The 288,358-nt window shown below is 39.0% G+C and overlaps 1 protein-coding gene across 1 annotated transcript; it reads right to left on the bottom strand.

Annotated features, from left to right (window-relative positions):
* Positions 1–129,868: 129,868 nt before the first annotated feature.
* ANOS1 (anosmin 1) lies at positions 129,869–277,730 on the bottom strand (the record flags this gene model as incomplete). Its single annotated transcript, XM_082490953.1, has 14 exons — positions 129,869–129,927; positions 130,629–130,770; positions 133,504–133,724; positions 134,988–135,159; positions 137,759–137,853; positions 155,915–156,067; positions 162,185–162,332; positions 165,140–165,342; positions 174,923–175,052; positions 182,648–182,832; positions 188,120–188,342; positions 191,514–191,576; positions 245,417–245,464; positions 277,536–277,730. 14 exons carry the CDS (start codon positions 277,728–277,730, stop codon positions 129,869–129,871), a joined length of 2,037 nt encoding a protein of 678 aa, XP_082347079.1.
* Positions 277,731–288,358: the final 10,628 nt, after the last annotated feature.

Here is a 288,358-nt window from a genome sequence, read left to right as displayed (position 1 = left end):
TCTCATGTTGGAATTGGAGAATGGAATTGGAAGCCAAAATTTCTTGAATTTTATGTATTGCTCAGATAAAGTTTACTCCATCTTCACCCCTGGAAAGATGCTTAATTGTTGAGCATTTTCATAATGTGCTCCCCCTAAAGTGTGGACAAGGGTAATTACTTTCCTCACAGAGCACTATGATAAAGAGTTGCTGTGTGCTCGTTAGTTTGTTTGCTTACCTTCTTGTTTTTACAACAGACCTGTCTATGTATCTACAATGTTTTGTAAGTGCGTGCTCTGTCAGTGAGCTAGAATTAGTGTAATTATGCCTTGCTGATGGAACTGATAGCATGAATGGTTTGGTCTAGCTAAAGAGATGCTGTGGGTAAAAATCCCACAGGTAATTAACACAACAAACCTGAATAAGGACCCTAAATTCATATTTTATTAAAGATGGGGCCAGCGGCGAACTTTAGGTTTCCTATCTCAATTTGCAAATGGCACTTTTTTCTTGTTTCTGTATACTCTTTCCATCTTCTGCATCTTGGCTATTTGAAGAAGAGACTGTCTTTTTTACACACTCCCTACAAGCTTGAAGTATTTGTGCAGCAACTCTGCATAAGGAGGACAATTTAAATATCAGAATCAATACTTGTATTGTGTACAGGGTGGATCATGGCACCACAAAGATTTGTTCATGCCCCTTCCTCAACTCTTAATTTGTCTATATCTTCAATTCGCGCATCAAGATGTTTTTATAACAAAAGTAGAACAAGATGCCTCATTTTTTTCTCTACTGGTCTACAAACAGTCAGTACAACTCCTGTGAGTTTTATTGTTCTTATCTGCTTAATTTCACCATTGCTCCCTTCATTTTTATTAAACTTTTTTTTTCAAATCTCTTTACTCTTATCTTTTTTTCTTTCCTTTTTATTTTTATGTGCTTTCTTCCTCAACACTCCAAGCTGTGACTACAGAAGTGATGAACCAAAACAGTGGATTTTACATTCATTTTGAGGCTGGGAAGTCTGCAAATATCCTGTTATTTTTCCTCTTGAAATGCTTCAGAGCCTAGGATATGTTCATCAGATACCCCTGTCCCACACAGTTACAATTTCACCTTTAAATTTTTTCATATTCTGCAGTTCACCTGGCTCCTGTGGCACACAATTTTCAGAAGAGCTGGTTGCATTGTGAAACTTAGCGAATCTCCAGCATCAGCATGAGCAGAGCCGCTGTGTAGAAGGTCCAAAGACTAATGGAAGGGTCTGAGCATGGGTACAACACTACATGGAAAACAACACTACTGCAGGTTTCTGTACTTAGTGCAACATTTGCAAGGATTGTGTGCCCAGGCACAAGCTATAAGGAATTACAGAAGTCCAGACAGGAATTTGAATGACTGGATCACCACAATCAAAAAATCATGTGTCTTATGGGGTTTGGCTCTTTAATTAATCTCATTCTCTAGACCAGAAATTCTGGGGGAGTAAAAAGTTCAAAGGACCACTCAGACTGTGCACAGACCTGACTATAAAGGTACATATTTCCTTGATGAGGTGATGTGATGGTATTTGCCAAGCCCTTTATGTAACCTCTACCCATTCTCTAAGAATCCACTAAAAGGGCTAGAGTTTTTAAAAATCAATTTCTCACTAATACCTGTGTTTTAAAGGGGAACGCTGGAATGAATAATATTCATGATAAAATATTGTCCTTTTTTTGACCAGGAGAAAGTTATTCTTCTGCATCTCCTTTGCTGTCCATAGTGTGGACTATGAACAATCTGGACATTTGGACATCCAGTGGACCTGAAGATTGTTAGCATTAGGAGATAATTTGAAAGTAGTTTCTTGTAAACTAGCCAGATTGCTATGTGTTTTGAGACAACCAAAAGATTTTCTGCATCAGTTGAGTATGAATACTTTTTGTTCTAAACCATGTCCACATCAACTTAGCAAATTATATTGAATAGTCTATAAAAAACATAACTAATCATGTAAGAACACACTTTAACTAAGGATACATATCACCAACCTTTTGACTGACAGTTTGCAAGATCCTCTCCATTCCTGTCAGGACATATTTGTTGCTTCAGAAATTGATACAGAGCAAGAAAATAAACAGTTTTATACACCTCATTGATATTCTGCAGGCTTAAAACATATAGCTCTGTAGAAATCATGTAGTTACAGATATAACAATCAGTTCATCTATTATGTCTGAGATTCTTCAAAAGTGAATTATAAAGTGAGTATCCTGTCCCACCACAAATCCTAAATGTCTGTTATATGAATAAAAACCAGTTATTAAACAAAATAAATAAACCACAGTGCAAAACTGGAGCCATATGAAGTTCATCACTCAACATAAGAGCTCAACATGAGCACTATGAATGGCAGGTTCACAGTCCATCATAATGTAAAAAAGGCCACCCTCATTAACATACAGGTCTGTATAGATAAGTAAGCCTCTAGGACTGGTTAATACAAAACTACCTAAAATTTATAACATCAGCACAAAGTTTATAGGCATCTGTCAGAGGATGTAATGGACAGAGAATGTTGAGTCCTGAATAGCAGGATGCTCAAATAACTTGTCTGAACCTACATTTTCATTCAACTCTTAAACAGACAATGTATGTTCATCGATATTTAATGGGTCAGGGAAAATGCATTCAGAAGCCCCTCCACATGGGCCATCTGCTGCAGGAACATCTCTTCCTGAAGTGTGTTCCCTCCCAAAGCACTTGTGTGCATGGCAGAGGCATTAGCTGATGTTCACTAATGGTCTTGTTTCTAAGATTTCCAGCTGAACTCATGTAGATGGCCAAAATTCTGTCTTTTGCACTACAAGCCACTACAAGCAAATGAAAATCAATGTCTTGGGAGGTGTAACTGAAGTGGGACTTGAAGTGGGACTTGAAGTGTAGGTGGGACTACAGTCAAATGCCACATAAAGAAAAAAGCCATGGTCTGTAAATTCAAAGAACGTCCATGCAAAGCTATTATAAATACTAGATCACAGAGTCAGTACTCAGTGACATCAGTGAGATAAAGTCAGTAATAGCAAATAAACACAATGTGATTTGTAACCAAATCATTATGACCTAGTTGTCATTAGTGAAACTTGGTGGGACAATTCCCATGACTGAAGTGCGACTACCAATGGCTACAGGCTGTTCAGAAGGGACAGGCGAGGAAGGAAGGGCGTACGCATTGGCCTCTATATATCAAGAAAGGGATAAAGTGTGAAGAACTGTCTCTGAAGAATAGCCACAAGCAGGTTGAAAGACTATAGGTAAGAATTAGAGACCGAGGCAGCAAAGGGAACTTTGTAGTTGGTGTCTACTAGAGGCCACCTGATCAAGGCGAGCCTACAGACGAAGCTTTCTAACTCCAGCTACAGGAGGCATCTCACTCGCAGGTTCTCATCCTGCTGCAGGAATTCAGCCATCCTGACATCTGGTGCAAAAGTAGCACGGCAAGCTGCAGGCAATCCAGGAGACTCCTGGAGTGCATCGAAGATAAATCCTTAAGACAGGTAATAGACAGCTCTACCAGAGGAAATGTGATACTGGGAGTGATGGTTACCAATGCAAGTGAGCTAATCGGTGACATCAAGATTGGAGGCAGCCTGGGCTCCAACAATCATGCACCAGTGGATTTCACAGTAATGAGGGATATGGGTCAGGGGAAGTGTAAAGTCAGAATGCTGAATTTTAGGAAAGCAAGCTTCCAGCTCTTCACGGAGTTAGTTAATAAGACCCTCTGGGAAGCTGCCCTCAGGGACAAGGGAGCAGAACAGAGCTGGCAGATCTTTAAGGACGCTTTCCACACAGTGTGAGAGCTCTCGACCCCCAGGTGTTACAAATCAGGAAAGGAAGGCAAGAGACCAGCATGGCTGAGTCAAGACCTCCAGGTCAACCTAAAGGGCAAGAAGGAAATGCACAGGCAGTGGAAGCAGGGACAGGTATCCTGGGAAGAGTATAGGGACGCTGCCTGGTTGTGTAGGGATGGGATCAGGAAGGCCAAGGTGCAGCTGGAGATGAACTTGGCAAGGGACACAAAGAATACCAAGAAGGGTTTCTACAGGTATGCCAGCCAGAAAAGGAAGGTCAAAGAGTGTTTACCCTGCTGATGAGCAAGGTTGGCAAATAGGTAACAACAGAGATGGAGAAGGCTGAGGTAACTTCTTTGCCTCAGTCTTCACTAGCAATCTCTCTGCACACACCTCTTGAGTGGCTGGAGTGCAAGGCAGGGGCTGGGGGAGAAAAGTCCCTCCCACTGTAAGAGAAGATCAGGTTCATGACCACCTGAGGAACATGAATATCCAGAAGTCTATGGGAGTTGAAGAGATGCATCCCAGAGTCCTGAGGGAATTGGCTGATGTAGCTGCCAAGCCACTCTCCATGATATTTGAGAAGTCACAGCAGTCAGGTGAAGTCCCCGGTGACAGATAAAAAGGCAAACATTGCACCCATCTTTAAAAAGGCTGGAAAGGAGGACCTTGGGAACTACTGCCCTGTCAGCCTCCCCTCTGTGCCTGGGAAGATCATGGAACAGTTCCTCCTAGAAGCTGTGCTAATACACATGGAGGACAGGGGTATAATTCAAGACAACCAGCATGGCTTCACCAAGGGCAGCTCTTGCCTGACCAACCTAGAGACCTTCTATGACAGAGTGATGACATCAGTGGACAAGAGAAGAGCTACTGATGTCATCTATATGGACTTCTGTAAGGCCTTTGACACGGTCCCCCACAACATCCTTCTCTCTAAATTGGAGAGAGATGGTTTAGATGCGTGGATGAGGAACTGATTGGATGGTTGCTTGCAGAGGGCAGTGGTGAATGGCTCAATGTCCAGATGGAGACTGGGGACAAGTGGTGTCCCTCTGGGGTCCATATTGGGGTCAGTACTGTTTCATATCTTCATCAATGACTTAGTGGGATTGAGTGTACCTTCAGCTAGTTTGGAGATGACATCAAGGTGCGTGGTGTGGTTGACATACCTGAGGGACAGGATGCCATCTAGAGGGACCTGGACAGGTTAGAGAAGTGGTCCAGAAAAATGATCAGAGGGCTGGAACACTTATCCCGTGAGGACAGGGTGAGACAGTTGGGGTTGTTCAGCCTGGAGAAGAAAAGATTCCGGGAATATGTTATTGAGGCCTTCCAGTACTTCAATTGGACTTATAAGAAAGATGGGGCAAACATTTTATCAGGGCCTGTTTCAATAGGACAAGGGGTAATGGTTTTAGGCTAAAAGAACGTAGATTTAGACTAGATATAAGGAAGAAATTTTTTACAATGAGGGTGGTGAAACACCGGAACAGGCTGCCCAGAGAGGTGGTGGATGTCCCATCCCTTGAAACATTCAAGGTCAAGTTGACGGGGCTTTGAGCAACCTGATCTAGTTGAAGATGTCCCTGCTTATTGCAGGAGGGTTGGACTAGATGACCTTTAAAGGTCCCTTCCAACCCAAACTATTCTATGATTCTAGGATGGTAAGTTTAAAATTTTCAGTAAAACTTTTACTATATAACCATGGAAATATTTCTGCGAATTTTCAGGATATTGCACAAGGGCTACAGATTAGCAGAGCAGGTAGGTAGCTGCTAAAATGGAACAGATGCCTTAAGGGTAAATGCAGGTACTTCAGTCTCCCTCCTTGGTGAGGACTCTGCATGTTCCCTCTCTATGTACCACAGTGATTGCCCTTCACTTAGGTGGTGGACGTGCTTCTTTTGTGCCTGTTCAGTGGTTTGATGAGTGGGGGTGAAAAGAAACATTTACATAAAGACATAGCAAATGAGCTGCTATCATTACTGTTCCTGAAAAATGAGGGTTCAGAATTATGCTGGTTAAAACTCCAGTTTTACAACTTGGAGGGCTGCTCATTGATGCAGGCCAGGCACTTCCGCTGTAAGGAGAATTGCTGGTCTTGAGAACTCATAATCAATTCATTTTGCCTACTGCTGAGCTCCTCCTCACTGTCCAACAAGTTACCACACAGTCTTGAGCACCATAAACACCTAATTTTCCTTGTTGTGAGTAAGATTTTCACAGGCCAGTGGCAGGGCTCAACCAAACATCCTAGCAAATTTCTAGTGTGAACAAAAGAAAAAATACTTGGCATTTTTTTCAACTAATTGGCATTTTTGATCTTTTTTATCTTCTTAAAATGAATGATGCTGTAATCATATTATTGTTACTTTGAATAAATAGAACTTTTCTAATGTATATAAAGTAACATGTGATATTATGACACCAGTTGATCTAAATTGTATTAACAATTGTTGTGATTTTAAGTAACTTGTTGCTAAAACATCTCTGAAACTAATTAAAAATACAGAAACATTCCCTTTTTGTGCTTTCATGAGTACTGTGAAAGACTAGAAGTCATTTCTAGATGAGTGCTTCTATTAACCATGTGACTTCCAAGAATATATAAAGTACAATAATATTTATCTAACATTGTATTAATTAATAGTGAACAAAATTATAAAATTCTGGAAATAGAATACTACAGTGAATGGCAATGAGGGATATGCAAGGAGTTATGAGCAGAGACAACTGAAAATGGTGAGGGGTTTTTTTTCTCTCTCAAATCCACTGTGTGGGAGGAAAGCTGAGAGGGACTTTCCAAACTTTGGAATTCGTATGGGGGAGTTTGTTTTGATTTTACATTCTATTTAACTCAAATTTTTACAGAAGATACTTCTGAAAGCCATTCAGAAACATATTTGTAATGAGATACAGTCAGTATTAATGAACATGGTTTAACGGGGAAAAAAAATACAAAAATTCAAAATCTCACAAGTTGCTTGATGAGCATCCAGTATTTTACAGCTCAGAACGAGGCAAAAGGCATTTTTATTCTAATTTACAATATAACCATAAATATATGGAATGTCTCAAGGCTTGAAAAGTACTGTGGAGAATTTCTTTATCTGCATGCAAATGATCAGCAGAATTATTTCCTTAATTACAGTTCAAGCATCTGGTTACAATATGCATGTTGAAAAGTAGAAAGGTAAACTGTGATCAATGTGATTTTTAAATATACTGATAAAGAAAGGATTAAGATTCATCTTTAAAGGGAGTTAACTGAAAAGACCAACCAACTTACATCTGTGAAGTGGATCATATCACAAGGAGTAAATGTCTGTGGGATCAGAACAGTACAAAACTTAATGTCAGCAGTAGTATAACAGTAAAAGAAGTCAGGACTTCCATATCATAACAGAATAGTCAGAGATAAGAGATAAAATCTCCAGTTCTGAAACAGCCTGGCCCGCATCTTTGTGCATGCATTTTTACACATACTGTAATTTTCTGACAGTGTTTGTTTTTATACTCTCTATGGGCAGGAAGCATACGAGTAACCAACCAAATTTAATCTGTTTTCCCTCAGCTACTGACCCACAGATGATGTTTTAATTTTAAATAATTTTTACATGTGGTATTTCTGTTCCTTTTTTTTCATCTTCGTTAATTTATTTTGCATTACGCTGAAACATATCCTCTGCTCAGAATATAGGGATACCCTACAGTTAACAAGCCAATGGGCTGAGGCAATGCTTGATGTTCAAGTTGTGTTCTTTGATGTACTGGTGGTCTACTGTAAATGGAAATAAACATTTAATACTTTGTATTGTTATCACTTTGCTATGTGCTGCTTCAAGTACTAATAAGCCAAGACATAACAGAAGAAAGATAATCTACACAACAGTGTGAACGGATGCTACAGAAGGAAAGCTTCTGATACATTTCTCTGGTGTAGTAGGATTCATCCAACCTCATTTTAGGCATCTGCAATATAGTTGCCTAGGTGTAAGCTTTAAATTTATCTGACTTGAAAGCCAACTGAGAGAAACCCTTCTTTGTAAGGCATGATTTACCTGACTTATTTTAGCTCTGTGTGTTAGGTTGATTTGAATTATATATTCCAAGAGGTTTTCCTCCAGTGATATAATGGGCCTAGAGAACCATTTCGTATTTGATTAGGAGAAATGAATCCTACTCACTGTTTTATTTAACAAACTGTCTCATTGAGTATGTACACACAGCTAAGCAAAAGAGAGCCAAGGAGCAATGTTTTAACTTTATTTAACATATTGTCTCTTTTTGGAACTGCTCCTACCAGGCTTTCTTTTTTCAACAGCTGTGCTTTAGATTTAGTTCTCCTGCCCTCCAAAGTCCCTACAACACTATTGCAGAAAGGTTTTGTCTTTCACGGAGCGTTATACTGCACCCTGGTTTTGTGACACATGCCATGCTTCACACTACAAACAAATGCCACCCTTATAAACAACTATGTAACCCTCTCATTATTTCAGACATTACGAATGCAAAAAGCACACAGAAAATAAAAGCACTTTAGGGTCACACAACATCATACGGGGTCCAGAAAAAAACAAAAGCCTAATCTGCTTTGGAGGGGAAGAAATAAACAGCATGAGGTAGAAGAATCGGTGCTATATTCCCTATATTCAGGGAGGTGGTTGAGTCACCATCCCTGGATGTGTTTAAGAGACGTTTAGATGTGGTGTTGGGGGATATGGTGTAGGGGAGAACTTTGTAGAGTAGGGTAGATGGTTGGACTCGATGATCCCAAGGGTCTCTTCCAACCTAGACAATTCTATGATTCTATGATTCTATGATTTGACTTTAGGGCCAAGGATCAGTCCCTGGCAGTTTTTATTTAACACCAAAGAGACTGTCATAGTCACTGTCCTTAGTTAGGTTACCCATTAAATGACATCAATTTAATGTACAATCAAAATAGTTATCACTACTCCAGTGTTGATTCTTTTCCCTATTGTTTTTCTGCCAAAGAAAATAGGAATTGCCAAAAAGGGTTCTGAATTCAATTCTTCTTGTATGTTTCTAAATTTTTGTTGCTGTTGGTGTTACTATGATTATGATTATTATGATTATTTTCAATTTTTAATATTCATAATATGATTATTTTCAATAATCATAACTCACCAAACAAGTTGCCTTAAAAGTGTGGAATGCAAGACAGCCTTCAGCATTGCTTTAGTAAAGGATTTTGATAAAGAACATTTTGCATCTGTCTTCAGTGCATGTGAAATCTTCACTGTAAAATAGTTTAAATAGTGCTGTATTCCAAAATAAAGCTAAAAATTGTTCCTCCCCACCCGTCTCAGGATGTAATTCTCTTTCATCTTTTCTTACCATAATATAGCTATCTTTCCATCACACCTCCTGAGCCAGTGCCTCTTCATCCATCATACCGCACATGGCCTTCCCGCAGCTCACGCAGCCTGTGTCACGCACGAGGCAGATGCCCCTGCCTTGCTCCCAGCAGCCCAGCCTGGGTTCCCAGGCACTTCTCTGGCAAAGGCAGGACACGTGCAAGACCTTGGTGCACATTCTTCCTCACCCTAGACAAAAGCCGAAGCATGTGGACAGTAAGGGGATAACGCAGCACGGTAGAGGCTCGACAGCACACTAGGCAACACCAGTGACCCTGCCAACATGCAAAGAATGCCATCAGGTCATCATGACGTGGTCAACATGGATTTACCAAGGGTAAATCGTGCTTGACCAATCTGATAGCTTTCTATGATGTTATAACTGGTTGGCTGGATGAGGGGAAAGTCGTGGATGTCATCTACCTTGACTTTAGCAAGGCTTTTGACACTGTCTCCCATGACATCCTCATTAAGAAGCTGAGGAAGTATGGGCTAGATGAGGTGACAGTGAGGTGGATTGAGAGTTGGCTGCGGGACAGGACTCAGAGGGTTGTGATCAGCGGCACAGAGTCTAGTTGGAGGCCTGTAACCAGTGGTGTCCCCCAGGGGTCAATACTTGGTCCTATTTTGTTTAATATATTCATTAATGACCTGGATGAGGGGACAGAGTGTATCCTCAGCAAGTTTGCTGATGATACCAAACTGGGTGGGGTGGCTGACACCCCAGAGGGCTGTGCTGCCATCCAGCGTGACCTGGACAGGCTGGAGAGCTGGGCAGAGAAGAACCTAATGAGGTTCAACAAAAGCAAGTGCAAGGTCCTGCACCTGGGGAGGAAGAATGCTAGGCACCAGTACAGGTTAGGGGCTGACCTGCTGGGAAGTAGCTTGGAGGAGAAGGATCTGGGGGTTGTGGTAGACAGTAAATTATCCATGGCCCAGCAATGTGCCCTTGTCGCCAAAAAGGCCAATGGAATCCTGGGCTGCATAGGGAAGAGTGTGGCCAGTAGGTCGAGGGAGGTCATTCTCCCCCTCTACTCGGCACTGGTGAGGCCACAACTGGAATACTGTGTCCAGTTTTGGGCTCCCCAGTTCAAGAGGGACAGGGAACTGCTGGAGCGAGTCCAGCGAAGGGCAACTAAGATGATTAAGGGCTTGGAGCACCTCCCTTATGAGGAAAGGCTGAGAGAGCTGGGACTCTTTAGCCTGGAGAAGAGAAGGCTGAGGGGAGACCTTATTATGGCATACAAGTATCTAAAGGGTGGGTTGAAGAAGGATGGAGCCAGGCTCTTTTCATTGGTTCCAAGTGACAGGACGAGGGGCAATGGGCACAAGTTAGAACACAGGAAGTTCCGTTCAAATACACGGAAACAGTTCTTTACGGTGAGGGTGACAGAGCACTGGAACAGGCTGCCCAGGGAGGTTGTGGAGTCCCCTTCCCTGGAGATTTTCAAGACCCGCCTGGATGCAGTCCTGAGTAATGTGCTCTAGGCAATCCTGCTTTAGCAGGGGAGTTGGACTAGATGATCTCTAGAGGTCCCTTCCAACTCTGATAATTCTGTGATTCTGTGATATGACCCTGCCATCAGGTCAAAACCTAGGCAGACCTACACAAAATCCAGCAGGACTGAAGAAACTCTAGAATAGAGTACCTAAATCAGCTGCACGGTTAACACTGAAGCTTATGACACAGGCAGTTCATTACAAAATATCTTTGTGCCATGAGATAGAGTGGGGCCCCTTCTCTGGGCCTGTTATGTTCTGAAGGGCTGCTATGAGTAACATAACACCCAAGGCTTGAAAAATCTCCATGTAGTGACTTGAGTATCTTGCAACAGAAAATAGACTTTTCCAGTATAATAATGTCTCTTTCATAAAAACTACTCTTCTAAATAATTTGGTGTACCTTCTACTTCCCTGTGAATATATTGGAAACTATGGTGATAGAGAATAAAATCCTAAAGTAGATGATAGGTAAAATTTTAATGCCATTTTTTAATGCCGTGGTTTTTGTAACAAGTTTGTTGCAGGGCAACAAATGTCATATTTCCCATTTATATTGTGATAGCAAATCAACACATTACTATATTATTGTTCTTTGCTGCTTCAGATTACATATATATGATCTAACAAATTAGGTTTTCATTGCTAAGAAAACCAGCCCTTATTTAATCACATGTTGAAGACCCCAGTTTAATTTTCTGTCTGGGTCCCCAGGAATACTGTGGCTTGGTGTCAGGAAAGATAAGTACGGAAAGAAAACCTTACAGACTGCTTTTAGTGAAATAACAATATTTAACCTACTTGCCATAAAATTAGGCTGTACTTTATTCAAAGATGGAATATGTTTGCATACTCGATCAGCTTCATCTCACTTGGTCTAGTTTTCCATACACTAGAAACAACTCACATATTTACATTTCAAATTTTGTCTATTTTAAGAAAATGAGAAACAACAAAGCAATAGAAAATAAAATTAAGGTCCTTTGTCAGGAAATACAGACATTATCAGCTAAAACTAAATTATTAATGGAAAAGAAGACACAGAAGACAGGAATGTACCGTGTAGGAATCTGAATAACTAACAAATTGCTTTAACCTCTTTAGTATAACTTTCTCAGGCTTTATGGTATGCATGTATGTTCCTCAAATCTGTTCCCTCCAAACTCTTAAATAAATGCATGTGAAATGAATAACCTTAAACAACTGCAGATGCCAGCTGGCTTTGTATTTCAGATCTAGTTGTGACAGAAACGACTATTTTCTCAATGATTTTGGTCTTCATGTACTAAATTTAACAATTGTTGTGGTACAGATCTTCAGCTGTAAATTATCATATTTTCATTTAAGCCAGTAGAGCTAGGACAATTTAATTTATCTGAGGATTCCCAAAAGTCCATAAGGAGCTATTACAGCAAATCTGGAGACTGAATTAAGTCCCTAAAGTGTGTAATGAATAGATTTAATCAACTCAAAATATAAATCTCAAGGCAAATTAGTTATAAACAATTTCATATTGATAAAGAAGAAATGAATAGTCGAACACTGCAGGAGCAAAATGAACACAATGTACTCCAATGCACGGTAAAATGTAGAATTAGTCACTGTTTTGCTGTCAAATATCCATTCGGCTTTGTCAAATGTCCAATTGGCAATGGCTCTGGAGGGGACAGAATTTTTCCTTTGGTTTTCAGTACCAAAAGTCAGCTCCTTCACTCTAAATTTTCCCATTTTTCTTTTCAAATGTGTAAAATTTCTACTATCAGAATTAGCATATAGGTCACAGCAATGAAGCAGTTAAATCACTCTGCTGGGAATGCATCAATCAAATGGAGCACTTAGAAAAACATTAAACTTTTATTTTTTATATTCTCTCTAGGATATATTTTACAAGAAATTCTGTGTGCTGATAAAACCACTCCATCCAAGGAAAAAATTGAAGCCATATTTCTCTCAGAGTGTAGTTTTGATCTCTGGAAATGGAGTTTTGTAAATAAAGCATAATTGAGACCATGTCATCTTTCAACAATACAAGGAAAGAAAACAGTCAAGTTTTCCCTCACAGTGAAACCAAATGCTAAAGTTGCATAAGCCTAGGACAGCATCTTTCATTACTTACTTAAAAAATGTATTTCCTATTTTCTAATAATGTCACCTGAAAAATGTGTCACCAGTTTGGCACTAAGACCGGAAGTATCACTGCGCTCTTCTAAGTGAGGTTGCAGGAGCCTAGAGATTTTATTTATCCATCAATGAAAACTGATTAGGTTCTGGATTAAAAAATGGGAAACGTGCATCTGGTTACCCTGCAACGTAAATCACCTACCATATCACCTCGTCAGCAATGGCAATTACTTGACATTGTATTGAGAAATCTTCCCCTTCTACAGGAAGGCAGGTAAATGACACCAAAGTAGGGGGCGATGCTGACAGAAACAAAGCTCCGGAAGTCATGATAGCATACTTACATGCTTAGACAGAAAGTTCGCTTTTCAAGTGATTTGAACATTCAGGTAGCTTTCTTATTTTGGTGTTTGTTTGTTTGTTTGTTTGTTTTTTAAGTAGAATGCAGGTAGTTTGAAATTCTATTGACAGATGGTAGATGTTTGGACACCTTTAGGAATTAATGTTGTCTTATGAAGCTGGGTGCTTCACCCCATAATCAATGAATTACAAATCAAAAAACATGCTTCAATTTAAGCAGAAGTTTAATTGCCAGCCTTAAGTTTTCAGAATTCATACTTGCATGCTTAAACTAAAGCAAATACTTAAAATCAGGAGTAAGATCCAGAATTAAGAATTTTGGTCATGAGTTCTTCATTTTCACCAAAGAAAATATTCATTTCAGGTATACATCAATACTTGTACCACTGAAAAGAACACAAGACAATCCAATTAAAAAAAAAAAAACAAACCACTCTGTTTTCACAAAGCCCTCGTCTCGTGATGTTTGAATATCTGTGTCCCTCAGAAAAATTTAGGCAATGCTAGAAATATTCATCCAAATCTAAGAGGCAATTATTTTCCATTTATTCTTTCAAAGTGCCAGGAAAATGAAATGTCTTTTGTTAATTACATATTTAACTGGTGAATTTAACACAAGTTCTGCTTTTTAATGCAAGACTAATCCACTGGGAAGGCATTGTGAAAGCGACACTCTGAAGTGGCAGACTGTGTTGTGGGGAACTCTAATGTTGACAAATCACCACTGCAGTCCCATTGATGGTAGTTTCTTCAGAAAATGGCCCTTTGTCTCAAAAAGTGCCATGTTACTAGATGAGAGAGAGGTCCAAAAAAACCCCAAAACCAAACCCTTGGAAACCTTGCAACAAATTGCTGAAGTCTTATAGTAGAGACGTATGTTCCTGCTGCTGCTGCCACACATCCCACAGAACATATGTAATATATTTCTCCTCTTCTTTGCATGTCCCACTTAATTTAGATGGAATACAAATAAACTGGGAGGAATCCCATAGTTTCTGTTTGGTTTTTGGCTTGTTTTGTTCTTGAAGTACACCAAGGGTCCTAACAAACCCATTCTGGAGAGGAGCTACATTGCCCTCATCTGAGCGTGCTGTTTTCAGTTCATGAGGTTGGACTAACAGTAATTCAGCTGCGTCTATCTCAGTCACCCTTCAAACTGACTCACTGGTCAACCATCTAAAATTATTTTGGCAAACAAACTGTCACTACAAAACGCACATCATGAAATTTAGTTGTTTCGAAAGACAAGCTCTGACCCTTGTTTCTAGAGTTCTGAGCACTCGCTGAAGTTTTAAGCCATCCCTCTAGAGACGAGCCCATCTGCATTTCACTTCTGAAGAAGATTTTATCTTTCTGTGCTTTGTGGCTTCCATTTTAGTCTGAGGACAGAAGGAATTTAAAAGTTAAGTTATGAATTTCTTCCTGAATAGGAAGAACCATGCAGCTGTATCAGACATGAGAGGTGTTTGTTCTTTTTTGTTCCATTGTTTATTGCAACCATGGAAAAAGACGTATGTTGCCTTTAGTTATATAGCCACTTTTTTGTTCACGGAATAGTTCTGATTATTTTGTTACAGTTTTCCAGAGCAGCCAGTATGGTTGCAGTCTCAGTGTGTGTTAGGCCTGACTTAGAAGCGATTGCAATCAGGAGCACTCAAGTAATAGTGCTATCATTACCAGATTAAACTCTATATTTGAATCTCTATGCGTTCCAAATAACACCGTGAGATGTGACTTGAGATATCTGGAAATTAATTCAGGAGGATATCTTTTTATTCTGAACAGAAATGACTTCCAAACTCTAGTTAGAAAAAAACCCAACCAAACAACAACAACAACAACAACAACAAAAAAAAAAACGAGGAACTTGCCTTTCCCAACTTAGATTGCAGTACATCACTGATTAAGACAAATGGAGTAAAGGCAAATTAACTAGTTGGGTTAATTAAATCTCAGTAAACAAGAAAGTCAGAGAAAATATGTTCTTTTGGCAACATAAAAGATCATGTATGTGCATTAACATTTTGGTACAGAAGGATGTTAACCTTTTCTGTGACTCGAAAATTAAGAAAAGCACAGACAAGTGGAATTGGTGTGGTGACATACAATGGACTTCTCAACCATAAAACCCGAGTCTGATGACATTACAAAGTAAGCTATTAATCCACAGCAGTCAGCTGTCGGTCACAAACCCACTGTAATTGTTCAGACAATAAAAAAAGGATTTATATGTCAGTAGCCTGAGGGTCTAGATTGTACTAAGTCGCAAAAGTTTATTTAAAAAGCCTTTCATATTCCTATCAATCTGTCATTTGTTTCAGGTTATTGAAATAAAAAGAGGTTAACCCAAATGAACAAAAGCTCATGTGAGAGGATTTTTCTTATTTGTAGAGTTCATCAACCTGATGAGTTTGTGCTTCAGAAATCTCAGTCTTTAAGATGGGGCATTAAGAGAGGGAATGTAAAACCATTTTGTGGATTTATCTTACAATGAGACCTAATTTGACCCCACCTTTACAGCCGTAGAGACACTGCTGGTTTTGATAAAAATTTCAAGCAAATTTAAGATGATGATCATTCTGTAGGAGTTTGGTGCCTGTTGCAGTATTTTGCTGAGGCTCAGTCCTCAAACTGCCTGAAGAAGCTATTACTTTCTTTTTAATACTATATTCCCAGCAATGTCATTGATTCCTCATGGCTCTTACATCAAAACAAAAATTAAAAGTTTTTATTTTCTTTATGAAAAGTAAGATCTGCTATTTCATGAAAATTTAATAAAAGTTACTGAAGAGGAATTCTTTGCCCAACAACACATTTTAGCCTTTTTGAAATAGTGTCTCTTTATACAAAACAATGTTCTTTTTTTCTTATTACAGGAAACCAAAAGCTGTAACTACTAAGCTGTGGTCCAATAACAACATCTCATCTGTTATTTTCAAAAATGTATGTTAAGGGACAAGTAATAAATAGAAAGAATTGAGAAACATTGAATGTTCTGAGCTTTGAAAGGATTCAGTGATTTTTTCTCTGGCAACAGTACAGGATATGTGGGGTTTTTTTTTTGGAGTCTTTGAAACTTTGAGGTTCTAAACAGGTTAACGTTAAGTCAGAAGACAACCTGAATCCTGTCTAAAACACTTTAATCTTTCACCCACATTCGACCAGCCAGAATAACATCATCAGCTTGAAAAGTTTTTTAGTCACAGTTAGTAAAGAAAAGCAAAAGTCTATTTCACTTACCAAAGACAGTATGATTTTTCTTAGATTTATTTTTGCATCTTCCTAATGTTTTAATATATGTTGAAATTAATAAGTGTTTTATATTCCTGCAAATGCATACACAAATATCACTTGTATACCTCCTCCTGTGCCAAGTAGAGTCAAGTATTTGGGGGGAAATTTTAAATCTGCTTTGAGATTTAGAGGTTTCCAGGTTTCACTGGAAATCTGTGGTGTGCATGATCTTCAGAACATGCTAAAACTAACTCATCAGCAGTTCACTGTCATAGAAATTTTTCAGGTGAGAAGAAGAAAATAACAGGCATATGACAGTCACTGTAAGTCAGATATGACTTAGGAGTCTGGGGCAAGGAACGCAAAGCAGGAAAACATGATGTGTTTCACTGGTGGAATCAATTTATATGACTGAAGCAGAGAGAAAAAGGACCAAACAAGGAAGAGAGTCAGAAAGCCAGCTGAAAATAAATCATTATAGCCCGTGCTCAAACAGATAAGGAGTTAAGAAACAGCTTTTCACAGAAAGATAGCAACAACTGCCGGGTGAAGAAGCCCAAGGACACCTTCTAGCCTTCCTTCTTACCTTCCTCCCATGACCGCTTATTGTGTGGGCTGCAGTGGGAAAATAACGATTTCGTTGAGTACAAGTGTTATCACATGTTCTTCCTGGCAATAGGAGCAAGCATAGTGTTTGACTTTAATTATCACTGTCACCTGAAACTGTTTTTTGGTTAAATGATGTAATGCACTGCACTTTGTTTAGTAGTATTGCAGAAGGCAAAAACAAACTGGAAGAAAGAAGCAGGGAGAGCAAAAGGAGGAAAAAGATAAAGAAAATGGGTGTAGAAAGGATAAAACTGTAGTTCATCTGCCTAGAGAGATGAAACTGGAAAAAGGTATTAGAAGAGAAGAAAATACTTCCCTAAAATGTACAGTGCACATGCCCATATCTTAAGCATACTCGCTTGTTTAAGACACCATGGCCTTCTAGTGCAAAGCGTTTCAAAAAGCGTAAATTCTGATACATTTTGTTACCTCACAAAAGGTTCCAGTGATCAATAATCATAAAGCTCATGTAAAAACTGCAATAATACCTTTCTCAAAAAGAGGGAACATAGGTGTAAGAGAAAAAGAAGCCTAAGAGACATATCACTAGAGATAACATCTGGAGAGATGAAGTAATCTGCTAGAAAGGAATCGCAAGAAAGAAATAAAAATTATTTTCATGGTGAGAAAGAAAGAGGTAAGCACAAATCCATGCCCGTCAATCTGGACTATGAATCACAGAAATAAAAAAGTCCCCATATATTTAGCTGCTATATATTCCATGCCACCTTGGAATGTCCTTATCATACTTCTAAAATACTTCCATTCTTTTCCTTTAATTTTTAAATTATTTTTTTAAGCCCAAGGGACTTCATAGATATGTCACCTCCCCTTGATCCTTCAGTTGCTTTTATCAAATGACTCCTAGCAAATTCATATTTTCTCATGGTATGTTATGTACAAGTAAGTTCAATGTGATGTGATCAGCTGAGAAAAAGAGATGGTTTCTACCTGTTCTGAAATGCACGGATTCTGAGTATGCCAGGGTAAATGTAACACACTATCATTAGATAAACAGAGAAGTGAAATATCAAATTTACATTGTAATGTTTTTAAGACAGTCCAACATAATTCAAATTAATGTAAATTCACATATAATATCAACAGTCTTATTCTTCTACCATTGCTATTCTTAGGTTAAATCCTCTTTTTAGTTAAAGGACAACAAAACATCTCCTGTGAGATGTATCGATACATCCTTACTCTTCAGTAAGATGATAGGACAGGTTGCACTGTAACAACTTTTGGAATGTACTAATAGGATGGGAATAGAGGAAACGTTAATGAGAAATAGTGGGTTTAGGCAAGATATTTTTTTCCTTTTTTTTTTTTAAGAGATGAAATATCAAACCAGTTGTCTCTTTTTAAACTGTCATCTTGGGGTTATTTTTCATTTGTAGCTTTGGGTTTTAAGTTAATGGTCTGAGTCAGTGCAAAGAAAGTTATCACTACATGTCCGGTATGAACTATTGCTATCTTATCTTAGACTTTCTGAGCAGGTCTGGGCCAGACAGTGCTACACCTAGAAAGCAGCAGCTCAGATTTCATTATGTTATGGGATGTAGAAATAGATAACCAGTTGTCCAGGTCTTGGGAAGCAGAGCTGTCACAGGAAAAATTTTGGGGACTCAATTTTGTTCTAGGGCTTTCTTGCAGAGTAGTGGATTTCCTCTGGTTATGCCTCAGAATCTGTGGCTCCGGCACTTACAGTTTCCCAGCCTTGGGTAAGAAGAAGGACATCCAGTTGTGGAGTATCCATTTTCAGGTATGCATCCTATAGATACAGGGCCCAAATAAAAATAAAGCTGTCATGCTACCTGTGATGTCTCTCTGTTGCTCCCCCGTTTTCAGCCTGAGGCAGCTGAGAAGCTGTCGTTACCTATCACATGCCCGCCCTAACTTTAAAATAGGAGTGATGGATGCTGCCAGTAATATAGCTATGAGAGCACAGATCTTGCTGTGCTGCCAACCCTGCCTGAAAAACTAGGTAAGGGCTCTGACAGCAAGTCTGCACTGAACCTCAAGCCATCCCAGCAAGTTTTGGGGACTGTGACATGGCTCTACTTTATTTATCACAGCCTCGGGGCTGTGTGATAATTCCCAACCCTGCTCAAAATCTTGGCTACCCTACATGCTGTAAGCTGCTGCTGCCCCACTGAATTCCTGCCTCACCTGAGTATTTCTCTTGCTCCAGCCAAATACATGACAGTTACAGATTGCGGGAAACTCATGGCTCAGAAGTGGAAAATTTAAGTGGCTCTCAAGCACACTCAGATATCAAGAGCAGCCACTGGAATACATGATCAGAGCAACAAGTAAATTTGCACTGGGTCATGGAAACTTATAATCACATTTAATATTTGTCTTTTATGTTGTGACAGAGCATGAACTATGCTGGCATCTCTTTTTTCTTTTCCTAAGCCAGATGTTAGAAAGAGACAAAGCACAAAGAAACAGAAACTAGTGCAGAAACACAAAAAAGCTGTCTGTAAGTCTAAAACACAACCAGTTCTGAGTGAAAACTCTGTTTTCGTGTACTTTGCATTCATCAACTTTCCTCACCTTTATAGTATTCTTCTGAAAGCATAATTTCCTAAAGTATTTGTTCCCCTTTAAAGGTCAGACAGGTGGGTGGCCGTCAGGCAAAGAACATTTGCAGAATAAGCTCCCATAGGAATACACACACTCAAATGACATGTCCATTTGTAGTCCATTCTTTCTCACAAACAAGGCCAAAGTAAAGCGAGATTTCATGAAAAGGGAGAAAGATTTTATGTATTTTTTATATAAATACTATAATTAAAAACAGAAATTAAGAACAGAATAAAGTTTTTTGAAAGACCACTACCAAATCTGACAGTAAATTTAGAAACTGTAAGAAAGAGGGCCAGGAGACTACATGTCCCACGATTGATTTAACACAAGAGAAGGAGTGATGAGCATTAGAGGGGACAGAGCTGACAGCAAACTGACCTACAGAAGGAGGAGAAGTGACAGTTACCAAGTGGATTTAATAAGTTATAAAGCAGGAACGAGCTAGCCAGCTAGAAGTACATGGCTGGAAGACTCAAGAGAATATTTTGGACGAAAGCGAACTAAGGAGAGAGAAGGATGATGAACGTCAGTGGTGTGTAAAGGTTTATATCCGAACATATGAGCTGTTCATGCCCACTTTCCTTTAGTAATTTTCTCTCTTCATCAAGACAGTCTCCAAAAGACTGAACCAAGAGATGATTTGGCTTTCATTTTAGAAATATATCCGTCCATTTAAAAACAGCAGTAACAACAAGAATAATATAACTTCCACTCTCTTGAAAACACATGCATAGGGATTTCTCTTGTACATCTCCAATAAGCTAGTCTAGAAAAACAAAGCAGTAAGCTCCTTACACAAATATTAGTATTAGTTTTGAAAACAACCAGAAATAAAGCTGATAGCAAACTATTATGCATTCATAGGAGGATGCATAATAAAAAGGAGAAAAACATGAAAAAAGCATGAAAAAAATGTGGGTATTTTTTCCTGCTTCAGGGAAAATTTTTCCTATATCACAATAACAACCTCTTTCATGGAGACAATATTGCATTCAATACGCTTTATTTCAGCATATTCTCATTTCATGCTAAATGAATAATGCAAAATAAAAATAGAGTATTCCCATTGGTTGTTGAAGCCAATTATTTTTTTTTTTACCTTATCTAAATGTCGAGCCCATTAGTCTGCACAACTGCATCTCCTCTCAAAACTTGGGGGGGGGGGGTGTCTTATACCCATAGTGCTGAGTTCTGTGTAAATTAAACCCTTTCTGGCATCATCAAAAACATTTTATGCTTTGTACATTTTCAGTCCTGCTGAAAAACAGTAGGTCCTGACTTAAAGCCAAGTCTGAGTTTTGTTTTTTTTTTTTTTTTTACAACTGGATACCCTTGTGACTAACCACTCAGGAGTGATACTATTGTGTTCAGTGCCAAACTCCTACAACATGCAGATAGACGTGTTTTTTATTTCCTTCGGTTTCTGCTAAACTGACATGCATTCCACTCTCCTGACAGAGGCCTTTTCAAGTGGTAATTTCTTTAAAGGCAAAGAAAAATCAATTCAAATTAAGGTAGGAGTGTGAGATCAAACTTTCTCATAATTTTTTGCAAGCAATAAGTATAAAAAAGTTAATAACCCTAAATGGCGTGGTATTTTGATGATCACCGCAGTGGCATTAAATTTAAAAAATACGATTATATAATTTGTGCTCATAGGTTAAGCATTCATGTTGCAATGTTTTTTAATATGCTCTGTCTCCGCCTGCTTAGCCTGACCCTGAAACCAGCTGAGATGAACCCGGCACCAGCTGCCTGCCTGCCTGTCTTCCTGGACAGTCCTCACTGGTGGGACAGGCTAAATCTGCTGTTCCCAAAAATCCTCAAATCTCCTTATGCCCAGATCACAGGTAGTATAGATACAGGACATGAAGTCTGTCACATAAGCCAAATGTCTTTTTTTTTCCTACTATTTCATGAGTGCTTCAACATAGACTTTTCCATATCGTGAAAAAAAAAAAAATCTTTAGGTTTGGAAGTGAAAGAAAGGATGCTGGAGAAAGGATTAGTGTACAGTGGTGTACAGTAAAGAAAGTAAAGAAAGACTTCTCCACTTATCAAAAGTATAAATATGACTATAAAGAGCTCTATACATAAGGGACGAACTATTATGTACTCTGTTCACTTGATTTCATTTATATAAACATCAATAAGAAACAAGTCATACTTCCAAAAATTGGCTTGTGTAATCAATAACTAAAATAAAAGATAATGTTGTTATTAAGAATGATGTATATTGTGTTATTAATAGCTAGATGGGGCACAGGAAAATGATTCATCCGTTAGAAGTTTTCAGCTCATGCCTTCGTGGGCTTTGCTCCAGTGTTCAAAGTATAGAACCTCTCTAACCATTCAACACTGTTTTAAATTGTAGACCAAGTATGATGTCATTTGTACGTATTGCTAGTACTAAAAAATGACTAAAGCCTGCAAATGACCACCAAAGAAAGCACATGTCTGTGGAAACCCTCTTTTGTTACATGTCTGCTTGAACACGAGGCTTCCAATTGTATCACCTCCGAGATAGCTTTCTGTGACCTACTCTGTCTACTCATCACTACACCAGTGAAGACATTAGGTGGGGTTTTGGGGGTCTCTTCTTATGGACAACCGTTGCTACTTTTAGGAACAACAAGTGGCACCCTATACTTCTTTGGATGTGATTGACATTTCGGGGAGAAAAACAGAGGCACATGTCCCTCTTTTCCATAAATACCCATACAAGGTATGCAGAAAATTTAACCTCATGTCATCTGGGTGAGGCAAATCTTTTTCCTTTCCTTTCCTTCCCTCTGTCCTTACAAAGCCGCAACAGTGGAGTACTCAGCACCGCACAGGATCTGTATTGCATGTTGGCTGTCATTCCTCTGGCAGAGTCTACTTCAAGTTTTCATCAATAACTGAGCAAAGAGCAGCCGCCAAAGATCCCTAATCTTTGGCAATGTCCAGGCTGACTAAATACATGAGTTCTTGATAAACCATTTTACTTCTTCCACATGCTGCAGCTTTTCTCTAAAGAAGCGTTAACACTCTGGAAATCAATCTTCCTATTTCATGCTGCGGTCAACCTCAGAAAGAGTGGTTATTTTAAGTGTTTGATTCACAAACATTCTCCGTAACCAACAAAAACAATATCTGGCTGAGGTTTGGAGTCTGCACATAATTGTGTGTGCTCACACACGTATATAGCCGTATACTCCTCACCTCCAGAGGTGACAGCCACATGACATAGTTCAAAGCCAAATATTTCTGATAATCCCCTGTCTATAGTATAACTCCTTGCTACAAGCTTTCACCTAAGTTTATAATGATAGAAGCCATCAGTATTTTAAAAATCATGTTTTTAATTGGGTTTTTAATTTATCCTAAAATCACTACAGATGAATAGAATGAGGTAAGTACATTTTCAGTAAAATGCTTAAAGGTTTCATTTTCAGAAATGCAGAATTGCTGTTAATCTGTATTGTTACCAAGAATGATTTGTACATGATCAAACCTACTGACATGCTGTTTCATATTTTTGAAGGGGAAAAAAAGAAGGATTTTTGTAGAAATTGGATGGGGACATGGATCCATTAAGCATCTCATAATAGGCGACCCTCAAGCATGTCGGTTTGGTAGGACATAGGCAGAGTTCATTGGCAGGTCTGGAGGAAAATTATTCATGAAAGTATAACTTTCTAGGTAATTCAGAAGCTTTCGAGGCCATATTTGTCACTGTCCATGAACTTGAAATCTCTGGAGCTTTAAGATCAGATTTATTCTTTTGAGAAATTAATAGACTCCTAATGTGAAGAAAGATAATATATTTCATAGTCTTTTCAAAATGACTATAGCTACTTGGAGTCACTTCAAATTTTGAACATTAGAATGATCTCTTTGGAGAAAATTAGTAAATGACATGCAAGAGAAATACTCAAGGCATGCATGGATTCCACATTCTACTGATTGTCACCTGAATGTAAGAACTGTGCATAAATAATGGGATATCACAGTCATGCAACTATGTATTAATTGCAGGATATTCAAGGACTGGAAAGGTTAGGTTAGTTTCCTATAGAAATATTTCACCAGAGTCATATATTTCAAACACTGCACCTTTGATTTCCTTTCACCTGTATGAGTTTGCACTAGCTGAAGATTCGATTCATCAGATTTGATTTCCTGTGGATTCTGGGTCTTAGTTTTAATTTAATTGTTCAACCATAACATTACAATAAAATAGCTGATTTATAGTAATCTCGTTACTTCTAGACTGTGTAGCTTAAATTTTATTTCCTCTAAATAGAGGAAGCCTTCTCATATAATGAATTCTCTCTTACCTCCGATAACAACTAAAATCTATTCACTTCATTGAAATTAGTCATGTGCAGAACATTAAGCATGTGTATATGATTTTTGCAGAATGGGTCTAATTTTATTCTCACTAAATTATAAGAGGGTTTTTTGAGTAAGGAAGGGGAAATTGGAATAAGTTTTTAAAACATATTTTTTGTTGTATTTTTCCTAGTAAGCCAGAACAACCATGACAAAGGAATTATATGAGTTTTCCTTTCAAGATTATTCAACTGTCTGTTTGGAAATAGAAAATAAAACCAGCATAAATGACAGAATGTGTTCTATTATTTAATATATTATATTAAAGATAGGCTTTTAAAAATATCCCAGGAATTAGATTGATCAAAGATATTACACCATACAGATATACTTTGCAGTACAGAAACTTCAACCTTGTTTGGGGTGTGTATTTTCTTGCTTTTTTATGGTGAAATAGCAAGATGTATTTTTCAGTTTTCTGACAGCTTTAAAATGTGAAAATAATTAAAAGGAAAGAAATGGTTTTCTTTAGCGTTTTTATGTTGTTTTTTTCATACCACTGAGTTCAGACCTAACTCTAGATCACAAACCCTGAAGTGCAACAGGCATGCTCATAAACAGAGTTTTTGGCTGGGCAGATACAGTGTGAAACCAAATATTTTGCTATTGAATATATTGGAGCTGGCTTCCATTATCTGTGCTCGGGAGATTTTCTTTTCCATATTATTTCACTTATTTCCTTTCCCTATCTCCAAAAACCTAGCAGGGTGTACATAGGCCAGTTCATTTAACAGCATTCATTAAATATTGTTGAGATTTTGAGCAATATTGCACATGAATGTGCTGGGGCACATGAAACTATTCAAAATGTGGCAGCCAAGAAGTGCTCTCTGTGGAGTCATAAGCTAGGTGATGAAGGGAAGATATGAGATTCAGCTAGCCTGGAAAGACCCTCAACTGGGAAGCACTGAAAAGTTTTTAACATGAGAGGTTCTGGGTTAAAAAAAACAACATTGCAATTTTCAAGATAGTACAAGAATTGACAAGTAATTATTGAAGCCTTCAAGTATATCAATGCTGAGCATGGAAACTGTTAATGCTGCTCAGATTACTCGGAGTGAAAGAGGCCAGGCTGAGAACTTGCTGTTCAGTGTGGTGGACGCTGGTCCCTGAGGAAGGACCAGGCTCCCTCCCACTCTGCTGCAGAGCATCTAGGAAGTTCCTTCATTGCCTTGGCATGCACAACATGGTAACCACTTCAGCAAGATAGCTCTACACTGTTTAATTTAAACCGATCAAGGCTCGCACTTCAGAAATACACCTACTGTAAGAGTTGATGTTGCAAAGGTCTTTCCTACCACTCATAGGAAACTGCAGAGATGCACTAAATTCCCTGCTTAGTTGATTCAAACTCTTACGTCTTCTGATGCTGGAAGAAAGGCACCTCAGGAAAATTCTCTGTAATACTGCACAGAAACAAATGAAAGATGCATTGGGTGGATGGAAAAGAAAGTAGAAGCACGTGTAGCCTAACACACTTATCTATGCAACTAATAGAGAAGTTGTACTTTTTAATTTCAATATATTTGAGCTGTCCTGGGAGACAGGGTTAGGACGCAGGGGTATCCTGAATGAGTTGCGTTAACCACTGCACTGTGAAGTCTGTTATGCTGTGCAAGACCAAAGAACCTGCACTATTTTAACATTTCGTATGTTGACAAGGTGCTGTCTTGCACTCAGTAACCAGAATAGCTTGCATTCCAGAGGTGCCCATGAGTGTCTCAGCCAGAAGTCCTCCTGAAATAACAAAAAGGAAACCGTAGAATCCATCTAAATAAGACGTGAATGTTCAGATGCACTGCTGAGCTTTAGCAGAAATCTTGGTGTGGGCAAAAAGGGAAAAAAAGGATAAAAGAATATTCTGTGACTTGGTCCAGATTTGTTCCCAATGTTCTTGGGTGGGAATATTGCATAGCAAAGTCTTTTAATCTCCTTGGGAAATTACAAAATTGTTAAGTATTTTTCTGACTCTTCACCCATTAAAATGTGTTTTATCAGTGGATCAAAAATCCAAAGCTCCTCTCTAGCTTCAAAGATTCAGACAAAAGTTGGAAGAGGCATTTCTACTGCACAATGATAATGAAACAAAATGTATTCCATAACACAGCTTTACATTACAGAAATACCACATTTGCTGCAATAAAAATATATAGTGACCCAGGAAGGAGGATTGGGAGGAATTTTTTCAGTTACTGATTTGTGCATCACACAGAGGTGTGAATGTATTAAAATTCTGTTAAAATACCCGTAAAACACATTGTGTTTTACAGTTCAAATTTGCTATTAAATAGAGGGATTTAAAATGTCCTTTTATCTGAAGTGGTATCAGACTGTGTATGAAAATCCAGCCTAAAGGTCAGATAATGCTAAATGATGATCAGTCTTCCCCCACAACCTCAGTACAGAAAGGTAGCTAGCTTTGATCCTCCGTTATTTACTCAAACTGACAAGACTTTTTTAGCTCCTTCAAGACAGAGCAGATTTCAGTTAAATTCATGTCAGGGGCCAAGGCTGAGCCTTAACCCCAGTTGGGGATTGAACTCCCAACCTTCCAGTGCAAGGATACGTTTGACGCCGGGTCATTTGCTCAAGCACTGTGTCATGTACAAAGTTGTATGCTGTTATTCCAGCAGACCAGATTTATCTACTCACCTAGTTTAACTGTGCTCCTGAGTCAAGCCCATGGAAGCTATAACATCCAACCCACTTGGAGCTGTCTTCGCTTTTACAAGACACTTTCTTCCTCGACAGCTATATTGACCGATAGATTTTTAAGAAGCCATTTTTTGTAAAAGTTGTCTGCTTTATTTGACAGCACGCATCCTCAGCTGCTCTTCATAAGAGTATCATACTCCATTTGGTTTTAATTATTTCAAAAACACAGCCCTCCATTTAATTCCCTGTTCATCACTCTGAACTTGGATAGTCCGCCTTCAAACTCAGTTATACCAATTCCCACCTCTCTCACTTCTTAATCCTCCTTGTACAATCCACGGTCCCATTACCATTTCTAATGCCAAGTCTTTCTGCATCCCAAGTGTCTCATACTATTCTGGTTTTACCTGTCCTTCCCCTAAGAGCACAGCTGCTGGAATATACAGACTTCCAGTTGTGCCTAGGCACAGAGAGCTAAACACTGAATACTGAGAGGGCAGAACACAAGTTTGAGCACTTATAACTGCTTAGACCCAGGTTAGTCCCTCTCAAATTCACAGACAACATTCGGCATGCTCTGATCCTGCTCTGAGCATTTTTTGACTTAGTGCCAGTTCTTCATTTTGTTTTACCCTTTTTTTTTTTTTTTTTTTTCTTACTGTTTGCATCTAGAGTAGGGCAGGTGGAATAGTTTTCTCAGGACATCCTCTTCTGAAAGACCAGAGAGTACTCCATTTCCTTATGCTGCAGCATCTGTTAAGATACACAAATTTACACTTTCAGCTTCTGCATTATGCCCCTAAAACCCGTAACATGGAATCATAGAATATCTCAAGTTGGAAGAGAAACACATAGTTCATTGAGTCTAACTCCCTGCTTAAATATTAAGAAAATTTCAATGCAAATCCAACCATGATTTGAAGAGCTAATAAAAATTATCATCATGATTCTCAGTTTAAGTCAGATTCAGAAGAAAAAGTTCCAGAAAGGCACTGTTTCTTGTTATATCCCTTGCTCCACTTAAGTATTATCTCCATTTCTATCCTCCTTCTTTACTAAAATTAGGGCCCTTTTAGTCTCCTTCCTCAAAATTCATGCTTCATAGAAACTTCTCCATGAAATCCTGCTGTGTTGTTAAACAATGCCAGTGTCAGTGAGTGAAATCTCACATTTACCTCTGGAATCCAGAAGAGGAAAGTTTGGCCCACCAGGACATTGCAACAAGATCAGTGGGAGTTCACCCTGTCTCAGGAAGGGGTATGGCACTGAGTCCGTCAGCCATTAGCATAACTGAAGTGTGTAATGAACTGCCACAGTCAGCAACGAAGTGAACTTTGCTCAATTCTGTTCATGAACAGAGGGAATTACATTTGGAGTGGGGGGAATAGAGAGTAGGGATACTTTAAAATCGTTGTCATTTGAGTTGATAAATTATATACATAAGTTTGGATTTCATGGGGCTACTTAGACAAAATGGTTGTCACTCAGTCATTAATTTTTTTCTGTAAAAAATGCTGAAGAGCATTAATTTGGATGTTTATAACCTACAGGCTACATTCTGCTATCTAGCCACTTGTTTAATTCCTGCAATGTAAATTAAGGTTTTGCATGATGACGGGACACAATATAGCCTTAACTTTCCCATCAAGAAGTTGTGTTTGTAGGGAGGAATAAATAGGGTAAATCCTTTCATCAGTGAGAGGAGTTCTTATGCTAGGAAACAGCATTAAGTTACAGTGTGAGCTCTTGCTTTCATGTGGGAGATATGAATATGAAGAAAAAATTGCACTGATCTTTTTTATTAAAGGGAACTATTCATCCAAGCACTGTGTTGCACAGTGTCTGAGGGCTGCAAAGAGTAACATTCTTCCCTGTTCAACTGTAAGTCATAAGCAATGAGAAAAACCTCCAAGGATACACAAAAGATGTTGGTCAGACTGAGTAGGATCATTATACCAACTCTTACTTGGTTTGACTGGCAAAATAGAATACCGGCCAAGTCCCACAGATGCCAAGAACTGAGAAAGAAGGCTTTTGATGCACATTCTACTCTTATGATTTTAATTTGTATTTATTTAGGAAATGTATTACAGACAGCTATGGAGAACACTTTCACAATACTGTATTTCATTAGAGCTGTGTTCTGAAGCTGATGCAATCTGGGCATGAGCTAAAAAGACCATGAAAAAAATAATTCAATCAGTAGAGCAAAAGGCAAAATGTGCTTATTCAGTGGTTTCTTAAAAGGACAAACAAACCATATTTGGGTTGGAAGTAGTGTGCAAATTTAACTTCTCATTAGAAAAATTTTTTTGGTCTTTTTAATCTTTTAAAAAAGTGGAAATGTTTATAATTCCATCCACATGGAAAAATACAAATTCATGTTTACAGCAGGTGATTCTCAGCATGTTGCAGGAAATGCTCTGCACTTTTTCACACACTTAAAATAGATATTTGAAAGTTTTAATATCAAAATATGTTTTCAAGCTATTTAAATGTAACTGGCAGCTACCAAAAGGAAGACAGAAAGATTCTGTTTGTACATACACTGGGAATGACATAAAGTACTTATCAGCACATGATGCAAAACCTACTCTGTGTTTGAAATCAGACTCTAAATGACAGCTGTATGTAACTGTAGCATCAGTACCATTCTGCGTCATTCTACAGTACTCTGCGACATCCTACAGTGCTTTGACACATTAAGAAACCCATCAAAAAAAGGCAGGGCTCAACACTTCAGTTTCAGACAAAAATAAATGGTATCTGATAAATATCACTATGGAAAGTTCTGTGAATATGTTGTTTTTCCTTGTAATGACAGTGCAGATAATACTAATCTGCTCAGCTGAGCTCGTCACCTTCAGGACTTCTTCACAACTGATGGAGTGAAAAACAAAGTTTCAGGACATGATTCATCTAAACCGTGCCCCTCTAAAATAACAAAAAGAAAAAAAGCCAGCTTTCAAAAAAAAGCTGAGGTCAAATAAATTGTCTCCTGAGAGCTTCCCTCTGTTGAAGGTTTGTTTGATGACTGATTCAAATTTAGAGTCAGGTTTAGGTGAGATAAATGCCATCTCATATGATCAGAAATGTCAGGTGCAAGCTCATTGATGAAGAATTATGGTTGTCAAATATCCCTATTCCTCTGCAGAAGTTTTCTGAGACGGATCAAACAAACTTTCACCAAATCAGAACTGATCACAAAGGTGGAAATCATCTAGGTCTTTAGTTGATACAAAACTGACCTTTACAATACCATTCCACCCTCTGTGTTTCTGATAAGTCTAAAGCAAATTTTTCTTTGAAGCCAACCTTTATTCCAATGGTTCTCCATGTGGGAAATTTTCAGATAGATGAAAATTCTAGACTTCCTCAGTCATCCAAATCTCTCACTGGACAGTGCTAAAAGCAGCGCTGGAAACAGAGACCCTGTAGCTGATGTTGTAGGAGAGAACTGATTTTAATTTATTGCACCAGTTGCAAGTAAGAAAAGCACATACAGAGGCATTTGTATTACACTTACACAATTCACTAATTATGCCTTCCTGCTGGTCATGTTAGCAGAATGACAAACAGCGGTGGCAGAAATATTTCTTGGTGATCTCTCCTAAAGTGAGCAATTTAGCTATTTGTATTGCCCATGAAAGTTTCACCCCTCTTCCTAAAAAGATAAATTAAGCAATGATTACTTTGTAATGCTGGCTATGAAAAATCTTAAGGGAGCTTTCTTCCTTTTTCAGAGGCTGGAAAGATGCAGGCATTAGTGGTTATGACTACCTCGTTAAATTTCACAGGCAGGAGCATATTAAAATGTCTACATATCAATAGGCCTAGTTCTACAGAAGAACCTGAAGACCATAATCCTCATCAGAGTTCAAGTTTACTTAAAATGCTGTCCCTAAACAAGGATATAAGTCATAGGCCAGTCAGGAGAGATTTCTTAAGGGAAGTGGTTTACCACAATAACTTGATAGCAGTGTCACATCAGAAATATTTGGAAAATGTAATATTAAACTATAATGTCATTGTGAGATGTCACAAATTGTTTTGTCTAAGCATGATTTAAAGAACAACAAGAAAAGGGAAAGAAAAAGTTAGCAAGACTGCTGTCCCATATGAGAATGTCTTTTTCCCACATTGGTTTTAGTATAAGATGAGATAAGGAATAAATCTCCAATTTATCCTAAGATTTATACACAGTCCATTGAAATCAGAGGCAATATTGCTGTTATTTTCATGGGTGTGTCCCTGAGGATTAGGGATCAGGACCTGTGGACCTGTCCTTGTGTTTGGGAAAAGTTCCCCCTCCTCCGTACATGCGTACCAGCCCTTGAAGAATAAAGGGAAGACAAAAAATGTTAAGAGCTGGCTGTCATGGCGTGCTACAAGGACTGACAGTGATTTGGTATTTTTCCTATTGGCAGCTAGCATATCTCAAATCCTGGAAGAATTAAACTACTTTGCGCTTTGTTTGCTTTTCCCGATAACTACTGTAACAGTGACTAGAAGGACCACTCAAATAATGAGTGCAGCTCTGCTTGGGCTGCGAAGCCAAGTCACCTAGCAGTAACTGGGACCCTGCATGCATTACATTACTTACAGTATTTATACTCAGCGTTTTTCCCTGACTGCAAAACTTACAAGACATTATTAATATTAAACAGATAACCAGGAAAAAGTAATGCAACTTGGGAGAAAAAAAAAATTTCCCCATGATGTTCTGACTCTCACTTCGGTGGTCTGTAGCTGGGGCAGATTCTTGTATCATGCAATTCAAAAGCTACTAAAATGTTTAAAATTGTATCTAAGAAGTAGATGAAAAACAAATGTTAGATATTTCACTATGGCTACGTAATTCACATAAATCCTGAAACACACTTAAAGGATTACATACATTTATCTATATACACACATTACAGGCACATCCCCCCACACCTAAATGTTTAGGTCCTTACAATCTAGTATTAAGGTGAAAAACCTCTGGACCTTTTGAAATTGCTCCTTACTAAATCTACAAATAAGGTTATATTTCATCTTTAACCAATCCTTCCATTATAGCACAACACGGTGTGGCTGCTCCCTCTCCACTCACCAGCTCTAGGTGAAATACTGGTAATCAAGTTAGTCAAGGGTGTGCTAGGAACTCCCAAGTTTTTGAAAATTTGATCTGTTCCTCAGGGCAGAAACATGAATGTCACAAGCAAGAATCATACATCACTCTCAGAGGATAGGGGACTGAGAAAAGAAACAAATATATGACAGGACCACCACAACCACTGCATTTAATCCCTCAGACCGAGTGATACATACCCACACAATAAGTGGGGCTTGCACTGGCCTGACTTGGTTCAACTTCTGTTTGGCCATTCACTTCAACAGTCAAGGCTTCATTTTAGAAGCATTGAGTTATTCACGTGCATTCACATTTACTTCAGTAATCCTTTGTTTCAGTCACAGAACCCTTCAGTCTAAATGGTTCTGGTCCTAAGACAGACTTCATAGAAATGACAGTCAAATAAAGATGCTGCACTGTCTGAATGAATGCCTAGATATGCTATCAGAAATGTAAGTTAAGAAAAAAAGATCTGGGAAAAATCTAGAAAAAGTTATCAGGGGCAGTATTTTGTGCCATTTTTATCAGACAATGTTTGGATATATTTGAGTCTTAAAAAAATCACGGCACGGAATTTTTTATGCCTTTTTGTATGCTACCTTACAATTGGTGCTGAACTAGTCACAGCTAAGAGCCCTAGATAAATCTCAGCTAATCTTCTGCCTGCATAAATTGATATAGTTCTATGAATTTGAATAGCACTATAGCTATTTACTTCATTTAAAAGTCTTGTCTATTATTACTAGAAGATAAAATATTAAGTTATTATTGTGAAAAGGGCATGTTACAAATTAATATATATTTTTTTTCTGACACTAAGATTGTCTTTTTAAGTTTTCGTTTCATGTTCTTTATGTCACGTCAAGCTTGCCTGTACAGTCTGCGGAAACATGCATAGTGCCCTGGTTTGAGGTAAAACAGAACCAATTTTGTTCAGTAACTTCGTGTCTTAGCTGGGCCTCTTCTAACTACTGAAATTAACAGTATATTGTGCAGACAGTGTTCGCTTGATCAGAGTGGTAAGACCAATAGTTTATAGCTGATGCCCAGGCATGGGGATGCAGAGAGGCTCCTGCTTATACTTATTGCTATAACCCCCAAGGCCATCCAACTTTGTTATTTTCCTTGTTGGAGGGTCGGAAGCGGAAAAGCATAGTGGGGTCCCACCTGCAGGGAGGAGCGGACAGGACAGGTGACCCAAAACTGACCAACAGGGGATTCCATCCCATCTGCCTCATGCTCAGTATAAAAGCTGAGGGATCAAAGGGTCAGTTCTCTTCCTTCAATGGCCGACGTCTGAGGAGGACTCTGTTCATCTCCCTGTGATCCCGATCCTGAATCCACATGCGGAATCCAGTTCCTGTCCGTCACTGAGTCCAGCCTGGAACTGTCCCAGTGCCAGCTGTTGATGTGATTGTCATCTCGGGAGCTTGATACGGTTTTGTATATATTTCATTATTTCTTTTTATTTTATTATTAATATTTCATTAGTTTAGTTCCTTCTAAACTCATAAGTCTCTTTTTCCTCTTCTGCCTCTCTCTTTGAAGAAGGGTAGAGGGGAGCATCTGTCGGTCCCATCTGGGGTCCCCCAGGTCCCCAGTAGCTGATTTGGCCTAAACCATGGCACACAGAGAAACCATTACATTTTCTCTTGATTACATCTGTTCTTTAAAAAAAATAGTCTGAAGAAAACAAGAAGCTTTGATTTTCAGCAGTTACCAAATAACTGTTCACAGACAAATGGTTTATCTTGAAACATCACAAAGGATCACAGAACCATTCAGGCTGGAAGGGAACTCACGAGATCTTTAGTCTTACCCCCTGGCCAAAGTAGGGCCAGCTCTGGGGTCAGACCGGGCTGCTCAGGGCTTGGACAAGTCAGGGCCTGGAACCCTCCAAGGATGGAGATGGCACATCCTCTCAAGCTGACCTGCTCCACTGCCTCACTGTCCTCATAGGGAAACAGTTTCTCCTTGTACTCAGCCTGAACCTGTTGCAACTTGTACCTGTTGTCTCTCACCCTCCCGCCTTGCACTGCTGAGGAGCCTGGCTCCTTCTCCTCCATGACCCCTCGTAGATGCTGGAAGGCTGTTAGGTCCCTCCAAAGCCAACCCTTCTCCAGGATGACCCAGCCCAGCTCCCCCAGCCTCTCTTCACAGGGGAAGTGCTTCAGCCCCACTGCCTTGGGGGCCTTCCTCTGGACTGCATAATTTCTATTGGTCAAAAATGTTCTCTTGAGGAAGTTGATCCTTTCCTTTCCCTAGGATTTAGAAAAGAATTTAGAAAAACCCTTTCAGGAGTTGTATAAATTTCTGTAACTCCAGCTTCATTCACTTAGGTCACTCAAAGTCAAGACTGTAGGTGTGCACAGAATGTTTATATACCCAACTGAAATATACAAAATACTTAAACTACAGTATTACCTATAAACAACCATAAACTTCAAAACTGCATACTTCCCATTCCAAGCACAAAACTACATCAGAAAATGGCTGCAACTGCAAATTACGCTCATATACACACACTGTGCATTCCCTCAGAACAGTTAAAGATGCTATGTTATTTCATTGGCACTTCTCACAGTTAACTCTACCCTGAAGCTCTTCCCTTCAGTTCTGAATCTTCTGAGAATTTTTGCCACTCAGTTATAAACAGCCGGTAATTGAGCTAACTGTGAAAGTGCTGACACAACATCAGCGCTAGTGGGATACAGTTAAAATGCGAAAGACCCCGGACAGTGCAATCAGTGCCACTTGTGTATATGAATTCAGTCCCTGGGGAGCTATACGGTAGGACGTAACTGTGGGATATATTTGAAGACCCAGAATAGGAATGTCACTTGAGAAAAATGGAAAATTCTTGTGACAACAAAAAGAGTCAAATAGAGTGAAGAGTGACTATTATCTGTACAGGGAAATCCCTTTTTATCATTGAAAGAAATTTTTCAGTCATTAGTGCTAACAGGAAAGAATAGTAAAAATGTGTTGCTTGTGTCAAAATTCAAAAGAATTCCTATGTTTGGATATATACCGATTCATCTAGCAGTCTATTTTGCAGGGGCATACATATGCAAGCAATAATGATTTTGCAGGGCAAAGACTAACACTGATTTATTACCAGAGGTCAGAGAGCAGTGGCATTAATGGAAATGTTTACAAGAATGAAGGTCACAGGATTTGGTTCTGTGCCAAGAGCAGGAGTCTCTTCTCTTCCCCGATGGACCTGTGGCTCTTTACTGCAACGTTGCACTGAACTGAGCAGGCCAGGGTGTTGCTTGTTGTGTGTCTTTGATCCTCCTTCCAGGTCACTTAGCAGACATATGATGGAAAGGAGCTAAAGCACCTTTCTTTATCCCTAGTGTAAACAGTGAACATGGAAATATTAGGGGATCTGTGGACAGCCTCTGCTCTCTTGGCTGTGCTGCTGCTGTCCTTGTTAACTGTGTGGAGGGTGAGCTTCAGTCTTCAGCATCACCTACATTTACCCTATGAAGTCCATACTACCTGACCTTGAGTGTGAGCCAGTACCATTGTTTTAGAGAGTTCTGTTGCCTGGAAAATTAATGATCCAGTAGGAAAACCAAGAAGGTTAAGCTTAAGGAAGGAGCTATAAAGCTCTCAGGCAACATGGCCGTGAATCGCTTTTGCAGTTCAAAGAGGAAAGAGCAGATGGGAGAATCTATGCTAATCTTCTCTCCAGTCCTTGTAACCGGTTGTTCAGTTACAAGAGACTTAACTGAAAAGTAAAATTACTGAAAAGAAATTTGGTTCTGTTCTACTTCAAACTAGGACACTGGTGACAAATGGGGAAGACTCTTCAGGCAGCAACAAAGGTCTCAAGTGGTCTTTCAAATTGCTCTCTCAGAGACAGTAAATTCTGCAGCTTAACCAAGCTTCTTCCCCCTCCCAGAAGTGGCTAGTGAGATCAAACAGCTCAGTTCCTGATTATCAACTTCAGAAATTTCAGCTAGACCCGGAAATTTGGTGCAATAAGCATTCAAATACAAGAACAATATCTTGAATCATATAAGACAACCTATGAAAAAGAGAATCAGGAAGAGGAATAGGAATCCCTCCCAGTACAACTATGATAACAATATTTTCAGAAACTCTTACTATCAGCAGTAAATCCAATTCTGTGATTGAAAGTATCAAAATAAGGCTGCAATTTAGATGGGCAAATTAAAAGGTGCAATAAAAATTAGAAAAACATGATAATGTGGTCACTATAATACAATGGTATATTGGTTTGATACACTCTTTTTTTAAATGGCATCTCACTTGCTGTCTTTATTTACAATACAGTGCCTTATTATTTTCTGCTCCTACCTCAAGTCCTTGAGATAAAGTACTTGGTATATGCAATTCAGTTTCACCTTATTTGAAGGCAGTTTTTCTCTCTGAAAAATATGGAGCAGTTCAACCTCACATTTTAAAGCAACATCTTCTATATAAAGTGAATTAAATTTCTCAGCATTGATTTATTGTCAGGAAAAGAATGTAGTCTTTTCTTATTCTTTGAAATACCCACAGGATTTTTCCAGATTTGCAATAGGTTAATTCGTGAAATACCTATAACAGCTATCTTTGATGTTGTTTTTATTCAAAGTGATGGTGCCTGTGGAACTACCTTAGATTAGGGCCCTTTTTTGAAAAGAAAAAAAAAAATATATTCTTAGGACTTATTCCATATAAATAGACACCTGAAAAAAAGCACATATGGCAAATTATCATACTGCTCTATCAATTATATGACCCACTCTGTCAGAGTCAGGGGATGATTTCTTTCTGGCATAAAGTAGCCCAGAATTTTAACCATAATTCTTCTATTTCTTCACAACAATATGAATTTTTAATGCCTTATTTATTGCACACTCAAACACGACATTTTAGTAGGTGAAAGAAACAAGGGGTGTGCTTTCATTAAAACACATCTTTTTGGAATTGCATGTAATGAACAAGTTATGCTGCTGGTTGTGATGTATTTTCCAAAAACATTTATTGTGTTTTTCAAAGCAGTACACCAACACAAACACATTCTTGTCAGTAAATTTTAATTAAATTAAAGTTAATGTTTAATAATGCTCAGATGAAATGTTATATGACACATCCTTTTCAGACCTTGATGCTCTGAAAAGTTGTTTTGGATAATTCTAAAGAGAAACTCTATAATATCACATTTGTCAACAAAGAATGCCATAAAACAGTTAGTCACAGCTCAAAAGATGGCAAGCAAAGAGAGTGTCAAAGTCTCAAAAAAAAATATTTCAGGAGTGAACAAACAGAGCTAAAATAGTATCTCTTATTTTTAAAAAATGAATTTATTTTACTGCAGTATGAATGAATCTGAAATATGCACAAAATATTATTCACATTTTCTGAGGCTAAAAAATAATGTTTGTTTAACATTTTCTCTACTTATTTTTGTTTCTTCCTCAAGAATGTAGAAAAAAAAAGAAAATAATCAGTAATATTTGTGTGAATGTGCATTCAGGTACACTGTTTGCACAGATAGCTCCTTAAAATCACAAAAAGAAAGCCAAAAAATTTTTGAGAGATAATCTGCCATGTTCTTCTTTTCCAAGTTAAGATATTCTGAATGCACACCATTCCACCTGTGGCGATCACACTGCTGGCAATCTAGGAGTCACTTTATGATTTCAGAATTCACATAGTCAGAGACTGACCTGTGTGTCACTGACACTCTGTCACAAAAGGTTTCAAGGCCTTCCTCACTGAAGACACCTCGCTTCACCAAGCTTCAATAAGTTTCAGGACAGATTGAGAATATGACATATTGACACTAATTATTGTAGGGAGGAGTTTTCAAACAACCTATGGGCTGAAAGGTATTTGCAAAGAAATATTTTGAATAATGTACTTGTAAATATTAAAGTCTGTTCTCAGCTGTGAGGAGATACACTTTGGTAAATATATTGCTGTTGCATTCATAATGCACTATAGGGCTGGCAAGATTTATTCTTTCACATTTTCCAAAAAATTTATCAAAATCTCAGATCTCCTTTTCATGAAAAGGAAGCCATCCATTGGTGGGCTCAGCATCAATAATGGAATTGTATGATATAAAAATTTGGTGCTCGTAAAGAATCTGATAGTTTTATGTCTTCAGGATGCCTTGATGAAAAAAAGTTAAGGTACAGAAATCACATCCATAAGTCATTCTTTTTGAAGATGAATGATAGAGAGAGGAAAAAATATCTTCCTCTTATATGTTAAAGAAACATTATACTAAAATACACAAATATAACAGTATTCACATTAGTAATAACATTATCAAGTATTGGAAAATATGGAACATCCCTACGCCACTGACATTAAAAATCAATAGCAGCTTCCAAATGTGCCATGAAAATGTCATCATATGTCATAGCAAAATCCAGTTGTAAAAAAAACCCACAATTTTCTGAAAAACAACATTAACTAAAGTGTTCAAGAAAAAAAGAACCAGTGACAATTAACGGGTCATTGCACATCACACGTTCCATGGCTATTAATAGCAAACCTTAGGTGGTTATTATTATTATTATGGCACATACTCCTTTTGCGAGCTTTAGACTTTAGCTGTAGCTTGTTAAATTGGTGTGATTTTAAAAGGAGATTCATCAACAGAAATAATGATGATAAGTCTGTCAACTGGTGTTACTTAAATGCTGTAAACTACGATTTGTTTAGGTTCAAAACTAATTTCCTGTTGTTGCAAAAATAGAATAGAACTGAAAGATGCACTACTCACACTGTTCTTTACTAAACATAGTGGGATGAGGCAATTGTCATGGAAATTAAATACATGGAAATAAAACCATGAAAATTCATCCTAACATATATCATCCTACATTGCAATTGAAATCTGGAAGCAAATTTTTACTGGATGATTACTAAACAGAAATAGCATTAAATAATAATAATAATAAAGGATTATGAAGAAGTTTAGCAAGTTCCAATTTAAATAAACCTCTGACAGATATGAAATAAAATTAGAAATCATGGACACAGAAAAATATAATTTCCGTTGCAATCATGAGCACAGTCTTCCTCATAAGTTTCTGACAGTTCTATCTCAAAATATATTATCATTCTTCAAAGCGGTCAGCATTAGTGCTTACAAAGAAAACTCAGTTGATATAGCATACTTGAGTGTCCAAAAGTAATTTACCAGACCTTTATTAAAGGTTGTTATGGAAGCTGAACAGTTAATAGAAGAGAATCAAATTTATCCACTGGTTTATTGGTGGTTACAGTGGAGGGAAGTTACCAGCAGAGTTGTGTATGCATCTGTTCCGGGATGTCTGCTAATCTGTTCTGAGTAAATTTGAAGTCTAAGAGTAGCAGAAAGTTGTATTTCTGAGAAAAAGCCTGGCCATAACCATAATAAGGAACGAGATCATAAGCACAGATCAGTAACAATACGTACCTTCTCTGAATGGGTTAGTATACACCAAAGCTCGACATACCACATCTTTTTTATCTTCTGACCAGATGGGCTTTTAAACTGCCATTGTTATTCACAGTGTTTGTCTTGGCAGTCATGGAAAATAAACCACTAAGATTACACAGCACAGAGCTGAAGGAATGAATTCATAGAGATCTCCTATAAGCTTCACAGTTACTGAGCTGCTGAGGGACTGGGCGTTGATGCTAACAAACTCCCCCTGTTAACACATTGCAATTGTATGCAGAATTCTTCCAAGTCCTTTCTTGTTTGTTTTGTTTTGTTTTGTTTTGTTTTGTTTTGTTTTGTTTTGTTTTGTTTTGTTTTGTTTTGTTTTTATCGTATCCCACTTTAGTTTTTTTGACTTTTGACTAATTCTCACTCCTTTTACTGAATATTCCTGTCTGTTCTACAGAGCTATAATTATTATTTTTTTCTTTTCAGTATTTCTTTGCCTCAAAAATAGCCTAAATTCCAGTTTAAGAAGTACATGTAGTGTAGAAACATGTGCCAAAAAGCTCTAATTGACTCCGATGTGCATTGCTTGGTTTCCTGAAAACATAGAAGGCCTGGCAGCACTGTAGGTGCAAAATGAGAATAGCAGAGCTAATAAAAAGAGTAATTATGATTGTTGTAGCTGGCCACTATTAAGGTCATAGTTCCAAGAACATCAGCAGTGGACAACAATTTATAGATCTCTCTGCAGTCTTCATTTCTCAGTTGTACTTAGGCTTTATGAGAAAATACAATACAAATAAGGCTTAACAAAGCATACCAGTAATCCACCCGGGTCTGGAAAAGTAATAAGTGCTAGCAACATATTAATCTTACAGAAGGGAAAAAGTAGTTAGAAAAAAAAGGAGTCTCTGTGAAGTAGAACCACTTACCCTGACATTTTTGTTTTATAATAAATATTCTTTAGCAATATTATTTGATTGGACTTCATCATGCATTTGTTTTTGCTGCCTCAACTTAGACTCTTAAATAAAGACTTAACATTACATCCCCGGTAGAGATGTCATTGTTGCCTTCAAATTCTGTCATGATTTATAATCTAGCACCAACTGACTTCCCATTTATTATATTTCTGTGTTGAATTTCTTCTTGCTATTCAGCTTCTTAGTATATGTAGAAAAAACTGACTCTTCAAGACCAAAAATGTGATACTTCAGAGGGAATGATTTGGAAATTTGGAAAGTATTTTCTTGTTTACTCTTCTTCTATTATTATTTTAGGTCCTTTAACTATTGCACTTAAGGTGGTGTTGTGGTTTAACTCCAGCCAGGAACTAGAACCATGCAGCTGCTCACTCACCTTCCCAGTTGGGATGGGGAAGAAAACCGGAGGATTAAAAATGAGAAGAAAACTCATGGGCTGAGATAAAGACAGTTTAATAGGTAGAACAAAAGCCACACATGTAAGCAAAGCAAAATAAGGCATTTGTTCAGAGCTCCGCATCAGCAGGCAGGTGCTCAGCCATCTCCAGGAAAGCAGGGCTCCATCATGCGTAACGCTGATTTGGGAAGACAAATTCCATGACTCTGAACATCCCCCCTTCCTTCTTCTTCCCCCAGCTTTATATATTGAGCATGATGTCATATTGTATGGAATATCCCTTTGGTCAGTGGGGATCAGCTGTCCTGGCTGTGTGCCCTCCTAACTTCTTGTGCAACCCCATCCTACTCACTAGCAAGGCAGTGTGAGGAGTAGAAAATGCCTTGACAGCTTAGCAGCAACGAAAAACACCAGTGCGCTGTCAACACTGTCTCTCATCCTAAATCCAAAACATAGCACTACACCATCCAATAGTAAGAAAGTTAACTCTATCCCAACTGAAACCATGACAGATGTTTAAGCTTCTAAAGCAGCTTTTTGTTTATTTTGAGCAAATATTACACATAGGTTCTTAGACAGAGCCCAATACAATCAGTAACCATTTCACCATTGACTTCTGGGTCCAGAAATTCCACGAGATTGCCTTCCCTTCAGGATACCTTGGACAGAAATAATTTCTTACAAACCTGCTGGACTACAGTTTCCTGTGAATTCCTTGTCTCCAAACCTGCTTTACTCTTTATTTCTTCTGCCAAGTTGGATACCATGTTATTACTCTGGGAAGTGGCTTGTATTACTACTTTTCAATGTGACAAGATCAAAGTGTTCTGTCTCCATTTGATGATCCCTGGTATTTGTATCCAGAGGACTCCTAGGTTGTATTTCCGCTGCTCACCTTGAATCAATGCCACGTTGGTCACCTGTGGTATTGATCTTGCCTCCTGCCTTCAACAGAAGCAGAGCACTGGTCTGGCAACACTGCTGCCAGCCCGAGTTATGCTGCAGCATCTGAAGGATTTAGGCACCAGACTCCTCAGTCAAGTCATTTAGATACCTATCCAGCAAGCCAACCATATTCAGCAAAATTTAATTTAAGACTAATCATATGTTTAAATTTTGATCTTTAAATGAAGTGAAAGTCTTATCTGTAATTGGGCCTTAAAATCTATTTTTATGTGCCTGCCGCTCAGAATTTTTAAATACTTATGACATTCAGAATTAGATCAACATTTACCTAAAATTAATAAAAATGAGACAGAATTACACAATTGTGATACACTGTTATCTTCTCAAATTACCCTCTCAGGTGGTTCTAATAGCAAAGTGCAGATATACTCAGATTAGTTCTGTTAAAACTTCAAATTAGAGGGCAGTCAGCTGCTGCTTAGACTAAACTGAAAAATCCACTTCAGCAGGATACATTCTTCTCTGATCTCTGTTCTGCCGTGAAAGCTGCAGTTCAGAATCAAGGAGACACAGCGGCCCAAATATGCCTCTTTAACCCTAGTCATTCATACAAGCCTCCAAGATTCAAGAGATGCCAAGGTGATGGGAGAAACACAGAGATGCAAGATCATCATATTCTACCCAATTATGTGTCTTGCAGGTTTCCTGCCCTCTTCCTGATCCTGCAGGTTGTAATATTTTAACACTGGAGACAGACGAAAAAAAAGGACTGCAGCACAGACACTGCAGAGGAATACAGAGAAATGTTAGCAAGGGTTTTGCATTTTTAATCTTGCTGCAAACCTTGCTGTGCCTTGTCCTTGCTCTTTACATAAACAGGCTATAAACTTCTTTGAGTGCTAGCTCGACAGCACAATGTTTCCCCATCCCACAGCTTAGCAAAACCTGATGGGAATGTGAATTGCTCATACATCTGCTTCTCTTCCCAGTTTACCAGCAGCTTAAATTCATAGAATCATAGAATAGTTTGGGTTGGTAGGGACCTTAAAAGGTCACCTAGTCCAACCCTCCGGCAATAAGCAGGGACACCTTCCACTAGATCAGGTTGCTCAGAGCCCCATCCAACCTGACCTTGAATGTTTCAAGGGATGGGACATCTACCACCTCTCTGGGCAGCCTGTTCCAGTGTTTCACCACCCTCATTGTAAAAAAATTTTTCCTTATATCTAGTATAAATCTTTCTTTTTAGTTTAAATCCCTTACCCCTTGTCCTATTGCAACAGGCCCTGACAAAAAGTTTGTGCTCATCTTTCCTGTAGGTCCCCTTAAAGTACTGAAAGGCCACAATAAGGTCTCCCTGGAGCCTTCTCCAGTAACACCAACTTTTGGCCTGTCCTCATAGGACAGGTGCTCCAGCCCTCCAATCATCTTCGTGGCCATCCTCTGCACTCAATCCAACAGGTCCATGTCTTTCCTGTGCTGAGGGCTCCAGAGCTGGATGGAGTGCTCCAGGTGAGGCCTCATGAAAGCAAAAGAGAGGAGCAGAATCACCCCCCTCAACCTGCTGGCCATGTTTCTGCAGGTGCAGCTCAGGATACGGTTGGCTTTCTGGGCTGTGACCACACGTTGTCAGCTCACATCCAGCTTTTCATCCACCAGTACCCCTAAATCCTTCTTGGCAGGGCTGCTCTCAATCCTTTCATCTCCCAGCTTGTATTGATACTGGGGGTTGCCCTGACCCAAGTGCAGGACCCTGTACTTGCCCTTGTTGAACCTCATGAGGTTCACATGGGCCCACTTCTCTAGCCTGTCCAGGTCCCTCTGGATGGCATCCTGTCCCTCAGGTATGTCAACCACACCACGCACCTTGATGTCATCTCCAAACTAGCTGAAGGTACGCTCAATCCCACTAAGTCATTGATGAAGATATGAAACAGTACTGACCCCAATATGGACCCCAGAGGGACACCACTTGTCCCCAGTCTCCATCTGGACATTGTGCCATTCACCACTGCCCTCTGCATGCAACCATCCAATCAGTTCCTCATCCACAGATCGAATCTATCTCTCTCCAATTTAGAGAGAAGGATGTTGTGGGGGACTGTGTCAAAGGCCTTACAGAAGTCCATATAGATGACATCAGTAGCTCTTCTCTTGTCCACTGATGTCATCACTCTGTCATAGAAGGTCTCTAGGTTGGTCAGGCAAGAGCTGCCCTTGGTGAAACCATGCTGGTTGTCTTGAATTATACCCCTGTCCTCCATGTGCCTTAGCACAGCTTCTAGGAGGAACTGTTCCATGATCTTCCCAGGCACAGAGGTGAGGCTGACAGGGCAGTAGTTCCCAGGGTCCTCCTTTCCACCCTTTTTAAAGATGGGTGCAATGTTTGCCTTTTTACCTGTCACCGGGGACTTCACCTGACTGCTGTGACTTCTCAAATATCATGGAGAGTGGCTTGGCAACTACATCAGCCAATTCCCTCAGGACTCTGGGATGCATCTCTTCAACTCCCATAGACTTCTGGATATTCATGTTCCTCAGGTGGTCATGAACCTGATCTTCTCTTACAGTGGGAGGGACTTTTCTCCCCCAGCCCCTGCCTTGCACTCCAGCCACTCAAGAGGTGTGTGCAGAGAGATTGCTAGTGAAGACTGAGGCAAAGAAGTTACCTCAGCCTTCTCCATCTCTGTTGTTACCTATTTGCCAACCTTGCTCATCAGCAGGGTAAACACTCTTTGACCTTCCTTTTCTGGCTGGCAAACCTGTAGAAACCCTTCTTGGTATTCTTTGTGTCCCTTGCCAAGTTCATCTTCAGCTCCACCTTGGCCTTCCTGATCCCATCCCTACACAACCAGGCAGCATCCCTATACTCTTCCCAGGATACCTGTCCCTGCTTCCACTGCCTGTGCATTTCCTTCTTGCCCTTTAGGTTGACCTGGAGGTCTTGACTCAGCCATGCTGGTCTCTTGCCTTCCTTTCCTGATTTGTAACACCTGGGGGTCGAGAGCTCTCACACTGTGTGGAAAGCGTCCTTAAAGATCTGCCAGCTCTGTTCTGCTCCCTTGTCCCCGAGGGCAGCTTCCCAGAGGGTCTTATTAACTAACTCCTTGAAGAGCTGGAAGCTTGCTTTCCTAAAATTCAGCATTCTGACTTTACACTTCCCCTGACCCATATCCCTCATTACTGTGAAATCCACCGGTGCACGATCGTTGGAGCCCAGGCTGCCTCCAATCTTGATGTCACCGATTAGCTCAACTGAATTGGTAACCATCACTCCCGGTATCGCATCTCCTCTGGTAGAGCTGTCTATTACCTGTCTTAAGGATTTATCTTCGATGCACTCCAGGAGTCTCCTGGATTGCCTGCAGCTTGCCGTGCTACTTTTGCACCAGATGTCAGGATGGCTGAATTCCTGCAGCAGGATGAGAACCTGCGAGTGCGATGCCTCCTGTAGCTGGAGTTAGAAAGCTTCGTCTGTAGGCTCGCCTTGATCAGGTGGCCTCTAGTAGACACCAACTACAAGGTTCCCTTTGCTGCCTCAGTCTCTAATTCTTACCCATAGTCATCAACCTGCTCGTGGCTATGCTTCAGAGACAGTTCTTCACACTCTATCCATTTCTTGATGTAGAGGGCAATGCCTCTGCCCCTCCTTCCTCACCTGACCACTGTACCCAAAGCACTTTTTCAGTACACTGTCTGGAAGACAATTTTAGGCTCCAAAAGGAGATCTGAGTTACATACTTCATAGACACAGCTGCAAATGAACACATTTTTACCTTGCGTGTATGTGCCAGAGAATATTAACATTAAACTTTGCACATAACTCATAAATATCATGGAGTGGAACTTACTTTAATTATGCCCCCCCTAAGGTTTGGCATAGCACAGAATAGTTTTAAACATTCTAAAATACTCTTTTCTGTCTTTTTTTGAATCTTAAGGATGTCCTTGAGAAGTTTGTGTAAGACATAATAATATATAGCAAGAATGCTGATACATAGTGCCTTTTATCATTTCTTTTGAGGTCAGGTCCTTCTCTTATTATTTGCTTGCATATTGCTTCATACAAACAAGACCTGATTTCAATTATGGTTGCTAGGCACTACTCTAATTACTCATAATGGAATCAGGTAAAACATATGCTTTTTGGAGTTTCTATAGGTTTAGTTAATGGTATACATTAAATATTTATGTGAGCTCCTTTCCATATCCACAAAGGTAAAAACAGCATAAATGAGTACCGTATGACTCACTAAGTCTTTTCAGTAATTGCTGTAATATGATACTGAAAATGTTGTCTGTGTTACCAGGTGAATCCTTCTGCCCAAATTCACTTGTCACTTGGAAGGAATGGGCACGTGGAAGGCTTAGGTGCCTCTGATGGGGAACAGCAATCCATTCTACTGAATTGATGCATATTTAGGAAGCTACATTGCACTGACTTTTAATAGGACCTGGGATCTTCAGTCTTTAGCCCTCAAAAGTTTTTCAGGACCTAGTGGAAATTCATCAATAGTAGTTGGGCTCCTAACCACGTGTGAGAAGGTGTTCAAGTTACTCCTGAGGATAAGCATTTCAGGGAGTGTAAAAAAAAAAAAGTAAAAGAAATGCATACTTACTATTGGCTCCCTCATTTAAAATGCAGCTTTGCAGAAACCTTTCTTATATAGTAGTTTGGCTTTTAGACCTTTTGTCCAGAAAGTAAAAAATCAGGGTTTAGTTCTTGATTCAGACTAAAGATACTCAGATTTCCCACCTCCCTGTTCACTGTTTTTTTTTTCTGATTTAAATATTGCATTAATTAGAAAAAAAAAAAAAAAGAAAAGAAAAACTAAACACAGAAAAAAAAACACCACCATGAAAACCCCCACAACCTTGGCAGCAGGAACCAGACTCGAACACTCTTGTACCTGAGCTGAACGCTATTACAAGGGCGTTGATGCTAGGTGCCCCAGCTCCGGTGCTCTAACTGGATGGGGCATGATATCGCTTCTTGCTCACTGATCCTCTAGCAGCAACTCACTAGTATTAGCTATGCAATGACATATACTGCCCTCTCTTTTGTAATTTGCCAAGAAGAATCATTTTTTTTCTATGAGCTTTCTATTGCAGGGCATAATGTCATGGATATTGACAATGTTTTTTCAAATGATCAGATGGAGTTTGATTTAGAGATTTTTGGGTCAGATCTAGCCAGATTTAGGTCAAACCAGCTTCAGAGGCCAGGCAGCCCTGGTAATATGTACAGAGTTGAGCTGCAGGTGCAGGGGGAACTCAGATGACATCAGAGAGTTACTGAGGAAATTTTTTCTAGTTCATACTTTTTAATGCAAAAGCCTAACACTGTTTTGGATTTGATCATCAGTCACAAAGATATTATTACCAGAGTTATTGTATCAGACTCAGAGGTGCATTCTGAGTGAAAAGATGGCGCTTTTATTTCACCTCTGGAATGCAGTTATGATTGCCTTTATTCAGTCTGCTGTCTTCATGCTAGCACAGCATCTTGTATCTTTCCAATTTACTCCCATATGGTTTGTTAATTAACTTTTCTTCGGAACTTGTGAAAAGCATTCTCCATATTTGCTGAGTCTTTTACTAGCAGTGTTCTCTCTTCCTTTGCCAAAGTATACATATCTGAACAGGTTTGAAATAAGCGATTTGTAGTGTTAGCATGTGGTGGAATATCTGATAGGCTTGGTACACAATGCAAAAAGCAATAAAAAATATAGTTTGCAAGCTGACAGCAGATAAATAGCTTGTTTTGCTAGAAATCCTCAGCCTTGGTAAAAAACATAACCTTCTTAAGACACCAAGAAAACAAAAGTTAACTTTTTATCTCATCTACAGGAATATTTGTATCTCATATTTTGGTGGGGTTTTTCTGTATGGCGGTGCTAGAAAATATCTTTAAAGTCAGATGTAATACAAATACAGCTAAAAGTCTTGTTAAATATATTAAACTACTTGAGGTTATACTGTGAACAGCTCTGCTTTTCTGGATTTTGAAGCCAGTCTGAATTTTTGGATGCATAATTTGAATGGAGGTATATGCTAATTTACATGGAATTAACATTGACGTTTTACATGCGAGGCTGATACAGTTTTATTCCTGTTTAGGCTATTTCTTGTAAACAATCTTATACAGAGAGCCTTCTGACATAGTGTGGGACGTTCTCTGCACACTATCCAAAAAGTACATATCTATATTTTGCAATTAATCTACTGCCATCAAAAATCACAACCGGAAACACCCTCTGCTTCCCTTTAGTTTTACTAGGGCTTTGTACTTCTATCATGTTGCCCTCTGTCCTTTTTGTCATTTATACTTGGGTGAAATGAATACTAAATGCCACTAAATACGAATGGAAATCTTTCACATTTATTCTGAAGTGGTTACAAAGGGTACAGGGCAGCAAAGAATCAGACCAAGATTAAGCTTCTGTTTAGCTTGCTTTATAAATTCAAATGAAATATAACTTTTTGAATAGAGAGAGAAAAGGACATTACATTAAACTTCAAAAGAGGGAAAAAGTGAAGAAAATTTAACTCTTAATTGGAATTTCTGTTATCGCAACCAGTCTTTCTCACTAAGAATCACACCGTTAGCATATGTCGCTCAGAATAGCCCTGCTGATAGCAATGGAGCTATGAGATTTACATCATCTTAGGATGTAACCCAGTATTTAAGTGCAGGATCTGCTTACAATTAGCCATGAATTACTTTACACAAACAAAGCCAAAGATATATTATTTTAGTTTCCTCCATAAAGCTCTTTTTGCTTGCCTATTAACAGATGCCATGTATTTCCTCTGCCAAAATTGATGTTATATTGGCAACAGAGCAGCGAATCACACGTTTAAATTTTCTGTAAAAACACTACTTTAATTAACTTCTGGCCACTCCCAGAGACAAAATACTAGACAGTATGCATCTCAAGCCAAACACGGTATGGCAAGCCCTATGTTTCTAAATACTTCTCTTCATTTTTTGTGGTTCATAAGTATATGGAGGACTGTTGGCAATTAATTTTTGTGGAGCACAAAACTACAGCTTGTCCAGGATAGCTAGGATTCAAAGTCATTTTGCTCCCTTCTACTTTCAATGGACACCAGAAAAAAACTTAAAGAACACAGTTCAGTGGAGAGAGATCAAACACTCAATCTATGTTAGAAGGGGAAAAAAGAGGATACACAATTCTATCCACAACAGAGATCAAGTAACAAACACCTGGTTATGACAAGGAAAAAGAACGTCTCTTGTGATTTCTTCCTTTTCACAAAAAAAAAAAAAAAATGCTGAGGCCTGTCTCAGGCACATTCTGACACCAGCCAATCTGGCTATTAGCACAACCATTAAAGTGAAATCATAAGTCTCTTGTGTTTCCTTCTTTTCCAGCCATAAAAAGGTGAGGCTTGGCTCACACTTGTATCAAACGTTACATTTAAATATTGTAGTTTACTTTCTCTTCAGGGAAATCATCCACCAGGGTCACCAGGCTAATCACAGCTCACTTAAAATCATTGGAAATGGGGAGAAAGTAGGAGCGAGAGAGGGAAAACAGACCAATATATTGTTAGTGACATTTCCCAACTTCGTAACTTTTTTTTCTCTGAGAGCTGTGTGCTTAGAAAGGATGATTCCTTGTCCCCTGAGCTCCCATTTCCAAATAATTCTGAGCCAGAGACTTTCTGAAGAAGTTTCACAAATTGTCTTTTCCTTTTTCCCTGTAGTTCATTTATTCCGCCTTTCTTTTCTTTCTTTTCTTCCTACGTGGTGTCTCACTGTCTGATTCGTGAATGCTTTCCCTCCCACCTTTTAGAAGTGGGAGAATAGCAACTGAGTGACACTCGATCAATAACTGCTCTGGCTGCTACGGTGAAGACCTTGCTTGTTTCTCCCCATCTGAGTAGGAATGTACCCAGAGAGATTACATCTAACTTGCACTTCTAATGAGATACTGCAAGAAACTAAGCTAAACTAAGCTAAGTAAAATAAAAGCATCAGTCAACTGAGACAACATTTCCTTCCAGCATCTGCTGTTTATACTGATCACAGGTATGAAAATAGCCTTGCTCCAAACTGTTCTGAATTGCTAAATGGCCTGGATGAAAATCAGCTTTCTACCACCACTTTCTACCACTTGATATTTCCATCATAACAATTGCAATTGCAGTTTTGACTATTTCTTGTGGACAATTACTAACTATTGTCTTGGTCTCGAGACACAAATGTCTCTTGAGTTCAATCTTTTCCAATCCTCCACAAAATTATCTACCTTATGCTGTATCATCGTCGTTGTCTCAGGTCCCACCTATTCTGCTGCTGGGAGAACTAACCAACGACTACCCCTCCTTAGTAGGGTACAACACCACAGTCTGTCTTGAGGCTGTGAATCAACACCTCATTGTTGAAACAGCCAAGAGACCAGTCCACAAACCAAAGCAGAAGATTATGCTGTTATTTTGAATCATGAGCTTCCCAATGACTGCAGTTGGATCTAAATGTATGATCCATTAAACCCACATTCTTTAGCCTAAAATAGCCTTTGATGTTTATCTGGAAGGGATTTTTATGAATGAATTATGACATAATGCATAAGGGTGAGCTACAAAAATGACAAATGGCATAAACTTAAAAGAATGTAGGAAATCTGAACCCATTGTGAGTCTGGATTCACTTCTTTTGTCACTATGCTCTGTTTGCAGCATTAGGCTAAGATCAAAACAAAGTAGAATGTTTTTCAGACTTAAAATATTTGTTCCCCATTTAGAGAAGGAATACATGATGTAACATGAGAGTTTTTTCCCAAGAGTGATCTCTACAGAGGCTTTAATTCTTTGAAGCCAGACAGCAACAAACTTCAATACAACCAGCTTACTCTAGAAGAATTCTAACACACTACCTCTTACCATGCCTTTGAATTAGCTTTCTGGTACATTTCTGTCAACTAACCATGCCCCAGACAATGTCTGTGCATTTAGGGTTTGTTCTGGATAGGCAATTCAAATGTTTCTACCATGTTTTGGGAAAGATTTTAAGTGTGTGGGTGTAAATCATGGTTTGCCACTTAGCCTCATAGTCTGAGAATGGTTCATGGCCTCTTTCATTTTGCGGAAAAGATATGGCCTTTCTGTGTTCCAGACCTAAGAAAAATCCAATTATTTTAAGTTTTTTCTTATTCTCAGTCACCTGACTTTTATATTTTGGGAAATTCCTACCCCACGTATTTTTCCTCAAAGCAACTGGATCTAGAAAGTTCATTCCAGATATCTACCATAATCACTGTTTACAGGTAAGTCAAAGAAGAGCTGTCTCGTTCCTGCTTCTTTTCATCTCCAAGTGTCAGACGGCATCTCACTGTCATATACAACCCAAGGGTAACTGTTTGCAGAGTGTTTTGCCCATCCAGATCATGTTGTGATGACTCAGCAGAGAGCACCGTTCTCCTCAAAGGAGGGGTAGTCAGCTCCCACCACAGAAGTCACCTGAAGCTGTGTGGCCACATTTACCTGAATGTAAATTAGAAATTAATACAACAAATGGCAAAACATTAGATAAAATGGCACCTTACAGGATAAAAAAATCCTTCCATTGGTATATTTCAAACTTGTATATCGTAAGTCTTTTTACTTTCAACAACCATATACTTCAGTTATCCCAACATTCAACTTCTTATTGAAAATGATACTGAAGTTAATATAATTCAATAGACTTTATCATTAATTCATATAAACCATTACATGTACAATTGCTTCAAACAACTTTTCTGAATTATGAGTGCCATAAAGAAAAGGCAATTATTTTTTTCACTGCAGCACATTTTGTTAACTGCAAGTAAATAAGCAGAACTATAGCAACAGAAAGAAAAAAATCACAATTAAATTGTTTTTAATTTGAAGCTTAGCCTTAATAGAACTATATCTGCAATCTGCCCAAGTCTGTTTATACAATATTCTTTCCAATCCTGTGTTTGAAGTAATAATAATAAATTCTGTATGTAATAAATTCTGTAAATTCAACAATATTCAGAGAAGTTGGATTAACAGATAGACCTATGCTCTGTTTCCTGTGCAAGATTTCTGTACCACAAAAACATGTGAGTGCATGTACAGGCATGTGCACACACACATGAAATCTCAGTATATAATATTCTTCATATAAATAATTCATACCCAGACTTTTGTCAAGACCCAACCCTTCAATAGTGCTTATGATCTCTTGTAAAGTTAGCATTTTGTTCAGAGATACAGCTAAATCTAGTTAGAGTAATTATGCCTGCTGATATCAAAATACCAAGACAGGAATATGAGAACCAATATATGGCATATCTTTCCATGTTGCTTCTACTAACCGTTTATTTTTCTTGTTGCAGTTTACCCTTATGCATTCTGTTATAAACTTTGACATATGAGATCAAATAATTCTGATTTTTAGACTATATCATGAAAAAAACCCAACCTTTGCTTGAACACTGTTCTAAGAGAAATGTAAGCAGTACTCAGTCACTGAAGAATAGCTTCCCAATCATGAAGATTTTTGGCATCATACATCAGTTTTATCCTGAAGTTAATCTCAGGAAACACTTGATATTCTCTCGTGTGAACAGTTATCTATATAAACAGAAAAAGGGGTAAAGTTTGTTTTTTTTTTCTTTTTGTGAAAGTTAAGCTAGACTTGCACTCATGATTTTTGCCATTTACATTCTATTTTGCATCTTGCAGTCTTCTGCATATGGCTGTCCTTACACTAATTCTTGCTACCTAGCTGACCGGTGCAAATCATGACCATATGCATTCTAGAATACTTTTTAAGATGTTTTAGTCAGTTATTGTGACTTGATGCTGAAGTGTTACCATTGCATTCACTGTCATGAAGTTCCTGATCCATGCAGGGATCCACTTCACTCACATAAAACCATAACTCTACTTTGTGTCATGACCATCTTGTCAGCTCTGTACCTGGAATATGTTAAGCTAATGAAAACCAAATAAAGTCCTTGTAGATACACTGTTAAGACTGCAGTAAGATATGGGATAAAATCACTATTAGACTTGGAACAAACTGAGTATGTAGGTAATATTTGCAGCATTTCTTTTAGATAAACTACATTAATCAGAAAGCACATTCCAATTTATTTTATTTTTTGTGTGTTATTGAGGGCTTTTCTTCATAGAGTTTCTTCAGAAACATTGTCTTTTCACTTTACAAGTACTCTATAAAAGCAAACTTTTTGTGAAGAACTGAGCAAAGACAACTTTGTTGAAATGAATGAAAAGACATTTCAGTGGCTCAGTATTCATTCCAGATCTTTGTTCAATTCTGGCCAGGTTTTTAGGACGGAAGCAGTAGTACAATATCTAAGGAAATCTCTATCTCTATTTATCCACAAGAGTATACCACATAGCTTCAGATGAGAAAGTACTAGTGAACTTTAGTAAGGGTGCATATCTCTTTCCAATCATTCAGCGCTGTCTCTGAAACCATCTTTCTAGATCTTTCTCAGTGGCTTGGGATTCACAAGCAATGCAAGACCTAAGAGCCTCCTCAGAGCTGGACTTGTGCCCTAAATGTAGGCTAATGATCCTCCACCAAAAATCCATCAAAAGCTCCCATAGATAACTATGTGATACATAAATTGAGCTTGTTTCAGAGCTCTTTAGCCAAGAACCAGTAAATTGACTGCATCTTTCAAAATGGGAAGAAGAATCACAACATAAATTTGTTTGGGTTGGGAGGGACCTTAAAAGGTCATCTAGTCCAACCTCACTGCAATGAGCAGGGACACCTTCCACTAGATCAGGTTGCTCAGAGTGCTGTCCAACCTGACCTTGAATGTTTCCTGGGACAGTGCATCTACCACCTCTGTGGGCAACCTGTTCAATATTTCACCACCCTCATTGTGAAAATTTTTTTCCTTATAGCTAATCTGAATGGAATCTTGGAACCTGATAATACTGATAAATATAGAGCAATGGTAATTTTCTTAAGCCTTTGAGCTCTGCTGAGAAATAGGTAGGTAAAGAAAAGGTACATGGATCCCAGCAGTAACCCAAAACAATGACATCTTAGAGTATTCCTGAGACAATGTGTCATGTCAGCTCCACAGAACTCCGGGACTGTTGTCTTCTCCATTTGAATTTCCCCATACTCTTCCCCAGTTCTGTCATACTGAGTCCAGACAATTGCCTCCAACTGGTTGACCCGAGAAAGTGTGACCATTTCAGAAGAATGTCATGCACAATTTACTGCTCTGTTTCATCTTTGCACTCATTTTTCCACACATCTGTGGTTGTTTCCCAAGGTGTCCAGAGCCAGCTGGATATACACATGTTAAAATATGTTCATCATTCTCTAAGTATTAACAATCATCAAGGTCTGAGACAAAGCAGTATTTCTTCCGCTTTGGCTAATGTCAGTTAAAAATGGCAAAGGCCCAAACTGTAAGGAAGGAGATAAGCTGATAGGAATCACAGAAATCTTTTCATTTGAGTCCAGATTTCAAAATTTTAGAGGGTACTAATAGGTGCACGTCAGCGCAATAGAAAGCAAGGTGCAATCAACCAAAGACACATACACTTAACCCATGCCTAAATCATTTCCTACACATTACTGGATACCAGTGAGAACCTCAGTAGGTCCCCAAGTCCCAGAGTAACTGTGCACTTGTTTAGAAAGCCAGTCCTTCGTGGAAAGAAATATTTATATCACCTACCTTTAGGAAACTGATTAATAGGTCTAAATCAGGAGGTCAGGCTTACAACACTGGAAAGAGGTGGACTCTTCCAAATGTATTCCTGCCCTGAATCGCTATATCTGGAGGAAAGCAAGGGAAAGACAAAGATAGGTGTCTAAAAGGAGGCTGTGGGGACTCCTCACAGCAATCAAAAGGAATGTAGCCTGAATATGAAAAACAAACATGGTGAAATTTCTGATTTTAGAAAAATTAGATTGTGTGAAACTGAAAAAAAAAAAGATCTTCTGGAATAATTTTATGGTTGAATATGAGCCTCCACTCTTCTTAAAATTGGTCGCTGCAACAAACTTCTTGTGAGGAACATAACAGCAAACCTTCTGGCCTGATTCTGTAGTGCCTGCATTTTCTGTAAACTTTGCCATTTGAAAGTAGACTGACAGGTGATAATATAAAACATGGAAAGAGGCAGAGGGGGGTTCAATGGCTACAGAAGAACAGAATTTCTAATAACTATTGCTTAAAGATTCCCCTGGCTCCTCTTTGAGTCTCTTTAATGAAATAATAAATGTATTTTCACAGGTGTGCAACAGCACAAAATGTAGAGATTAAAATATTGACTAAAATGCCACATCTTATTCACAAAGAGACCCTTGGTGCAGAAAATCTGTGAATTATGGGAAAGGAAGGGTGGAGAGTCAATAGGGATTACAAATCCCCAGTGTAGGGGATAGGGATGATCCAGCATGGGTAATGAGTGAAATCTCTACCTCTTTAAATGAAAAAGCTTCAACGTGTGGTCTTTTATAGTGGCTAATGAAGGAAGAACTAGCCTTATTGGACATATATTTTCTTTGCAGATCCCTCTGTAGAGGCTTCCTACCCTCAAGCAGGTCAACACTCCTGCCCAACTTGGTGTCATTTGTAAATTTACTAAAGGTGTACTTGATGCCCTCATCCAGATCATCGATAAAGTTATTAAAGAGAACTGGCCCCAGTACCAAGCCCTGGGGAACACCACTTGTGACTGGCCACCAACTGGATTTAACTTCATTCACCACAACTCTTTGGGTCCGACCATCCAATCAGTTTTTAGCCAGCGAAGAGTATGTCTGTCTAGGCCATGAGCAGACAGTTTCTCCAGGAGAATGCTGTGCAAAACAGTGTCAAAGCTTTACTAAAGTAAAGGTAGACAACATCCACAGCCTTTCCTTTGTCCACTAAGTGGGTCACCTGGTCATAGAAGGAGATCAGGTTTGTCAAGCAGGACCTGCTTTCATGAACCCATGCTGACCGGGCTTGATCACCTGGTTGTACTGCACATGCCACGTAATGCCACTCAGGATGATCTGCTCCATAACCTTCCCCGGCACCGAGGTCAGTCTGACAGGACTGTAGTTTCCCGAATCCTCCTTACAGCCCTTCTTGTAGGTGGGCAACACACTTCATCTTCCTACCTTTCATGCTGTAAGATAGGCAAGTAGCATATTTTTCATTTAACAGAGTCACTGAGCTGGGGACTGATATCTGGCTAAACAAGTCTGCTCTTACCCTGAAAAATGCGTAATGCTTGTGTCAAATCAGGAATGTGCAGTGCAGAAGTAGTTTGTGGCTGGCAATGACTACCCATATCTATGTAGTGCTATTGGCCGACTCACATTTCTGGACTGTCTTCGCTCTCTCCTGTTGGCAAGCTGTGAACACTTGTACTTTGCACAGCCACCAGAAGCCTACGGATTTGTCTGTAGTCATTTACATTTATTTAAAGCAATTTAGATTTCCTCATTTTTTTTTGAAAAAACTCACCTTATTTCCATATATATTGCAAAATATCTCTTCTGCTGCTGATTTAAGTTGCTGCATCCTCCTCTTTATCTCCTGTTATATCTTCACTGATTTCTTGTAAGGTTTTACGCTCTACTCTGTCACACATTTGTAAGTAAGCATATGTTGTTCTCAGTAGGACATAAAATGATTCTGCAGTATGACCTCTCCTGTCAAACAACAGCTATAGTAAGAACAATCTCTTATTTTACAATCTAAAATCAAGGGTCATTTTCTTTGTCCACAGTATAGCAAGACAGAAAAAAAAAAAAAAAAGGAATATATTTCAAGTGTTTCACTGAATAAACCATTACCTTGAATAAGGCTTTTGTAATGCCAATGCACTGTGACTCATGTAATTCAGATCTGTAGCTAATATGCTGTTTGAAAATGTACCTGCTGCTGAGATGATTCCTAAACAGGGAGGCAGAGAAGTGATTATTAGATAGGACAAGACATGAGTTGAATTACTGAAATGTGCAATAAAGAGATCTCAGCCTCTACAATTTGCCTGTCAAAAATGAAGCTTTTAATCAATTTAATCAGTGTAACAATATATTAGCTCAGCAGCCTGCCATCTCAGCATGTAATTTTAACTATAAAGAATGTTCTACAAACACTATAAAGCCCCAAAGTGCTCTTTTAAAAAGTCTCTAAAACATAAACAAGGGTTTTAATAGCCTGTGTCAGCAGGACGAGAACAAATCACAGGAATGTAATGAAGAAGCTTTTTCCTTTTTTTCCCCAAAAAGGATTCTACAGCCCTTGCTAGATAATCTGACTACCCTCCTCTTTCTTTTGTGGAGGCAAAATTTAACCTTGACTTGTCGTCTTCTCTCCAAAATCTCACTATTTTTTATGCCTCATGGAACTACTTATACTAATCTTCATTAGTTCTCGCAGGGTGCTGAAATCATCCATTCCTAACTCCAACAATGTCCTGGCATACACACTAAAACACAAAGGAACGTTATAAAACAGTATTAAGGGCAGTAAAAAATTGCATTCTCAAACGGCACTGTTAGAATAAATTTTCATGGAAAATATTACTGTGTCTTATCAATAAGTTGAAAGAAGGTGAAATCATCATTTATATTATTTTGTTGCTTTAAAACATTTCAATGAAGGAATTACTGTAATTAACTTTCCCTCATGTTTTCAGTTTTCCATTGACTCACTGTGAAAATTGCCTCCCCAAGCCTCCCACATGCACAGAAGTAGCCACATACTTGAAAGTGAAGAAAGCTAAAGGATCAGACACATATACAAGAGGGCTTCACACAAAAAATGGCATATGTAAACACATTTTTCTGTGCGGCCACGAATGTTTGCAGTAGTATTTTAATGCAGTACGTTCTGCAAAATGAACTTCAGATTCACATCATAAATACACAGTTCTCTATGTGCAGGCGACTATGTAAACTATTTTCTGCTCTTCCACCCTCAAATGCACCTGGCCTAGCCCACAATTATGGGAAAGGATGGTTGTGGCTTTAATCTTCTGTGGGGCTTTCCCTCTTTCGGAAGTTACGTTAGGGAGCAGTGACTGAACCTTGCACAGGGATGGAAAACTGTTCTGTGAATTGCCTTTCCACAGAGCTGAGTGTGCTGAAGAGCCTAATGCAAACTGGCCCCTGAAGAAAACTATTTGTATCTTTGTTTTGTAAAAGGAGAAAATTAATTCTTGGCCCTCAAAGGAGGAGACAACATGTGCAAAAGGCCAACAGCTGAACCATCACATTTGAATCTTAGAAATCTATCCAACTGGAGAAACAGATGTGAATTTGGAATAAATTTAAGGACATATCTCCCTCAATGCACTAGTAACAGGGACACAGAAGGCAGCAGATTGAATCCCAGGACAGCCATTTATGCCTGGGCAAAGCATATATGTAAACTACCACATTAAAGAAGAGACACTTTACAGCTCTGTGAATCAGCCTGATCAGCAAACGTTTTTTCCCAAAATCAGTACTTTTCAACTTTAATAGAAATACTCACAAAGGAAAAATAAGTTCATGGAGGTAAAGCACATAGAGACACATACCAAACTCAATGCACAGGTCACACTGAAAAAGTGCTGTGCATATTACTGCGTAGCAACTGCTCTACCTGTAAAGCCCAGTGGGATCCTGGCATGTTTACCACATTTGTTGGGTAAATTGAGAAGTTGCTTGGGGAAATCTCTGATCTTGTGATCAGTTTTATAAAATGGGATTTTCTGGGGTTCAGTGAATCCCTGCAGATCATTGCTCATTTGCAATCAGCTATGAAGGAATAATCTGGGTTTCATTTTCTTAGTTTTTTCTTATGTAGCTCTTATCATACGAGTACGTATGAGAACGTTTGTTGACATCAGTGAAAACAGCCAGACTGAATTTACTTCCATGATATCCATAACCCCTTTTTTCATTTTCTGTGACTAACAATATGAATACAGACATGTATGCATATCTAGCATGTGTATGAGTGTGTGTTTGTGTGCGTGTTTTGCCGACATTATTTGTGAGAATTCTAATGGAATAACTGTATCAATAACACAATAGCCTCATCAAGTATTGCAGCTTCACTGGCATCAGCCATCTTGAACTCACTTTGATTTCCCTTTCCATTCCAAAGGTTTTAGCTATCCAGTGGAGGAGTAATAATTATTGCAATGTCTTTTTCTTTTATTTCTGCTGAAAATTGTTCCTTGTTTCTGTCAGAAATTGTTGATGTGAGTTTTAAACTACATTCATAGCAAAAAAGATCCAATCTATCATGAACAAATTTATAGGGCTCACATGTGGATATTTCATAAGTTTTAACAAGGTTAAGCATACTGAATAAATCATTCACTTCAAGGAGTTTGCATGGTCTACTCCTGTTTTAGAGCTCTGCACTGTAAAGTAATAAATACACAAATAAAGTTCTGCTAATAGCCACTATTATACAACTGAAATGGGTAATCAAACCCCACAAGATATTTCCTATTTACATGTTGTATTAATTTGACTGAACATAAACGATGTGTTAGTCCAGTCAAAATAGATCTCAGCATCAAAAACACATCTGGTAGGGAATTCTAACATTCTAAGCACTGTACTTCTTGTAAAATAATCCTTCTATATCTATCAACAGCTAATTATTTTAGACAGCAAATCAATTCAATTATTAGCCAAATATTTCAAAACCCTGGCTTGGTAAATCTTCATTTACTGCAGCAAACAGTGCAGTTACACAATATGTTCTCTCTGGTGGACAAGTTAGCTAAAGAAGTCCCACTCCCCCCTTCTTATTGTAGCATTAATTCTCACGCTAATGCTTTATTCACCATCCTTAATACAATTGCTTATGAGGCCACAATGTAAACCAGGTCACTTTTAGATTATTTTGATTTTGAAAAGAAACACTGAAAACCATTTCTGCATTCCTGCTTACAGCGCAGAACAAGTGAGAATACAGAAGATTCTAATGGAGGGCAAAAAACTGTTCAGAAAAAAGCACATCTAGATCCTGGACTGCAGTCTAAGAATATTGAAATATATGTGTCTCATTTCCCAAGAGAATGCTTTAATTACCTGCATACAAAATATCTGGAAGGAGCTTGATGTCAACCTGGGCTGTCAATCAGTCAAGGACACAAGGCCAACAGGCCTCGGCAAAAATGGCTGGCAGTGACAGGTCAGTTGTCTGGTCTCCATGTCTTAAATTCACACCGAATTTTCCACTTTTTCATTCCAGTAATAAAATACAAACAAAGCTAAACTTGGCAATAAAGAACTGAAAACACAAGTCTCCTTATTTAACTCAGTGCCTAATCATGAAAGGGAGAGAGTTGCGTTTGTGTTTATTTGCTCGTTTACAGATCTTTTCTTTCTTCTGGTGTCTTAGAGGTGGCCAAAACAGCAGACACATTTTTGGGTTTAATGTTCCCTATCAACTATAATAGCTCCCTACTCATGATCTGGCTTTTTAGATGCTACCTATCTGAGGACCGAATTCTCTCTTCTTTATCTGTGATGATTAGGTGTTTGACTAAATTTCCTTGAGTCACTTCGCTAGGGCCAGGTGCGTAATTTTTAGATATTTTTTGTTCAGACATCAAAGTTTCCTCGTTGGATCTTGCTCAAAGCTCATGGTGTTATTTGAAAAGCTAAAATAAAATGAGTTCTAGAAATGAAAAGTCTGTCAGATTGACAGGCCTGTAGTTCCCCAGATCCTCCTTCCATCCCTTCTTGTAGATGGGCGTCACATTTGCCAACCTCCATTCAACTGGGACCTCCTCGGTTAGATAGGATTGCTCACAAATGATGGCAAGTGGATTGGTGAGCATTTTCACCAGCTCCCTCAGCACCTTTCATGGATCCCATCTGCCCTGACAGACTTGTATGTGTTTAAATACATATCTTTACTCCTCTTTACTAACTGTGGAGAGGTTATAGTCAGCAAGCTCAAATGGAGGGGTAAACTAGACTTTTACCTGGTCAGATGAAACCTACTGTAATACACACAGCTCCTATGCCTTTGTACATTCCTTGTTTTCTTAGTGTATCCCACTACCTTTAAACAAGTTTTGAGTAGCTACATGACTATTAATCTTGTAAAATTTCTTTGATATGAGCAAATAAAACGAAGACAACAAATCTGTTTTCACTTTCCACTTGACTGGATTCTTCATTTTGATCTCTCAAGGAGTTCCAAATACACGTTATTAGGCCAATTCTTAAATCATTAACATATATGTCTTTAAAGAACTATGTGTCTTTATAGAGAGAGAATTAGACAGGTTAGATATGTATTTATATTATATATCCTTGAAATACTGCATTTTTAAATGCAAAACATCCTATGTATAAGAAATTGAGGTTTTAAGCACACTCAAATTACACTACAGTATAGCCAAAAATAAATCTGTATTAGGCCAGTTTATTAGCTTATTTTTAAAGAAAGGCCCAAGTTGTCATACAGTTGCAGGAAAGATTGTTAAGCAATATTCTTTAGTGGTTCAGTATATCAACCTTTATATATTCTAAGCATCTTTCTAGCTTTTTTTCTGCAGATATTAATTTGGAAACTAGTACAAAAGGTGTTATAAACTAAATAGTACTTTGGTAATTAATGTGCAAATGCTAGAATTATTGGACATTAACTCTCTAGAAATGACAGCAACAGACAAATATGATGTGACTTACATGTCAGGGCATCATGATACAGACAAAGACAAATCTTCAAATTAAGCCTCCCAACTAATATCCTAAAAGCCTGAGACCATTAGTTTTTGCTAGGTACTTATTAATCTCTTTAAAATAGAACTGGTGGCTTTGGTTTCAATCCCCCACATGCACAAAAATGGTCAGATTCTTACCATTATACACAGAAAGGCAAAATTAAGAAAGAAAAGAAGTGTTATTTTTGTCTTAAAACATGGTAATTAACACATCTTCTGTGGCCCTGCCATTAAATGTTATCCGTCCAACTTCTTATCATTTTACAGCAAGATCCGTTTATCCCACCTACCATTCTGTTGTGGCATTTGAGCAGAGATCACTCCTCATAGGAATATGGAGGCATCTGTCTCCTTAGGTCCTGCAAAACATTATACAGACCTCTCTGTGGATCTCTGACTCTAGCAGAGTGGTCTCACATTCGCTCTTTGACCGTAAGTCTTCAGCTCATTTAATTTATAACTGTTCTCTCAGTTGAAAACTTTTTTTCTCATGTTAAATCTTTCCACAGTATAATCTGTCAAAGACAATTTTTGGTTAACAGCTTTGATGAATGTGCCAACTCTCTATGTTTTAATATAATAACAAAAATTGAAAGATTTCTGTTATGGGAAAAGAAAAGCCTAAATGAACAAAAAATATCCAGACTTCCCTGTATATTTTTGTTGTCAAAGCTGCAAATATGCTGACTGAACAGCACCTCAGCGAGAATTCTGCTTCAAAATCAGCCATGCAAAGAAAATGCTATTCTCATTTTATAGTAGATACATTAAATCTAACTTCATACACATTCATAGTTACCCATACAAAGCATGTCCATACTTGCTCCGATTATTAGGGACATCCTGCTCCTATTGACCAAATCACTAAATTTTTAGTGAGAATTAGGAGAAAGGAAAAGCAAGCTTCAGTTGGCAAGGGGCAAAATGTTACCACAAATGTGGAATGTTCCAGATCTTTTCTAAAAAAAAAAAATATATGTTACTGCAACATCATCTAAATCAATATGACAGCAGCAAAACTCAGGGTGAATATAATAGTATAAATAATTAAACAGATATGATTAAAAAACTGTTGAAAAATGACATTGATTTATTATTATTTCTTAACTTGTCAAGCTACGTGCTTGGTCTGGGCACCACCAGCCCTGCCTGTCCCTGCCCAGCCCCCTGGGGCTCCCCCCACCCTGCCCAGCCCCCTGGGGCTCCCCCCACCCTGCCCAGGCCCCAGGCCCCCATGTCAGACCCCCGGAGATGTCAGCCCCTGCCCCAGTGATGTCGTATCAGGGCCAGTAGCCAGCTCCCCACAGCCCTGCCCTACCTGGCCATGGGCCCTCTGAGCAGGGCCTGCCCATGGGCCCACATCTCGGCCTTGGCCCATCCCCATCCCCATGGAGGTGCCCGATGCCCAGGGCTGGGTCTGCCTCAGTGCCCCCAGCTGCCCTGCGCCTGGAGGGGGGTGGGACAGGCCCTGGCTGCCAGGCACTGCCATCACCCACCGTGGGGACCCCCCACCAGCCTTGAGGTGCCCTGACAAATTGAATTAACATGCAAAGAAATTTACCATACTTCATGAATTTTAAAGTTTTCTAGTAAATCTCTTCAATATAAGTGATTAAATTATTGTTCTCGCTTTTATTTGATATAGCAATAAATAGAGGAGGGTTGTCTGGCGTTTTTTTGCAGTCAGTACACCCTGAAGGATCTGAGTCTTTACTTAACAAACTCTTTTGAAATGTTGCTTTGTGTACTCATGGACATAATGCTCTAGGTAATACATTCATAAATTGAAAGTCATGTATTTAAAAAACCTCAGGTAGCAATTGTTACAAATTTCCATGAAATTATGAACTCCAGAAAAAATAATTGTTTTAAGGTTTCTAGCAGAATAAAACCATGCAGGTTGCAGAACTGATCATGTTTTCTTGCCAGAATTATAACACGAAAAAGTAAAAGAGGAAGTTTACCATTACATATAAATTGAGCTAAACATAATGAAAAAGCTAAATTGAGCTAAACATAATGAAAACTGTTACAAAAGCAGTCAAAATGATAAATAAAATTATGCTAAAATGAATTTGTAATAGACCGAAGGAGAAAGAATGAAGATATATAATACTGTCTGCAACTTGGTGCTTCAGCAGAGAGAAAAATATCCTCTTCAAGTGGCTGTCCATATGGTGATGACAAATGTAGTTAGCTTAAATACAGGTATAAGTATATTCAAGGATAATACAAGTCTTCATGGGACACATTATTTTAGACTTTGTCTTAATGTTTACTAAGTGGTATATCACATGGTATATCACATTACATTTAAGAAACAATAACCTCATTCAAAAAATCATAAACTCAAACTCCACACTGTGCTTTTTCCTTTTGGGTATTTATTTCCTTCCTAGTAGGACTGCAACCTAACCATATATTATGTCAAGTAGAAGCACATATGAATCATATTTAATCAACACAGAAAATTACTCCAAATCATTCATTCATTATACATAGACATATGTTCTAACCTTGGTTGTACATTTACTCCAAAAGTTTTGAGAGGACTCAGAATGAGGACTCTTGCAGCTCTAGGAGAAACTGACTTGACTGTCCAAAACTGAACCTCTTCTAAACCAACGATGGGCACAGCTATTACTCAGAACATCTTTACAGAGCAGTAACAGGTCTAAACATGTTACATATGGAAAGTAATGAGTAAATAGGTGTCCTTTTTTTTTTCCCCAACACACCAGTATATATGATAAAGGAGCAAGAAACCATCTTCAACTTCTACATCTTCTGTCCTTTCTGACTTCAGTTATGCACATATTTCCTTCTTTTGCCCAGACAGACCCATCTTTTCCTTGAAGTTATCTGCACAGTTCTAGCACAAAGCCTGGGTTAATGTTCATATTCATATTCAGCCCAGTTTACAGACTTTACATCCCAGGGGAAAATAACCGTTCGCCTGCTTTTTCATTATAATGTATACAAATTTATGTTCCAGATTGGATTATCCAAATCAATATGAAGTAGGAGTTAATATGTTTCATAATATGCTAACTGGAGTCTAGTCAATACATCATGTAATAACTGAGGTATTTGTTTTCCTCATCTCAGTTGATGTAACCTGATTCTGCAGGCAAAATAATAGATTTAAGAAGCTTCAGTCTCCTTCTGTTTATTCCAGAATAAATCAAAAGTAACCTGATAAAATGAAATTAGTTTTGCTGATGTGAGGTATGTGTGAGTAGACACACAAAACCAAAACCTAAAGGTCTAACTTAGATAACAAAAGCTTTTCTTAAGTGCATGCAGAGAGAAAGAGAATCCACTGCAACAGTGCTGAGCAGGGAACAGCTAGAATACTCAGGAGAACATATTGACAGAAAACAGGATGCCTTTAGTTTTCACTCTTCTCTTTTACAGCTCCCCAGTTACACAACGATGTACCTGTAGCTGCAATACACAGGCCTGATCAATAGCCCCCAGTCAGTCCTGTTTCACAAAATGCAAAAAGAAATATATATATATATAAATATAAATACAAATACATATGGGCAGTATGATCATACACACATCAATTGTGTATTACTTGGATCTCAAGTGCGCTTATAGTGTACACGTAAGAAGGAGGTACAGCTGACTTATTAGCTAGTAGCTTAGAGAATCACTAGTAACTCAGCAAGCCAGTCTGAAGGGATCTGAAATAGATGGGCTCACCAAACTATTCAAGCTGAATAGTTCAAGCTGTTCCATTTTGAGGGAAAAGAAATAAATTTTCATTAGGCCAGAGAGATGAACACATGTGAAAGTGTGAAAGTGGCCTATTGGTAACCCACTCACGTGGGTTCAGATTCTCTTTGTTGGGTGCTGTGAGACATGCTTGAACACCTCACAATTTTTTGAGGTGAAACTCACACATCTAAAAAAAACAAGATTAGGCAGCAGCTGATCATGGAATTTCGGGCTGTACGCTAGGAATGGTAATAGTCATAGTAAAACGTTACCACCTAACTCTTACTTTAATCCTCCTATTACTGATCTGAGTCTGTGCCAACATGTTAAACGTTTGCCCAAAATTTCCAAAGTTTCCTACAGCTCAGCACTTTGAAAATAACTTTAAGGATCAAATTAATGGTCTTGACACAATGACTAAACAAGCAGGTCGGACAGAGAAGGCGGCAGGTGTTCAAAATAATCTTTTAACCATGGTAAACACAAAATGCAATGCCTAAAAGACCATAGCAACTCCTTTATATATTTGTTTAGCATGTCTATTCCAGTTCAGTTTCATCTGTGATATCTCTCTATTGTGGTATGATTCCTTAGTACCCACCTGTGCAAGAAATGATACAGTATTGCATCAATAGTGATAGTTTTGCTACACATAGTAAATCTTAAAAATATAGAATATCTCTTCTTCCTAACATATATTGGCAAAAATATTTGGCTTTAAATGAAGTAAGATAGAGATTCCTGAACTTTTGAAATAACACAAGTTGTGCAATATTCTTTAGAGTCAGGTGGCATTTTATATGAGAAAAATATTAAAACACTCTACACTTTTATCTAGTGTCTGTATCTCTCACACATGACTAAAGTCTTTTAAATCTTGAAGCACTGATTAGGTGTATAATTGACCACATGGTGGAATTTTTAAGTTCCTCTCTCTAACATCCCTATTATTATGGTTTCTTGTGTCAGTTATTTCAGCCTAAGGCATCGATCTTGTATGTACAAATACAACTTTTTATAGGCACACACACACACATATACACACACACTGATGGCTGGAATATATATTTAAATCTCTCTATATATACAGACACATACACATCTATACACACACACCCCTATACACACTTCTATACACACACACACACACTGGTAGATGGAATTTTTGTTCCAGGGTTCTTGATAGCCAACAGCTTGGGATTCCATTTGAGGAAGTTAAACAGCTGAGGATCAAAGGTGCTTTTAAGAAAATAAAACCTACAGGTCAAATGGGCACGCTTGGAGCACAAAGAATGTGAAGGAAAAGAGCATGGATGAAGAGCTGCTTGTTTTCAGTCTCATGTCTTATGTATGTTAAAACCCAAACGCTTAACAAACACTGCTGAGAGTGGATATTGGGAGTTATATTTACAGATGTAGATATTGTTTTATCTACATATATATTATGAACAAAGAGCATATACAGATATAAACTTCATTATTTGTTAAAGTTATTACTTATTGGCACACTAAATTATATTTGCCAGACTGCAAGAAAGACAGAATACTCTAGAAGAGGAACTAACATTGTAAGCATACTTTCAGAGCATATTGCAGCAATTATTATTATTAATGCATCAATTACAAAATTAAAACACATTCCATTATGCTGGAAGAAAGAAATCCCATTTTAACAAAATGGTCATCAAGTTCCAATGCTCTGAGTATACAGCCCTCAGACTTAAGACCACTTGAGATGCCGATTGTAGGGCAGAAAGGCAATAGAGAGTCTCTGCAACAGACAGATCTGGCGAAAGTTTGCTGGTTGTTCAAATGGTATAGAGTTTGGCTTGGCGAGATGCATAGATAACACACGGAACAATGTAATCAGAAATTAAAACAGTGGTATGGATAATGAAGTCACACAGAGAGAAGGACGTAAACACAGACATAAAGTTAACAGTATTAAACAGGGTAATAACAGAAAAAAAAATAATTAGGTTAAGACAGCTATTCAAACCTTTCTGCTTTTATACAGGTTCCTTTAATATAGGCTCCAGATCCGTTCTAGATCCAGAACACATATACATGTTATGGACAAAACTGGAACATGGTACCAAATGTAATTCCATGGAAAAGCTAAAATAAACAGCCCTTGAGCTCTACTCTTTGGAATGATCCAGAGGTATACAGATTTTAAACTTTGAAGACATAATTTAATAATTGAATATGAGTTCTTTCATAGGATAGACCACAGAAGCTTGCTGGTAATTCCTTCATTATGCCAATAGCTTCAAGTTTAGCTATGTTATCCTTTCTAGAAAGTGAAAAATTAACATCCTTGCTGTGGTATTTGTCTTTCTTAAAACTCTTTGAATCATTATAACAGATACAAGTTTGTTATGAAAATGGAAGAGGCACATATTAAACTTTTGAGAAGTTTAAAATGTTGAAAATGCTAGATGAACTCAAGACATATTACTATTGATAGCATATTTATAATGTATGCTTTGCTGAAAAAAAAAAAAAAGAAAGAAAAAATGCTTCCAGTAATAACTAGAGATAGTTTAAGCACAGAGTATTTCTGGATAGTTTGGGAGTTTGGGTACCTTTCCAAATTCATCATGTTACAAACTCTACATGAACTTGACCTAAATAAAAATATGTGAAATAAATCTTGAATAGCAGGCATTTTGCTTGTGTGCAACAGCAGAGTAATTTGGAGCACGCATGCTCAAAAGAGTGTTAGACTGATGTTACATTTCATCAAATGGAAAGCAACATTAAGTACATTACCAAAAGTTAGTTGCTCATATTAAAACATAAATATTAAACTATTTATTACAATCACTTTATCTCTATGCTGAGCTCTGACTTTAAGAATCAGAGAAAAAAATCTTTCTAGGTCTTGTGTGTATAATTTCACTTGAAAAAAGAGATCATTATAAAGAATGACAAGCTACAGTTACATTAATTCTGGTTTTCCCGTGATGAAAACCAAGCCCCGGTTAACTTCAGAGCTGTATTAAGGCAAATTTACTGATTGCCACTGTGGAAATTGGCTTGACATGCTGGAGAGCCAGGAAACATCTTCAGAATTTTTTCTCCACAAAATCTGGTTTAGGTGACTTATCCATAGGAACTGAGCACAGAATTTCTTCTGCCTAACTTAAACTATTTAAGAAGTAATTCTGCAGCATAACCTGTTTTGGACTACTCAGATAGGTTTTTACTCTCGGTCATTGGAATCACCTACCAATGGGGCCTAAAGGGGAAATTATAGATACGGGAAACCTGAAAATCTGTTTCAGGTAGACAGAATTGAGATGAGTTCAGTTCTGAGATAGGAGCTCCACTTTGTGAGAGACACAAGTCTGTCTCTCATAGAACTACTAATGAAAGCATTAACTGGTATTGGCCTCATGCCCATAAACTTACTAGGAAACAGAAAATTTCCATCAGTTCATTTCAGTAACAGTCACTGAAAAGCTACAGACTGTAATGACTTTTAACCACCTATTCATTTAGCTGAGATCGGAACAACAAACTAGTCCCTAAGAAATGAAAATGGCAAGATATATCTTAATCGCTCTTTCCTCAGGATGACCCCTCGGACTTTAAAACCAAGCTTCAGCTAAAATTGGTGTATTTCCACTAAGCAAAAATATGTTGCATCAATTTGGCTGATTTCTTGTTCTTTTTCAGAACAATTCATGTCAGGTGGATTGGCCAGCTCTCAGATACTAATGTTTGCCAATACCCAAAGAACTGCATTTACAATAAATATTTTGATAAGTGTTAAGAGGCAGTCCATGAAATTTCTCCCAAGTTCCTTTTCTGGTGCACACATCTGGTCATGAAGAGAGCATTGTATGGAGATAGTTTTGTAAACATTATACATCTACATGGTGACAGTGTCTGCCAGGATATAGGTTAAGTTTGCAAACACTAAAAACACAGCCCAACTGCAGCAACTGTCTCTGTGAAACCTGAAAAAATCTGATCAAAATGCAGGGGCAAGTCAGCAGCAGGCGAGAAGCAGCAGCCTGAAAGAGGGCAGAGATGCTGAAAATGCAGAATCTTACTCCATACATCTGTGAAGACCCAGTCTTCAAGTCAGAGAAACTATAGTATGTTCTACCTAATGGTACTAATGATGTGACACAACAAATGAAGCTAATAAGAAAGCAGCAATATTGTGTGCTAGCAATGTTTCACGTATTCTCAGAAGCAGAAAGTTTGGTGTGTGCCGATATCTGGAAGACTGCCCTGTCACTGTGAGGAGTGTCCATAGCCAGATTTGTGTTATCGTAGAAGAAAACAAACACACCCATCAGTAGATGTGACACATCATATCGGTTACACACTACAATCTCAGAATTACAGGTCATGTCTATATTGTTAAATTAAATGGATCTAGGGAACAGCTACTTAAGTTAAGCAGTGCTAGTTCCAAGGACTGAAACTTGATCTGTACTGTTAAACAAGTAGAATCCCCGGTATGTCCTTTGTATGTTTTTTGCCTTTGCGTTTCGCTCCTAAACCATTCCTAGGACTAGACAAAAGTTGACATGGGCTAGGAGCCATTCACAACAAAGTCTGGATGCAGCCTCCCACTTTTGCAGGACAAGATTATTTAATGTTACGAATATGGTCTGTTCCGCATCAGCTGTCCTCAGCACTAAAGAACAGTCCCTAATACAGTTGATGTCCAAGATAGAAACAAACTGCAACAGACATATCTTGCAGCAGGGTGATTCTGTTTCGATAAAAGGAAAACTTCTTTTTACCATAACAATGGTCAAACATTAGCACAGGTTGCTCAGAGAGGCTGTGGGGTCTACCTCCTTGGAGGTCTCCAAGATTTGACACAGCCCTGAAAAGCCTGATCTGTTTCGAGAGGTGAATAGGATTAAATGACCTCCAGAGGTCCCTTCCAACATAAATTATTCTGTAATTTTGTGATTCATGTTCTGAATCAAAATCCAAACTAGACTGTGCACACAGGTAAGGATGATTTCATCCAACAAAAGCTATTATTTCTTAAATTGGGTCTGTGGATCAGACGGATGAATTTTGCATTTATTTTATGACAGTAATTCACATAATTTGAATCCATAATTTGAAGACCATTACAGAAAGATGACATGAGCATCATGTTACATAAGGTAAGCAATAAAATTTTGTGTATTCACTTAACAGACACATCCAATCAACACATCTGGCAAAAATGTGAGAAGACACATCTACCAAAACTATTGAACTCCATAAGAAACACTCCTGAATGCAGCTGAAGAGGGTCTGAACAGGTGTCCACAAGGGCCGTTTAAAAACATCTCTACCACTAGAAAAGAGGCTTACACAGACAGGATCTGGGTCACTCATGAGATTTGATATGTACACTTTTTTAGTCTTTTGAAACTGTGACTTAATTTAGATTGATAAATTGGGGTCATCATCTTACTGAGTATAGTTTTCAAAAGTCCTGAAATTCCTTAATAAAACATGACTCATTTTCAAAATTAACTAACTCACCTAAGTATTTCCCAATGGAGGTCAAAATGGCCACTGGTTTATACACTGTACATAACACATATGAACGTGTGTGTCTCTGCATATTTTCCCCCTACTACATTCATCAAAATGTATTTGTACAAAATGATTTCACATGAATTCCCTTTGATGGCAGTGATAATAATTTAGATTATAAAGATATAAAACCAAATGGCCATTTCCAAATTCTTGCAAAAGTCGAACAAATATCATGAAAAGAAGGACAAATACTGAATATTTGCTCTGAAGTTATAAATTGCATGTCTTGAAATGAGCTTTCTTTCATGCAGATTATATTATTATTCTTCTATGGCATGATATAATTAGAAGCACAGAAACATTCAAGTGAAATTTATATATTTCTTATATTAAATTTATTACCACCACTTTCTAGACTCTGTGATCAAATCAAAGTACATGACAAATCGTCCTTACCCATGGATCATTTACAAAGTGTACAAAAATTATTAATGATCCCATCACTTCATGCTTAAGCAGACCTTACTCACAGGGATCACTGGCAAAATAAATTACAACAGGAACCCTGTCAATGCATATATGAAGTCCTTAATCTGCAACTCTGCAAATGAACCAAGTCCACAAACTGATGGCAAGCATGATGTTTTTCAATACTGGAACTGTTGATGGCTAAATAGAAAACGTTTAATTAATATTATGGAGTATTGACCTCAGTGATTTCCCTTCTAATACAAAGACGTTTGAAAATAAGACTTCACACACAGGAGACTGAAAAAGTGAATAGTTAAAGAAGTATTTCCTTTCCTTTCCAATCTGAGCTGAGGAGTACGCAAACATCTAAAGCAGAGACTTAAAGGCTGTAGATTTGGTGGCGACTGCTTTGCTCTGTGCTAGGGCACGTCAGCCCTGTTCCCCCGACCTCTCTCCTCAGAGTACCTTTGGTTTGGCTTCACTCCAGCAGTCCCTTTCTGACCTGTTTCTTTCCCCTACCACTTTCCTCATTAATTTGCATACCCTTCTCCTCCTTTTACTTTGTCTAAACACTTAGCTAATCACTTCCTACAATTTCCCTTCCTGAAATTATATCCCCAACGTGGTATTGTCTGCCACAATACTAATCTTTCAGTGTGTTTTGCTTTTGTCCTTGTGATCTTTCTTTTCTTGTTTATTTGGACTGCAATAAGGTTAGGGAAGGCATTATAGCATCTAATGCAACATGGCCCCATTTCTGATTGATCACAGGTCACCAGGAATTAATAATAAAAATTGTGATCCATAATAAAAAATTAACAAATGTATTATTTTCAATATTGGGAAATAAAATCTTGCTTTTGAAAGTTCTAGCTTTGCAACATATGCCTACAATCAGCTTGACATAGCTAGTACTATAAAACACAACCTTTCAGGAGAAACACTGGGAAGGTTTTTTTGTCAGGATGAAAATGCTAGTTAAATAAGGTGTTTAGTGGACAAATAAAAAAACACAGAAGAAAGGAAAGGAAGTCTTAAGTAAATAGTGTATTTTCTTGTATATAAGAATATGTATAAGAAAAACGCATCTGCTAAGTTATGTATGAAACACAGATTTCGTACAGAGGTCCAAATTCTAGTCTATATGTTAAACCTGATCATTTTCTTCCCCACCCTTTGATTATATGGCTTTAGAAAAGTATTATGCTGCCAAAGAGGATTAAACTGGATTTGAGACCCATGATGGTCCTATTATTTCAAGCATTTAGGAGCAGCTTTTTGTTTGTGTTCAGCATTAGGCAAACCGAAAACCTTCAACTTATCCTTCCTGCTGCGGTACACTGTGTAATGTCTGTAGTCTACTTAGCTGGGGCTGATTTCTGGGTACCTGTCGTTCTGGTTTTCTCTTAATCTAGTCCATTTTCAACATTACAGAGAAAGACTATGAACCTTCAGTTAAAGCTTATGTAAAATATAGCTTAGTCTATCTTGCAATGTTAATCTTGGCCCCAATCCAGCAAAGCTCTTAATATTTCTTAATATTCTCATTACATTCGGCAGAAGAATTGAAAAGCAACCACATACCTAAACGTGGAGTCAGCTCAAGGCTTTAAACATGATCTGTGTTATAACAGTGAAAACAATAAGAGCACAGAAAAGCTGAACACGCTGAATCAGGAAGGGCATAAGAAAAATTTCTGAGATTAGGTTAAAACCAAAAGAATACATGAATTTCAGTTTTATGCTCGTTAATGTAGCTTGGACACAGAGTCTTAAAGTAGAGCTAGTTATATAATACTGATACTGAACTTTGCTTAAAATGTGTCTCCTTCACCTGGAGAGTCAGATGGCTCACAGTGGATGAGGCCAGGCTGAAGATCTCTCTGGGTACCTCTCTACTGTGTTTGAAAAGGGCCAGAGGCTGAGGTCAGCACTGGACCATGGCATCCTTACTGCCTAATTGTTAACAGCACTTCCTGGCTCTTTTTTATTAGAGTAGTCCAGCTTGCTCTCTCCAAGACAAATTTCTTACAGAGGTGGTTAGCCCTAAACACTGTGGACCACAGCCAGCTGGCAGCACTCAGCCTTTCAGCAAAAGATCAATCCCTGGACTTTTGTTTAGCAATATAGATGGAACTTCAGCTTCCATGGTTGGGAAATAGCTCAGAAAATTAAGCTCCCTTTGCGAGGTGCCTGGCGAGAGATCACATGTCTCTCCTTCCCCTGCTTTTTCTCTTCATGATCTCTCTTCTGTTGCAAAGATTGTGAAATCTTTTTAACTCTATACATGGATTTCTCAGCCTCTCTGTCTTTCTACAGCTAAAATAGGCTACCATTTCTCTGCCTCTGGTTTGACAGAGCTCCTGAAAACCTTTCAGAAAAAAGGACTTCGAAAAGGGCCATTTTATGTTTTTAGTCCTTTCTCAATTAACAGGGGGTTACATAACCAAAACCTAAAATCAGAAGTTTTATATTATCATCAAGTTAAGAAGTTGTTTTTATTCTTCATGTCTTTTTCTTGACTGTCTCCCAAAGGCCTAAATCAGATCATGGCACCACACAAATGTTACAGGTTGTTGAATGTTGTGTTTGTTGCATTCTGTAATCCCAGTTTAGTCTTACCAAATGGATAATGACCAACTGAAGGACAGAATAAATGTTCATATTCTTGCGGTGATCTGAAGCACTTAAAACATGGCTAAACAATGAGAAAGAAAATAATTCCAAAACAAGTAGATCAACTTCCTCTGGATGTCTTAATGAAAGGCAACATAATTTCCTTCAAGATATTTTCAATAATCATATATTAGCTACCTCAGCCAGTTAGAAATTCTCAGATACCTTCATTTATTCTTGTGCCTAACACTGAAAATAAAGCCACTTTCTATGTTCTTTTGTACTCTAAAGTGTGCAGTTCTGAAATTTGTAAATAGATTCTGCTGTAGTTTTGGATACAAATTATTTTTGACTATGCACAGATAGAAAGCATCCTCTGGGTCTGATTATAATTGGAAAGATAGTTTGAAGAGCAGAGAGTATACCAAGGAATAGCTGATACTTTTCTAAGCAAAAAACCCCAAACCTCAACCAAACCAAACCAAACCAAAACAAAACAAACCAAAACAAACCAAAACAAAACAAAACAAAAATTATTGCTCTTAAAAAAGAAAAAATAAAAAAAAAAAACAACCATTTTTAGTGCATGCACTAAATAGCATATATCACCTTGCTAAGCAAGGCCTTGAACTGCAATATGGTGTCTTAAATAAACTGAAAATATCTCAGTAAATGGAGAAGTCAGCTATTACTTCATTTAACTGATTAGTTTGTAGGCAGGATAACATGTTTATGATACTTCAAAGTGAATGAAAGAAGGCTGAGATAAATTCTTGCCACTCAAAATGACATAATGGTAACAGTGGCCATGAAAAAACATGAGAGATTATTCTTGAACGATTGCTGGAAAGTGATACATGTGATTATGAATACAGATTTCTCTAACACAAGGAGAGTGTTTTTATGGCTATGATATGTGGGTGATGACACTAATTTTCCCTAATTTCTTGACTTGTATAAGATAACTTGTGCGTTGGCAGAAGTAAACCCTTCATGAAAGATATAATATTGACTTTAAATATGTCTATCAACAATTGTCAAAGGCACCGTTATATAATGCAGCTAACAATAATGGGCTTGGTAGCCAAGTGTTACCAAAAAATTGCAGCTAAAGGAATGAAGAGCTAAATATTCTCATTGTTATGGGTTTTGCATGCCAGGAAACTAGTAAAAATAGAATTGTGTATACATACTTCAGAAATTTTTCATAAAGTATCCAAATGAAAGTTTATATGTCAGGACATAAAATCAGTCCCATTACTGAATGTGTGTTTTTCTTGCCTAACTGGATGGACAAGCAGGAGCGTGGATTTCAGCTTTTGAGAATATCTGGCATTAGGGAAAACTTGGGAGGCTGCTAAGGATCCTAGCGTATGATATGTAATGTTATGGACAGTAAACTTAACAGAAATGTTTTATTTTTCCAAGGCACTAAGTCAAAAAGACATAAACATGGCTTATCTACCCTACCATCTCAAACTGCAAAGGCATGGCAATTTGCTTCAGTCCAGCTGATCAGATAGAAACTACAATTCCTTCTGGAAGGAAGATCATCACAAAAGTTTAAGGTCATATATAGTGAGAAAGTCAAGCTTTCCAAAGAAAACAAAAGTTCCCAAGAAATGTAAAGAGATACCGATGAATCAAGCTGCCTAAATTCAGCACACAAAAAGTAATCTCACATATGCTAACTCAAAGGAACAGATATTGAAATGTCTGGTATACAGTCAAGATCAAACCAGAGAACATATACAATTATTAATAGTCTTGGAACTCTACCAAAGCAGCAAATGTAAGAGATAAGCAAGTTCAAAATGTTCCTTAGATGAATGTTCCTACTCTCAGTCAAGACAGAACAATGACTCCATTGCACCTCTGCACAGCAAACATCACCTTACGGATAGTGTGTTCAGGAGTGTCTCTGCTTAGCCACATCCAGTATCATTGGGTTTTCAAAGCAATCAAGATGACAAAGAAAGGTCCTGGTGACAGCAGGAAGCGAGGATGTAGCTGAGGTGAGTTTCGGTCCTTCTGTAATATGCTGCAACAGTCAGAGCAACATGTAAGCACACGGGGTGAAGTCAGTCACATGCAGGTTCTCCATGTAAGAAAAGATGTCATGTCCAGAAATCCAGAGCTCAGATTACTGGAACATTTTCAGGTTTGTAAATTGTTCTTTTTACGTGCGGATTTTTAAGAAGTAATTTTAAGCCATAGTGGTACACAACCACTTTAACATAAGTAAACTCAACAAGTTTCTCAATTCCCTTTATAAATTATCATGATTCCTGTTTGCAGGCGAGGGGGGAGGGGGGAGATCAAAGTTCCTCTATCCACCTCCCTCTAGTTGTTTTCTGCATCGCCGATCAAGTGGTCAGGCAACCACAAAACAAGAATAAACAGGGGGTGTGAGGGCAGAATGAGAACGGAGCAGAGGAAAATGTTTTACACTGTGAAGAAAAAGTTGAAAACATAGGAAAATAAGTTATGATTTCCCAAACTCATTTTAGCTTTCAGAGTTACCGCAGTTTTACATTTCAGAGTTACTGAGGTTACATATTTTAATTGTGAAGAGAAATACCAAAATGTCTATATGCAGCTCATACAGACTGGGGCTTCCTGTCTCCTTAAGCGTACAAGCAAAATTTCTTTACCCCGTTTCTAGAAGGGCTTTTTTGCTTTTGTTAGCATTTTGCACATTTGACCTCTAACCTAAAGCTTGCTGCAGAAAGACCCCATCACACCCTTTTTGAGTTATGAAACAAACATGAGAAAGATTTCCTTCTTAAGATTCTGTTATACCTCATTAATCTTATCATTGTTTTCACTCTGCAAAGATATGTTAAGCTTTTTCCAAGCCCCCAAGGCAGCACAACAGTATTACAATAACATTTGCTGAAAGCTCTCAGAAAGACCTCCTACACTGCGATTCCTAGTTGGCTGGTACACCCATGTGTCAGTTCTTTTAAATCATGTGTCTCACAGGTTTTACACACATACTCATTCATAACATATAAGCTTCTTGGGTTTGGGGCTTACTTTCTTTTGTCACAGATTGACATACTGTCGAAATTAATCATAGGTTACTTTCCCTAATGGCTGCTGCTGGGAAGTTGGGTATGCTGGAAATCCTGTTGTGATTTGGGATAAAATATTAATATCAATAGCAGCTGCTTTGTGTTCTAGTGCTATGTAAAGTTACATAGTAAGGTAGGTAGTTACATTAGAAGGTTATCCTGGAAAATTACCATTCTATTTGTTGTATTGTGAACCCCGATCTGAATAGGCCTTAATTGTGATTTTATTTATCTTTTATATGCACATCTTATTTCCATACAGGGACCGCTTTTTTGCAACAAACAACAATCTATGACTCAGAGTTTCTTAAAGTGCCAATGTCCATCCTTATCACCTTTCTAGAACCTTATTCCAGCAAATCAAACCCAGGCTGTTCTGAACTGCATTCAGATCAAGAACATTTACACTTGATGATCAGTGGACTATTGCGTGAACTAAAATAACAGTTTATAATGTATCAAACCTGAATTCAACCCTTCAACTGCAGAATCCCAAGAATTTAGAAGTTCAATCAGATGTCACCTGGTAGTGTTCACATTCATTTCTTTTAGTCCAGGTGACTTGCTCGACTGATGCTGAAAGCTATCCAATTTTAAAAGATTTTAAAAGAGGAGTTTGGAAAAACCCTAAAATTGTTGCATCTTTAGGACATTGCTCTCATCAATAACCTCACCAACCCACCATTGATTTAAATGGAAAATTGATCATGCTCCAAGTGAATCAGGGAATAATTTGTTGCCTGGAAGCTAGGCTACGAATAATGGATAGGCAACTTATATAATAACTGATGAATATTCAAAAACTGACAGGGACTAAGCTAAGGAGAGGAGAGTAGGAGTTAGTACACAGACAAGGAGATGCAAAACGAGCTGCTAAAGCCAGAGATATGATTAATCAATCAGCGAGCACATTTATTGAGTAATGCAATGGCATATGTCCAGTTAGAGAAACTGGAGGGAGTTCAAAAAAGTCCTCCAGAATACCTAATCTACTCGTGATGGAATATCATTTGCCCCAGGAAAGTGGAAAGGCTGTTTTGGGAAAGGACATAGATCAGACATGAGATAGCCGTGAACAGCTGTCCTCTTTTACTTTGTGGCAGGTTGGTTTTTTTACCCTAGAGGTAAAAAAGAAAGCAAGAAACAGTCATTGCAGTGTCATTTCCTGGACAAATGCTCTCCTGAAGGAGGATGTGCTATTGTGATCTTTCTTTTGTAGACTGACGCCCTGTTTCCTGCTAACATTTTTAATCTGTGACTTCTAAATAGACATTCCTTCAGCATGTACATGATAATTAATGCAAAGGTGGGGGCAAAAAATAATATTAATCTTTCTGGGCTGAAACTGATTTTGACCAGTATTTTACTGTGCTGGGAAACACTTTTGTGCTGTTCCTGCTACTGTTATTGTAAGAAAAACAGATATAAAACATGAGAAAAACAGTAAGCCTGTGGTCCTTGTTTCATATTTCCTTTGGGTTTTTGCCCTAAAGAATCAGGTGATTGAATCTGGCAGCCCAGTCATAAACTTCTGCTTAAGAAAGTGAGCAGCTGATCTCAGATAAGGAAACAGCTCTTAATTATCAGGTTGTGCCACATTGCTGATCTTCGAGTTCCTCAGGTGCCTGTGGCATCTTTTTTCTAAGGTCTTTTCAAAGTTTTCTTTTGAACCACAACCTTACTCCCAGCATCTACCAACTGTGCCAGCCGCTATCAAATCTGACCTCTTGTCATGCAAAAGTATTCCCAATCTTTCCTTAAGGACAATCAGAAAGCAAATATGTACTGCTATTAAGCTGTCAGTGTGAACCACTTCCTATCTGAGTCCTTCTCATGACTCTTCCCACCCTTTGCAGCCTGAAAAGTACATTTTGGGGCTAGCTATAGGGGAAGGTGTCTCCACCTAATCTACCCGGTCTTCTGGCTGAGTGTGAATTCTGCACCAATGTATAAGCAACTCCATGTAGGCTGGAAATCTGTTGTCTACAATAGAATGATGGAGACAACTATTTTGTTCGAGCTTACATTGTGCAGCTCTGTGAGAAACAGCATGCCTGAGCCTGGCTTTGATGAGCTTTGCATATACAGTTAGCCAACTCAGACATGACCCAGTAAACCAGACTTACTTGTGATATTTTGGAGCTAGAAAAATGGGGTCCACCGCAGTATGTGAGTATTCCTTGGACATTAGATAAGAATAAGTCCAAACTGTGCCAGTAAAACATATTACAAATGACACATAGACCACAGCATTAGTTCTAGTGGTGGTCTTGGACCTGCTTACCTGGAGAACTTCCAGAGATGTGAGATAGAGGATCTTTCATGATCCACAACCCAGGTTCAAGAGAGACTACCTCCTTCTCTCCCACTGTTAGCAAGAGAAGTAATGTTGCTGAAAGCCTGTGTCTGGTGAATTCTAATGCATGGGAACTGCACTGTCCAGCAGAGAGAGACAGAAATGAGACTGGTCTGTGGCTGCTTTGGCATAAGGAGCTGGCTGTGATAAATGAAGAGCCTTTGACACTGGCCTCCTAGGCTAGCCAGGACCCAGACACTGGTAAAGACTGGAGAGAGATGTACAGCTTCAGGTGGAAAGAATCACATGCAGAAGTTAGGCAAATGTGGCACATTCTGGCACATAAAATCTTGTCTCTGTGGAAATATGTCCATGTGGATACTTTCTGTGTGCATCCATTTTCTTCCTTTACCTTAACTTCCAATATAACGAACACATCAGTGGAAATCTAGGTGACCAGACATATGAGACATAAACCTTTCCTGTGGACTGTGCCATTGAATAACAGAGAGAAGAGAGCATGGGAATTTTGTATGCAGTCTTACAACTGAGGGAAATGCCTGACGAGGGTCTGTTCTCCTCTGGCTCTACCCCATCATAGATAGCTCCATTCACTGGCCAGATACACCTCTCTTGCTGCCAGTGGAGTGTGGTGCTCACAATTTAGCACATCTAGACTCCTGCTAACTTGCAGTAAACTGTGGCAAAGAATGCTCAATCTGTCTCTTCAAATACAAAGTCTGGGAAGGTGACTATAGTTTGTTACATGCCATGGCCTTGATCAGAATATCAAAGACGTGGCTAGATTTTCATCAGCACCTGACAGGTATTACTCTGTGGTACCTTTGTTCAGCAATGCCATTATTTCATGGTGTCAGGGAAAGAGGTAAAAACAGCAGGCATACATCCAAGGTCTCTTTTGCATAAAGAGCTGATGACAAGTACAATGAACAAATGAGGCACAGGGTGAGGGAAAACTGTATTGGCATAACACAAGTTCATCCTGCAGGCCTGAGGCTGCCCAGATATCCAGAGAAGTTAAGACTACTGCCAAAGTTAAAGGGGAGCTTGTTGACTGACTGGCCTGGGCATATTCTGTAATATCTTAGAAGGAGAATTTCATGAAAACGGGGCTCTGCACACGTCAGAATTAATCTGCAGGATGGGATACTCTATACACACCTTGCAGGTGTTAGCAACATTGAGGAAAGACACTCTTTCTTTTTCAAAAAGATCTCCAGAAATTTAGAAAGAAAGAGTTGTGTCTTAATAAAGAAAACTGAAAAGTACAAATCACACTCTCATTCTCAGAATAGTCAAGGACCCGATTCGTCAGACTATGTGATAGAAGTCATCTATGCTGTATTTTCTAACAGAGATTATACTTCAAATTTTTCTGCTCATTGAACATTTCATTTTTTAGTTTAAAAAATCCATTTTCTTTTTTCTTTTGCACTTATTTAGCAGGGAAAAAGCCCTACTATAACATCAAATCGTATCCATAGGGAAATCTGTCATCCTGTTTAGAAGTGCAGATTACTCAAAACCACCTGCAGAAGGTGTGACTAAAGCAATACAATAACACTGGGAATATTTTTATTGTTGCATTGTACAACTGTGTTTTCTTTCAAAATAAGAAGAAACAGCATATTATTAATGTAATGTACTAAATTCCCTGAATGATACTTCTATACATTAGGAAATTAGAAAAACAGAGTTTCTTGATGCTTGAAATGTTGCGTAGCCCAATTCAAATTAAAACAGCTGAGATATTAAAAAAACTTTATAACATTCAGATGCATACTGCAAGTGGTGACAGATTTATTCTGAAGTTTCTATATGTGTGTCCTAAAAGAAGACTCAAATGGTTGAGTAATGTGAGCAAAACACACAAGTTGGACAACATGAAAAGATGTTCCCTAAGACAGACTGTATGGGATCCACAGTAAAACATAAAACGGACATAGGCATCATAATAACAATAGTAAGCAGAGCTTAGCAAGCTAACTAAAGAATTTATGCTTGCAAATGTGTCCCACATGTCGAATTTTGAAATTGTGAGCACAATTTTACTGCTTTACCTATAAACAGGATGAATTAATACCCTAGTACCCTAGTTTTTAATGCAAGCAGTGCAAATGTGCTGAAAGTGTGCAGTAGCTGTCTCAGCTTAGTGGTAGAAGACTCAGTCTTGTCTCTGTCTTATCCTGTTTATCCATTCTCACTGTTTTCAGATTGTAAATCCAAAAAAGTCATTTTACACACTGCTCAGCTTTCATAAAAGGCTTATATGTAACAGAAGATTTGGGGAAATAGGTGGCTGTAATTGCATTGATGAAACAGAGTTTCGACAGAAAATACTAGATTGTCATAACTAAAACTTGGTACTTTCACCACTGTTAACACAGTGGAGAAAGACATTCACCAGAAGAACAGTAGAAGAGTGGCCAAAACCGATACCACTCATGGTCTTTGAAATTATTCAGATCTATAAGGCATTTTGTTTTAAAACCTAACACAACTGCGAATGGTGTTGAAAAATGTGAATGTGAGCCTTTTCAGGCATAAAAAAGTAATAGAATTGGGTTTCCCAAATCCTAGAGGAGTGCTACAAATATATACACAGTAAAAAAAACAAAAACAAAAACAAAAACAAAAACAAAAACAAAAACCCACAAAATCCTCTTCTCTATTCCTGTCAGAAAGTTTTAAAAATTGCTATTTGCAAAACCCCCAATATCAGTTAATTTTTAAAGCCATCTCCGTCTGGAGAAGGTTCATTGCTATAAATTCAAAGCAGAAGTTATGGAAAGAAACACGGTTAAGAAACAAACCCTAATCTTAAGGTTTGCTGTCAGCTTGGTTTAGGCGGCTCCTCACTCAGCAAGTTGACTGTCAGTTCTGAATCCAGTTCTGCACTGCATCACCCTCATACTTTAATTAGAGAAAATATTGGTGCAGGATTTTATCCTTGATCAACGCCTTTGTAGGTAACATAGAGAGGTGTAGGGATCTTGTTGCATCTTCTGAATTTATGTTTCATAATCTAAAAACTATTAGAAGGACCGATTTTTTGTTAGCAAATATGAATATAGAAGTCTTAATAACATTCAACAGTACACTGCATGATATGTGTATTGATGTTTTATCCAAAACTGGATGAAACACTATTCAGTGTTGTTTCTTCGTCAGGGCTTAGAGGTTGGCAGTAAGTCATACCTTGTGTGAGCAGAATGCAGTCGAAGTGAATATTAAGTGTTCTGAAAAACACTGCTCAAATTATATATACTCTTTGTTTTTCATTGTAAAACATTCCAGCCTGCAACACTGGCCCTATTCATCTGCAGTTGAAAATAGTTATCTCGTCACTACTGCTTAAAATGGATTTCTGGATGTGACTATGCAAGTTCTCTATTCAGGAGAAAAAGTAAGAAAAACAGAAAGTAGATGAAAATGCTGCACCTCCTAAATTAACAGGAAAACTGATGTTGTTAGAAGTTTAGAAATATTTCAAATGATGAAATTATATGTTTTATATCATATTCCTACTCGCTTAAGCAGTGAAAAAATTGGATGTTAGGGAACTACATACAGATGTTTGTGATACATATGGATTTTTCAGACCTAAATAATACATTTGGATTTCTCTCATATATTATTTACCTTGTACTGTACATAGATTATGCAATTGCATATAGTGTTTAAGGCATAGGTGATACAATGGCATAATAAACTTCTTGTTGGATCATAATGTACATCAGTATTTCACACAAAATTTTCATGAAGAACACTCTGAATATCATATGACTGAATGTTCACATTTCCTACATGGTAATACTGAAAAATTAATCTGTAAGAGCTCATTCTGATGAACAAGTGGTAATGAATGCCTCAACCTTAGAGATTCCTCTAAGTGATGCTGTCGTTTGTCTTAATTTTTTATAAACTTTCAGCAATTATTAACATTACAGCCCCAACAGTCATTGCTGAAAGCTCTTTCAGCAGTACCACAGCCACACATGTCAGTAGAAGTTAAAAAACACAGAGATATTTCCATCCCCTTCCATAAGTGTATCATTTATACTTGACTAATATAACATGAACTGACAATCACTTGGTGCTTGCTGGAGGTTATTTCTAGCAAAGACAAAGCAGGTTTTTATCCTGTAAACATAGAGTGGTCTTTTTAAGACAGAAGATTCTCTGTTAAGGGTGGTCTCTTTTATAGGATTTCCTGCATCTAGAAGAATCTATCTTTGCTCTTTGTATTTGGGAAGTTAAAAAGCCAACACACAGGTGGCCAGGAAAGACTGGACTAACCTTTTCCAATTATGAACTAGCTGGGTCATTGGGAATGCCTGCTGGCGTACATTATATTACGTGGGGCAACTGCTTGATGACAATACAACACTGCCCGAAGTCAACTTTTAAATACATGCAATTTTGCAGGAATCCCTAAAAGTGTATGAAAAAAACATACACTTTGTACGAAAATCGTATACTATTGGATCATGAATCATTCTGATATCTCTGGTCTGTTACTGGTCATTTGGAGTCCCTGCATCTTCTCAACAGGAACTACAGAGTAGCATTTTATATTTCTTCCAACAGCCACCATGTGTTTTCAATAAGAGCAGCAGTCTGCAGGTGCAGTTATCTTTTGCAGTACATAAATTTTAAGGAGACTGAATTCTTTTTCTCCCCTAACAAAGACCTCTGAGACTTGCCATGCAGTTGAGACCTTGCCATTGAGGTGTAACCTCTGACCTCCAGTGCAACATGCAGCAGAAGAAAGCAAACTCCCTGGTCTGTACAGAACACCTGCCTCAAACATCTGCAAGCTGCAGAGTCGGCAATTTAATGAACCAGCCTGCTCACAGCCCTGTGATTACAATAGCTCTGCAAAGATTCTTAAGGAGGCCAAGACTAAAAGTGCTCAGGATAGTATGATTGATAATACTAAAATGTTGACCTTTTACAGCCTTTGTATGATCGAGCCTCATACTTCAGGTTGATGCAGCCTGTTAAAAACATCAGCCCACTTGCCTGCTGCATGCTAATGCTTTATGTGCTTAGTGGTTTTATGCTTCCTTTTACCAACGGACTTGCACCCATTTGGAATATCCACTGGAGGGAAACCCCACTGTAAATGCCCGGAGAGAAAACCTCTGTTTTCCCATTCCACCATTTGTAACAGTAATATTTATATTTGCTTATGTAGTGATTTGAGATCCCTGAATAAAACCATTTTTTCCTTAGAGTTTGCACAACGAGGCCACTGTAAGGATGTCATATATAGGTCCCCATAGAAACTAGACAAAGTCCCACAGATCTGTCTTGTCTCTCAAGCTCGCTGGGAACTCTGTTGTGAATAACATTTCCACCCTTGGGTTGCTGGGTTTTCTCTGGAGGGGCGGGGGTTGCTTGGAGAGGAGGGTGGCTCCTGAAGGAAGAACAGTATGTAATTCCACCTGGTTTGGTTGTTTCAAAAGCATAGTTTGCTTGGGAAAGTGTTCTGCTGTGGCAGCAGACAAAGCTCCTTTGACACCGTTGTGGGTCACTTCTCCCTACCTACCAGGGCCTATATATGTGCATATGATGAAATAAATGACACTTGTTCTCTCAGCTCTACACCACCTGGCTATCCGTTATGAAAATCTAGTCAGATATGAGCTCTTTTCAATAGTATGATAACTGGGGTTGTTTAGCCTGAAGAAAAAGAGGCTGAGGGGAGACCTTATTGCTCTTTACAACTACTTGAGGAGGTGAGGTGGGTGTTGGGCTCTTTTCCCAAGTAATGAGTGATAGAACAAGAGGAAATGGCCTCATGTTGTAGCAGGGAAGGTTTACATTGATCATCAGGAAAAATTTCTTCACCAAAAGCGTTGTCAACCATCAGACCAGGCTGCCCAGGGAAGTGGTTGAGTCACAGTCCCTGGACATATTTAAAAGACTTGTAGATGTGGTGCTTAGGGATGTGGTTTAATGGTGGACTTGACAATGCTAGCTTAATGGTTGGACTTGATGATCTTAAAGGTCTTTTCCAACTTAAATGATTCTATGATTCTAAGCTTAATAAATATGGCAGTCATGCTGTATTCTGAGCAGTCCATCTCGTACTGAAGTTAATATTTTGGACTTGCTGAGGAACTGGATTCATACTGAAATCAAGGAACAACACTGGTAAGCCAAAAAGACTACCCAGGATCAGGTCCTTTGTGTCCTTGCTATAAACACAGTGTAATTCTTTTTCCACTGCAAAACTTGTAAGACAATTTTCTCCTGAGACTTTGCCAAATATAAATCTTTCTTAGTTATCTAGAGCATCCTAATTGAGTCATTAGCTCTTCCCACTTATCTGATCATTGCTAAGCTTATCTTTCCTATTTGGCCACCATTTTTTCTTTGCTCCTTTCTGTTGCAAAAAGTGCACAACATAGTCCATCCCTTTCACTGTAATAAGGCTGATAAACCTCTAAGGTCCCTGGGATTATAAATGAGGAGAGCTTGCCCTTTGTTAGCCTGAGTGTTTGGAAGTTGGGTTCCCAGACGTATTTATGTACTGCAAATTGCAATGGTTACTTGAGTACCCAGCCTTATTTCCTCAGATAAATTATTTTCCTAAATCTCTTAAAAACTGGGATTTATCCAGTCGTGCTCTATAGTGACACCTGTAACTCTGGTACCCTGACCATCTCAGACCAGAAATCTGTTGAATATACTGAAGTGCCCTCTCTGTTTAACTGCCAAATCTCTTTCTAATTAATCTAAGGCACTGGGGTGGGAGAACACAGGTAGAAGACTCAAGAGAGAGGTTCATTTTAACATGTTACACTGTCATGGTGTGACAAAAGACCACTAGGTCTGAGAAGTGCTTGCAGATGCTCGAGATAACCCACTCAGTTTAATTTGAAAATTAGGTAAGGTTGTTTTGAGTGTTGAACAACCCTTTTTTAATGTCATGGAAGGAGGAAAAGCTTTTCTTTAGCTATATAATCTCCTATTAAAGTTTCTTTCCAGCTCAGTTTTTAATGCTCCAAACAGTCATGGTTTCTTTTAAATGTCCCTAAAGTTTTCTTCCTATTGTTCTGTTGTGAGAATGATTCTAACCTAATTAGGATACTTCTTTACTCTGATGGAAAAGTTGTGAGCATGAAGGAACAGAAATGTCTGAGAAAGGACAGATTTACAGGTTCCCAGCTAACTCCATTCCAGGACAGTTCTTTGCTAATGCCCCTCTTCCCCACTTCTGATTCAGGCACAGTGTAAATTTTATCTGATGAACATCCCTAAGAAAAACAACAGAAAGACTACTTTTTTTCAAATTAATCTCTAGTCTTATAGGCATCTACAAAAGTAGAGAATAGAAATCCTCTGGAAGTGTATTCACTACAAATTATATATGCACCAAGTACCTCAAATTTGCACAACTGACTTTATCTATATCCATGTCAGATCCAAAAAAAAAGGAATTTTAGGGTTTTTTGTACATGGAAGAATCATCCATTGTCTAGAATTGAAAAATTCTGTCATTAGGGGTTTAGCCCAGGGATCACTACTGGCTCCTATACTGTTCTACATCTTCATTAGTGACCTGAATGAGGGGACAGAGTGCACCTTCAGCAACTTTGCAGATGACACAAAACTGGGAGGAGATGGTTGTGCCACCATTCAGAGGAACCTTAAAAGGCTGGAGAAATGGGCAGAGAGGAATGCATGAAGTTCAGCAAAGAGAAAAGCAAAGTCCTCTGCCTCTACCTGTACAGGCTGGGGGTTAACTGCCTGGAAACCAGCTTGACAGAGAAAGATCTCTGGGTCCCAGTGGACATCTGGACACCAGGTTGACCAAAAGCCTGTAACGTGCTCTCGTGGCAATGAAGGCCAATAGCAACCTAGGCGGCATTAGGCAAAACATGGCCAGTAGGTCAAAGAAGGCGGTCCTTCCTCTTTGCTCAGCACTAGTGCGACACATCTGGAGTACTGGGTCCAGTTCTAGGCTCCCCAGTACAAGAGAGACATGGACATACTGGAATGAGTGCAGCAAAGGGCCACAAAGGTGATTAAGGGACTGGAGCACCTTCAATACAATGAGAGGCTCAGAGAGCTGGGACTGTTCAGCTTGGAGAAGAAAAGGCTCAGGAGGGATCTAGAATGAATATATGATGAGGAAAATAAAGTACAGTGAGCCAGACTCTTCCTGGCGGTGCCCAGTGACAGGACAAAGGGCACAAATTGATACACAGGAAACTATGAACATCAGGAAACTCTTTTTTACCGTGAGGGTGACAGCACTGGAACAGGTTGCCCAAGGAGGTTGTGGAGTCTCTATTCTTGGGAATATTAAAAACCTGACTGGACATGGTCTGGGCAACCTGCTGCAGTTGACCCTGCTTTAGCAGGGAAGTGGGACTAGAAATTCCCAAAAGATTAGACAATCCAACCTCATCTATTCTGTGTGATTCTGAGTAATCCAGCCTTTTTATGTTAAAATTGAGTATCAGTTCTGAGATCCATCTTACAGGCTACATGGGACAGGTGGCCAAGATGGTTTTCTGATCTCAGTGCTTAGCACTGACTCAGCAGTGTTAATAAACATGCCATTTCTCTCTCTGCACATAAATTATCTGGCCACATGAACACAGTAGGTCAGATGGAGTCATCCTTTGTGACAGGTTGCCACTTCATCCACCCTGCTTCAGGATGGACTGTAGGGAAATGAGAAAACCAAAATCTACTCTTAGGATAATCAAGGGCTCATATAGGACCCAGGAAAAGTTCTTAAAGTGGCTTTAATCTAATAATTTTAAAAGTTTCACAAAAATTAGTCTAGCGTCTAGGACTTTAACACATGACCAGAGACATAAGAACTTTATAAGTAAAGGCTGACGTGATAAGATAGCAAAACTCTTCTTCCTCTCCAGGCAATCAGGAGGCTAATTGTCTCCTTGAGCATAAAAAAAAGGTGGAATAAATATGTTTAATGCCCAAGATGGGTCTGGCATTACATGCAAGTTTCATACGAGCTATTAGATCCTCAGTCATCAACAAAGTAGCCCTTTCCACAAGACAACTGAAGTTGAACTGCTTCCTTTTGACTTTATTATAAAAAAAATAATTGTTTTAAAAACTTGAACAACTGTTTTAATTTGGTTTTTTCTCCTTTAGAAAATGTACAGGTTAAAAGAGACATTTACTGATGAAAAAGACCGTTTTTCATTAACAGTTACAGGTATGGTAAAACAAAACAAAACAAAACCTTTTCATAGGGTTAATTTGAACAATTTTACCTTTCTCAGCTTGCAAGTTCTTAATTTCTTTTAAAATTATACCACATAAAGCAGAAAGAAATAGTCATTGCAAATTACAATGATAGGATTTTACTGTAAAAAATCAGAAATGAAAGATTATATTGTGAAAATGTGTGGAGTAATTAGCACTGTTCTGAAAGCTGCTGGCACTGTTTAGAGACTAAGTCAGCCTTTGGCATTGTTGACCATTATTATTTCAGTGTTGTATTTTTAAAGGCAGATTTTAATGAAAGGCTGTTGGATTAGTAGTTTGGAAAAAGGTTTACTTTATAAAGCAGATTTATAATGAAAGTCCATATTGGTGGCAAGGGCAACAAAAGGAATCTACCTTTGGTGATGCAAATTGTGCTTTATGCTGAGCTTTTACCTGCAAGTACAACTTTGAACAACACCTAGTTCATCTGTGATCTTGGGATACAGCTGTATCTTTTCCCTTGCAAAAGAAATAGAACAAACTAAATCAAAACAGTCTCAAAATGTAGCTCTGAGAAATTTGACAATTTTCTCTTGAAAGGGAGTTTCAAAAGAGTGTGTAGATTCCTATAGGTGCATCTCAGTCTATTTCCTGATTCACTCATATTTTGATTTCTCTTTGGAGTTTGAATGAACTGTTCACTTCCTCCACTCCTCATCAAAAATGGCATTTTAATTTTTTTCACTTTTTAGCTTAGATATATGAGAAATATTTGGCAAGTCAAAAGGCTCTCAAATCACAAGGTCTGAGTCACCAGGTACAGGTTTTATCAGGGTAGTAGCCATTAATGAAGCAGTGTGTGAGGACAATGTAAGTGAATCACACTCAGAATCAGCAACTTTTTGCTTCTGTTTTCTGTTTTTTTTTTTTTCTGTTAACATTTTATGCAGCTGTCTAAGCACAAATACATAGTCAAAAATCAGACCCTGAAATTGATTTTAGCTTGCATAAAGCAATTTTTTAATTTAGATGGGATATACACTAATTCACAGGAGATACCTTGCTGTATATTCACTGCAGATCTTGGGAACACTAGGAGATCTCTGCATTAAGGATAATATGAAATACTAGTGTCATCAGAAACTAGGGACTAAAAATTAGAAAAGAATGTTTGTCATTGCTTCATTCCGCCTGGTCAAATTAAAGCAAAAAGGCAGTTTTCAGGGTATTCATATTTTCTTCTACAGGAAATCATACAACTTCCTATATGCACAAATGATGACATGACTTAGATTTCCAGAAATCCATTTCTATTTGGGCATAGTTAAATGTTGCTCAACTTTTGCTGTGATCTTAAGTTCCATTGACTTATACAGGATTTAAGCAGATCCTGACCCACATGTAAATGATCTCCAGAGCCTCAGCTAACATATTAGCATGAAATGAACCTCACCAGCAGAGAAGCTCGTAAGCTCAATTTAAGACAAGGTGATTGTCTTGTTCAGAATCCACAAATGAAAGCCTCCAAAGTCTGAGAACGATTCAAAATATTTGCAATAACTTCTCTGCTTTTCTTTTGTGCAGGGCAGAATGATTTGGAAAGTACTTTTAGCAATACTTTCTTTTGAAAACATTTACTGCTATTTAAATATTGCTATCAGCTATGATACTGTGAGGGAATAGGATGGGAAGAAGATAGGGTAGTCCAACAAGGCATAAATAAGATGCTTTTTTTTATTATTTCAAGAGCATTTCATGGAAGTTAAAATCATTGAGAATTGCATGGTTTATGGCTTTTTTTAAAACTGTTCTCCTCAAACACAAAGTAACTCATGCTGCTCAAAGAAATCTCTCTTCAGTTTATTCTTCAGGTTCCAGTAGGGACCATTATAATCATCAGAAATAATGACACATCTCAGAAATTACAAGTGCAATGAAAACCAGTTTCCTTTGGGACAAGAAACATTTATTCTGAAGGTATCGTACAAAGAAATTATTTCCAGGATACACAATGAAAGATGAAAACAAGGGCTAAGTTTTTTCTCTATTTGATATATTGCCCTAGGGCAACATCAGAACCTTGATAATTTTGTAATAGTACTACATAACTTTGTTCTTCTTTCTTTTATAAACTGGTGGAAAGTAAAGTAATTTTGAGTAATCAGATGTCTACCATTAGCTACTTTATACCTTCAGCTCCTAATTACACAAAAAAAAATTAACATCCCTTAGAGAACTTTACTTTTTACTAGGATTAAGTCAAGTCTGAGATTTACCATTTTACCAAAAAAACCCTGTATTCTTTGTTAGAATGAGGCAATGATTTTATCTGCCAACATTTTGTGATATCTTTTTTTAAAATACAAATATATGTAAAGCAACACTCTATACAGATTTAAGCCATAAACAAAATTATTCTATTCGTGATTTTATATTAATTTCTCATTAATATGGTAATGTTCTATTAAGTATAAATGTAGTGCTTAGAATCAAAGTAAAGATTAAATAAAATTAAATGACTCTGTCACAACCTCAATTTTTTATAGATACTTTCCAGGTGACTACTATGCCTGACTGTTAAACAAAGCAAATATGGACCATTTGGAACTACTTCGAAACCCTTTCATCGTTTGCTTAAAAGAAACGTGTCCCAAATAGTTCAGCACATCATTCTCTGGAAACCATTTAACTAATTTATAAAAACAAGACCACTGTTGAGAGTGTGGCCTGCATCTACCAGGCATAATGATGCTGCCTTATGTTTTGTTCTTTCTGGAAACAATCAGTCACACACGTGCCAGGAATAATAGTTACTACGTGTTCAGAAAGTACTCAAACACCAGGGACACGTGTATCTCATTGACTAAGTGGGGAATATAAATCTACACCAACAAGCATCATATTCTGATATTCATAAGATATTTTATTTCCGCTGCTGACAGTTTCTGATCATTTTTATATCTAATGCATCATACTTCAAAAATACCATGAAGATAAAGCATATGACTGAGAAAATGAGGGCTGTGGTGAATTGAGAAGTGAAAGCTGCAGAAAAAAAGACAAACAGAAGACAAATTAATAGTTTTCTGTGACAAATTTTGAGAGCAGCTGGATATATCAAGCAGACATCAGTAACAAAATATCCAATTTCTGAAAATTCAATGTAACATTCAGTTATTACAAAATAAAATTCACACAGCCCAATACTGTCTGTTAGAAATTAAAACCAGGATGTCTCAGAAGTACAATCTACTTTTCTGGGACCTCTCACAGGATTAACTGTTGTACAATTTCATGAAACTTAACAGAATCAATTGCATAACAATTCTTTTCATAAACATTACTGGCAAGAACGTGCTTCCCTAAAACTCCCCAATAATCATCTTGGAAAATTGGCCACCCATTCTACCTTCTTCTAAAGCTTTTCCATCCCAGTTAACAGAGTGAACTGGAGAACATTGTTGTATACAAAGAAAAAAGAGTACTGAAGTGTGTATCAGTTGTAGGTGATTAGAAAGGTTTTGTTAATACCTTGCTAATAGCTTTTATTTTCCTGTGGACTACACGGTGTCTTTTGCTCTTTAGTTCATTCAGCCTGTGAAGAATCTCAGCCTTTGTTGGAACTGGAAAATACTTTTCCTTCGTGGGTGATGGACAGCCACCACACACTAACATTATTGACAGCAGGCTCTTGTTCTCTTGTCTAGTTCACAAAATATGTATGGGGATATATCCTCCAGTGACAGGACTGGCAGCACAATCTTCCCTTTAGCACTTTGATGGGAGAAAGTATGTCCCTTTAGTTACATGATTTAGTTTAATGTACATTCAGAATAACTACACACAGGCCAATAGGTCCAAACAGATGTAAATCAGCATGTCTGAGTCAGATTTAGTAGGTGAACTAACCAGTAAAATGTACTTTCACACTGAGGCAATAGACAGAAAACACAGCTGACCTGCTATGGGCAGGGTACAGAAGTTACTGTCTAGGGGCCCATGGGTTGCTTTAGCATAAAATCAATGAGGGTTCAGATTTGATCTTGCAGGATGAAAGGATTAATGCATCTGAGAAATGTCAAAAAAAAACAAGATTACAGTGCATGTGATGCCTAAAGAACTGAGGGTTAAGTATTCATGGGGTCTCCGCTAGGTCAGTGTGCTGGATCTGCTTCTTTTCTCTGAAGACAGAGTAACCTACAAGCAAATCTTTGCTTAAAATGCATTATTAACTCTGCTTGCATTATGGTTCATCTTAGAAGCATTACGCATTTCATGTTGAGAACTGCATCTTCAAAGTGGGATTAATACAGAATTTGATGTAGGTAAGCTAATGGAGGACTTGATGGCTGTGATGAGACACACAGCCCCACATGGCCTAAGCATGATTTATCAGTTGGAGAGATCCTACTGGCTGCTTGTGGGACCAGAGGGCACCACTAGACCACTGGGGCTCCCCTTGCCCTGCCCAGGGCCCAGGACCCCATGTCAGCCCCCCAGGACTCCCCCAGCCTGACCAGCACCCCATGTCAGCCCCCCAGGTGTCTTGCTCACCACCACGCTGCCAAGGGACCATCATGGCACTAGTTCTCCCTGCATCCTGAGTCATCATTACCACCATGTGGTTTTTGCACTAAACTCTCTGGAATACTAAGAGGATTGTGCTGTACCCCACTAGAGTGGTTTTACTATAAAATGAAACTGGGGGATAAGTGACAGTGCCTGAGCTGCCATGTTGAAGGGGTGTTAGGATGATCAGGCAGGGGGACGTGGTTTAACAGGATACCCTGGTTCCATCTTTTCCACACTGCCTCTGGGAAGCAGTGCCAAGAGAAACTTATCCAGTCTCTGGGCTTTGCCCCAGGCCTTGTTAGTTGTATCAGTCCTACCTAGGGCAGGAAACAAACCAACTGTTTAGCAATGTGGCTGGTCAGACATCTGGTAGTGAAGCTCACTGCCTGGACCTTTTTCACACAGACTCACAGAGGCAGAGCATGTGCCTTAATTACACAAAGCAACTGAGCATATCCCGCCTGAGAATTTATGATGTTTTCCCTAATTCCTCTTTACTTATCACAGGATGGTTGAGGTTGGAAGGGATGCCTGAAGGTCATCTGGTCCAAGCCGCCCGCTCAAGTAGGACCAGCTAGTGTCAGTTACCCAGACCTTGTCCAGACAGCTTTTAAATACCTCCAAGGATGGAGACTCCACAACCTCTCTGGGCCACCTGTGCCAGTGCCCAGCCACCCTCACAGTGAAAAAGTGTTTCTTGATGTTCAGAGGGAACTTCCTGTGTTTCAGTTTGTGCCCATTGCCTCTGGTCCTGGCAGTGGACACCACTGAAAAGAGTCTGGCTCTGTCTTCTCTACACTCTCCCTTCAGGTATTTGAGTACATTTGTACCTACTGTGGCTTTGGGTTTAGGAAGGGAGAAGCAGAGACAGTGATCTCTTCTGTGATAATGAATTAAAGACACAGCATGAGGTTCAGGACAAAACAAGTGACTTCTTGCTGTAGCTCCAGAAGTAACTTAAACTCTGATACTTCCTAATTTTCAAGCAATCAACTTTTTAACTTAAATATGGTTTAATAAGTTCAGAGGATGTAATGGAATATACTTTTTCCTCCAGTTATAACACAGCATAAAATTCAACCAGTATCTCAGTTTTTGTGCTCACCTAACAGAGTTAGGTGCATCAGTCACTAAGAACTATGTTTGGCTAATTATATCTTTGCATTAGAGAAGGCGTATTCTAATATATATTACCATTTGAAAACCTTTTCTCAGCCAAATTCTCCTCTCAAAAGCATTTATGATAACATAAGCAACAATAAAATTAGTCTAGTCTTACCTGGAGAATCAGCTTTGGTGTCATGTTTAGGCTATCAACTGAAAAGTAATACAGTCTTCACTTTGCAATTTACATAATTCCTATTTTACTTGAAATGAAAAATAAAAGACAAAAATCAATGGCACAAATATTTATTATTTAGTTATTATTGTGCATATATATGCACGCCCTTATGATATGTATGCATACACATGTATATACACACATGCTGTTTCTAGATACAGAGAGGTCTTATTGATAAGCAAAAGTTATCAGGGAGAATCTCTGACCTGGGTCAAGCTGACGACGCAAAACTGATAGGTCATGAAGGTCAAGACCTCTTTCAATTAACCCCACACCATGTGAATGGCATTAGGTAATTACTGTGTTAGATGTGCCAGGGTGGATTAATTGTGTGTCTATTATAATTTAGATGTTGAAGTACTTATAAGTGAAACTTACAGTATACTCCTACAGTCTATTACCAGCAAGGTGGTAAATACTGATACTTAAAAATACTTTTAACTACATAAATTTCAGTTTCTAAGCAATAAATTAGTATGATGGCCAAAATACTGTCATTATTCTGAAGCCTTGAAGGGAGGTTAGTCTTACTGAGGGGTAAGTGCGTTACCATTTCATTAAAGGAGTAGCTATAGGCCCTTATCTAAAAACATTGAAGTCAATGAATGACAAGAATTGTAACCAATGAGAAAAATATGCATAGTGTTTAAAATCATTAACAGACAATAAACTTTAAAGAAGTGCATATTATTGATGTATGCACTATAAGTTTATTAAATCTGGCACCATAACTATTTCTTTTCATAGCTAATCTGTCTACCTTTCCCACATTCATCAGCATCTCAATTTTACTTAAGAGAGGATACGTATATTCATAATTCCAACATTTATAAATATTTCTGAGCAAGCAGGCCACAAAGCGTTTTTCACTGAACTGGGGCTTAGAAGATTTGTTTTGCTCCTTTCCCTACTAGTACCCACTGGTTAAAAAAATTTCATTTCACTCCTATGTAAAAAGGGGGGGGGGGGGGGAAGACACATGAGAACTGGAAGAGTGGGAACGTTCTGAAAGATTTGCCTCGTCTACATTATCATGTTCCACTTGGGGTGACAAAAGGCCTTAGACTGTTAAATTGGCTCTTAATACTGTAGAGCACATTTGGATTCTGGGCGCACTGTAGCTGGGCACACACAGAGGTGCAGCTGTCAAGCAATGACTTTTAATTCTGACCTGGCTTGATCAGAAAATCGCACCCCTGTTATCAACTACCATTTAGGCCACAAAGATATTTGTGTTATCCTGGCTTCGATATTAAGTTACGAAATCTCAAAGCTACATAATCACTGCTACAAAATTCTTCAGTCTGTATGTTTAGATGCACAGATCTCTACCAGCAGATCACCTTCGTACAGTGGCTTTCTCCCTGTGTCAAGACGTTATGACCAGTGAACAGTAGTCTCCAGCCTCTGCAGCTGTCCCTGCCTCTGCTCATGATCAAGGCAATCTGGAGATCATCTTTCCCAGTGAGTGGGTTCCTTGTCCCAGACCCGTCTGCTGGAAGCAAGGCCAGCTGTGGTGGAAATATCCTGTGGTTAGAAATATCCTTCCTTCTTTCACAGGGGAAAATATACAAAGAGCCCTGGTTACAAACAAAAGTACTCTACTGATGGTTGTGTGCTTCAGTAACAGTGAATGACCTATGGCCTACGGCCTGGAAAATGAAAAGTGATAAGAGAAAATTCAGGGCAGGTGAATAGATGGTGCCTCTTGTGCAAGAGAAGAGTGGCTGTGTGTAAGTACCTGGAGGAAATCTGAAATCCAAAGATCTCTAAAGCTTTGGAGCCTGTCTGTCCCTCTAAATAGCACAAGGCATGGGCCACAGTAAGGGGTCACAAGATAAGCTACTGCTTCTTTGAAAACAAGAATCTAGTTCTTCATCATTTTACTAAAGTGACTGATGTTATGACATGAACATCCCTTAACAGCTGTGCCCACAAGAAAGTGTATAGTGATGTTCATAAGAGGGAGAGACTACACTGCAAATAGAACAGGAATTAGGCTTTGGATTTTTATAATACAACAAATTAGATTGAAAGACTCTCTTTTTCAGAGCACAACAAAAAACTGGTGCTCGGCTTATCTCTCATTCAGTTTCTCGTCTATATGCAAACATCTAGCACACAAACAAAACTAAAGCAGAACCACAAAAAAGCCTCATAAAACACCTCCATATCCATCCCATTCTGATTTTTCTTTTTCTTTCTCCTATACCTCAGCAAGCCACTCTCAATGGAAATTTAGGGAACATATTTTGCCCAAAAAGGACACATTTCCCAACATTTCTGCACCTGAAAACACCAGTTAATCTAAACCAAAATCCTTACATTAAAAGCTTTGAATTTCTATGTATTCAGGATGGAAAAGTTTATCAAAACCGGAATACGATTGCCAATAAGAGGAGGAGCAACACACAGGACTATCTCACAGAGCAGACTTGCAGCTGGGTCTCCACCGTTACAAGGAGATATTTGAACAATAAAATTTTTCTTTTTATGGGCTGGATGTCTGCTTTTCCATGGCCAGGTTTATCCCCATGTAGAATAAAGTATTGAGGTTTTCTGAGCAATCCCTGCTTTTTTTAGGCAGAGCATTAGATAAAGAGAGAAGGAGAGAGACGTTGTGTTCCCTGTGGGATCTTCAGTTTGGGCTACACTTTACTAGCTACACTGAAGTAAAAAATAATCTCCTTCCCAAAACATGGGAAAAGAGACAAAGTGGCTTATAACAGTCCTTGCCAATGTTTTATTGCAAAGAGTAATGCAGCAGGATTATTGACCTCTTTTGACCTTTTGACCTTGGTTAACTACATCTTTAAAAAAAATACCATTTGCTCCACGCATTTTTCCCCAGGAATGGGAGTAATTTTTTAACCTTGTGGTATTTGTTAGGCATAGTTCAGTCAGGAGTATGGAAAAAATAAATGTTCTAAACATAGCATTATGAATGCTGAGCTTTATCATTGTAAAAGATGTTTACAGATGATCTTTTTTTTAAACTTTGCATTATGAAAAAAAATATTATTCTTCCTATCACCTTGAGAATAGAATAAAAAGACTTATTTCTCTCTTGAAATCCTCTTGAGTTACATACAAATTGCAATGTGGAGTATCATTAAAGTATGTGAGCAGTCCTCCTATATTTTTTGTTAATCATTTAAAATTAAAACAGTACCTATGTCATTATAACTTGTGGATCTTTAGAAACAATCTCTTCTTTCATTTGATGTGCCAGATTCTTGTTTTAGGTGTTGGCGTTAGTGACAAAAAGCACAAACTTTATGACAGAATGAAAGGCTGAAAACACCTAATTAATTATCATCATTAAAAAGATTCATATTTCTCTTTGCACATAGTATGTGTACTTACATTTTAACTGAGGCAGAATCAGCACTTCCATGTACTTTTAAACATCAGAATTATTTTGGGAAGATATAGCAGTTTCTGTTTCAAAGCTTTTCCTTTTTCTTTTTCTGCTAGGAGCGTGTCACAAGGAAATATTTCTTCCTGTTCAGTTCTTTACACAAACACTGACTTTATCAACACAGTTATTTTTGCCCCTTTTTCAAACAGCACTGTACTGCCTCACTTGTGCTGGTCCTCTAAAAATTTCTTTTAATAATATCACAGTATAGTATTCCATTCATCTTGATGTTAATTTTTGCATGTAAATACATTGCTCTTACAGTCTCAGAGGCAGGATTTTACAAAACCCAGAAGTGATAGAATAAGGGCTGTGCTAGCAGGAACATCTCCACTCCAGTCCCATTGATTCACTGAGCCCTGACTCGCTGAATTGTAAGTCTTTCAGCTACTAGGTTAATTACAAAAGATATTAAGGACATAGTCCCAATGATGTTTTCTTCTAAGAGTAGTACCAGCACAAGCCTCAGCTGCACTTGTGAATTTCAAAGATGTCAGAAACCACATATTTTCTGCTTTCATTACAGTGCTGATAACATCAGAGCTTTCAGGGTTTGTGACGAGTAATATAGTTGGTAGTTAAAGCTTTCTCATCTGTAGCAAATGATGTGCATGACACTAATAAAGTTTACTGTTTCACAAACATGTAATAAAAATCCATCACGTATTTTAGTGTGAAACAGACAAAGTCTCAGGTGTTCCTGAGATTTTATGTCTATCTACCCACTTCTGGATGAAAAGCAAATCATAATTATTCCCAAATGGCACTTGTGACCTAAATAACTATTTAACTGGGGGAAAGAGGTGAATAAAGGGTAATAGTCCCACCTCTGCAGGTTTTCCAGGTCAAAAAAAGGAAAAAATGTATTTCAGATGGAAAGTAAGATAGAAGATACTGTATACTGTAGCACTGTAACAACGGATGGACCAAAACATTCTTCAAATCAAATATTTACCTACCTGATAAGAAGGAGCCAATTTTGGGAAAATATTCAGCTCTTTTCTAGACCAAGATGTTTGCTGTGTCTTGAACTAATATTAATTAAATCACTCAGTATCTCCTTAATCTTGGTTGCCTTTCCAAAAAGGAAATAAATCATAGTTTTCCATTAACTATAATCTAATATGATTTGGCTAATGTTAATGGATAGTTCTATAATGTGATCAATTCATTTCTTCCAGAAGCATTCCAAAGCACTATGTGTCCAGTCCTTGGACTAATAAATAAATACGTAGGAAAAAAAAAGGGGGGGGGGGGGGGGGGGAGGGGGGGGAAGAAGGCAGGCATTTGAGAAACTAAATTAATGAAAGGGGTTTGTTTTAAAGTTAACTTGATTTTTCTATGCTAGACCTAGAAAGCTTAACAGCCACCTTCCAGCTGTGTACATTTAATGATGTTTAGCTTTTGTACTGAAACACCAATAATCAAATGATGCAACCTTAGTAATTAGAAAGTACAGTACAGCAATTGCTCTGTGCTGATTAATGCTAATATATTAGCATGCTGCTGTTTGAATCCAGATGTCATGACTTGCAGAGAAGTCCTGGTGGATCTCTTCACTACCAATGCCTTTCTTTTGATAGAAATATATAGAAATAGAAATTTACAGGATTTTTTTAAAGTTGTATTCGTATCATGCAAGCACTGATGCTGAGTATCACATAGATCTTATAATAAGAAATGAGTGACTTGTCTGGGTTTATTATTATTAACTGGGGTTTTTTATGTGCTTTGGTGCACAATTCCATTGCATTATTTTAGTAGTCTAAAGTTGGATATTTCCTTTTCCTGCGATAAAACACGAGACACAATCCTCAGAAGAACATGGAAACACCAGCAGTATCCTTGTTAGTTTGTTTCTAGATTAAGTGGCCCTGGAGTTAAAAGACCCTTGGTGGCCTTTTCAAAGCTCCTTAATATTTTGTATCTGATGGAACCGTATTTGACAACGTGGTTCCTGTAGTACAAGGAGTACTTCATGAATATCACAAAGGTTTAGCTTTTCACTTTAAGTATGAACTCAAATCTCCATAAAAATCTTCTACTAGACCACATGCTCTTCGTATTTGTCCATCCACCTTTAGTGTGATACAATTTTCATTTGTCTCATTCAGAAACTTAGTATATTTTCCTAGGTATTTAAGCCAAAAAGCTAGAAGAATAAAGGTAAGGATTTATCTTTAGAATAAAATAAATTATCTTGTGTCTTCTTCTGTTATTCTTTTTTTGAATACATTAGCTAGTGCAGAAATACCAATATTTTATTAAGCTCCTTCAGTGCCATTCAGAATGCGAAATCCTAACCCTTATATGGCTCTATTTCACCAGTTTGTAAAATGGAACTAGAAAACTTCATTAGCCTCTCAGCTGAGTATAAAAACCTGAGTGTTAGCCAGTCATCCCAGTGTACAGGACTCTTTATGAATAACCCGGGAAATATTCAGGGAGAAAATGTGGCTTGCTCCCAAATCACTCCAAAATTCTTTCCTTGCATGATAAAATCCCTGGATTCTACTGCAGGCTGATGCAATTTAGAGGCTACTTCAAGGATTCAGGGGAGAACAACGATTGATTAGTGCTTTCCTGTTTTGTTTTCCTTTTGTCCCTCTCTTGGGTTATGCAAAGCAACAAATTATAACAAACTGGATTAAACTGCTCTGGAAATTATCCAGATCATGAAGCATAATAGATCTGAAGAACCATCATATTGTTAATGCCCAGAAATAGTTATGTTTCATTATATGATTAACAGATTAATCCATTATGGAATGAATGTCACTGCTCATCCTTTGGTAGTATCCTGTAAAAGAGCTTATAAAGTATAGTAATAGCATTTAGATATGCTTAACTAACTATGCTATAGGAACGTACTGAAATGCTACTACACTCAATATTATGTTTGTCATTCTAGAATGATTTTTTACTGTTTTGTGAGCAGCAGTAGTGATACTGCTCAAACATAGCATCTGCAATTTTGCAAACGTCTGTATCAATTTTCGTAACCATCTGAACACCATTTTTATATGAGCAAGGCTGACTTCCAGCCTCATTAGTTTGACCTAATCAATAAACACACCTTTAGCATTTAACATACAACTTTTGCTTAGCTTTTGCTGAACATACATTGAACAATGCAACTTTAACTAGACAGGACTGTTTCTCGCTTCTACAAGTGATTTGCCTACCGAAGGCAAGTTTCCTATTAGTTGAGAGGAACACAGCATTTACAGTGTGACGTGTATTTTTAAACAAATTCAATCAGTGTTTAGTCCACCAAAATCATTCAGTATGCATGCTTAGAAACCTTTAAGTGGGGTAGTCGCATGTGCCTGGAAGCTTACTTTAGATAGGAGTAGTTCAAAGCATTTACATCAAAGCCCTAATTTTTTTGCCGTTAAAGACTGTGGAGGTGAGTTTGGCAGACGCCAAGTCTTGCATTCAAAGCCAGAGGCAAATGTATATATCTCTAGGCTTGTTCTGTTCATGTTTTCATTAATTGCAAAGAATGTATTGCTTTAGGCTTACTTTACACTAGATAACAGAATCACTTCAGCAGAAGTAAGAATTCTTTAAATCACCCACAGAATTATCTCAGATACAGACATTGAAGAATTTTGTGGTCCCTATTTTGCTGTGAAAAAATGCTTCAGATTTCTCTTTATCTTTTACAAGAAGAGCCATGCCCTCACCAGTAGAAGATAGTTTACTTATATGCTCAGCAACGCTAATGGTACTAATTCTCCAAATTGTTCTGAGATAGGTGAAAGAGTTATGGGAAATGGCAGGAGAAAACTGACTGGGGACCAGGTGATTAAACGAAAAAGATATTTTAGTGGTTCCATGGCTCTAAACTACAGTGACTCTGTGGATAACGCTTATACTCTTGAACCTGACATACCTGCAGTGACCCATGTTGTCCCCATTAATATTAGCCAACTGTCAGTGTCTCTGTTGGGTCCTCAGCTATATGTGAGACAGGACAACAGAAGGAAGGGCATCTTTGTTGATGGAATTTTTTATCTATGAGAGTTGCAGTGACAAACACAAAGGAACTAAGGAAGTAAGGCAGAAGAGCAGTGAAAAATAAACTATACATAAGCTGCTAGTAGAACCCTCAGGGTAAAAAATAATCTTCATTCCTTCTGGAAGAAAGGAAAACCATGGATTTAGACAGACTTCTTTTTATACCCTTGCTATTCACCATTCCCAGCTGGAAAACATCCTAACTGGGCCAAACTGTGGTGCTGGTATGGAGGTAATGGTTAAAGACCAAGAGTTAAGGAAAAAGGTCATCTTGAGTAGAAAGACCTTTGTGTTTGGGGTTCCAGATGGTTTTGGTTTTAGCTATAGAGGGTTATGCAGTGTGAAACCAACTTTTCAGAAGAAGCTCTTCAAAAGCCCTGGCAGAGATGGGGAAGCTCCTTATCTAACTTGTCAACAGAGTTGGTGTGCAATACTTGTGGGGGTAGCAGCCCCTCCAGCTGGAATGACATCAATATGCAATCACCTTGAAATGCCTGGAATACTATTGTGGTAATTAACACTAATACTAATATTGTAATTTGCAAGTGAAATCTAAGGTATCAGGAGTCATCTGTGGTGGCAGAAGTTTTGGTCACTGAGTTTTCACAAAGATTGGGTGGTGAGCGTGTAACAAATCAATCAATTTAAAAGTCTTAATTAATTATGTCCCTACGAAGTGTAGACACTCAGCTAGACACTTTCCCTCCAACTGGAATGGAAAGATCAGAGGGGAGCCAAATTCTTCGCTCTTTCCATAAGCATTAAATTATCACTGAGGTTTCTGAAATTCCAAGGCCCTGTTTACCCTTACTAAAGATTGCTCTATTTCACACATACAAGTAAAGAACTCTCCAAGGATAAAAGCTCTGCCTGTGCTTGGGGCAAAAAGGGAAGACTTTTTTATTCTTTCTTTTTTTTTTTTTTTTTATTTTGTGATGAGTAAAAGCTCAGGCCAGAGTTTTTAAGCACATAGGACTGAGTTCTCAGTATCATTGTCAACCGCAGAAGGTTATAACAAGAAAGAAAGAGCAACTCAGCGGGATAATGCAAACACATGCTGGGGAAGTAAGGGTTGCATTTAAAAAATGAAAGAAGTTAATGCTTTGGGTTAATGATAATTTTTCTGGAAAGTCTCAGGAGGCCTAACTGTATTCTGGGAGATCTTTGGTTTCTGAGGATTATAAAGCTTCTGCATTCTCCCTCACACACAGAAAAAGCACCAGGGCTATGTGGTATATAGTTGTGCTAAGAAGTGAAGCTCTCTGGAGTAATAGCCCACCATTTTCCCTGCATTCCAGTAAAGCCACTGTTGGAACGCCACTAAGGTCCCTGCAGCTGCTTTTTTAGTAGGTGGTTGGATAGAAAAAAGCCTTTTGGGAGGGTCTGCCCAAAAGACAGCAGTAGCAACACAGGGATTACAATTGTCAAAGTTGTGCATTTGCTTCATCCGTGCATGTGTGCATACTAGTGGAGTAATTTGATTATTTTTTTAAAAGACGTGCTCGTTGCTTTGTTGGTTTAGTAATCAAGGATTTGAAAAGCAGCATTTTTCTACAGTAGGGATTAAATTATCTGCCTTTATGGTTTGTGTTTCTTTTTGTTCCCTTCTCCCTTTCTTCGTATTACCTGGCTCTTTACTCCTTCCCTTCTCAATATCCTATTTACCCACTGTTGCTTAAATCCCCCACCTCTGCAGCCCTGCTTTTGGTGCTGTTCTGCTCCCATCTTTCACCACCCTTTGTTTGTTACAAATAAGATGTGATCGTAGTTACACACCTGCTGTTCTCATTTCATGATAGCATCAGAATACTACTTTCCCAGCAATGTGAGACCGACAGCTTTTTGTTGGATTTTTTTTTTTTTTTGCACATCTTTTTGAATATTTGGCATTAAGTGAAAAGTAGTCATTTCCTTTCACATTACTGCTGTTTTGAACAAGCGAGGTTTCAGTTTCTTTGAAGATAAGAGAACAAAAAATTCTATTCTTTGGACACGTCTTTGCTATTTTGCCATATAATGACAATATTGACTCTTCTCCTCATGCCATTAGATCATCTGCTTCGAGGCCAGGACAATAAAGAGGCCTCATTTCTCTCACCTAACCTTGACATTTACTTATAATAAGTATATAGGAGACAAAAGGAAAACTAGGGAAAATGTGGGCCCGCTGCTGAATGAGACAGGTGCCGTGGTGACAGATGATGCAGAGAAGGCAGAGTTGCTGAATGCCGCCTTTGCTTCTATCTTCACTGCTCGGGCCAGCCCTTGGGAGACCGAGAGTTTGCAGGTAACAAAGAAAGTCTGGAGGAAGCAAGACTTTCCCTTCATTGATGAGGAACAAGTTAGAGATCAGTTAGATAAACTGCATATCCACAAGTCCATGGGGCCCGATGGGATGCACCCTTGAGTGCTGAGGGAGCTGGGGGAAGTCATTGCTGGGTTGCTCTCCATCATCTTTGAAAGGTCCTGGAGAACAAGTGAGGTGCCCGAGGACTGGAGGAAAGCCAATGTCACTCCAGTCTTCAAAAAGGGCAAGAAGGATGACCCGGGAAACTACAGGCCCGTCAGCCTCACCTCCATCTCTAGAAAGATGATGGAACAGCTTGTTCTGGGTGTCATCTCAAAGCACCTGGAAGAAAAGATGGTTATCAGAAGTAGTCAACACGGATTCACCAAGAAGTCATGTCTGACTAATCTGATAGCCTTCTATGATGGGGTGACTGGATGGGTGGATGAGGGGAGGGCAGTGGATGTTGTCTACCTTGACTTCAGCAAGGCTTTCGACACTGTCTCCCACATCATCCTCACACACAAGCTTAGGAAGTGTGGGTTAGATGAATGGACAGCGGGGTGGATTGAGAACAGGCTGACAGATAGAGCTCAGAGGGTTGTGGTTAGTGGTGCAGAGTCTAGTTGGAGGTCAGTAACGAGTGGTGTCCCTCAGGGGTCAGTACTGGGTCCAGTCCTGTTCAATATATTCATCAATGACCTGGATGACGGGATAGAGTGTACCATCAGCAAGTTTGCTGATGACACAAAACTGGGGAGGAGTGGCTGACACGCTGGAAAGCTGTGCTGCCATTCAGTGTGACCTGGGCAGGCTGGAGAGTTGGGCAGAGAGAAACTTTATGAAATTCAACAAGGGCAAGTGTAGGGTACTGCACCTGGGGAGGAATAACCCCATGCATCAGTACAGATTGGGGGCTGAGCTCCTGGAGAGCAGCTCTGTGGAAAGGGACCTGGGAGTCCTGGTGGACAACAGGATGACCATGAGCCAGCAATGTGCCCTGGTGGCCAAGGAGGCAAATGGCACCCTGGGGTGCATCAAGAAGAGTGTGGCCAGCAGGTCGAGGGAGGTCATCCTCCCCCTCTACTCTGCCCTGGTGAGGCTGCAGCTGGAATGTTGTGTCCACTTCTGGGCTCCCCAGTTCAAGAAGGACAGGGATCTACTGGAGAGGGTCCAGCAAAGGGCTACGAAGATGATTAGGGGATTAGAACATCTTTCATATGAGGAAAGGCTGAGGGACTTGGGTCTTTTTAGTCTAGAGAAAAGATGATTGAGGGGGGATCTTATTAATGCTTATAAATACTTAAAGGGAGAGTGTCAGGGGGATGGGAACAGTCTTTTTTCAGTGGTGCCCAGTGATAGGACAAGAGGTAATGGGCATAAACTTGAACACAGGAAGTTCCATCTTAACATGAGGAGGAACTTCTTTACTTTGACCGTGGCAGAGCACTGGCACAGGCTGCCCAGAGAGGTTGTGAAGTCTCCCACACTGGAGACATTCAAAACCCGCCTGGACACCGTCCTGTGCAACTCGCTGTAGGTGACCCTGCTCTGTCAGGGGAGTTGGACTAGATGATCTCCAGAGGTCCCTTCCAACCCTGGCCTTTCTGTGATTCTGTGACATTTAATATGTTATATGTTGTGAAGACTCTCTCACAGACAAAGCATATACATCATAACCATCTCCCTTTGTTTCAGGTTATATAAAACATATGTCCCTGCTCATGCTACCTTTACCTCTGTTTTCAGGACGTTATTTCAGAGTTGCTTCCTCTAGTTAATTCCTAACCATTGGAAGCTAATACTTGTTTTGCTTTCAGTTTTGTTTGCTCAGCATTACTCTGATTTGTGCCTTGAACATACCCCATCACCATTGCCTTCAAACTGTTTGCACTGTTAACAGTGCCAGCTCCCTCTTTATTGCCTTTTTTCAGCCCTTTTTTCCAACTGTTGCCATGTGTGTGCTGTTGCCATCTGCTTGCTGAACATTTACATCTCACTTAAAAATCTGTCTATGTTCACATCGGTTGTAGGTGGAGAGCTCTTTTTCTTGGTTTGTTCATAAGTTAATTTACCACCAAAGAAAAAGAAAAAATTACCTGAAGTGATTATTGCCTCTGTCTCCATTTTTGCAGGGTGGGAAATACAGATTAGTCTTTTCTACAAATGTAGAATACTGTTGATGCTAAACAACTTTTGCATATGTATTTATTAACTGACACCGAGAACTATATTTAGGAGCAATAGCTATAAAAGGTTTTCACAGTTCCTTACTTTGCTTTGAATTCAGCTTTTGTGGTATCAGCTGCAGTATCTGAGTTAGAAGTTAATCTGTTGCAGCTTTGGGATAAATGTATAATGCTAAGATTACATGGAATGCTATTACTATTTGCATACCCCTCAAATCAATTAAATAAATGAAGCCAATAAAACTACAAGCCAAATAAAGCATCATCAGCACAGCAGCTTTTAGTCATGATTATGTACACAAAACTCTCAAATAGTACTGCTTAGAATCTTTAATTTTATCCAATTGCCTTTGAATTTACATTAGTATAACTCAAGCTAGAAATTCATTAATTCTCTTTGCAAAAAGACTTCTATAATATCTTGGCAAATATAAGTGTTGTTTATAATCATTTTATGAACAGAAATGAATTCTACTGTCTATTTGGTAGATGTATCAGAATATTAGAGGCCTTAGAACATGTGGTATCTTCAATACCACATATTAGAAGTATTAGATTACTAGGTATCTTAGAATATGTGGAGTCTTCAATACTGAGGACATTTTCTGTTATTATTGACATCTTGTAATGCTACAACTTTTATCTGAAAAATTTGAATTCTATATGATCACACTTTCACAAAATGTATATTATAAACGAATATACATCTTCAAGTCCAATATTGTGAGTTTTTCAGTTTTTCCTTAATTTGACCCTTACTGAAAAATTGGGGGGGGTGGGGTTTGTTTTGTTTGGTTTGGGTTTTATTTTTTTAAATTAAGATGAAAATTCAGGTGTCACCTACTTGGGTCCCACACAAGCAACAGGCAGTTTATGCCAAGAATCTGTAATGTAGAAATAATTCAGACTTCTTCAAAAACATACACAAAAAAAATAATACTTTTACACCATGTATATACATTGACTATGAAGCCAAATGGGGAAATTCTGAATTATTATCTTTATTCTAACCATCTGTGAGCAACTTTCATCCTTCTTTTCCCTTTGACCTACCTATTTGTCTGTATGCTCTAAGGAAACTGAGCTACTCTGGGACACCGAGAGAACTGAAATGAAAGAAGAACATGAAGTAGTCAAAGGTTCTTGTTTAATGAACCTTTATTAACGTCCTATGCATTCCTTCTCAATTATGTTGATTTCAGTCTTAGAAAAGATTTAAAAAATATATTCAGAGAAACCGCCTGCTGTGGAAAAGTTTGGTTTGTGAGGAATGTGGTGGTATGCCAGTTCTTTCAGCATGGAAAGAGAAAAACTAAGAACGCTTACCAATTAAGGCAATGTAATTCAGCACGCCAGAGCCAACTGCAAAATAACCGTGCTAAGACTGAAATGATACAACTGCAGCATAACAGTGCAATCCTGGTAAGGATTTGTGAGAATCAGTTCCTATAAGACAACCTTACAATAAAACTAATTTGCGGGCAAAGACCTTCACCAAGGAAAGTAACACCTGGGAGGAAAAAAACTGCCTCACTGTTTGTGTTGTGACTAGATAGCATAAACCAGTAGAGACTAAATAAACCATTATTAAAGTCACTATCGAGCCAGGAGATAACGGAGTCTTGAAAAAACACAGTTTAACTGGTAACACCTTAAAGTCAAAATAGCTATGTTGATTTATATAGTTGAGAATGCAGCCTTTTATCTTCAAAGAACTCCAACTCAAGGAGCTTTGAATCCTATAGGACTGAAGCATTATTTCCCTCAAGACAGTTTCTCAGTATGGGGACGTTGCTACAGGGTGAATTTATTGGTTGCGTCATTGATGCTACTGACCATACGGAAACTGCACTGTATTCTCGCAGGTTGCAAGCTCAGCTTTAAGGATTTCAAGTTCAGTGCTCCTGCCTTGTGGAATGGAAGAGAAACTTGTTAATTTGCTCTTGACCTCGAGGGATAACTGTCATGGAAGACATTGTCCCCCTTAAGTAGCTTAATGTTTCTCTTCCTTTTGTTATTCCTAACAAGAGTACAAACTCTTTCCTGACTGGGTCTTGGCAGGAAGGATCTCCCCTTTTCTACCTTTAGCTGTCAGTCTAGCTATAGTTTTAGGTGTTCAGCCCAGGTATACTTGCATTCCTCTTTGATTGTACAGGAACAACCCAGTTTGTTCAAATCTCTGATATAAAATACAATACTACTTTAATAACATTACTGGAGGTGAAAGTGAATACTGAGCGTTATTAAAAGAAGGACTTAGTCTACACAGATTGTGAGATGCTGTAGTAGCTCTGAGGAGATTAATAAAACTATCGGCATCCCAGACATTGGGCTTCCACATGGAACAGGAGAACTGACAGAGTTGAAAATACCTGTGATGTTATGCAACAGTTAAGTCAAGACCCAGATCAAAATTTTGCAGACTAGCCACATGTCTATTAAAGATCTGAATAAGCAATGCTGCCCTCATTTTTACTTTTTGTTTCAAACACAATTATGGTACATAAAAGCCTAGTCAATCCAACATCCTCAAACATGACATGTTCTCTCTGTATTGATTTTTCTAGTGTTTCCTGTTCAGAGAAAACAGCTTAGGATTATGCATTTACCTCATACGCTTAAAATTTTGTCAGCACATCTACTCCTCCTGATGGTATGCAACTGGATAGTAGCGCTTGTGGGAGGACACCAGCAGTACTGTAACCATAATAGTAGTATTGGCAAAGGGAATTTGGAAGGGGAGGCAGCAAGCAGAAGAGAGAGAAAAGAAAACCAGAAGGGAATCATTTATCTTCCAATATAGATGGCTTGTCCTAGCAGCAGGCTTTAATTACCTTATTAAACTAACTAAATTTGGTGTTGTTTTTTTTTTAAATATCCAATCAAGTCAGAAATTCTCTAGAGTGCAGAGTGAGTATTTTTCTTTTGAAATTCCCTGTCTTTACTTACTTTCTACCAAAGAAACACCTAGAAGCTTGAGGATATATTTATCTATGCATTATAGGGTGTTAGGTAAAAAAAAAAAAAAAGAAATCCCCAGCCAGAAGAATTTGTTACCTAAATAGATAACCAAGAAATTGCTGTTATCTATATTTCATTAGGACAAAAATCGGGGAAGAGCACAATCCAGTGATTTGCCAAAGGTCCTATAGCAAATTGTGATGCTTTGCATTCAGCTCCAGTCCTTCTGTCTTCTAGTCCCGAGAAAGGTGTTAGCCTTCCCTGCTGGCAGGATGGGCGTCTAGCAGCATTCCTATTTCGACTTCTGCAATAAAACTGCACTGGACTATGGCGGGACTCAAGCTCCTTTGACTATATCACCTGCCGTGGGTATACCCTAAAAGACAATGCAACGCGCAGCCACTTGCTCATTCCGTTATCCACACACATTAAACAGCATTACGGCAAATGTCACAGGCAGAACTGACAGAAATAAATTGCGCAGAAGTGATGAAGCATGGAGAATTATTTAGTAATAGCGGAAACTTCTAGTCAATACTGACCTTTACCCAAGTGGCAATATTTCCAGGTGATGAATAATTGCAGACATACACACAGCGCATATGTACCTTTCTGAATCTTTGACTTTCTATGTGGTTTTTGTCTATTTAGCCAATATTTATTCTTCCTCTCCTGTATTTGTCTATTAAAAGATATCAAAATGGGAGCAGTCTAACATTCTTTTTCAAGGCTTTACTTATTTCATTAGCAATTTCAATACATTTTTTGTCTAAAGCAAATGTTAATGTATGACCTTCTGCAACAGCAGTTTTACATCCTGAGGTGACAAACAGATTCTAAAATACACTTGGTAACTTTCACCTCTCAGTCATAAGTGGGCTTCAAAACCAGTGAGAATATACCATGACCAGCTTCAATGACATTCTTGGAAGAGTGTAGTATAACTCAGAGTTGACTAAGGGCAGCAGAACAGAACCGTCATTGAACCATTTTCTAATTACACAAAGGTTTACTGGCAATTTTGGCCACAAGTCCAAGTAAATGACATTACACATTTATACCAGCTGCATGTGTTTAATGCTGCAATTTTTATCTTATGAACTAAAAACATTGCCAAAAGTACTCTTGAACTAGTGGAGAACTGCTGCAGTAAGATGTCTATTTCTGTTAAATTAACTGGGTACACACCACATTTGCAATCCACGCTTTCATTTGAATGGAAGATTTTCTATGGAAATAGCTAGTTATTTTTCTTGCATTCTAAGATTGGAAATGGTATAGAAAAGCAGTGTGTACTGTCTTATTATATGAGTGTACCTGTAGGCTGTGCACGGCTGGAGAACTCAGCAGAAGGGTGACATCCTTGTAGTGTTTTCTTGGTCCTGCCCTCCAGAGGGGAGACGGGGAGACAGGTAATGTTTTCATAGCTCTGCGCAGCTCCCCTCTGCTCTGCAGGTCCAGGCTGCCTTCTGTAACCCAAGGCTGTAGAGGCAGGAGGAAGAACCAAATGATACCTTTAGATTCCGGACATAAGAAGCAGTCAAAAAATCCATCAATTTAGGCATAAATGAGATGTAATCGATAATATGATTGAAATAATAGTGAATCGATCTAAGTTGCTGGTTTTTTTGGCAGGTTGTTTGTTGTTTTATTTTTTGTTCCTCCACAGTAGATGTATAACTTGGAGGAAGAAATCCTGTATAGCTAAAACATAAGAAAAAATGTTTCTTTGTCTTCACTTTCAGATGACAACTAACAAGTCTCTTTTCAACAAGATTCTTATAAATGATAAAGGTGTCTATCACTGTTCTTTTATTTCGAGTCTTTGGTTCAGTGGCCATTAAACTATACTAATTTTACTAGTGATTTTTTAAATAGGATGTATTAATTTATTAATAGGATTACTCATGGACGTAAGAAATAAGCCTAGATGTTAGGTTTACATATGTAAAAATGATCTTTGGAACTTATGAGAAATGCCAAACAAGACTTTAGTCTTGTACTATTGCACATGTATAACACCAATGTGTTAATAATGCAGACAAAACTCAATTTAAAAAAGCTACCATATGTATGACAGATTCTTCTTAAGATCTCCATTTCCTACTAGGAACCCTTTTTACATAAGTACTCTATATTCACTGAAGTCAAAGGAACTGCTTTTGTAAGTAATGCGATACTATTAGCCCTTTTTTAATTTCAACAGCAGCCCTCTTTTAGAAAAAAGCAATTAGAAGCATTCCTGTATTAGCAATACAGCATTGTTTGAATTTCATACTGCTGCATATATTTTCCAGAGAAGTATAATAGTGTATCCAGAGCTGGGAGTTCTATATAGAACAAAAATATAAGCAAATCATGTTGGAAGTCAGTAGTTTTCTATTTAACCAGTGACAGCTTTGTTTTACGTGTTATCCTAGTAAAAAGTAATAAATAATTCTGGAAAAATGAAGAGAATAATTGATTTCACTCCTTAAAAAAGGGCTGATTCTCCAGTTATCTTGCTCCAGTTTAGAAATATATTTGAGTTACATTTTTCCCCAGTGCTATTTCCAAAACATTTAGTATTCATCTTAAAAACGGCAATTTACAGAAAGTGTCTTACATTACGGTCCAGTTCTACCCATGTTAATTTCAATATAAAGTTATCACCATTTTCCATTAAATGATTGTTATCATTCCAAATCTGACAAACGGTACTTTCCATCCCACTCTGTCAAGCCATTTGGGAACCAATGAGAATAACATCCTCGTTTCTCGAGGGATGCACTGAAACATGGCAGAAAAGATATACAAGCATTAATGAGAAGAACTGGGAAAGCTCCTTTCAGGCCGGGTGTTAAGCTGTGTTTGCTCCCTTCTAAGTGAAGTTGACACAGAAATTTGCTCGAGTACTGAACTGAGAAATGGTGCTCCACTGCCCTGGAACATCCGTGGCTGGTGTCCCTGGCTAAAACACCTGCCCTGCTCCGTGGCACCTTGCCCTATGCCAGCTTCCTCTAAAACTGTTCCAGAAGCATTTGCTGAGGCTTGACTACACATATAGTGAGCTTACCCTCCTGATTTCCTAAGGACACGGTAGACATTTAAATAGAAAATTCACAGTGAAACTTTCCTTCAACTCCAATAGACTAAACTAACAGTAACAGATAATGGTGACGCAGAAGCTTCGACTGGGAACCAGAGCAGTTCTTGGAACAGTCTTCAGAGACACTAAGTTTTAACAGTGAGAGAGGAAAATAATTTTTCTTAAAGTTTTAAACATGCAGCACAATGATTGAATGAAGGAAAAGGTGTCATGGATAGGACATAGAAAGTGCATGCATTACAATGCCACAAAATGTGTGCAACTGGTAACTTTGCTGTTTCACAGTGAAAACAAAAAGTGAATGTAAAATGAAAGTTATTGCAGTAAGAGATGATTAAAAAAAAATAAAATGCTTTTCTATAATTTTAATCTTGCCAGGAGCTTTTTGGAACGTCAACATACGGTGACCACTGCACGAATGTTAGAGGAACAGTAACAGACTGGCAAATGAAATGAGGCGAAATGATGCCTGCCCAACAGTTCACCTCCAAGCTAGTTATTCTGGCTGTTTACCCAAACCAAGCCTTGCCTCGTTTCAGTATTCTTCCTCCAGTGTTTTCTGGACATCTGTTACCCTTACTAATCAAGCTGACATCATCTGCCAGTATGGCTGCTCATACTTGTTGAGATACCACTCACATGCTTCTTTTTTGTTCTTCCTAATAATTATCCTAGTCCTGTACTATAACATAGACTGCGTGTAGGCCTACTAAGTTAAAATCAAATGATAACTCTACGGTGGTAGCTTTTTACAGAAATTGGTTTAAACTCATGAAATATTGCATCAGCTAATAATTCTGTAATTAATGTACATGTCATGGAATGTCTTATCAAAACTATACTGAGAAAGAATTACTTTTATATTAGAAGAATCCATTATTTTGTAGGCCATGACAACATAGAAAGATGTGAAATTTGAATTGCCTTTTGTTTAAACTTGTGATAACTTATGCTTCTTTCTTATGTAAATTTTCCTCTTTCATTTAATTTTTAAAGGCATTTAATGTTTTAAAGGATTTTATGAAGTGTTAGCAGGACGCACTTTCTTCAAATACAATGATCATAATTCTCCATGAATTTTAAACAATTAAAAGGAAATTAAACCAAGTAACTTCATAGCTTTCAAAGGCTGCTACATATAAGTAAAAACCTCTAAAAATCTAATAAACTTCTGAAAAAATTTAGCAATTATTATTTTTTTTAAGTTTTGTTCATGATGGTCATTATGATAGGTCATTGTATGTAAGATGGAAGACTGTCCACATCCCTGTTCCTTGACATGAATTCTGCCATCACCACTTCAGCAACTAGCTAGGAGGAAAGAGAGTTTTCTTTGGAATCTCAGTCTTCTACCAGTATAACCAGCAGCAATATGCACCCTTAAGGCCAGAGTAGCTGATGGTATTTCTTGGGGATTTTCTCAGTGTCCACTCCTCTTGTGCTGCACCTGCCCAGTTATCCAGCTCTCACGAAGACACGGCTTTCTCCTTCAGCAGTGAAGTAGGAGCCTGGTACACACATATTCAAAGCTGTCTGAGACCTTTAAATACCCACATGCCTGAAAGCAAATTGAATTGTTCTTAGGACAGAAGTTTATTTCGATGGCACTTAAACCCTGGAAACCACATAATATCTCTTCAGGCAAGGTTCTCTAGTACTTTGTTGTCCCCACTAATACAAAATATTTTCTAAATACATAAATTTGAGTCCATTAGACATTCATCATCCTGCTTCTCACTGCAGCACATTTCTACGTAGTTGGAGGTAAATTAACACTTCTTTGCTCTTTCTGTTCTCTAAATTATCGTACTCCGGAAGTCCTTTATAGTTTTACTATAAACTCTGTTTTCTGAACTCTGATCGTTCTCTTTGCTCTGTAATTCTTCCACAGTCTTTCTTAAAGTGGGGTTCATTCTTGGAGGAATACTCCCACAGGAACTGTAGTAATGCCAAGTAGAAGGAAAAATTATTTTAATGTTGAATGTTACATTCCTGTCTCAATAAATCAGTATAGTTTGCCTTACTTTCTTTTGCAACAACACAATATTGTTGGCCTGTGGACAATTTTTCTTTAACCCATGAATTCTTGTCTTTTAAACAACTACTTAGCTAATTGTTTTGCAACCTATAGTGTGCGGCAGATTATTCTGGCTTTAGCAAAGTGGTTTTTGCTTATTCCTACTGTAGTTAGTGTTTTAAAATAGACCATAGTATTAATGTGAGATCACTTTAAATTCTAATCTTTAAGATGTACTTCCAATATCAAGTCTGCAAATTTAATAAGAACTCCCTATTTTATCCTCCAAAATGTCGATGAATACAGTACATAATCCTGGAGCAAGAGTGCCTGTGGCATGTTAGTGGATACATTCTTCAAAATTTATATGTACCATTGGTAATTACTCTTTAAACATTTTTTTGAAACAAATTTTGCATATAATGTAATACTTTCAACGGGATAACATTATTTGTATTTGATTCTAAGAGCAGGAGACAAAGCCAAAAGCTCTGCTAAAATTAAGACATGCAGAAATGCTCTTCTTTTCTATCTTGAAGGCTTGTTGCTATGTTATATGAAGAAATTATGCTACTGTTACAGTTTAGTCTTTACAAATTCTTGTTGTCCATTATTTTATTGCCTATATTATCTTCTGGGCTTTGTTATTTTTTTCCATCCTTTGTTTGATGAATTTAGTTCATAATTTTGCTTATTTATTTTTGTTCCCATGTCCATCTTTACTGACCTGCCCACAGGCAGTATTCTTTCTGGTATATGACATCAATACCTTGAAAGTCAGTCAAGTTGCAAGTGCAGCTTGGTATTGTTTCTCTATCAGGCTCCATCTTCTTTTTAACATACTCCTCTGCAGGATTTTTCCACCACGTTCCAAAAACTTGTTGGACTGCCTGGATACAATTCATATCATCCTACTTTAATTATCTTCCACATAGACATCTGTATCTTAGGTTTTCATTCAAAGTTCTTTTTGATAATGTAACAAAAATAGACATTTTTAATGCACAGTTACTCAGATCTCAGCACCATTTAAGTGCCTCTATTGACTAGAGAGCAGCCAGCACAGATACAGATGTCCTCTCTGTAGAAGTCTCAGACCAGGACACCTTAGTCAGGTGAGATCCTACTTCCAGGCCTTACTGCATTCTTTCCATAGATTGTGCTTGAGTAGGGACCTGTGACTACCAAATTATTACGATATTACGATGAAGTCCTACGCTTAGATTAGTGATTTTCATCTCCAGGACCATCACCATGACAGTGTCCATCTTCTTTCTCCTTTAATTCCAAGCAGTATTAAGAGGGCTCTGAACATCTGCAGGAAATATATGCTTCTCTGTAATCTTGGATCTCGGAGCAGATTTAAACACATTTTAGAATATTTTCTCGTCTTCTTCTTTAGTCTCCTGCTTGCCTTTTCTGAGCAAGCTATACACTTCAATATCAATGCTGCGACACATGTGAATAATCTGACAAGATTTTAATCAACAAAATGTCATGTACAATGTTGGCCATATAATAAAGCCTCCAGTTCCTCCTACTTAATCCTTACGTTATCTAATACTTTTGGTGGACCAACCCACCATTCTTCTTTTGTCTCTCCTCTGACCTTACGGTAAATACTTCTTTCCTTGCCAATATTTAGACTTTTGTTAAGGGCAGAATAGTTCATACTGATCTGGTGGGTTTTGTGAACCCGTCTCAATAAATCAGTCTATTGGTACGAGAGAGGTGCAGTTCCTCCTTGTGACATAGGGTTTATGGAACGTTATTCCATGGTCAAGGCAGCTGATGTTCTGCTGGCAGCACCATCTGCTCATTTATCTCCGTGTCCCATCTGTCCCTAAGCCTTGACCTTTGATCAGCAGAATTGACAAAAAAGCCACCTGAGCTCCTGACCTCTTCACCTCCCCATTCCCAGAGCCTTACAGTAGCTTTTAATCTGTGTAAACTCATTCCCAGTAGTGTTATTAACATCCACATGGAACATAAGCATGGGGTAGTGTTCAGGGGGTTGGAGGAGCCTTGGCAACATTTCAGTAACACCAAGGATTTGGGATGCTCAGAGCCAGCATGCCTCCCAGAATGTCAAGTCTTGTCAACAGATGGGTCCCACTGTCACTCTTGTCACCACTGTCGTTGAAAAATCTTATAATCTTCTCACAAAAGTAGTGTTACTCGGTGTTTTTCATGCAACTTAATCCTTTAAATTCCTAACTTCATAAGAATTTCACATTCTTCTCTTCCAATCTTTCCCCCTCTGTTACTGTCACTCTGGTAAAATTATAACTTTTCTATTTCCAGTGAAAAGCTCAAAAACATAAGTCCTGACTGGCAAGAAACCAGAATATGAAATAAAATGAAACAAAACAAACCCACATATTTTTGTCTTTAGAGAAGTCTATGATTTTTCAAGCATATACAGGTTTGGTAATTCCAAGGATTATTTTGCCAACAACAATCAAAAGTACAGTACAATAAAAGAATACAAACTCATCCATCCTTAGGGATAGGTGGTTGAAGAGAAGGTGAATGTCTTTAGTAATAAGCTTTTGCCTTAGCTAAACCTCTGATTGCATTCTTGAAATACTTCCTGAAAAATACTTTTGTAAAAAGTGCAAGTTTACAGTGGAATGAATCTATACACACAGAGTGCAGTGCCATAGAAAAAATCATGCTTCTGAAACATTTTAAGGAACACCTAATATAATATCAAATCCGTCTTTTTGTGACATACTGATTAGCTGCTGTGAGGATGCATCCTTCCCTTCCTTTAAATTTATAAGCAAGCAGGTGGGGATAAGAAAATTTTAGGGAAAATCTCTGAAACGAAGCCAAAAGTATAAACATTCAATGGTGCAAATAATGAACCATTATGGAAAAAAAATTGCTCGTCATTATAAACATTTACTTTTTTTTTGGTCATTTTTAGATCCTTTGTGGGAGAAATAGAGTCCTTTTGAAGAAGACTAAATAAGACAGACAATCAGCTTCAATCAAGAATTCTAAAAGATTTCTCATAACTCACTTATTGAATCACCTGGCAGGAAAGAACAAGACACTAAATATTGGCAAAAGGAAACTTCACACAAATGTGTGAAGCACAAAGCATCTCATAACATACGCAATGAGGAGTGTGATGATATTGCTAGATCACCTCTATAAAAAGTAATGGTGACGTTATTCTTTAAAAAAATAAACAACCTAAAATACATATATTATGTCCAAACAGACAAGTCTTTTGCCACAAAGTAGCCAGTGATCAGGAGAAGATAAAGATTTTGTAAAGTTGACATATAGGCAAGAAATGCAATTTTGAGACTGGGGAACACATATCAAACTGTTTAGTAACTGGATTTTTAAAAAACATCATGCAGCTAATTGAATTTCCTCTTAATAAGAGATGGAGAAGCATCACTTTCCAGGTCAGGCAAAATTCAAGATATCCAATGAAAAAGCAGGGGGGCAGTGGTCAAGAACAAGCAAAAGCAAAATCCCTAGAGAAACAAGGCAGCCCATAAAAATGCTTTTTAGAAGAGAGGATTTCCCATGGCAAAATTCTGGCTGTTGGAGACAAGGCAGAACACAGCAGAGAGGAGAGAGGCTCAGCCAACAGAAGTACATACAGGACGTGTAAAGTCAGAGGGATTGTCTGTCAAAAAGAAAGAATTAGAGAAATCACCTAATCAAGGGTAAGTGCTTCACATAACCTACGATCAGTTTTCAAAGTCAACAATGATGAGCAGGTTGCGTTTGTTAATCTCATATCCAGGAGTAGTACTATTAAATTTAAAAGGGATTTAAGGGCAGAGGTGACTGGGATTTGTAAAGAGACTTTACAAGAGATGATCCCTGGAACCAGATGGAGAGGTTGCAGATAGTGCTCAATAGCCCTGGGGACGTATAAGTTGCCTTGTTTAGTGCAAAGTCTACCTCAGCAACACAGGGAAGGTGTGTGTGTTCAACAAACTTGGCATTAATGGGCTTCCAAACACTAAAATGCCTAACTAAATCACAGTCATTGAGAAGGAGATTAAAAGGATTTGGAAGAAGCTTGGCCCAAATTGGGCAATAATGGCAACCATTGTAGAATGTAGTGAAACAAGAGACCGTATTTCATGCCTTTTTCTTACGCATTTTTGCCATTCTTGCTGCTCATGTGGTAGGAAGACTAAAGAACACGGCAAAAAAACAAAGTGTCAGTCATTATTAAAATGACAGCATGGTGTGTCCTTACAGTGCTGATGTTACTCATCGCTTAGCTAAGCCATGCATACATTTTTTAATGAAATTAACGTGTTAAGAGTAATACGATGTTAATAACTAAATGCAGTATTCCAAGATGTCCAGCCTAGAAGAAATGCTGCATCTAAAGGCCTCCCAATACTGCACAGGCTTTTTTTGATTCCCATGACACATTAGAAACATATTTCACGTTTTGATGTTATAGAATTTGCAGAAATGTCCTCTCCAATAGTTTCTGACTGATTTAGTCAGTTAATTTGTTTAAATTTTTTTATCATTTCTAAGAACGTCTAGGTGATACTTAAGAGAAAAACAAGGATTTTTTAAATCATATTTATTAATATTTTTTTCACTCTTCACCTCATTAAAATCTTTCTTGTTCCCCAGTAAGGCCTTTTTTTTGATGGCTTTCTTCCCACAGTTGCTTATCAAAATATCTTTTTTTCAAGCTATAATTCCATTCATTTAAGGCAAGGCTAAGTACCCTCCTACCATGGGAAAGTTTACTAGGGTAATGACAACAGCCTGCCAGAGACCAGTTTTCTTTGTTGTTCTTTACAGTGCGCTGGCTCCATGGCAGTGGCACAGCTATTGAATTTGCTGGCAGACTAACTGTACCTGAAGCCGCCGAGCAGCCAAGATGCACAGCAAAGAGATGTGCAGGGAGACCGGTATTCACATCTGGTCTGCTTTTATTTCTGGCACCAAATCTCTGGTGGGCTGTACTTGCTGATCTTTACCCTCTCCTTCACAAGTCCTTAAGAAATTCCTTAATTTTTATTTTCTTATCTGTGGCTGTGGGTTCCTTTAAAGGGCGACCCTTTTTCTTGTTTCTGAGTCATCATGAACTACCTAAGGAGGAAGAGAAACATTTATTTGATCTATAAATATTTCAATATTTCCACATCCAAGATGATTGTAACATATGCTTCACAATGCCTGGAAATGGCTTTCTTCCAATTGTAATGCAGCAAGTCATACATTTAGACTTGTCTTTTGGATACAAAGGAAACCTATGGATTTTAGAAGTCTAAGCTTCAGAATATCTCGAAGTAACTGTTGCTAAAGCCTCACTATAAGTTGCTAAAAACTGGAGCAGCAGCCCTTTCTTTCATCTGAAGCTAACTGGTTCATTAGGCAAAACTGGAAACCGATGTTTTTGCAGAAATGCTTTGCTTGCGTCACAGTTTCCCCATAGTCAGGACAGTTGAGGAGTTGACTTCAACGTAAGGCCTGTAGGTCTCTTCATTGCCTGTCTTCTCTCGTATGCAAATTGCCTCTTATTTTTAATGTTTGACTCTCACTATTCTGTCTATACCAGGACTTCTACAGGGAGCAAAAAACTTTTGCGTGAGACCTAATGCCTTGCCAGAAGGACTGAGCACGTGAGGCTCTGCATTTCAACCGTGGTGTGTGATGAACCTCCTGGGGGGCTCAAACCTTGCCTTTAGGAGGAAAATTCTTTTCTTTCGACTGACACCCAGCGCAGCTTCTGCTTTTGGCAGCTCAGGACCTCATTACTGTTGGTGCTCTCATGGTGCATAAAAGCAGAGCTCAGTCATTTGCAGTTACTGCTGAAACAACACAAGAGGAATCCTGCTTTGTGGTTTCCTCCTTGGAGGCTCCCTTCTGCTACGAAGATCAAGAGCTACAGCCTTTCTGCATGCAGTGGCAGGGTTTACCCTTTCTAGCTGGTAGGGCCTCAGTTTACTCAGCTTCTCTTACATTCCAACACAGTCCTTCTCCTTTCAGCAACACTGTTTGACAGTGATGAAACTGACACAGCTATCCTTCTGACACTAGGTGATATCTGGGTGACCATCTGAGATGGTGTAGACCACAAACCCATGGAATGTGACCATGGGCCACATGCAGGGGAAGACTTGCTTAGGACAGGTTAGTGTGACTTTTCCTGAGCACATGGCAACCCAAGGGAAAAAAAGGAAGATCAGGGACAGCAATACATCACCACAGTGTTGAAACAGTGAAGGCTAGTGGAGCCCACAGGTGTGTTCCCACACAGGTCCAAATTCCACAAATCAAAGTTTTGCCGAATACTCTCCATGTTGGAGGAGCTGAGCTCCCTACACAGTGCCAGCAGCAGTCACAAAACCCTGTCAGGGCAGCAGGCAGCCCCAGTCCCCATTAGTACCCCAGCCATGGCGATATTTCACACTGAAGTCCCAGTGTTGCAGCTCTGCATCTGCAGATGTCTGGGCTAACAGCAATTCAGGGTATTTCTATGAGTCTTCTGCAAAATGAAGTTCAATGGAAGTAGGTTTGTGTGGATTCCAGCACCATGGTCTTTGTGCCGGTCTTCTCTGCATCTTGTCCACCCTCACCACCTTCACCCAGTCCCCTCAGAAAGGAAGGTGCGAGGTGCTCCTACCTCCCCTTGCTGTGGACACAGGAGCTAGGGACCATTCTGCTTCAACAACAGGGGCATCTCCCCCTGACCAGCATGGCTCCCTATGCCATGTTTTCTCCTTCTTTTGTTGAGGCGATTTTCATGCAACCAGTTACACTTCTCTCCCAGCTTGGATTTGTGCTGAATCTTTCCTTGCTACCCAACCTACAGTTCTGCACTGGGACGAGAGGCCTTTCCACAGCATTTTCACTGTAGGCCCTCCTTTTTTTCCACTCCCAGGCAGCTGTCCCCTCTCCCCCTGCCATCCCCAAGCATGGGGGTTTCAACATCTGTGGCACCAGCAGAGCCAGCTGGGTGCCAGGCACGCTTGGCCACAGCCACAGCAACCTGACCTGCTCAGCTCTCCAGAGCTCTTGATGGTGTCCTCAGAAGCTCATACCCCGCTAAGAGTAACGAGCTGCCAGACCAGGAAGGACTGATCATTTTGGTAGCTGTATCTCCCCAGACCAACAACCCACGGCATAGAAAAGAGGCAGCACAAACAGGCCGTTGCCATTGTCAATTTAATATTTAATAATTCGTTGAATGTTAATATGGTAAACTATCACATGAGTCCTAATTCATTCAGTTTTGCGAGCTAAGCAACCTGTATGAATTGTCTAGAAATATGGCTGATCGGCTTCCCATTTCTCAAGGCTTGAGAGGCAAGTAAGGTCTAACCAAATAAAAATATATTGAGAAGTTGCATGTTTCATTTCCTGCTAGCTTTGAATTCCCAGGGCAAGTGCAAGAAGGGTTTAATTACAAACCTACTGAGAATAAAAGAACCTATAAGCATGTGCTTCAAAAGAATATTTTTCAATTTCTTTGTAATTTGACAGGCCCATCATGCAATTGAAATTATTTATGCCATGTGGTTTTTCCCATGCAATCTCCTTGATACTTAAGATGTCACTATTTGCCTTACTGTTGTTTCACAAGCAATTAGTAAGAGAGGATGTGGAATCCCCATCCTTGATTATCTCCAAAACATGAAAGGGCAAAGCCCTGAGCAACTATCATCTATGAATGATAGCATGCAATAAACTATTCAAGAGATTTTGAGGTTAGCTGAGATAAGAGAACATGTTTCCTAGATAAAGTTTGACAACAGCTACCGAAAACACCGACTACATTATTCGACTCACAGTTTCCCAATAACTGTATATCTAATTTTTAAAAATAGGAAGATTTTTTCAGTCAAAGGTTGCATTTCAGGAAAGGAATCCCAAACCAAACTGTTCACTCAACCGAATTACACTGCTCTATGCAAGTTTTCTGCTGAGTGATTCTGACAACGATGTTAGGTAAATATTATTTTTTTAAATTAAATTTAATGAAATAGAGGGATTAATTTCTTGCTATTAGTTCCACATATTTTATAAAGTTACTTACAAAGTTACAAAATTGCCTACAAAATAAATGTGGGATCATCTTAGAATTTTATTAAAGTTTTGAGTATTCTGTCTTAGTGATTGGGAAAAAAACTTATAAAGATAATTTAAGCTGTGTCAGCTTTGTGCTTCTTGATATTATTCAGGCACAGAAGTTTATACTGTTCCTGCTACATCTCTCTCCAGACTTCTGGTATTCATCCACATCTCCTGCTTGGCAGATGAATTGGGATCAGTTTTGCTCGAAGTGATGTACTTCGCTAACCTGAACACAATTTATTGACTTAACAGCATTTATCAAGCTGCAGATATGAGTGATAACTATCAGTGTAATATGCTTCTGTGTGCTTGCTACAATTTCCTGTGGCAATGGCTGTTATTTAAAAAGACAGTAAGGTTTCCTATTCTCCAAAACTATATTACACACATAATAATTTAAATGAGATACAGCTGCACATATACTTTATATCTAAAAACTAATATTACCGTGTTGACAAGGAGCCTTTTATTGAAATCGGCTCTAAATACATGAGTGTGTATATATATTCTTAATGGCTTTATTTTTTATTGGAAAGGTATCATAAACGTAAATCTTTACAGCAATGAGCAGTGAAGAGAAACGTGCTTTGAGTGGGTCATGTATGACTAAGATTAATAAATGAGACGAGTTCTCACACTGAACATACAACAAAAGCAATGGACAGTGATTCATTATAAAACAAAACAAAAAAAAATGAAGTTCAGGCAAAAAGATGAGACAAATTAATACATGCTTCAGAAAAATGTAAAAATACAGGGTTCATTCACTAGTGCATCATTACAGGTTTAAGCTACTGTTTACCCCTGCTAACCCAGACATTCATGAAGCACCTTTAGCCAATTAAATGGGATCCTTTGTGATAAGAAGTATTTCACTCAAAGCAAGAAAAACACATATGGATCTTCTTTGTCTTTGGTATGATTCAATAAACATCAAGCAAAAAGAACAGTTGTCCCTAAGTGCTTGGAGAGAACCATTAGCATCGGCTGGCTTATTTTTTCTTGTATATTCCTGTTTCATGAGTTACGGTCTAATTGATTTTGGCTTGCAGGTATGTTCGCTGAAAGTCTGAAATATTTATATTTCAAGCAAGTATTGCAGCACATCTCAGAAAATAAATTTAAAAGATTATTTTCCATGTTTGCAGATAACTAATACTGGAAATCGGTTGTCTGCAAAGAAACAAATACATGAGATGATTAGCTTCTTTTTGTGGCACCTATGCTCTTCTGTCCCCAATCTGTCTCTTCTACCTTTCACTTAGATAAAAATGGCAGGGCGGAAATTACAGCCTATCACTCTGCAACTACTAATAACTACGCAGTCTGAACCATTTAAATCAGACAACATTTTCTAAAGAAAATTATAAAAATATGAAAAATGTGTTGGCTAATCAGTACTAATCAGCAATCCCAGAGTTACTCTTCAATGTTGATGATTTTGAACCTACTGCACATATATGTTACTGGACAGCTTGAGAAAAAGGCAATCAAGCTCGATTTGGTGTACAAATATATTTGTACACAAATATAAAGGGATATTTGTGTGTAGCATATTTGCCTCTCCTGAAAAATGACAAACTGCTATTTCCAGAGTTGATCTTCCTTTGAGAAGAAACAGACCTCCCGAATGTAGCTTATTATTAACTGAATAAATCACCATCACAGGTGAGGAACTGGGTAGAGCAAGCATTCATAAATTCTTTAGTTTCTGCGCCACACGGCACTCTCAGTAAATGCTTATAGGAAGGCATGTATTAAATATTAATCTGTGCTCCTGAGTAGAAGCAGGAAGGCTATTAAGCACAATCCGAAGGGGGAAAGAGCTATCCGCTTCTGCCGAACCGCATCCCCTTCAAATTGGCAGGAGTGGTGCCCATTGGCTCTATTTCAAAGCTTACCTTCTCAGCGTTCTCCCCGGTGATTTCTTTCCCCTTACAGGTGCTGCATTGCCACCGACGGGCTAACAGTCAGTGTTTTGGCTCCAGGCCTTCTGCAGGGCTGCTGGCATATATCCAGACGATGACAATGCAACACCTGTAATGAGAAAACAGAAGTACAGAGGGTTATTTTTTTTTTGTACTGTAAAGAGCTTTCGTTATATTAATTTTTTTATGAAATTGAACCTTTTAAATGCATTCTAGATTTAGATGCACAAAGGCCAAGTTGCACGGAAGCGCAAGCCGCAAAACCCATACCCAAAATGATCAATACATAGCAAATTTTCTTTATTTCACGTGATCCACATCATCCAGTCATTGTCTCTTTTAATTCAATGTTGCAGAAAACATTTATTTATTATGAAAGGAAAAAATGAATAGCTATTTTGCATTACAGCAACTATTTATTATGTCAACTTACCTATCCACAGTGATACAACATTCTTGTCTGGATTTAGTGAACTATTATGCCAAATATCATTGAAATAGTTGAACTTGCAGAGAAATTTAACTATATGGGTTTTTCTAAACATTATTGAGTTACGTAAAAAGAAAACCAAACCCCAAAATTTAAGCAGTTGTTCTCATGAGAAAGCAATACCAGGAAATTTTGGAGTTTATGGTCAAGTTAACAAAATCTAGATTAGGTAAATCAAGACTGAGTCAAAGGCACATCCACAGATTATAGCTATTGCATCTGAGAATGGTAGTACATCTACGACAACTTGAAACAGTTAAATGTTTGTACTGAGACAGATATTTACATTTATTAAGAATATAGAATTTAAATCATGGGATAGCGCACTTTAAAATAGAAAATACTCCAAATCTGGTGTATTCATAGATTTCACCGCGATTTTCAGTCATGAAAATCTTGACTTGCAGGATCAGGCCACTGAAATAGGTCCAGCAACATTTTAATTATTTTAAGTTAGTATTATAAAGGGTGAACAAATCTTCACTGTGAACTGTTCCATTAAAACAGAGAAAGGGACAGCAAGTTCTTGAGCCTAATTTTTTACTTCAAGGATTGCTGTTCAATGTAAAAGACTGAAATGATATCTAAATTTATTTTTAGATTATTTTGATCACTTTCTAAAAAAACCCAAAATGCTGTAGTAAACAGAGGATAAAATGGTATGACTTGATACACAATGAAACATATATGTAGCAAAGGTACTTGGTGCGACACTGATTTTTCTTAGATGACTCTATGTTTTCAACTTAAAAACAAAAGTATAAATTCTGTATGGAGGAGATAATGTAGCAAGATTTCAATGTAGGATAGTTTATTACCTAAACAGTATGTACAAATTCTAAACATGAAAATAATGCGTAAAAGAAATCAAACTCTATTTACATTTACATTTTTTTACAAATTATTTTTTACAAGAAGTGTATTTTTTTTCCCTAGATAACAGGACAGACACATAAGACCAATCTTTTTGTATTACATACATAAATAAATATTGACTTTAAGTGAGTGTTATAGGAACATAATTTCTACAGCCAATTTGGGTAACAGAGAAGCAGTTCTGTTACCTCTACTACAATATAATTAAGTAAAGAGGAAAAATTTTACATATAGAGCTCTGTTAATTACTTTGTAAATTGTAACTTACTAATATATTCAGTAGAGGTAATACAGTCGTTACATTTCATGCCCACAACTGAACAATGAGTTTTGGCATGCAAAACCATATATAATCATCAACATCTGCAGGTATTCATTTACATTTTTTAAATAAAGGGTTTTCTTAATTATTTAAAACTACATGCAACAGCTTATTAGCATCATATTCCTGGTTACAATGCACAAGTTTGCATAACATTATTTTTAGTAACTGATGTTCACAAGTACTGATCAAAAGGGTTGGAATATACTTGGCACATAGTATAAGAAAATGAATTAATAAATAAGTCAATATCACAACTACATTTACATATACACAAGACAAAAATATTTTTTTTATCGTGTTGTACACAGAATTTAGAACGGTCTGGGTCCAATACTTCATTCTATAAGGCCCTGATTTAAAACAGTATTCAAGCAAATTTTGACATCCATGCTTTATTTGAGACATCACTGAAGCTCATTCTTAGCTGCAAGTTTACTTCCATCCCACTGACTTCTTTTGAACATATGGAAGTTTCCTCTTCTGCATATTTTCCTGAATCAGGGCTTGCTTACCTAAAACTCTCCCTGACTCCTGTTGGGAACATGGAGATGAAAGTACTATGGAACAAATTGACTCAATATTTAGGTTTCTGTACAGTTCTGCTAATGTCAACGGTAAAAATCGCATTCACATTAGCGACGAGTATTTCTTTGATTTTGTGTGTGACCATGCCAAACATTAATGTCAACGCGAGCATTGTCACACCATATCCTCAGCTCCTTTTGAAGCCACTAAGTTGAGGATGTACAGCGTTTCAGAAGTCAGACCTCTTATTTATTGTCTATGCGCTATTTTCTTAATGAATATTCAAGTTGATACACATAGTAGTACATCACAAGCTCCATCTTATTTGAACTTCTGCTTTATAAACAACTCAAAATGGTAAAAAAAGATATAACAAGAACAAACCATTCTCTTCTTAAACAAAATCACTGATGAACAGACAAAAAATCCACTTAACAAAGCAGTTAGCAAAAATGGCATACTCTTACAATTCTCCTTTAAGAAATAAAGATAAACAAAATGCATCCTGAAGTCAACTGACAAAACCATCAGAATCGTACATAGCAAATAATACATTAGTGTAAAGGTGCAGAGTGTCTAAAAACATCCCAATACCTATATTAACTCTGTATTACACAACATCATTAGAGAAAATAAATCTTTAACTAGTGAATCAAGTAATGAATTACAACTCTATTGCTGAATTAAATGCTTAATGTGGCTTAGGCTAGTAAATTAGGACAATACCCTGTACAACTCAGCAAACAAGGCTTTATGAATTAGGCACTAACAACTTCAAATCTGTACTGCTAAATTCAAAGATTAATCAGGAATACTCATAGTAGGGAATTTAACATCCACGCATGAGCTTTGTTGACCATGTATTTTTCATTTTTGATTTGGAGGGTGACTTGAAAGGTGAGTTGATAAACTGATTTGTAGAGGGAAAAAAATAATTTACATCTTAGTGAACTCTATATAATACACTTGTTTAATATAATTCTACTTTATCAACTTTTTAAATTTTTATTTCCAGAATCTACTTTACAAGGGAAAACCCCTCCATGTTCTTCAAAATACATTGTTACTTTTAAAAGGTGAGTGTTTCAAAGAGACTGGCATCAGCAAATGGTATCCATTTTGATTCCTTTCAGAAGAATGAGGCTTCCCCTCAGGAACCAAGACTAAGGGTATGATCACTCAGGGCTGCTAACTTCCAGTTTACCTCCAAGCCAGATTTGGCATCATTGTAATAAAGAATGACATCCATGTTCTATGCTTTACCATGTCACTACGAATGAAACATAATTTCATTAACATTAATCAAGTCACTACAGATTTGCTCCAGCGTAACTACAATAGACTGTGATTGAAGGGTTTGGACAGAAGTTTTCAGAGAAGCCTGAGGTAATTACTTTCCCCGATCCCACTGACTCCTCTCTCAGCAAATACCATCGAGATCACTTCTAGCCTTATTGATGCCCTATGCAATCTAAATATCGCAGCAGTGCTGTACACCGTTCTGATTCAAATTGTGTTTTCTTGGCAAAATTTTGTACACGTGACACACTTCCATCCTGACAAACGTCTCTGAGACTCTGGCCTTCTGCCAAAATTGAAAATAAAACTTTATACTACAGATTTTATGAAGAAGAATTCATCTGTTTATTTGCTAATGTATTTTGGAAAAGGGGAGATGACAGAATGATAGAGGAAGGAATTAAAAGTACCATAGCCTTTAAAATTTTTAAAACTACTGTTAAAGGCCCAAACCATGTAGCAATAGAAATTTTCTGGAAAAGATCTTGGTCACTGAGTACATATCAAAGAAGACAACAAGCAAAGTAGAAAGAGAATGGCAAAAAAGGGCCCTTTAAAACCAAAGGTAGAAATGTAGGAAAACTGGAATGAGCAAGTGATCAGAAATTAATTCTTTTTCCTTCACACCCTGTGGTATCAACCCAGATGAAACACAAAGCTAGAAACTTCAGTATAGACAAACTGTATCTGAATATTTTGTGAATGCTCTACTATGATAAACATAACTCTGATCATCAATTTCAGGTATGCATTTCTTTTCTCCGTAGTTGCTTTCCACAGAACAGTCTGTCATCAAGAGCAGGAAAATATATTTACCAGTAACGTCTGAGCTCCTCACACTGAGTATCTCAGGCAAATATGAAGTATAGGTGAGTCTGTAGCATCTGCTGGTAGAAAAAGTGGCCACCTTGTCAAGTTTGACTACTAAGCATTTGAGCTCCATTAGCCTCATCATACGATGGTTCAGGGAGCAATGGAAACTGTGCCAAAGAATGCAGGAGCACTTTGAACATCTTGAACATGAGAAGCTGATTATGAGTATTTGTACGGACGTTTATTGGCAGATACTTTCCACCCTCTCGGTAATAAATCCAAGCAGTTTCTGTTTACTATCGAAGGATGTCTCTCTGTGTGGCAAATTATTCTAGACAGTTTATATTGCACAATAAGGCAATATGAATTCCCTTATGGTTAAAAAGGGCACCCTTCTGTCTAAATTTGAAAAATGCATTCAAATAAACTATAAGCCAATGTTTTCCAGATGCCAGAATATTGCCACATAATTCTTTCTGTAAGCAGAATAGCACGGAGCCAATACATCCATCCTTCTGTTCAAAAGATCCACGGGGAAAAGAGATACATGCATCAAAAGCCAAAGCCAAAAAGTAGCTCTATGGCTACTTGAATAATAAATGCGCCTCAGAATTTCAATTTCTAAAATGTTCATGTTAACTCTTCAGATTTTTAACTAGAAAATTGTTTTTTCTTTTCAAGATATTACTAGATCTTGAAATATTATACACCAAAAAAGTGAGATTTTAAAACTCATTCTTCCAGCCCCGATCTATTAGTTGTATTAATTGCCATAGATTTTCAACAATTCTATTAATTGACATTTGCTTCTTTGCAATGGTACATCTACCCTGGATATTTTTTAGCTATTAACTACGTTAATAGAAGATCTACATTACCATTTCAGAACAGATGGTTGATACGAACGTATTGTCGTTCTGCTCTGTGGTGATACTGCAATTATCAAATACCGACTATTTTAGGGTTTCTGCTACTGGTATTTATTTTACTTATGTCCTTATTTCAGACATACGGAGATCTTCTTTAACAGCAAAATACACTAGGGCTTGAACCGGTGACAGGCAGAGCTGTAAGTAAAATAGATCATTTAAACACACTGATAAGAACATGGCCTCCAGAAGTATGTATACATCACAGGACAACCTTGCAAATACTAACATTGAAGTCACTAAGAGAAAAAGCTGTATACACTGCACTCTTTCAATCTACTTTAAACATAGAAATACAAAAACATTATAATGAACACACTTTTGATTTTCTCACAGGTGTTGAGCGGGATGAGATCTTCATTTTGTTGAACGGTGGTGGTACTGAAACGATACTTGCCGCATGTTTCATCCTGGCCTTGGTGCAACTACAATTCGGCATAGCTAAACTACAGAGAAGTAGATACAGATCATACGGATGGTAACTTCCACTGGAAAACCAGGCTCATTGCTCCTACAGATGTGCCTTTTCCTAGCCTCCATTTGGGAGCTCAGTTTTTCTCTCAGTTATTTGCATAATCATCTGAAACAGTCTAATATTTCTCTGGGGGTGGCTTGTAGTGATGCGGATGATGTTGCTTCAGATGAGGTCCTAAACAGAAGAATAGGAAAATACGCACACATCAGCCCCTGAATATGTAACACCATCATTTATCTGTACTAAAAAGTCTTCACGGCGCCTTCAGCTGGCAATCCTTCAGCTTGTAAGTGAAACGCCTGTGCCAACAACTATGTGTTCAGTCCAGTCAACTTCAGTGACTGTGAAAGGACAAAAGGATTCAAGCAGACGAATCTTGGACTAATTCATTATGTTTTTTGTTGAGCTTCGCAACATTGAATTGTACTTTTCAGAAACTTACAAAACGTTGGAAATGGCCGTTAAGAGGTCTGCACTATTTTAGAAATAGGATCAGTCTCTAGCCACGTTGGACTGAATGCACCCAGAAAAATCTAATCTTGAAAGCTAAGCAATCCCAGGCCTAGGTAGCACTTGGAGGACAGACCATCTTTGAATCCCCAGTGCTACAGGCATAAGCCAAAGAGCTGTGGTGGGATGAACAGCAAATGTCAGACCACAGAAACTGAATGAGAAGAAGACTGCATTTGCTTTCACAATTGCTGATGGGCAGTTATAGGGGGGAAAACCCCAGTATTTTCCCATGTCTTAAATTCATGGAATGCTACTGGAACAATAAAGTCAATAAAGACTCTAAGGCTTGAGCTAACCGTTTACATGTGGAGGACTGAAGTTCTGTAACACGTAACCACATGTCAAAATGCGGTACTACTTACTGTGGGGTGAAAACGGAGGCAGGTCGGGTGTTCGGAATGATTTTATCGTAGCTGGCCCTTCCCCACCAGTTGTCAGCACTTGAACTTCCAAGCGGTACAGCATCGATGGCCTTAGATTGGGCACAGTAAGTACATAATGATCCTAAAAATAAATAATTCATGTTAATTCTCAGAGTATCTAAAAATAAAATGTAGTTAATTACTCACACAAAACAGTGGTTTAAACAGGTTCTGCCACTCTCAGCATCCACAAATTATTTTCTTAGAATCCTATTAAAAGGACTTAATGTATGCATCACTTTGTGCAGAGGGTTTGTTTTGAATTTTTTGCTTGCCATTGCCTTTGAGCATATTTTTTTACCATAATGTTATGGTTTCATGAGTAAGAGGTCCAAGTTGTTCCTTACTGTTCTTGAAAATGGATGATGTGCTGATCATTAAAAAAACCCCAAGATTTTAACTTCCTAATAATTCTTTTTAAAAAACACGTTCATTATGTAAACTTGTTTCTATTTGGGATCTTTCTGTGAATTCCACTAACCGGTAAATTAATTCATGGCAATTCATAGGTCTGGCTCCCTGCTGCAGCTAGTGAAAATAAGTGTGGCTACACAGATTTCAGCATACTTGTACCAATTACACCAGGAGAATCTGCCCTTCTGTTCTTAATCCCATATTTGGCACGATGGCCCCAATTTTCACTGCTCCATACCTTGCGTGGTCACTTACACCTGTGCAAAATAATTTCAGAGTAGGTTTATAAATGCTCCCAAATGGGAATATGTCTGACTAAAGACTGAAGAGCATTAAGGAATCAAAAGTCCTGATTCACCTTATTCTAAGCTGAAAAGGACCAGTCCTGGGAAGGGGACAGCAGGGCAGTGATGCCGGACAGTGCGGGCACAGTGTGCTCCTGCCACCAGCCAGGCGGGGCCAGCCAGGAATTTGCAGGGCAAGGTCCTCCGGCTGGCACTGCACCCAGTGCCATGCGGGGGAACCTAAGCGGGCTGTGGGAATAACTGATAATTTGCTGTTACTGCCAGAGCAAACAGTAAAGGAGAAAGGAGAGAGAAAAAAGGTAGGGGGAAACATGTAGTTTTACTGCCAAATTAGCACATACTCTGAGCTGGGGCTGCTCTTAACAGACATTGCTGAAGCTGTTCCACCTCGTATAACACACTGAACGGGTCGGAGAGAGAGTGGAGTGCGCACATCGCACTCATACACTCACTCTGCCCATTTGGGCGCTCCTCCAGCAGCTGGGACCTGTGGGTTTCAGCCCCCATTGTGCAAATATTAAATTTTTATCAGTCAGAGGCTACCAACGAGAACGAGTCAATGATCCTCACTGTAAAATACCCTACATTCTCAGGCTTTCTGAGAGGTAGGAGATACTGTTTCATCTCAAACCAGAGTTTTCTTAACCAGTTCCCATAAATAGACAGAGAGATACATATAGTGATAAATAATTAAATCAAAGGAATCTCCAGACTCAAAGATAAACAAAGAAAGCATAACACAATGCAAAGGAGTGTTTTAAATAAAACTTTATATACATTTCAGACTTAACTGAACCAAAATCTTAAAAAAAAGGAATAGAAATTCTGAATAAAACGTACAACTGCTCCTAATACAAAAGATGGAAACTGAAGTGAAAAGTAACATCTCATGGTCTGAAACTTTGCTTATCATTGCGCGGAAGTGGCTGTTTGCAGCCAAAGGTCTGTGACTGAGTAACCACTTCAGGTAATCTTGCAACCTGTCCTGCTGAAGAGACCAAGGCTGTATCTGCACCGTGGTTCTGCTCTGGACTGTGGGTCGAGCTTTGAGTGAATTGGTGCAGATCACACCGCGTCTCTACTAAGCTGTAACAAAACAGCTCCACACATTGCGTGGTAGCTTGCTCAATGGTTTTAGAGCATCCGCGGCCAACTTTGTTGCTCTCCCCCAGAACAGCAGGCTTTGAAACACGGGTACCCTAGCCTGAGGGCAGTCTGCTCGGAATTAAGACAGAATGGTGAGAACCTTGCCTTGGATTTGTGGAAAACGCATTAAATGTAAGATGTGTCCAACAAAACATTTTACGCATTCTTTGATGAAACAAATGTTGTGAAGAGATTTTCAGCCAGCTCTGCTCTAGACACAATTGCCTTGATTCACTTCCCTGAAGTGAATGAAAAGACTCCCAACGTTTTTAGCTGACTTTGGATCAAGGCCAACTGCTTAAGCCCTTTGATGACTTTGGTGGATCTGGCAACACAGTCTGAATGAAGTGCTCTTCACCTGCCTCTGCCAGCGGAGGAACAGAAACAGCAAAGGCCATCTTAAAGCAAATAGGGGGAAGAATCCACATTGTTAATTCTCACACTTCCAATAAACAGTGAAATCTAGTCCTACTTTAAATTATTTGTCTGCTAGACAATGGTGCATACTGGCAGAGGGGGAAGTGATTTTTATTTTTCTTAGAGCAATGAGTGACTCAAAGGAAGAGAAAATTCTCTTAAATCCATCGACTCGGACATCAAATAATTAGTAAAACTATAGTAACCGTCAAGCTGAATAGCCTGATCATCAAAAGAAAATAAAAACTATCTATTGCCACACAGATGATCTTTTCCTCCCTTCAGGCATTTCTCAGACAATGGTTGCTAATTTGACAATTGGGAACATCAAAATGTTTGATGTGTCATCAAGAAGAGTAGCTGTGCTTTGTTTCTCCAGCAAGGAGGAAAAATTAAGCACTTCCTGCTCCGACTTGCCTGCAGAGCCAGAGAACGCTATGTGTGACATCCGCATCACCACCAAAAATTAAAAATAGGCCACATACGCACACACTTACGAAGCCGCTAGCAAAGGAAAGTAACAAACAACTTACTGCTGGCAGTATCTGTGACTGCGAAATGATGCTGTTGGGTAAGCTGTTCTGCCGGCTTTCTGTGGTTACTTCTGCCCAAGTGACTTGAAACCCTGTCATGGGCTGGTGAAGGTCTGCCTTAGATATCTTCCAGGAAAAATGACCAGTGATGTTACCTTCCTGGACAATGAAAGACGCAGATAGATTCTCGGGTTTGGCCAACACTTTGGGTAGAACTGGCACTATAAATTTGGAAAGCAGAAAGATAAGCTAAACTTTGAGAGATAAAGTTCAATAATGTTCATTTAGTTCCACAAATCAAGGTCAGACAGAGCTCTCTTTCTAGTGTTACCCAGGATCTTGCCAGCTTTCTGCCGTCGCATTTTCAGTGTTAATCAAAGCCTATCTTTGATATATTCCATTAGCATTTTGTGCCAAATTTAAACTTCAAATCGAATCCTGTCAGCTGCAGGCAACAGAAAGGAAAGCCTATGGCATGTAAAGGCATAAGTGCCTCATTCACAGGCAATCCTCCTGCTGCTCCTCTGTATTTCAGAGTACTTGAGCTCCGGTTTTCAATTTGGGGACCACAAGGAAACCCACAGGATGGCACGGAACTCCATGATGCAGGAAAAAAGTAAAATTCATGCTCTAAAACTGTAGCACAAGTTAACAGGGGCACTCCGATCAGGGGAAACATATGCCTGAGTTGCAGTTGCCCAGGAATAAGGTTGCAATGCTGGAAACGGGCAGGAGGGGTGGTCAGAAAAGGGCAATGGAGGCCAGCAGGACTCTGAGGTGACCCGTGAAGCACAGGAGTACCCTTGGGGACAGCAGGGATGCAAAGTGGGAGGTCCACCCTCTAGCTGAAGAGAGAGGTTTCCAGACTTGGCTGTGCAAAGCCATGGTTGACCCGACCTAGTGCTGACAACAGCCCTGGTTCAAGCGAGCGGCTGGACCAGCTGACCCCAGAGCTCCATACCAGCCAACATCTTCATGATTCTGTAATTTTCCATAACCCTCTAGCTATACTCACCGTTGTGGCAACACTGTAAAAGGTATAAGACTTCTTTTATTTGTTATTTGAGAAAAGAATTAACTTAAACAAAGTCAAACTGAAAAAGCAGCTTGCATCAATAGCAAAACATTCAAAAGATGGGTTATGCCAGCGTAATTATGCTTACAGTTATCATCTGTCATTATAATGAATATAAATGGGAAACTGTTCCTTCTTACCAAAATAAAAGCTGTTTAATAACAAATGTCATCATATGATTACAAACAGTCCAAATTACCACCTAATTGACAAAACGGTAATGTGGTAGCCAAAATCTATATTTTAGTATAGTCTGTGCATTTTAGTTAAATTTTCACATATGCATTAGTTGTGGTTTTATTTGTTCTGGATCTTTCAGTTCCCACTTTAGAATTGTTTTTAAAGACTTTTTCTGGTGATTATAAATGCATTTGAAACTATTTGGCTACTTCTCCAGATCATGCCTTACCTCCTTCAGCAGGACAATTAATGTGCTTGTGGTTTTTTTCTTTAAATGCAGAGCAAGGTGGGGTAACAAAGAAAATACTCTCAGCCTTAAAACGACCTTTAGATTTTGCAGGCAAAACAGTTACTTTATATTTGCATGAAAATGACAGGTCCTTCAGAATCATGTAGTTTTCCTAGAAGAAAAACAAAAAGATCAGTTGAAAGAAGAAAGTTGAAAAATAAGGTAGGCAGAAGATGAAAAGTTTTCTCCAATAAAATATTTTCCTGATACGTTTAACACATGTCAACATGGCTTTTACTCAGAGAACAAAGCAAACAAGCAAACATTGCCTATGTTATAATTATTTTCAGTAGCAAAATATATTAGCATGGTATTTGGATATGTCCTTCAATTCTACAGAGTTCCTTCACCTCGCTGCATGAAAGCAACTGGCTTCTAACATTTAGAAAAGTCTCTTTGACATGGGGGTAGCAATGTGAGGATGTAAATGTTAATCGAATTAAATAAATGTAAGAAAGCTGAGTTAAGCTGCCGTAAATGACAGGCTTCATCTACATTTAACTTTTTAAAAGCGCATTCAAAGTCCAGTACGGCATTATGGATCCATTTCCTTCCACTTTAGTACATTAACTGCTTCTACCTTCAGGAAGAAAAGCTCCACAGCTGAACTGCAAAGCACAATTTTCTGTTTAAAGGCAATGACTGGAGAAGAAAACTTTACACAAAGTGTCCTGCTAAATTCTTACTGTTGTTTAAAGCACTTTTGAAAATCACAGCCTGAAAGTTTAGCACAAATAATATATAAGAAAAAAATGTGTGTGGTTTTTTTGTTTTGTTTTGGGTTGTTTTTTTGTTGTTTTTTTTTTTTTTTTTATGGGAAAATGTCCAATAATACCTTACTGGCTAAGGTCAGAAGTCTTTCACTGCCTTTTAGGTATTTACTTCCCATCAGAATCACTAATTTCCAGCGTTCCTCTGCATAACTCCGTCTTTTTTTTAATCCCAAACTGGATTAGTCTAACCTTCACTTGGAAGCTCATTTTCGATGGGACATAGAGATTGGGCTGAGAATGGACTTGACTCCTCGTCTTCCACCTGCCGGTGCAGGTGGAAGCCTCTAATAGGCTCCACTCCTGCTTAAAATTGTGACAACTATTTTTATTTATTGTGACAGGGCCTAAATGCTCAACACTGGAAACGTAAGGCCTTTATCCACCCTGACCTATCATATCCAGAACCAAATTTTTTGTAGCAGCAACTTTATTCTTTTTGCTTGCAAATATTTTCTTCCTCAAAAGAAGCACAGAGTTTTCCAAAGTGGATTGGACCAATTACCGTAAAATGATTGAGAGGAAATAAATTAACTAATCCCATAATGCATTTGGGCAGATGTATGAAGAATCTTTCCTGACCTCTAGTGGAAATGAACTTCTTCAGTGTTAACTTTCTCGATGTGCATAACTTGAAATATTGGGACTGATCATAACATTATGTCACAATCATTTTTTTAATCCACCTCTAATATTTGCTTTGCTGACCCCATGAAGCAGTAAATCTTACAAGCTAACAGCCTTCTGTATGAGAAATGATGCCTTTTGATTTACTCTACTTTTACATGCCATTAACTCCATTGAACTGATCCAGTAGTATAGGTCAGGGTAAAAAGGAAAGGTGAATTGTGATTTCCCCCATTCTCCATAACCCGCTAAATCAATTGTTCTGCACCAACCACATTACTGTGTTGTTCAAATAATGTGTTACAGAGGTGGATGACACTAGATTGTTAACAAATTGAGTACAAAAAATTGCCACTGCAATATGTATTTGGGCTGACGTGTACTTACACAGAGCTTTTCTCCTTATCTGATATCTGTCCGACTTCCAGATTTAATGTCTAATATTTTTCACCTACGGTCCTTTTTTCTTATTCTGTTTTTCTCCTCAGGGTTGTGAAACCCACCTGCATGTCTAAAAGAAAACCTAGTTCATTAATTACTATTATTACTGTTCAGTATTTGCACTGTGCTAGAGTCCTATGGTACTAATTATAGATAAAGCTCCATGTTCTATATGCTGTAGAAATATATAGGCACTTAGCTAAGAAGTTTGTTTGCCTCCTCTTGTTTTCTGAATAACACTGACAAAAAAAAAAAAAGACTTTATCCTAGTGTGGATTAAACAAAACCTCAACAACAAAACCCCAAACAGTCCAGAGTGGCTGAGGGAACTGGGGTTGTTTAGCCTGGAGAAAAGGAGGCTGAGGGGAGATCTTATCGCTCTCTACAGCTACCTGAAAGGAGGTTGGAGAGAGGTGGGGGTTGACCTCTTCTCCCAAGTAACAAGCGATATAACAAGAGAAAGTGGCCTCAAGTTGTGCCAGGGGAGGTTTAGATCAGATATTAGGAAAAATTTCTTCACCGAAAGGGTTATAAAACATTGGGACAGGCTGCCCAGGAAAGTGGTGGAATCGCCATCCCTGGAGATATTTAAAAGATGAGTAGACGTGGTGCTTAGGGACATGGTTTAGTGATGGTTTTAGCAGTGTTAGGGTTGATGGTTCATGGTTGGACTCGATGATCTTAAAGTTCCCTTCCAACCTAGACAATTCCAAGATTCTATGATTTCACTAGAGAGGAACATAAACAAAAGAAACATTCTTACTTATCTATGAAACATGGTATAAAGGATACTGCGTTATGCTACAGAACGACCCTTTCTCTTGCTGCTTAGCAGCTTTCCAGAGTCAAGCAGAAGGCTGAGTGGAGACTTACATAAGTCAGCTCAGTTACTTTCCCAACTCCTTTGGTGTCATTGTGCGCACAGGACTCCAGTAACCAGTGCACTTGGAATTGATTCATGCTGATATCTAAATGAGACAAAAAGAGAAGAAAAGACATTTATAATTATGCTTTCACCATTGCAACTTTTCTGGCTTCTCTGGATAAAAATAGAAAGAGTATTAAGTATCGTAGAGCTGGTAGTTCCTCACTTGTTCCTAAGAATACTTCATTAGAATGGAGAAAATATTATACACTTATGTAATTTAAACCTCATATCAGCTAATGGAGATAACAAATAGTAAATTGGCATTTTAACATATGTAAGCATATACTGCTTACATTTTTTTAAAAAATCGAGCATTTAAATTGAGCATTAAAAAAAATCTCAATGCTGCTACTCCTAAACATCCTGCAAATAATAGAAATGACTGTGTCACCTGCCTGTGACTGTTTATACTGTCAAAGCATCGCAATACGGCTGCCTGGCACTGCTTGAGAAATCTGTGCCTGGAGACATCTGAAAATGTCTGTAAATCCCCGAGCTCTTTCAGAATATATCATAAGACCTGTTCAGCATCTGTCCAAATAAAATTCTAGTCTTGACTCGTAGGAGCAATACCAAAGGCTTGATTTTGCTCCCTTTTAAATCAATGACAAAACTTGCTGCATTACCAATAGTACAAGCTTTCAATCTATTTCCAGCTCTTCTAGCTTCTTGTCTAATACTGATTGCATAAGGAAGCAAAACAAAGTGGAATAAAGAATTAGCCAAAAGAAGAAAAACTCATCAGGTAGTGCGCATACATCCTGTCATTTTTCTGAATTTAGTCCTCCTCTATCTTTATACAGGGGATGCAAAATTATGTCTGTTATTATTAATTAGCTTGGTATGACATAGCCATTAATGCCAAGTGCCTGATTGTAGGTTTCAGGGGGAAAAACAAATACCTTTGATGCCTTAAGCGATGATCGTCATTAGTCTGCTATGAGCAATTTGGATGCAGAAGGGAAGGATTGTAAGCTAAAGAGAAAGTAAGTAGTGTCTGAAACAAGCTCAAATGGTATTCTGGTAAAAAGACTGATTAGAAGCTCCTTGAAATAGATTTTTGCAGCAGCTATCTTCATAACAACATGTATGCTAATTACTTGTGTGATTTTTTTGGAAACCCAACATCTTTATTTTTTTTTTCCAAAAGAAATCTATGAAGAATTAACTTGCTGCCTTGTGATTGTTCCCTTTCATTTTAAAAAAAAAAAAGAAAGAAATGGATGTGCTTTCACTTGCCTCTGAGTTGCTGGGCTTTATCACTTGATGTGCCTATTGGATGAAGACACAAACTCACAGTGCATTTGTAAATAGGTTTCATCTGATTTTGTCTCTTCAGTTCACTCAATTATTGCCTGTCACCTGCTTGTGCCCCTCTCCTGGGGCAAACAAACAAAACACCTAGCTTCTTGGGATCTGAAAACTTTGTGCTGCTATATTAATCATGCTATATTAATGTTGTACATTCTGTGTCAATTAACCACAGTAAATCTGTTATTGACTGTATACTATCTGATAATCACAAGTTATTATAATTTACATGTAAGGTGGATTGCTCTTTGTAAAGCTACAAACTGGCTATTTTCACTTATAATAACTTTCACTGGAAATCCATAAATAAATCACTCTCTCTTTGGTAGAGATTAACCAAGCCAATTAAGTCTTGCCATTATCGAGCCACCAAGAACTGGATAAGACAGGAAGGTCACTGCATATCACTCCATGGGGAAAGATAAATCCGAAGTATCAAGAGCTTACAACAGCTCAGCATCCACATATATCAGTATAGAGATTTACTAAACCTCTGTTCAGAAATGTAATTAAACAGGTTATAACCCAAGATATTTGGTAGTTCCAGCTCCTGGCACAGTAGAATTCTGTTTAGATTTTATCGCAGCTCCACTTTCATTCCTTATGTGAGCTTCTGCTCTCAGGCAGTTCTGTTCTTCCTTCCTACTTCTCCTCTCCTGCATTAGCAAACCCTTAGTAACCAATTCGTACACAGCTATGGTTTCTGATAACCACATCTGGTATTCTGATAATACCTATATTGAAAAGACAGGATTTCTTTCTTTTCAGTGAGTATGTATGTATATCATTAAAGTTATTTCAAAAAGGGGGTTGCATACATATATAAAAGTACATCAACAACTATAAACTGGAATGCATCAGGACAGCACTAACTAAGTTTATCCAAAACTTTTTGTTAGAACAGGCCTTCTTGACTTCCCTAAACTTTTATTTTCAAGACTAAAACTTTAGTTCTCATCTCCACCTTTGTGATTGCTGTTGTCTAAAAGATTTCTTCTATGGAGAAAGACCTAGGAGTCCTGGTGGACAACAAGTTGACCATGAGCCAGCAATGTGCCATTGTGGCCGACAAGGCCAATGGTATCCCGGGGTGCACTACAAAGAGTGTGGCCAGCAGGTTGAGGGAGGTCATCCTCCCTCTCTACTCTGCCCTGCTGAGGCCACATCTGGAGTACTGTGTCCAGTTCTGGGCTGCCCAGTTCAAGAAAGACAGGGAACTATTGGAGAGAGTCCAGTGGTGGGCTATGAAGATGATCAAGGGACTGGAGCACCTCTCTTATGAGGAAAGGCTGAGAAACCTGGGTCTGTTTAGCCTGCAGAAGAAAAGACTGAGAGGGGATCTCATCAATGCTTTTAAATATCGAAAGGACAGGTGCCAAGAGGATGGGGCCAGACTCTTTTCCATGGTTCCCAGTGGCAGGACAAGGGCAATGAGCACAAACTGGAACACAGGAAATTCTATCTCAACATAAGGAAAATCTTCTTTACTTTGAGGGTGGCAGAGCACTGGAACAGGCTGCCCAGAGAGGTTGTGGAGTCTCCTTCTCTGGAGATACTCAAAACCCGCCTGGATGCAGCCCTGTCCAACCTGCTCTAGGTGAACCTGCTTTAGCAGGGGGTTGGACTAGATGACTTCGGAAGGTCCCTTTCAACCCCCACCATGCTGTGATTCTGTGATTAGAACATAAGCATGTTCATTGTTTTTTGTTAAAAAGAAGAATGTAAAAGCAATTGACAACAATAAAAATTTTCTCCTTTTAAAAAATCTATCCTGTCAGTGTCTAAAGCCTGAGTAATTTGGGTTGCAAAAAGGAAATATAATAGGGAAGTAGCTCCTACTTAAGACAGAAACTTTTTAAAAATTAGGGAAAGGTGAGACATTTTGTGATTAAATAAAGCAAGAAGCATGAAAAAATCAAAGTGCATGTGCATGAATGAAGTAGGCATATTAAATAAAAATACTCATTTAGAAATTATCTTAAATTTTTTAAAAGCAAAAGAATATGAGATGTATGGTATGATCTAAAAAGCCACATAAGAGACTTCAAAAAAAACCTGGTAAAAATATGCATTTGTTTTATAGAGTTGCTTACAAAGCTCATGGCTCTAGAGGTGGTTTTTTATGCAATATTATACATCCGATTTTGTGTTTTCATCACATGCAAAAAAAGAACTTCTCCCAGCCTTCCTTTCAGCAATATACACTCTTCTAGGGAGATCAGTACCATAATTTTATTTAGATTTTTGGTTTCATCTGTCCATTACAAACTCAGTGGTAGGTACTGGACCAGTGATCCAAGCTGCAGTCTAGCTGAATGTCAGCCACTACCACCGAAGCTAATGGCTCTGAATTAAGCCCAGCTAAAGTTAATGCATTGTAACCCACAGCCACACCTTCTTCTGAAAAGTCATTTGAGTAGTTAATACTAATAGAATATCCAGTATCTAATGGGACTGATTTTGGCCAGTTTTATTAGAATGCCCTGTCATCCCTTCTAGAATAGGTACGTAACACTGAAAAGAAACTGCCAGACTCCTTCAGTCTGGTTCCCCGATATTTCAGATGTCACATTATAAAGCCTTTTTTGTATATAATCAATCTCCTTCTTAATACTTTGGAGTTTTCTTGATTCTGTACTTCGAATTATACGTCTTTATAAAGCTTTATAACTTCATTACTCTCGTGGTTAGAAAGTATACCATTTAACACTAAAAAGACTGACACTTGTACAAACAGCAAGAATTCATCTCTCCCAGAACTCAAAATATTTGTATAGAAACACTGAACTTGAAGGACATACTAAGTGGTAGCACTCATTTGAGCAGCTCTAAGCTTGTGAAATTAGTCAACATAATAACCATTTAAGTAAGAACTTCTTAAAGTACTGTTACAGCACAGAGCGTACTCAAACAATTGCTTTTAGTCTCAAGGTTCTTTACAAAGAAAAAAAAAACCAAGAAAAATTACTTTAAAAATCCCTGTAAAGTTACTGTCATGGACATGACCTTCAGTTGTTTAAGCTAAAGATTTCTTGATGTTTCTGACAGATGCAAAAAACTAATCCTCCTAAATAAACTAATAGCTAATGGCAATTATTTTGGCTATGATTTTTAATATCAATTTTCTGAAGTATAAAACGAGTTCCTAGACTTAAGAAAACATTCCTACACAGACATCACGAGCGTGCTCTTAAAATTCCACATATGCTTAGCTATTTTACAGAACAAGGGTATGCAGCCAACTTTATTGGACAGAAATCTTAAATCTCAAACTAGAAATGTATTGCTCAGGGGATGCTCTAAAGCATGTTGAAAAGATGATTCCCCCCCTCTTGTGTTTCACCCAAAGAAGCCTTTAACTCCACAGGAGTGTCCCCACAAAGCTCTCTCTCCATTGATTGTGTTTATGAAGATGTTCTTCACTGGATTTATCTTCTTCCTCCCCCTCCCCAACCTAGACTCTTGAGTTCCATTTCAATTAAAATAAATAAATATATTTCAGATTTTTTTTTTTTTTGGGGGGGGGGGGGGGGCAAATGCACATTTCTTTTCTACCTTTAATCTGTAAAAGCAGCTCAAAACCCCACTAATGCCAATGCTAAATACATCTGTTTGCCACTCTGAAAACTTCAAATTCATATGCACAATTTAATCATCTTAGATTGAAAAGTTTTGCTTGAAGTACTGCAACATATCCTAAGTCATGGCTGCGTGATAGTTAACAGCAATAGCCTAGGCCTACATCCTACATTTGCTAAATCTCACCATCTCCCCACACAATTTGAAGCTCGAGATTCGATCAGAAAAATCACCCAACACAGTGATAATGATAACGGTCTCTGCTGTAAAAGTACTTCAGCTCTAGAGTTGCATATTATTCTGTTTGATGGGTGGTTGTTGGATGATTGGTCTTTACAATTTGGTATAAAAATGCCAATTAATGCCAGCTGTGACAGCACTATTATGCAGGAAACCAAATTACACAAAAAATGATAAAAAGAAAAATCAAATGGTATGTGCTGAAAAACAAGATTTCAGAGCAGATACGTTCAACAACAGCAGCTCAAATTAAGGTTTAATTACAATCAAAATGTCTGGCATCAATAAACACAGTAACAACAACATGATTTCTGTATTGTGACAGGATTTGAAGCAATTCACAAGCAGTGTCTGATAGATTTTCCCCTTAGAACAAAATATGGTTAAAAAGTAAAGATTATAAAATAAGAGATACTTATATGAAAAACTTTACCTGGCAGCATATAAGTATTAATTTAATATAAATAAAAAGCATATGTCGAACTAGTATTTCAGTAAAAAAGGAAATGGTGTTCTGTATTTTTTGTTCTGTATTTTTTTACCTCAGCAAACTGACTCCCTCCAAATTATATACATATAATTGAAATGCTAACTGTATGTCAAAAGGAGTTGTTATCAAAGTTTGGAAGATAATTAGCCATATGTAAACCTGCTGTCTTCATTCAAACCTAACTTTCTTCAAACAGAATGCCATAAGGAGACCAAAATTTCTCTGAAGTTCTTCAGTAAGAAAATTAGTGAAAGAATTTGTTCTGTGTGCAGCTAAACCTTTGGATTTATTATAAATTGTTAAATCTGATATTTCATAGAGCAAACTGCAATGATTATTTGTGACTGGCCACATGTTTTTTGTTTTTCTTCTCATACTGGGGGGTTAATCTTCCAAGCTTCTGAGCACTCTGGCCCTGATTCAACAAAGCACTTAAGCATATGAGCAGTCGTGTTGACTTCAATAGTTAAGAGGGCTAATGGATCAGGCCAGAAAGTTTAGTAACCACCAAGATCGAGACACTAATGACCATACAAACTATAGGTAAAAGATGGTCTTCAACATGTCTTTGATTGTCTTAGATGAACAGGAAGAAGGAAATACAGCAAAATTAAGTAATTTCCTCTCTGGATCATGTGTCTTGCAGCATTACTGCTCTAAAAATAGGCTATAGCAAGGCATAAAGATTTTGTATTTAATATCACAGCACAGAGCAGAATCTGCTCAGGGCACATGAAGTGGATGTCTCAGTATCTACAAGCTTGATTAATTTTTACTACGGCAAAGTTATGTAGGATTTATGGGGGGCTCTGTATAAATCCTGTGTCAAACAACACATCATCCAGGACAAAAAATATTGATCTCATAGTATTGAATGGTAAAGCTGTGCTATGGTGAATGTAAAAGTAACAATGGTAAATGGTGAAATTTATGATGCCTTGCATAAAAAAAAACATTTTACCATCTCTCAAGTGTCCAAAGACGTCTACAGGTGAAAGGCTTCCTGGAGAAATGTTCCTGCCCTATCTTCTCCCAGTATGCAACCCTTGATACACCTTTACAACTGGGAAACTAATATAACACAGCACTGCTTCCAGCCCACCATTCTGGCCGAAGGATGAGCAGCAGTGTTTACTCTGCAGCATAACCTGCCTCTATTTCCACACCAAGAACTATTATGCAAATAGTGGAGGGCAGAGTATAATGAAGTGTCTTCTGCCCTCTCAGGCTTGCGTTCATCTGTTTATCAGGCCACCATTCCTCTCCACGTCAACAGAGAGTTCTACAATATGCAAGTTTCCATAAACACATTTTCTGCTAAAACTCAGTAGTTGGAGAGGTCTTAAAAAATACGTGGGGAAGGCTTAAATACGGGCAAAATCCAAGTCAATAAATGAAGCACTGTTATTTATTACTAGTTGCTTCAGTTTTGAAGACATGGTTAGTATAAAGTAATCCACGTGCTATTTACTGCATTGTAATAACAGCATGAGCGAAGAACACTTAGAGAAGAAATACTTCAGCGTACTGCAGAGAAGCAAAATATGATCTCAGTCGGTACTTGATCATAATGTTTATTTCTTCACATATCAGTTCACAAGCCATTCCATGCCTCTCTGAATCATGGCGTTTCTTACCAACATTTGAAATCTGCAGCTAATGATAGGACAAGAAATAAAGATGGACTAACAAGTGTTATTTTACTTACGGTGGTTTAGCAAAGGCAAAGTGAGATTTCAGTCTTAGGATACATAGGTAAACACAATTTACCTTCAGCGAATGATAAAATGGTGCATTGATAGGCTAATGCATGGTGAGACTTTCCACGCTCCTCTTTCCCCTGTAAAAACTATGTTGTTGATGTGTTCTGTCTCGGGCATTTTAGGTAAGTTCTCTTAAAAAAATGAAATGAAAACAGCTCCTGCTCTTCAGCTGCCTGTGCATTGATTCACCCAGTGGTATAAAAAAAAGAAAAAAAACACACCAAAGTGTCAAATGTTTGGTTATGAAATTCATGTATTCATGACACCTCTGAGAAAAAGAACTTTTTAATAATCACCTATTCAAGCAGTATAATTAAAATAAACACCAAAACCCTCAGTTGACATTTAAACTTCGTTCTATAAACACTTCCTAACAAAGCAAACTATACTGTTTCCTGCTCTTACATGGAATATAAGCAGTATCGTTTAAATCAAAAGATTTTGTTTCTCACATTATGCCATTTAAAACAAACTTTATTTCTATAGAACTCATTCCTTGTATAATACAATGATAGTCTTTCCAGAAATGATATTAACAATTAGTGTGTAATTTAAAGACAGGCCTGAGCCACAGTATTTGTGTCCATATCTAGACCTAGGAAGCCTCAAGGTTTAAAGATGTTTATATTGAGGGGTTTAAGTTTGGGATCATCTCTAAGCTGGATTACCTCTACCCTCACTCCTTTTCCCACACACAACATCCTACACAACGTGAGTTCAACAGTATCTCATTCTGGTTTTCTATTACAAGGAAATGTGCCTCTTGTAAGCTCCAAGTCTCACAATAGCTGCTTGTAGCCTGAACAGAAGCTTCCTACATTACTGCCTCGTATAGCCAGATTTTCAAAGGTATCTAAGCATCCAAAAACTGCACCTAACGAAAAAGAAAAAACACCAAACAAACAAGTCCAAGGCTTGCTATGGCTATGCATCTATTGAAAATGTTACTAGGTACTTTATCATTAACTTTAACCTTCCATGTAACTTTGACAAATCTGGACATTAATTTAGGTGGGGAGGGTATATAGAGGGTAGGTAATCTGGGAATCCTTCCCAGTTCCAGAGTCAAGGTACAGACCCATCTTACCCCTAACTCCACAGTGGAAGGAGATGCAGAGATGCACCTGCTACTCCCTTCTTTCTCATACCCCATGCAAAAGCCATACAGGTGGGTTTGCATGCATCTACAATGCTCCATGAAGTTCCAAAACCGGACTTTCATGGTGTGCATCATGGCATGCCATACTAGGACGTTGCTTTGCTGAACTGTTTTCATAAAGTCAATGGCATTAAAATGCAGTTTCTAAATCTGCAGTTTAAGACTATTGAGCCTACAAGAAAAAAAAAAAAAAAACACCAAACAGAGAGAAAACAGGTTAAATCTCTAAAAATCATGTGCGTACAGACAGGGTGAACAGAGCTTGACTGTTTTCTGTGTCTCAAATTTAAGAATTGGTATTCAAATGAAGCTACAAGAAGTGGCTTCAAAACAAATAAAAAATATGGTTCTTCATAAAACAAGCACTTAAAACTCTGGAACCCCATAACCCAGGATGTTTCAGATGTCCAAAATTTGTGTGACACTACTGGGACACTGGATATTATCATGGAAGAGACATGCGCCAGAAGTGAATAAATAAAATGAAATCACATTGGGCTCAGGAAGTCCCATGAACTAGAAGTTGTCTGAAGCTGGGACAATAATCTGCAGAAGTATCATTATGTGCTTCCCCTATTCTCATGTTCCTTTGAATTTACTTCTGGCCACTGACAAGAACAGAATATCTGATGGGAGGGACCTTTGGTCTAGACTACTATGGATATTTTTATATTCAGTTTATGGTCACAGGAGTAAAAGCAATTGGGGTTTAAGAACTCATTATTCATCAGCTGCATACATGTGACATCTTTAAGTTTAGATTATAATTTCAGTGTCAGATACCCTTTTTTGGTGTCTTTCCCTCCAACTCCAGCTACTCATTCAAATAGCCCAGTTTCCTTCCCTGTCTGTAGTTTTTATGCAACGGGTTTTATGGCCACCTTATAAACAAGGCTGATTAAACAATACAGATTAAAAAGAGACATATGGAGGAAAATTGACCCAATTTACAAGAGGACACTTGTTTAAACCACCTTCACCATGAGCATGATGACTTGCTGCTGATAGTTTAACTTTCCCTGGATCATAAGCTAAATATTTTACTTCAGAAGTTAGGCAGGCTAAGAGACCACTCGTGAGCAGTTATTACCCCATAGCAGCTGAAAGGTATTTTGCTAAACTGCAGTACCTCAGTATCTTTTTACTGGTAGGATTCTTCCAGGTATGATAGTGCAAGCATATAAGGCAAAGTTTTGACTGAATGTGACCTACATTCAGTGATACAGTTTAGGGAAAGGATGGGGAAGAATTGGATGGTAAAAAGCTTGCCATTTTATCCTCCAGTTATTCAGACTGCCTAACAACAGACATTGCCATTGACAATCTTAGGGACACTATATATATATGCATATATGTGTATTTGTTGTTAAAATAATTAACTTTATAGGTTGTGGTAATACTCAAGAAGTAATAAGTAAGAAATGTAGAAAATTGTACTGGGTTGACAGATACCATTGAAGGAAAATAAAGATGCTGGTTTTGAAAATATATTTTTTCCTGAAGAATTAAAAATCAGGTAAAAGTTTATTTATAAGTTGCCCAGTTAATTTTTTCAATACCTTGAAGTGAGTTAAGTCTTGATAAATGATTTCACAATGCAATATTGAATGTTTATCTGCAGTCTAACTGCAGGTACTCATCCCACATAATGATGGTCTATCTTTGGACTGCACTCATGGACCTGGTAATTTGCAATTACATTTCTATTTGATCTTGTAATGTAACTTCAAAAGAAATCCATCGTAAATTCGTACTTGGCTATTAAGTTTAAGAATAAAAAGACTACTTCTTTTAAATGCATAAATTAAGTCATATGAAGTAGTTTTTCACAATTACTAAAGGTGTTCTGGAGTATAATTCAGGTCATACTGAGGGCTTGCGAACAGCATACACTATGTAAATTTAAAAATGAAGCAATAAGTGGATCAACCATACAAAGTGCCAGAACTAGTTTGATGAATGTTCTGGACTAAACCAGTCCAGTACAGCCACAATCTGCCCTCAACAGACATCAGTGGGTGCCTGCTAAGCAAAATCAATCTGTGCTGTCTGAGCTCTGGGACCATAACGGGTAGTTCTGATTTGGCTCCTGATAATTTGATTTCCTGGTAGACTTTGAATCAGTTCCAACTACATTTCTGGGACTAATCGTTGGACAGACTTGCCCCTACGTCTATCACACCAAGAACTTTAACCGCCTACCCTGAAAGGTTTGGAAGCGAGTGAAAGGCATTCAGTAATGGTTTTCTGTTGTTCCTGTGGAAACATGAAGAAATGCAGTAAACTGTGCCCTTGAAAAGGCTCCCCAGTATTGTCCCATTTGCAGGGGAGATGCCACTGAGGTTGCCCCTATTGTAAATGCCATTTTAAAACTTTTCTATTTGTCCCACTAACCAATTGCATAGTATTTGAGAAGTTGCCCACTATCTGATCTACCAAGCTATACTATTTCTTGACGTTTTTCATGACTCCCACCAGCAATGTTTTAAGTATTGTTAGCACATCACATTTGGACATAAACCAACCAGTCCAAGTCCTGCAGTCAGTTTATAAGGTACAACTGGAGATGGTCAGATGCTCCCCTTTTCAGTCGCTCCAGGCAGCAAAAAGGCAAAGAGATTTTAAAGAACAGCAGTGGAATAAGAAAAATTTTATTCCTGGAACTACATTAGGCCTACGTAAGACAAAGTTAGGGAGGAGTAGGAGGATACTTCTGAGAAGACGTTCTTTTAACTCCGGAATAATTTCCCACAACAGCTAAAGCTGACAGCATTACCTACCTCCCCAGGCAGGATGCTGCGGAAGCCCATAGGATACAGGCATCCGAGTCAGCTGTAGCACATGTGGAAAAGCAAAATTATGTAATGTCTAATGGTGAATTTCTGAAGAGTTGATCTAGCCAAAGATTCCTGTGCTTGGGGCAAGCTTTACTAATTAAATCCCTAAATACAAATGCACATTATGTGTATGCAAACAATCAGCCTCTGCTCAGCCACTGTCTCTGTATTCGCGTAGAAATATGAGGGAAATATATTGGTGTATACTTCACTATAATTAACAGCAAGGTCTTTTTGTTGAAAGAACCATCTGGACCACAGTGATACATTCAAGTACAAATATTTTACTGCTTAAATAATTAGAAAATGGCCAGCTGCTCAAACATTGATCTTCCTAGTGCAACAGTTAGTACCAAACTAAATAATTCCATAGTGTTAAGCAACTACTGCTGAATTCCTTACAATAACAGCTAGAAACTCCAACCGGCAGTGAAGGGTTTCATTAGCTTCAATGGCACTAGTTCTGTGAGAAAGGACCATAGGATAACATGAGGAAAGCCTTCAATTATTTTAAAACCTGCCATATGAAATACCTTATTGCAAACAAAGAGTCAGCACATACAGTCACTTCATTTATCTCCCTGAACTAAGTGAAAGTTAATTTTGTTTTCCTAAGATCTGGTTTTAAAAGCATTCGTGGCAGCTTTCTGCTTGCTCTGCCTTGCCTTGCATTTTATTCTTCCCTGTAATTTAATTCATTATTCTTGTTTGGTTGACTTATCAGACAATGGAGGATTTTTTGCCTCTCCCTGCCTTAAGTGTTCTTTTTTTTTCCTGCTTTAGCATTTACCAGAAACACAAAGAAAGAAGCCTGAAGCCAAGTCTTAATGCATTTTAAATATTTGCCTTTTTAAGCAAAACCAAGGGGCAGATATATTGATTTTAAATATCTAGCAGTACTTTAAATGTTTAATTTAAACAGGGCACGTAAATGCTTATAGACTTCATTCAAAGAAAAGTGAAGGAAACTAAAGCTTTACCTGAGCAAGGAGAGTTACATTATACTCAAATAACAGGCACTAAGAAAACAGTAGTGAAGGCAGAGTAATGGGTTAGAAAATATTATTGTGACATGTTGCTTTGGAAAGAAATCATCATACTAAATCACATTTAAATATTTTCATGTATTATAATTATTGCAGCGAGTGATGAGAATTGATGCAGTGAGCTCAGAAAGAATATTTTTTTTCCTTCTGTCTATGGGAAATATCTGATTTTCATACCCTGAAGATACACAAATTTGCAGCAATTTGAAGGCTTTACAGCTGTAAAGTCCAGAACCTCAGTTCTTTAGTTGCCAAACCACTGAGGAACAGAGGAAACATTAGGATTTTTTTATTTTCACACTTTCGGTCCTGATTACTGCACAAGATATTGAGGATCTTAATTATTCTAAGTAGCTAATCCTTTTAAGTAGGAGGTTCAGAGTGCATCCAGTCTTGGTAACGGATGATACTCTGTGACTCCAGCACCGAGGAGTTAAAAATGATTTATTTAAGTTGATTCCACTATTGGACAGAAATAGCACATAATTCCTGATTTCACACAGTCGAGGTGGCCAAAAAATCTGGCCACAAGCAAGTTCTTCTTTTCATTTACAAAAGTGGGATTCATGCTGCTTAAGGAATGTACCGTGTTTCTCTAATCCCAGGCCTAAGTCAGAGGCAGCAAGTGAAAGACATTTTCTTCTTTCAGAAAGAAGCTATTGTATTCATATAATTACAATATGCTTTTGTGATGACTGTCTAGCAAAATTATGTGCATTTGCTAAGCACCTTGTACTGCTTGAAGTGTGGAGTTATTTTTTGCTAGCATACATCCTGAAGTAAAATTATTATTGCCTTCATACTGAAGCATTCAAAGTGAAAGAGTATTTCAGAGAGAGATTTATTTTAATGTGAAGTCCAGATCCTACATTCCATTCATGCCTCATGCTTACTGAAGCTAATGTGACTTAAGAAATGACACTTGAAGAACAGTCCTAAATAAGTCTTTCCTGCTACCAAACTGTGGCACATTATGATGCATATATATGGAAATAGGATCGTCCATCCACTTACTCAGACTTTAACTCAAATACTGTGTTCAGTTTCTGAATACTGATAAGCAATCACTTCTTTACTGTATAATAAATCCAGTTCAGTAATATTTGCAACACCCCCTCTATTGCAGTTGTTGCACAGGATAGAGATCTGATGCATTCTATCCAGAGGGATGATATAAACCAAGAGCTTCGGTCCTGATGTCATCATTGCGGTCTTTCACCGGCTTCCTAGAGGCACATCTGCAAATGACACTAAGGAATATGTCTTCTTCATAGTAATGAAAGAACTGTCTTTGAATGTCAAGAGACATCACCATACATTCTGGAATTCCTAAGATACACTGCAATAAACTGCTCGGTGCCTTCTGCAGCCCGATATTCCTAAAGGACAAATTACCTGTCATTCAGAAAACAATAACAACATCTGTTATAGGGCCTTACAGATAGGACTGAACAACTTGATTTAACTTCAGAGTTCTACTTTGGGCAGATGGTTGGACCAGCTGACTTCCAGCGGTCTCTTCCAACTCATTTAAAGTGTTAAACTCATAAAATCATTAACTCTGATTCTGTTCTATTTCGTCCTTTTTAGAGAGAGTACAATGGTTCAAATTCAAAAGCAAAACAACTTCTCAGCTAACAAAGGGATCAATGAAAGTAAAGTAATAATCTAAAACAACCTTAGGAACATGTTTGTGTTTCTTAAGTGGTCTGAGTCTGCAGGAAATCCACACAAGTCTGTCTTTCTGTTTGCTTCTGTAATCTGAGGTGTGCTGTGATGCTACAGCGTTGGGAGGCAGTACAAAACTCTTCTACACAGGCACCTTGGGTTTGGACAGAATTTAAAAAAAAATAAATACTCTCAGTTCGAAGTAGAAAGGTAGGGCCACTGAATTCAAGAATACAACAAAAATTTCTGAGCAGCTATTACTATAGAAAATGAGTAACATTCTTACAAAGTGAAAGACTGCTGGCTTAGTAACTGTCAAAGTTTTCATTACAGCTAAAGGACACTCTATATCAACATACCATACTGGTAAAATGTCTTCATCTTAAAAAAATCCAAAATCTCAATAACTTATTTATTTCATCACCACTGAAACCATCTCGTTAGGACCAAGAAGCCCATCACAGAAAGTACAAAAAAACTTGAAAATAAAACCAGACAAAACAAAGATTGCCACGACTAATTGAAATTTTGCTTAATTTACAAATGTCCAACATATTCAAGCTCGAGACTCATATTTCTTGAATTCTTTTTTACGCCATGGGAACTCTTACCACGATCAATATACTTATTTCACATGGTTTCATGGCATTTTCTTAATTTTTATTTGTTTTAAAGTCGCACATCCTAATTTAGGACTATAGAAGTGTCGTTTTTAATGGCAAACTACAAAAGAATGACAGCATTATAGCAATCAACAGTGACTGCTGTTTTCACCCACCATGTAGAAGACAAAGAGGTTAATTCCCTGTCCGGAAGGATTTGAACTCCGATTGCCTATCTGCAATGAAAATGGCCTAGGCGCTAGGCCGTAGGGTAGGCCGAGGTAAATTCTCTCTCAGTATTTCCTATCATAGTTGCTGCACTCTTGTATCTCCTACAACTCCCTAAACGTGACCTGAGACAGTGCAGGTCATAAAGGAGAAAGATGCATCGGTACAGCCCCCAGTGCAGCTGGCTCCAGTAACTGCTGTCTTTCATAAAGACAAGACACAAGACACAGCCAATAAGCTTCTCCTGCTGTGCCCCGTGTATGGTGAAAAAGACTTGCTCTGCAGTAAATTGTCACTAGTAAATTTACAGTCAGTACCTCTTCCATGTACTACACAGCCTCCAAACTCCTGCAAGAGCTTATAGAAGCTGCTAGCTTCTCAGGAGCAGGCAACTGGCTATATTTCAGTTCCACATGAGGCGATGGCTCTTGCCGAGTTACTGCATATGCTGTCACTCATAACATGGGTATTTTCTTTTGAAAAAAGAAAAGAAAAAAGCAAGTGTGACACACTGCCATATTCTGCCCCTCTTCACACATCTTTGCCATCACTGCTTCTCCTGTGAGAAAAATGAAGGCAACTTCCACTGCATGTCTGGGGCATATACCTAAACACCCTCGTGCACGTGACAGAGCTTGCTCCCACCACATCACCAAAACGGACCTCTGGGTGTCCCCCTTCTATAACTGGATGCACACAGATTCACACAAGATGAGTCGGCTGTACAGTCAGCAAGTCAGGAACTCAACTGGTCCATCCCTGGCACAATGTGACAGTATGTAAATTCATGTAATTTCTAATGGATCTGTGACATATTTGTCTTTGAAGATCTCCAATTGTAGAGATTACACCACTTCCAAACATTGCTATTTCCAAGCTCTAAAATATTCCCTGACTTCATTTAATCCTAATTACCTCTTGTCTCAGCCACTATGAGAATGCTGACTACCTTATTTCTTTTTATAAGCATTTATAACTTTTACTACAAATAGTACGTACAGGTATGTAACATAGTGTGGGATTCAGCTCCAGATTAAATGTCAACATTTAAGTAACCACAGTGTAACAGTTACTTATAAGTTTAATCTCTAAGTTACCATTATCATTAGAGGACACCCAGTTCAAGATATCTACTTTGGAAGAAGACAAATATTGCTGTCTGGTCATGATTTTTCCTCCATTAACTGTAAAAGTGAATTTGGAAAACTACTTGTAAGGAGAATTTCACTAGGGGTGCTAGTTCATAGTTCTGTTCATAGGGCACATAATCTTTTTTTCTGGAAACAGGTTGGCAGAAAAAGGGCTGCAACTGAATCAATTATTCCACTGGGCTGAATCTTGCCTGAAGACTGTGAGTTGCACAACCTGGCCACAACCTGTGGAAGACACCATTGTCTCTTCATCTTTGAATCTTGTCCTCATTTCGTTCAGCTCAAACTGCTCAGAATTGAACCTCAGCTCAAAGAGAGACGTTAGGCATCTCTAAGCCTTCTACAAATGAGTTGTCTAGGCTCCCGTCTGTACTCAGTAAGGAAGAGAGGCATCTCCAGAGAATGATTCAGCTGCTGTGTGGGATGAATTGCTTCAGAAGTCACCTGCTTTTCTTTTTCGACTGTAAAAGGAGCTTGGCCAATGAGTTGACACCTCACTTAAGCTAAAGCTTAAGTCTCAAGCTCAGAAAATACAAATCATGTTTCGGATAACCAAAGTCATATTGTTAGGTAAACTTAGTATTCACAATTAAAAATGCCTAAACTTTTATTTAAAGTTTAAATTATCCCAGCTTTCCATTAAGTTAGGCAAAAGTGAAATATAATGGGGAAAGCTAGAAGGAAGAAAACTAGCATAGCCAAAATAGGGACAAACTTTTAAAGTGTGTATGTAGTCAGGTTGAACAAAAGCTTGCAGATTTTACGGAGGAACAAGCATTTGAATTGCAAGTATTTGATATAGCAGGGCTAGAAAAGTAACCATTCAAACAGGCAAGCACTTTTTTAGAAGCAAAAGTTACCTCGCGCAATCCACACCATCCACTGTGACATATTCTTATGTTATGCATAACTGAATGCTTATACAGCCTTTCCTCATTCAGGGTGGTGCTGCATACACCTAAAGCCAAAAGAACTTAAATATTTCTCAAATTATTTGAAAAATCCCAGAAGAAAAGGTGATTATCCATTTTGTAGCCCTTTATTTCAAACACAAAATTGAATGGATTTTATAGACGTGCTACTGCTACACATGTAGATTGCTCCAAGTTAAAACACTAACAGTGTTAGCACATTCTCAAAACAGCATATGAACCTGTTATGGCTAAGCTGGAGCAACATGTAACAATCAATATGCTCCCAGGGGGTAGGAAAGGAAAATCCCTTTTTTGACTTCTGTGTCTGAAAATTTAAAATTTACGGTATTTTCCTTCAGACTGGAAGATTTAAACATAAAACTGCTGTTAGATTTTTCCGAAAATGAGAAGGGTGCACACAGCCTAGCAGAAAACCAACTTAAAGATTTTTCCAGTGGCTGGGGCCAACTTCTCATCCTGTTCTAATTGAAGGTGACTGATAAAGTTTTGCATAAAGCCTACTGTGGCATTAACATGAGCCAGTATAACTCATGTTTGTAGTTCAAACTACAGTTTAGTTTTTGTGACACCACAGCATGATTTCCATATACATTCATTTCCTGACTCATTTCTCAACTGACAAAGTCCAACAAGTGATGCTGTAGTGGCATCAGCAGAAAATTCGCTCAGGAACTATATGAGCTTGAGACCCTCCAACCACACTCCAGGGAGACAACATTCATAGCCATAAAAGCTCTGTAGAACATAAGGCCAAATTCTGCTTGCATATTTAAAACTTTACAGAGCCAATTTCCACTGAACTAAAAATTATCTCAGCTCTGGGAAGTTTCAGCGTCCCAACGTTACTGACTGCAATTTTTGGATAGCTGATTCACATCATCTCCCTCTGCCAGACATTTACATATCCATAACACACAGAAGAGAGGAAATGTCCCACTGTAATGTGAAGGGGAAGGGAAGGAAGGATAGGTGTAGGATTTCATTTTGAACGACTGTAGAAGGTTCATTATATTATATCAATGTCCTGGAACTCTGAGGCAGCTGATGACAGTACCTCCTTAGAAAATACAGTAAAATAAAAATTTGACAAACCTGTCTTCTTCCAGTAGACTTTGACCTGGAGTTGGTTGTCTTGATAGAAAGGAGTTCCAATTTTCAGAAAACGAGTGGGTTTTCTTCTTTGAAATGTTGGGTAAGGATCTACCAGTCCTTTCTGGGGTTTCCCAGCAGATGATGTCTCTTCCTCTGCAATACACAGAACAATCAAGAGTTATTTATTTAAGTACAGTGCCGTATAATGACTATGTTAACGGTGCTGAAATTCAGAAAATACTATCTTCAATCCAAATTACCTTATTTCAGTATCTTAGCTAAATGAAATTAACATAAAGAACAAACTGTCCATAATGGTTGAAAAGCATATCATTTGTTTGAAACGCAGTCAAAAAATATTTTGGACAGAGAGAGAATAAAGTAAACATACTTTAATATGAAAATGCTCTGTAAATTTCCAAAAGAATCATAAGTAAAGGGAGTGTATTTATATTCCCAAGAACAAGAAATGTTAACACAATGACTTTTTAAACAGCCATAGTATCTAGCAGTAGTTCTGTATAATCATACATGGTCTTTATATTTGTGCAGTGGTTGAATATACACAAAACACAAGGATGGCATTGAGTGTAACTCACAGAGTGCCACATGTGGTTATTACATCAAAGTAAATATAGTCCTTTGGAATACTATATAAGAACAATCTGGTCAGATTAAAGATCTTTCTTGCCCGCTTTCCAGTTCTCAACAGTGAACAGGTAACATTTAGGAAAATGTTGTAAAAGCAGAACTAACTTTGAGCAATTCCCTTGGTGTTCTGTGCCTAGCTTCCAACAAGCAATGGTAACGGGATGTCACAGAATCATAGAATGGTTTAGGTTGGAAAGGACCTTGAAGACCATCGAGTTCCAACCCCCCTGCCATAGGCAGGGACACCTCCCACTAGACCAGGTTGCCTAAGGCCACGTCCAGCCTGGACTTGAACACCTCCAGGGATGGGGCCTCAACAACCTCTCTGGGCAACCTGTTCCAGTGCCTTACCACCCTCAAAGTAAAAAACTTCCTAATGTTTGATCTGAACCTGCCCTCTTCTAGTTTAAAGCCATTCCCCCTCGTCCTATCACTACATGCCCTAGTAAAAAGTCTCTCCCCAGCTCTCCTGTAGGCCCCCTTTAGGTACTGGAAGGCTGCAATAAGGTCTACCCAGAAACTTCTCCAGGCTGAACAGCCCCAACTCTTTCAGTCTCTCCTCATAGGAGAGGTGCTCCAGCCCTCTGATCATCTTTGTGACCCTCCTCTGGATGCAATCCAACAAGTCCACGTCCTTCTTATGTTGGGGACTCCAGAGCTGGATGCAGTACTCCAGGTGGGGTCTCACCAGAGTGGAGTAGAGGGGCAGAATCACCTCCTTTGACCTGCTGGTCACACTTCTTTTGATGCAGCCCAGGATACGGTTGGCTTTCTGGGCTGCGATCGCACATTGCTGGCTCATGTTGAGCTTCTTGTCAATCAGCATACGCAGGTCCTTCTCCTCAGGGCTGCTCTCCAGCCATTCCCCGCTGAGCCTGTATTTGTGCTTGGGATTGCCCCGAACCAGATGTAGGACCTTGCACTTGGTCTTGTTGAACTGCATGAGGTTGGCTTGGGCCCACCTCTCCAGCCTGTCCAGGTCCCTCTGGATGGCATGCCTCCTCTCCAGCGTGTCTACCTCGCCAAACAGCTTGGTATCATCGGCAAATTTGCTGAGGGTGCACTTGACCCCACTGTCCATGTCGCCGACAAAGATGTTGAGCAGTACAGGTCCCAGTACCGACCCCTGAGGAACGCCACCCATCACCGGTCTCCACTTGGACTTCAAGCCATTGACCGCAACTCTCTGAGTGCCACCGTCCAGCCAGTTCTTTATCCACCGAGTGGTCCATTTGTCAAATCCCTGTCTCTTCAATTTAGAGACCAGGATATTGTGTGGGACGGTGTCAAATGCTTTGCACAAGTCCAGGTAGATGACATCAGTTGTTCTTCCCTTGTCCACTGATGCTGTAACCCCTTCATAGAAGGCCACAAAATTTGTCAGGCATGACTTGCCCTGAGTGAAGCCATGCTGGCTGTCACCAATCATCTCCTTATTTTCTATGCACCTTAGCATAGTTTCCATGTCCTTCATCAAGTATTTCATTTGGCAAAAGTTCATCAGCATTTAGCAGGGTTGACAGTATTTCTAGATATTTTCAGTTAAAAAGGCAGCAATGCTGATTCAAAGTGCATTTACATTGTGCATTTGCAAATATATCAGTTCTGATTAAGAGGACAGTGTCTGCATCAGATTAACAAAAAAAGCTGCATTTAATTCAGTGATAAACCTAAATGAAAATTCTAATAATCAGAAAGTGGCAAATTATTAACTTCATACTTGAGAGAAAGAGGGAAAGACGCAGATTTCAATAACTCTCACAAGTAACATGTAAACTTGAACATTGTGCCCTACATGTAGCTTCAGCTGAAACCTGCTTGCTTTTTGGCCAAATTTACTTTTTCAATCTTTTGCTTAATCTGAGACAATTTTACATTTTCTTTGCTTGTTTTAAATTAAAGTAAAACCAAACTTAAGCAAATTCTTTCTCAAGATAACCATATGTTTACACTACCTAAAAGGAAATCAAAAAGTGATAAAAAGAAGTACAAACTTAAATCTTTTAGGTATAACTCAACTTAAAGTATTTTAATTTTACTAAACCCCTGCTTTGCTGTTCTCCGTGTGCTCCACTTCCAGAAAAACCAGGACAGCAATTTAGAATATTTCTATATAAAGATCAAGAGAGAGAGTCTTGCTGCATTTCCCAGAAGTGAAGCATACAAATATAGTGAGGCAATGTGTTTCTGAGTGTGGGGAAATATAATGCCAGAGGGCCAGGGTCAAAGCTCACAGAGGTCTGTAGGACTAAATTACTTCAGCGGGTTATGGACTACTCTCTAGTCTGACAGTAGGAACAGACACCTAAAAAACCAGAGCTTAATTCCACAGAGAGCTGAGTAAGTGACAGTAGGACTTCAGCAAAATTGGCATGTTGCTTCTGGAACTACTTCCCAAAGGCCATGGAAGTCCCCAAATAAAGAAGGGGAGTGAATGTCATGTCCTAGATAATATTTCAGGCAATATTTTTTTTTTCTTTTTCGTATTTTTCCATCTGCTTCTGAGTACTCTCAAAAGTACTTCAAGCAGGACTGGCTCTGTACCTAATGAACTTCAGTGAGATTTAGAAGATGAATTTGCATCTCCTCCAGGAGCAGTTTTTATTGTCTTTTCTATGTAAGCTATAATTTAACCATTTTTTAAAAATGTCCAAAAAGGTCCAAATACATATCTCAGGAGAGTGCTCTATCCACAAAAATGTGTGATATCAGTGGTTTATGCTCAAAGAATCTTGAATCCTTTACTTCATGGCTTTAACACAAAGGATTCTCGGATTTGTCTATAAGCTTATTATTGAAGTATTCTACTGGAAAACAAATAAAGCATTTTAGTTCTTGCAGGTGCTGATTTGCAGTTAAAAAGAAAATACTGCTCAGTAACTAAATGGATGTTCATAACTTGAATATAACAGTCAAATATTTGAAGTATATGAGAAAACAAAAATATTGCTCCTAGTATAGTATTACTCTGGTTTAAAAAACAATACAACAATTAATGATCTTTTTAGTCAAAAAAGGTCACCACAGTAAAGTGAAATAAAGCACAAGGCATTAGAAAGTCTATACTAATTAGATATTAGTAGATAAGAGACTTTCACAGAAACCACTGATGGACTGTTTTATGAAATAAAACTATCAACAAGATGGTAGATTATCCAAGCAAAACTGTGGACGGAATTTAAATCTTGCTGTAATGATGATAGGAAAGAGGTGCCACTGGAGTGGACAGAAAATGAAGAGATCACCAAAGTCACACGTGAGGTATAGGGTAAATGAACTTAATTTGGTAGCGGACTTGTAAGTAATAAATCAGATGTGATCTGCATCAGATTCTGAAAAACACAATGTTTTGGAGAGGGAAAAGTGAAACAAAAATCTTCTCCTTACAGAGACCCATTGGTGATATAGACCACGAGAGACAGACCATTAGTGAGACCATGGAGAGTTGATACAGCACTACCAGCAAAAGGGTTTCTCACAGTAAGTATAGAATGGTTCCAAAAATGGCACAGTCTCAAATCTCAATTGGAAGTCTCCAATCTCAATTGCTCAGCTTCAGTTTAGAGGGGTTTTGTTACATAGAAAGTCTTTATTTACTCTCATGTTTAAGAAGATGATGATCTGACCTAATGTCAGGACTAGCAATAAAGCCTGAAAAACATCAGTTGATTAATTATCATTGCTCGCAAGAGGGGAGAGTTTATAAAGCTATTTTCATAGTAAAATAAGAGAAAGAAATTCAACAGCTGGCCCAATGTCACTTTGGCTAGTTGTGTATACTGGCACCTAGAACTACGTCCCAGTTACCAGGACACATCTCAGTGTTGGATTCAGGTGAAATCCAGGCCTCAGTCTTCTCCTGTGACCTGATGTAAACTCAACTCAGTTACATATTCTTTATCAATCTTCTAATCACAAGAGACAAGAAGAACAGGAGTGGGGTGGTTGGGAGATGTAAAAAAAAAAGGAAATTTTTGCTTGTTTATCTAGGAAACCGTGTTTTGCAGAAATAAAAAAAAAAAAAAAAGAAGCAAACCCGAGAAAAAAATCTTAGGAAAATACTCAGCAAAATGAGAACATCTCTCATATACACCAACTATACACTTCTAGTTGAGCTCAGTGGCTGATTATACGGGAATTAAACACTGAGTTCCCACTGTAGTTTTTCTTCTATTACATCTCCTGTGCAAATACAGAAAAGAAAGGAAAACTAAATGAGGTAGCTCAAAGAAACTTTTGATATCATGCACAATCCTGAAAATTAGGTCACTTTTGTAGGGGCTGACAGAAAGCACAGGTACAATCTAGGAGAGCCAGTATGGAAAGGGCAGAACTTATATTCGCTTACATTGGGCTTTACTGAGGGTTTAACCCAAACTTGCCTTATGTTCACATTGTGGAGATTCAAGCTTACATTCTGGTATGGATTTCAAGCAAAGACTCAGTGTATTGAAGATAAGTAAACCTGTCCCTCTGCTGTCTCTTAAAATGGACCAAAAAGGTAGTAAAAATGAGCTTAATATGGGAAAAAGAAGGATCTTTAGGTCTATTTTGTCTTCTTGGTACATTAAAATGGGAAGCAACTGTAGATATGAAAGTCTGTCATAGCTAGCAACTACCTTAAAATATTTTATGTATATCCAAACTGAATATGCTTGCAGGAGGGTCCAGCAACAATAGTAATTTATTAGTTAGGGTGAGAGTAATTACAGCTATTTTATGAAAATAGTGACAAGTAAAGTTTAAACTTTGAGTGTACTTTAGGAAAAAGAATGTGAATGGATGGAAAATGAAATAGAGTCAGGACAGGATACACAAAATTATAGTCTCTAACATCTTATCAGAATTTTGCCGCATTTGTTAATTAGATACATCAGCAGCTGGGGCAGTAACTTGGCATTGCATTGTAATTATACAAATAGCATTTAACTAAGACTAAGAATCAGGGTTTACTTTCAGATTCAGATATGCTTTTCAATTATATTACTTAGCATGCGAGGTTTAAAGAAGATCTTAACAAGAAATGACCTGACATCTAAAGATCTCAAGATTCTAATTTGAACGTGGGTCTTATGTGTGCAATAATATCTTGAAAATTCATTGCTTATCAGGCATGGAACATTTTAGATTCCTTAACAGAGGAGCTGATGTTTTATATTAGGTTATAGTAGATACATATTTGTGTGAACAAAGAATTTGAATTAATGGGCTACTCAGATTGGTCAGGATTTTGAAAAGCATTGCAAGCTAAAACTGTCCAGTTAAGACAAAGACACAGAAACGGTTCTATTCCAGCCACTGAAAAATATAGTAAGTATTTATACCTGTACTGTATTTAAAACATATTAACAATGCAGTCATACAAATGCTGCCATTTTTCTTGCATTTGTTTATTTCAGGTAAGTAAGATAAAGAATTAGGCACAAACTGTCACCAATTTTTAGATAAGAAATTTAACATTAAAAGGTTACTCGTTCACTGAGACAGGATCACTATGATATGAAATAGAAAGCTTTAAGAAAATTATTTTTTCTTAATTTGAGAAATCATTATATAAAAGATTCAAATTCCAGATAAAGAAGAGATAAAGCATTCAGGTGTGTGAATAGAATTACTCACTATGATTCCTGGTGTCCTGAGTCGTGCTAAAATGGAGAGAAACCTTAGCACTTTTTAGGCGTATCTGACCCCAACGTGTTACTGCCTGCAGTTCTACATTGTAGTTGCTGTTGGGTTGGAGTCCCTCCAAGACCACATAATTTTGGGCCTATAATAGAGGAGAATAAATATACAAAGTAGTTATAGTATTACTGAAACACAGACCCTTATTAAAAGCAGGCCTGTTATCTTAGGCACGCTACTCTTTGGAAATCAGAAAAGAAAACTCATGTATAAATTTCAACAGAGCAAAATTCCCTTTTTCTAAAAAGTACCTTTTATTTGACTCTCTTTTGCTGTGTCATCTTAAAAATACTAACCTTCTTGATGTTCACATAATTTTGGGAAATACAGACACCTATTGTTTAGGTCAAAACTAAAGGGTTTTTTTTGCATAAAAAAAGTTTTTTTTCTTATGCCAAAATTATTTTAGCTAAAGAAATTTAAACTCTTTATTCCCAAATTTCTGTGTTAGCAACACAATTGAAAACTTTTTTCTAGAGACAGTCAGTCTGAAGTCAGCTAAAATCCAACATTCAGCACATTTGTCAATATTTTCTATTTGTTTCAACTGTTGAAATCAAAAATGAAAAAAAATCAACTCTAAACCCACAACCAAAACCACCCCCTTATTGGTAAGAACACTTTTCCACTATAGAATGGAAAACAGAAAAGAAAAAATACAGTTTCCATTGTCACGGAAATTTCTTAAATGGGGAAACACCAGAGTAGGGTTATCATTCTCTGGTCAATAACCCATAAATTAAGGCAAGTCCCATGATACTGCAAAGAAGAGCCAAGGGTTCTCAGTATTCTTACACTTCTAAATTTTTTTTAATGTATTTACAAAAATGTCTTTCTAGCCCCTATCTCAAACAGAAGACATTACTCCATGTTTTCATTAGAATACTTTGTGCCTCTGAAGCCTGACAGTCAATCCAGAGTGAAAAACATAACCACGTACTGCCATATTTAACACTTCAGGGATTGTCAAGAGCATTTCATATCAATTACGTTTCCTTGTTTCGTGCTGAGATATTTATAACATTAAGTATAACACTCAATTAACAGTGCTAATATTGCACTCAAATTATTTGAATGTCTACTTGGAATGACTTCATATGGAAATCATTATAAAATTAATTGAACTAGACTACATCTAAAGGTAAAAAACAGGTTAAAAAAATCTGCAATGATCTTCAAAAAATAAGATTTTTTCACCTTTAATTTATGTTTTAAAATTTTTTATGCAGCTCCAATTTTTAGACAGAACAGTTGCTATAATATTCAAAGGACCATTGACTAGCAATAGGCTCAGGAGTGTCTTGTGGGGGAAGTCTGACTCTCACTGGCATTGCCAGTTTGTTTCATGACATTGTTTCATGACGTGCAGCAGAAGAAGTACATTGAGCCAGGAGTAATACAGAAGATAATCTAAGAGCCTGCTTTTTCTCTAAAATATGCCTTGGGTCTTCTGGATTTCCCTACATTCAAGGTCAGAACTTGGTCCAAATTACTGTAATGTATATTAGATCTGTTTTAACATATTTATACATAGGATGTACTCTACCCAAAGTGCCAACACAACATTAAGGACCCAGTCCAATTTTAAAATTCTCTGGGTTTTGTGATGTATCAGCTTGTGGACAGAAAGCTCCCCTGTATCTTTAGGCTGTAGCCTCTGCCATGAAGATCTCTAGCCAATGGCAGCTTTCCTGAGAAACACAAACTTTTCTACCTAGCACAGTCCAACCCTACTCCTACCTTGACAAAGTGATTTTTTAGAAGTACGAGAAAGAACTAACTTTTCTATGCATATTTACTTTAAAAAAAAAAAAAGTTAAAAAAAAAAAAAAGTATTTAACTGAAGTAGCAACAAAGAACCAAGTTATCTCAGCATGTGAAATTACCCCATATCTACAATTGTGGGAAAATTTCCTTTTCCTGCTTGCCCAGCACAGAGCTGGTGGTGGTGACTCTGAGTCTGTAGCCTCCAGAACTTGATCACCCATCAGGTCCCATGAGAAGAGATGGGTCCAGCATGCTCCCATGGTGGTGCCTCTGCTGTGTCCAATCTGCTGTAGATGAACTCAGCACACAGCCTTCATTGGCTTTATTTCTCTCAGGGTTTGGTGACCAAGGGGCAGAGAGAGAACTATAACCCTCTGGCTGTCATTCATCACAGAGCAAGTGGGCAGCCAGAGCCAAAATACAGGTAGCGTAGACATGGGACCAAATTCTTACAATGAATTTATTAAGAGCACTGAGAATTAAGTTCAGCCTGTTATCTGTAACTGATTTTCATTTCTATTAACTACTTTAAAATTATACGCCATATGCTTAAGGATATCACAATAGAGAGTTTTCCAGTAAAGTATATTTGATACATCATTCAAGAAACTCATAGGAACTTATTGCTATGGAAATACATCAGATCTTTGGTACAGCAGCTTATTTAAAGAGTTTTGAGTTTATTTTTTCCTTGGGCTTATATTAACTATTTAATGGTTATTCTTTATGACAGCATCACAAGTTGTATTTGCATAGTGAAAGAACGATATGACAGATGATGTTGGACTTTTCAAATAAAACAAACACCGTATCTTTAAGAAGCAGTAATAAAATAAGCCTGAATTTAGACAACAAACAGCATTTAACTTTCTATTCATCTCTCCTGCAAAATCTTATAGTATTTACCTGCATTTTAAGAAAGAAGTCCACTTGTCTCCCTGAGTTCAGTGAAAGATAGAGACTGAGAGATCAAAATCGCCTATGGGGTTGGTGATATTAAAAATTAAGACCACTACTATACCAGCTGCTGAAATCATTGTGATTGATCACATATTTTCTACTTACACTCTATTTTGTGCCCGAAATAAACCATATTTCTGTCCCATTTACTATTTTCTTTCTTACCCCATCGGTAATCTTTCTTCTCTTTTTTTTAGCTGGGATTACATATTTGCTATATGTCCAGCTCCAGAAGACTTTGTAGTGGTGCACTGGGATATCAGGCTCTTCTGGAAGATCCCAAGTAATCATTACATTTACACTCCCATCATTGTTTGCACTGATATTGGCAATTCTGATGTTAGATGGAGCTGGTGGAGCAGACGGATCTGGAATTTAAAACAAACAAAAAGATTCTAAAGTAAAGATCATCTTCAATAAGGTAAAGATCAACTTCATTTTACCAGGCGTACATGAGCTGGATTAAATATTCTCAGTACACTGAAGAAAATTCAGGCAAAAATTTCCTGTAGGTGATTTGGCTTCTTGTAAGTTTTAAAAATTCAAGCTCTACTGAAATAAAAATTATGGGTTATCGTCTAGTTTTGTCATTGTTCTCTGTTGTTGATAATTCACAAATATTATGAAGCTTTATATAAATGTACTAGACGATCAATTTTACTTCTGTCATTAACTACTTTAAATACATGGTGAGTGTAAAACACTCATGTTCTACAAGCGGCCTAGTATAGTCATCATAGAATTGTATGGTGGAAACACTGAATATTTTTTTGGTGTTGCCAGGTAATTCTCAGACGATAACATTATGTTTCTACACATTGAATCTTTCAGAATTCTAGGATTGATATTTATCACCATAGATATAAACACCTCCTTAGAATAAATCTAATTTAGATGTAATGATATATTACGATGTTCGAGAAGTCTACAGGGCTTTTCAGAACAGCAAAAAACAATTAGCTATGCCTGTGACTTATTTCCATATTCTGGTTTAATGTCTGGTCAACATCAACTGAAATATTATTCCTCTAGTTGTCTCTGGGCTGACCCTAGAGTCAAGAAGGACACGTGACAGTCAGGGGTTCCAATATTGAACCTTTCCCAATATCGAATGGTAGGTCCTCCTTGTGGACCTACTATATAATACCCTGGCCCTGAGTAATGAGAATCAATGGAAATTTTGCAACTGAGCTTCTAAAAGTCCAAATTGCTATTTACTAACTCCTACTTTTTAATCCTAGTTTTTTTTTAAATGCCTGTGACAGCCAAATTTGGTGACAAAATATAAGGAAACTGTAAACCCAAACTTTAAGTAAAAGTAAACAGTGTGACTCAAACAAACAAACAAAAAAGTGTATCAGGCAGAATAAAGGAAATACATAGTAATTAAGGCACATTATGAACCTGTAGCCAAGAAAAAACAATCTCATAAAAAAACCCAAACATTTTCATATAGCCTTTTAGCCAAATAAGTCACCACTTATTTGACAGAAATAAAACTGGAGGTGTGCAGAGGCGACACCAGACATTCATTTACTGCGTGGTTCACCTGCATCTTTTTATAATGGTAAATGAGCTGTTAAACAAACTTTCCAGGCATACTAAGTTCATCAGATAATCCCTATGACAAATGGTCTCACTGAAAAATTCCATCATTTAGTTCATTGAAATTGACACATTCAGAATTAATAAAGACAGCATTTCCTTTTTAAAGATCAGCAGATGTGAAATAACGGCTTATTCCTGTTATTTAACAGGACTCTTGGTTAAATAACAATGGATGCTCCTGTTTCCTCACACATGCCATTTTAGTTAAATAGTAATGGATGCCCCTGTTTCCTCACACATATAATTCAACCCAACTTTTGGCCATAAAAGTTACAAAGTATACTTGAGTTTAAGAATTCTGAAAATTTACCTTAATTTTCAAAATAATAGTAATACCTTATTTCTTCTCACTCCTTTTTTTTTAATCAGCTTGCCAGCCAGTTCCTTTTATTTTTTTCTGGCTCTGGAGAATCGCTGTTCTTACACTTATTTCCTTACCTGTGAAGTAGCCAACAACTCCACCTTAAAGTATACAAAGCTATTCATATTGGAGGGGATATATTTAAGAGATTAATTTAGTTAAATGGTTTGTACTATTCTGTAACACAAGTTTTCATTTACTTCTATCATTTAATAAAATTAAGTAGATATCAAATTAAATTTAGGTACAATAAATATAAACAGAATCATTATTTATAAATCCAAAATCTTTATTAAGTATTCATCTTCACTGAGTTAAAACGTTAGGGTTTTTTTTATGTTATATGGCAATGTATTATGGCAATAAAACATTTATAACCTGAAGTGCAACATGATCATATTACTGTAGGTGAATTATTCAGGTTATCTCCCAGAAGTACTATGCATCATGTATTATGTATACATAACATATGTGATAGAATTAAAGTGTTTGAGAGAATATGTCTTCACAAATGATCAGACATAAGCAAACCCAATTCTAACCATAAAACGCGTTTGTCTTTATTCTGCATCTATAAAAGACTCATTAAAAAGAGAGTCATTAAAAAAATGTAAAAGTTAAGTGAAATAGCTTTTCTGGAAAAAAGTGTCTTACATGATTAAAAATATTTGGAAGTTCTATTCGCCAATTTTTCCTAGATCTAAAAGCAAATGACCAAATTTACATTCTTCCCTTTCAGATGTTTTTGTCCCCATAAGAATGCAAGAGAGCATGTAATTTTCCCTGTATAAATTTAGCAATTGACCAGAGCTTTTATATGTCTCAGAATCACAGGATTATTTCTTTTTTAAGGTACCTTCAAACACCCCTGTTTTTCTCAGCAACATAAGCAGAAAAAGAAAACATTAAGAACTATGTGCATACGGAAACCAAGAGATCATTTCTTCTGACTTCTACAGCACCAGCATTTCACCCTGTACTTTTTATAACTGCACAGTTTATTGAAAACAGTACTTTATCAGTAGCATTTCTTCTGCGTTCACTAGAAACAGTCCAGTCAGCAGACAAAAAGCTGATCCATATTTAAAAGAAAGTCTAGTAGTGTTTCTCCTTTCCTATGGGAGAATGTAAACATTGTACTAAAAATCATTGGGTAATTACAGTTAAAGAGAGAAAGAACATCCTCATAAAAGGAATATAGATGTGAAATAGTACAGCAATAGCAGAAACATTTTCCTGAGTGTCCCCTTTCTTCAAAGTCTCTCTTTTGCAAGTCTCGCAAATATTATCCACAAAAATGCCTTTGAACAGGAGGAAGAATGGTGGCGGTAGCAGTAGAAGACAGAAAGGAAGGAGATCTGCAGTTGACAGACATGAAAAGTCAACACATTTGAAAGGGCCACATTTTCCAGAACAGCTTTTCAAAAACTAGAAGACTAAGCTGGAGAAAATAATAAACTAGAAGGACTTAGGACATCAAAGATGAACAAAACTTTATTACAGTTTTGCATTTAATTATCTGAAAAAAACCTGTCTGATTGTAGAGCCAAAACCGTAAAATATTTCTTGGCTTTGAGGTGTATTACCTGAAATACGAAGCCACTTAGTAAGCATTTTATACCAGCTGAGGATCCATTCCATATTAAGCATTTCAATACCAATATATAATTTATTCATCTATTTCTATCTTTCCATGACACTCATCACTATTAAAACTGGCAGCAATATAATTTTGCAAGCTAAAAAACTCAAGAATATTAATCTTTTCTTTCATCTGAAAGGACCGAGTTTCACCACCAAAACAAACAGGTGACAAGGAATAGCAGCAAGGTAGGATTTGTGACCTCTGATATTAACAGGAAACAAACCCAAATGACCCAAACCCCACCCTCAAAAAACCAACAAGCCAAATAAAACCCCCAAAACCCAGACCTCTCCAAAGCCACCCACCAAAAAATACCTCCCCCCCAAAAAAAACGAAACCCCCAAACCTGTTAAGTGTAAGAGCGCGCTCTTCCATAATACATGCTGGCCAGTTACCAGATAACAGATCAGTTGGGTTTTCTGATTTTTTTTAAGCCTTCACTATTGCATTATTGCATGGAAAAGTCACGCTTCTACAAGATGCTTTGTTCTGCTTATGTCTATACAGACATTAAAAGCAGTATACAACTCATGCTGAAGTACTTCAAGGTCTGATAACTGGTACTGGATTATAAGTCTTATATACATAAGGTGTTTGTTAACCTGACTATGAAGCTAAACTGGCTTTCTGCTGACCATGAAGCTAACAGCCAGTCTACTGTTAGGCTTCATACACCCGTGATCACTTTGACTGACTGGCCACATGTATAATTCAGATACATGAACATTAAATTACTGGAATGGAAACTACTTTCAGTTTTTCAAATTTAAAGTTTTGAAATTTTATATACATGAATTTATCTGAGTGTTAAATCAAAGTCTTTGGTTTGCAGAAAGAGCGATGCTAGCTGCAGCTTTTTCTTTGCAGTTTATACTACAACTCAAATAGAATAAAAGTCATTATATATATACTAGAATTTGGCACAGACAGCTGTCCTCAAATTCGAAAAAATTCTGGTCTCAGCAGCCTGACAAATAAATCACTTCTCGCTGCTAGAAATGATAGCTTCATTAGGTCAAGGCTGAAGCTGCTGTTCCAGCACATGGAGTAAGTACTGCATTTGTCTGGATAGTATCTGGCTTGAATATACCCAAAGGACTTAAATTCTTGTGGCTACTCAGCCATCACAAGCAAAACTGTCTCCGGTCCCCAAATGGGAGGATTCCTTGCTGCAAATAAAAGAAAAAAAGAAAACCCTCACACCATCACCATTTCAAAATGCACATCTTTCCACACTCATATTTGTAAACATAGCGATAGAAAATGTATATTTTACAAAATTCTCTCAATCAATAGGATCTGGAAGCACTTTGCAACCTTAACAAAATAGCATGGGCAAGCTATCCACAAGAATCGCATCACACACTGCTGCAATGCATCCATGTTGGCTCTAAATGTGGCAACTGTAATGAAAACAGTAAATGATTTGGACTATATGTCAGAGAAGAAAATAATGACATTGGAACCGGAATTCTAAATCTGAGCTGTAAAGGTGATAGCAAGTTTGACTCTAATTTAAACCCTTTATTACAGAGCGCTTTTTTCTGACTTAAACTGGATCTCCCATTGCTATCTTTTAAACATTAGGCCTTTCAACTCTAAAAATCTGCTGAAGCTGCTCTACAGACAAGTTTCCAACCATTAAACAGTTCCAAGGCATAAGCGGGAGGACTGGCTTTGCCCAATGGAAATGGCACACATAAACCAGCTGTGCAACAGTATAAAAAAATCATTTGTCCCAGAGGAGCAACAGACAGGATTTTATTGCTGGGAGTGGGTGTCTGTTCTGGTTTTACTAACACTCTGTAATGTATGCATGAAATCACATCCAGCATGCTACTTATGTGCTGTGGAAACAATGTTGTCTGCTTCCTTTTGCTTGACAATTTATCCTGTGTATGCTAGCAACTGCCTTCATGTTGAAGATAAAAACCTTTAGCAGAGGCAGAAGGATCGGCTGGTTTGGGCTCATTGAGTTCATCTTATAGCCTCTTTTTGTCTCAGAAAATCGCTCAGTACCTAACTACAGACCGGCAAGATAATGCGTTATACGGAAATGCCTAACGCTGATCCCTCTAGCTGACTGCAGTCTCTGTTACTAAGAGTTCATTCTCATCATAAATCATAAAATGCTAGAAAAAAATAGCCTAAAAACGCCTACTCAAATGCAACAAATTAGAAGTTGTATTACTAGCGCCGAGCAGCTTCCGAGCAGTCGGGTTAGGCTATCCCATGCCTGCTTAATGGGAGAAAAGCAACTCCTTTTCATCCGAGGAGATTCCTTTATGGATTACAGGAACAGTTCTCTCCTGGTTCCAGAGAAAACGAAGCAGCTTGGAGAGAGCCAGTCAAAATATGAAGTGAAACATATTTGTACCTTTGGGGATCAAAAATGTTCTGCCAGGCATTCTGTTAGCTTTATTTATTGCTGTTATTGCAAATTGTTGCCACTCAGTTGAAGATGAAAAGGAAAGCACACACAATTTAAAAACCCTGAAAAGTGGAAACCACTGTCAAAATATCAGAAAGTTTTCATCATTTTTAGCCGACAGCGTCAATCAGAAAATCCACGTACAGAGCCCTACTTCTAGGAAAGAAGCCTCTCTCCTAGGTGCAGTATTCACTTCATCTTCTAGCCACTCCAAACAGAAAGGCATAGTCTAATAAGCGTTTCTTGTAACTTTGAGATCACATTTTGGCAAAACGAAGCATCGCTTCATTTGCTGTGAAGGGACATGCCGGACAACCACATACAAACCCTTCACTTCCTTTATAAAAAAGAAATTAGAAGCATTAAAAAAAATCTCTGCTGAAGCTCTGAATATTTAATAAATTATCTCAGCTATGTCACTTTGATTATTTATTATTTACAGGTTAATGCCACAAATGAACACATGAGGCAGTGTAAAACAGCTAATAAACCTTCACCTCAAATGTTTATAGTATAAGAGTATCAAAAGCTGCAGTAGATAAAACCTCAAAACACAATTAGATGAAGAATGGTAAGCTGGAATGCCCGATGAAATACTTTTGTTTTCCTGGTTTTGTCTTTTTCATGACTAGGAAATTAAACTCATTTGGATAATAAGGAGTTTTATTTAGTGATAGAAAAGTTAATGGAAACTATATACCTCAGAAGACTTACCATTATTATGAAGAAAACAAAAACTTACTTTGCTGTGTCTCCTTAGAGATCACATTTTTTGCATTTGCAAAAAACAAAAAATAGTATAAAACAGTATTGTGGTAACCAGACAAAATTCTTCTCTCCAAATAATTACTGCAGCAATGTTCTGAATGTTCTTTTTAACAGCTTAAAATATTTAGTGACAGAGACTTTGTGGTGCCATACTCCTCCCTAGATTCAGATTATATATCATGTTTGTCCTCCTTTAAAGAAAAAATAAATCCAAATAATTTGCTATTCATTATAACTTATAAACAATTGGTAAAAGTTCAGCATCTTGTGTGAGAAACTGTCTTAGGAATTGCTGTCCTGTTTCCTGATCAAAGAGTTTCTTTTTGAAGAAAACTTCTGTTAAGTCTGACGAAGATAATAATCTTCTCGTGGTCTCAGCACAACAGGGTGAATTGAAACAGTACGAGAACTAATGTGAATTTCTGTCCACACTTCACATAAACGTAGCACAGACAGTCAGCAACCTTCCAAAGGTGATGTGCCAAAGTCCGCTTTCCTTTTCCAAACTGGAGGTTAAATGTGCCTGTAGGAGCTCAGCAGGGGCCAGTAGATGCTGGCACTCAAAAAACTAGGCTCATCGGAGCGGCAGCTTCTTGCCTCTCTGCCAGGCAGGGGCTGCTGCTTCCTGCTGTGCTCCAAAATAGTAATTAAATGCCTATATGACACTATAACTTACCACTATGAATGCCTACTTGGGGACATGGAGGCTAAGAGATACTGATTGAGGCACCCCAGTACCATTCCCACAGTCACCACCTAGCAGCATCTTCATCTGTGACACCTAGCGCTTCTACACATTTCATCTGGCGAACGTGGTATCTTTATAATAACCACTGACATTACCAAGGCCTCTAAAATAGTCAAATGAGCTGCCAGAATAGGATGACTTTGGCTATGAAGCTGATAGCTAACTGAACTCCTTGCTGTTTGTCTGGCAATTCACAATTCTCTGCCAAGGGCTGGAGTTTAGATTTGAAAAGTGTTATTTTGAGGGTTATAGAAGCCTTTTGAACACCACTGGCTACACACTTTCTGCCATTATCAAAATCTCGTTATTTTGGTTTATTTGGTAAGAGCAATGCAGAGGTACTACTGGCTCCTGTTGTCCTTGTCACAAAGTCCTAAAAGCGCTCCCCACCTCCACCAGCCAGTTGTGGGCAGCACTCAAGGAGAGCAAGTGCTGCAGAGACCACAGAAAAAGAGGACTCTGGTATCTAACATGTAATCATACCAAGACCGCAAGCTCCTGAAACACAAATCACTGCCAGCCGGGAGGCTATTCTGAAGAAATATCCCTACGTGCTTATCCTGCTCTTGTGCTATTCTCCAAAAACCCACTTTTGTCTGGGGTCAGATACTGGGCTGAAGAGACATTCAGTATGACTTACCATGGATTTTCTTATATTCACTACCAATGTAGGTATTTTGAACAATATACTCCTGTGGCTAGCACATTCAGTAGGAGATTAATTCTTTGGAAATTAATAAAAAACCTGCCTGAAAATGTCACGCTCAAGCCAAAACCTCAGTGATGTCATGATACACCTTCATGTAACTGCAATTATAGTGGTTCCAAGTAGAATAGTTGGAAAATCTTTACAAACTCAGTAAAACATCTGACAGTGATCTGAGTTAAAAAAGAACATTGGTGCCTGATGCAGCAACACAGTGCTGTACCTGCTGAAGTGTTGCTGATGAAGAAAAGCAAAGAGAAAGCTACTGCTGCTGCTGAGTCCTTGCAGTAAGCTCAAAACGGCTTGAAGGAACTGTATTTTTCACGTGACTGACATGACATGCTACTTAAGTGTAATAAATTCTTAAAATGCTACTTATTTTATACTTGAAGAGGTTTGTGGCCACAGCAGTAATGGGATAGCTATGCCAGCCACCCTTCCTACCACAAATGTGGTTATAGGCCCAAAAAATTATTGAGTCTAGCGTGTACTTATTCAGTAAGTAATTAAACCATCCACAACAGCAAAAGCGCTTGCATGCCTCTATAACTCTACCTACAATAAGACTTTTTCTAGGACTGACTGAAAAGCTAGGACGGGAACCCCTAGATGGCAACTGCCTGTATTGCAAGATAATTCTATCTGCAGAAAGAGGAGGAAAGGCATTCCTTGAAGTATGCTTTATATCAGCGTAAAGGTTCTGTCACGACTAAAACAACGACAAGTCTTTCTATTAGAAACTACCTCTGTTCGCAGAGTGAAGAGAGATAGATCTCATTCTTTGCCACTAAAGTCAACTAGCATGGTCTGGCTATGCCCACATTACCAACTAACTGCCTTTAAGAAAGGGTGACCACATCCAGACCATCTGTCTGTCCGGAATAGTTTCTGGCCTGTGCTAACTCCTATGCTATGCCTGAGAGTCATCCGGAAAAATTTTGCTTCGCATGTGTCAAAGACACACCAGGGACGATGACGGCAACTTCATAGGATGGGAGATCCTTTTCCATCTTCCCCATCCTCCAAGTACCATTAACTGCTAGAGAAATAATTTTCAAAGTTATTTTATTAACCAAACCCTTGCAAAACCAGAAATGGCAACAAAAGTTCTACAATACTTTGTGGATTGGCTAGCGTGCCTTTCTAATGAACAGAATCGTGATACTTAGCATGTACACCCTTTTTATTCTCAAGCACTTATGATTAGTGCTAGCAAGGGGAAAGTTATATTAAGAGAGCCCACAGTTCCACCAAAGCAATGCTACTAAAATTATTTAGATATAGGTGACAAAGTATTTCAATACTCTGCTAAACATATGGCAGCAACATATTTCTCATAACCAAAAAGAAAAATAAGAGAAACCTCTCAGAATAACACTGAAACCCCAGTTCCTCCATGTTTCACGGTCAGGGTCATGTTGCTTGATACCAACCATGCAGAAAATGTTTAAAAGGAGGTTTATTCATTGAGACCCCTTACTGATAAAAGAATAATGACATCTTTAACCTTTAATTCCTTTGCTGACTTCAAACAAATCTCACATCATTTCTAAAGCCAGTGGCAAAACTACCCAAAAACCCACCTGTTAAAAACCTTCTGCTACACAAGTAGGCAGATCAGGTTGTGCTCCAGTCTGAGTGAATGGAAGGTGAGTACCAGACGTAGCAAATGAAAACTAACCTTTCGAGGATCGGAAGTGCTTGCTGGGTGCCGTGAAGCCTCTCGTCCCGTGCACGTTCACAGCTGCCACACGGAATTGGTACCACCTGCTCGCTCGGATGTCCGGCAGCCGAACACGCTCATCTGTTGTCTGGTGGGGAAAATATCATGTTTACACTTGTCGTTCTGACGTGGGCAGTTATGCTATCACCTCCCGTGCAACACCAGTTAGTCAGACTGAAGGGTAGGGGACGCACTTTAATATGCACCAGTGTTGGCAGGCTGTATGCAACCACCTCACCTGACTCTGAGCATCATTCTGCACTGCAAAGCACTTACAGCTGCAAACAAAATCATATAACCACCCAATTTTGCAGTGCATTGCAGGTCTTTTCTGGGAAAAGTAACCTTTAGAAAACTGTTGAAGTGTTAAATCCACAAAATTAGTTTTCCAGTTGTCACAACCTTCACCGGTGTATAGGGTCTAGCTGTTCAGGTGTTGATGTTTCAGGACACATTGCCCCAGGTCACAGCACTCATTTCTCCAATTCTCAATTCTCAGAGAATTAGGGGTCCAAAATGGCTTCACAAAATCCAGCGCTGTGAGAAGCCGCTTATTCTGGTTCATAGGAAACACGAAACCCTCAGGTAATGAATGTAAGCCTTCTTCAGATCTTTGGCACTTACTTACGTCAAAAAGACACTCACAGCTTTAACTCTTCCCTGCAGACCTTTCTCAGGTCATAGGAGATGACCTTTTCTCCAACAGCACCCACTGAGACTGCTAGTGTCATGAGTTCACTTTCCACCTTCTGTGGGGAGTGCCTTAACTACTGAAATATGGAATAAGCATAGATGCACTCTGAACCCTGTCAGTAGGAGGTGCTTTACATGCTCTTATTCTCAGTCCTGCTTTCCAGTGTCTTTTTTTCCCCTTTAAACTTTTAAAGAGCTATCTTCTGCACTGTTTCTTATTTTTCCTAAGGTACAAAGACCAGAACTGAACGCAGCCTCCTGGCAACCCCTGAATCACTGCCAAGTACAGAAGACATAGCATTTTTATAGAACCCATCAGAAACTCATCCACTTGTTGCAATTTTTAGTTTTGCAATTACCTCTCAATTATCCAGTTTTCAATTTATTTTAGGAAGTCATTTATTGTATTTTAATTTAATTCTTTAATCAAAATAACACATGAACCTGAACCAAATGCCCTGTATATGTCAAAATATACTATAAAATCATTACTGAATATCTGATTATCATTACTGACCAAACATTCAAGCTCACTAAAAATGTAGCGACACCAATTTCTTTTCACAAGCTCTGTTTTGTATAACTTCAAAAATCCACCTTCCTTGTATAGCATTCAATGTTACTTGCAATGATGCCAAGCACTTCCTAAAAAAGGCACAGCATCATTTCTGCTTTTTGCTCTTTCCAGTCTGTGTAAGAAAGCAGCAGCTGCTCACCTAACTCATAGCCAGAACTTAAGGAAGTTGCTTCAGCTCTTCAGCAATGGTATTTTTAGAGCCCTGACCAATACAATTTGGAGGTGTTATCCTACACTTAATCTCTTCATTTGGTGACAAGCAAAACTTAGGGAAACGGATATCTTGTTTGGATGTGCATGTAAAGGAAAGAGAGCTTTTCTAAACTGCGCTATAGACTGCTCTCAGACTGGTAAGTGTCGCAGACTTTAAGCCCCTCACATATTGCTGCTGCTCAGAAACCTCCATTCAGACCACTGCATTCGTGTTTATAGCTTAAGCAGGGGTAAAAGTCCTAACGCTTTCATTGTCTCCCTCATCCTCCTTCCGTTTTTCGTTTTTATGTTACCTGTAGAGTGAATTACCTTGTCCAGTGAAGCGGTTCCCCTAGGCAAGAACGAGCCTACCCGAACCAACTTTTACTATTATTTTCATTTTATGGAGCACTCAGATGTGCTAGTTTTTTCCAGTATGCAGGCCCGCATACTCAAGAACTTACAGATAAGACATGACAGTAAACTAGAGTAAAATAAACTATCACTATATTAACAGAAAAAAAAAAAAACTCCAAGGATATATTCAGATCACTACTGCAACTGAGATCAGGGTCAGGATTAATATCTAATTGTAATTAACTAGTTACAACACTGTTTTTTTAAAAACAGATTTGCTGAATTTAGTTACAAGGGAAGGATAATCTGAATAGACTTGATCCCAAATTCCTCAGCTAAGGAATCTTGTTTGTCATTTGCATCAGCTCAGCTATTCTGATAGGACTGATTAAAAGAAAGGATTTCAGTTGTGTCATTCTTCCATGGCAACCGTGAAATACTGTAAGATCAAATGATCTGTCAATCCGTATCATCAAAATTATTTTAATTTATGAACATGCCTTGGGCCGATTACTTTCATCATTCATTTTGCTGGCAAAGCTCCTGTTACACTCAATGGCATGCAGGAGGTGTAACTCCTGGATTAGAGAGTATAAACTACTTTGGCACCTCTAAGCAACCTTTATGTAGATTTAATAAATTTCAAGAGAGAGCTAAATACTACTGAGATATCTTATACTACCTAAATGGTAAGCTGATTTTTTTTGTTTAATTGCTTCAGTTAATTCTCACTACTTAAGTAGGTTTGGAGCTGAGATCATAATATTCAGAGTCCTTTCAATATCTGTCTTATATTCACGTAAGCCCACTAAACGGTATGTTGAGGAGGGTTACAGTAAGCAATGGGCTGTTTCACTGTGTTCATTCCCTTTCTTTCACACTATCAATCCTGGATTCCCTTCCGTAGCGCAAAGGTTTAAGGGAAATAGGAGAGGACAGCCTTACCCTGCTGAGTTCATAGCTCTACACCTTCTTTTGAAACTATGCACAGCGGTACAAGAATTAGCAGCTCAGAGGCTGCAGTGATACCATCCAGGGTATCAGAAGAGCTGAGTTTATGTTTCCTCTGATAGAGAGGAAACCTGACAGTGCTGCATCTACTACTCTATCAAAGGACAGCAAACCTCATCTGTTACAAGTAAATGCGATCCCACACAAGGTGGGCACTGTCTAAGAATGCTTACCAAAGCAAGCCCTCTCTCCTGGGAGATGGAGAAATAAACCTTTACTGTACAGGACCGGTGTCCTGTACAGGACTGTGACTGCTCCAGCAGCGATTTCTTGCTGTCAAGAGGTCAGAAACTTTCTGTGATCCTCAGAACCAGAACTTCAGGTGTCTCAAAAATTTTAAGTTTTAAAAAAGATTAGTTGTCCACAGGGTTTAGACAATTCCAAGGTGAAGCACTAAGGTTTGTCACAATCAAGCTAGCAGTAAATACAGCTCCTTATTTGTTTAGTAAAGGAATAAATTAATAAATAAACTTCATTATTGTCTGCCCATATGTATAAATATATATGTGTATGTGTACATACTTGACATGCATTCACACAACACAGACGTGTTTTGTCTGAAAATAACTCACCTGGCATATTTGAATTAATTTAATTAATTAACTTAATACGATTAACTATCTAAGTTTCCAATGTAAACAGCAATACTATTATTTTCAGAAAGCATTAGCACCAAACAGAATTATAAGCTTATTCACAAGATATACAGTATTCTGACAGAATAGCGCAGCATGTCCTGCTCAGCTGGTTAAACCTTAAAAAACAGTAGCATAAGAAACTTGGCATAACCACTTAGGACACTGTACATCATAGCTAACCAGGCTAACTAGTATCCTTAGTATCCTATTTTCCATAGGTTTTATATTAACCAATGGAAATCAGTCAAATGGTTTGTTATGTCAAGTTTTCCCAAAAATGTGCAGTAAAAAAATAAAGTTAAAATCCTTTCCCCAACTGAAAAATAACTAAAAATGTTATCAATGTGTTTGCTTTCTCGGAGAGTTAAATAAATAATGTATTAATAGATTGAGCTTTCCTTCTTAAAAAGAAAACATCAGAAAAGACCTGATGACACAATACAATGCAAAGGAAACAAACTTTTTCAAAAATATTTTTTCAGTAACAAGTAAAAATTTATGAGACATGAGAAATTACTTGCAAATTAGCTCATAAAAAGGCAATAGAAAGTAGAAAATATTTTTTTAAAAGTAATCACTTTAAAATAAAGTTCCAGAAGACTGGAAGGCAGCTAATGTCACCCCCATCTACAAGAAGAGCAACGAGGAGAACCCAGGAAATTATAGGCCCATCAGTCTTGCTTCAGGCCCTGCAAAAGTTATGGAACAAATCCTCCTGGGGGCTATCACAAGGCAAATGAAGCATGGGATTGGGAAAAGCCAGCAGGGATTCACCAAGGGAAAGCCGTGCTTAACAAACCTGATCACCTTCTAGGACAAAGTAACCTGCTCGGTTCACGTGGGGCGAGTAGTGGACATTGTCCAAGGCTTTCAACATGGTTTCCCACAGCCTCCTGCTAGAGAAACTGATGCATTATGGTCTAGGCAACTGGTCTGTGCTCTGGGTGGGGATCTGGCTGACAGGACACACCCAGAGGGTGGTGGTAAAGAGCTCCTTTTCAAACTGGCAACCTGTCACAAGTGGGGTCCCCCTGGGATCGATACTGGGTCCAACATTGTTTAATACCTTCATAAGTCATCTGGATGATGGGATCAACTGTACCCTCACAAAGTTTGCTGATGACACCAAACTGAGGGGGGAAGTGGACACTTCAGAAGGGAAAGCCACCCTGCAGGAAGACCTGGATAGGCTGGGAGAGTGGGCTCACAGGAAGTTCAACAGGGACAAGTGTAAGGTCTTGCCCCTGGGAAAATATAATCCAGGAGTGCAGTGCAGGTGGGGATCTACCCAGCTGGCGAGCAGTTCTATGGAAAGGCACCTGGGGGTCCCGGTGCACTTAGTAAGCTCAATAGGAGTGAACAGTGTGCTGCTGCGGCAAAGAAAGCCAACAGGATGCTGCATTGCATCAACAAGAACATCACCAGCAGAGACAAAGAAGTCAAGAAGTTAGTTCTGGGGACATTCCGATTGCACACAAGAGGAAAATTGTTCACATTAAGAACAATCAGCCATTGGAATAATCTCCCCAGGGAAGTGGTGGATTCCCCAACATTGGACACTTCCAAGATTCAGCTGGACAGGGTGCTGGGCCATCGTGTCTAGACCATGCTTTTGCCAAGGAAGGTTGGACCAGATAATCCTTGAGGTCCCTTCCAACCTGGTATTCTATGATTCTATGATTATTGAAAATTATAACCCCATTTCTTCTTGGACATATAATACAAATAGAATATTGGATGAGCAACTCTGATAAAATATTATGAAATTTCTTATAAGAAGATGGAAACAATACACATGGGCATAGGCACAGAGAAATTCAGATCCTCACCTATAGCCTTTTTGATCTTCAACTGCTTTTTACATGCTCGCAGAGTAATGAAAAAGCCATCAGCATCTCCCCTGGACTGAAATGCCCCAGGAGTTCCCAGCTGAATGGCTGAGCTCTTCGCAGCCTTTGCCTATAATTAAGGTCTCATAGCCCAACGTTGTGGAATCGTACAAGAAAAAATCTCAGTTATATGGACAAGAAAAGCCCTGAGGCTGTGCACACAGTCCCTTTAGTCAAACTGGATATCCATCCTTGTTGCTGATACTGCAAAATAAATTCTATTGCATGCAGCCACACATTAAAGAAATTTGACTGCCTGGTGAGAAGCCTAAAATTACAAACACCATGGAGGTACATTACTCTGTAAAGACAGAAGTTCTGGTTACTAGTACCCCTCAAGGGTGCCCCGCCTGTATGTTCCGTAAGGTATACACAGTTCCCAAAGCCAGTTAAGCATCCTGAAACTTGTTCTGAACTGACTTCCCCAATGGGGTCCATCACACAATCAAATACGCATCTCCTGTGATGCAAAAGGGACAGCAATGTTCTCAGAAAGTTGGAGGAGGCTTCTCCTGACACAGAGATTAACTCAGCCCCTTCTGCCCACGTGTAACAGACCCCCAGGAAAGGCAGCTGTCAGGATTCTTATCACTCTTGCACAGGAACGCATTTCTGAAATACTCTCTCCTGTACATCCACTTCAAGAAGGCAGAGGTTTGTATACGCTCCACTACTACGGAGCATATATAGTCTGTGCTTCCAGAAATGTGCATGAGGTCTGTTTCTGGGATGAGAAAAAGCACAGCAGTGTGCTACATCTGCAGTCTGGATCCACCAGCCAGAAAGGTTAGGCTCCTACAGTCTAGCAGATATACATGCTACAGTTACAGTGGGGAATAATCCAGATTTGGCTCATTTTTGCTACATGGTATTTTCCTAGTAGCGAAGGCGGGAGGTTGTTGGCTGAATATGCAGAATGCAGATTGAAGACCTGCACATCAGCTGAGAGATAATAAATAAGTCACTGCAACTTTATCACGTTTGGAGGTCTGCACGTACCCTTGGGCTTGCACAAGCAGGGTTTCATGCCAGGCTCTGCTGCCAGTGACTTTTTCTGAGCACGACTCTAACATAGTGACAGCACCTGTAGCACCACATTGAAGCTAAGAGCTTCACTTCTGAGTGTTCAGTTTCACGAGCTTGACATTATTTTAAGATAGCTTTTTCCTACACAATCTGAATAGAGAATGAACACAGATTGTCACAGAATTTAAACTCCTTCCTTCAGTTTGTGGATGGTTCTATTTATTCTCTCTTTCCTTTTTTTCCTAGCTATAATGACATTTTGCAGGTCTTTTCAAAATCAGCATTTTACTTTTCTTGTCAGCAGGGATGAGGGTGAAGCAGTTAAGATAAACGATTGGAACTCTGCCATCCAGGTGGACTGTCAGCATGTTAAAAAACAGATTGAAACTGGGAAGGAACTAAGTGAAAATTTATGCTCTGTTGGCTGCTTCTCATTAAGAAACATTTGCTCATGAATCTTACATTTTCAGTCTGGATTGCACTGAGTGATAAGAGCATGACATCATAGTCTTTTCTGAATTGGGAGGGTAACATCTGAAAAAACAAACTTTACAAAGAATAAAGGGTTTAGTCTTTTTTCATTCCTTGTTTTATTTTAGAAAATTAAATAGCCTTTACACCAATTCTATTTTCTTATCTCTTTTATAAGACCCAAGCCAAGCCTTGGAGATTGTGCACTAAGTCCCACTGACCTCAAAAGGACTATGTCTCTTACGTGCTTCCTTCAATGGATTTTGATATCTAATTCTATATTTTGCAAGAGATTCGTGGCTTTCAGAGACTTTGGAATTCCCGTCTAAATAGATTGTAAGTATTTGCTTACAAGAAAGTGCCACTCATTGGCCTTATGAAAATCAAGCCTCCAGCTAGTTTTATCTAAAAAGAGCAAACCCACAAAATATACTCATTTTGAAAACAAACCTCTGAGTATTTTCTCTTCTGGGGACAAGGAAACCCCTATTTACTTCTTTACTGATAGATTCACCATTTTTTATGAAGTCATTTTCAATACATACCAAAAGCATCTGATGTTTCTATAACTGAAAAACTGGAAGTGAAAATACTGAAGTTCATTTCTCCTGAGTAATTCTAGAGACCAGTCCACTGAGCAGTGAAGTAAGGCCTTGGAGATCTGGATTCTGTTTGCAGCTCTGCTGTGACCTGGAAAGAGACCCTATAAAGGGATCCCTCTGCATAAGCCTCCCCACCTGTAAGTGATCTAACTCTTCTCCAATCTGAAGAGGACCTTTAGATCATGGTCTGGAAGCTAGGGATCCATATTGCTTTACAAAGAACTGACCTGTGCCACAGTTTGCCAGTTAGTAGCATCGTCTTCACTTGGATGGATTCCTTGATTCCACCTCCTCTGAACAACATAGATCACAGGCTCAATGGAAATATTGAATTTTGAAGACCACTTCACCTCCAGGTCTCCAGACTGAAGTTCTATGAATTTTAATTCTTTCCGGGGTTTCAGTGGAACACCTATAACAGGAACGTGCAGACAAAAATATGTAATTTACAAGATGCAATTAAACCATATGTAGATGAAGCTGTACAAATTAAAAATTAAATAAAAGGAGATTGTTGGTCAGACAGAAAGGAAGAAGGGACTGGATAGGCTGAGCATGGGAGCGTCAGAAGTGCTCATAGCTAACCTACCTCTGCTAACAGTAAAACTTGTTTTTAAAAAATCTTCAAAATTATTTCTTTATTTAATTTTAAAACTAAAGGATCTGAAAGCTGTAAGCTAAAATTGATCTCACAGAAAGCACTTTCCAAATATGCTTTGTTAACCTGAAGATCCCTTTGATCCCAAGCATTCTTGTTGTTGAATCAGCTATTCTTTATTCTTGTAGTTCAGTTTTTCACTTAATTTGTCCTTAAACACATCTAATGACAGAATTTCCACAGCATCGCATAGTAATCCATTCCACTACCTCTCTATCCTTACCGTTAGAAAGCTTTCTTACTACCTTGTTTAGTCTCCTCCACTGCATCTTATACTCGATACTTGTCCATGCTATTCATGGATCGTGGAGAACAGATTCTTTCTTTCATCTATGAAGGAGCCTGTCATGTACTGGAAGACTGTTATAATTCCTCTATTTTCTTCTTCAGTCTAATAACCATAGTGCACTCCACTTTCCTTTTAAATCAGTGTTTCTAGACCTCTGAACATTCTTGCACTTGTCTCTGGAAACTCTCCCATTGGCCCACAGCCCTTCTCCAGAGTCAAGACTAAAACTGGGTACAGACTGTGTCTAAGCTTGTACCAGTGTAGACTAGAGAAGCAGGACTATTTCACACATCTTACATTAGTCTGATACACTTAAGCAAGCTGTTTGCCTTCTCCATGGCAGCCTGATCTTATTGAGTCACATGCAGCTGTGTTGTATGATGTGTCTCTCTCTACTCTTCCCTAAAGATCTAGGAAAGGTAATTCCAAGGCACCTTGGAATAGATATATTACTTCTAATGTATATTGTCCAACTGTTACATTTCAGAGACGAAGATGTCTTTCTAAAATTTTACAGTAATTTCTAATTACACTGTGACACTGAAGGACAGTTATTTCTGTTATTTCTACTGCTGGTAACATCACCTTTTTGAAAACATCTGCAGTAGCTTGGAGGAAAAAAGCAACTCTACAAATTTGGCATGTCTTGATTAAATCAACAAATCAAGTGTTAGATACATTTCTCTAGACAGACTTTAGGAACTCATATATTTGGTTACGCAGCATTTTGTCACTTCAGGATATGTCACAAATAAGATTTCTATGCTGACATATAAACCTTCTTAGCAAGTTATGGTATGCACTTTAGTTATTTTGTCATTTCAGTGGGGGTCCACATAAGTCCAGCTGTATGTGTTGGTTCAATAAATTCTTTCCTACTCAGTCTGCCACAGATGACCGAGTATCAAAATCCCCTTAGGTGAACAAACCACTTTTATAAGAGACCTTCTCCTAAATCTGATTATACAATTAGCTATGAGTAAATAAAAATTGATATTGCAGCCCTCGAAGAAACCTAAAATCAACCTGAGGAAAATCCAGTACTTAAATCTGTTTATCACAGCAGTTTAAATCCTGGATATCCTTCAACAACCAGCAGTCTTGGTCTAATATAACGAACATCACAGAACATGTCAGTTCGGATTTCCACATTTGAAAATCCTTCTTTAATTATGATGTACAATAATCCTACTATTTGCATATTAGGAAAACTTCCATCTGCTTTGCGTTAGGGGCAGTTGGATTCACTTGATTGCCAGTATCCCAGCCTCTCCACTGTTACGTAATTGCGTGCAGATGGAGCGCTGCAGCACAAACAACCAGAGCACAGCACAAGTGCATTTTAAAATACTTTTGTAGAACCAGCACCATCAATTTCATATCCAGATGTGTCGATCCAACCACTCTTCAATGTGCTTTTTATTATGTAAATGGCCAGCCCTTTCATCGTGCTGGAACAAATTAGTCCTCTGAAGTCTGCAGTGCTTAACTGAAGAATTCAAATCACTGATTGCTGTATGTGTGCAATACCAGAGCCCAGGAAAAATGTTTCTAAAGGTGTCTTTCAGATGGCACATGCATCCCCGTGCCATGAAAAATAAATGCACACTGGTCCACCATAAGAATTTGTATCTTAACTGTCGGTTCGCCAGGAATTCAAAAAGTTTCCATGGAAGGGCTTTGGACAGTAAAGGGTACATTCATGGCATCAGTACGATTGTAAACACAGTTGTTCAAAGACTCAGACATTCACACCTTTAAAACTGTACATTATTTTTGAATACAAAACTGTTTTTCTTTAAGCATGTCAAGAGCCTTTAAACTGTGGATGACCATCTGGCTCCAGCTATCTTATTATGATATTGTCATACCATCATACCCTTCAAATGTCATAATCTTCTCTTCACAATTTACCTTGCCCAGATCTGTAGTTTGCTCTGCTGTATGGATTGCTCCCTTACACATTTCAGACAAAATGAGTTAGGCTGGTTTAACAGCCTGAACCCAAGATTTTTGTTAAAAAGGGGTCCTGGAAAGTTCACACAAGTAGCTGCATCATCATATCTGAAAGACCTGTAATGTCTGAACAGGAAAAAAGTGACCGGTGATTTTTTCAGCTGTCACCAGCTCAGAGAGCTCAGCCTTGTCCTTACTTGGGGATGCACACGTGCATGTTAGACAAAGTAAACGTGATCAAGCATTTTCCATCCCTTTCTCTCCCTTTGTTTTTTTCCACATTTTTAAACTGTTTTACTTCTAAGCAGAGATATTGCCCCTATTTCTATCTCCGAAGTACCAAATAACTTACTGTTAATTATAACATCATTATCTCCATATGGAAAAAAACATGAGGTAGGCCATGGACTTTCTGAAGTCCTTCACTAGTTGAGACAATGTAAATGAGGTGAATGAGGCAGAAGACAGAAGAGCAGGAGAGAACATTTGGTATCTCCAGTAAAGGGAAATAAAAATGTGAAGACTATGTAACTGATTAGTAATATTCCCAACAGAGATGAAAAAATGCAATGATAATGGACAGTTTAGAGATTATAGTGAATGCAAGCCAATAAACAACAAGGATAACATGTACCAGGACTTATTATATTAATCCAACATTTGCAATAGATTACTTTGGTGCAAGTGTACTTACATTAATATTCTTTTAGGATTGGGCTTTAGTACCTGGTACGAGAGGGCAAATCCATTTTGTAAATCCAGCAAATTAGATGGGTCTTTTATATCTGCTGTTTTAACTAATCTCTAGAGCTTGATCAACAGTGAAACTATAGGAACTTCTGTAGACTCTTAGATTCGATCTGAGTTCATTTTCTAGCTGTGAGTGCTGTCAAAATGATAAGTACTAAACTTATTCACTAGATCTTAGTCCTGCTTGCAGAGTTTGGTCTTCTTTAGCTACAGGAAGGTCATTTACCCCTGGAGGAAATGAATAGCAAGCCTGTTCTGCTTCTATTTGTCTTTTGTTGAAGAAAGACAGGTTGAAGAAGCTAATTAGCTGAATTCATCAGCTGAGAACGCAGTACAGTATTGGGCTTCCTCTTCCTCTGCAAGACATATATGGTCCTACAAGCAAGCACCTCCTGCAGATGCGTGATAAGAAGTTAAGAGAAGGTTAGTTCTGTTCCTATGTAATTAGGCTGAACTTTCCAGTGTGGAGTTATACAATGTATCATATCCTGTCATGTCCTGTGTCTTTTCCAAAAGCATATATCTTATTTCATTTGCTTGTTTGTTTGCTTGTTTGCTTTGGTTTTACCTTTTCCAGCTCCTACTGGAATGCTTTGTAGTTGTGGTATGGAGCCTGATCATGTAAATCATCACATATACAATACAAACAACGGTTTATCCCTCTGGTCATTTGTCTTAAGAAGATGAAAGAAGTAACTAAGTGATCCATTTTAACAATTTTCATTTTGAAAGGTGCTGTGTATAAGAGTGTATTAATTTCTTGTAGTTTTAAAAGGGCTGCTCTGAAGTATCCTTGGAAGCAAGAGAATTTCCCTTCTGGACTGGAAATCTGGACTGCAGTATTGCCCGATGTTCAAAATACTTTGAGTACTATCTTCACCAGTTTTATGCTTACTTAACCTCTGTGACTTCTAGATCAAATTTTCTCCATTTATGTAAGTAAATAAGACAGTGCTTCCTGATGGCCCAGCCTGTATGCTCAAAGACAGGATTCAAAAGTCAAAGCACATTGTTTCTGACATACATTCTCAACATTTCAGGCAAAGCAATGAACTTCAAAATAAAATCACCATCTCCCTTGCATATTTTACCATCTTTCCACCCACAGGTGGAAATAAGTCTGGATTCAGACCTAAGCCTGGAGCTTAGTTCAGAGTTCTGCTGATTAGGCTCTCCACAGAGAGCCCATGCTATCAGAAGAATGACTGATTAATATTTATTTTTTATCACTGAAGTAAGGACAGTGGATTTCTAACAAAACATTCCAACTCTGTCGAACAAGAAAATGCCTTTCATAAGTGGTCATCGTTCTGTGTTAGCAGTACATTTTCAGAATATTTCCATTTATAAAGCTTTTTTGAATTGCAACAAATTAAAATCTGGAGTTTGTCTAAGCAAATAACTTCTTAGTCTGTATGTTCTTGCTGATGGATGTCAAGGAAAACCTTTTTCACAGAATCTCAGGACTCAATCCAATTAATTTTTTTTAATAAGATTGTATTAGATTTAAATAATGGATTAATATAAATATGTGGATATTATCTTTTACTACTTTGTTCTTAGATCATTAAGAACACCAATGCTAAATATACTGCATTGAGATGTTCTTTTACCACATTATCTCACACTTCCTATTTGGTAGTCCTACCTGCTTGGCTTATTAACATTAATGTTGTTTGTGATTAATAGGACTCAAACTATTTATCGTTAAATATTTTCATGCTGCATTCTCTCTCATCTGCATCAAATTAAATGAGATTTCACCTAAACTGGCAAGTTTGGTCTGCTTAAGATGATTCATAATAGCCACATGTTTACATTCCACAGATTTCCAGACATGGGCTTCACAAGGGGAAAAAAATTCAGAAACTTGAGCAACATTTTTCTCTGGCTTTCCACCCTTTCAGTGTCCAGCCACATCTCCACAAGCGTCTCTCCTTTTTCTTCCCATCTATACAAAATGAAATGAAAGTCCTGTTTTTCTAGGAGACTTTATTATGGCCTGAAGTTATTAGCCCAGTATGAGTACATATTAATAAACTCTACCTTTGTACAGATTTTTTGGAACTTGGCACGTATGACCACATCCATTGGAACAGCATTTCTTCACTCCAGAACATTCACTATCAGCTTCACAGCTTTCAACACAGGCAGCTGCAAAACCACTGGCCTTCTCAGGTGCTGGGCAGTCCCCTTGCTTCACAGACAGGATGTACTTAAGGAATTCACAGCTAGTTAGGCATTCATAATTCTTCTTGGGGAAAAGAGGCTGAAGGAAAAACAAAAGAATTGTTTAAAGTTTTCAACAGGGAAAAAAAAAAAAAAAAGTTGTACATTTTCCAAGACCTCCTGAAGGAAACATTCAGATCTTCAGCTTTTGCAAACTATCCCTGAAGATTTATATATTTAAGCCACTTCTAAAAAAGCATTCCAAGTATGGAATGATGAATTCCCTCAAGTAAGACCACCATCTTTAATGGAATAAAGTTGTTTATATCTGCCAGCTTTCCCTTGTTTTCCTAACATTGGCTGGCTACAAAGTTGCTCAATGACAGATTAAAAACATTCCCAATACAAAGGGGAAGCAATGGTCAGAGTCTTTTTTGTGGACTACCCTACATTCCTCCTTTTGTACTTCATAACACTTTACCCACAATATCTGATGTAATGCCACTCTAGATAAATAAGTGAAATCTTGTTTCATTATACCATTTGAACTGAGTTGGCTAAGAGAAGATTTTGCAGCATCTTTATGTTCTTGCCAACATATTAGTAGTTGTATAATTCCTCATGGAACTGGAACTGAATATCTGATAAAATGACCAGCAGAAAATACAGATTAAAACAAGCCTTAAATTGATTAAAGATAAAAGTAAATGCTACTTCTTAGAGAAGTTCTAGCTATATGAGAGGTTGCTTCAACGCATAGACATTTTATAGCATGTGTGCTACTCAGAGGTTTGCAAGGTTCACTTAAAACTTTATTAAAAATAATAAATAATATTAATAATAAAATCTAGCACCCTGGGGCGAACATTGTGTGTGACATGGGTATTTAATCTCCTCTTGTATACCGTGCTTTCTTCAGTTTGACGCAAAACCAGTTAAAGTGATTCCCTCATAGCGATTGGTGGCACTGTAGATGGGCAACCCATGTAACTGGGGTTATGTATAGCCTGCCTTTCTATCTCAGAGCAACCACAAAGCTTCCACTCTGACAGATCTGACTTACAGATTCTTAAGCCTACACAGGAGTTATAACCCACTCTCCATCCAACTATGCATGTAACTTCTGCAACCTCCTTCCGTATTCAAATGTTATACTTTCTTCTTTTTACTGCTCTCATATTTCTGGCAAAATGAGAAAGACTTCACTATTATGTAGTCCCAAGTGTTTCACAGACTATGTGTCAGTTTTTTGTCCAAAGTCACTGTGGTCCAAGAATGTGCCACTACGCTACCTCTCCCATTTTGTCCTACAGAACAGTCCAGAATTTTTGAATCAGGCTTTTAAGGATGTATTTGAATGTTATGGCTTAACCAGCTTAAAGGCTGCCAAAATGAGCAGTCCTTATACCTCCTACTGACCCTAGAGATCCTTGGACACACACTCCTGCTGTTCCCCCTATTGGAATGCACCTGATCCCACGGTTAGCCAATTAAAAAGCTGAGCCAGCAGGAAAATGGATTTATGGAAAAAAAGGAGTCAGGTAAACTGTCGACTTTTCTTCTTCACACATAAAGTTCCTTTAACATTAGTACACTCATTCAGTAAATTAAAAGTAACATACCAAGCAGGGACCTTGAGAAACACAAAGCCAAATTGTTGCTTCCAGATTTTTTGCAAAATACAAAAAGATTGAAAACACTCTCAAAGGAAAACAGCCTCATTTAATTCAATCAAACAACGCCTATGGCGCGTACATGAGTCTGAGAGAAAGGAAAGTGGCCCCGTGCTTGTGTGTGTGTGTGTGTGAAGCTAATTTCAAATCCTAAAACATCACAAATTTGCAGCTACTTAATTAAAAACTTTATAGCTCCCTCAGGCATAATACGTCCTCAAGGCTTCTCCTCCTCACCCTATTTCACAGCTCATTTTTCAGTTAGCTGCTAAATGTGCTGCTCTTCATTACAGGCCTTTGAAGTTCTAAATTTAGCTTCAACCAGAAAACACTAATCAAAGAGGGATGCTCACTGTTTTTAACCACAATAGAACAGTGTTCTACAAATGTTTCCTTTTTAAACCAATTTTATACGTATTTTCACCCATATCTGGAAACACACAGCCTGAGTGAGAAGTGATATACAAGAACAACATAAATTAGATCCACTAAAACTGCTTTATTACACTATCCTAGAGTTTTATATATGAGGAAGCAGCAATTAATCTGGGTTAAAGAACTCTTACAAGGATTGGTTTTCATAAGAAATTTTTACTTTGTCTTCTACTGTAACTACGTAAATCAGTAATCCAGTAACCCCTATTTACACATAGTTGAATCTAATTTTTTAGTTGAAGTCACAGCTTTCCTAATCATCTTTATGATGATTAAAATCATTTAAACATAAGATAGCTCCTGTACCAGAAAAAGAGTGCCCACACTGATAAGGGAGGAGTTAAATCAGTATACCAGTGAGATCAATATATCAGTTGAGGTCACTTCTACTTTTTTATGGGAAAAGCCTTGAATAAAGTTGTAGCTTTATATTGATTTAGTTATAATAAAGCAACTTTCTATCGATACATTTCCATTTTGTCCTGAAAAACACTTAAGAACTGTAAGAGCTGACTTCCCCCAACTCAGCAGAGCCATGTTTTAAATCCAATAAAACTACCTCCTTTTTTGTACTAGTTTAACTGAGCTACATTTTCTTATTCACAAGATTATTCTGAAACACGATTCAGAAACAAGTTTTCCAAAGACTCGTTCCTGAATAATTATGTATTTTGATAGTAGTTTCCTGAACTGGGGTCCACAATCCAGCTGCTCCCCGAGAGGTATTCTTTTAGAAATCAGATTGACTTTCAAGTACAGGAAAGCCATCTTTTCTAGTTACCCCGCACAAGGATTTTCACATAATGACATTTTATCTTTTAAACAAAGATACTCATTCTTATCCATGGCCAGAAAAGATAGAAGGGCCTGCGGTAGAAATATCATCTTACAGGAGGGATTTAACAGTGCCTTCTGAGAGAAGCTCTGTAAGTGTGGCTGGATCAAGTCTTAAAACTTCAGGTGGAGATAAATCATTTGCTCAGGAAAAAAACAATATTTTAAACTCAAACTTAATATGACTAAATTGTTGTATGTGTATCAACTCAAATGAAGGCAAACGCTGTAAAAATCCCATGTTTGTTAGCTGTCTCCTTGAAGCTAATACTTTAAATGAAAGAGACAGCTAGGACAATGTAAGAAAGAGTGCCCTTGAGCTGACGTACCTCACAGAAGCTTTGGCAATGGTTTTTCTTCAGGTCCCAGGTCTCTTTGCAGGGCTCCAGGCACTAGGAAGAATCAGGAGGCAGAGAAGTGTCAGGAAGAGAAAGAAATAAACAACCACAAATGACCCCATTTCTTCTCCAGTTGTTTGTCTGGCCCATAGGAAGTTAATAATAGGCTTTAAAACCCCCCTTCTCCTGAGGATAAGACTGTGTCATTGAGTCATGGTGTCAGAGCAAGGTCATGCCAAGCCATGGTTAGATTACAAGAAATATTTTCAGTATTTCTTGCTGTACAAGGCAATTGCCTCACTTGTTTATATGCCAACCTATTTTTTGCCTTATTGAATCTAGGTCCTAATACCATTTAACAGCGCGTCACTGGATCACAGAGACAATGTCAAAAGCACTACTCTCAACTCCAGCAAGTTAAATCTTCTCCTTGCTGACCAGCCTAAAGATTAGACGGGCATATTGCCCTCCCAAGCAAGAAACTATTTCATCAAGCTATGGAGTAAACTCAGTAGAGGTTTAACCACTATTCCTGTATAAACAGACAATGTTCAATGGTCTGTTAGCAAAACCACTTTATTTCAAGTATCATATTATCATTTCTTCACCTTCAACCTCTACTGCAATGGTTATACAGAGAGTTGAGATTCAAACTCTGCAAACCGGAGCCAAGCTGCACAGCACAGCATAAAGAAAAAACACACCATTAAGAGCATTTACTGCAGCTGAAACATAAATTTAGACTCACATCCATAAACCTCTTCTCTTCCTTTGTTACCCATATGATCTTGGAAAATACTGGCATTGTTGGGAATTAATAACACCTACTCCATCTGTTAATAGTGGAAAGGTATTTAGTGCACCAAAAAGAAAGGCCTTTGACATAACAATTTAGTATTTATATAATTTGTTTCTCTTATACATAGTATCAGATTGGATCCATATACATTTATGCTATTCAAAAACAAGCATGAATAGATATAGGCTGTATCTCAGCTGTCCACCTGTATCATTAATGTACTAAAAAAACAGTGTTTTAAAAGTTAAGCATTTTTCTTAATAGCACAAAGCCTGAAAAATATAATAAAACCATTAGTCACAGAGGTTACATATTTCAGGAATGAAAAATACCACTCAAACATTTTCTCCATATAAATCTTGGTATTTTAGACTAAATCTCTAGCTCTTCAAAATTCACAATGTGCTGTATACAGAGCAATTAGAAGGATACATTATAAAATGTCACTGAAGTCAGTAAGTTTAATTAATTCCAGATTGGTGTTCCTCCTGTAGTATAGTTACCGCATATTTGAGCCCAGTTCCGCTGCCATGCCAATTTTACGACTCTCCTGTCTGGTGGATTTATCCCCAAATTACAGAGGTATAAATAGCGTAAAGACAAAATGGGCAACATTTTGACCATACTGGGACTTTGTCAGTGATCCCCAAGGCTGTCACGGTTTCCGTATCCTTGCCTTCTCTGAATTCTTGCTTCAGTGCTGCACAGCCACCACACAAAGCATATCTAAACCCCCATATCCACAGCCTTGAGATGACAACTAGGACCAAGTTCATACTGACTCGACCACCTTCCTTGCAGGCTTCAGAGCAAAACAGTTTCCTTCCAGTGTACATAAATTTGTCTTTCTTCAGACATCTCAGCTTTTCAGTAAACTCTCTGTCCTTATAAACTTCAGCCTGGGACCGGTGCTGTTTAAAATCTTTGTCAGAGACATGGACAGTGGGATTGAGTGCGTCCTCAGCGAGTTTGCCAACGACACTAAGCTGTGTGGTGTGGTCGACATGCTGGAGGGGAGGGATGCCATCCAGAGGGATCGGGACAGGCTGGAGAGGTGGGCCCATGCCATTCTCATGAAGTTCAACAAGGCCAAGTGCAAGGTACTGCACCTGTGTCAGGGCAATACCAAGCACAAATACAGGCTCAGTGGGGAATGGATCGAGAGCATCCCTGAGGAGAAGGACTTGGAGGTGCTGGTTGATAAGAAGCTCAACATGATCCAGCAATGTGTGATCACAGCCCAGAAGGCCAACCGTATCCTGGGCTGCATCAAAAGAAGTGTGACAAGCAGGTCGAGGAATGTGGTTCTCTCCCTCTACTCAGCTCTGGTGAGATCCCACCTGGAGGACGGCATCCAGCTCTGGGGCCCCCAACATAAGAAGGACACAGACCTGTAGAGCAAGTCCAGAAGAGGGCCACAAAGATGATCAGAGGGATGGAGCACCTCTCCTATGAAGACGGGCTGAGAGAGTTGGGGTTGTTCAGCCTGAAGAAGAGAAGGCTCCAGAAAGACCTGGTAGCAGCCTTCCAGTAATTAAAGGGGGCCTACAGGAAAGATGGAGAGGGACTCTTTATCAGGGAGTGTAGTGATAGGACAAGGGATTACAGTTTTAAACTGAAAGAGGATGGATTTAGATTAGATATTAGGAAGAAATTCTTTACTCTGAGGGTGGTGAGGCACTGGAACAGACACCCAGGCCCAGGGAAGTTGTTGGTGCCCCATCCTGGATGTGTTCAATGCCGGGTTGGATGCGGTTTTGCGCAACCTGGTCTAGTGGGAGGTGTCCCTGCCTATGGCAGGGGGGTTGGAACACGATGATCTTTAAGGTCTCTTCCAACTCTACCCATTCTATGTTTTTATGAAAAAGAAGAATCAGGCCTTACATGGACAGCAGCTGAACATTTTCTGACAGGTATCAATCCATGCATAATAAAAATTAAGAAAATGTGAGTCAGAACTAGTGGCAATAACATCTGTTTTCTTAAATCCAAGTCTTCAGAGACTACAAAAAAAAACCCCAAACCCATACATCTTAAAATTTAAAATTTGGTGAATAAATTTCTAATATTTTCAATGTAACTCAGCAAAGGCCTGACCCAAAGCTCTGCCAGACCAACAGCAGTTATTTCACTGGTGTTTAGCTTAGCCTTGATGTCTGAAAGGAAAGCATACAGCCTTTCTCCCAAGAAAGAAGAGTTTCAAGGAAATACCTAAAACACCCATGGGAAAACTATTCCTGCCCAGCAGGTAAACACATCCAGGTTTTCTGGATTAGTGTAAATGTGTGCTCCTGTTATAAGGACACTGAAATCTTCTATCCAGGATAAGGAGGAATCTAGGCCAAGTGGCAGCTGGCAGCTGGTTTTGGCTCTACTTTGCATAATGAAAAATACCTTGCAGACCTGCCCTCAGAAGTTAAGCTTAGGTATGTAGATGGCAGAACACCAGCAGGGAAGAAGGCAGCAGTGCGGGAAGCGTCTAGGAAGTCCATTCAGTAGACATCGCTGGTCCCGTGGAGCCACCGCTGACTGCTGTCCTAGCATCACCATAAAGGCTGCTCTACTGCTGGGGCGGGAAGAGATATGAAACAGGGCAGAGAACCAGTCATTACGGGCCGGTGGCACTCTTCAGAAGATGATGGGTGTTAATCACACTGGCCTTGCTAAATTGAACCCTCCTAAAGCATCTGGTTTATCATCTCCTGTGGTTAAATTTGGAAGTTGTAGGCTTGCTTTCTTCATCCAGACTGCTGCAGAGTTGATATTCAGTATTAAACAGTTACATCAAAAGCCAAAAGGAGTGCTAATAGAAAGCACCCTGGCATTTGTCATCCTTCAAAATTTGTGTATGTGGGTACATACGCACATACGCACATACTTATAAATATATCTATCAGATATTACTATAGATCTGCTAATATTCAGACTGTATAAAATTAGGAACAGGGGCAAAGTACTGTTTCATTCAAGGAAGAAGGATTACTATTGCTTTAAAATATTTTGGTTTATATTTTTTTTATTTCATTTTTTGAAAAACCTGTTAGAGAAGTCTTTTTTGTTCTAACTTGTAAACTATAAACAAAATACCTATGAGATTAGCAAACAACACACACCATTTACATTAGTTAGTAAAGGGATTTTCAAAATAGTCCACCGATGCTTTTGCTTAGGAAATGGTGCCTTTGACCTGAATGGGAGAGAGTTACACCAACACAGCAATTTTGAAAGTCTAATGAATTGCAAAACATCATTTAAGCATTGAAATAAATATTTATTCAAATACTGTATATTTATTCAAATATTATTTTAAAACTAAATAGCTGAATGTGACATATTTATAACTATTTAAGCAGCAAACAATTATTTATTTCAGAGTAGAAGAATCTACCCACAGTATTTTTGTCTAATAAGGCTTCTTCCTTCACCAAAATGGAACCAAGTTATACGCAAACTGTTGTAAAAAGAATGGAATCAAAGTGTTATAGCTGGAATATTATTTTCATTATCATTCACCATCCCAGTTGCTCACATCAGCAAGGTCAGAAATTAATGATTTCTGTTTACAGTATATATTTAAGTGTTTTTCTGTCCTAAGGTATTTAATTAAATGGAACTTAGATGGTTAAACAAAAAAAGGAAAAAAAAAGCCTTTCACTGTACAGTCCCCTAAGAACCTGCCATGTCAGGAAGACAAGTACCTGAAAAATGCATGTACTCACTATCAGGCACTAAGCAGAGAACATTCTTGGGGTCAGTAATTTAACTAAAGTCAAAGGAGAATACAGTGTTCATCACTCTTAGAGAGAATCATTTTGTGACAGGTATAAAAAATATACGACTGCGCCTGAAAGGAACTGTGAGAAAAGTGATTTTCAGTCTGTAAATCTTAGCACAGTGGCAGTAAACACAATGCAAAACATAAGCAGGCAGTGAGAGAGAAATAACTGATTTTGAGATTTTTTTTTTTGGTCTACATCTGGTGTTTATCAATAGAAATAGAAATTGTTACTTTCTGTGTCACAAAAATTGGACTGTGCATTGTCTGAAGAACACAATTTTTTGTTTTCAGAACAGTAAATGCACAGTTGAATATTTACCCAGTCCAAACCAATTAATAGCATGCTAGCTTGGTAGAACAATATTAGGTATCAGCAATATCACATCATAGAACTATATTTTGAACAGCTTGAACACCTACTTTTCTTCTTTACTATATGAGTCATGAGATGTAGGATGTGTTTACTGAAACTATTTCTCATGATAAAACTGAGGAGACGCATTAGGAAGATCTATAATTTAAACAATTTTGGCACATCAATTAAAAAAAACAAATCTCACATTAGTTCTGGATCATATTCTCACAAAAGATCCATACATATCAAAAACAATCCTCAAACATTCTCTTCCTAGAAGATATATCTCGTTTACTAATGCCAAAAAGAAATATCAATATTTACACTACTGTTTGAATCAAAGACCAAATTAGATTCTCCATCTTGATGCATGAGTCTGATTTGGTACTTCTGCACTTAGAAGGAGATGGTCTAATTTTAAAAGGTATACCTACAAGGAAATAATTTGGCAGAATAGGAGAATATTAATTACGCATAAAAGTAGGTAAAAATCACAACCCTAACAATTTGAAATGAAGCACAAGAAAAGCATCTTGGGATGAGACCAGTGAATCCATCTGAAGGACGTGAGCTGCCCACTTCAGGAATGAACATAATTTTTGTCAAATCATTTTATAAAAGTCTATTTATACATTTGTCTCTCAACTTCCTCTGGTAATGCACAACGGGTATTTTCCTTCTATAGATTCAAGGCATCTTACTTTAATTTTGCATATTAAAATGAAAGAAGTGTTTGGTAATGAAAATGAAGTTAGACACACTCTTTTAAAGATCCTTGTTCCATTTTTTGGTAATCTCCAGTTGAAATCTTTGCCCAGCACTAAGGTAGGTGCTGTCTACCCACCCAGAAGGCACAGGTGTGACTGTTTCATAATGTAGGTTACAAAATGAAAAGCTCAGGTAAACAGAACTATATGCACTGAGAATTTCAGGCAGTTGGAGTGAGGAATCCTACAGAGGCAGGTAAGTGAATCCAGAATTGTGATGCACAACCCCTTTCCTCACTTCCACACTGGATCATTCTCCGTGCTCTCCAAAACCCCCTGCTCGATAGTTTGATTCAGAGGCTTCATGTAAGTAATTCTCCATGTGAGTGGTTCATTGTATGAGGGTACTGTACTCAAGCTTGTGGGCACCTTTCCTACTGATCCACTGCCTAAGATGAGGCAGCGCAGCACTTCAGGTATGAGCGGTTTCAGGTGCTCGTACACCCTGTCAGGTCAGGCACCCACAGTACACGTCTATCTTGTTTAAAACAAACTATTAGAAGTAGAGATACACTAACGAACCGGTCCGTTCCTCAGGCCAAAAGAACCCGCGAGCCCAGAGAGGAGTGTTCAACGGCAGAATCAGTAGTTGTCATATTAGCATGTAGGTTGATGCATTTTGCTCAAGAAGCCTCTGAGCCTTTTGTGAAATCCATTTTAAACCGAATCAGTCTCTTGCTTCTCTGCCGCTTTTGCCTCTCCTTCCCCAGAACCACTGCAGCACTAATCAGCAACTTTATAGAAACTCGGTGTGACATTTTAGCTCCTAAAATTCAGTTACATTTAATGTAGACTGGGAGAGGTTTAAGTAACTTTAAAACTTTGAAAGTCTAATAGGAACAACTAAGAAATGTGTTCTTTCATGTAGAAGAGCAGTTTCATGCGGCAACCTGGAGTTACTCCTCTGTTCACGTTAAAGAGATTCTCATGAGAATTACACTCGTAATATATTTCCCCTGTAACTGAATAAACAAACGGGTTAAATGACAGAGAGAGGTTCCCTGTCTGTGTTGCCTCTTTTCTCTACTGTAGGTCAGTGAGCATCATGATTTGGTGAAAAGGAGTGATTTTGTATTCGAGGATCAAGTCTTAATTAAATTAGTTACAGTTGGGGTTATTCTGTGACATTATCATGTACACTGGGAACCCAGCTGATACTGTCTGAAAGTATTGCTAATTGTAGAGCTGGTTTTGAATGAAAGCCAGGTCTTAGATTTTAAATGGTCACTGAAGAATGTTCTACTTGGTTAGAGTGTTCTGGGTCTTTAAAGTCCCTTTAAGGAGCAATTCTTAGTCTTTCTTGAAATGCATTTTTTGTTGTTCTATACTGATGACATCCTGGCATGTACTGTGATGGGGCAGCTGACAAGGAACTGGTTACTAATGTGGAATTTGTTATTATCTGCAAGTCCTAATTTATTCTAATTAATGAAAGTATACAAACATACAAAGAAAAAGAAAAATCTTTCATTTGCAATCAACATTCAGACAGTGCTGTTTTCAGACAGATGACCACTTTTGTATTTTCCAGAAGTCAACTGCTCAGAAAAAATTAACAACAAAATACTCGGAGCTGGCACTGAAACTAAGGGAATGGCCTCTGTGTGGCCACACAGCTGTAACTACATCTCCCTTAGCTCTACTGAGTCCTCTTCAGTTGTAAGGTAAAACAGCGCAGCACAAACCTCCAGGGTCTGACAGGAGCAATTAGGGACAGACAGGGATAGAGAACAGCAACTCCATGGCCACCGTCACATATTATATCACATCGCACAAGGGTGTAACTGCAGTGATTGGGATTAATCGGAGGCTAACGCCCTAAAAGACTTTGGTTAATTCACGTGACCTCATCCAGAGCAATTTGGCATTAAAGTATTAAGGGTTAAGTTATGAGAATACAGCATTTTGTGTTGAGTTCTAACATCAGAAACTAAGAGGGAATATACGCCATGCAGCAGCGGTCTTAGTCAACACAAATGACACTCATATTTCCTGACAGAATTTGCTATATCCTTTATGAAAAGACTAGCAAAAGCTGTTTAACAAAAATCCAAAACATATTGGTACATATGTAACTGAGATTTATTTTTAATAATTCTTATCTAAGAAGGATGATGTATACAACCCGCAGGTGAAATACGGAACTTATGACACATCACTTGATTTAGATAATTTTCCAGGAATTGGATTATTTCCTTTTTTCTCACTGGTTTGTTTTTTTTTTTAATAAAAAGATGGTAAATTACATCTTCCAAATATATGCTAAATATAAACCTACAAAGCGAGGCCTTCCCTATCTGGCACCTTGAACTGAAGTCTCAAAAGACATGAACAACCCTTATTAACACCATTAGTTCAAAATGATGTTAATACTGAAATAATTTTTAAAATTACATTTCAAAATCAGCATGAAATGATTTTACTTCTGATTTCTCATCCAAGCAGCGGCTTCTCAATTTTTTCTTGTTTCCACAGATTCTGTCTGCAGATGGGACTGCCACTGTCTCAGAACCAACCACTAAAACCTCCTGTTCACCAAACAATGCACAACATGGCTACAGTATCTTCCAATTACAAATTCTGAAGGACAGAGAAAAAAAAAATTCAAAATAATATCCAAATGAGTAAGAAAAGGACAGCATTCTGTTTCTTTGAAGTATTTTATTACTTGAGCAGAGATGTGGACAAACCCTTGATTTCAGCTCTGTTTACTCAGCCTTTTACGAGTCTTAGACATAGAGCTAATGAAGTTTTAGGTGCAACTGTCTTCTATCTGTTACCTGCACTTTGGAGAGTGGTCTGGTCACTTGAATGGTCATTTCACAGGAGAACGGAACAGTTCTGAGAAACTTTACTGGCTGCAAAGTCGAGCAGCATAGTTTAAAGTGCTATAGCAAATAACTGCATTCAACATGTGTTTGTTTTGCTTAGGTGTGGGGGAACCAAAAGCACACACAGGGACGGGTATTACTGCTCTCCACAGCTACGCAAACTTGCTAACACCAAATCAGGAGGTACCGTAAAACAAATTTTCAGAAGTGGAATTGCTGGATATCTAACAAAAACACGAGTTTGAAAAAAATAATTTCCTTTTCTTAATTGCCAAGTTCACTTCAGTAGACAACATGGAGATGCCAATACCCCAGTCTTAAGTGTAAGCAATTCGCGTTACTGAATGCCTATCAATACTCTAAGCAAATAAAGGAAGCCTTGTGACTTTGGATCAGCCTCAATATTTCCTCGAATGGAGCTAGGCAATGGGCTAGTCATAGTATATCGGTTAAGTCTGTCCAGACCTTTGCACATACAGAGTAGCATTACAGGCTTTGTTCCTAAAATGGAGGCTCTGTTTCAAAAATTTGGAGAAAAATTGTGTTCTAACTGCATTGATCTCTGAAAAGCCACTATTTCAAATCTCCATATGCTCCTACATCCTGCATTAGAGCACCAGAAAGACCAAGACCCTTGCCAAGAACTTCAGGTCAAATTTTCTGGAAGTCCATGTAGCCTTCACTGTAAATTCCCAGAATTAAACAGAAAGTGAAAGCTACCAGAAAAGTTGCGCGTGTACTGAAGGCAAGAATCACTTAATGTGTTGGAAATGAAGGAACTGTTTTGCCATAAAATATTGGGAAAGTAAATTACTATTAAAAAAAAGAGAGAAGTCATATCATCACACTGTAGCAGAAACACAGCAGTTTCAACCCTAATCCTTTAGAGTGAAAATAACTTTTAACACTGACAGCTTGATATCGATCTGTATGGCTTAGTTGTCTGGCGTGTCAAACTTTGCCAGCAGAAGTGTATGTTTGAAAGGACAGAAGAACAATCCTAGGACATTTTTCATATTTCTACTCTTTGTTACCAAATCAAAATCATGGCCATCAATGTCAGCAGAAAGTTGGCTCCCGAACATTTGTTCATTCCTGACCAGTTCTTTTCAAAGTTTGTTTACAGGGTTTTGTACCAGCGGATGAAACTGGGACACGTACTTTCTTCCCTTTTCCTGCCTCATAGCCTAGAGCTTAACACAGTCACCAAAAAACAACTTTGAGTTCTTATTTTGCCTGACTTTGAAACATGGAATTGAACTTAAATCTCCTACGTTCAAGATGAATCCCCCAAACAAAGTATTTGATGGAGCTGTTTCTCTCCTGTTGAAGCTGTTTCGTCTTATATAAACGATGAGTTCTTCTCTAGAGGAGTCACCTTGAGGGGGCATGCCCTAGCAGCACTTTCTGAGCCTCCTGAAGTTATTTTGAAATGCTTATAATAGGTACAAATATTTTGGATATGTCTCAGTGCAGTAGCTATTCCACCACCACTTGCTACGGAGATAACATTTTTCACACTGTCTTCTTTTCACATCTTTGTTTCCTCTACCAACCTACCTGGCCTTAAAATTGTTGTTCCAACTATCCCTATTCAAACGGTTGCCTCAAAGATAATTTTCCTGTCCTTCTGTATTCTTGCTTTTATGTGCTGCATCAAGTGCCAATTAGTTCTCTTTTTTCAAAACTATTCCTAGCCCTTATTCTAAATCTCCACATTCTGAGGTTTCACCCGTCAAGATATAAGGCATAACATTGGCAAAACGCTGAGCAGCAGCAAGTCAAGCCTGGAGCACCAGTGTGCACACAAGATATATACCGTGGCAAAGTGCATACCTTATGTTAAATCAAATGAAGAGTGATGCAGTCTAAAAAGGTTAAGCAGCTCTTCTTTAATAGACTTCTTTCTGCTAGTGATAATAGCTTTAATTGCTTAGGGCCTTCCTGCTTCTTTCTGTGCTACTGCTTACACATGGAATTCTTTGGTAGTGTAGCTACCATATTAGTGAATAATGAAATGAACTACCTGAATTAGAAAACAGTAGCAGTTTTGCTTCTCTGTCTGCACTTTCTTCCTTCAGACTGCAGTCCCACAGTGCAGTTTACCAATAAACTGATTTGTCACGTTTGCATCTGTTCCACCAATCTATCATGGATCACTCATCCCAACTCTTTCTTTCTGCTTTTAAAGCTTCTCCAAGATTGCATCTATAACCTAGAGAGTAGGCAACATGGCAGAAACTTTCCACTTGCACATCCCTACTGTTTCTAAATCACTGTTCCCTGCCACCCTTTCCATGCAGCTATGGTCCAAAGAAGGCAATCTAGTAGAAATAACAGTGATACTTACTGCTAACAATATGGGTCTGCAAAATGTAACGCTTTTCCCTTCCAGATATTAAAACTGCAGATGGGCTTTCACAATGTGTTTCCAGCAGTAGCGATGGTGATCAGCTGATAGATAACTTTACAGTTGGACTTTATGATCTTAAGGGTCTTTTCCAACCTAAATGATTCTATGATTCTGTGAAAAGAAGCCCACCTTATGTATCTCTCAGAAACTGTCTTTTCATTTCCTAATAGTTGACTACTTGCTTTAGTTATTACATAATACTTTTAAAATAAAATTGAGCATAAATATTTTGACATTTTATATATGCACAGAATTTTCATTTAGAAAACATGATTCTTTTAATCTCAAACAGACACAGGAAAGCCTTTTCAAGCTGGCACTTTCCCCTTCCAATCTGTTACAAGGCAGCTTCAGATAACCACACACAGTCTTGTTATAAACACCATCTTGCTATGCAACTTAAAGTGTCTGTCAGAAAGTCAAGTTTTTTGTTGCTTTTTTATAAATGAGTTAAACTAGCACACTCTTCTGATAACAGATGACTCTCCTTCTACATCACCCTGCAAATTCACACATACATTTCTGAATGAAAGAGCCGCAACTAAATGTTCTTTTTGCTTGTATCCGCCACAGTACTGCGGTTTTATGGACCACCTAATAATCAGAGACGACAAAAAAAGGGGGGCCCTCTTTGTCTAAATCGTTACTTTGTTTCTCTTCCCTGGCTTTCTATCTCCCTCCCAGCACTACCATCACCATCAGAAACGACATATTCCGCATTACTAAACAGCAAGAGCCATAGGGCTTTTCACTTCTAATTTCACGCCATAATAAAATGCAGTGGTTGTTTCGCTGGGGGACCTGAAAAGCCGTCCTTTGTGAGGCTTGTTTGACGGTCAGGTTAAGTATCACACTCTGGCAGCGGGCATCTGTGCTTGCCTCTTCGTGCAGTTATGGCAAGGGGGGAGGAAAAAGAACAGAAAAACGAAAAGGAGTTTGTCTTGAAAAAAATACTCATCCCCTACTCTGAGGCAAGCAATTTGCATTCTATTGCTTGGCCTAAATATTTTTAAATATATCTGCTGTCTGCCTCATTGATAAACCGATCAATCTAATAACAGCAAATCTAGAAAGTTTTCAGTGTACTCAGAGTTACACTTGTTGCTTTAATGGAAAATTCTATTGACCTAAAGTAGACTGATGGTACAAATTTGTGTAGGTGAGAGGAAGAGAAAAGAAAAGGATCTAAGGAAAATAAATTTGCATTTTTATTAATTTCAGAGTAAACAAATTCACAAAGAAAACAGTTAAGGTGATGAGCAATAAGAAACAAATATGGTGTTTCCAAAAAGTACCAGCATCATATGTAAAAGAAATATTGTTTCTACGCTATAAAAATAGAAGTTAAAATTCTATTAATCCCAAGTACAACAGGAACAAAATCCCAAAATGTAACAGGAAACTCTGTGAAGCGTTCTAAACTTAGCTTTAAATATATTCCCACTATACAAAGAATGTTTTTCTGTCCCATGTTTAGAAACCCCATTGTATCTATTGAATCTTTTGTAAAAAGAGATAATGTGATTCCTTTCCACAATAATTTCTTCGTGTCTCTTAACATAGTCTACTGAAACCTCAAAATTAGTAAAATCCTATCAGTTTACATGACAATTCATAGAATAAACACTGCTGGATAATAACGTAAAAGTTAGAGAGTTTCACATCTTATTTGCAAAGAAAAAAGAAAGATTGTGATTTAAATAATACAGTGTCTGAATACCCTAGACTAAAATAGCTATCTTGTTTCAAAGGATTTTTTTTTCAAAGGTTATCAAATAAATGCCTTCCCTTCTATTATTTTTCAATGCATGCTACACATAGGCAAGAAAGACTGCACTTACATGCTAAATTTCTTGATAAATCTCTCTAATCCTTGTATTTTTTAGGTTATGGTTACCTGATGGGCATAAGCAAATCTAAATATATAATGCCACCAGAAGAGGAGCAGTCTTGTATTGGGACTAGCGCTCCTTTGGATGTAAATGTGCTGAAACAGGCACCCTAGATAAAAAAGTGACCAGTTTTTAACCTAGTAAACTTCCCCATTTTAGCCTAGTAAACGTCCCCAATTCAGCTACTCAGTAGCTTCATACAAACGAGCTGTCTGATGAGTGGACGTGCTCAAAAGGGAAGGAGAGAGGAGCACGTAAACATCTCTTTAATTGATAGCCTGCTCTTACAGCAGCTTGAGCCAGTCATAAAACCACAGTCTAAAAAAGAACTACTATCTTGTTTTCCCTCCAAGACTGAGTAATAAAGGCTGACATTATGGTGTTGAGAAGTAAGTGGGACAAACTGGCAGCTGAGTTAATAAATAAATAGTTCTGATTAAACTATCATAGAACGTAATAAACTGTTAAATCAATCCTCAGCCTTGTGCTAGAAAAATCGAGCTGGACACATTTTCCCTGGCAAGAGGTCTGGGCCAGTTCACTGGCCGTTTCTACTTCCAGGGCAGAAGGGAAGGAGATTCAGCTGTCCAGGCTGTGCCCCTGGAACACATTCTGCTTTCAGCATTCACGAATGCGTTAGTTCACCTCTGGAGCTCAAACGGGCATCACTGCATTACTTTACACTATAAATTTAGAATGCTAATTGGGCAAACAAAATTTTCCTTAAATATGAAATTTGGCAGGCAGATATTACTCCTAAAAGGATTCTAGGATTGCTGCTGAGTAAGTAGCCTTTTTTTTTTTTTTTTTTTTTAACTTTAGCTTGGAAGTTAATATTTTGATTAATTATCCACTGATTTCTAAAATTATTAAAACATACTGATCCCTCTAGTTCTGGACTACATTACAAGAAGGCAAAGACTGATAATAATAGACTTCTATTCATCCTAAAGTGACCTATTGTAGTGTGCAGATATTAAGCTGATGAAATGGAATATAATTGTGACACAGGTGATGCTATAGCATAGCAAATAACGTAAAGTAGAAACCTGGGATATGTAACGCTTCTAGTTTTCTGCCATTCATCTTAATGGGACTCTTGAACAAGCTCCCAGAGGAATCAAAGACAGTAAAATTACGGAAGCATGTTGGTATTAAGTCCCCGGAGAACAACTGTCTGAAAAGCAGCTCTTTGCACAGCACTGTGTAAGCTGACAGATGAAATTAATAGCTTGCCTTTTTATGTAAATATATGCAAGAAATGCACACTAGTAAATGAAGTATAGCCGTAGGGTCACAACCAGAAGTCATAATTCTAGATTAAATCAGCACAGATTGCAAGTGCTCAGCAATCTCAGGAACCGACCCCCTGTGATTGCTCCGAGGCATCCTAAATCTCAAGGTACCACATATCTAGGTAAAAGTACTAGAATGCTCGGTTTCATATAGAGACCATGTGCCTGTGAGGTGCTCTATAGTTACCGTCATCGTAAACTGCAAAACTTGACAATCCTGAAAAATCTTCACTGAGGGCCCTGGAGTTGCGGCAGCTCTAACTGGCTGTCACTTTTTACCACTCAATACCACCAGGGTTAGGTTGGGCAGTAGTGGTACGATGGCAGGTTGGAGGACTGCGTGCAAAAGGAAGAAAGAAAACAATGGCACTGGATGAGGAGAATAGAAAAGGGAGAGTGGGGAAAAAAATAGTCCTGCAAAGCTTTTCATGTGAAGTCATCTGTAAGGATCGCAGTACATCCTTGAGGGTATATTGATGTGTAATCAAATACTGCAGCCTTTTATTCAGTCAGGATACTTCCAAGTTTTCTGTTTTGTATATAGCTACCTCTTAATTAAACATTTTAGGGATTTTATTTTAAGAGTTAAACTCTCACTTTGAAGCCAAACATCAGTAAAGAAAATACATAATACAGCTCCACCTCTTGCCCCAACAGCTGACTTTCTCCTGAATCATTCATCCTAGACCATCCTCTGTCCAGCGACCTTACAATTCACTATGAAAGCTGAAGCACATAGACAAGTAAAAGGAGAAGGCTTTTGCTGGTCATGTACAGACAGACATAGTGACCATAGGCTAAAGACAGAAATGAAGAACCTCTTCCTACTTATCAAAGGAAAGCCAGGTAGGAACTTGTGCCAGCTTTATACATAGAATCTCATGGGCCTCCAGATATGAAGAGCTCATACTCTCTAAGGATTATGTTACCTCTGTCTCACCCTCATGCCATACTTTCCCTCAGGGCACATGCAGCACTGAAAATGTAGTATACCCCATGATTTTGTTACAGAAAAAGAGCACCACTGTATTTTAAAATCTACAAAAAAGTCATTATTGTCTGCAGTTAACTAGGTGGCTTTCCCTGCCTCAGTATTATCTAGGGCCAATTGCCCAAGTCTCACCTCATGAAATAACTGAAAAATGAAGATAAAACAGGTCTGTTTTCTTTCATGGTCCCATCAAAATTTACTTTTCCTAGAAAATCAGCCAACGGTGGGGAACCAACCTGTCTTTCCTGAAAGATAAAGAAAGTTCTTGAGGTCTAAGTAGCTCCCACAGCAGTATCAGGTATCCTAATCTAAGGAGATAGGAGGCTGTGCAAACATTATCATAGAATCATCTAAGTTGGAAGGGACCTTTAAGATCACCAAGTCCAACCATTAACCTAACACTGCCAAAAACCACCACTAAACCATGTCCCTAAGTACCACATCTACTCGTCTTTTAAAATGCCTCCAGAGATGGTGACTTCACCACTTTATGAGACATCTATTTCAGGAAATATATAACTCTCTGTGGCCACAAAATCCTGTAGGAACTGTGCTTTGAATGTGCCAGAACAAAGCAAGTTCTTTTCCCAGAGAGAAAAGTATCTAGGGCTTAATTCAGTTGCCCATTTGCAGGTAACAATATCCAATATAACACACAGTATGGCAACTGGCCTCCAGCTGTCACTCCTGAAAGGCAAACACCTTTTCTTAGGTATCTGTCACATCTCCCAACCCCACATGGATGGCTCCAGAACTCTAGAGAAGCTCAAACGGGACTGAGTGATCATGTTGAATGTAAAACACAGCCTGCGGTAGGTTGACCTTGGCTGGCCACCAGATGCCCACCAAGCTGCTCTATCACTCCCCCTCCTCAGCTGGACAGGAGGAGAAAATTACAATGAAAGGCTCATGGGTTGAGATAAAGACAGGGAGATCACTCACCAATTACCATCACAGGCAAAACAAACTCGACTTGGGGGGATTAATATAATTTATTGTCAATCAAATCAGAATAAGGTAATGACAAAATAAACCCAAATCTTAAAACACCTGCCTTCCACCCCTCCCTTCTTCCCAACCTCAACTTCACTCCTGATTTCCCCTATCTCCTCTCCACAAGTGGCTCAGGGGGACAGGGAATGGGGGATGTGGTCAGTTCATCACAGGTTGTCTCTGCTGCTCCTTCCTCCTCAGAGGAGGACTCCTCACACTTCCCCTGCTCCAGCATGGGATTCCTCCCACGGGAGACAGTCCTTCATGATCTTCTCCAACGTGGGTCCTTCCCACAGGCTGCACTTATTCACAAACTGCTCCAGCATGGGTCCTTTCCACAGGGTGCAGTCCTTCAGGAACACACTGCTCCAGCATGGGTCCCCCACAGGACCACAAGTCCAGCCAGCAAACCTGCTCCAGCGTGGACTCCTTTCTCCATGGGCTCCCTGGTCCTGCCAGAAGCCTGCTCCAGCATGGGCTTCCCACAGGGTCACAGCCTCCTTTCGGTAAATCCAGCTGCTCCGGTGCAGGGTCCTCCATGGGCTGCAGGTTGGATATCTGCTCCACTATGGACCTCCACAGGCTGCAGGGAGACCGCCTGCCTCACCACGGTCTTCACCACAGGCTGCAGGGGAATGTCTGCTCTGGTGCCTGGAGCACCTCCTCCCCCTCCCTCTTCACTGACGTTGGTGTCTGCAGAGTTGTTTCACATATTCTCACTCCTCTCTGCCAGCTGCTGTGGTGCAGCAGGCTTTTCCCCCTTCTTAAATATGTTATCACAGAGGCACTACCACCATCAGATTGGCTCAGCTTTGGCCAGCAGCAGGTCCATCTTGGAGCCATCCGGCATTGGCTCGATCGGACATGGGGGAAGCTTCTGGCATCTTCTCACAGAAGCCATCCCTGTAGCCCCCGGCCCGGCTAGCAAAACTTTGCCATGGAAACCCAATACACCAGCCTACTATGGGGTTCATCTTCAGACATCTAAGCTGCAGGACTACATGTGAGACAGGGACACATCTTCCCTTCAGCTGATGAAGATCTAGCTAATACAGTCAATAGCATGTAGAGAACCACTCAGTGGACCAAATACAGGTGTCTCCTACAGGGTGAGATGAGTAGCTCTCTGGAGGTTTACTGACTGTGCTAACTGGATTCCTGTCGACGATGGAGGGAGCCTGGTTACCTCCACGACATATGAAATGTGCAGAAACTGAAATTCAGGTATTGGAATGTCAAGTTAAGTGCCATCACCAGTCAAAGTACTGTTAATTTGCTTAGCATGGTGGGATTATCATCTTGAGAAATCATTTCTTACCTAAGAACTGTAATATTCCAGAATATTCCTGGAATTACAATACTTCTGTAACAAGTATTTCAGGCAGACATTTCTAATCTTGTAGCTGTGTTATATTTCTTAAAAGCGAGAACACTCAGTCATAAAAGTAGATAGAAAAGTACTCATGAAGAGACTTCTGAACAAGGCATAAGATATAATCTGGTTTGTTTCACCACCAGTCACATTTGCTACATGATTTTAATCATTTTTACTCCCTCAACCCAATTTGAATTTATGTAACTTTCAATTGTTGTAACACTTCAAATATGCTTAGGCTTATGTATGAAACCACCAAGGCACTATTTTTCACTTATTCAAACAAACTGTCTTAGTCATTTTATATTTTCCACACTATTGCTTTGGGCAAGTGGCTAGAGACTAATATGTAAGCACCTTAGGGTAACCATCCCATATTTGTCTGAACAAATGCATCAATTGATGCTGTATAATAAAAACCCAATTCTCTCTTTTCCCTAACCTCCCCAAGACAGTTAGATAAAATTTGTCTACCACCATGTAAAATTGCCACTGCCTAGCAGCAAAACTGCTAGTAAACTGAAAGTGTTTACAGAATTACTTGTAACATAAAATAGACATATAGTCTTTATTGTAAATGCCAGTTGTTACAAGTCAAATCACAAAAACTACCCTTTTTCCAGAAGAGCGCAAAATTTTTTGACTAGTGTTTTTTATACACAACAAAATGAAGAGTATTCCAGGATTTGACTATTAAAAGATCTTAGTAATGTCTGACTGTGAAGAAATATGATACCTCTCTCCTGCATTTTACAATTGTCTAATAGAATGGCCGTAAAAGTTTGCATGTATCTGACGAATGTGTTTTTCAAGTATCCTAAAATTTGCTTACAGATTCTTCGAGAAACGACCTGTTTTATGGTTTAACCTCAGTGACTCAGTATCGTAGGGCCAATTTTGTGCTTGAATTAACATATGCAATGCTTATTTAAATCAATAGGAGCCACCCAGGCAACCAAAGAGATAGAGTTTGGCCCAAAGTACCAAAGTATCTTAAGAATAATTTATGTATTTGGCAAAAATTCTGGAACAGCATTTAGGCCAAGCCACTTACATAAACAATCTTTCCATTCGTATTCACAAAAAAAGGCAGCAGCAACAACAGCTGTCACAGATCGTTGTCCAAATACATCTTCCTCTTTTTAATTTTAACTTCTTAGACTAATCTATACCTGCATTTTTAAGAAACTAATTTCAAATGATGTCTTTTTCGGTTCTTCTACGAATACAATTTTCCTTCAGACTTTAAAAAGTAGCTTGATAAGGATATTATTCTAAGTTGTGGCCATTACAGTTGATTTACTTACTTCTTCCTCAGTCCTTTCATGTGTCTTTTTCATGTTCAGTGTAACTACCGAAATCCTTTCCAGGCCTGAAGATGACCAACAGAGATGGCTATATCTAGATACTTTAGATATCAGAGCCTTTCCAGAAAAGGTGTATCTCTGTAGGCAAAGAAAGACTTCATCCGTGTTAGAAAATCTACACTTTTTGAGTGTATTTCAGGCTGTACTTTGCTTACTAAGACTCAAGATATGTACAAAATCATTCTAATTTAGATGAAGCTTACAGTACCATATAATGTGCTCTTAAAGATACAGTCTATCACAGTTAACACAAATTATTCTGCCTGTAAAAGCCGTTTTACGCCATTAAAATTGCACCCTTATAAGCATTTGTTAAAGGAGTATCAAAAAGCTCTACCTCTCCGATCTATCCTGCCAAACTAGCTGCTGATATGGTTTTATATTTTTCTCCTCTCCTGGATCTGACAACAGCATAACTGAGGTGAGGGGCTAAGACAATTAAAGGATTTTTAAAAAGCGAAGAAGAATTCTAGCCAAAGATCATTATAACTCAGTTCTTGAAAAATGTCACTGTAACTCTCCAGGCGCAAATCCAATCCAAGAAGTCAAAGAGAACAAACGTGCCAGCCCCATCTGTAACACATTTGAAACTAATTTATTGCCACTAACTGTTCTCAAGTAACTGACTTGCCCTGCAAATACTATAAGCTAAAGCTTTCATTTAAGAGCTTTATTTTATTTGCTTCATGGATCGTTTTGGCACATTTTGCCATTTCCCACTGCAAAAGTAGGGCTAAATTTCATATAGTCTGAAAACCTGCACGTAATAACTCAGAAGACAGAGAGAATACCCTGAAGTTTGTTATTTGCCACATTAATAATTCAAACTGCTCTGGTTACCCCCAAGACGAACAATCAATCACAACATTTGTTATATGATTCTCCAGAAGTTATTTCCTTCATGAAAGCATTTTACTGATTTTTCTAAATGACATACGATCTCATAGTCAAATTTGCTTTTAAAAAAGAAGTAAAAAATGTAGCTTTAAAAGTATCGCTTTGACTACTACAACACAATATACAATACAGAAGATAGGGACATTTGATGTTTGAACCAGTGACTTCAAAACATAAAGAAAACAGAAGCAGACTAAACAGTGGCATCTACTTCCCAAGTTTACACAAGGAACACTTCATCAGTCCAAAATACCCACCATCCTCTCACTACACATAAATATGCCCGAGGGTCTGTATATCCTAAAGCTTTTCAGGATGTTTTTTGTTTTGTGTCGTCATCGTCCCCCCCCGCCCAGTTATGCCAGTTCCTTACAAAAGCTTTATTCAACTTTATGCAGATTATACACAATACAAGACCCGTTGTGGGCTTTACCTTCCAGTGCATTGCTGCTTGTAGAGCCATTCAAACCAAGCACAAATCAAGTGACACAAACCCAGAACAACAGTGTTTTCCAACTCACTGCATCCAGTTTGGAAATTAGAGATGGCGTCTTTACAAAGCCACCGGTGAAGGTTAAGTGAGAGGCATACAAAAGTATTAGTCAAGATGTAGTTGAGAAATAGCATCCTCCTCCATTGCTATTAAGTTAAGTAGTACAAGTGAGAGGAGATTCAAGTCCCATTGTGGTTTATAATGAGCGCGAGCACTTTCGCAGAGATGAGCAGGTGAGGCTCCAAGAACAGGATAAGCCAAATCAGCTACAGGCAGATGACCCGGTTCTGTGCTCCTGCTCTGACTGGGCTGCCCAGTGCGTTTGCTCTTTTGCACTTCAACTGAAAAAGTGAACAAACTTTTAGGCTGGCAATGCTGAAAACGCTCCCTTTGCTCATCTCCTCCACCCTGAGAAGTTTTTGGCCAGATGTGTGAGCTGACCTCGCTCACTGCAAAGTCAACAAAAGGTAGTGCGACAGAACAAATAGCTGGGGGAAGGGAAAACTGCCCCTTGCCACATCCACCGATATATAAAACAGCCTTACAGCCAGCCCAGCCCAAAATATATTCTGTTTTGAAAATTTCCTTTTTTCTCATGCTTTTACTAAACTGAAAAAAAAATTGGATTTTTAAGTGACCACCAAAGAAAAAGAAAAAGATGAAGTGTTAAATGTTTTTTCCTTTTACTTCTGCATTTAGAACATGTGAACCATTCCCATTATCTTCCAATAACAGCATTCTAAATTAATAGAGCCTTATTTGCATGTTCAAGATCTCACCTATAGAGACATAAGTTTCAGCAACCTGAGCATTAGAAAACAAACAAAGAAGATAGTTATGTCACATGCTGCTCTATGACTGGTCCAGTGACCAAATTCTCACACTGAAATTAAAATTTGGTCATTAAATCATCTTTGATACAGTTAATTTGCTGCTAATTCAGGCAGAAAGTTTAGACACTTTTAGGCTGGACTATAATATTTACAATCATATATTCTGACCTTCTTACTTCACTGTCAAACTGGCACAGGTGTTAAGGAGCAGAATAAAGATTTATTTTTTTTTTTTTTTTCCCTCTAATTTCACATGCCCTCTCTCACATGCATACAACAGGTTATGGGAGTTGAAGAATTCACCAGGTTGCAAGTCTGGGCTCCCAGCTGCCTGCAGCAAGCATTCCCAGATCTCAGCAGAGCTGCATACTGCTCTTGCCTTTTCCCACTCTAGAATGTCTCACCTTCTATCCCAACCACATATTCTTTTCTGTGGCTCTTCACAAGAGCCTTGCTGCATGCAACTTTTACGCAGTGCATATTCTGGGGAAGTTGTCCTTAAAAAAGCTCAGGGGATTCTCAAGCGCTGCTCAGCAGCATGAAGAATCCAGGCTGGAGGAGAGAGATACATATTTCTTACTTTTTTCTGAAACGGATATTTTGATAGATAGTAAAAATGTAAATGAACAGATCTTTATCAAACCCTGAAAAGCTTAAAACGGAAAAAATTAAGACATGATACTGGCCAAATTAATAATAATCAGAGGACAGGCAAAGAATTGCATTCTGACAATTCTATCGTAAGAAATAAGATTTATAAAACTGAAAACAATAATCACAAGTAGCCAATAAGGCTTCAAATCAAAGTCAACTGAAATCAATGATACCTTTGCATTTACTTCAGCAGGCTTTCAATAGAACTATAATTGCTTTAATTGAGTCTTGAAAGATAGCCCGTGATTATATCATGTACATTATCATAATAGATAGTTGAAAACTGAGAATGTTAATCACAAAAGGTCTTTTTTCTCCACTTGTTTACCATCTCTGTAGTTTGAATGAATACATTTTTTGTAAATATTTATACAAGTTTGTACTTTTTTCAGCATTAACTCCTAAACTAAAAGTTTTACATTCTTCAAATGACTTTATTTCTTTTTACTCAAGGTGTGAAGCAGCTTGCCTCTCAAATAAAAGTTGCAATTTTGTCCTATCATTTCCTTCCAGTGTAACTCCTTTCTCATTTTATAAATGAAAAATTAGCAGATTTTTGTTTCCAGTTGAACACGTTTTCAGTGCAATCTTAAAACATGAAACATCTACAACTCTGTTCACTGAAATTCATCAATTTTATAGCAATAAACATTGTACTCAAATGTTTGCATTTTATTGTGAAAATGTCTGTAAAGCAGTGATTTTATTAATCTGTCCTAGTAGTTCTTGTCTATCACTTTAAAGAAGCAGCAAAATTATTGTACGGGATTTTACAAAAATCGTGTCTCCTGAAGCTTTTCTACAAACCAGAAAACATTAATTTCTACACAACCTTGCAACTGTACCAGTTTTCTTGAGCTTTTTATCAGTTTCAAAAATATTGTATCTAATTACTAACCTTGTCTGTTAAACTTGGTAGTAACTTCATTAGCATAGCTCATAGGTGTTGCATTTACACATTTATTATAAAGAATTGTTTAAAGAAAATGTGTCCAGCTCAAACTACAGTTCTTAATTGCTAAAGCAGATCCAAATTAGCATTCACAACCTGCATTTCCCTAACAACAGGCTTTCAAGCTGAAAGTAATTTGTAATTCAAAAAGGATTTGGGGCAATAGATTCTGAGCATGCAAAACATGTTTGGCACTTAAAAATTCCAAGACCTGTTGAAAACTTAACTTATGAGTTTACATTTTCTTGTTTCCTGTTATTTTTCAGTGAAACATCATAAAATGGGGTATATGATTCGATAAAAATAGGAATTATTCCCAGACATTCAATTTAGACAAGGTTTATTGCTAATATCTGATGAAATCTTAATGTATATTTACAACAGTTCTTTACTTTGACTCCAAATGATGTAATGTCCTTATGGCTTAATAAAGAGGAAAAGATGTTGAGAAAAATAATCTCTTATGTAATTTGAAACACACCAGCCTCCTCTGCAAAACATTTGTCTGTCCGTATGTATGGATTATAAGTATAGGTGCTGCAATATGTTTGCTCCAATAACCCATGTGGAAAAAATCAGGCTGATTCATTGATTAATCATATAGTTAAGCTGTGTGCAACATCTAGTACTGAATGTGTACAAATTACATCCAATTACATTTTTATGAGGATTTATGGCACATAACAAGTCATGAGATTTAAAAAAAAGGAACATTACTTTCCTATTACAAAAATAGAACAGCACATACAGAACAGTTTATATTTTCCCATATATGGTTGGCTCTGGAAGTCTGAAACATGTAGACATGATATGGTAGAAGTAATACACGGTATTAGCATTTCTGCACTGCACTGCACTTTTATTTATAAAGGTGCTGAAGAAACTTCTGAAATAGTTCTCACAGAATTTAAAATGTGATTTCCCCTATGAGGTCTGTTCGTGATTTGGGCAATATATGCCTTGCTTTTGTTTGCATTGGAGAAGAGGAACAGAGAAGAACAAAATAATAGACCTGTCAAGTCTATTATGACAAAAGAGATGCTCACCATTTTGGCCTTCGCTTTAAGTCTTCTCTCCGCTCCTCCCCCCGCTCTGAGCCTACCCCTCTAGCTTGATGCCCTTACCTGACACACCTGCACACCTACCAACTTCTGCAACTGTATCTGGCCAGTTGGAAGAGCTTGCTAACAAGATTTATGTGGTACAGGGAATCTAACATTTTAAGGCAACGGAACCATGCTGCAACTAGGAAAACGTTTGCCTACATACAGACATGCTTACGCGTGTCTACAAAGAGACTCTGTATTCTTAGAGAAGAGCACCGATTCCACATGGGGAACAAGACTCCAGAAGACTGGAGGAAGACTACCTTCTGCATGGCTCCCAGATAAAGTATTTTGCCCTGAAGAGGAGAAGTGTTCAAAACAAGTTCCTGATCGCATTGAAACGGATACAAGCATTATCTCAGCCACGAGAACAAATGAATGTATCATCCTAGTCGCTGGGGATTTAGGACACAGCAAGAACTTCTCCCTGAAACCTTAAAGCTGTAACTATGCTATTTTTGTGCATCAGGGGGCACGCAGGTTTCATCTGTATTTTTATTTCACATTTGTCATCTAGCATAATTTTGTTAGGTAGGCCACCGGTGTTATGATAATTCAGCCTGTTGAGTGAAGAAAATATGGGAAATCATGTAAAGGAATCTTCAAGTCAATTTTAGTAAAAATTCTCCGAGACTGAAACAACAATATTTATACCAATTTCACTTCTTATTTTCTGAGCCATACAATGTTTTGCATATTGTCATGATTTGAAGAGGCATGCCATCTAGGAAAAAGCAAGATCCACAGATCAAAGACTTGGCAGACAACTTTGTAGATTATTTCATTATGTAACCACTCTTCTATGCTAGCCCAAAAGCAAAAGAGCTACTACAGATGACTCCTGATTTTTCCTCATTTTTTTTCCTCACTGTATTTCTAAGACACACTAGAACGACTGCCAGCTTAAAGAATGTCCAGCCAGACCTGTATTTCTTTCAAATAAAATTAGAAGTACGATCATTATGGGTTTATCTAAATGCTTCCTCCATCCCCACACCCCACACATACAAAAAAAGTTAGCTGTGATTGTTTCCCACACTCAGGTGACAGTATGCTTCGGTATGAAATTATTCAATCAGAACATGAAATTAAATTTGTCTCAGACTCAGCCTTACATATGGTGAGGTCTCTTACATATGATTTGTCTCTTACATATGATTGAAATAAGTAAATGAAAGCCATTTTTTTACTGAAGCTGGATAAAAAAATACAGAAGAGGAACATAAAACAGTATAAAAGTTTTACTTTCACAGAATAAGAGAAGGTATAGCATTTGATTTCCCTGAAACAGATTATTATCTTTTATATTCTGGGTCACAATAAAGGAAATAAACATTATGCTTTCATAATATTTCACATCTCTGTCATCAAACTTCAATCACCGTCACTAAAAAGACTGAAATTATTTACACAGCAGCATGTGACAGCTTTACCCAAAGAAAGGAAGAGAATACGTGGGTAGTGGAGGGACTAAGACGTGAATTTTTAGTTTTGATTCTCCATATAAACATAGAGAAATACTGGTGTGATAGATAAATGCATTAGCCTAGTAATTCTGAAGCTTTTTGAGAGGTTCTTTTTGTGGCTATGCTGCTTTGACAGTCGTATCACGAATGGTGTTGGTTTTACAAACTGAGAGCTGATGAAGGTTTTGGTTGTTCTGCCTCCCTCATACTGGCTACCCGCTCCTCAGAAGACACTCCAGAGAAAGACATGTGTTCATTGATCATTTTCCTTTCTTGACAATCCCCCATCTTAATATTTACCAGCATTAAAGCTTATGAATTCTGTTGTTTCAGAAGAGGAAACTAGAATTCATCTCTCCCCTTCTTTCTTCCTGTCTTTGGGACAAATGTTGAGATGCTGCACTCTAACCCACCTGGGCTATGCTAACACTTGCTCTGAAAGCTCATCAGCATGAACCTGATTGTATTAAAGTACCAAAGTGTAATGGTTACATGCAAAGTTAGATTTCCAAATGTATGTAACAAGAAATGTATATAACAAGAAGTGTATATAACAAAATAGGGATTTCTGATTAAGGATAGACAACAGATTTAATTTCAGTTCTGAAGTCCCCCATAGCATTGCAAATACCTTTTACTACATTTTATATTAGCTCCACATACAGTACTTGCTTTAACAAGAAACTCCAAGTTAGTCTGACTTCAAAAGTAAATACATATATATAATAGATCTTGTGCTTAACGCTGTGTAGTAACATCTGGAAAGACCAAACTGTGCCTAGTAGGACAGCAAATGGAGATGTAAGAAGTAGGGAAAATACTATGTGGGCAATCCATTTACTTATCATTTCCCTGCTCTATTACGCCAACTGTTATCACAAGACATTACATCAGTACACTGCTAAGAGTTTACTCTCTATTGCTCGCCATGTAGGAGTTTACTACATTCAACACAGTAAATGGTCATGACAGACCAGTATATATTAATAAAATTAAAATACTACATCAACTATTGTTATCTTTAGAGAACACTAATTTAAACAATCTACTAGAGTAGTTTCTGATGTGTAAGAAGAATCAAACTCTTTATATAATTTATCCATTTATGCTGGAAATAGGGAGCCACAGTATAGCAGAATTATTTCACACCTATCAGTTTATCACGGTGTCAGTTATCATCCAAAAGAAATTAAAAAGATCAGAATTCATCCAAAATGTAAGTCTAGGCAAAGGGAACATATATTACATTATGACACACTGATTATTTCATAAACATCCCAGTAAAGCTTCCACTTTGGCAAAGCCATTTATTTATACTAATACAGTATAATCCTTTTCATACTTAGCACAAAGAAATGTAATCAACACATAGTTATAACTAGAAGAATCTGTGAAAAGGGTTCATGATTTCCTTGGTAGAGAATATAATGAGTCCTCTTCACCGTTGCGTTATTTGCTACACTTTCTTTGTTGTACTGAGACCCGATGTCACAAAAAATGATTATAGAATTCAGTGGTATTACCCAAGCAAACACTAGTGACCAGGCACCCTCCATGCCTGAATGCGTATCCTAAAAATAACTTCCCTGTCTTGTTCTTAGTTAAAAAAAAAAAAAAAAAAAGGCAATATAAAACTAGGACTAAAATTTCACAAGAAAGCAAGCCTCCCCTCCACCACAGTTGCCCTTGGTTGCTATTCTATTTACGTGTCATGCACTCATATTTCTTTCTTCCTCATCTCTCATTGTTGATTTACATAATATCATAACACTTAGATTTGAGTTGGTGCAGACACCTAGCAAAGACGTGGGACAGCAAATGTTTCCTATATTCACCGAAATACTTCATTCTACAAAGACAGCTGTAGGAGACAAGCAATATTTTAATTTCAAACACAGCTTTCCTCTCAATAAAAAATTAAATTCTTAGATAAACCCATGCATGTAATGCCAAACTTATGGAACGGAATTATTTTCAGTACAACAGCAGATCTAGTGACATCTATGTACTTTATTAACCCCGAAAAACTATTTGCAACCAAGTCCACGGGAGGTAAATACCACTGCATTTTACAGATGGGGAAGTTAGAGAAGGGAGAGGGCACAGAATTTGCCAAGACTACTTCAAGTATATCAGCAATAAGAACACGTCTCTCAACTCCAGCTGAATCAAAAGAATCTCGCTCCTACCTGAGTTATAGTCACCTATAAGCAATTCACCATTTAAAATCACTTTCTATCCCGGGATGACAGCATAGATAGCCCCAAGCCTTAAGGACTATGTTCAGATTTTGCTGTGACGATCCCCATATCCCACCTGTGACTTCTCTTGCGCTCCCTTCACACCAGAGAATACTGCATCCTGAGATTTCCTCGGGCAGGAGGGTCTGTGACTTTTTTCAGTCAAAGTGAGGCTGATTAGCAAAACCTGTAAATTTGGGCAGCTTAACTTATTCTGACTGAAGCAGGTTAGCATGTGCTCACTAGAGTAGCAGAGTGGAGAAGCAGTAATCACAGGCATACTGTGGAGGGGGAAGAAGTGATAAACAGCTGGGGATAATAACCTCTTCAGTGGTACGATAAGAACCAAAAAAAGTGTTGCACACAAACCAGAATACACAGCTCAGCTTGAAGAAAATATATGTATTCTGCTAGCCAGAGAATTAACCTAGTTAGCAGCACACTAACCTGAACTCTCAACAACCGTTAAATGAATGCTCACAGTGAGAAAGCCCAACCAAATGAACTTGTGGAAGAGTAAGAGCAGAGAGGATGAAGGTAAATTACAAGCTCCAAAGGAGAAGAGAAAGGGGTTGATTTAACTGTCATTCACCAACTTACAGCAGATTGATTTCCCACTCTCGCCAGCAGTAAGAGTGAATGTAAATCAAAAAATCAAGGAAACTATTTAGCCAGTTAGCTACTGTACCAAATTAAACACTGTCATAATTCTATTTAATTACAATATGGTCACATCACAACTCAATTTAGAATAAGGTTTATTTTTTTCTGTATTCCTCTCATAATTCTGAATTACACAAGAAGTAGAAGCAGTATCCCCCTTGTGAATAAAGTCAGCTGCAATTATAAAGTGACCAAATAACCATCAGTCCTAGCTGCAATACTCCTCAGAGATGGACTGCTAAAAATTAAGTAATGATACTTTCTTGCATCTCAAAAGACAGCCTGTGCAAGCCTAAAATTAGCACATACCCCTCCTCCAAGGCATTATCTGTTCCTTTAAAAAAATTCGCATCAACCTGAATATGAATTAAATGTTGCTTTTCTTCTTTTTCCTCTTTTAAACAAAATCTGCATTTCAAAGGAAAAAGACAATTTTATGTTGGATAATGAAGACAGTATCTGCCAACTCTTCCTTTTGTGTTTCATGTTTCATATCTCCCCTTTTCAATTTAGCATCTTAAAAACACCTGGTTTGGCTGCTAAGAAACACACTGTCCAAAGAAGCACATATTACAAACAGTCAGAGGGTCTAATTTTTTCTTGATGATACCTATATCTATATCACAGAATAGCTGAAGCTGGAAGTAACCTCTGGAAATCATCTAGTCCAACCCCTCTGCTGAAAGCAGAATCTGCTAAAGGATCGCAGGTCAGCAGGAGAGCACCTGGAGTGCAGCACAAAGGAATTCCAGCAACTCCAGTTAGTAAGTCAGCTTCATCGGGGCCCAAGTTGAACGCCTCCATGCAATCGGACCTAGCGTGGGGAGCAAACAAGAGGAGTTAGAGACGTGCACACACCTGCAGGGCAATGATCTTATTGGCATCACAGAGACACGGTGGGATGGCTCCTATGACTGGAGTGTTGGAATGGAAGGATACAGGCTCTTTAAGAAGGATAGGCAGGGAAGACGAGGGGTGTTGCCCCTCATCTATGTCAATGACTATCTCGGGTGCATGGAGCTCCACCTGGGGATGGATGAGGACCCAACCAAGAGCTTACAGGTCAGGATTAAAGGGAAAGCAGGGACAGTTGACATTACAGTGGGGGTCTGCTACAGGCCACCTGACCAGGAAGACGCAGTGGATGAGGCCCTCTACAGACAGATAGGAGTAGACTCACATTCACAAGCCCTGGTCCTCATGGAGGACTCCAACCACCACTCCAACAATTGGAGGAACAACACAGCAGGGCATAAGTAATCCCGGAGATTCCTGGAATGTGTTGATGATAATTTCCAACTCCAAGTGACAGAGAAGCCAATGAGGAGAGGTGCTATGCTGGACTTTGTTCTGACCAACGAGGAGGGGTTGGTAGTGACTGCGAAGCTCAAGGGCAGCCTCAGCTACAGTTACCATGAAATGGTTCAAGATCCTTAGGGCAGCGAGGAGGACGCACAGCAAGCTCACTGCTCTGGACTTCAGGAGAGCAGACTTTGGCCTCTTCAGGGATCTGATTGGTAGGGTACCATGGGATAAAGCATTGGAGGGGAGAGAGGCCCAAGAAAGCTGGCCACCTTGTCAGCTCATGTCCAGCATCACCTCCTCCAAGCTCAGGAGCAATGCATTCCAACAAAGAGGAAGTCAGGCAAAAGTGCCAGGAGGCCTGCATGGATAAACAAGGAGCTCTTGGACAAACTTAAACACAAAAAGGAAGCCTACAGAGGGTGGAAGCAAGGACAGGTAGCCTGGGAGGCTGCATACTGTCTGAGCAGCAAGGGATCAGGTTAGAAAGCTAAAGCCCTGATAGAATTAAATCTGCCCAGGGATATCAAGGACAACAAGAAAAGCCTCTACAAGTCCATCAATGATAAAAGGAAGACTAGTGAAAATATGGGCTCTCTCCAGAAGGAAATGGGAGACTGTTTACCCCAGATATTAGGAAGGCTGAGGTACTCAATGACGTTTTTACCTCGGTCTTCACTGGCAAGTGCTCTAGCCATGCCGCCCAAGTCACAGAAGGCAAAGGCAGGGACCGGGAAAATGAAGAACCGGCCACTATACGAGAAAATCAAGTTCGAGACCATCTAAGGAACCTGAAGGTGGACAAATCCATGGGACCTGATGAGATTCATCCGTAGGTCCTGAGGAAAATGGCAGATGAAGTTGCTAAGCTACTATCCATCCTGTTTGAGAACTCCTGTCAGTTCGGTGAAGTTCCCACTGACTGGAAGAGCAGAAATATAACCCCCATTTTCAAAAAGGGAAAAAAGGAAGACCCAGGGAACTACAGGCCGGTCAGTCTCACCTCTGTGCCCAGCAAGATCATGGAGCAGATCCTCCTGGGAACTATGCTAAGGCACATGGAAAATAAGGAGGTGACTGGTGACAGACAACTTGGCTTCGCTAAAGGCAAATCGTGCCTGACAAATTTGATGGCCTTCTGTGACGACTCTACAGCATTGGTGGATAAGGGGAGAGCAACAGATGTCATCTGCCTGGACTTGTGCAAGGCATTTCACACTGTCCCACACAACATCCTGGTCTCTAAATTGGAGACACATAGATTTGATGGCTGGACCACTCGGTGGATGGACACACTCAGAGAGTTGCAGCCAACGGCTCGATGTCCAAGTGGAGACCAGCGATGACTGGAGTTCCTCAGGGGTCAGTATTGGGACTGGTGCTGTTTAAAATCTTTGTTGGTGACATGGACAGTGGGACTGAGTGAATCCTCAGCAAGTTTGACGATGACACCAAGCTGTGTGGTGCGGTCAACATGCTGGAGGGAAGGAATGCCATCCAGAGGGACCCGGACAGGCTGGAGAGGTGGGCCTGTGCAAACAAGGCCAAGTGCAGGGTCCTGCAAATGGGTCATGGCAATCCCAAGCACAAACATGGGCAGGGCAGAGAAGGGATTGAGAGCATCCCTGAGGAGAAGGACTTGGGGGCACTGGTGATGAAAAGCTGGACATGAGCTGACAATGTGCGCTTGCAGCCCAGAAGGCCAACTGCATCCTGGGCTGCATCAAAATAAGCATGGTCAGCAGGTCAAGGGATGTGGTTCTCGCCCTCTACTCGGCTCTGGTGAGATCCCACCTGGAGGACTGCATCCAACTCTGGGGCTCCCAACATAAGAAGGACACAGACCTGTTGGAGCGGGTCCAGAGGAAGGGCACAAAGATGATCGGAGGGCTGGAGCACCTCTCCTATGAAGACGGGCTGAGAGAGTTGGGGTTGTTCAGCCTGAAGAAGAGAAGGCTCCAGAAAGACCTGGTAGCAGCCTTCCAGTACTTAAAGGGGGCCTACAGGAAAGATGGAGAGGGACTCTTTATCAGGGAGTGTAGTGATAGGACAAGGGATTACAGTTTTAAACTGAAAGAGGATGGATTTAGATTAGATATTAGGAAGAAATTCTTTACTCTGAGGGTGGTGAGGCACTGGAACAGGTTGCCCAGGGAAGTTGTTGGTGCCCCATTCCTGGATGTGCTCAAGACCAGGCTGGATGGGGCTTTGAGCAACCTGGTCTAGTGGGAGGTGTCCCTGCCTATGGGATTAGATGATCTTTAAGGTCCGTTTCAACCCAAAACATTCTATGATTTCATCACTCTATGAAAGAAAATTGTTCAACATACAGAGAGAAAAGGGTGTTATTATATTATTTTTACTACAGCAGCAGACCCATGCTTTGGTTACACTAGGATCCTTTGTAACTATATGCACAAAGGTTCCATAAGAAATAATTTTGTGGCCTGACAAGTTTCCCATACAAATAAAAATGATTCAATAAATGACTACACCACAATATAAAGAATAAAGGTACCTGCAATTACTGATATGTTCAGCCTTCACAGAATATCTATTTCACCATAACCTTTTGAATAGAAGCAGCACTAGAGAGAAATTAAATGATACTGTCATAACAAGCTACATAACTGCTGCATTTTAAGGGTTGGCCAAGCACATTTTGTATACTTCAAGTATGGGTATACCCATACTTACACCCAAGTGCATGGGTATACTTAAGTATGGGTATGCTTGGGCACATGCACTATTTGAGGATACATTTTCGGACATGAGCTAGCTACCAGACAAAAAGATAACTAAAGAAATATTATGGTTTTGGTATATCTTTTCTTGTAATTTCAGCCTAACTAGACACATCGGTCACTAACAGAAATTTAATCTATTTTATAAATACTGACATGAAGTTTAGTATCATCCCAGTATTTTAGACAGACATAATCCTTCGGTAAGATACAGTTTACTGTAGATGCAAATAGACATTTTATCCAGACACTCTTGTAAATAGCACTCTATAGCTTCTAGGAGTTCAGGCTGTAATCATCTGTAAATATTTCTGCACCAAAGCAAATCCTAAAGTCGTATGAATCATGGTAAATGGAGCACCACTGTTTAGCTTCAGAATTACACTATCTGCACTGATGATTACTGCAAGTTCAATGAACTTCAGTGCTGTTCCTTACCACACTGACACTTTCAGAGAAAATTACACTGGCTTCCTTGGGGACTGGATTTTACCTGAACATAATGGAGAAAACATGTACAAGTGTCCCTAAATTGGGGATCAAGTGGAGAAATTTATGATGGACAATCACAAATCTCCTTTAGCAGATTTCTATCTTTCCACTGGAACCTCTCACTGCACAGTCTCTTTTTAAATGCCTAAAAAAAAAGCCTCTCAAAGTATCCCAATAGTTCTTGTTATTTTGGAAGCCTGGTTCCGTTCAAGAGCAAACATGGCCATTTTGAACATAGCTTTGACTGGCCATACTCTATAAAAATATATACTGTAAACTAAAAATGAAGATTAGGATGACTCTCGAACTGGATTTCAAGCAGAAAAAAAAGTTTTAAAATATTGTGTAATGTTAATGAAACAAACAGACAAAAAGCTCACAGGAACTAAAGTGTTCACCGAGATGAACAGCTCATCTTCACCATTTCAGCAGCTCAGAGGCAGCAGTCTCAAACAAATTTCAGCATCTGTGTCAAGCCACAATTTTCTCAGTGTAGCATAGCCTATGTTCCCTGCTAGTGTAAAAGTAACATTTTGGGAAGCAGCAAAAACAAGAACAGATATAGATAAATCTACACTTAGATCCATCTAAAACTTACAGTTTTCAAACAAAAACTCTTCCCAAATTCTTCCCTTATGGAGGAAAAGATGCCTCCGCTTATCTGAATGGACTACTGGACCCAAGGGAAGGCAGAAAAGTTTTCCCAGGGAAATGATGTTTCAGGATGGAAGTTGAAAGATGAGGTGAGATGATGTGTAGGACATCTGGAAGCAGAAGATGCCAAATGTTCATGCTTCTTTTCTGCCTGTTCATGGCAACTCCCTCTATTAATCAAAGGCACATCCTTGTAAATGCTAGCAAAAGACACGACAAAGGTTAAGCCTAATACACATATTTGAAGAATCAAAACGCTCTCTAAGCCTATAGTACTTTAAAAATAGACTTTAAGCAAGTGGAATTTAAAAAGCAAGATAAATGAGAATATTTGAGAATTATGCATTTCTGCATAAGTAGATGCTGGTTTACACAGATAATGCAGCAGAAATAACACGTAAAAATGTTCTATTTCTTGCAGACACCAGTTTCTACTCTGTGTTAATTTTTTAAAAGCACAGATATGGGAAAAGGCAACTACACTTGAAATATGAATTCTGTATAAAAACCAACATTGCTCTACCCAAGGTGGTTTAATAAAAACCTCCATCGTTAACCAGTCTCAGAGAATTAATGTGTGTGTGTGTTTGCAGCTGTCTCCTGTAACTTCCAAATAGGAAATTACTTCAAGTTTGGAGACCAGTTGCAAAATCTTCAATTTGAAGGGAGTTATTGCTGGCAGAAGACTTTGTATCACTGCGGTGTCTTGACTTTCACTGAAATTTTGCCTGGGTACAAAGTAAGGAAGGCCCTAGGAAATTGCTATGCTGGATTTGTCCTGTGGGAGGTGTGACCAAGCAAAGATCTCTGGATTCAGGTCTCAAAAAAAGCTGCCTGAGCCAGGTAATTGAATGTCATTGCCAACATCAACTCATCGGCTTCAGTGAGAATAAAAACTGTTTATTTTCAAATATATATAGATACATACTGTATTACTAATAAACAATAATTATTTTCTTAGGGGTTAAATGAACAGCTTCAGAGCATAGAAACACGTAAAAAACAAGGAACGGTTTCAGTGCTTTCAGTAGAAGTTGAAAACTAGGGCATTAAAACAGATTCAGATAAGTAACATCTTGAAAACATATCACAGTATCTTACATTATAAGATGTAGTCAAAAATTCTTATATCCCACATAAAGGCTGAGTAAGGGGGTCAGGCTGGTATACATACATTTCAACTGAAACTCTCATTCATAGTTTTACAACTTTCTTTCATACACATTTCCAATGTATTTTTACTGTTTCTCTCTCTATAAATCAAGTATCACTGATGCACTCGCCATATATTCTGCAGTTAGAATATAGCTGGAATAATAATTTCAAAAAACAACCTTTTTTGAGAGATCCAACTGCATGTCAGTGTTCTGTATTAAAAGGACCAGGAAAAAGGAAAGAACCTGTTAAGGTTCTCATCCTTTAAAAGAAATGAAAAGAACAGCAAAAGAAGAAAACAAGAGAAGGTTGTCTCTTCATGTTTTTTTCCTTAAATTAGTGTTAGGGAATGTTGGGGGGGAGTTTCTCCCCCTGCCTCCCTCTTCCCCTCCCCCCCAACTCTTTCTTGCTCTTTCTTTGTTTTTCTTTCCTCTGTGGGAGAATGCTATTATACAATAAAAGTGCCTTTTCAGTAATTTGTCATCTGCTTTGAAATCATTCCTTTCAATATAACCTTTTGTTAAAACGAGGCAGAAGAACACATCTCTTTCTGCAGAAAGGCACAAATTAAATTTCTTCCTAGTACACACTGGGTGGACGAGTTCTACTGACAAATTGCATTACATCAGCATTAATACTTACAGTTGGAAGATGAAGATATTTGACACACATGCTTTGCGGTGTAAAAATTTGAACTACTGCACATTATCACTTTCATACTCTAAAGCTTAAATTCAGTATCTCAAGATTCTCCTCAAATGGATATCATTTGACAAATGTTAAACTTCGTACTTTTACAGAACTATTCTTGTCTACTCATTTTGTGTGTATTAAAAGGGAGAAAGCAAAAATGAACTTTTAAGATATGCTGACTTAGAACCTAAAATCTTGTCTTCTTTTCACCTACTCCAATGTCACCTATGAAGTGGCAATGTTACCATAACCCTTATTGCCAAAGAATTTCATATTATTGGAAGTCCTGCATAAACACAGACTTCAAGGTTGGACTTTTATGACTGCCCTACGTATTTTGGTAAGCCTGAAGAAAGTTTACAAACCAACTTCTTTACAGAAAAATGTCCCTCTGCTTTTAGTGGTCAGATATTTAAACTACCTCTCATGTCCTGAAGTGCAGAGACCATGCTGCTAATGCCTATATTTGTGTGTATAAATCTCTAATCTGTCAATCCAGTTCCCCATGAATAGTCTATTTAGGTTGGGTTTAAAGCAGTGGGAAGTCGACCTACACGAGAGAGTTCTCTTGTAAAATGACCGGAGGTCAGTGTTATTATCTCTGTAGGCTACCAATGGTGCATTTGTTCCACCCAATGTATGAGTCATTCATTTATAATAAGCTCCAATGCGCTTTGAAAGTGCTGGGAGGGATGGGTACAGAAGCTTATCTTCTGTCAATTGGCTGAAGCATAAGACGACTCAAAAAAGAGATGTCCTCAGTATTTAACTGTTCAACTAGAAGATAATTAACTTTGTTATAAATAAATCAGAAATCTTACACCCAAATCCCAGCAAAAGTATGCTCTAATCACACTTTCTATTCAGCCTGCCACTTTGTTATAAATTTCCTTCACTTTTGAAAATCTTATTGTTTATAAATACCTACTGAAGATGCATACTGTCAATAGCAGCTTCCCATTAAAAGCAAAAGTAGTTACAAAAGCCAGTTTAAGCAATTAAAGTACAACTACATTATCGAGATGTGATTTTATATCCCAGTGTTTCTCTTTCACACATAAAATTTAAATAATCCAAATAAACCAAGCTCAATATTCAACTGAAAGTATATTATGTAAAGATTTAGGTTCAGAGTTTCCAGAGAGCCTACAGGAGTTAGATGCAAAAACCGCCATACGGTTTCAACAGAGTGAAACATTTCTCTTTTATAGGCTTCTTGAGGGAGTGAGAGAAGAAGGTGAAAGGAAAACACAGTAAAACAAAACCATTTCAGAATTCCTGCAATCACTGGCATTTGTAAATGGCTGTGGAATTAATGCAAAAAAAAATATTGACCTATTCAACATATTTGTACAACGCATTTACGTACGAGCTTAATTCATAGTTATTTATAAATTATAATACAGAAGTGTTATTTAAATATTTCATACACTCTTCTTATGATGCGCTCCTGTCAATCTTGGAATCGCTTAGACAATTTAGCTGCTGTTATTTTTTCCTAAGTTACTCCATCTCCCCGAGGCCTTTCCTTAAAAGCCTTTCCACCTGTTCTCTTTATAAGATGTGGCATTTTTAGATGGTAGACCATAGAACTAAAGGGAAGTTAGTTAAGGCTTTCTTAATACAAGAGACAAAGGTGTCAAGACAGATAAATTTCCGTGGCTTTGTCTTGAAAAGATACAGAACAATACAACTTGGCAGCTTGACAATTCTTCCAGGCTTTGTTTACTGTTCCTGCAACATTCACAGTAAATGAGATCACCAATCAGACAAGGTCAGAATATCATGCTATCCAAATGCTGGATAAAATATAGCACCGAGCATGCGAAGTGAATGTCATACATCGTTACAGAGAAGCTCAGATTACTGTAGGCATACAGTACCATGCATCAGTAGTACTTGGATTTGATGCAACATTTACTATTTTGACAGACCACCCCAAAATAACTGCATATATAATTTATTTAAATAAGAAAATATTTTTACTTATAATATTAAATAATGTTCTAGAGCCATGAACAGAAAGAGTAATCTTTTTTTGGAGTGTGCTTGCAAACGTTACAAAAAATGGTGGGGTTTTTTTCATCACACAATAAAACATTTCTGAAACCTATTCATGTCCTTTCCAGGTTATACAATGTCTACTTTGAATTCAAGTACCAAATGTGGAGTCATTTGCAAAGCTGAAACAGTAGAATACAAACAAGGGGCAGAAAGGTCAAAACAGGCCTGACATCTTTACAGGTCTGTCTTCTCACTGACATATTTCTCAAAACACACTGTGCTTCTTGTTAAGCAAGTGTCACAAGTTCCTTTATTGTCTTCTTCCAAGGTGTTAAACAGCTCTGTACTGTTTGATAACCTGTCATCACCCAACAAATGTTAGTAATAAAGAAAAAAATGCACTAGCTTTCCATGACAGCACCATAAAACATATTCGAGAGCTTCTTCCTAAATTGACTATTGGATAAAACTACAATAAAAAATATAACTGTATTGAGGTATCGCAGCCTTTCCCCAGAAAAAAAGCAAAAACCAAACTGTAATGCACTTAAAAGTGTCACTGTGAACTAACAGATCAATCAAGTCAGTTTCTGCGCAAACACAAAACACACGTACCACACATGCATCTGTTTGAATGGCACTGATCTACCCAGAAAATTGAGACAATTTGGGGGAAAAAAATCCTTCAAATGATTACGATAAAAGCTCTTCTTCCACGGTGAACAACTTCATTTTTTTAATAAAAGGTGAGTTAGAGAAGGTCTGCCTATGACCTGTGATTTGCCTCCACTACCATGTTGCCTTTTCGCTGCTCCTTCGCCACCATGCTGGCCTCCTACTATTTCTTTGACAGGATACCACTGATATCTTTAACATTTTGATATGATCTGCCAAAAGTAGAAGTTTAAATAGTCATTAAGTGTGTCATACACTTCACAAACACTTCTAAATCAGCATTACATCTGACAATCTTTCTACCGCTGAAGCAGTAAAAAGGGGGAAGGAGAGCTGAATTTCTAATTAACTCCATCTTCCCATATTAGTGATTAAAAACATTCATGTATATGAATAGTGTTTGCAAATCTATTTTGCTGTTGATGTTGTCTGGATAAAAAAAAATTAAAAGGACATCTTTAAAGAACTGCATATAGATACACCCACTTCCTTACAATAACTACTTTCAAGTGTATTATAAAATTAATTTGCATAATGTTGGACCCAGGAATAATGAGGAATAATGAGGACAAATAAGCCTTTCCCTCAAGATGATGATGACCTACTTAGTTCCCATTTAAGGAATTAAATTCTTCTTTCTGCAATACTTTCAAACCCTTATTAAACCTAGGAAACATGAAAATTCCCCCTACAGCCAGACATTACTTTGAATGAAGTACATATTATGATTTTATGCACACTATTATGTATTTCCACACAATAAAGTGACACTATTTTAGTTCTCCTGGTTTCAGTTTATTTAATGGTAGGGGTAGACATTAAACAGAAAAAACAAGGCAAGAAAGCTACCAATCAAATCTCTTTTTTTTTTAAAACACTAATTTGTTATTCAAATGTATTATGTAACTACAATTTTAAAATATTCCGTTATGAAAGTGAAAGATTTAATTCATCTTTTGAAGAAAACGAGCAATTAAAAAGTTGATTATTTTCTGTATCATGACCCCACCAAATAACGTAGGTCACATTTATCGTAGGAGTCGTGTATGATGATGCAAAGTGAAAGATGACTTGGGGTGAGGAAATTGCGCAGCAGGAACAGCTGAATCTAAAGAAACACAATACTTCTGTCATGCAGATGCCTTCAATGATAAACAATGGCAGGAAAATAGAACCCTAAATAATATACGAGCAGAACAGATCTCCGGTAGAAAGATGTTGGAGGTTTTCTCTGAGACACCAGTGGTTCTTTAAGAAATATTTGCTGAGCCGATGAGCTTCCAACGTGGCAAAGATGTTTGGTGATGTTTTCATTGATTTGAATAGTTACCCCTCAGCTCTCTGTGTCTCGGTGCTGCTTCACAGCTACAAGTCCTAACCTTCCAAAAATCTCACCCAAAAAACTCCAATTCCCCCCCTTGCTCATAGCCCTTTAGGAGCTTTAAACCCGCCACCGGTGAGTGAATGATGATACCCTCAGATATCACTCAACAATGTGGTACAGATCCAAACAAAAATTAGCAACTGTAACCAGACTGATCTCTGCTGGCTTGGTCTGACCATACCTCCCATGAGCACTCCTGCCACCCAGAAGCAAGCATGGTTAGTTCTCCTCCTAACAACAGCTGCATGGAGCAGGCTGGGGATGTGTTCAGGGCTCTGTATTGTATTCTCAGGCCAAACTGAAAGAAATCCAGACATTATGAAGACCAACACATCAGAATCCAGGTGATGCTAAAGCCTGATTCAAGTGGACGTAAGTTGAAAACAATGATAAAGTGGCAACTACTGTTTAACCAATATCTTCATTGTTTAGTATAGCTAACAGGGTGTTCATATTTAGGTAAAACAACAAAAATAAGTCCATTTCCCTCACATTGAGTTCAAAATTCAGTTAGTAACAATATAGCTAAACATTTTACATAAACCATAAAATTGGAGATATTTCATTCCTAATATGAAACTGCTTTAAAAAAATTGATTCTGCATTCCTAACTCTGGAAAATTCCTACTATCTTCAGAGGGTGGAGTTCAAATCCCAAGTGCCGTAACTGAATTTTCTTTTCCTGCTCATGCCCTGATTTATTGTGGATATTTAGATTTAATATATTTTGGATAAAACAATATCGCCTCTGTGAAAAAAAAAAAAAAACAAAAAAAAAAAAAAAACAAAACACAGGCACCTGTTTTCTTTATCCAAAGTCAGAGGTTGCAAACTCTGACATTTGTTGGAATCCACAGGTTTTACATCTTAAAGCAAGCACAGCTTGAGACATTCTGGGGTAAAGATCCCTGTTCATAACCCAGTCTCCTGGTTCACACCCCAAAGGAAAAATCCCTTTTCAGAATTAATTATGGCAATCTTTTCATTCCTAAATGCATAAACTGAAAACATCTTCCTAAAAAAGGAAATCCCTTTTATGCATCCATGCACCACCATCAAAATAGTACAATGCTGAACAGTTATCCTTTGTCTTCTTTCATTCCAGTGTAGCGGATCCCACTGGTATTCCTGCACGGGGAACTCCTTAGGTTGAGCATGAACTCAAAATACCTCGTCACGTTTCCCAATCACACTAAATACATATGTCAACATTCAAAAAATACGGCTATGATTTTCCCCTTCAATTTACACCCCATGTAATTGTTCACTTGTACAAAACGAGCATGTAAACCAATTTTAAATTAGACTGCAGGAAGTAGCCTTTAGACCCAATTACAGATACATAAGTGACTTCAGAAAGGTTACAGTATTGGCAAACAGGGCTGAGTTTTCCTGTCACTATCTCACCTTTGGGGATTTGTATCTGTATAGTTCTATGCTGCCTCTGTGGGTTTAAGTTCTTCAGGCCATTGAAATAGCTAAACACATCTGATTTGTCTAAAATCAGAATGCATGTTTGTAATCCATATAGTAGGTGTGATTGTTATGGAAGAACTGTATAAACAGTTACCTTTTTGACCTATTAACCCAAGACTAGACCACAAACTGACTTTAAGCAGAACTTTCTAACGAAATCCAGTGAGGAGATCTGCTTAAAATCCATGGCACAGACGGCTCTTTGACAATGCGCCCCGTCAGAAACATTTTTGTCTGTTGCGCATAGAGAGTTATTCTACTATACAGAGAGTGCTAAAATGCAATTAACTCTTTAATGCTTGATTAAATATCACACTTAGTGTTACAAAACAAAACCTCCAATTTCTGTTTTAGGACAGATCATGCCTCTGTCCTTAGATAGCTTCCCAATTCTTTGCAGGCACTCAAAAGTGGAAAACAGCCATAGCTCCCACTTCCAGTTCAATGCTTTCCTTACAACTCAGTGAGTGTATGGAGAAAAGGGTGCTTACATCCTTGCCTGTGGCCTTCCTTTCAGCACAGTATCCTCATCTACCTAAGCACATTTTTATACCTCCTTCAATATTATGGTAACGGAGAAACTCCAACGTAGGTCACTTGAAAGCACAATCTTGCCTTATGGATGCATATAAAGCTTGTTCAAAGTCAGTATTCCTTACGTCAGTGGGTTTTGAATAATGCCCTGGGTCTAGTCAAGCAAAACTCCTTTTAAAGTTAAGGCTAAGACACAGGTATGCATGGTTTTTAAGCTCTGTCCCTTTACAGTGGCTTGAATATATTTTATTACTGCATTAAAGGTCAATGCAAGTATATTTTGTCTTCACCACTTAACTAGAGCTATATTCGATCTAACTCTGCAGTTGTCTCCCACAAGAGGAGAAAAGGACCATACATTTAAACAGACTATTACAGCCTGTTTTGCATCAAGAATTAATTAGGTTAATGAAATATAATTTAATAAGACAAGATTCTGATCTCAACTGCAAAGTTATAAATTTTGTACAGATTCTCTGACTTATGTCAGCTATTAAAATTCCCAAATAGTAATTCATGGAGCTGAGCTTAGGGAACTAAGATTGTATTTGGGAAATCAAAATCTCAAATACACTTCCAATGTTATATATTTCCCTCTGCATATAGAATACAAAGTTATTGCAAGATGAGGAAAAAAAAAAAAAAAAGTACAAGGTTTGAGCAAAGTGAGTGATGAGAGACCTGGGAAAACTCTAAAGATTTAAAAGGATAAATCTGTTGCTTGCTTTCAAACAGATTTACAGCTGATTTTCCTTAGTCTTAGTAGTACTGTCCATCTTTACTGTCTGACCAGTGTTGCTCCATTGATGATTAGCCTTCTGCTAGATGTTACTTAATCAACTGCTTTCTAGATGACAAAAATTTACAGTTGATTAGGCTGCATACCTCTGTTGCTGTTTCAAAGTTTCTAGGAAGGGATTATTTTTGTGCTCAAATACCTCTAAATAAAGGGTTCTGCAGTCTGAATATCCCTGGATTCTGAACAGTGTTCACTGAAGCAGATAAAGCTAAGTTAAAGAAGCATTTAGTGCTTCAGCATGCCAGCTTCAATAAATATCTGTCGTGTATGTGTGTGTGTGCGCGCACCCATGCACACATTTCTCCCTCTAGCTCTAATGTATGCCTGTATATAGTGTAGAATATGCAGACTTACTGTCTAAAGCCAGCATTTGCATTTTTGAGACCAGAGTTGAGACTGCTATGCTATTATCCTCAAAGCCAGTGTTGGCACAATTCAGTCATTAATGACAATTTTGTGTCCTTTCTCTGGGAAAGAGGGCTACTTAATCTTTGGCTGGTTATGCTCAGCATTGGCTCAGTTTGCTCAGTATTCAAATTTCAAACAGCACTGTGATAAGACTTGCTTACCTCCATTAGCAAGTGGACCAGACAAAATCAGCCAGTAAAGCAAGCTCCAAAAGACTCGACCTCTTCTATAAAACCATGATGAAGATCAATGAGAAACGCAGCAGAATTCTGCATCAATGAAAACCTGGGGCACAGGGACAGTCAACCAGTATGATCCTTTCCTTCCTACCTATCATAAGGGCTCTAGCAGTGGTGAGAATCTTTTAGCAGAAGAAAAATCACACAAAACGGCCACAAAAATGATCAAAGGGCAGAGCACGTCTTCTGTGAAGAAAGACTGAGACAGTTGGGGTTATTCACTTGGAGAAGAGAAGGCTCCGGGGAGACCTTATTGTCATCTTTCAGTACTTAAAAGGGGCTTGTAAGAAAGATGGGGACAGACTTTTTATCAGGGCTTGCTGTGAAAGGACAAGGGGTAATGGTTTTAAACTCAGTGAGGGTAGATTCAGACTAGATAAGGAAGAATTTTTTTACAATGAGGGTGGTGAAACACTAGGCCAGGTTTCCCAGAGGTGGTAGATGCCCCATCCCTGGAAATATTCAAAATCAGGCTGGATGGGACTCTGAGCAACCTGATCTAGTTGAAGATGTCCCTGCTCATTGCAGGGGAGTTGGGCTACATCACCTTTAAAGGTCCCTTCCAACCCAAACCATTCTATTATTCTAGGAAAAATGATAATAACAATTCTAACCATTTGTCCTAAACACAGAAAGTTATCAGCAGGACCATTCCGAGTGAAGGCCAAGCAAAACAACTTACATGAAGCCCTATGGTCTGTTCTTTAAGACAAAAACATTTAAGTTGAACAAACCGATAAACAGTAAGAGCTGAGAAACCAAAACTAGCATCTGGGAAAGGACATATTATTTATGTTTCACAGTACCACCCAAAAATAAGCAATAGTGCTTAAGTAAGTTTTTTTTCTGCAGCAGGTTATTGCACACCTGCAGGTTTACTTATCTATGGAGAATCCAGCTGGTAACACAGTATTAGACTGGAAGGATGACTGACGTGATCCAACAAGGCAACTGTGAAGAATATGAACTTTCTTCACTTCCACTTATTTCAGTGTCCCATGTTCTAATACTACTAATTTTTTGATACCTGAAAAATAAAATTTGGTACTTACAAATACAGTGATACCTCAGAGGATTACAAAGTACTGTAAACATTATTTGGATTTTAACTGTTTATTTGTCAATTCTCAAAGCCCTTACAGAACAAAGGGATTCCTGTCATCACAGCACATTTACACACTAACACTTTTGTAATTCAGTGTGTATGTTTATACAAAGTTCTTTCTTCTATTTCTCCAAACACAAATATCCAGAAGCTTCAGTCAACCTATTTCTTAGCTAGTGCAGCTTAAATCATCTAACCACCATGGGTCTCTCAGCCCCCCTACCATTTTATATATGAATATAAGAAACAAGTCAAATCATCCATAAGAACATAAGCAATCAGTATTACATCTGCCTTCTTATTTCTTATATGCCTAGGATTATTTTATCCATTTAGCACACCGATAATCTGACCGATTCTTACGAACTCTATTCTATTAATGGTTTTACCTTATTTTTTTTACTAGATGAAAGAAAAATACTCTGTCCAGCAGATCAAGACAGAAATTTTTACGCATTCTTTCTTTTTAGCCAAAAATAAATAAAAAAAAACCCAACAACATTTTCTCACCCTCTCATGGGTGGTACTTAAATGAGGATAGATTGACAATACCAAGAACCGCTATTCCTCTTGAATTTTACAAAGCTATCCCTATCCTGCTGTAGCTTTCTTGTGTAAATAACAGTGGCTCAACATACTTTCCAGCAGAGATATGAGTTTCCAGGCTAAGAAACCTGGAATGTTCCAGCTACTTCAGGCTAATGATCTCTCAAATGCACACTAATATGTTTGATAAAAGTCTCCCAGCATGTGTGCACAGAATGCTTACCATAAGAATGACACTACTGTGGGCAGGGCAAATCGCTGACACCATTTCAGACTGAGTTAGATGCTGGAGGCACAAATTAAAACTGTGAGCTTTCATTTCAGTGGGCTTTGACAGATGGAAGAGTGCATCAAATCTCTAATTGTTTAAACCATTAACTCATCTTTCCACCTGCATTATCTTTGGAAAGAGCTCAGCTGGAAGCCTGAAACAATTGCTAACAGACTGAATTCAGGAGTGTGCATTATTCTGAAAAGAAATCAGAGTTGTCTTTTTGAAACAGTTTGTTTATGTGACTGCAGCACTTGTAAACTTACTTATCTTTATTTTCACATTTTCCTCTTGGTTCTGAAAACTCAAAAAATAGCCTTTCAGCCTTTCTGCAGAATCAATCAGTCAGGGACCCCTGCCTTGGCTGCTGGGAACAAGAAAGTTGTATTGCAATTCACAGTGCATTATGATGATCCCCATTTATCTCCAGTCCTTGTAAATGCCACTGCGCATGGAGCTGTATATTATGCCTGCTGGTCTTTTGACTTTCAGTTGCTTACAAAAAGAAAAACTTGTGTAAGGAGCTGCAAAAAAAAAAAAAAAAAAAAAATTATCTCTACCTGACAAACTCTCTTGAAATGCCTTTGCCAGTCATTTTGCGTGTCGTTCCTCCTCCCCCCCAGGATAAAATACATTTTTCTCTAAACTAGCATCAGTGTAGGGCACTTTGTCATTTCACGTTACTCTCACTATAGCGTTCAACTCTTACTGTTGTTTTTATAAGGAAGCACCTGTTATGTGCTCAGCACTTCCAAGTACTTGAGAAGAACAGCCTCGGAATTACAGAGCTCGCACTGTAAAAGCACACTGGCAAAATGGAGCAGGAACACCAAATGCAATGCATTTACGTACAGTTTAGCAAGACTCACTGTTAATGTCATAAGGCGGTGGGCTTTTAAGGACAGAACAGGAGCTTTGTGAATGACAGTAGGCAGGAGTCATTTTGGGCTTAGAAAGAATAAGTAGAAAAGACAAAAACACAGGGCTTACAAATATGATTAAGGGACCGGAGCACCTGCCATACACAGAGGGGCTGAGAGCGTTGTGACTGTTCAGCCTGGAGAGAAGGCTCAGAGGGATCTTACCAATGTTTATGAATACCTGATAGGAGGCAATGAAGAGGAGGGAGCCAGGCTCTTCTCAGTCATGCCCGCTGGCCAGAGAAGAGACAACAGGCACAAATTAAGAAACAAACAAACAAACAAAAAAAAAAACAACAGGAAATACAAAGACTTTTTCACTGGGCAAGTGGTCAAACACTGGAACAGGTTGCCCAGAGAGGTTGTGTTCTTCATCTGTGGAGATAAAACCTGACTGGACGTGGTCCCGGACAACTTGCTCTAGCTGACCCTGCTTGAGTTAGGGGGGTTGCACTACAAGATTTCAAGAGAGCCCTTTCATCCTAAGCAATTAATTGACGCTTTGGTAGATCTGTAAGAAACAGGCAGATGGGCATACTGAATAATGATCCCAGTGGAGAGAAAGAGGCAAAATACCACATAAAGGTTTTCAGAGGATAAGTTAAGGAGAGGAAAGGTTTTAAACAACAATTATGTAAAGATTTTGTGAGAGATGAACGCAGGGATTGTTTTGCTTCATCCATTTTGTATGTCGACACACAAGCAAGGCTAGAAAAACAACTGCTTAAAAGGAGAAAAATGTGAATCGAGTTTGTGATAGGCTAACCGGTCGTGAAAGAATGTGCACCCTAAAGTACCAAACCAATGGGAAAAGGGGACAGATCTTGAGCAATCGGGGGGGGGAAACGGAGGGACACACAAATACCTGAAGTTTTGTAACTAAGTGTGCTCTTTTTGAGATGCACCCGGCTCAGCTGACTCGTTTCTTTTGATCACGAATAAATTTTTAATCTTTGCTTCGAAGGCTTTGTCCTCTTTACATTTTTATCTGTGAGCGAGTGTTTCTCACAATTCGAAGGTTAAGTCCAATAGCAAATGTGAAGTCAGTGGGGGAATTCAAAACACAACATAAAAAAATGTATTGCCATTGTACAAAAAGAGCACACTTCCAGTGCGACATTGTTGTCTTTGAAGTATTTGAGTTATCTTTGCAGACTATTTTATTGGGCCAGACTCTGATAGTCTTTCACAAATCAATTAGTACCTTGATCCACACACCTGTTAGCAGGAGGTTGATCAACAAATTTAATGATTACTGTAATGCTTTAGTTCAAGTGGATTACATAAAAGGGAAGTTACTAGTCAAAGTAAACAAGAGGAGGGAAACAGACCCTTCACCTGTCTGCAGTCAGTATATGTATATAGTCAGTGGGTTAATATGCGTAAGAAAAGAATTCATTGTGAAAATGGGTAGATGTTTTCTGCCTTTCTCCTGAACCCACTAAGGAAACCATATTTCATTTTAAGAAGCAATATAATGACATTGCCAGATAACAACACCTGTACATAGGATAAAAACAAAGATACTATTTTCTACCCTTATGAACATTGGGAATTGTAAGTAAAGATGTATAAGATCAGCTCCGGAAAACACAAATCTAGTAACAACCATACCTGGGCAAAATATTTCTCAACACTGAACACGCATCTTTCTACTCAGAAATTCTCATTAATGTCAATGAGAATTATGCTTTCAGAAAGAGCTAGAATCCATAAAGATTTCGTTATGTGACTTTTATTTATAAAATCTATCTTAGAGAAGAAAAAGGAAAAAATGTTCTGAGACCTACCACTTTAGCAAATAATAAACACATCCCTAACAAGAAGTGTCACAAATGTTTCTCAACAGCACAACTAGACACTTTGGTTTAGACACTCTGTATATTCAACCAACCAATTTTAAACACTGACCTATCCTACCCTTCCCTCCCTAGCAGCTGCCATTACACTCAAAAATAAAATGAAGATTGTTTTCTTCTACATGTTGTCATTTAGAGGGAACTTTTCCTTTATTAATGAGGGCTACAAATGTGTACCAAAGCCAGCGGACTACCTGTGTTGGATATAAGTTGAATTCTTTACACTGAAATAACAGATTAGATTATTATATGTGATACGAGATCAATACATTAAAGACACTATTTCTTCATTTATAAACCCATACCACAGAATGCTTTAAAATAATTACTTAGGTAACTCAGAGTATGAGATATCATAGAAAATATGACTAATAGGAGAGGGAAAAGCTCAAAGCCCAAAGTGGATTTTAATTTGCATACCTATACATGTAACCCATGTCAAAATATTATTTATTTTTGTTTTTAAAAACAGCGTACAGATGATAGGCATGAAAATATTTTTAATTGCAACATAAACCCCAAACGCCCTGCTATGATTAAAGACTTAAATCCAAATTGCATAAATATACTGGATCTATTCAATTCCAGTTTTAACTGTCTTCCCCCAACCAGACAGTACACTTTGGAGAGCTTCTAATATACATTTCTCCACTGGGCCAGCTGTTGGCAACAGGAGCTGCATTTTCAGGTAGTTATGTATGTGGAAGAAAAGAAGGGAGTGTCTACTTGTCTGGTTCTCTCCCCAGACAAACTTTTGACCAATGTGGTGTCCAGGAATAAGTAGAGGTGACTGAGATCCAGGTGCTGGTCCAATGACTGTGCGTGAAGAAAAAATGAGCCCAGCCCAACCCAGCCCAGCCCATTTTTCTTTTCCTCTGCATCTCCACTTTGCAGCTCCATTTTCTCATGCTATTGTCTAAGTGCCCACTTTCGCATTACTCAGCAAGTCCGACAGGATGCCAGTAATCTACTGATAAAGTAAAAGAAAAGAAATGCTAAATTTTAACTTTCATTATCTAGACCAAATCTGAATGGAACCTCAGGACATAAAGTAAATTCTATACCACGTAATAGCAATCCTAAAGCTCTGATTTTTAAAGAAAAATCCACCAAATTTTCAAGACTCAGCTTCATGCTTAATACAGGAAAGCTTAAAAGAACCACTTCAGGACCAAATCCAAGTTACTTGATTAATATTCACTGTTTTTATTAACATATAAACAGAACATACCAGTTTTGTCACATAAAAATACATTAGTTTGTGCATACAATAATTCTCGAGTATTAATTCTAACCAACAGTATCAAAAACTTTTCTCCTGGATAAACTGTAGAAAAATGCTTAAACTTGAAATAAAAATAAAAAACCTTCAGTGACAAAGTATTTTTTTTTTTAGGGACTATAAGAAATTGAAACACACCAGATAACTGCTGTAATTAGAGAGCTAAAAAAAACCAAAAAGTATTTGTTCCATTCAATTTCTAATAAAAATTCTTTTTCTTCTCAGATCATATAAGATTTTTTTTTAAAAAAGAAAAACAAATACCCACCGTAAAGTAGCACTGAGAAGAATGAATAGACTCAAAAAGAACAAAACACAAGAAAAAAGAAAGACAAAACTATAAAATAACACAAAAGGCATAAGCTCAAAGAAAACAATAGAACTATGGCAAAGTCAGACAAAAAAAAAAATGTTCGTTACAAATCTATTTCCAAAGAAGTTCCCAACAAACTTCACTGACTACAGTGCCAATTTTACCTCAATACTCATATTTACAGTGGAAGCCAACCAGCCAATTGATAGGATCCCAAGAAAACTCTCAGTCTGCTTCAACTCTGTACAAGCAGACAAGTAGGAGTCCATGATGGCAGCAAATAAATAACCACTGGCACCAAAAATGACACTTTATTTAATGATCCTGTAATTGTTCTGATTGTAACAGAGTATTTTTAACATATTGCAATTACCTACCTCATGTCAAAACAGGGCAAGCATTCAAGAGCTCTCGAGTTTTATCTTGTAAAACAGACCTCTGGAGAGATCTTATTAAATTAAATTACATAAAAAAATCACTGCTGCATATTTTGCTGCTCACAGTCACGTGGTTGTGACTTGCTCCATTAAAAAAAAAAAAAAATAGAATAAATAGCTATTTGAGATGTAGGTAGCAATCTACAACTGTTCCGGTGAGAGCTACAACCATTTTAGTGCATTAGATTTGCACCTCCGAAAAATTAGTAGTTCTCAAAGGTATTCATCTTCAAACTAACGGTGTTGTCTACACTTGTATTAGAGGGCAATGGTATAGTAGCTTGCATTAACTTTAGAGGTACTTCAATAACTAAACAAACTTGAAAAATATTTTATCAACAGTTCTCTTCAACTATGACTGGGAAGGATTCCCTGGGAAGCTTCCATGGAGGATAAAGGAGTCAGCAAGTGCTGGGAGTTTTTCAAGAACGCTCTCCTGGAAGCACAAAAACACTTCAACCCCCATGAAAGGGAAGAGCAAGAGACCACCTTGTCTTAAGAGCGAACTTCTAAGTCTTCTCAAAACCAAAAGCAGCATACCAGAGATGGAAAAGCAGACAAACACCTGTTGAAAACTACAAGGGCATGGCCAGGGTGTGTCAGAAAAGCAAAAGCTCAGCTTGAATCAAAATTGCAGAGAGATGTCAAAAACTACAAGAAAGGGTTTTCAGGTATGTAAACAACAAGCAGAAACAGAAGAAAAATGCTAGCCTGCTTTTAAACAGGCGAGGTGAATTAGTCACCAACAATGCTGAAAAGGCAGAGCTCCTCTACACTTTCTTCACTTCTGTCTTTACCAGCACTGTTGGGCCCCAGGCCTTGGGACAAAAATCCAGGTTGATGCAAACACAGACCCACTGTCAGTGAAGGAAGAGTTGGTATGCAAACTATTACAGGAGCTTGACCCCTACAAATTGATGGGCCCTGATGTGATCCACAAAAGGGTGTTAAGAGAGCTGGCCAACTTTCTTGCAAAGCCACTCTGCATAATCTTTGAGAAGTCACGCAAAATGGGCGACATCCCAGAAGACTGGAAAGCAGCTAACATCACCCCCATCTACAAGAGGGCATAAAGGAGGACCCAGGAAGTTATAGGACCATCAGTCTTGCTTCAGGCCCTGCGAAAGTTATGGAACAAATCCTCCTGGGGGCTATCACAAGGCAAATGAAGCATGGGATTGGGAAAAGCCAGCAGGGATTCACCAAGGGAAAGCCGTGCTTGACAAACCTGATCACCTTCTAGGACAAAGTTACCTGCTCGGTTCATGTGGGGCGAGCAGTAGGCACTGTCTACCTGGACTTCTCCAAGGCTTTTGACACTGTTTCCCACAGCCTCCTGCTAGAGAAACTGATGCATTATGGCCTAGGCAACTGGTCTGTGCTCTGGGTGGGGATCTGGCTGACAGGACACACCCAGAGGGTGGTGGTAAAGAGCTCCTTTTCAAACTGTCAACCTGTCACAAGTGGGGTCCCCCAGGGATTGATACTGGGCCCAACACTGTTTAATAGCTTCATAAGTCATCTGGATGATGGGATCAAGTGTACCCTGACAAAGTTTGCTGATGACACCAAACTGAGTGGGGAAGTGGACACTTCAGAAAGGGGAGCCACCCTGCAGGAAGACCTGGATAGGCTGGGAGAGTGGGCTAACAAGAAACTTATGAAGTTTCATAGGACGAGGGGGAATGGCTTCAAAACTGGAAGAGGGGAGATTTAGATTAAATTTGAGAAAGAAATTTTTCACTCTGAGGGTGGTGAGCCACTGGAACAGGTTGCCCAGAGAAGCTGCGGAAGCTCCATCCCTGGAGGTGTTTAAGACCAGGCTGGATGGGTCTTTGAGCAACCTGGTCTAGTGGGAGGTGAACTAGACAATCTTCAAGGTCCCTTCCAACCTAAACCATTCTATGATTCAACAAGGACAAGTGTAAAGTCTTGCCCTTGGGTAAACATAATCCAGGAGTTCAGCACAGGCTGGGATCTACTCATCTGGGGAGCAGCTCTGTGGAATGGGACCTGGGGCTCCTGGTGGACAACAAGCTCAATAGGAGTGAACAGTGTGCTGCTGCGGCAAAGAAAGCCAACAGGATGCTGGGTTGCATCAACAAGGGCATCACCAGCAGAGATAAAGAAGTCATTATCCCACTCTACTCAGCACTTGTCAGGCCACACCTGGAATACTGTGTTCAGTTTTGGTCCCCACTATGCAAAAAAGATGTGGACAGGCTGGAGAGGGTCCAGAGAAGGGTCACAAAAGTGATCAAATGACTGGGAAGCCTGCTGCAATAGGATAGGCTGAGAGAACTGGGTTTGTGTAGCCTTGAGAAAAGAAGCCTTAGGGGAGACCTTATCACCATGTTCCAGTACTTAAAGGGTGGCTAAAAAGATGATGGAGACTCCCATTTTACAAGGAGTCACATGGAAAAGATGAGGGGTAACAGGTAAAAGTTACTTCTGGAGAGATTCTGATTGGATGCAAGAGGAAAATTGTTCACAATGAGAACAATCAGCCATTGGAATAATCTCCCCAGGGAAGTGTTGGATTCCCCAGCAGTGGACACTTCTAAGGTTCAGGGGGACAGGGTGCTGGGTCTTCTTGTCTAGACTTGTGCTTTTGCCAAGAACAGTTGGACCAGGTGATCCTTGATGTCCCTTCCAACCTGGGATTCTATGATTCTATGAAAATAATAGAAAAGTTACTACATTAACTATATCATCTTTTATTGTTGTATCAGCTACTGTCTGATACATTGATGCAACTTCCAAATAGAATTTCTCCATTGACTATCAGATGCAAATACTTGTGCAAACGATAGGTGCTTCTGTGTTTCAAAGTCCCCCCACTAACAAACTAGCTGGATGTTTGCTATCATCTGCATCTTACCACAAATCACCTCAAAAAGCTGTGTTACTAAACACCACAGCCACAAAATAAAAGGTGGACACTCTCATCCGAGATATTTAGCACAATCATAGTCATAGAAAACTCCTCCACTAAGAAGCAGTGAAAGTAATTTGCATTTTTCAAAGGTTAACTCAGTCCCCTGCATTGCTTTGAAAGTTTCAGTTAGGTAAGGCAATTGTTTGACTTTGCATTGCAAAACACAGAAAATCAAAGCTTGCCTGAAATAAGAGAATATTCTGCTAATATTCAGTTGTGGTAACAATTTGACAAAGTTTATATTTATTTCTTTTTCTAAATATGGGAACGCTGCTTTCTTAAGGAAAATGTATTACCTTCTTAAGAGAGAATGAAAACATAGGATAACATGGCTGTAAAGTATATGTTAAGTAATTTAAATTTTAAACTGTTGTTGCATTTTGTACTATAAAATACTATTAATTTGTAGCATTCTTAGGCTGATTTCAAGGTTTTTTTAAAGAATAATAAGATTTCATTGCAGAAGCGCAACCCTTCGCAGCATAGCACAGCTAATAGGAATTGTTCCACTCTCTTCATATATTGGTGTTGTTATACTCTGGTTTTTATACTGACAAAAGTGACCAACTTTGTTTTATTTTCCTGTGATGCAGCAGTCAATAACAAATTGGTCAATTTCCAATCCCATTCATTTAAATGTAAACTAGATTAGTGAACCAGTAATCTCACTCTTTAAGTGTAGAGAAGAAGTTGTCATGTGTTAAAATTAAGGGTTAGCACCAGCATTTACATAGATTACATTATTAAAACAATAAAGAACAATGCTACTTGGATTTAATCCCATTTGCAGTACAACCTTCACAGAATAAAAAATAAATATTGAAGTTAAAAAGCCTAAGTTATTGTAGAAATACATTTTCGGAAAGATTAGGCAAAAATACTACTGTCACTATTTTCAGGCAAATTTCCAATGGATGCATCTTCCACGATGTTTATGAGCAGTCAGCACTAGAATGTGTAATTCCACTTTGACCCACCAAAGCTCCCAAATCATTGTTGCTTCTATCCAAGCACCATAGAAAGACTCTTGCGCAGGAGAACCAGTTGACAATTAGCTCACCTATCCTCTAGGCCTTCAGGGTTAATGTGCTAGGATAGGACAGGGCATCAGTAGAACCACTGGGATTTGTATCAAGATTTTTTTCAAAGAAATTCAGTGTCAGCCTAAAAATTAACTACCCAAACTGAATGAAATGTTGAATATTGGCATGCCTCGGTGCTGTTGGAGAAAGATTTGAAGTGATTGACAGTTTTACTCTTATGACCAAAAATACTGGAAGAACAAAAATGATTCACCAGATTTTAGCCAGCGTATGGTTTGTTGATAACCACAAAATTATATTGGTTTCACTAAGCTTAGTATTTATCCTCAAACATGATTCCTGAAAGAGTAAATCACTGTTTTAATTTTTGATACTTTATTCTAGATAGAGGTTTCCAAATAAAATCTACACACAAGAGACCAGAAGCAACTAGGTAACTTAAATGGGGGGGGAGGACCTACCTTTGAACACTGTTTATGATTCTGGCACCAAGCAAGTGACCCATTGTTCTGAAAGACAAAAAAAACCCACATGAATATTAATATTTCTTTAAGACTAGACATGATCACCCTAACCGTTTTAAACAGAATTCAGCTTCCAGTTCTGCTTAGAGAATGATATTGTGTCACAGCATTAGTACCAATCCTGACTCCAACTACCTTGCGTTGAGTAAAAGGCTCAGGCAAGTGTAAAGTGACCAGAGAAAAGTTAGGAAAGCATTTCATCAAGCAAGGCTGGTGAAAAACTGACTTAGGTCACGTTTTAGTCCATCTTGGTAAACACTTACTATCTAGACTTGCTAGGAAGCAAACAAAAGGTAACACCTTTATTTAAGAAATTGATATGGATTGGTATTTATTCATGAAAGGAAAGCCCATTAGTCACATTTCGATATTGCACAATACTTAAAATAAATTATCAAGGAAAGACAATGAACACCCTTGAAGTAAATGAAAAATTCAATTAAATGTGACATGAGTTTACCAAAAGTCAACCATGCCAGTTTTATTTCACATTTTTGATAATAAAGTGCATTTCCCAGATGATGAAACACTAGGTCTCATTTATCGTGACTGCAGTAAAATAACCAATACAGTATCCCAGGCAAAATAATAATTTAAGCTAAAGGAAAAGAGAACATGATGAGAACAGAAAAATAAATAGGAAACTGGCACAGGGACAAACAGCAACCTGCTGTTCTACTAGAGGATCTTCTGAAGGGTCAACTTCAAAAACAATATTTCCCACTAAACAAAACACATCTCAGGAAAGAGAAGTGTGTGTTTCTGTGGTTAACACATGAGACAAAATATTAATTCACTTTCTGTAAAATGAAAGATCGAAACAACATCAGGAAGACCTGAGTGAGTCTGTGGACTGAACACAAGAAATGGGGTAAAACTTACAACATAGAGTGCATGTTCATGCACTTCAGAACTTAAACATACATATTTCTTCCATAATTTATAAGCTTATACTCCGGAAACAGAACAGAAGATTATTCTGGTAAATTTCTTGTTCATAATCTGACTACGATGGTGAGTCTATGAGGGAGTAACAGGACATACTTTCATATGAATTAGGCAAGGTATTTCCGCTGGGATGAATTAATGTGATTGTACTATGCCTTTACCTTTGGCACTGACTATAAATCTGGAAGTCGTACTATATGGAAGGGGAATTCAGGTAGGCCAGAATCCAAAGGACTAGCAAGATTACACTTTTCTTTTTTGTTTGTTTGTTTGAATAAAGGGAGATTTAAACAGTGGAATAACATACATATATACATAACTTGTTATGTATAAATTCACACAGATATAGCCAAAATTATTCTCTGAATGTACAACAGCTACAATTCAGAAGCAGAAATAGATACATTAGCATGCATTGTAACCAAGCCAACTAGACCAGTTTCTCAAAACAGCAGTACCCTGTTCTGATCTCAGCAAAGTTTATAAGCTTGCTACCACAGCTATGAAGCCTATGCTTTGAAGATGGATGCCTCTTAGGAAACCTTTGAAGAGATCACGTTTATGCATGTCTTCATAAATGTATGTAGCCATGCTTTCACACATGCTCCCAAGATGTGGCCAGTAGGTCATGGGAAGTGATCATTCCCTCTACTCAGCTCCGGTGAGACCCACCTGGACTACTATATCCACCCCAGCACAAGAAAGACATGGATCTGTTGGAGAAGGTCCGGAGGAGGGCCACAAAAAATGATCAGAGGGATGAACCCTCTTCTATGAGGAAAGGCTGAGAGTTGGGGTTGTTCAGCCTGGAGAAGAGAAGCCTTTGGGAACACCTTATTGTAGCCTTTCAATACATAAAGGGGGCTTATAAGAAAATTGGAGCGAGACTTTTTCCAAAGGCCTGTAGTGACTGAACAAGGGGCAATGGTTTTAAACTGAAAGAGGGTAGATAAAGATTGGACATAAGGAAGAAATTGTTTACGATGAGGGTGGTGAGACACTGGAACAGGTTGCCCAGAGGAGTGGTCAATGCACCATCACTGGGAGTTTCCAAAGTCAGACTGGACGGGGCAACCTGATCTTGTGAAAGATGTCCCTGCCCAGAGCAGAGGGTTGGACTAGATGGTCTTTAAAGGTTTCTTAATGCTTTAAAGGTCCCTTCCAACCCAAACCATTCTGATCATGTGATTCTATGACAGAAGATTGTTCAAATCACATACTCACAGAATGACTCAGTTTGGAAGATACCATTGGAGGTCACCTGATCCAAAGCCCTTGCTCAAGAAGAGACACCTACAGCGAGTTGCTGAGGACAAAGTCCACATGGCTTTTGAATATCTCCAATGTGGGAGACTCCACAACATCTCTGGGAAACTTGTGCCAGTACTCAGTCACCCTCATAGTAAAAAAAGCGTTTCCCTGCGTTCAAAGAATTTCAAAGTGTTTCCCTGGCGTACAAGTATCTAAAGGGTGGGTTGAAGGAGGATGGAGCCAGGCTCTTTTCAATGGTTCCAAGTAACAGGACGAGGGGCAATGGGCACAAGTTAGAACACAGGAAGTTCCGTTCAAATACACGGAAACACTTCTTTACGGTGAGGGTGACAGAGCACTGGAACAGGCTGCCCAGGGAGGTTGTGGAGTCCCCTTCTCTGGAGATTTTCAAGACCCGCCTGGATGCAGTCCTGAGTAATGTGCTCTGGGCAATCCTGCTTTAGCAGGGGAGTTGGACTAGATGATCTCTAGAGGTCCCTTCCAACTCTGATAATTCTGTGATTCTGTAAAGGGAACCTCCTGAGTTTCAGTTTGTGCCCATTGCCTCTGGTCCTGGCACTGAGCACCACTAAAAAGAGCCTGGCTCTGTCTTCTTTGTACCATCACTGCAGGTATTTATATACGTTAATGAGATTCCCCCTCAGCCTTCTCTTCTCTAGGCTAAACAGTCTCAGCTCTCTCAGCCTTTCTTCACAGCAGAGATGCTCCAGTCCCTTCAGCATCTTCATGGCCCTTCAATGGACTCTCTCCAGTATGTCCTCAACTTTCTTGTACTGAGAAGGCCCTCTCCTTAGCACTGGTGAGGCACTGGGAAAGGATCACCTCCCTCAACCTGCTGGCAATACTTTGCCCAATGCAGGCAAGGATACCATTATCCTTCTTTGCTGCAAGAGCACAGTCCTGGCTCATGTTCAACCTGGTGTCCACCAGGACCCCCACGATCTTTTCTGCATAGCTCCTGTCCAGACAGGGGGCCCCCACCACACATTGGTGTATGCAGTTGTTCTTCCCCAGGTGCAGGACTTTGCACTTCCCCTTGTTGAACTTCATGAGGTTCCTGACAGCCCATTTCTCCAGCCTTCCAGGTGCCTCTGGACAGCAGCATGACACTCTGGAACACTCCTACGAGTTTTGTGTCATCAGCAAATTTGCTGACGGCACACTCTACCCCATCAGCCAGCTCATTAATGACAACGTTAAACAGGATCAGACCCAGTATTGACCCCTGGGGCACACTGCTAGTCACTGGCTACCAACCAGACTTTGCGCCGCTGATCACCATCCTCTGGGCCTGGCCATTCAGACAGCTTTCAATCCACCTCACTGCCTGCTCATCCAGCCTGTACATCAACAGCTTGTCTGTAAGGATCTTACAGGAGACAGCGTCAAAGGCCTTACTATAGTCAAGTTGGTCAAGCAAGTCTTCCACTTGGTGAAGCCATGCTGACTGCTCCTGATGATTTTCCTGTCCTTAATGTGCCTGCAAATGGTTTTATGGATGACCCTCTCCATTACTTTCCCAGGGATTGAGGTGGGGCTGACCCATCAGGCCCACTGACTTACTCATGTCTGGTTTGCTTATGTATTCCCTGACCTGGTCCTCTTCAAACAAAGCTACATCTTCCTTGCTCCAACACTTCCCCCTGGTCTCTAGGACCTGGTATTCATGGAGGCTGGTTTTGCTAGTGAAGTCTGAGGCAGAGGTAGCCATCAGTATCTCAGCCTTTTCCATGTCCAATGCAATCAGGTCCCCCATCTCTTTGAGCAGTGATTTTCCCCAGTCTTCCTTTTGTCTCCCATGAACTTATAGAATCTATTCTTGTTGTCCTTCATGTCCTCGGTCAGATTCAATTCCATTTAGGCTTTAGCTTTCCCACCTTCATCCCTGGATGCTCAATGTTTCTGTAGTAAGCCCAGTTTACCAGTCCGCCCTCTGTATGCTTCCTTTTTGTGTTTGAGTATTGCTAGGAGCTCCTTGTTCATTCACACACGCCTCCTGGAATTTTGACTGACTTCCTATTCATTGGGATGGACTGCTTTTGAGCTTGGAGGAGTTGATCCCTGAATATTAACCAGCTTTCATGGGCCCCCCTTCCCTCCAAGGCCTTATCCCGTGGGACTCTTCTGAGCAGATCTTTGAAGAGGCCAAAGTCTGCTCTCCTGAAATAATTTCAAAAATATTCCGAGATGTCACAGGAGCTTGGCCCCAACACAGAAAAAATAGCAAAAAGAACCATAATCCCTTTTTTTTTTCAAGATGCTGTACACCAAAAGGACCAGAAAGCACAGTAAGTAAAAGGACAGAAACAATATTGATTTTGACCCACATGTTCCCATCAGACAGTTTGCGTACACCAAAGCCTTCATAGAGCAAAGAACATAAATCTGTTCTTAACCTAAACACTACTTTTTCTAACAGTATTAACAGCTAAGCACACTCTTCTATGCACTGATGGACCAACTGAATTAAGAAAAAAAAAAGCACAGATCAGCTCCAAGACCAGTAGGAGAAACAAATTTTTGGTTAGATCAATCATTTGAGTGAACGTCCTTTCTGTACTTAAAGCGATGAGCATAGCTCACTAAGATGGTTCCGTAAAAATAGCGACGCCGGGTCACTGCCAAGGACAATTCAGAGTCACCTTCCAAATTTTTCTTAAGCTTCTGTTAGCAAGAAAGACAAAAAGATTGAGGATAGGGTAATTATGCTACAAACCTGTTTTTTTCAGCCATGCAAGATAAATCACTGCTTCCTTCATTTTGAGCATGAAGCGTATTTTGAATCTGATACAATTCAAAAACAAATCAGTAATGCAGATTTGGATCAATCACTCTGGGAAGTTCAGGAACTGAAACTAAAACATTGAACTTGCATGTTATTCTTGTACCTTAAGATTCAAACTAATGCAGATTATACTTATGCTTTGACCTTAACTCTTAATCTGAATTTCAGAAACTTTTTTATATGCCTTTTTTTTTCATATGAGCTGTAATGCTAAAAATTTCTATTCCTGCATTACCTAAGGGACTCTGGGGATGACAAATGTAAAGACATATCCACTCCCTTCCACTTGTAAGCTTATTTAGGAGCAATTTTAAAATTTTAGTTCATATAATTTAATTTCAATATTTTATGACCATTTATTTTGCCTTATCTTCCTAGCAGGTTACAATGCAATCATTATTTGACTTTATAATACCGTTTTTATCTGTTGTCACTGCAGACTTTAGCCAAAACTGAGATTTGCTAGCGTAAGAATAGCTAACTATGAGCAATATACCAAGTTCAAACCCTTCAAAAAGAGACGCATAAATAGAAGAAATAAAACTTTAGAACAGCCATAAATAACATATGCTAGTGGGAATACTTTAGTATTACCCTTAATGTTATATGAGGATTTATTATTTCCATCTACAGATCTAGCCAGCAGTAATGTTAAAACAATATTTTATGTGCTACTTTCAATTTATCCCCCCTTTCTTCTTCATATAAAATGTGACAGAGGTAGCTGATTGCAATAACAGATTAGAAGCAGCTCACCGCTTTGTTTCAGTTATGCTGCTGCTTTCCACTGAACTAGAAAAAGCAGTCCTGCTTTTAAATTGTATCTGTTACCTGAGACAATAACGCCATAAATGTCCAGATGTGTGGCTCTCCTACTTCATAATTTTAGTGTCTACAAATGTTTTCATTTTTCTACTGAAAACTACTACCACTTGAATTAAAAAGTACATTTAGCAAAACATAACAGTATTGTTTAGCAACTTCAACTTCTTACAAACTAACATGATCTTTTATTGTACAAGGAGAAAGAGCAAATTCTGCAAGCTTCCTTTGAACAATAGGGTATCAGACAAAGCAGGAATGCACAATGAACACTCTCCTCCTCCACTCTGCATCTTAGCAAATGGCTAATCTAAGTTACACAAACGTTCAGCTGTGATTTTTTTCAGCTTTTAATCTGGTGTACCTGGCTGAAAGCGTACTTTCAAACTATATGAAATTTGTGTTTTATCTGTAGTATTTTACATGTTCCCACTTCACATCCTCAGTTCCCTCACGTCTGTCTTTCTTCAAACCCAGTCCTGATCTGACATGCCAACAAGAGTTTTGACTTTGTCTTTAGTGGTGGCTTAACTCTGCTGTGCAGAAATAGCCTCAAGGAAGAGTTAAATACCACTGTTTCTGCCCAGCTATAAGCCTTCCACCAGTGTACCTTCAGGGGAACCTTAAAGTATCTTAATCTGTATACTGAAGAGAAGAAACCATGCTCAATGGAGCAAACTCCAAATATTCTGTCTGCCCAGCACTGACAGTCATATGAAAGATTTCAGGCAGACAAGACTAAAACAGTCTCCCATATCATATAGTAGATGGAGACAACAGGAACTCAGGCCACTGCCTGAGCCCCACACACTTTCACACTCTGCTAGAAAGGAAACTGTAGACAAACAGGATCAGACCTTTAAAGACCAGGATTGTTTGACATGTATAAAGCAAGAGTTTACAAAAGACAGGAGAGTAAATAAAAAAAAGGAAAAGGAAAAAAAAAAAAATCATCAGACAAATATTACAAGATTTGATTCAAATTTTTCATGAAAATACAAGCTACAAGTATTTTCAATGAAACTGATAAATTGGCATCTCTAATCAGTCTTACTAGGCTTCATTTCAGCAAGTATATGTGCTCGCTTGCTTTCCTCTGGTAAACCACAAATGTCCTTGGGCCTAAACAGTTGAGACAGAAACATCTGTGTTCTGGGCCCTCTTATGCCTTGAAAAAAGACACGTCGTGCAGCATCTCTTATAAGAAAAAATGCATGTAGAGAGGCAATGAAGAATCAATCTTCATCTATCTACAGTGCGCCCCAGGGAAAAAAAATTAATAACCTTCACAAGCAAGTAAAAACTGGTCTTTCATTGGAGCTATGGCAAAAATAAAGAATTTCCTTCATTTGCATCTCTGTCCATAATTACATTAGGAGATACAACCCTTCTTTTGAAATGCCAGAGATCAGCTGTGAAAAATTAACTAGCCATTTAATCTGCTATAACAATACCTGTATACCTATTATCAGTTTTGGATGTCTTTTCTCCCTTGCCCAATCTCCAATTCACTTTTGAGTGAAACTGCTATCTCTCAGAAGTGACCTCTCCTGATGACCTCACTGATTCTTTGAAAATAACAAAAAACAGCATAGAAATAAGCCCTTCAAATAACAGTATCCACTGACATGAAACAGAGCATTTGAGTAGACAAATCAATAGCTGCTGCAATGATGAATTTAAAGAGACAGGTTCCCAACATTTTCTTTAACCTTTCAAAAGTCTCAACAGCATGAAATTATATATAATGATAAAATTTAATTTATACTGTGCCTGACATACATTTCCTGACTGTGTGCTAAGACACAAATTAATATAGGGACTTACCTATGGTAGCGCTGTGTGTCCCCAGGCCCAACTCTAAAGTATGGAATTAAGGAGCAGAATGGAATCAACTAATTCAAGCAAGGTTTTCCAGTTCCTAACTACCAAACCATGCACCTAGGAATGAATTTCAGAAAAGCCTGTACACTTTGTGGGGAGAGATACCAAAGCCAGAAGGTAGGAAATGCAAAAAAAAAAAAAAAAAAAAAAAAAAAAATTCTCAGAGTCTTTCTCTTGAGATTATATAAGAACTTGCAGCAGATGTAAGGACAGGGGAACCACAGTCCCACCTCTCCTGGGCTCTGGTATTTAGTTATCCTTTTGCATACCAACAAGTGACACATTTTTCCTTGAAAATATGGCAGAAAAATGAAAAGCTGTTTTATACAACAGCTTGAACACCTGCCCCAGAGGTCTTTCACTAGAGCAAAATTAAGCCCTTACACACTTTGAAATTACTCTTAGCAACAGGCAAAACTGAACCACTCTGTAGAAATGAACAGGAGCTGTATGGACTCAGAGACCGTGAACAAGCAAGGTCATAAAGCCCAATGACAAGGTCCACCTCTGGGAAGTAAAACTGTTCATTCAAGGACAATTTATGCAAATATATTTTTAGGGTCTTCACTTCTACTTGCTCGTCAAAACTATGGCAAGTTTGAAGACCATCCACTGGAGAAGCCATGGATAGAGGAAGATCAGTATGAAATGAAACCACCCATAAAACACAACAGAATCCCTGAAATATTCGTTCCTTGGCTTGTAACCAGGGAAAGTAGGAAGGACATACAAACAATTGAAATGTGCACATTTTGTTCCTTTGTTAAAGTGTCTTACTTCATTGTAAATTACGTCTTAAGGAAAAATTAATTCCTTAGTAAAGAATTTCTGTTGCCTTATAATGGTTCTAATGCAGAATGAAATTAAAGCGAGCATCAAAAAATCTTAAGTTGAATGTTATTGAGCAGGACCATTTCTGGCACTTAGATATACAGGAATGGTGTTTGCATGCAGAGTTGCAGTTTCCATTATAATCCTTTGATTGGTATACTTCATCTCATCCTGATAGAAAATGAGCAGACCTTAGTTAATTACGCTGTCATCAGCTCTAAGCTATATAAAACTATGTGACAACCCTAAATACTACTACGAAGTTCCAGTCAATACAAAACACTGTCATGTACTACAGAAAATTCAAGTCTGCCCAGTAGCTGCTGCTGGATCCCAGTCTCTCCAGTCTATGGCACCTGGACATACAAACTCCCACAAACACAGCCCCACTCCAGCTGCTGGTACAGCCTGCCACACACACTGACAGAGCTGACTGAGACTCCAGTAGTCAACCCCCCTTTGGTTTGGGGGGTTACTACAGCCCCCAATAGCCAACCTCCCTGTGGTTTTGTCCTTGAAGACACACTGTAACACACAGAGAGCTGGTCAGGACTCCCCAGGCTCTTGCAGTAGCCAACCTGCTGTCCTCTCACCCCTGGAGGCACACAGCCATGCCCACCTCACCTACCCACAGGCTCATTCAACTGGCTCTTCACTAGTGTTCACACACTCGCCTGCCCTTGGACTGGACGCTGCCACCACAGACACATGGGCCAGGCCCCTGTAACCCAGTCTCGCACCAGGGGCTGGCATTTAGTTTCACTCACTCCGTTCCCTCCAGCCGCTGCCTCTGGCACTTCGGCCTGCGGTCCCAGCCCAGCGGCCAGCATCCAGACCCTCACTCGCTCCAGTCACTGGCACCATGGACACACAGGCCTCTGCCCCGTGGTCTGACTCCAGTTGCTGGCACTCAGGCTCACACACACACACACACACACACACAGAACAGATGTCCCTTAGGTAGGAAAAGAGTTAGAAGTGGAATTTAATATGATAGGACAGACTGCACTGGTCAGGAGCAGTGCACATCCAGACAAGGATATCAGCTTTTTACGCACATCCAGCCCTTTTTATCTCCTTATCCCTCTATTTCTCCATAATAAGTCCTGTGCAATCCCAGAATGCTCTTCCCCTGCACCCCATAATGAGTCCCATACCCCAGGGAGCATCTCCCCTCGGTCCAAAAAGTAGTCTGGCATTGATTCACCTCGATGGGTCTCATAGCTGGACAGCAGGGCTGAGGTTCTCCCAGGACAGGCTGTCCCTCCCTCTGAGTACTTTATCTGGGCTCCCATCTGCTTTTGGGACTGTGTGCTCCCCGGCCTTGTGGAGGTGGGCCCCTGATGGGCTGGTAGCTTCTGTGGTGGGCCTGAGAGCAGCTGACTAGGGTGATCCCCCAGCTGCCGTTGCTTTTCTGAGCTCTTTGACGGGTCTGCAGACAAGCTTTTATCACAAAACCTAACTGTTCATATCTGAATATTTTATAAGTCATAGAGAACTGAACCAAATTCCAGAGAACACGATGTCACATATTCAAGAATGACAAAAAATGGCTCCTGAAGCAAAAGTGTAAGAACTAAATGAACAGCTAATGGCTTGTTCTATACTTTTGGTCTTTCTTGTTACTCTTCTCTGTTATTTTCCTACTTCTACTAAACCTTTTTGAGATGGAAGGACAGCAACAGCATGCAAGGTTCAAAATCGGTCATTGCATGATTTATACAGTACTATAATATCTTAAATGTTATTCATTGTTGGTTTTCAAAGCAACTTTCAGTTTATAGTTTTGATTCCTCCAGAGAAGCTGGCTGATATTTTCACCTTTGTTGCATGTTTCAGTGTTGTGTGTGCAGATGTCAGGGCCCTGAAGACATTAGGCTTTAATAGCCCTGACCCGCCTCACCTGGGACTTCTACCCTCACCTCCTGTCCATGGACCCAAAAGTCCCATTTCGCCTGGCTGGGGCCATCAGTCCTTCCACAAGCTATACTGTAGCTGTGCCTGTCTCTGACCCTGCTTCCAGGATGGACATCTCACCTAAGCTGTAGGCAACTCATCTCCTGGGTGTACCCTGTAGCTTGTCTCTGGCCCCATCTCCTGGCTTGACCTGGGACCTCTTGCTGAGGCCTCATCTCCTTTTAGAATAGAATCATAGAATGGTTTGGGTTTGGAGGGACCTTTAAATGTCATCTAGTCCAACTCCACTGCAATGAGCAGGGACATCTTCAACTAGATCAGGTTACTCAGACCTCCATCCAACCCGTCCTTAAACACTTCCAGGGATGGGCATCTACCACCTCTCTGGGCAATCTGTTTCATTTTTTTCACCACCTTCATTGAAAAAAAATAAAAAGTGTCCCTTATATCTAGTCTAAATATACCCTCTTTTAGCTTAAAACCATTACCTCTTGTCCTATCGCAGCAGGTCCTGATAAAAAGTTTGTTCCCATCTTTCTGATAAGCCCCCTTTAAGTACTGAAAGGGCACAATAAGGTCTCCCTGGAGCCTTCTCATTACCAGGCTGAATAACCCCAACTCTCTCAGCCTGTCTTCAGAGGAGAGGTGTTCCAGTCCTCTGATCATTTTTGTGGCCCTCCTCTGGACCCGCTCCAACAGGTCCATGTCTTTCTTATGTTGAGGGCTCCAGAGCTGGACGCAGTACTCCAGGTGGGGTCTCACCAGAGCAGAGTAGAGGGGCAGAATCATCTCCCTTGAGCTGCTGGCCACACTTCTTTTGATGTGGCCCAGGATGCAGTTGGCTTTCTGGGCTGCAAGTGCACATTGTCGGCTCATGTCCAGCTTTTCATTCACCAGTACCCCCAAGTCCTTCTCAGCAGGACTGCTCTCAATCGCTTCATCCCCCGCCTCGTATTGATACTAGGGGCTGCCCCAACCCAGGTGCAGGACTCTGCACTTGTCCTTGTTGACCCTCATGAGGTTCACACAGGCCCACTTCTCGAGCTTGTCCAGGTCCTGCTGGATGGCATCCTGTCCCTCAGGTGAATAGAATAGAATAGAATAGAATAGAATAGAATAGAATAGAATAGAATAGAATAGAATAGAATAGAATAGAATATTACAGTTGGAAGGAACCTACAACAATCGTCAAGTCCAACTGCCTGAACAATTCAGGGTTGACCAAAAGTTAAAGCATGTTATGCTTTAACATAACATTTAACTCCAAATGCCTCTTAAACACTGACAGACTTGAGGCATCATCCACCTCTCTAAGGAACCTGTTCCAGTGTTTGACCACACTCTCGGTAAAGAACTGCTTCCTGATGTCCAGTCTAAACCTCCCGTCGTGCAGCTTTGGACCATTCCCTTGCATCCTGTCACTCAATCCCAGGGAGAAGAGATCAGCACCTCCCTCTCCACTTCCCCTCCTCAGGAAGCTGTAGAGAGCAACAAGGTCGCCCCTCAGCCTCCTTTTCTCCAAAGTAGACAAACCCAAAGTCCTCCTCACAGGACATTCCTTTCAGCCCCTTCACCAGCTTTGTTGCCCTCCTCTGGATACATTCAAGCACCTGAACATCCTTCTTAAATTGTGGGGCCCAGAACTGCACACAATACTGAAGGTGAGGCCACACCAATGCTGAATACAGCAGGATAGTCACCTCTCTTGAGCAGCTGGTTATTCTGTGTTTGATGCACCCCAGGATGCGGTTTGCCCTCTTGGCTGCCAGGGCACACTGCTGACTTCTATTGAGCTTGCTGTTGACCAGCACACCCAGACCCCTTTCTGCTCTCCAGCCACTCCTCTCCCAATTTATACTTGTGCCCAACGTTAATCCATCCTAGGTGCAGCATATGGCATTTCTACTTGTCAAATTTCATCCCTTTAATCATTACCCAATGCTCCAATCTATCTAGATCCCTCTGCAAAGCACCCTGTCCCCCAAGAGAGTTAACAGAACCTCCCAGTTTGGTCAAACTTGCTAATGGTGCATTCAACTCCTGCATCCAGCTCCTTGATAAATATATTGAACAGGACTGGCTCTAGAATTGAACCCTGAGAAACACCATTGGTGACCAGTCACCAGCCAGATGTAGCACTGCAACCCTTTGAGCCCTGTCCTTCAGCCAGTTCTTCACCCAGCAAACTCTCATCCCACAGTTGCCCCTGGCTGCCCCTGAGCCTGGCTCGTCACTTGCCATCCCTGGGGCTGTTGATGACACTGTTACCAGCACCCAGCTCTGCCCGCCCTGTGGGGCTGCTCCCCTCAGAGCGGCCATGGCCTGAGATGGCATCACCCTTTGGGAGCAGCCAGCCCTTGCTGAGCCTAACAGAAGGAGACTGTGCTTTGGGGTCTATAACATCATCTTAATTTTTTCCTGACGTAGAAGAAATGTCCTTAGACTTTGCTCTAGTTAACAAAAGCACAAAGCAAAATTTCAACAACAAAACCAAATAAAGATCACCCAAATCAGGTAAAACAACAAAACTTACAAAACCTACAAAAACAAACAAAAAAATCACTGTATAAGACTCTGACATGAGAAAAGGTAAGAGAACAAAGAGTTCTTAGGGGTTATTAGTCACATTGTTTAATATATTACCATCAGGCACTTGGCTAACTTTATGATTAGTGTGTTTTATAAAAACTTAGGTAGAAATACAGCATTAAGCTTAACTATGTACGTATACTTCCTCTGCCATCTTACAAGTACATACAACTACTTTTATAAAAAAAAAAAATTAACTGAGCAACAGTATTTTGAAAAGGAAGTTGAAGGGAAGAACGCATTTTGGTACATACATCTGGAGGTCTTCTGTTACTGTAACTAGGCACTGTGATCCCTCACAGCTACATCAAATGTACATCCTCCTTAGCAGAAGCCATTTTCTACACCACAGATATTTAAACTGTAGAAAAGTAAATGTTGGTTACTGGTTAACCCAAAGTAATTAAGTTAAAGAGGTGACCAAATGCAAAAAACAGTTATAAAACTGATCAGCCTAAAAATTCTTTTTGGTGACATAACTGCAGTTTGTAAATATAAACCAAAATTAAATTATCATGGGTAACAGCTTGACTAATACTGCAATCTAATTTTAAACATCTGGATTTAAACACCAGAAAATGGATATCACAAGTAATTTTTAGAAAGTCTTAGTCATGTTTTCTTTTGGATTTACACTATTGCTGCCATCATCTGTAATATGCTAACTCCTATGATATGGTGGGTCCTCCTGTAGATGAATGGCTACAAATAGAACTGTATTGACCTAAAGCTTTCATTGATTTTCCTAAACAGTTCATGCAAAGTCATCTTCAACTTTTGTTTCAATTACAGACTGTCTTCATTAGAGTTTACACTAAAATATTTAAAGCCACAACTTTACATGCACCAAAATTAAAACACAGAAAAAAAAATTGAGATCAGAGTAATTACAAAACAAATTAAGTAAAATCAGCAACCATCATCTAAATTGTGAGACATAACAGTATTTGTTCTCTGTCTGTCATCATTAGTAGGTTCCTAGAAAGACAGTCATCAAAATCCAAAGGTCATTGCCAATGAAACAGCAAGAGATCAGTAGATTCGAAAATACAGACTGTGTATTGCTTGGATCAAATTTTCATCTCAAGTATGGAATACCTTTTCCCTTTTTACAGCAGTGTCTTCTCAAACACATAGAAAAACTACTAGATAAACACAAGCTGTAAAAATAAATGAGCCACAGGAATCCTTGTGTCTCCACCGCACTTGTGAGTTATGACTGCCTTCTTGTGGTTTCACAGACTTCACTCTTACCACTTCTAAGACTGATCTCAACTGAGGTCTTACTCTACTTCGCAGAAGTTTCTATCAATCTGTAAAAGAATCCAGATGAAATAAACTTCACTTCACTAAGCAATAGGAGGAATTAAATACACTGACACTAGCTTGAAGATATTAAAATTAAATATGGAATCTTACACTAAGGCACATACTTTGGGCCAAATCCTGCACACATTTATTTGGGTTAAGTAGAAGTGAACAGAAACTAATCTAATAGCATTAATATGAGAAGCAAAAGATGGCTTGTCAACTATTTGTTTGTAGGTCCTATTTCAAAACACACACACTTCCAAAAACCTTATGTGCCTTTTTTATCACATCATAAAGTAGATTTCCTATACAAAAGAAATAATGAGACAATAAAACTATATGTTGGCTCAATGATGTGACAGAAATGTAGCCCACTGGGAAATTAACAGTGAAAAGAACAAAATACATTCTAAAAATGTAATGTTGACTTATGCAAAATACAATATAAATGTAGACATACATGACCTACTTTAGTGTACTTGAAAAAACCAACCAATTTACCAAAAAAAAAGTAATATTCCAGGTTTCAGAAATGCGTGCATGCTACTTTTAATGCTGATTTGATAACTGAAAATTATAGTCCATATTATTATTCTGTATAATTATAAGATCATTGGTTAGTTGGGTGATTCCCAACAGCATGTGATGTGGTACATTTACCACAGGCTGCATTCACCTGCGCTTGCCTGCATTGCCTACCAGCTGATCATTCCAGAATCAGCTACAAACACCCCAGGGTGTCTTCACACTAGGAAGTCATGTGAACCACAGGAACACATCTGTTGAGCAAAACAACTGGTGTTGAGGGACCTGATGTCTGCACTACACATATGCCAACTTCCCCTTTCCATTTTCCTTCAACTAGTTCTAGTCTGGTCCCATGGACATAATGGCTATTAGTCACTAAAGCACATTAGGTTCCCCTGGATCATCTCTTCCAGTTACGTTCATCCAGAAGAAATTCACTGCATGAACTCTCAGACTGGTCCATGATGTGAAACAAAAGATGATCACAATGCTTAGGAGACTCGCTCCAAAAGCAAATTCTGATCCACATTAAAACACTAATGTGTATGCACTTCAGACGCTTCTAACATCTCCCACAAACACACAAGAGTAGTATAACAGTGCTTCTTACTAAACTAGTTTTTCCTCAGAAGCCACACTGGTTCAGGGCCATTTAGGGCAGTGTTCCTTTCTGGACTTGCAAAATGCTTGGGGTTCTGGTGTCTGATGTCCTTAAGAAACTAAGTATTAAAAAAAAAAAAAAAACAAAAACAAAAAAAAAAACACCACATACATTTTTAGATCATCTAAAATGTCCATTATAAATAGTCTAACCATAAACTATATGAACACGGGATATTCCATGCAGGTTGCATTGTCACGGACTCATTTCTCATTACAAAACTGCTAAATGCATTGTACTACATACCGGCCATGTGATGTTTCACTGTATTTTCTCCTATTTTGTTCAGGTGTAAATGGGAGGGACATCATTATATCCTACACTTGCATCTTTGGCAAGAGTATGTATACACACCAGCCCTTAAACCTGTACTCATGTTATTATGACTCGATATCAGGCACCACCAAATTTTATGCTCACGCTCTTGTACTTATACTAATTATTTCCAATATAACTGCAAGAAATTCACATGATAGATTTCAGGAATGTACTTCCTTTCTGTATGGCACGTGTTATTAGTTTACAAGATAAATATTTCAAGCAGTAGTAGCAGCCATATCCACCACAAGCTGATGGATACGTATACTTTCATTTCCCTTTAAAAGAAAAACAAACAAACGAATAAATTCCATGCAGTAAATGCATGTAGAAAATGTAACCTCAGCAGTAAAAACCAGCCCAAATAATGATGCTACAGATAAAACGTGCAGTCTAAAATTTGACTATAATTATACATTGGTAGTTCCACAGACCCACTCATATTTATTTATAAAGTTTTGTATTGAAAAGTCCTATGTTAGAAGAATTATTGAATTGCATAGCAAAGCTCTCAAGTGTCAAAATTAACACAGTCCTTGCAGCTTTAACAGTTGTTTAAAACAGTTTTCCAGGATTTTTTCCTTTTGCCATGGAAGACCTGGCTCAGTGAGTGAAGCACGCCTCACCAGTCCTGGGATTTCCTAAAAATGTTTGCAAAAGGGTTCTGTGGTCATTCAGTAATTAAAGAACTGTCCAAATTAAAATGATCCTTGGACTCATAAACAGAACAGCCTATCTGCAACCTGAACAAAAAAACCAACACAATATTGTTAGCATACACTCAGAAATCACTAGTTCAAAGAAACATGTCAGCCACATAAAAAAAAAATCTTTTGCCACAAAAGTTAAAGCAGCATTTCAAGAAAAAGTCTTATTTCCCAGACATATTTTAATTGCTACAGTCTTTCCATACATCTGCCTTCATTGTAGACATTACAGAAAGACAGACAAGATGTAATGGGTACAGTTTAATTAGCCCACAACTTTATTGTCTCATCTCTAAAGCACAACCCAACAACAAATCACACCGTGAAAGTTAACACTCTTCTCTCCATCGCTCCTATTGGTTTGGCCCTCGGCCTGTCCCTTCCCAACCAGCTCTCACTTCTGCAGAAGGCCAACACACAGGATTGACACATTAAGCCAATAATAAAGACTGGTAGATGTCAGTTGCATACTGGTCAGATATCGCGTACCACATCCCATAATGAATGTCCTCCTCCTAATTGTATCATGTAACAAAGAGGAACTCGTGACCCCCTTCTCCTGACCAGCTCAGTCCTGCTCTCTTTCCCCACCTCCCAGACCTGTAAACCCTGTTCATATTTGTCTGCAGACCACATTTTTATTCCTATCCTGGTTTAAGGAACTGCAGCAGCTCCCAGAACAGCAAAGGCTGCAATGACAATGTTGTGTTGACAATGGATGAAAAACAGGCATCAAGTGAAGGAGCACATAAATCAGTGGGTGAGTCTTTCCCTTTCTATTTGAAATTTAACGTGCCTGCTAAACCAATCCTAGTTGGGATCCTTTGGCCCTGCAACACCAATATTACATTGCTGAGAGAAGAGACAGCCTTTTAATGCAGTTACAATAGATACAATTTATTTCTTCCAGTTTTCTTAGGAGCTTTTTCCATTTTGTTAAGAACTGTATGCCACAAGAAACATATATGACATGGGACAATTGCTGCAGTCCAGTCTCCTAAACCACCCTGCAACCAACCTAAGACTGTGAAAGGACAGATGAGAGGGAGATGAAATCAACATGAAATTCTATTATTTGAGAAAGATATAACATACTAAAAGTACTTAAACAGTTTGAGCTGCAGGGATATTAACTGGATCTTTCTACAGTAACAATCTTCAGTGGAAGATTTATGTTGCCCCATCATATTGTCATAAAACTTTCCACAAATATAAAAGCCTTTCATGTGCCAGCTTTCTAGAATACAGTCTGATAACTAGCTAATGAAGACATACCATAAAAAGAAAATAAATCTCTCCAAGGCAGGACTGAAGCATTTTTCATTAACACATCTGGTTACCAGAGACATAGCTGTTACGCAGAGCAATCATTTCCTGACAGGTCCATCATGCTTCAGACCTTTCTGGTATCAGGTGAAAGAGTTAAAAATTAAGACAGGTTGGTTTGTATTGAAATTATTTAAAGGCTTGTAACATGAGAGATGTCAAAGCTCAGCCTAGGTCCCTACCCAAGCCACAGTATCTTAAAGCCTCCACTTAATGTAAACAATTGGATATGGAATTTTCATAGAGTTCCAATGCAAGGATCACACCGGTTCTGAAGCCTAGCATTTTCTATCTGTGATCTAAATTAACAACCACAAAAGAAAAACATTATAATATATATCCTTAAGCTCACAAAATGTGAACAACTGAGGTTAATACCAGTTGGCTTTTTATATTAAAATTTTGTTTCTTTTTCTTAAATCATCTATTTTTGCAGATGTGACGTATATTTCAGTTGTTACATCTTTGGAAAGTCTCAGATACTCGTGGCATGCTCCATGAATTCTATCCCAATGATAATGTTTCCTTCTATTTTACCAGCCTTCTCACCTGTGTAAAGCAATTAAGAAAGACAGTGATGTGAAGTGGGTTGTGGTACTACAAATATGTTGATAATATTCAAGTTTCTTTTTCATTGGACTGAGGAGCTCTGCTTGATTTCCTTTCTCAGTGGGAAGGTCATGGATGAGAACAACTTGACTGAGGCTCGATCTATACCAGATGGATCTAGTAGGTATGAGTAAACATCTTAGGGGCATGAAAATTTGACATCTGCTCCTTTTATTAAGATGATAAGCCATGCCTGTTGATGAAACTTACAGGGATGTTTTGGAATCCCTGAGGGCACCTGGATACATAGAGTAACAATCAGTAACTGGGCATTTATTATTTATTTTTTTTTTTTAAGAAGTATTTATTTACTGTCTTTAGTGGTACTCGGCTCCGGCTACATCAAAAATTGCTTCTACCTTCCCTGACTATCTGAAAGAATCTCTTCTAAAAATATCTTCATTTGAAGTCAAGGTGCTTTGCATCTGTCAAATAACTGGCAGTTCAGTTTTACTGTGTCCTAATGGCATAGCATCATTTACTACCAGTCTGAATTTTAAAGGATGATGTCAAGATGTGGTAAGATGGTATTTAACAAATTCAAGTTAATTGTTTTTAAACAGCATACTGGGAATTTTCTTGGTTTTAAATATAAATTCTTAACAGACATTTCCATTACATTTGCACTGGCCTTAGCTTACTCCCATTGAAACCACTGGAGAAATTACTATCAGCTGTAGGGATATGACTCAGACCAGCAGTGAAAGCTCCTGTATTAAACTATTAGCCATATAAATTGAAGAACTGCTAAGTATCAGTCAGAAGGTGGAAAGATCTCCAGCTAAAGAAAAAACAGGGTATTACACTACATTAATGTGTAAAGCTTTTTAGTTTTTAAAACAACCTGTGATTCATGCTTTCTATCCCAAAACAAAAGTAGACAGTATATTCTTTAGGAAACTATAAATATTTATTCCTTTCTGCAATTTGGAAAATGGCTAAGGTTTGGTTTAACTTTCAAAATGAGTCCACGTTGCTGCTCGTTGCTTCCTTTAAGAAAAGGAAGATTTTGAACACTGGAAGGAGGCTTGAAATAGTTGTTATTTGCTGTTAAACATTTAATCACCCCTGAAATTACAGCTTTGGTGCTTTCCACTGCTCAAATGTATATGTGTGTGGTTCTATGATTAAGCAAAATCTTTTACAAGATGAGCTGATATGCTGCATGGGCAATGTCAAATGCATTCCTACTCTGCTTGGTCAGTGAGGATCCGTTGGATAGAAAATGCATTAAATTTACCAAAAGCCTACTGTCTTTCACACTGTTTATCCCACTTTATAACTCAAAGAAAATCCAACAATAAGCTGCTAGCTGCAAAAATCTACATCATCTTTCCTTATTTATTCTGACAATCATGTCCCATAGCTGCTAGTAAGTACCATATGAAGAGTGACACACACCTCATTAATGGGATGGGTTTTGCTTCTTTGTGTCAGTTTGTCTAACCCCAAATGTTCCTTCCACCTACTGCACCTTCCAGACCGACCAGTGCTTGGCTAATTCACAAACTCTCAGTTCACAGTTGCATGAAAAGAATTCCCAAAACAGAAGAAAGCCTCAAGCTCTCATAGTTCCAGTTCCCGTACCAAAATTGCTAGACACAAATCATAGAATCGTATCATAGAATCACAGAATGGTTTAGGTTGGAACGGACCTTAAAGATCATCTAGTTTCAACCCCCCTGCCATGGGCAGGCACACCTCCCACAAATCAAATGGCAACATATTATACACTCTTTGTGACTAAGAAAAATGGGGGCAGATAATAATGTGATTCATTATTGTCTAGCTGTAGTTACACAAGTAATGTGATTTCATTTTTTTAAAGTAGCTATAACCATAATCTAATTGAAAAAAAACCACCTTGTTGAATTAGTTTCTATGTAGAAACACAATTCTGAAAAAAAAAAAAAAAAGACTAACAGTCACTGTATTAGGAGACTATTAGTATTGTTATCTCCCCTTTCTCAGCTTTCAACTATTTCCTGCCTCACATATCAGTGCACCCATGTACTGAATTCCAACAAAACACAGTGTTACAGAAAGTGGGTTAAAAAATGAATTTATGGTGTCTAGGTCCAAAAATGCCCTGAGGCCTGACTGGAATGTTCCAGTAGTACAAAGAAATCATTAACAGTTAAAAAACATTATCAATTAACTACAAACAACGTATAGCCCCAGAACTATGGCGTAAATCACGAGAGGAGATGAGAAATCATGTTCATGTATGTAAACCGTGAATATTTGTGTTCTTTTTTTTCCCTCCTATAAGTTAATGTGACAAAAGCTCTCCCAAAGAGTAATCCATAAAAAAAAAAAACAAAACAAAACAAAAACAGAACTATGCTTAAAAAATCTTATAAGAATGGCAAGGAAGGCTGAACTACGTTTGCATTGGATTAAATAAACGTGTTATTCTCACCCAATCTCCATCATCAACCTCAATCTCTGGCTCTCTGGACAGAAAACATTTGTCCTGAAGCAGTCTTATTATTTCCTTCATATTATCTTATTACAGGATCCATGGCAACCCTCACAGGCAGAAAAAAACAAAGTCTTCATTACTTTGGAGAGGTTTGCAGTTTGAGTTGTGACCACTTGAGAAATTACCATGGCAGAAGTTTGCCAAAATTCTAACCTGAAAGATAACAGCCTTGTAGCAGACTGTGTACTGCTTGGGGAGGCCACTTCACTTTCTCTACTGTATGGGAATAAAACATATGTACAGTGCTTCTCCCATCACATGACCAAGCTTTACTATGTATGTGTAATACAGTAAATCCAGCACTTCTGAAAATGCCCAGAGTACATGCATAAGTTCCAAAACTTTTCCTGAAGAATTGGGAATCTCTATGTAATTGAGAATACACATAAGTAAATCATAGTATTGACTCAAGAGAGCAGGCTGCCATCACCAGAACATATTTCTGGTTGAAAACTCTCCAGAGAGTAAGTTCATAATGTTTGGAAAGCAGGAATTGTTCAGAAAGCCAAAGTAGCTTGTTCCTTTGTCCCTCTTTTCTCACACTACATCAATGTGGCTAAAGTCTTTACGAAAGACAGAAATGAGGAGCAAGCTGCCACCACCAGGACACACTCAGCCCATAAACTACCTCCAGACTCCCAAGTTACTTTCAGGAAATAAATAAATGAAAAAAAGTTGAAAAGAAGCCAGCCACTGGTCCACAGCATTACCTGGACAGGCTGCACGCTTGAGCACCCCTGGTCTAGAACAAACTTAATGTTTATTTAGCTGCATTGGTATGCATGGCACGACCACAAATTAGCTAGAACTTTGTAGGGAATTTTCTTGAAGGTTTTACCAGTAACTGGACTTTCCAATGAACACAGAAGGATTTTCAAACCCCATTTTTACTAAATTACAAACAAGAACATTTAAACTTTTTAAACCAGGTAAAACTCTGTGCAGCTGAGAAAAAACAGAAAGAAAAAAATATTTACAAACAACTCCTACACCAATTGTGTCTGTTCTCTGTTTCCAGCCTTAGTTTCAATTAATTGTGTCACAGTAAAATCTACAGTCCCCTCTACTCCTAGACAATTTCTCTGCCCAGCATTGTCCTCCCTGGTGCACGCCTGCCAGAGGTCACCTATCTCCAGCTTTCTCCCTTCCGAGACTCTCTGTCTCTTCTTTTGCTTCTCTTGCAAGTTCTGGAGCCATGCCTTCCTCGGGAATCTCAGCTGCTACCAGGGGAGTCACTCCCTTTGCAAGCTTCAGTCAAGTCATTCCTGTTTTAAAGGAACATGATGTAACATACAAACCAAAGAAAAAACAAGCAAAACATGAAGCCCCATAAAGGTATAATAAGACATGTGGGATGGGGGACTATTTTGGTGAAAGATGCATGTATTTTCCTGTATTATGTTTTCCATATATTAATATTTTTACATAATTTTACATAATGTTGATGTTATACCTCTTTGACAGTCAGTAGAGAGACATTGGTGAAAACATGGTTTAAGGAAGTCAAAGGAAATTTGATATAAACTTTGGGCAGGATCGTTCCCCAAATCTGAAAAGATTTCATGTGCTTTTTGGTGGATGAAAATGAACGTGTGGTTCTTTTTAATCAGTGATGAAAGGAACAGTACTCCACTTTCGAGTTTAAAGGGTCCACTTACCTTTCAACACCCCCAGTTCTGTACCTTCCTGTCCTGTGATCTCTTGGACATTAAAAGACTAAAAAAGGGCACAACTAGAGTTGGGATACCAAGTTCACAGCACTCTATTTCTTTGTTAAAAAAGGCTGCATGGACCCAGTGTTCATACATGAACCTGATCCAGCTGAAATCAACAGAAGGCTTTTCATGGACTTCAAAGGTTTTTGAAATATAAGGCCCTATAAAGCTCAGCTGTGGGAAAGGTCAAAAAATGAAGATTCTTGGTGTAAACTCCTAGGCAAGTGCTTTTTTTGGTGCAAGATTTACATTTGCTAGGCACCGACTACTTAATATCATTATGAATGTGTCTTTTTTCTGTCATATTTCTTCTGAACTTGGGTCACCATAACCCCATGCAGTACTACAGGCTTGGGGAAGAGTGGCTGGAAAGCTGCCCAATGGAAAAGGAGCTGGCAGTGTTGGTCAACAGCCGGCTGAATGTGACCCAGCAGTGTGCCCAGGTGGTCAAGGCAGCCAACAACATCCTGGCCTGTATCAGGAATACCATGGCCAGCAGGACTAGGGAAGTAATCATCCCCCTGTATATGGCACTGGCGAGGCCATACCTCGAATACTGTGTTCAGTTTTGGGCCCCTCACTATTGGAGGGACATTGAGGCTTTAGAGTGTGTCCAAACAAGGATAACAAAGCTGATGAAGGGTCTAGAGTACAAGTCTTATGAAAAGTGGCTGAGAGAACTGGGGTTGTTTAGTCTGAGGAAGAGGAGGCTGAGGGGAGACTTTATCGGTACAACTACCTGAAAGGAGGCTGCAGAGAGGTAGGGATCGGTCTCTTCTCCCAAGTAACAAGCCATAGGACAAGAGTAAATAGCCTCAAGTTGCACCAAGGGAGGTTCAGATTGGATATTTGGAAAAATTTCTTCACCGAAAGGGTTGTCAATCATTGGAACAGGCTGCCCAGGGAAGTGACTGAGTCACCATCCCTGGAGGTATTTAAAAGACTTGTAGAAGTGGTGCTTAGGGACATGGTTTAGTGCTGGACTTGGCAATGCTAGGTTAACGGTTGGACTCAAAGATCTTAAAGGTCTTTTCCAACCTAAACAATTCTATATTCTCAATACTCAGTCACTAATCGTATTTTCAATCTTTAAAAATACGGAAGCTAAATAACTACTTTTTTTCTTCTATTTACTGAAGTTGGATATGTAATCAAAATCAGATAATGACAGAAAGCAAAAATTCACACAGAATAGCCAATGGAGATGTAGACCAGCTTGTGAATAATAATGTCCATTTGTAGACACGCATAAATTCAGCACTTGATCTTAAGAGGCTTGTCCTTTGCAAAATGACAAATGTTCAGCATCTGGGAAATCAGACTGGTTTCCAAACTGTCTCAGAAATGTATTGGGTTTTTTTTTTCCTTATAGGACACTTTCTAAACCAAACAGATTTAAATACAGTTCAGAGCACTAGTTAATCACAGACACTACCCATACATAGACAACAAATAGTGTTTTAATAAGAATTTTAACATGAATACTACCTAGCTTACACCCTTTTGCTCTGTGGTAAGTAGATATATGTTTGAATGGAAAAAGGATTTACATTTCAGAACACCCAGGGTTTTTCTTTGTAAAGTTTTCCAATGCTTTTCAAAAGCAACATCTCCTCCCCTTCCCTCACATACCCCTGTGACATTAAAACTATGCTTTGCCAATATTTTCTATGCATAAAACATCTGCCTCAAAACTTACTAGCAACATTCCTATTGATTTTATTGCATTTGGTATCAGGCACATTTACCAAATTAAAAGCAACTTTAATATCATGTACAAGAGCAAGATAGAATAAAGAATTTTTTTCTAATATGTAAACATCCGCAATTAAAATGCAAGAGAAGTACCTTGGCAACTCTTATTGTTCAATACAATTGTTCACCATTCACTTACATTTTCATACAGTTCATTTCATTTATATTTAGAACTTACACTTGAGGCACAGCCAAACAGGCATAGCTTGGGAAAGCAATGGTCAAGGTTAAAGTCCCAAATCTGAGAAATCAAAACTGCTAGAAAATAATGACCAGGCTCTGTAACCCTTGCACTCATGTCAACTATGCAAGCCTTCATTGAAGCCAAAGAGATTCGAGTTTGGTCATAAGAAAGTGAACATAACTCCCACTGAAATCAGCGAGGTTCATATCAGACCTGGATACAACTGCAAAGACTCATGGTGGCTCAATTCCACAATACTGTGGATAATGCAGGTGTTTTCACTAGATGCAACCATCATTATTCAAAACAAACCTTTCCTCTTCAAAGTTTTTACATAGGATCACATTAGAAGATCTGCGCTCCTCTGGTTCACAACAGCAGATCTCAATAATAAGAGCACACCAAATGCCAGGATAATTTTCCAGATCATATGCCATATGAACAATAAAAACAGAAGAATGATTGGGAATTTTACAAGTTTTGAGAAAATCATAAAGTAATGACAAATGTTTAAATTTGTGGAAAGAAATTAACAGCAGTGTGCTTTATGAGACATATGAAAGTCAGAATTATTTAACACAAAGACTATTTTTGGAAAGGAGATGAGTACTGAAATGGCAACACAAGCAGATGGCACACATTTCCTAAGTAGCAACATGTAAAAAAGATTGTGAACATGTCCCAAAAGATCTAAGCAAACTCAGTGCCTGGGCAGCCTATGAATTGGAACTGAATACACTACATATCCCAGAATAATACACTACATATCTAGTACATCTGATTACAAAAGTACTACTTATCTTCTCAAAAGATTTCATGAAAAGTAATTTACGGTCTCAGAATTATTCAAGACAGTTACAATAAATGGTTTCTTCATGATCTCCATCTTCTCTACAGCAGAGCACAGGGGCACATGCACCCTAGGCTTTTCAGACTGGCCTACCACTTTCCCATCTGGAATCGATTGCAGATTTTTGCAGGTGCAGTCACTTGGAGTTACAAGCAATTTGAAGGCAGATGTGCTGGCATGTAGACAACTAGCTGCCTGACTTGTAGGTAAAATCTGGTATTGGGTATCTAGAGGTAATCACTTGCACACTATTTGCTTGCAGATATAAAATCTGAGAACCTTTTATTATTTATTTAAAAGAATTGCCTGTTTTCCCTCAAAAACTTCAGTTGTCCTGACAGGCAAAAGTCCATCTGTAACAGTGAAAAGAACCTCCTACAACCACATAGTTATCAGTCATTCAACATACCAAACTTAAGGCCTTATAGTTCCCTCTTCAGCTATTAAACATTATGCAACATATAGACCTATTAGTTTAAAAGAACATTTTTCCATCCTTTCAAAAACAATTTTGAGGTAGCCTTAGCTGATCTAGCTTATCACTAATTCCTAAATGCTAATTTTTAGTACGTTACTAGTAGATTTATACTAAATCACACTTATGAGGGGAAATCTCCCAATAATTTTCCTTCATATATAATGAAACTGACTTACCATTTGAGGGGTATTTACACTGTGTCAAAAGGGTGAATTGGAACTCATACACTGTCCAGATAAGTTATCATCGGTATGAATACAGAAAACCTATGTGACCAAGCTCATACACACTGTTGCTGGTACATTTTTAAACAGTACTAAACAGTACCCATCTGAATGAGCTTAAAGCAGTATCTCAGGAGCCTATTCAAGTAGCAATCACAAATCTGGATCACACTATATTTATACATCCCAATGTACCTGGATTTCCGTCTTAAAAATAAAGAAATGAATTTGCCAAGATTCAATTTACTACTGAACACTACCCAAACACACACAAAAAAAAAAAAAAAAAAAACACCACCAAACCAAAAAAACAGTCACATGTACCAATATCTAAAGTATGGGACAAAACCAAATCTGATTGGGCTTAGTTTAAGCATTTTGGTTTTAAGGCATTGATAACCATAAATGGTCATATATAAACTAATGTAAGAAAATGTAAATAGTGAAAATTAATTTGGAAGTGAGTAACAATATCTAGCCCACACTATATCTGCAAAATGCAACTCCTCCTGTTCTCTGTTTTAGTCACTCCACATTTGGAGTGCTGGGTCCAGTGCCAATGAGAGACACGAACTTAGTGGAGCAAGTCCAACAAAGGGCCACTAAGATTAAGGGTTTGTAGCATCTCTCACATGAGAAGGGGCTGAGAGAACTGGGATTATTCAGCCTGAATGGAAAAGGCTCAGGCAGTTCTCATCAACGTTTATAAATATCTGATGGGAGGGAGTAAAGAAGATGGAGCCAGACCCTTCTCAGTGGTGCCCAGTAACAGGACAAGAAGCAACGGGCAAAAATTGAAACACGGAAAACTCCACCTGAACATAACAAACCACCGTGAGGGTGGCTGAACACTAGAACAGGCTGCCAAGAGGTGTTGTCCAGCCTCAACTGCTCTGGGACTCTGCGAGCACGTGGCTGTGGCCTCTCTATCCCTGTGACTCCATACAGCAAACACAACCAGTCAGTCTAGCCGGTAACTACCCCCAAAGCTCTTGCTGCTGTCATTCCTCCATCCTCTGGCATGTTCTACCACCCTCTCAGCTTCTGACCCAGTAAACAAGACTGACACCTCCTATACCTTAGCTAACTTGTCAAGTTTCACATATTAAGCAGGAAGACACTTGAGAGATCTGTAACAGATGGCTACTAAGACAAAAGATCCATGAGTTCACAGGTTTAAGTAAACACTGCTCTCCATAACACGTTTATGCTGTACCTTTAGCCTATGTGGTTACACTGTTATTCAAGCTCTTATTCACATAGAAAAGTTTTAATCATGGTCTCTGAACATGGCTCAGATGGCTGGCAGTAGAGGATAAAATCCAAACTATGTTTTCACCCAACTTGAAAACTGAACATTAAAGGTCACTGCCATGCCGGCTCCCCCAAAATGGAAGGAGTTCATCCACAGCTAACGTCACACATGGGAAAGACCACACCTATAGACAGCAATGCAAGGAATTTAGTCTCACTCCAGTAAAACAGGTAGGTTATACAGAAAAGCCCTAGCTAAACTAATTTGAGTATTCAAGCCTCATTTCCATCTAGCTATACAAGGTCCCTATGTATATGCATACCCTTTCCAGGAATACAAAAAAACTTGTGCAGTAACTGTGACCTCATCTTCATGAGGGTTTTACCTACTGTACCAGGTTACTATAAAACCAGATTCACAAATAAACTTTGGATACATCACATTAGAATTCCTAACTTTCTCCTGTACATCAGCACTGAGAAGGGAACTCCCTTAGTAAGAAAATGTTGAGGGACAGTATGTATCCAAAGACATCACTCTTCTTTACAACCTCAGTCCCTAAAACAGCATGCCTTCTTCTACAAAGGATTTAGTCTTGATGTTTCTTGAAGAACCAGGCACCTTAGCCCTTCCTTTCATTCCAACCTAGAGGAAGAACTGCCTTTTCCATCTTATAAGGGCAGCTTATCAACACATAGGCATGCTCTTTCAGATAACAGCCAAATGGGTACAGCAGCACGGACTGTGATACAGGAATGTCAGGTTCTAATCTACATCTTCTCCACTGTAGACTGGCCACTTGACTGTCATGCTCTTGGTTGCTGGAAGAACGCTCTCACCATCGTCCCCATTCAGGTGATTTACAGACAATTTTGCCATAAACAAAGCACAGAAGTAGGAACTCTACTTGTCAGTGCAGTCACCCAGGAGCATGCGTGGGTTCCAGTGAATGCTCCAGTTACTCCCTCATACATGTTATGCAAACCTTCATCATAAAACCTCAGTCTCAACACCCACAATAGCTGAGTGGTGAGTACCCTGAACATTAGCCTAGAGAGACGTCTTCTCTTTGCCCTACTCTTTCTGGTCACAGGTCAATGAATGCTTCATTCAGTGCTGTCCAATGGCCCAAGTCGCGCAGTTGGGATAAAAGTGCCTTCTCTCATCTGCAAAAGTCCAAAACAAGCCAAAGCTCAATGCTGCACACACTCCAGCAAGACAGAAGAGGTATGTTGGAATCCCTTCATTCATAGACTGAACATTCTTCTCTACTGTGGATGAGTATATAATTAATATGCTGTTTTATAAAAGAAGAAACCACTATGACCCATTCTGCTTACATTTTCTGTTTGTTTGCTTTATTATGAAAGTACTTTGTGCCAGCATGTTTTGTGTGAAACTTCTCGCTCTGTAGATAGATATAAAACATACATATTTCATTGGGCTGTAAGACCCATGTGGTACAATATCTCTCATATCAATCCCAAATGTCCTTTGGTGTAACCTCTATGTGTAATTCCCCAACACTCCCAAAACTGGAAAACTCCTGGCCATAGGAATTTTATAGCAAAAAACAGGCATTGGCGCCTGTTCAACAGGCATTCTGAAGATCACAAGACTTTTGATTTAGGTGACTAATTCTTCTTCTAGCCCACATCAATAGCCTACATGAAAAAGAAAAAATAAATTCTTTGACCTGTGCATTGATTAAAATAATTTCCCACTGAGAATGCACCTTTAAACCAGGCTTAGAGGCTTAGAACTGCTTCCCAAAAGTAAATTAACAAATAGATTTTTTTTTTAAAAAAAAAAAAAAAAAAAGAACACCTTGACACTTTCACAGATAGATATGGTAAAGAAAAATGAGTGAAAATTCTCTGTGGAGGAAAATGAATGAAAATCTCTTGTGAACATCTTGGAAATTTGAAAAACATCAGTTGGCATTCAAACAAGGGAGCCAGCAAGTACAGAATTAATCCTGATTTCCTGTTTGTACTACTTGGCCCTCATTCCCTGTAAAAGGTTGTTAGTGATGTGGGTTTGGTACCATGAACTATGTGAAATGAACTCTCTCTGAAGTTTCGGGGAGCCACCATGTTGTTGGTGCTTCCCATGAAGTACTCAATTGCTATCTCCCTGACCCTCACCACTGAGGCTGTGTCTAAAGCAGGGCTTGGAAATGAGCAGGTCAGTCTTCTTTCAATTCTTGTCCTAACTGGGAGACACTAGAGTTCCTTCCTGCTCCAGTTGGGATGAGCTAGTGTTTAGTTTGCTATCATTCGCTTTCATTGACCAGTCCAGCCCAAAGGTTGAATCAGATTACAAGATAAGTGGGCATCTCTGAAATGAAAAGAACTCCAGAAACTGCTACCAGTTGAGATGAAAGGGGGAGGTGGGGGTCTTTAGGAGAAGGGAGAAGAGAGAGGGATGAAAGGAGGATCCTATCCTTTAGCCCTCACGGAATAATATGGCCCAGACCTGCATGTCCTACTCTCCACTGTATTTATCAGACTCCTGTGAGAACATCGGATGCTTGCTGTACTCTCAAACTCTCCCCCTTTCCCTCATTAAAAGACAGGGGAAAGCTTAACTTTTATAAACGAGAGCACTTTATCTTCCAAACATTACAGTCGTTTCATGTCTAGCAGAAGTTTAATCCCTGGTAATTTAGATAAATTACCTTGTGCTTTAGCAGGTTGGGGTTAAAACTCTGAGATTTTCAACTGATTACAAAAAAAACAGCCAGTTATCACGTCCTAACTGAGTAATTTGCAGCTTATTGCACCCCGGCTAATTAAAATGTAATTACTATTGTTTGGCAATGTGCATTCTGTCAGCAGTTTTACGTCGGACAAGAAACCTTGCCAAGAAAACACACACAAAAAAAGCGCCTTTCACCAGGAATTGGCTTGATGTAAACTGCCTCTTTAGCCACTGAAACTGTAAAACAAATAAATTACAACCGCCTGACAACGCAATAAAAAAATACTAATCCCTCTCCCAGATAATGAACTATTCTGACGCGTACCCTCCTTTCAAGCCATCCCGCGAAGCGGAGACTACGTTGACAGCGAGCTCTCCGCCGCCGCCGGCCCCAGCGGAGCTGCGGGAGAAGCCTCGGGCGGGGCGGCCCCTCCCGCCGCACGGGGGCAGCTGGCGGGGCTGCGGGCCGGGCAGCCCCTTCCCCACCCGCCCTGGGGCCCACCCCCGGTCTTTTTAGCCCAAATCCGGTTACAGGCACCGAAGACCTCCGCTGCCGTTGAAACCAACACATTAAGCTTTCATTTCACGCTGACTTTTTTTTTTTTTTAAAAAAAAACGTGTTATCCTTAAACATCTCTCATACCAGCCTTCCGTGCCAACACCTTAGCCCTGAACTCTGCCTTCACCCAAAACATCTGCCCCGAGGGGGTTCCCGTGTCTAACTGCCGAGAAGGCACAGGGCAAACGACAGGCGCGCTCCCCGCCCGCTCCCCTGCGGGCTGCCGAGGCGTGCCATCCCCAAAGGTGGAGGTGACTCCCTTCCCACCGGGCTGGCCAGCCCTCTCTAAAGGGGGTTGGAGGCTAGGGAAGGAGAAGGGCTGGCAGTTCAGAAGGGTTTCCATCATTTGGATAGAGTCGATTCAGTTTAATACTTTCACAACGTAGAGCAGGTGGGGAAGGGAGAAGGGAAAGGTGCGGGTGTAACTGGAAGACGGGAAAGGACGGGCAGGTACCCGCTGCTGTTACACCACCTTCCGCATTGCTTCTAGCCCAGTCGCCTTCGGGGCTCCCTCTCCCTCATTCCTTTTATACCTCGCAGGTCTCCCGCCACTTCAACCCCATTTCCCCACTCCCGTTAGCCAGAGATGTGCCCCCCTGATTCAGAAAAAAAAAAACAAACAAACACAAAAACCAACAACAAAAAAAAAACACACAATCGAACTTGTTACCTCCACCCTCACCTTCCAGGAGGTGGGAACCACGTTCCCTATCACCGCTCTCAAAAAATAAGCTCAAACTTTCCCACCCGGCTGGAGATGCGAACCACCCGCGGGCGGCAGGGCGCGACGGCAGGCGGAGCCCCGCGGGATCGCTCGAGCAACGCCCGCCGCCGGGAAGCACAAGCGCACCCCGGAGCACCGTGCCGCGGCCCCTCCGCCAGCCCCGGACATCACCGGAGGCAGCGCCGAGCACCTGCGAGGAGCCGGGGAAGAGCGGTACCCCGCCGCGGGCTCAGCCCCGCCGCCCAGCCGGCCGGCGAGCCGCTGACAAGCGTGCGGCGGGTCGCGGCGTGCCGGCAGCCCCCACCATCCGCCGCCTCCTCCCGGCGACCGGCTACGCGGGGGAGCACCCAAACGCACCGGCGGGTCTCGGCGCAGCCGCGGGGCTGTCCCCACCTGCCCGCCGCCTCCAGGTGCTGGCGGCGGTACCCGCAATGCCCCCGCCATCCCCTGGGGAAACGCCCCCCCCTAAGTTTGACAAGAGGCGCTCCGGCCCCGGCCGTCCTTTCCGTCCCCACCCCACGCCCGCCGCGCCGGTGCCGGTGCCGAGGGACTCCCGCCTGCCGGGCGGGCCGGGCGGCGGCGGTGGGGCGCCCCTGCGGCGGCGCCATGCCCCTACCTGGAAATGCTTGAAGAAGGCGGAGATGCGGGTGATCTGGAGGCTCAGGCACCTGGAGGTGCATCTGGCGGTGGAGAAAGCGTCGTCCTGCCTGCGGGCGGCGGCGGCGCCTGCCCCCGGCCCGGCGGGGCTGCCACAAGCGGCCGTTACCCAGAGGAGCAGGGCGAGGGACACGCCGGGCGCCCTCCGCACCATCGCTCCTGCGGGAGAGGAGGGCAGAAGGGCGGCGGGGCGCTGCGGGGTAGGGAGGCGGCAGGCGCCGGGTTGATCTACCGCTCGGCAGGCTGGTGCCGGGCTGCGCTGGGGGCAGACACCTCTGCGCCGCAGAAACTACACAAGAAAGTTCAATCATTCAACTCTCCTCACCCCCTCCTTCTCTCCCTCCCTCCCCGCCCGCCCCGGCCCACAGCCCTCCCCCGCCCGGCAGCGGGCGGGCCGAGGCTGACAGCGGCCGCGCCATTGGCTGCGCCGAGCGGCAGTGGCGGGGCGGGCGGGCCGTGTGGCCGCGGGCAGGTCGGCCCGGCGGGGCCGCTGTTGGGCACCCGGACTCCCGGCCGCGCACCCGCCACCTGTGGGGCACCGCGGAGGCGCTCGCCATGTCCTGACACAGGCGCGGGCGAAAGGGGGGGTCCCGCGCCCGACCCGCACGGCGGTTGGTAGCCGGCCGTTGGCGCGGCGCCGGACCCGGTGGCGTCGGGCCCGGCCCGCTGTCCGCGCAGGGCCCGGCGCGGCGGCCTGGCTCAGCCCTGTCACCCCGCGCTGCCCGAGGGGAGCGGCGCGGCCTGGCCCGGCCCGGCCGGGGCTTTTGTGTGTCAGCCGCCCTGCTAAGCCGCCGGTCCATAAAGGCTCGTCTGTGTTAATCTCTTTTCGGAAGGCAGGGAAATTACTTCTGGAAACGCGGTCTTTCGTGCAGCGAAACACTGCGGTGAGCTTTTGTCCCAAGGTGAAACCCGTAAAGGCTCTTCGGAAGAGTTATTTAAGAGTGAAAATCTACAAGTCATTAGTCCAAATACCTCTGGGTAATAGCTGCAAAATTAAAAGAGCGCCTTGAGCTTTAAAATGGCTACCATACGCTATACAGCAACTTCACGGCCTGCCTTCTCTGCGCCTTCAGTCCCAAGGCTGGGAGCACGCACCACAGTTTGTAGCACAGAGGTTATGTACCTACTACATTCCTCTCCATGCGTACACTATATGGACTCCTCCCGTTGCAAGTACGTGCTGCTAGAAGAGCAAGTGGATCTTTGCTCGCTGGAGTTGTGGATTGAGCCTCCTGAACTTGAAAATCCCAAGGTTGTATGAGCTGAAACGAGTAGTCTTTAAGCTGTTTCAGGAGTTAATAGTAGATTAGTTACTACTGCCAATAGTAGTTTAACATGTTTATCAAACCCTATATTAAACAGACTGCAGGAATCTTCTTTGCTGGAGCAAGTTTTGGCATAAGTTAAACGCTTATTAGGAAAGTCACCTAAAATCCCACCAAAGGACAGCAAGGTCTTCAACCAGTCTGGCTTGTACTAATTTTGCACGGCTATAATTCGTCTCTTTATGGATGTTCTTATGTACATAAATGTGAAATAAAGCGTATTCCCCAATGTCTTTGTTCTTACCAGACTATATGCGGACAACTTCTATAATATATATCAGAAAATCAAAGTACAAGAAGGTGTGTTAAAACCAAACTAATAAATCAGTAGTTAAATTCTAGCTTTAGATTCTAGCTATAATTTTGCTAGCTTACCACAAAAGGCACAGATTAAAAAGAGAAGAGAGTTCTTGTCACAGGTATTGGTAACATGCAAATATAATAGGAAGCGAGACAGATTTTAGTTTAGATATTACTCTGTACCTTACAGTGTGTTGTCAGCTGACCAGAAATCTCCACCTGAAAGAAGCCAGTAGGCTAGCGTCACTCCTGCGAGTGTTAACGAATTGAAATGACAGTTTGCGCCCTTGGATGCTTGAGGGAGCACAGTTGCCAGAAGACCAGGTCACCCGCCACGTCCTGGCACAGAAGCTGCCCCGCAGCTTGCACTGTGTAAGTGTTCTCCGCCGGCTATTTTGGAAGTGCCCTGGTTAGGCAAGGAAGACCATCTCAGCTACACCTCCAGAAGTGTTCCTCATCTTTGGAGCTGGAGGGACTACCTGCTTCTCACAGTGAGCAGAGGCTTTAAGTGGCTCAGAAATGCTGTTCTCGATTCTGCCTGAAATCTCGCCGCCAGAGAACTGGTTACTATGCCTAATCCAGCATCTCTACATTTAAAAAGAAAAAAAACAACCACATTATAGAGCAGCACAGAAATAAACGCAATATTGTGACAAACAGTGGTGAGCCCATTCAGGCCTCAATACTAAGTTGAGGACTTCCCAGTTTCTGACGAACTTTCAAATAGGTTTTCTTAAGCCCTGACTAAAAATTTCGCAATTTATTTTGCCTTGAGTCAGGAAAAGAAAATTGCTTCACTGATTCATAGTGTTTACAGGTACACCAAAATGCACAATTTTGCCATATTTTAGTAGATAATAAGAACTGCTTGAAAAAATATGTAACTATCTGTAAATGAGATACAAATCTAGAGAGGGCAGATGGTTCTATAGATATATATCCCCTCCGTGTTACTACTAATGCAATTCGTGTTGTATATTATAAACCCCAGCTTTAAGTAAAAGTGTGCGAATCCTGTTTCTTTTGTTTTATAAAGTCTGGTAGCAAAGGGCATAGAGCCCTTAATAATTAAAAAGTTCGTGAATACACAGTTTATTCAGTTGCTTTTGTTTGAAAGGTCATGGTTACAGAGATCATCAGCGAAGTCTGTGAATTCCTTTTTGGTGAGGGCTGACTTGGTTAGCACACAAAAGACTGGCTGTTCAGTTCCAGTAAAACTGTATTCACACAGGTCCTGTTCCCTTACACGGAGATTAAGGAACTGGCTCGGTAGCTCAAGAATTTAGTAGGTAATTAAAACCCACTATGGGCTAAATATCCGATAGACCAAAAGACAAGATACGCAAGTTTGTAAATACACCCATTTTAAAGAGGTTAATAAATTGCTTACAGAATACAGAAATTTGGAAATAAATTATATATACAAACCAACCAATCTTTAAATATAATCATAATCTATAATCACATAAATAGACATAATAGAAACATTTGTGCATTTTGCTCACTGAATTTTTGGTCAATAAATGAAAATAAGTAATATTTTTAGTATTAGAAATAGTAGGATTAGTAGAAATAAATTCTTGCAAATGCAGGGCACTGCTCTTATGTTAAAAATACAGGTATTATTATCCTGCCTGGGCTTCAAAGCAGCCTGACAATATAAAAACAAGTTCTTTTGAAGACCAGCTTTGCGAAAGTCGGGGCTGTTTTTTTACAGGAGACAGCGCCACATACTGGTTTTGTAAGGTGAGAGCTACTGGGCGTTGTATCGATTTATTTCTCTTTAATGAGTTGGTTTTAATCGATTTAAATCAGGCTGACTGCATCTTAAGTAATTACTTATTATTCCAACGGAATTACCGACACCAGGTTCTGTTTTCAGGTAAACAAGTAAAGGAGATGTTGTTAATGTTAAAAATATTTATTGTTTTCATATAAGCCACTGTATTCTAACTCATTGATTTAGTTTATTATATTAAATCATCCCATGTGATTTAATGTGCCATTATTTACTCAATTATCTTCAGCTTTAATTATGTTATGTCAAAAATTATTATAGTTCTGTGCACAATGTAATGCCCCACACCCTCTCCAGGAACTCAACGTGCTGGGGTGCCTCTCTGAAGTGCCTGCATACTGATGCAGGCGGTATAGGGAATAAATGTGACAACTCAAGAGGTCTGTGTGCAACTGCAGGCCTGCAATCTTGTTGGGATCACAGAGACATGGCGAGGTGGCTCCCATGACTGGAGTGTTGCAGTGGAAGGATACAGGCCCTTTAGGAAGGACAGGATGAGAACACGAGGGGAGGGAGTTGCCCTTTCTGTGAGAGAGCAGCTGGAGTGCATGGAGCTCTGCCTGGGGATGGATGAGGAGCCAGCTGAGCACTTTAAGGGTTAGGATTAAAGAGAGGTCAGCTAAAGGTGACATTAGTGTGGGTGTCTGCTATAGGCCACCTGACCAAGAAGAACAAGTGGATGAGGCCCTCTACTGTCAACTGGAAGCAGCCTCATGTTTGCAGGCCCCGATCCTCATGAGGGACTTCAACCATCCCGGTATTGGCTGAAGGGACAACACAGCAGGGCATAAGCAATCCAGGAGGTTCCTGGAGTGCATTGTTGATAACTTCCTCCTCTGAGTGACAGAGGTGCCTACAAAGAGGGGTGATCTGCTGGACTTCATACCAACACAGAGGGGCTCATTGGGAATGTGAAGATCAAAGGCAGCCTTGGCTGCAGAGACCATGAGATAGAGTTCAGAATTCTGACGGCAGGGAGGAGGGTGAAAAACAAGCTCACAACCAAGGACTCCAGGAGAGCAGACTTTGGCCTCTTCAAAGGTCTGCTTCAAAGAAACCTGTGGGATAAGGCATTGGAGAGAAGGGGGGCCCAAGAAACCCGGTTAATATTCAATGATCATCTCCTCCAAGCTCAAGAGCAGTCCATCCCAATGAATAAGAAGTCAGGCAAAAATGCCAAGAGGCCTGTGTGGTTGGACAAGGAGCTCCTAGCAATACTCAAACACAAAAAGGAAGCATACAGAGGGTGGAAGCAGGGACCGGTAAACTGGGTTTACTGCAGAAACATTGTCTGAGCATCCAGGGATGAAGGTAGGAAAACTAAAGCCTAAACGGAATTGAATCTGACCAAGGACGTGAAGGACAACAAGAGTGGCTTCTATAAGTACATGGGAGACAAAAGGTCCTAGAGACCAGGGGAAAGTGTTGGAGCAAGGAAGATATAGCCTTGTTTGAAGAGGATCAGGTCAGGGAATACATAAGCAAACCAGACATGAGTAAGTCAGTGGGCCCTGATGGGTCAGCCCCACCTCAATCCCTGGGAAAGTAATGGAGAGGGTCATCCGTAAAACCATTTGCAGGCACATTAAGGACAGGAAAATCATCAGGAGCAGTCAGCATGGCTTCACCAAGTGGAAGACTTGCTTGACCAACTTGACTATAGTAAGGCCTTTGACGCTGTCTCCTGTAAGATCCTTACAGACAAGCTGTTGATGTACAGGCTGGATGAGCAGGCAGTGAGATGGATTGAAAGCTGGCTGAATGGCCAGGCCCAGAGGATGGTGATCAGCGGCGCAAAGTCTGGTTGGTAGCCAGTGACTAGCAGTGTGCCCCAGGGGTCAATACCGGGTCTGATCCTGTTTAACGTTGTCATTAATGAGCTGGCTGATGGGGTAGAGTGTGCCGTCAGCAAATTTGCTGATGACACAAAACTCGTAGGAGTGTTCCAGAGTGTCATGCTGCTGTCCAGAGGCACCTGGAAGGCTGGAGAAATGGGCTGTCAGGAACCTCATGAAGTTCAACAAGGGGAAGTGCAAAGTCCTGCACCTGGGGAAGAACAACTGCATACACCAATGTGTGGTGGGGGCCCCCTGTCTGGACAGGAGCTATGCAGAAAAGATCGTGGGGGTCCTGGTGGACACCAGGTTGAACATGAGCCAGGACTGTGCTCTTGCAGCAAAGAAGGATAATGGTATCCTTGCCTGCATTGGGCAAAGTATTGCCAGCAGGTTGAGGGAGGTGATCCTTTCCCTCTCCTTAGCACTGGTGAGGCACTGGGCCTTCTCAGTACAAGAAAGTTGAGGACATACTGGAGAGAGTCCAGATGCTGAAGATGCTGAAGGGACTGGAGCATCTCTGCTGTGAAGAAAGGCTGAGAGAGCTGAGACTGTTTAGCCTAGAGAAGAGAAGGCTGAGGGGGGATCTCATTAACGTATATAAATACCTGCAGTGATGGTACAAAGAAGACAGAGCCAGGCTCCTTTTAGTGGTGCCCAGTGTCAGGACCAGAGGCAATGGGCACAAACAAATTCAGGAGGTTCCCTCTGAACATAAGGAAACACTGTTTTTACTATGAGGGTGACTGAGTACTGGCACAAGTTTCCCAGAGATGTTGTGGATTCTCCCACATTGGAGATATTCAAAAACCATGTGACTTTGTCCTGGGCAACAGCTGTATGTGTCTGTTCTTGAGCAAGGGGGTTAGACCAGATGACCTCCAGAGGTCTTTTGCAACCTCAACCATTCTGTGATCTGAACTATACAATAAATTGAACAAAGGAATGGATTTTCAAGTACATTTCCAAAATAAAAAAAGACTCTTTATCAGGGAGTGTAGTGATAAGATGAGGCATAATGGTTTTAAACTGAAAGAGGGTAGATTTAGATTAGATATTAGGAAGAAATTTTTCCTCATGGGAACAATAGGAACAATGTTCCTAATGGGAACAATGGAATGGGGGTTGGAAGTACATGGTCTTTAAGGTCCCTTCCAACCCAAATCTTTCTGTGATTCTGTGATTATTAAATGTCCCACCACACTGCATGTTTAGTTCACTAGTATTCAGGACGTAAATGAGGAAGGTAATATATATGAGATATACAGTAATTTAGATGTAATATTAGATTTATTTTTAATCTATTTTAACTGTATGTCTAGACTTCTGAAGGCTTGGGAGATGGCTGGCTTACCTGTGATTTCTTGATTGTGATTTCTTGCTGGCAGCAGTTCACTAAAGAAACTGCAATAACTAGAACTCTGCTAGACACTGGTCTTTAATTTTCTGAGTGAGTTTTGAATCCAGCTTGTGTCTGCTGTAGTTTGCTGCTGCTCAAAGGAAGCTGAAAGCATTTACCATGGAAAATGAAGTGATTTTGAAAGATGCTTCCACAAAATCATTTCTTTCTGCAAGTAAAACAACGGAAGCCAGAACTGACATTGAAAGAAGAATGAATTTGTGCCAGAAATTATGCCATTTGCAGACTAGCCCTCATGCCTGTGAATAAGAGGATGAAATAGACTTTCTTATGGCTTTGAATGTTCCTTCAAGGACCAAATACAACTCTGCTCCTGTGGTAAGGGCACGTAGTAACTCTTTTTTTTTTTTTTTTTTTTTTTTTTTCCCAGGCTTGTATAGGTGTCCTATAGTATTCCTTCCACATGTGATCCCTGAAGTTAATCACCTACTCAAATTCCTTTTGAGGAATAGGATTTTGCCTAGTCCTGACTCAAACCTGTGAGTAAAATAAAAAAATATCTCTCTGTGTCTCATATAGCCGATATTCTTCATTCATAGGTGTAGAATTGCAGTCCTTATAATAATACTTTTTCCCGGGAGCAAATTAATAGGATTTTTGTGAGCCACTGTTTTCTTTTGTACAAGGGAAAACAGTAGAAGTTAGTAGGAATATTCATAGTGCAGTTAGCAGTCACAGTGGAAGACAGGATGAAATAATGGTTCAGTGTTCCAAAAATCTCATCATCTGCGTGTAAAGCAAAAGACAACAGATGCCTATCCAAAGATTGTTGAGGAAATGCAGGAAACCGACCAGGTAATTTTGAGCTATATGATAGACCTCATTGCGTGTGTAAGAAACACAAGAGCAGTGAGGTCTGAGGAGGGGTTTGAAGCAAAATGATGGTATAGCTTTAGAAATATCCACTGACTACTCTTCCCAAACATAAGAAGAAACATAACAGAAATCACAAACAGAAAGCATCATCGGTTGGCTGTAAGAAGGATTGGGTTTTTCAGTGTTGAGCTAGAACTTAATGTTCTCTGTCTTAATGCAATGTGGAAGAGAAACAAATTCAGAAATACAAAGACAGAAGAGGTTACTAAAACAGAAGGCTGGGAAAGCACCCTTTGCTCTGTTGTTGACAAGTGAAAATTTGCTATTACATCAAGAGCAGAGAAAAGAAGTTGCGGTGCTTAGGATGGAAACTGGGAGTTTAGCTGCATGAATGGATAGAAAGGAGTGAATATTAGAGACATTGTGCCAAGGAATGCAGATTTAAACAAACTATGATTTTCAAAATGTGGAAATCAAAGCCTTAGAGTCAAAGACGGTGCCTAAATAATATTCCTGAATGAGGTTTCATCGACAATACTAAAGAAAGGAGACAAAACAAGACCAACTATGAACATACTCAACTTGAGACACCCGTAAAGAAAGGTCAGAGGCAAACAATGCTATTAGCTGAATGAACATGCTTATTTCCTCCCAGGGACTCTCATCTTCTTCAGGGTCGTGTAGAATAGGGCAAAGCCAAGGCCTCACTCGCTCCAAATCTGTCTTCAACTAGTTTGCAAAAATAAGTTTTCTAATAAAAATATATCTTACTGGCGTGTTCCCAGCTGCCTCCTGTCGCTCCAGTCATTTGGTCTGATTTCTTGTTTCAAACAGACCATAATTCTTTGTCCTGTGTTTTGTATATCCCATACTTATCTTCTGATTGAACTAGAGCATGTTTTTAAACAGGCACCAACTCTTTGTATCAGGAGAGACAACAGTGAAGAAATCAGTGCATCTATGGGGAAGATTTTTCGTGTTTGTCTTACTTTAAAAATATGTAGCTTATTTCTAGCCTGACTGCTGTGTTTATTAATGTTTAGACATCGAACTTTTTTCCACCTTTTGGACAGATGAAGACTGCCTTTCATGTTGAAATCCACCTGAAGATAGATGGAGATCCATATGAAGATAAATCTGAGATATAAAGGGAGGTTACCTGCAGACCACGATTAACTTCTTTTATAAATTAACCAGAGAGATTTCTTTGTGAAGTTTTACTGTATTGCGGATTTTGTAAACCTGTTTTTTTCAGAAACTTTCCAACCTTGAGGTGTATACCTTAGAATTGGACATGGTGTTCTAGTAATGGTGTCAATAATACCATACAGATGTAATATGATATATATCTCTATATATAGATATATATCTATAGCCTGTCTTATTTGTCTTCACCTTATATAGTTCAGAGCTACCTTGGTCTTAGTCACTGTATTACACTGGGAGCTCATGTTCATTTGGTTATTCACCAGACCCCAAAGGCTTTCACAGATACAGGCTTTCCAAGAAACATTTTTCTGTCCTGTGAGTGTGACCTACTTTCTGTGTTCCTAGATGTACAAACTTGCATATAGCAGCATTAAAATGCATGATGTTTAAAAATGAATTCAGATTACTGAGTGATTCAGAATTCTCTATATATTATTTATCACGTAAGCTAATAATCATATCGTATGAAACTTCATAAGAAGTGATTACACAGTATCACAGTATCACAGTATGCTAGGGATTGGAAGGGACCTCAAAAGATCATCTAGTCCAATCCCCCTGTCGGAGCAGGAACACCTAGATGACGTTGCACAGGAAGGCGTCCAGGCGAGTTTTGAATGTCTCCAGAGAAGGAGACTCCACAACCTCCCTGGGCAGCCTGTTCCAGTGCTCTGTCACCCTCACTGAGAAGAAGTTTCTTCTCAAATTTAAGTGGAACCTCTTGTGTTCCAGCTTGAATCCATTACCCCTTGTCCTATCATTGGTTGCTACTGAGAAGAGCCTGGCTCCATCCTCATGACATTCCCCCTTTATATATTTATAAATGCTAATAAGATCACCCCTCAGTCTCCTCTTCTCCAAACTAAAGAGACCCAGCTCCCTCAGTCTTTCCTCATAAGGGAGATGCTCCACTCCCTTAATCATCCTAGTTGCCCTACGCTGGACTCTCTCCAGCAGCTCTCTGTCCTTCTTGAACTGAGGGGCCCAGAACTGGACACAATATTCCAGATGCGGTCTCACCAGGGCAGAGTAAAGGGGAAGGAGGACCTCTCTCGATCTGCTAACCACCCCCCTTCTAATACAGCCCAGGATGCCATTGGCCTTCTTGGCCACAAGGGCACAGTGCTGGCTCATGGTCATCCTGCTGTCCACCAGGACCCCCAGGTCCCTTTCCTCTACACTGCTCTCTAACAGGTAGCTCCCCATCCTATACTGGAACCTGGGGTTGTTTCTGCCCAGATGTAGGACCCTACACTTTCCCTTGTTGTATTTCAATAAGTTATTCCCTGCCCAAATCTCCAGCCTGTCCAAGTCTCTCTGAATGGCAGCACAGCCCTCTGGCGTGTCAGCCACTCCGCCTAGCTTAGTGTCATCAGCAAACTTGCTGATAGTACACTCAATTCCCTCATCTAAATCATTGATGAATATATTGAATAATATGGGCCCCAGTACCGACCCTTGAGGCACTCCGCTGGTTACCGGCCTCCAACTGGACTCTGCCCCATTGACTACGACTCTCTGGCTTCTCTCCTTCAGCCAGTTCGCAGTCCACCTAATTATCCGGTCATCCAGTCCACACTTCCTCAGTTTAGCCATGAGGATGCTGTGGGAGACCGTGTCAAATGCTTTACTGAAGTCAAGGTAGACCACATCTACCGCTCTGCCATCATCCATCCACCTCATTATTTCCTCATAAAAGGCTATGAGGTTGGTCAAGCATGACTTCCCCTTGGAAAAGCCATGCTGACTGCCCCTAATAACCCTCTTATCCTTGATATGCCTTGAGAGGGCACCAAGGATAAGCTGTTCCATCAGTTTCCCAGGGATGGAGGTGAGGCTGACCGGTCTATAGTTACCTGGGTCCTCCTTCTTGCCCTTTTTGAAGACTGGAGTGACATTTGCTTTCCTCCAGTCCTCAGGCACCTCGCCCGTTTCCCAAGACTTGGTAAAGATGGTGGAGAGTGGTCCAGCAATGACTTCAGACAGCTCCTTCAGCACCCGCGGGTGCATCCCATCTGGACCCATGGATTTATGGATGTCCAGGTTGCTTAACTGGTCTCTGACCCAGTCCTCATCAAC

This window comes from Vanellus vanellus, assembly GCF_965231255.1.
Source record: "Vanellus vanellus genome assembly, chromosome: 1".
Classification (NCBI taxonomy): domain Eukaryota; kingdom Metazoa; phylum Chordata; class Aves; order Charadriiformes; family Charadriidae; genus Vanellus; species Vanellus vanellus.
This window is presented reverse-complemented; position numbering and strand designations above follow the sequence as displayed.